At 36.7% G+C, this 288,358-nt stretch overlaps 4 protein-coding genes across 21 annotated transcripts in view; 2 read left to right on the plus strand and 2 right to left on the minus strand.

Annotated features, from left to right (window-relative positions):
• Positions 1-19,970: 19,970 nt before the first annotated feature.
• Positions 19,971-25,497, minus strand: CDKN1B (cyclin dependent kinase inhibitor 1B). Of its 2 annotated transcripts, XM_074194562.1 has the most exons (3): positions 24,475-25,496; positions 23,713-23,840; positions 19,971-21,479 (listed from the first exon to the last, which is right to left on the minus strand). In XM_074194562.1, exons 1-2 carry the CDS (start codon positions 24,950-24,952, stop codon positions 23,722-23,724), a joined length of 597 nt encoding a protein of 198 aa, XP_074050663.1. In that variant the 5' UTR covers positions 24,953-25,496; the 3' UTR covers positions 19,971-21,479; positions 23,713-23,721. The 2 variants fall into 2 exon arrangements, with proteins under 2 accessions (XP_074050663.1, XP_074050664.1); XM_074194563.1 differs by lacking the exon at positions 23,713-23,840 and having other exon boundaries at positions 24,475-25,497.
• On the plus strand, positions 25,258-96,070 carry GPR19 (G protein-coupled receptor 19). 14 transcript variants are annotated; one of them, XR_012470189.1, is made up of 9 exons: positions 25,258-25,688; positions 28,056-28,372; positions 46,261-46,407; positions 56,338-56,470; positions 57,524-57,595; positions 81,853-82,027; positions 87,197-89,013; positions 93,468-93,597; positions 94,371-96,070. XR_012470189.1 is itself a non-coding variant. In XM_074194560.1 (6 exons), exon 6 carries the CDS (start codon positions 87,213-87,215, stop codon positions 88,464-88,466), a length of 1,254 nt encoding a protein of 417 aa, XP_074050661.1. In that variant the 5' UTR covers positions 26,803-28,372; positions 46,261-46,407; positions 56,338-56,470; positions 57,524-57,595; positions 81,853-82,027; positions 87,197-87,212; the 3' UTR covers positions 88,467-91,947. The 14 variants fall into 14 exon arrangements, 1 of the variants encoding a protein (XP_074050661.1); XR_012470194.1 differs by lacking the exon at positions 25,258-25,688 and adding an exon at positions 63,925-64,120 and having other exon boundaries at positions 26,803-28,372; XR_012470192.1 differs by lacking the exon at positions 25,258-25,688 and adding an exon at positions 73,353-73,403 and having other exon boundaries at positions 26,803-28,372.
• Positions 96,071-114,660: 18,590 nt separating this feature from the next.
• Positions 114,661-145,311, minus strand: CREBL2 (cAMP responsive element binding protein like 2). Its single transcript, XM_074194564.1, has 4 exons — positions 145,021-145,311; positions 122,083-122,280; positions 117,568-117,712; positions 114,661-117,058 (listed from the first exon to the last, which is right to left on the minus strand). Exons 1-4 carry the CDS (start codon positions 145,033-145,035, stop codon positions 117,054-117,056), a joined length of 363 nt encoding a protein of 120 aa, XP_074050665.1. The 5' UTR covers positions 145,036-145,311; the 3' UTR covers positions 114,661-117,053.
• A 51,418-nt stretch (positions 145,312-196,729) lies between these two features.
• The window catches only part of DUSP16 (dual specificity phosphatase 16), a 119,189-nt gene continuing 27,560 nt past the window's right edge, over positions 196,730-288,358 (plus strand). Inside the window, exons 1-3 of one of the 4 annotated variants that reach the window (XM_074194568.1) lie at positions 196,730-196,965; positions 264,025-264,613; positions 266,004-266,142. In XM_074194568.1, the coding sequence (XP_074050669.1) occupies positions 264,386-264,613; positions 266,004-266,142 (367 nt within the window). In that variant the 5' untranslated portion in view covers positions 196,730-196,965; positions 264,025-264,385. Of the gene's footprint in view, positions 196,966-214,469; positions 214,595-258,884; positions 264,614-266,003; positions 266,143-288,358 lie in introns of those variants that run through there. The other 3 variants (XM_074194566.1, XM_074194565.1, XM_074194567.1) reach the window with 3 other exon arrangements.

The raw sequence follows: 288,358 nt of genomic DNA on the forward strand, positions 1-288,358 counted from the left end.
TGAAGCACTCTATCCATAGAATCTTTTAGCTCCCCACATGTGATAGCTTTATTCAAATATGTGTAAGATTGTCATGTGGAGGAGGGACTAGATTTATTTTCTTTAGATCTAGAGGGAAGAACAAGAAATATCAATTAGAAATAATGAGGACTAGGGCAGCTAGGTGGTTAAGTAGATAGAGCACAGGCCCTGGAATCAGGAGGACCTGAGTTCAAATGTGACTTTAAACACTTAATAATTGCCTAGCTGTGTGATCTTGGGCAAGTCACTTAACCCCATTGCCTTAAATAAATAAAATATTAATAATAAAAAAGAAATGATGAAAACAAGGTAGCCTTGAAGTCAGGAAAATCATAATAGAGATGTCCAAAAGAAGAATGGCCTACAAAGAGTCATATTGAGAATATCTTTAGAGATATAGGATGGTCCACAAAGCTATTAAAATCCCTTCCAACTCTAAAAATTCATTGATTCTGTTACAATAATTCTTCTGATGAAGTTTGAATTAACCACCCTGCAAGGGGACTTAAGTTACCAAAGACCCAAGAATTATATTGCTTTACAGAAATAGAAAAGAGGCTTCTCATCTTGGGATGGAGTCAGGGGAACAGAATCTTCTAGTCTGGCAGTAGGGGTTTTTAAATCTCTCTGGAGAAGGACAAGAATTAGAAAGAAAAGAATACCAGGCAATGACAGTTGCAAATGGAGGATTCTTACAGATCAAATCCAAATCTTGTTGTCATGGGAAGACTTGCTTCCCTGATGCACAATTTGGCTTAGGAAAAGAATATACCAGAGAATGCCTGAATCTGACTTCAGGAGAAAATGCTGGAACAAAAGTGAAACTACCACTATTTTGCTTGTCCCTTTTATTTTATTTCCAGGTTAAACTGAACTGACTGGGAAGGAGTGCAGGAGATTGTACTCCGGACTTCTGGGGATTTTAATACTATTTGCATTTTGTATTTTTAAGATGTTTAGCTTTACAGAGAAAGGAAATCATGAGAAATTGAGACCTTCACCTAACAAAAAGCTCACAAACTAATCTCATTACCAAAAGCTGGTGGAATACTTTGCTTTAGTGGCCTTTTGAGTTTTTCCTTCCATATTGAGGGTGGTGTTTAGCGAAGACCTCAAGAAGTCAAACCCTTAACTAGCCACAGTGACCCCTGCTGGGCAATATTTTAATTCTGGAAATTAGATTGCAATGCGTTGAAAAATAAGTGAAAGGAGGGGAAATGGTGGCAATAAATGACTTTTTCCTAAGTATTTGGTCATTTAAAAGAGAAGAATTATATGATTATAATTTATAGCTTTGGGGATGCAGGCCAAGTAAAGTATTTTTAAACTTGGACATCTTTGCAAATGGCAGGGGAAGAATCAGTGGATAAAAGAGAAAGAATATTAGAGAGGGTGGAGATATGATAAAAAGGGCAAACCCCTCAAGGAGAAAGGAAGGGGTGAGATCAACAGCACAAGTAGAGGAGTGGATCTTGGCAAGAAGGGTCACTTTTTAGTCAAAGGATGGGGTAAAGGAGAAGAAAATGGGAAATGGTATTCAGTGGATTTAAAGTAGGAATTGGGAATTTGGAGACACAATTACATCAAATTCTCCAAGAGCATTTGAAGACAAAAAGGAATACAAGAGGAGGAAGAAAAATAAAATAGTGTTTCACATTTCTTTGTCATTTCTGCCATCCATAACAGTGAAACCATGACAATGAATTCATAGGCTCATAGCTTCAGAGCAGGAAGAGACCTGAGAGGACATCTAGACCAATTTCCTCATTTTGTAAATGAAGAAACCAGGGCCTAGAGAGATGGAATGATTTGCCCAAAATCACATAGTGGGTAAATAGCAATCAGGACTTGAACCCAGGAATGGCTAGGTGGCACAGTGGACAGAGCACTGGCCCTGGAGTCAGGAGTACCTGAGTTCCAATCCGGCCTCAGACACTTAATATTCACCTAGCTGTGTGGCCTTGGGCAAGCCACTTAACCCCATTTGCCTTGCAAAAACCTAAAAACATAAAATAAAATAAAATAAAATAAAATAAAATAAAATAAAATAAAAGGACTTGAACCCAGATCCAGCACTTGTTCCACTATAGCACAATGTTTCCAAACATCTTAAACCCGATTGTGACAAATGAGGAAATAGAAATGGTACTTAAAAAAGATAAAGATGGGAAGAGGAGCTGAACAAAACCAAATATATAGGGAAGAAGTCATATAATTCTGAAAGCATCAAGGCATTAATTCTCAAAATTTGAAATACAAGGGAAGATACAAAAAAAATTCTTTCAATAAAAGGTGGTAATACAGCAGGAAGAAAAAGCAAATGAAAAGACAATAAAAATGTAGATTCATATACCATCTTCTCATTTCTATAAACTCTGTGAGAATGATCTAGATAAGCCTTGAGTATACTTTATTTTTTGCAAGGCAAATGAGGTTAAGTGGCTTGCCCAAGGCCACACAGCTAGGTGATTATTAAGTGTCTGAGACCGGATTTGAACCCAGGTACTCCTGACTCCAGGGCCGGTGCTTTATCCACTACGCCACCTAGCCCCCCCTTTTTGTTTTTTTTTCAGTATATTCTTAAGTATAAGTAGGCTTTTATAAACAATTTTATATTGCAAGTAACATTTTCAGTCACACAGTTCAGTGGAAGTCAGTAAAATTCTTTTACTTGCTATTTGTCTCCAATTTTATAACTGCCCTTCTCAAACTCTACAATCCAACCAAATTGGCACTCCATTTCCCATCCACATGCCTTTGCATAAGCTAGCATGCATTCTCTCTTCACCTCTGCCTCTTAAAACCAGTAGTTTCTTTCAATGCTCAGTTCAAACACTACCTTCCATATGGAGCCTGCTCTAATTTAATTTTCTAATCTCTCTCTCTCTCTCTCTCTCTCTCTCTCACACACACACACACACACACACACACACACCTCTTCTCCTTGCTTAAGTACATGGAAGCTATGTAGGAGTTCCATGACACTTGATTGGTGGATCATGGTGGGCAATTCAGGCAAAAGAGGTGAATTAACTAGAGGTGTTCTTAATGGCTCTTTTTGAATATCTTTCTCTTGCTATCACTAAATATCCATTTGTTAACTGTTGAATGATCTCTAAGTGTCTCATCTCAATTCAGGATTGAACCTAAACTACCAGACCACCAGCCTATTCTAGCCCAGAATACCTCAAGGGCAGAGACTGTTTTACTTTTTTTTATATACCCCAGCATAAAAAAACAGAGTGACATGTGGGCATTTAATAATGGCTTGATTTATTGATTGGAAAATGCCAAGAATATAAGATCTTGTTTTGTACTGTTTGTTGACACAGCCTTAAAGACTTTTTAGCATCTGCTAAAATTGTAAAAGATTCCATGAAAGATGTAATAGAGCTAACTTTGTTCAGTCATCTTCCTATTACTAACAACTGTGATATTAAACCATGATATAACTGCTTATAGAAGATGTTCACCTCTTTCAAACAGAATGTCCAGCACAGAATTCAAATGGAACAGATATTCTTGATAGATTGTTAGATCCTTCATGTTATTTTTTATAGGCAATATTGTACTGATTGCATCAATCCCTAGACCATTAAGAAACTCAACTAGCTCTATAATCATTTAAGAATTCAGACCAATATCTCCATTCCAGAAAAACAAAACAGAGAAAACACTAAGATGCAGTTGATGGAAAGCTCAAATTAATCCATGAGTACTTATCTCTTGACAAGTAGTGAGCACAGATGAACAATGACTTGACCCAGAATTAAAGAGGAAGAAGACAGATCAGATTGCATTTGTTGGTTGTTGTTTTAGGAACCCAAAAAACTTTCTCCTCATTCTTGTTGTACAAAAACACAAACAGGGGCCACTAGGTGGCACAGTGGATAAAGCACCGGCCCTGGAGTCAGGAGTACCTGGGTTCAAATCCGGTCTCAGACACTTAATAATTACCTGGCTGTGTGGTGTGGTCTTGGGCAAGCCACTTAACCCCATTTGCCTTGCAAAAACCTAAAAAAAAAAAAAAAAAAAAAAAAAAAAACAGAAACATAATTTCTCTAAAAATTTTATAGAATTTTTCCCCATGATATCAAGGTAAGTCATCTCCATTTCCCACCTTTTTCAAGGATTTCAGATTCAATAAAGAGGATGGTATACAGTAGTGTTATGTCTTCTCTCCATAACTTCCTACAGGACTTGTGATGGAAAAATGCCATCCACATCTATAGAAAGAACTGTGGAGTTGGAATGCAGTTCAAAGCATACTATTTTCCATTTTAAAATTTTATTTTATGTTTTATGAGTTTTTTCTCATAGTTTTTGTTTCTTTTTGTGCTGATTCTTTCACAACATGACAAATATAGAAATATGTTTAACATAGTTTTACATGTATGACCTCTATCCGGTTACTCAGAAGGGAAGGAGGGAGAAAATTCTTACCAAAAAATGAATGTTGAACACTATCTTTGCATGGTAGTTGTAATAATAAATAAATATATACAACAGAGAACTAAAGAAAATCTACAAGGAAGCAAAGTTGGACAGCTTTGAAAACAATGTATAGTATTTATTATATATATGGACTTTTTTTGAAATAGAAATTTATTGCTTTATATTGAATTCTCTTATGTTCTGCTATGTACATGACAATGTTTTTCTCTTCTTATTCTATGTCTAGTTTAAAATAAATGTTAAAAACTTTAAAAAAAAGTCAAATCCTTTTAAATCTTCCAAAAAGTTAATATTTCCTTTGAGTTCCATGATGGGGCTTAGTTCAATCAATTCATCTGCAAAGGTATTAGTCATTCCTTGGTTGGAGATGACCACCATCTCCATCAAGTGATCACCATCAAGTGATCATGAAGAGTTCAATCCAGGGAGTCTGTGTTAAACAAATTGTCTGGGTCCTTTCAGACTCAATAGTGAAGTGACTTTCCCTTGTGGAAAAAATGCCATTCTCTTCTTTTTCTATCCAATTTCATCTTCCAAATAGGCACAGCCAAGGACCAGGACCTTCTTTCCATTGAGATGTTATTTGTTCTTGTTGCTGTTCTCCTCAAATAACCCACATCTTGAGGTTAGAGTTGATTGTCAGTTCAGACTCTTGCTCTTCAACTTTCTATCCTGGTGGTAGTTCAGTCAAAAGTTGGTGGAATAGGGTCAGCTATGTGGCGTAGTGGATAGAGCACTGCCTGAGTTCAAACTGATCTCAGACACATAATAATTATCTAGCTGTGTGGCCTTGGGCAAGTCACTTAACCTCATTGTCTTGCAAAAACCTTAAAAAAAAGTTGGTGGAATGCATTTAATGTTGAATATGAGTGTCATTTTCTCATCAATTAATGCCTAGACTAATTTGGTTTGTGTCCCATGAACATCTTAGGAAGGTATCTGTGCATCTGGATTTTTCTTCTCCCCTTTAGTCTCTTCTGTCAGGAATTCTGCAAAGGTTTTGCTTCCAGGGTATATATAAATGACAGCAACAGGCTTTTGCTGCAAAGTAGCATGACCATGACCTGAACCAAAGAAGGGAGGAATCTGAGCATTAGTGCATAGTCAGTGCACATAAGAAAAAGCAAAGTCACCATACAACTGCATTTGGAAAACTCTGCAATATGTTTAATGATCCTAGGCTGTTCTTCAAAGCATATAAGCATACATGTATATACACATTTACATATATACATATCTTTTTAAAATCAAGGTGCACCTGACACAAAACCATTAAAAAACAATATTCTGACAATGTTATTATAGATCACAGGATTATAGAGCTAGATCTAGAAAGGATCTAAGAAATCAAGTAGCCCAATCCTTTCCTTTTAATAGTGAGGAAACTGAGACCCAGTTAAAGTTAAGTGACTTGCCTAAAGATAGTGTCAGAAGCAACATTTAAACCAAAGTCCAGAACCATTGCCATTTTTGTACAGTTATAAATCATGAAATAGTATTATCTCAAAAGAATCAAATTGTAAATGATTCAAAGAGACATCTGGTGAGAATAAGTAAGTTGCAGCATATAATAAATAATAGCTTCTAATAATCACCTCCCTAAAAGAAGAAGAGTTAGAGATATCATCCAGGGAATTATTCTTCATAGATATGAACAAAAGTTTCACATGCTCAAGCATGGAAGTCATATCAACCAATAATAATAAAAGCCAGCATTTATACTGGACCTGGAGTCAGGAAGACTCATCTTTATGAGTCCAAATCTGACCTTAAGTCACTTACTAGCTATATAACCTTGAGAAAGTCACTTAACCCCATTTGTCTCAGTTTCCTCATCTGTATAATCAGTTAGAAAGGTAAATTGGCAAACCATTCCAGCATCGTTGCCAAGAAAACTTCAAATGGGGCAGCTAGGTGGCACAGTGAATAAAGCACCATCCCTGGAGTCAGAAGTACCTGGGTTCAAATCCAGTCTCAGACACTTAATAATTACCTAGCTGTGTGGCCTTGGGCAAGCCACTTAACCCCATTTGCCTTGCAAAAACCTAAAAAAACCCCAAAACTTTAAATGTGGGCAGCTAGGTGGCACAGTGGATAGAGCACTAGCCCTGGAGTCAGGAGCACCTGAGTACAAATTTGGCCTCAGACACTTAATTGCCTTGCTGTGTGGCCTTGGGCAAGCCCTTAACCCCATTGCCTTGCAAAAAACAAAAAACAAAAAACAAAAAAACAGAAAACTTCAAATAGGGTCACAAAGAATTGGACGTGATTGAAACAACTGAGCAAAAAAAGAATTTATATAGCTAAAACTTTAAAAATTCATCTTGTTCTATTCTCACACTAAACTTAGGAAATAGGTTTTATTATTATGCCTATTTTACAGATAAGGAAACTGAGGCAAACAGAAGCTAAATGACTTGTCCAGGTTCACAGTAAACTTCAAGGTAGGATATGAATTCAGGCCTCTCTGATTTGAAATTCATTACTTTATGTTACTAAACCAAGCTGTCTCTGAAGGTAAGAATAAGATCTGGGAAAATACAGCATTTCTAAAGTACAAAGAAATTATTCTCAAGCAAAAATGCAAGGATGCATAGAAATTCCTATCAACTTATTTCCCTAGTAAATTCTTCATGACCAGAGGTAGTGGTGCTGGCACAGAGCTAGGGGTTCATAGATCCAGAAAGTATCAGGTAGGGAGGACCTTATATATTCCTTGGTTTGTTCCTCCATATCAATCAACCGTCATTTAGCAAGCTCTTCCTATGAGGCTGAGGTAGCAGTGAATAGAATGCCAGGACTGGAGACAGGAATACTCATCTTCCTGAGTTCAAATCTGATCTCAGACATTATTATGTGGCCCTGAACAAATCATTCATCTTGTTGACTGCCCCACTAGTTGGAGGGCTAGCAAAGAGTTGCTCCCAAAGCTTCCATTTAAGGAATGCTCCCAGATCAGTCATCTGTTCATTTTCCATACAGATGTACTCCTTTGGATTTCTTCATCATTCTCTACCCATAGCACCGATACCTTCTCACCCCATTCCCACCTTTTCTGATCTCTGTCATTGGATTGTAAGCTCTTTGAGGGCAGGGACTGTATTTACACACACACACACACACACACACACACACACACACACACATTTTATATATATATATATATATATACATATAAACCCCCAGAAAGGTAGCACAGTGCCTGGCACACAATAGAAAATATATGTTTATTGTCTGACTGATTTTGGAAGTGGATAAGGAGTTACTAGAGTTGATTGATTAAAGGCACAACATGGTCAAATCTATGCTTTAGAAAGATCAGCTGGGAGCAGAACCAATATGGCAGAATAGAGAAAGCTGGGCTCTTCAAACATTCTCCTCCAAACAATCAAAAGCTTGAGTGGCAGAGCCAACAAATGGTCAAAGTAAGACATTCTTATAGCAGAAGGTCAGAAGAGAGATTGGAGGGGAAGAGATTGTCTTTGAGCTCATGTGGGTGAAATATCAGCAGTGGGAATAGGTGATGGTGACAGAAGCACCAAGCACTGTTTAACAACTCCATTGTCTATATACTCTTCTGAGTCATGATTCAAAGGCAGAAAGGAGGCTTTCAGTCAAAAGGGAGGAGAAGCCTCAAGGGACAACTGTTTGGCTATTAAAATGAACCCATTTCTGATCATACTTCAAGGCAGAAAGAAGGCTTTCAGTCAAAAGGGAGTAGAAGACCTAAGAAGCAGTATTACTTCTAGCCACAAGGAATCAGAGACCCTAAAGAATAACATCATTTCAATCATAAGGAAGGAGGGAACTTAAGGAGAAATACTAATTGCAATCCCAAAGGATCAAGGACCTTTCCTGGGTAAATATTTGATTGGAGATCAAGAGAGCAATGACCATACTTCTCCCCAGATCATACCATCTTGGAAGCATCAAAAATTTCCAAACCTCTGGAACTAACTATGAAAACAGCAATGGGAAAAAGCCTGAAATCTGAGAAGAGTCCCTTCTTCCCTCATGCTGGGAACAGAGCTCAATATTAACATACATTTCTAAATCAAGAAATAAGGTAGGAAAATGAGCAAACAACAACAACAACAATAAAAAAAGAACCTGACCACAAAAATCTACTAGAGTGTCAAGAAAGATTAAGGCACAAACTCAGAAGAAGACAATGAAGTCAAAATAGTTACAAGTCCCAGAAAAAAACCTGTAAATTAAATACAAGCCCAACAAGAATTTCTGAATTAGATAAAAAAAAATTTTCAAATTAAATAAAAACAATTATGTAAAGAAACATAGGCAAAAAAGAAAATTATGAAGAACTTAAATAATTTTTAAATTAGTAAAATAAAACCAAAAAATATAGAAAAAAAATACCTTAAAAAGAATTGGCCAAATGGAAAAAAGAGACACAAACATTCACTGATGAAAACAACTTCTTTAAAAAATAAAATGACAAGAGAGACACAAACCTCACTGAAGAAAGTAATACCTTAAAAATTAAAATTGGGAACATGGAAGTGAATAACTCCACAAGATATCAAGAAACAATAAAACAGACAAAAATTTAAAAAAACAAAAGAAAATGGAAAAATAAAGAAAATAAATCAAAAAGAGATGATTTTAAAATTATTGCATTACTTGGAAGTCATAATCAGGAGAAAGAACTTAGATATCATCTCCCAAGAAATTTTCAGGGAAAGCTCCTCCAATATATTAGACTCAGAGGGTAAAATAGAAATTCAAATACTTTCTTAGGGGGCAGCAAGGTGGCTCAATGGATAAGAGCACTCGTCCTGGAGTCAGGAGGACCTGATTTAAAATCTAGCCTCAAACACTTAATAATTGCTTAGTTGCATGACCTTGGGCAAGTCACTTAACCCCATTACCTTAAATAAATTTTTTTAAAAAGAAAGAAAGAATTATTGACCACCTCCTGAAAGGGATCCCAAAATGAAGTCTCATAGAAATAGAATATAACCAAGTACCAGAGCTCTCAGTTAAAAAAAAAATACTTCAAGCAGGCAGAAACAACCATTCAAACACTGTGGAGGTGCAGTCAAGATTGCACAAGATCTAGCAGATACTACATTAAAGGAGCAGAAGGCTTGGGCTATAATATTCTGGAATGGAAAAAATCTAGGATCACAACCAAGAATAACCTATCTAGAAAAACTGAGTATAAAGGGGAAAGATGAAAATTTAATGAAATAGAGGTCTTTCAAGTATCCCTGATAGAAAATAAAAAGTAGAATGAAAAATTTGATTTTCAAGTACAAGACTCAAAAGAATCATAAAAAAATAAGCATGAAAGAGAAATCAAAAGGGAATCCTTAACTTTCTAAATGAAAAGATGATAGATATCATCTTACAATAACTTCATCATCATTCTAACTACATAAAAACAGAGAAAGAAGGTGCTGGGATGATCTCAAAAGAAAAATGAAAAGGTAAGAAAGAGGGATATAGTGGGAGAATGGAAAGAGAAAGAATGGGGAAAATTATTCCACATAAAAGAGAGGCAAGGATTAGCTTTAGAGTAGAGAGGAAATGAATCTCACATCTAAATTGGTTCAAAAAAGGGGGGAAATATACATATGTGCATACATGCTTTGTGTGTGTGTGTGTGTGTGTGTGTGTGTGTGTGTGTGTGTGTGTGAATGGTGGGGGGCAGGGAGAATGATAATAGAAATTTATTTTACCCAAGAGGGAACAAGAAAAGGAAGGGGATAAGAGAGAGGAAGTTGATTTTAAAAAAAAGAGGGGGGAGGGGGAAGGACAGATAAAAGAAGGAAGTGGACAAAAGCAAAACAGACTTTAGAAGAGGTATGGGGATTTAAAAAAGACAGAAGGATAAACAGAAGATGGAGGAAAATAAACAGTTAATAATCATAACTGCAAATGTGAATGAGATTGGGGTGGCTAGGTGGATCAGTGGATAGAGCACCGGCTCTGGAGTCAGGAGTCCCTGAGTTCAAATCCAGCCTCAGACACTTAATAATTACCTAGCTGTGTGACCTTGGACAAACCACTTAACCCCATTGCCTTGCAAAAACTAAAAAAAAAAAAAAAATGTGAATGAGATGAACTTACTCATAGAACACAAGTCGATGGTATAATGAATTCAAATCAGAATCCAACAAAATGCTGTTTACAAAAAACACCCAAAACAGAGAGACACATATACAGTTAAAAGGTTGAGGCAGAATCTATTATGCTTCAACTGAAGTTAAAAAAAAAAGATGGAAAAAAGGCAGATGTGGCAATCAAGATCTCAGGCAAAGCAAAAGCAAAAATAGATCCAACTTTAAAAAAAAATCAGGAAAATGACATCTTGCTAAAAGTAACCATAGACGATAAAATAATGTCAATACTAAAAAAAAGTTTGTCCTTCAGTCTCAAAGAAGACCGGGAAGTAATACCATGCCATAATCGGGGAGGTGATGCACACGAATTGAATCTGAGTGAGGTGGTGCTATGCTTGCTTTCTCCTCCAGAGCCATCTGAGTCCACTGGCCAGATATCAACCAGGATGACTGGAGATGGCCCAAGATCACACAGTAAGTGTCAGAGGCTGATTTCAAGGCCAGTGCCCTATCCACTGTACCATCTAGCTGCCCCTTAATACTAAAAATACATGCACTAAATGATATAGCATTCAAATTCTTAAAGGAAAAATTGAATGAATTGCAGGAAGACATAGACAGTAAAACTATGTTAGTGAGAGGACTACAACTTCCCCTCTCAGAGCTAGATAAATCTAACCACAAAGTAAATAAGAAAGAAGTCAAGGAGAAAAAAAATAGATTAGAAAAATTAGATATTTTAGACTACTGGAGAAAACTGAATGGGAATAGAAATGAGTATAACTTTTTTCTCAGCTGTAACAAGGTATCTTCACAAAAACTAGCCATGTATTAGGGCATAAAAACTTCACAAGCAAGTGCAGAAAAGAAGAAATATTAAGTTCACCATTTTCAGACCACAATACAATTAAAAATAAATTTAATAAAGGATCACAGAGGTATCAATTAAAAGTTAATTGGTAACTAAATAACCTAATTCTAAAAAAATAAGTGGGTCAAAATGCAAATCAAAGGAAAAAATCAATAATTTCATTAGAGAGAATGACGATAGTGAGACAAAATTCTGAAATCTCAGCCAAGGCAGTAGTTAGTGAAAAATTTATATCTCTCAATGCATGCATCAATAAAAGAGCAGAAAAACTGGTCAGTGAAGTTAAAATGCAACTAAAATAAAGCTAAACAACAACAAAAAAAAACCCCAGCAAATTTTAAATCCTCAATTAAACACCAAACCAGAAATTCTGAAAATCAAAGAAAAAGATTAATAAAAGCAAAGAAAGCAAAGAAACCACCAAACTAATAAATAAAGCTGGTAGATGATTTTATGGAGGAAAACAATAAATTAGATAAATATTGTTTTAAAAAAAGAAAACAAAATTACTAATATCAAAAAATGAAAAGGGTAAATGCACCATCAATGAAGATCATTGCCTATACCAACCACTCAGTTTCATAGATTTAAATAATATGAATATTACTGGCTATACAATTAACTATTGAAAAAAAATCAAGATAAATTTAAACATTTCAGTAATGTGTCAGTAAAAAAGGTAACAGCCCAAGGTATTTCTAGCCTTCAAATTCTTCTCTATTCTGGAAACACAGTGCTACCACTCATTTCTCTAAGGACAATAGTGAAAGTCTTCTTATAATTTATTTTCTCAGTATAAAAAGATCACAATCTCTCAGGAAAGTTCTCATCATCTCTCTTTACTGCCTACAGAACAACATTTAAACTTACAAGATTTAAAGTATAACACTTCAAGATCCCATTCTCTTTTAAATATATACATGTAAGTATTCACAGGCTCTATGAGAGGAACTATTTAATTAAGATTACATTATGGGGTGGCTAGGTGGCACACCGGCTCTGGAGTCAGGAGTACCTGAGTTCAAACCTGGAATCAGATATTTAATAACTACCTAGCTGTGTGGCCTTGGGCAAGCCACTTAACCTTTGCCTTACAAAAACCTAAAAAAAAAAATTACATGATGTATTTGTCAACCAGTGTGTCACCTTCTAAATTTATTACCAACAAAAACTCTCTGGTTAGGTGCACCATCATTAGATAATTCCAAGTTCCAGGTACTCTATGAGTACTCCTAAAACTGCAGTTCATGAATCCCTACTGGTGTATTCATCTTTGAGTCAGTCAGTTGACACAATTATCAAAAGCATTTATTAAAATGGCATTACATGAATTATACAGAACACCTCTTTTCACAAAAGAGTGGGCAAACATATACAGAGGAACATATATAGGATATATATGTGTGTGTCTGTGTGTATATACATATATATATATATATATGTATATGTATACCTATATGTATGTATATATATAGTGAAGGCAACTCACATTTCCAAAACTGTAGGATACTAATATCCTTTCTCTTTACTTGGTGTCTTTATGGAGTTCTCCCTAGATATAGCATCTCTATTGCAACATCACTCAACTGGCCTCCCTGGACCTATTCTTTGCAGTTATACTCCTGAGTGCCAAGTTTAACTTTCCCTCAGATTGTTATCTGATGAACTCCCCTGATGGCATGATCTTCTTCAAGAATGAAGGACAAAGGGGCAACCAGGTGGCACAGTGGGTAGAGTAACAGCACTGGCATCAAGAGGACCTGAATTCAAATCCAGCCTCAGAAGCCTAACAATTACCTAGTTGTGTGACCTTGGGCAAGTCACTTAACCCCATTGTCTTAAATAAATAAAATTTTTTAAAAAAGAATGAAGGAAAAAAACATCATCGGCTACATAAACAAAAAGAATATGGCAGAGAAATCCTCTTCCATCCATTAGACAAATCATAAGGGAAAAGTAAATTCCTAGATAAACTGCCTGCCCTCATTGCCTCTACTTCTCCACCTTCCATTTTTTTTTACCATCTTGCAAAGTATTTTGACTTGGTCATTCATCTGAAACTGCTTTCTTCAATGTTACCAGAGGTAAAGTCAAGTACTGCTCAGATATTTACTTAGCTTTGTGATTCTAGGCACATTCCTTAATTTTTCTGAGGCTCAATTTTTTCATTTATAAAAATCATAATAAATAATAGCACTTCCTCACTGGGTTATTGTGAGGATTAAATAGTAGAAAAGTGCTTTATAAATGTTACTATATATATATATATACATATATGTATATATATATATATGCCTTATTTCTCAAGCTTCAGTTTCATGACACCAACTGCCTTGCAGGGTACTTACATCTGAATGTCTCTTAAGAATCTTAAATTTCCTATGTCCAAAACAAAACTTATTATCTTTCCCTAACTACATCCTCCTGTTAAGGACAGCAACATTCTTCCAATCAGATTCAAAATAAACTGAGTCATTCTGTACTTCTCCCTCATGCTGCTAACAGAATAATTTGCCATGCTGCTATCACAACCAGATGCCAGATTTTGTCAGTTCTACCACCAAAGCATCTGGTTCATCTGTCCTCTTCATCATCTGCTTCATTATCTCTCTCAACTACTGAAATAGAACTCCTAATAGATCTTCCTACCTCTCCAATCTCTACCTTCTTCAATCTGCCTTCCACATAGCTTCCAATTTGGTTTTCTAAAGCACAGATCTAACCAAATTACTCTTGCAAGAAAATTTCCTCAACTTCTCTATTGCCTCCAAGATAAAGAGACTTACTCCTTGGATGGCATCTGTAACCATTCACAATCTGGTTCCATTCTACCTTTCCACTCCTGTTTCACATCACTCCCCTTGATATTTTTCAAGCAAACTAACCTTTCTGCTGTTGCAGAAACTAAACATTTCATCTCTTCCCTGCCCCCCCTTCCATCCCTTTCACTTCCATCTCTTGTATCCTTAGCTACATTCAAAAACGAGATCAAGTGCTCTATCCCTCACTCCTAATCCCTCCCTCCATTACTTCTTGTATAAATTTAAAGGATCGATCAAGCATTTATTAAGCATTTGTCAGATGCTGTGCTAGGCCTGGGGCTGGAGGAGAGGAGGAAGAGATTTCAGATCCTTCCACTAGAATGTACATTTCTTGAAGGCTGGGACTGTTTCGTTTGTGTCTTTGTATCTTCACGATCTCATATACAGCAAGTTCTTAACTAGTGCTTGTACAATTAAATTGAATTATTAAGAATTTGAAATTTGGAGTAGGAGATTTTTTTTAACCTCAGTTTCCCCTCTTCTGTTCAAATGAAGGGGCAAAGTGGGTGTTGGACCAGATGACCTAGAGATTTCCTTCCAGTTCTAAATCTTCTGATTTTAAAGAAGGGAAGGAGAAAGAAATGGGAGACTAGATACATTCCTGTCCGGGACTTGGGAATATGCCACGTATAGCTCGACTCAACTCCCCAGGAGTGACTATTATTACACTCCATCTAAGCTTAACGCTCTCACTCCACTCGGGCACCCTCCCCCACCCCCATTCATTATCAACCACATTTTGGAAAACGAGAAATTCAGACAGGAAGCTTCAACTCTGCCTCCGCCTACTTCCTCAAAACCACCACGCAAACACCCTATAGATATCTGGCTGCTGACGTCGCTTTCATCACATGCTCTCGGTACATTACCGACTCCTAATGTACTTGCTGCCCCCACCACTACCACCACCAAAAAAAATTAAAAAATTCAAACTGCAAGAAATGGCCAATGAGGGAGAAGAGGGTGGTAAGTGGTAGGAGGAAGAGAGAGACACGTAGGGAGGAGGAACTTGGGGAGGGGAACGCTAAAACGCGGCCACAGAGTTAGGGTTTTTTCTTATATTGCAGAGCCCGAGAAATGCTTCAACCCAGGTTTCTGTGTCTCTCGAAACCACCTTAAATCTGAAAATGTACGCTGTGCCGGGGGTCACCGAAATCAGCCAATGCCGATCGAGTTCACTAGCACCACCGTGGTACAGGGAAGGAGGACGGAGAAAAATAAATAACCACACCCCCCCCTTCCCTCCTCCCTACCCCAAGCACCAGCACCCTACCCCACCCCGCCAAAAAAAAAAAAGCGTTTGTAAGCAAAAGAAAAAAAAAAACCTTTTGCAAATCGGCCCGGGGAGACTCGGTTTCTGGGGCATTTTTTTTTAAGGAAAAGAAGGAAAAGCTAGGACGACTCATCCCCAGCCCAGCGCCATGATAGTTGCTACACTTTCCCGAGGTGGAGAGGTTACAATGATGCAATTCTAGGGTGCGCTCGCTCCGAGTTGTTTTTCCTCTCTTTTTATTTGTATTTCTTTTGAGACTCCTGCAAAGACTTCGTACCTCCGTCGATTTTTTTTGCATTTTCTAATTCCTAGGGGTACAGGCATTTGTACACACGTTAATACATATGAATGCCCCCCTCTTACTCCCCGGCTTGCCTAAAGATCCCAAAGCCACTAGTTCTCTCTACCACTTGCGTGGCATCGGTAGAAACGTCCCTACCCGATTACCACAATCACCCCCTAGGATCCCTGGGACCTGGAGAAGAGGGGCTCTGCCCCCCTCCATTCACCCACATTTCTCTGAGATTTTTTTTCCTTTCTTTTGCCAGTTGGCCGTGCTTCAGGGCGTGGTTCAGGTGGATCATAAGGCTGCCTTTAATTTTAAGTCCATCCTTTTTAAAGCTAATTGCTCATTCTGAAAAATTATTCATTTTTTATCTTTTAAGGCAGAGCTTTAAGGAGATAGCCTGCAAATAAAGGCAGGGTGGGTTGTGCAAAAGACTTCCCTCGGTTGTCCGGAAGGTTAATTTCTCGGAGGATTAAGCGGTGGGCGCATCCTGGCCATCCCTCTCCTCCTGAGTGGCCCCCTTCTCCAGTCCTGCTTTCCTCTCAATTTCTCTCCCCATCCTACCCCAACTGGGACTTTCCACGCTCCCCACTCCCTTTCTGTGGGGCTCTGGAGCAAACAATCGCTACTTTTCCCGTCTGGGAGCGGGCGCCTTCCTCCCCGTGTCCTTCTACGAGCTGGGCGAGCTTTAAATCCTTTCGAAATGCGCGGGCTAAGGATCATTGGAGCCCGGGATGAGGGGTGGGAGTAAGCAGCTTGCCCTAGAAGATCGGTTCATTCTTAGAGAATTCTCTCTCCCCATTTTCTCTCCATAACTTGGGGTGGGGATGGGGTGGGGGGAGGGAAGTTTTGTTGGATTTAGGTTCAGGCCATCAAAGTTGCATTTGGTTTCTTATATCTGTATATAGAGCTGGGCAGGGGTGTTTTAAGAGAAAAATATAATCCCCCCCCCAAAAAAAAGCACCTACAGACGAGGGCAAGGTTTTATTTCCTTGGTCTTTAAGGTGTAATTGTGGCCGGGGCTTGCCTTCCAGACTTCAGTCCTTGGAAACAATAAAGACGCTGGGGGCGGGGGGGGGGGGGGGGGGAGGCTAGGGTTCGAGAAGGGCACCAGGCCAGTTGGCTGCAGGGGCGCTCAGCTAAAAGTGTCATTTTCTGTAGTCGCCCGCCCTGTCAATTTGCCGTAGCCTCTATATTCTACTGGCAGCCCCCAGTACCTTAGGAATGGCCAATTATAAGAGCCAAATGCAACAGTGACCAGTATCGCTGTAGGGAAAGAAAAGATGTCAGCCACCACTGACCCGGGCGATGTCCGCAGCGGGCTTCGGGGAGGTCGCTCGCGGCTAACTTACAGCAGCCCGGGGAAAAGCAGCCGACAGTTAGCCGGCCGGGCGGATTTTAAATTCGAATTCTTGATACAGGCGCGTAAAGGGGAAGCAGCTGGAGTTGCTCTTGGCGCTATATTCCAGTAAATTTGACTGGCACAGCTAGCACCCATTCTTCTTCGTGCCGTCACCTCAAATCTTCACATTTTCTAGTTTGTCTTGACGCAAGAACTTTGATACTTAGAGAGGACACCACTGCAAACTCCTCGCCCCTTCCTTTCTCCCGCCACCGCTCCTTAAAAGAGCTGGTAGTGAATAAACCTTGTAGAATTTTTTAAAATCTGTTTGAGAGTTAGAAATTCTTGTATAAGCCGTCTTTTATTTAAGTGAAGACAAGAGCTCTGAAGCATATTACGGGATTTCTCTGCAAAATAAGGTACATAAAATATAAATGTCAGTTTATATGAGTTGATAAACAATTATATTTTAGGCTAAAGTTTAAGTTGTGATTTAAAATTTAGGATTACTTTTGATTGCTTTGAAGAGTATAATGCCAAATAGAAATACAATCTATTTGGTATAGTAAGTGATGTTTTACATTTTTTAGCTGTGTTTGAATTAAGATTTTTAAAATATATGTATAAATATATTTTTCTAAATTAAAGGATTTTTTTCTTTCCAATAAAGAGTTGTATTATCTCACTGGTCAACTCCACCATCTAATGATCCAAACTATGTCAGTAGCAGGGAATGGTGTTTTCTCTAAGGCCTAATCAGGTAACCTAAATGGAATTTCATTTTAATTATGAGTCTGATTTTCGGAAAGAGCACAGAGACAGACCTTCAAGTTTTTATTTTGCCCCTGCCAGAGATATGATTGCAAACAAATTATTCCACCTCTCTGAGCCTCAATTTTCCTATTTATAAAATGACATTGTTGAAGTAGATATTCAGTAAGTTCCATTCCAGCCCTCTAGTGCTTTGGTGTATTGTACAGTGGTTTAGTTTTTTTTTTTTAATTTTTTTGTCTTTCTTAATTTAAGAAATAAGAATCTTGTCCCAGTTTAGAAATCCTCAGTACTTATATTAAAGTTTTAATTTATTACTATTTTGGTGCTCAACACAGGATTGTGTGAATGAGGAATGGAGATTAACTCATATTTGTTTAAAATCAGTAAAAGAGTTTGAAATAGACAAAGATGGATAAAGCAGGGTGTGAGTGGTCCAGGAATGGAGGAGGTACTGTGATATTTGAACTGGGCCTTGAAAGATGGCTAGGATTTGGCTGGCCAGAGGGGGAAAAAGCAACAATTTGAGCAGATTCTTATGTCGTTAGATTTTAATGGGATCAAAGGTAAGAATTAAAAAAAAAAAACAGATTCTTCCAAGAAGAGGAACTTAAAAAAATAAAATTTATCATTTTCTATTTTTCCTTTAGTCATGATCTCAGGAAAGAATAATATAAACTCATTTTTAGGGGCTCTGAAAATTTTAAATAGGGATTAACATTCAATTCTCTAGGTAGTGGTGTAAATAAAAAGGAGGGGAAGGATGGAGAATTACCTGCTGTTGACAGTTTTGTTCACAGAGGTCTAGAATTTTTAAAGCTGGAAGAGGCTTTAGAGATCTAATCCAATCCCTTCATTTTACAGATGAGGTAACTGAGGCCTAGAGAGGTAACAGATGGTTAGTGACTGAGTTAGGATTAGAATTTGAATTACTTGACCAGTTCTAGGCTTTGATTCTTGTTTCTTCATAATAGTGATCAGTGAAGCAACGATGAAGAAAGAGGGGTACAATGCAAATTTCTCCAGGGTAATAAACCAAATCCTAAATTGGAAAGTTTTTGTTTTGAGAGGACATCTCTTAAGATAAATTATATCTAATAGATCATTCCAAGGAGCAAGATTTTTTTTTCTTAATTGCCAGAGAACACAATCTCCACCAAAATAGTGTATTTTCTTGTCTATCACTCAAAAGGAAGGCATCATTCCAAATATTTGGCATATATTTTTCCTGTAGGATCAACTTCCTTTTTATTTGGGTTAGACTGAATACTTAGCACTGTGCCTTGTCCTTGGGTCAATAAGAAAAGAAGCTGTGGATTTTTTTTTTCAATGTGAGACACTCCCTTACACCAACATACTGCAAGGATTTGTGGAGGAGGCCTAGAGTTTCCTAAAGGCTCTTGTGGGATCTCATACCTCGTGTCAGAGGCCCAACTTGAGCCTACATCTTCTTTCTACATAAAAGGTAGCACTTAAAGTTTGTTGAGTTAAACTCTAATAATTGCAGTCAAATGTTTTTATAGTGTATTTCATTTGTTAATGAAGAGAGGTTGGAAAAAAGAGGGATATTGGTCAAAACATTAACATTAGTTAAACTTTTAAATAATATGAGAGAAAATGAGCCAGATTTGAATCACATGGTAAAATATTAATATTTAGATTGCTACTTGATATCCAAGATAGAGCTTTCTATTACTGGATCATTGTCTTATATCTTACATTTCTGGGTAGCCAAAATAGATTTCAACAGGTCTACTCTTTAATGTTCTTATACCTCACTTCTATAAGCTTACCACACCCCTCCTAGGCCCTGCTTCTCTGAAATCTTGGGGATATGTTTATTCCTTTATACAATTCCAAGAACTTTGAATATTTAATTTCAGAAATCCTAGCAATGTGATATATAATAATAGAAAAAGCTATGGATTTGTCATGTGAGCCCCTGGGTAAAAATCTTGGTTCTCATACTTTAGTACCTGTATGGTCTTGGGCAAATCACTTCTCTAGGACTACTTCCTGGTCTGCAAAATAAAGATTTGATCATGTAACCTCTAAAGTGTTTTTTTCAAGCTCTAAAATTGTATGATCCCTAAAACTAAATGGAGAATTAGGACATGTACTCTGGCTAATATAGCACTCACTCAAATTTGGGCCTATATTTTTAATATCCTTTTCCAGTTCTTGGTGTGTATCTATACTAAATCCCTTGCAATATCAGGTGTAATGGCTCCAAGTAGCAGACACATCAGTACAACTCATTTAATAGCTATGGCAGTTTTATTTATTGATTGCTTGATAGGGAACAATTACACATTACAAAAAAAAAAGTTATACTTGGCTCAGTAGGCAATCCTTTAAGCACAGCCATATTATTTAACAGAAGGAAAAAAATCCCTAAAGCCTACCCAATAGAGCATTTACAAATGCACAAAACATGCCACTTTGGCTTTTATATCTTCTAGATTTAAAAAAAATCTTTTTAACATAAATAAGTTAGTATAATTTTCTCAGTGTCTTTACAGAGTTATGTACACAGGTACACTTTAAAATGTTTCATACACAAACAGCAATGTAGAAATGCTTTTTAAAGATGCAGTATCCATTTCCCTCTTCCACCAGTAACTACTTCTGCTCCATTCTCACCTTCCATCACATATCAAATTCTTCTGGGTAAAATAACCAAAATAGAATTTAAAATTTAAAAAATCATTCCATTATTTTTTTAACTTTGAATCTCAAGTTTTTGGATCTTTTTTTTAATACCCAGAGTGCATTATTTAGGCTATGTTTACAAGCACAAAAAAGAAGACAATTTTCTGGCTTATCTGATAAGTACAGATTGCCAATTCTGATCATTCAGAATTCAGAGTCAATTTTGTTTTTTTTTGCCTGAATCATGTGAATTGTTTGCTTAAGTCTTAATTAACTCAATAATTACTTCAATTTAAAGGTTTCCACTTTATAACCCTCCTTTTAAAAAAGCTTTTGCTCTAACATAATGGACACATCAGAACTCCTGATTCTTAATAAGTGTAATATAATAAACAGTAATCAGCTGTTAACTGTTTTAATTATTGCAATTTTTAAAAAGAAATATCAGATCTCACTGAAAGGGATATTACATCTTTAAAGGAAAAGCTTAAAACCACCACCCCCAACCCAAGGTTGCTTCGTTTCATGCAAGTCATACATGTATATTCTTGCTATATAATTTGAAGCAAATTTTCTATTTTCTTCATATCTTAGCCCACCCCACTGCCCCCCCTTTTTTCAAAGTTTGTGTGCTACATAAAAGATAAAAACTATATACACAGGTAGTACAATGAAGCAAATAAGGAAAAACCTAATTGCATGATGCTACATCCAATGCTTTTAGAGGCACATCTTTTAAGAGTGCCTACAATTGTAGTGTTATTGTATTGTTGCTTTTCAGTGCTTAAACAGGATATCCATTCCACGAAGTCATCGATATGTATTCTTAAAATTTAATTTATATCTTCCTTGTTTCATCAAGCTCTGATATATCCAATGAACAAGGACACATTCTTAATTCTGCAAAACAAAAGATTGGAGGGGAAAGTTCATTAAGGGCATGAAGACAACTAATTCTAAGATCAGCAAAGTAAATCACTACACTTGGTAAAAATTATTTTCTCATCATCTTGCTTGCTCAGTGGCTTGAAGTGGGTGAATTATATACACAAGCTAAACGTAGAAGGTTTATAATGACAGATGAGGTCATCTCTTTGGTCACTCATTCTTCCAAACTGAGCCCTGTAAAGATTTTAAGTAGCAAAGCTAATTCAGTTTACCTTAATTGTATATCTTATCCTACCACTAGCCCTACCCCCACCCCATACTATGAAGGAATCTGGAATTATAGGAAATTTGGATTGATGACAGGGAAGAAAAGGAAAGCTACAGAGGGTCAAAACAAATTATAAAGGCTAAAAAAAAAAACCACAGTAACTCACCTTTTTTGAAAAATGTCTAAGAACAGAACGAGAAGAAGTATGGCAAAGTGGGCCTTGGAGTCTTGAAGACCAGGGTTTAAGTTCTGATTTGTAAGTCATTGAAAGTCTTAGTGCCTCAGGCATCTTTTTTTTTACAGACTATAGAGAGATGAGTTGTTGATCTACATTGGTAGAGAATACTAGGAATTGTTTACATGGTTAGATGATCAGTACAAAAAAAATTAGCAAAATGCAAAATATACTATGGTGTAGATAAACCATATGAAAATGCAGTTGTGACCCTTCAAGTTACTTCATCCAGCTGAGTACTACTCTGGGCAATATTTTATGGTTATCTCTTAAACTAATAGGGTAAAATGTTTTAAAGCTCATTCAGGTTTCTTGTGACGATATGTGTACAGTTGTATTTTGTCTGGTTTTTTTTAAGTTGCCAAGTGTCCAAGTTAACATTTCTAAAGATTCTTTGAATTTAAGAAATCTTGCTTGGCTGCATTTAAGAAAAATTTAGCAGGGTCTGATACATAAAGACACATGAAAAAGACCTGGCAGCACTGCAGGTATTGACATATTCAACTGAAGTAATCAACAATTTTCATCCAATTTCCTAAAGCCATTTTCTAACAAGTCTTTCAAGTAGACATCTTGTATTGTGTATTTGTATATAAACATTTAATTTGTGTAAAAAATTGAAGTGACTTTTCAGTTTTTTTAAATAAAAACAGACCCTGCCCATTTTTAAAGTATCTCATATCTCTATAAATGTTTACTGTGCATCTACCATGTAGCAGCTATGAGAATACTGGGAGGAATGAGACTCAAGTTCTACTCTTAAATAATTTTCAACAGAACATTGGGGACAGAATTATTCAACTTATCCGAACTGATCAGATTCAGAAAATCTCTACTTTCCTAGAGTTAGGTAGCCACAGCCTTAGCCTGCCCTGATATTTATTATTCCTTTCCCCCTTCAAATTCCAGCTACTGAGTAGTTCTAGTACAATTTGCATATACATGCTGACATGTTCCAGATTGCTTACAGGGAGACAGAATTCATTAACTTTTACTTTGCAGCACTTCAGAGCTGTGGAAAAACTTTGTGAGTAACTTTTAATGATTCTGTGTGTTCTTTTGCATAAATAGTTTTCCTTCACCCTCCAAAAACCCAGTAGAAATGGTGTAACACTAGAAGAAGGATCAAAATAAAGAGTTGCACATGCCACTTCATCCAACTTCTAACCTTTTCTGTGAATCACTGGAACTCAGTATATTCTCAAATGAAAAGATGAAACCATTTGTTTTCCCTTCTTCCCTCTGAGTCTACACAATGCCTTTATTTGAAACCAGTGAAAAATGATAAAACCTTAAAACTTCTCTGCTGGGGCAGGGAACAACCACAGTCCTTATTTAGGGCTGGGAAAAAAAATCTCATCTTCCAATCAAGTTTTTGTGAGGGCTCATAAGAGAGAGAGAGGATGATCTCTCTTTCAACAGGAACTATCTCCAGGATAAAAAGCCCTCATCCAGGACACTACCTTTCACTCTGGATTAGATGCTTAACTTGTCTAAAGAAAATGTATCTGATGGAGAAAACTTGAAGAAACTCAATGACCCTTTCCCCTATTCCTTGCCTAACTCTTTCAACCCCACAAAATATATTGAGGAATGGAGGTGGGAGGGGGATTGAAATACCCTTAACAAACTAGCAAACTTCGTATCCATAGTCAACTAATAAATAAATTGTGTTGAGGAGTTTGCAGAGACTACCAAAGTGCAGTTTGGTTTCATTTCTGAACCCTAGCTAAGCAACCCACCTAAGTAGTTTACGTTTGATGTCTTCTGAGATTGGGCTTCTTGGGCGTCTGCTCCACTGAACTAGCATTAGAAGTGTCTGAAACCTCTTCTTCAGTAATGTTGGCTCTTTTGTTTTGAGGTGAGACATCTAGCAGGGGAAATTGCGGAGGGGAGGGGGGGAAGACAAGCAACAGATTTTATTAAAAGCATTAGCTAACAAAAGTTAGCCACGGGGAGGGGGGGGAATACTACCACCACCCACAATCCTGGGTCAATAGATGATTGTCTTAAAGTCCTGAAAATATTGTTGTTATTAACAAAGACCTCATCCCATGCCCCCCCCCCCCCCGGGTACCTATCGAAGGATAATAGAGCACAGTCTTTCACAGGAATAATTAAGAACATCCTATCTGCGAGATAATAGTTTGGGTCACTCACGTACCTGAGGATGGCAGACTGGGGGGGGGGGGGGACGGACAGGTGTTTTAGGGAGGCGGAGGGTTTAAAACGTTAAGCTTAGAGATAAATTTTGACACCGACTGGCAAGAAACTTCGAACTAGCAGCCTTAAACTTCGAAAGAAATGGTAACTAGTTAGATGATAGATAGCACCGGAGCATAAGGTTAATAGCTTCAGCTACCGATGGAAAAGCCAAGAACTGCGCTGGTGTTCTCTAGACACAACTTCGGGGACGGACCTCCAGTAAAGTCAAGGAGTGGCCCAGACAGACCGAGTAAACAAGGGAGGGGTTTGTTTTATTTTAATTTTAAAGGAGCGATTACCATCCGTGGCCGGTCGTTTCCTCGTCTCAGTGCACTGCTCTGCCAAACTCGTCTGGCTTTCGGATGCACCCTCAGTCTTTTGATCTCTTAAGTGGGTGTCCTCTGAGATTCCCTGAGAAGCAATAAAAGACGCCGCTGGGCGCACTCCGTTCAGATCCCCGCTCTCCTGGCCAGGCCCCTGGCATCTCCCTTTGGGGTTCCGCGGGGGCCTGAAATAAAACTCGGGCAAACTATCTTTCTCCACAGGTTGCCACTCATAACTCCCCTCCAAGGGCTTGTGATTCCGAAAGTCGAAGTTCCACTTGCGCTGGCAGTCCTCCTCGATGTCCCGGCAATGCTTCTTTAAGTCCTGCGTTAAATCTTCATGGTTCACTGGGCCGAAAAGGTTGCGGCAAGCTGAAGGCTTGGGGTACTCAGCCGGCCTGCCTTCCATCCGCTCTAGGGTCGGGCTCCCATCCGAAATACGCACGTTTGACATCGTCCTCCCTTGTCTCCACTCAACTTTTAAAAACGACAACAACAAAAAAAATCCGAACACGTAGCCCCTTTTATATAGGTCCCGCGATTCCCGTTCGGGGCCAAGGGAAACAAACAACCACCAATAATTACACAAGCTTTAGGATCAGTGTTGGGTTTGGGGGAGGGGGCAGGGGGAAGCCCGGGAGAGCCAGCAGAAAAGTCTCTCAGCAGATCAAGTGTAAGGGAGAGAGGGAGGGAGGGAGGGACTCAGGGAGGGAGGGAGAGGGAGGGGGGGAAAGGAGAGAAGGGGAGGGGAAGGGAGGGGGAAATTGGAAAAGCTAGTCCAAGCCCAAGCCGGTACGAGCCTGTGGATTTCCCAAACCGAGCCGCGGAGGAAACAAAAGAGAACAAAACCAAAACGCCTGGCGGATCTCAAAAGTCGCAGTGTAGGAAGAGACTGGGAAAGAGAAGGAATATAAAAAGACACTCCGAAAAGCCTGGCACTTTTTTTTGGTTGCCCAATATGGCGGTGGAAGGGAGGCTGAAGAAGGAGAAAATGATTGACACTGCAAATCTATTTAAACAGAGGAGGCGAACCATTGGCTGCGTCTCCGGGAGCCACCCCGCGGAGGCTGGCTCCTTAGGTTCAGGCGCTTTGCCTTAAGGTAGTCCGGACGCGGTTCTGCCAGACACCTCTCGGCGCTACCGAAATCGTGGGGACTTGCAAAGAAGAATGGGACTTGGGCGATCGCGAGGTATGGGGTGGTGGAGCGTTGCGGGGAGGGGGGGCTGTGCAGTATGCCTCACTGTCTGGCCAGTATTTAAGAAATTAAAAGTCAAAAATAACAAACTGGAAGTGAATGAACCTAGGCGAGCGCAGCTATAATCTCTCCGGATCATGTTCTTCCTAGTCTCACCGACGGGTGGAGTAGTGGACAGTCCGGGAAGGAGGCTCTTCCCTTACAGTTTGCTTGGTACCTAAAAGATCTGCTCATCCTGCTAGGTTGAGCTGCCGAGGTCGAAAAAGGTAAAGGATTGGAAAGTAGCCTGTCACAGTTGAGGCAGAGGAAGGCGATGGAGTTAGTGAACCAGCTTAACGCTTGCCTGGGAAGCTCCACAGCTGGTACCCACACTTCTCCCTTCAAGAGCAGCTGGTTTAGGAGCGGAGTGGCCCGAGGGAACGAGGGAAGTAAACAAGAGTTAACTTTTCCCAGAATTGTTAGTGCAGTGAGGGTAGTGAGTAAAGCTTGGGTGACTAGAGTCAATGGACAGTATAGAGGAGCAAAAGCTAGGAAACGGCTAAATCGAGTCAGAATCATCTGGAGCTAATCCCAAGATCAAAGGTTTTGCTGCTCTCCCTACTAGAGTCCAGGAAAAACGATGTTCCTATAAATGAAGAAACCTGTTTCTGTCTCTTTAAATTCTTCAACCGCTTTCCAGGCTGCAGCAATTTCCTCCACCTGAAACCAGCCGTTCACCAGCAAAGTCCTCTTCTCCATCAACTATTCCCTCATCTTTCTTCTCTTTTCCTGATTCTCACTATCACACATCTCCCCTCTCTACCCCCCAACCCCCGAAGAAAAACTGATCACCTGGAGCAACTCACCCAGGATAAAAATTTCAGTGTAAGGGATGTGATATCTGAAAATTACTGTAAGGTGTAAAGTCATCTCATCAAGACGTGTTTGTTGGGATAATTATAAAACTATTGCTACCATGTAAACTCATCTAAACTAGAGATTATTTGGATACTTACCCTCTGTAACATTGGTGCTAAGAAATAACAGAGTTTTTTTCCCTAACAGTGCTCAGAAAGTTAAAAAAGAAAAATAGAAGGGGTGGGGGGTGGGGGTGGGGGGAGGTGGGATAAAGGTCAGATTTGATCCCCAAAGAGGAGGTTTTTTAAGTGCCTCCACTCCAAAAGCAGATTTCTTCATATGGGTCTGTTAGTACATTTCAGTATTATTGGAGGCTCTGCCTTCCTTCAACTATAGGGTAACATCAGATTTTTAAGTCTGCTTTGGAAGAGTTTGATGTGAAACTTGTGCCTAGTCATATGTGTGTCTGATTCTTAAATTTTTTCAGATACTCTGACCCCTGCTTTTCTTTCTTGAGGACATTATTTGATCTTTTTTTTTTTCAGGTGGGAGAGAGGATTGCTTCTTCTAGCAGAGAAAAGATTGGTTTATTTTGTCTAGAGCATTGATGATTTCTTTGGTATAATGAGAGGTGGTTCTATGGATGGCCCCCAAGAAATACCAAAGAAGTAGCACCCAGAGAACAGGTGTAGAAGTCAGTGACAGAGAACAGGAGAGATTCTTTCCAATTTCTAAACATGCTATATGCTCCCTTTTGTTGATGTTATTGTTCTTATTCTAAACTTGATATACATCAAAAAACCCATACATTTTATACAGAGGAAAACAGGAAGAGAACATTGCTTATGAACTCATGAGTCAAATATGCACATGGACTGGATTTTTATTAAATATATATTTAATTCATCACCTTACTTCCAAAAGCTATTCTGATTGTATTTTCTTCTAAACCTTCTGTTTCTTCTGTCTATTCTAAATTATTGATTGACTTTCTTTTTCTCCTTTTTTTGGGAAGGCATTATTAACACTAATCCATCCCACAACTCTCCTTTGCCAATTAAAAACAAACCTTCTCCTGTAATAAATTAGCATAGTCAAACAAAACAAATCCATCCAAAACAGATATTGACCATATCTGCAAATGTTATGTCCCTTCCTATACCTCTGATCTATTCACCTCTGTCAAACCATGAAGGCATGTTTCATCCTCTGTCTTATGGAGTCATAGTTGGTCAAGCCCTTCAGAGTTTGTTTTGTTTTCTTTTACAATTTTGTAATCATTGTTTAAATTGTTCTTCTGGTATTGCTTACTTTACTCTGCATTGGTTCATATCTTTTGGCAAGTTTCTCTAATCCTTCCAGATACTCCTTTTCTATGACCTGATAACATTCCATTATGCTTATAAACAATTTTTGTTCAACCATTCCCCCCAGTTCTTAGGCTTCTCATTTCTTGCTACAAAAACAAATGCTTCTATGAATATGTGCATATGAATTCTTTCCATCTTTCTTTTATTTCTTCAGGATATATGCCTATTTGAGGTATTTCTGAGTCAAAGGATATGCACAGTTTAGCAACAGATGTGGTTTTCTACCTGACTTGTCAAAGAAGTGTTCACATTTTGTAAGAAGAAAATCTTCAGAATTTACTACCTTCATTGTTCCCACGTGTATGCCTCAAGGACCACCCCTTCCTTTAACCCTGTCTGTGTCTCAGAAACTCTTTGGTAGAGACAGGAAAAGTTAAAAGGATGGAGCTTGATAGTCTGAGCCTACCATGTCACCTATTGCTACATGCAAATTAAAAAAAAAAACCTGAAGAAATCATTCAAGAAAGCAAGGTAAATCTCATGCTTGCTCTTTTTCTAAGGATGGTAAATATATTTCAGCATTTCAAATTTCCTTTTTATTTTCTGTTCCTTTGGGAGATATCTTTAATAACAGCTATATTGATATTGCTGTCCCTCCCCTTCTGAAATTAACATTTCTATTCCATTTATTCGCTTAAAAATTCAAACTAGGATCATTCCACCTTAAGAAATTCAAACTGCCTACAGAAAGGTTGCATCTTTGGGGGAACTCTATAAAGTCTTTTTAAAAGTCAAGGCACACACATCTGTGTGGCTAATAATGAGGACCAGGGCCTCTGTTTTAGTAACACAGGAGCATTTTAAAAACACTATGGAGCTTCCTAGAAAAGGGAATATGAGATGATCAGAGTACCCATCTTTTCTTAAAGAAGAGAAGGAAAGGAGAATACTTTGTAGGAACAGTCCAGAGTGACTTCCATGTATCCCAGGAGCCCCCAAAGATTTAAGGTTCACATGGACCAGGTCTGATCTGGAGGACTGACCCCAGAGGAAGAATTATTGCTCTTTGCTCCCATTCTGAAATTTTTACTCTGGGAAAAATCTGAAAAAAACTTAAGTGTAGCTCATATGGTTTCCTTAAATGCAGACAACAGTGTTCCCTAGTCCTGTACAGCATTTAATATAAAACATAGGTATGGAATATGATTAGCCTTTATTTCACTCTCTGTATAAAATTCTTAAGATGTGAAAGATTCATAGAAACACCAGGTATATAAACATAAAGAACTCAAAATATCCTTTTCATTGACCCATCCCCCAAAAGTAAAGCTACTTTTGGGGAATCCTGAACAAAAGTATTCCCCATTGTCAGTCTTTAAGGCAGATAGATGCCTCTAGTCCCTGGTATTCTGGAGGCTGAAATTTCTGGATCCTTTGAGTTCAGGAATAACTAACATCGTCTAAGTCTGAAACAAGTATGGTGAGCCATTGGGAATAAGGGACCAGGAGGTTGCCTGGGAAAATGGAATAAGTCAGTGCCATACAGTATTACCAGATGCATCAATAAATATAAGAAATTACATGCAAAACACATACTACATGAGTAACAGTATTACTGTTTTGATTTCTTCTTGTTTCACCTGTAACATCATAAGTTCATCTGTATACAGCTCAGATATTTAAAATGTGACTTATTGATCTATCTGCCCCTGTACCTGAACTAATAGTCAATATAGACTGATCATACTCCTTAACATAACTATAGCATTACATTCAAAATAAGAATTTGTGCAGTGTCTAGGTTGTTTATCATTGTTACTAGGCTTTGTGGAGTGTCTTTTTACCTAATGAGTCTGAATGACTGAAAATCCAAATAGGAAATGTGGTACATCTCATTCAGTTTAGTCCTATTGTCAAAACTGAGTCCTAGTAAGGCTGTTAGGTTCATTAAAGAGTGTCTTCTTCCCTGGAAATGTCACTTTCAAAACCAGTGCCTGCTTCAGACTATCTTTTACAGCTTTAGAGTCCAATGAGATAAATGCCCAAAACATGTTTCCACTTGTTCCTCCACTTGCTCCACAGAATCTAACTTTCCTATGGGCAATAAAGAGTTGTAATAAATTGTTTTAATAGTGACCCCACCAGTCTCTGAGGCTATTTTTCAAGCATCCAAGTTGTCCAGCATATGGAGAAACATTCCATTGATCTGCTAACATATGTGTTCCTTGCATGTGCAAGTATCTTTGTTGAAGGTCTTCATCATGAATTTGAGCACCACACCATCTTTTCATTTTTCAGAGTTCTTATAGCTGAAGACACAGTTTATTAATAGGCATCTCTCAGTCAAAAGCTATACTAGTTGTGAGTGTTTGCATCCTCTTAACATGCCAAGGCACAAATTATTTGGTAGCTATGACTTTCACCCAAACATCAGCAAGTATAGCCTGGGGCATAATTCCTAGTAGAATCCTATACATGTACTAGAAATGTTACAGATTTGCTCTGAGTTAATTGTTCTGGTCTCAGGGTTCCTATATGTTTCATAGTATGTAATTGAAATGTTCATATTGTGGGTTTCCTTGGGGATGGTAAAGTATAATTGCCTTGAATAACTTTGCTTCCAAAAAGGTATCTAGGCTTGAAATACAAACAATAAGAAATACTTCTTCCCCAATAGTTTTAAGGGGATGTTTTCTTGGTCCTGGGAGAGTTTGCTTATGCATACCTAGTGAAATGGTCATTCATCAACAATATAAGTATGCTTGCTATCTAGCTATCTCCTTCCAGATTAAAAAGCCAATGCAGACAAGTTCCAAAGGTTTGCTAGAGCTTAAATTCTCCAAATAGCTCAAGTTGGTAGTACCTTTTCTTTCTTCAAGTGCAAAGCCATATTTCTTAATAGAAAGTACTACTGTATTAGGCTGATAGAATCTGCCTCTAACTACTTCCAGGCTCCTTTCTAATCCATATGTCCAAAGTCATTATGCATTTCTTTCCAGGCATGTTTTGGGCAATGTCAGCCACTTTCTACAACTATCTTGTGGGAAAAGTAACAGAACTTGCCTGATAATAGCACTGCATTGCACAGCTCCAACCACTATCATCATTTCAACAGAGATGGGGGGGGGGGAGTGGAAAGAGTCCATTAGCATTACTGTCTTATTTCTTAGCTTGCATTCCATCTCATAATACCAGACATCCACAGACAACTGCCAAACATCCACAGACAACTGAGGCAGAGAGTATTGGTTCATTTTTTAACCTCTGTTTGTCTCAGTTTGCTCGTCTGTAAAATTAGGATAATAAAAGTACCTACTTCCCAAGGTTGTAGTAAATAGTGAGTGAGATAATAATAAAGCTCTTAGGACAGTGCCTGTCATATGATAGGTGCTATATAAATGTAATTGTCATTATTATTATTATTATTTTATTTTTATTATAAGCTACTGGCATATTGTCCAGTGAGGTCCCAAGCTCTCAGCCACATGTCCCACTTGATTGAAGCCTACCTTTTTCAGTGTCATTCATAGTTTTCATTTCTTCCTTAGGTATCACCATAGCTTCACATACTATCTCTTAGGTATCACACATGGCCTTTGGGGTTCCTTTTCATCTGTAGCAAGGAATATAATGTCAATGAATTATTATGTTTGTCCTTCTAGTCTTGCTCTCAGTATTTTTTGATCTTTTCAGTAACAACCAAGAATTCCAGGTTGTAGATGGAAGGGTGAGTTTGCTATATGTTAGTAAGTCCTCTACTGGCAAATGCAACTGGTTTCTAGTTTCTAGTGACCATTACTCTAGTATAGGACTACTCTCAAGCTCTTCAGTTTTCATGGAAATTAAAAGACTTCTTTGGATCTATAGAACCATAATACTGTTAACTAACTTGTTAGTTTGGTCAGATTTGTCCATCTATCAATCACCAAATGATTTGACATATTTTAGGAAAATTTGATCTACTGTAAAAATATATTATGAATGATATAAAACATGCATAAAAAAGATGTTTTAAAAGATAAGATAAATATGAAATAAATGTAATTTTAAAATAATTTAATTTATTAATGATATAAAATCCTTTTTTTGTTCTAAAATCATGACAAAAATATTTTCTGAGAGTAGTAGAGATTGAATTACTTTTGAAAATCTTGGTTCAACAATTTATTAATAATGATTTAAAGCATTGGTTTTAAGTTATGTTTACTTCAATAATTAGTTTTGATAGCTGCCGTAGCTGAAAAAAAAATACTTCACAAAAAATATATACTTCCAAATGGAAGAATTCCATCATTGGCTACATATACATAATAGTTGCTATCGACCAGTTATGAGAAGGTTTTTGGTGAAACTGTGTCAGTAAATTTCATTCTTGATCTTTAGCTTGATAAAGTTGTATATCCTGATATACAACTAATCACAGTGTTTTTTAACTTGAAAACTAATTAAAATGTGTTGTATTTTTATACTTTCAACTAACAAATGGGGTCAAAAATTTTACTGAAGCTATTTATTTGGATATTCTTAAATAGGTTAGAAAATTCTGTTTCCAAGTTTTTTTAGGTATAAAGCTAAGTTTTCAAAGGTGACACAATTACTTTGCTTTTGGCAACAGTTACATATATAATGATAGAAACATTTTCACACATAGAATGTTTTCAAAATGTTCTAACTAGAACATGAATTTCTTTGGAGAAGCAGTGACTTTCTCACTCACTCTTAAAATGTCACCTTTACCATGAAGTGATGAATTGATTTCTGTAATTTATGAATATACATATATATATCTTTAAATAAACATTGTTTACTTTTTAAAATTGCATGTTTATTAGTAAACATTAAATGCCTTGTCATCACAAAAAGATCATCAAATTTGTCATGTTGTAAAAGAAAAATTGATATAAAATTTTTAAATGTAACAGTTCTTTAAAGCACCTTGTCAAGTGATAACCAGTAAAATGTGTGCTACTATCTATATCTATATCTATATCTATATCTATATCTATATCTATATCTATATATTTGTTTACATGTGCCTACACATTTATTCCTGGTTACTATCTCATTAGCAAATATTGTAAATATTTTATTATTTAAAGGGATATTTTAATACAAATTAAACATATTGGGGACATCATGTGGCACTTTGTACATTTCTGCAATGTCTTGCCAAGAATGGATTTCATGTGTGATACTCTCTCTGCTAAAATCCTATATTTATTCCATTCAAATCAGCCATTCTAACAGTGGCTATGGATATATAGTTTGCTTATAAAATAGTTGTTTACAATAGAAAAGTAACTTAAGAATATATCTTTTCTATTCTATCTTATCTTTAACAGCTTCATATGGAACAATATAGCAAATGCTAAAAACCTCAGCTATGTTAGAAATAGATCTGCATTTTTATCCTTTATAGCAAACCTTACACAATGTAAATTGAATACTTACTTGCTTCTTCAAATCCTTTAGCATTGTTTTCTATGTGTTTTCCAACAGTATTGGTACTGACAAAGGAACACATTTTAATTTCTCACCATCTTGTTTTCCTTATATTATTTCAGAAATTTTTACCATAACATGAAGAACAAGTATTTCGCTGATTGTATGGTTTTTTGCTTTTCATTGTTATGTAGGGAACCTCCAAAGAGGCTTCTAAATAGTTATCATTGAGGTCAGCAAAATTTCCTAAAATATTGGATTATTTAAGTGTTTCTGGAAAATTTGTAGAAGTTTGTCATTGTGCTCTGGATGCTTGGTTTCCAAAATGCTTTGTTAATTATTGTGACTTCCTAATATGACTAGCTAATAATACCTCCAGGTTTAATATACACTTAAATTGAAGTTCATCATTAGTGATATTTCAAATAATCTTGATAATTTTTTACTTGTCATACCCAATTCAATCATCATTATTTTTTTCTTTGTAATATGTCTGATAAAGAGATCCAACTTAGGGCAGAAATGTCACTATTGTGTGATCATTCTTATGTTATTAGTATTATCTTCAATTTGTTGTTTCTTTTAAAGCTACTTATCCACTAATTTAGTCGAAATGATAAAATCTATAAATCCATATGCCCTGGAAAATGTAAATTAAAATAATTCACAATACCTTAAAGTTGAATGAAATGATCTCTGTCAACCTCTTGGAACTCTAAATTTTCCTATCTGAGTATATTTCTTACTACATGTAACATTTGACCATCAGAGAACAATCAGTTTCTGAGGACATAGAAACTGGCTAAGGACACCAGTGTCAATCTATATATTTCTTTCTTATTTCTAGAGGGGGGAAGCAAACTTTAAAAACTAAAGTCAGCAAATTGAGAAATTGCTGTTTGTAGAGTAGCTATAAGCCAGAGTAAGTTCATAGGTGATTTCACCTTTAAAATAATCCCTGGGAGATAGGGTTGAATTTTAAAGTAATCACTGGCAATAAGTCTTTATCCTGTTACTTTGATCTATATAGCAAGCCCACTAAATGAATTTTTTTAATTAAAAATGACTCTCAAAAAAAAAGGAGACCAAACATGGTCAGTCTTAATTAGTGACTGCCTCCATGGAGCATAGAAACAGCCAAGAGTTCACAGCCTCCGTAATGCCATTTGGGTCACCAGGAGTATGTACATTGTGGATAGGAAGGGAGAATTTTCCAGTGGTGCTTGTGTAACTGTGTATCTGGATTGCAGTTATGACCACCTGGAGCAGCTGAAACCCAGTATGAAAGGAAATAAGTATGGAGCTTACACAGACAGTGGGACACCACAAGGAGGGAAAGTATTGGGCAGCAGGTGTGATGCAGTAGTTTTTGAGACATGAACATCAATTGGTTACCAAGTTAAGAGTAGAATGTGACCTATCTTCTAATTGGTTGATGACATATCCCTATGGATCATCTTGTTCTCAACAACTCACTGCAGACGGCTGTTCTTAGAAGTCTGGTACTTAAATAATCAAATTGGGTAGTTCTTGATAATCTTGGGAACTTTTAAACATGCATAAAAAGAAAATTTTCATGAGTTCTAATTTCTGACCCCCATTAAAAAAGAATGGACAGACAGATGACATCCAGGAAATGTAAGTCTCAAAATTATTTTCAGGCTACTATTTCTGATGGGGGTGGGTTATAAAGAAATAATTCCTCTTCTTTTTTTCCCTTTCATTTGTAGCATTGAAAAGAAAAATCTATTTCACAGCTCACTAGATTCTAGAAAAGGGAGAAAGCATGACATCTCAGACAAGTAGCCAGTGGTTTTGGAAGCAGTACAAGTCATGGGGATCAATCAGAGAATTTTCCTACATTCCTTCATAGCAAGAAACTAGGGTATCTCTAATTTCTTTGGGAGGTGCCATTCCAACAAAGAAGATATTCCCTCCAAATCTCATCAAGTGTGTTGGTAGAACTCATTAAATTGTTCAAGGATTCCCCCAATCACTTTCCTTATACAAACAGGTTCACAGAGAAGTCCTGCCTAAGGTCCTCTATGAACAGAAAAGGCCCATTACCCTGCTTCCCTGAGCAATAAAGTTATAAGCCAGTTCATCTTCCCAGTCTGTCCTTAGGTGTTGAACTAGAATATGTCACTCACTGTAGCCTCAAGAAAAAGATAAAAGAAATATAGGTATCTCTCCCATTAAGTCTGACTGGATCCAGTTTCTTGGTAATTTTGATTCTATGTTGGAACAAAATGAGACACCTGGAAATCATTATATGGTTAACAGAGATTCAGATTAGATTTTATTTGTCATTATATTATAAACTCCTTGAAGTCAGGGACTGTCCTTTGCCTCTTTTTTTTTAAATCCCTGGTACTTAGGATAGTGTCTGGCACCTGCTAAACACAGGCATTAAGGTCACCAATTATTCTGCTGAACAAAGTTCCCTTGCTTGCTATGTATTTTACTTTCCACCAGCCAATCATCAAAGAGCATGCCTGAAGTTCCTTATGGCTGTTTTGTACTCAGATGACCAGAAAAGGATGTCAGCAGCCTGAACCAACCAAATATCCAGGATGGTCTCAAAAACATTTTAGAAAAAAACTAGGCTAACGTGAATGAGGATAGAATAGTACTACTTCACTCTTCCTATTGAGGAGTAAGGTCCTTAACAATTTTTAAAGGATTTTCCACAACTTCAAGACTGTTCCTGGCAAGCCCTAATTTTTTGTATATAGGTTTCTTAAAAAGGGAGGAAGAAAAAAAACTAAAGCAGAAACAAAGAAAAATCAAAACAAACAAATCACTAAATCCAGGAAGGTACCAGGAAGAGATAAGTCCCAGGTTCACAGTGGGATTCACAATGTAAAAGTGTGACTGTCCATAAGAGGAGGACTGGAAATAACAGGGCTACAGGAAAGATGATGACACATTTCTGAAGAGTCACTGATCCTCAGCAGAGATTAGGGACAGTTACTCAATATTATCACTAACTTAGTGTTTCCTGGACCACCAGCCTAGTGCCTCACCTTCCTGGGTGCCATTACGGTGATGGGGGTGGGGGAAGAGAGAGAGAGACACAAAAATCTTTGCCCAATGAGAGGCCTCTAAAGAACTGCCCACCTTTTTGTAGGGGATAGTTAGACACTTTCATCTCACTTTTTTGCCAAAAAAAGCAAACCTCCTAACAATACCACACCTTGGTCCTCCCAACCTTCCCTGGGGAGTTATGCAATGATTCCTAGATGTAATGAAAGGACAGGACAAATACCACACTCCTGGGACCAAAAATTCTATTGCCCTGTGCTGATTCTTGCTGTGCTCATTAGAAGTACTTCAAGTACTATAACTGCTGGGGCCTGATTCTAACCTCCTGTGCAGGGGGAAGGCCATGAAGTCATATAGAAAGCAAAAAAAAAAAAAAAAAGTGAAACCTCTAGGCCAGTATATGGAATCCAATTGCCATGTTCAATGAGGAAATGCACTTGAGACCTGCGCTGTACATTCAGCAAGAACTCCTTTACTGAAAGTTCCAAAGAAAGTTATGATTTACAATTCATAGTTCAAGAGCAAGGGTGAGAACTTTTTAAACTTGATGCAGTACCTCTGTTATTACTCATCTAATTAAATTGGGGTGCAATTGGTAGAATTGTCCATATCCTCAATTCAAAAAATTCTAGGGAGAATTAAGTATTGTCCTTTCAAGTCCCTTATCCAATGACTTGCCACAAAGAATCACCACAAAATCTATGTTGGGTTGATCTCTCAAATTACAAATTAAAAAAGACAAAACTCAAACAATTTCTTCAGTGTGGTTATTAGACAGTTCTAAAATTTCAGGGATCTATCTTGGTTTGCATTCTCTCACTGGCAATGAGAGGTCAAACCTCAAAGTCTGGTTATGTTCCTATACAATTAAAGCACTGAGGGCTACAGGTTCAGCTTCACTGCAGTTTCCAAAAACCTATTCAAATCCAAACAATTCTTCCTCTATCCACAAAAATACAATTCTTTTAAAACTAGAAGGACCTTCTTTCAGGAAGATTCCCCCAAGATATTTGGGAGACAATGACTATTGGCAATATAAAAGCATCTATTCCCACTGATAGTGAAACACTACTAGTTTTTTGTTTTTTATTTTTTAGATTTTGCAAGGCAATGGGGTTAAGTGGCTTGCCCAAGGCCACATGGCTAGGTAATTATTAAGTGTCTGAGGCCGGATTTGAACTCAGGTACTCCTGACTCCAAGGCCAGTGCTCTATCCACTGTGCCACCTAGCCGCCCAAAACACTACTAGTTCTTATGAAATTGTCCTTTTCTAGGGAAAAGGAAATCACTTTCAGTCTCCTAGAATATGGTTCTTCTAAATTTCTCTGAAGATTAATTGAGTTCTGAAGAGCAATCCTTAGTAAAACCTGAAGGAGTCTTAAATTATAAGACTGGAAGGTTCAACCCAGTCACAGGAGCTAAAAGCCAACTTACTCAAATTATTTTCAAGGTACAATTCTTAAGAATACAGCACATGGTTTCTCTCCTTGCAGGATGACCACAGGCAGTTAACACACAAATATTCCAGGTGAAGAAGGGGCATCAGAGTAAGCAATCATTTCTAGAGGTATCATCAAAATCACCACTAGAAATATGAAAATAAATCCTGGCTCACCTTCTGCATTGATGATTCTCTACTTCAAGGAGCTCATTACATTCTAAGCCCACATGACTATACCAATCATTCTAGATTCGACCTGACTGGGAGTTTATTGGTCTTCCAATAACGAACAAAGTGAGGCACTCATAAGTTATTTAATAATTAACAAACAGATTTGCTTATTCTTAATGGGAGGAAGGTATTGAACAAGAATAGGCATTGAGGAAATTTCTATTTGATTCAGCTAATCAAAGCACCCTTGCCTGAGCTTCCCATTGTTTGCCATCAGCCAAGCCTCAAAAAATAAATCATGTGGCTGTTTTGTTCTCAGGTGTCTGGGAAGTGATGTCAGTGGACTCAGCCCTTACTCCCTGGAGTCAACCAAATTTCCAGGATAGTCTCCATACCTTTTAAGGAAAAGTAGTCTAAGTTGTATGAGGGAGGAGGAGTTAGGATTTTGCTCTTACCACATTCCCTTTTAAGAACAACACCACTAATTCAGCAGGCTTCATTGAGGCAATGGGGAACTTGCCAAGTGTAATAGGCACACTGACCTAGTACCTATTTATGTGCCTATGAATGACATTCCCAATTCATATACTAATCATAGAAGTTCAAAGTTGCAAGAGATTTTTAAGTGGCCATCTAGTTGGTCCATCTCCTGAAATTCCTATGGCTATACATTTGAGAGATTATCTAACATTTAACTTAAGATCTCTCCCCACCTTCTAATGCAACATATTCCATTTTTAAGATGTCTTTAATTTTTTTTTTTTTTGGCAAGGCAATGGGGTTAAGTGGCTTGCCCAAGGCCACACAGCTAGATAATTATTAAGTGTCTGCGGCTGGATTTGAACTCAGGTACTCCTGACTCCAGGGCTGGTGTTCTATCCACTGCGCCACCTAGCTGCCCCCGTGTCTTCAATTTTTAAGAAGTTTTGCTTTATAGCAAACCTAAATCTTCCCTGTAATTCCTGCCCTCCAGCCCAAGTAGAGCCGATCAAATCAGTCTTTTTTTATGATAGCTTTATTCATAATTGAAAACAGCTATCATATCTTCTTTTCTCCAAGCTAAAAATTCACAGTTCCTTCAACTTAGCCTCCTTTGCATTGCCTTTAAGGCTTTTCTCCATTTTAGTTGTCTTATGTTTTTGCAGGTAATCGATGTACCAAAAGGTCCAATAATGGTCTTTAAGCACAAGACATTGGCATATCCTGGGTGGTGGGTTATCTCTGACACTAGTCCTAATTCCAAGAAAATCTATACAAAAATTAGATGTAGTTCATGTTTATGTTTTCTCTAAAATACGGGTAAAAGTGTTCCTTTGAGAAAAAGTATTTGATATACAATTTGGGTATTAAGCTGTAATAGGACCAAATTTTCTCTAATATAGTTTCTTTCTTCTCTCTTATCTACAAAATAGGGAGATTTTACCTAAAAGAAGATAAACTTCTCTTGGGACCTGACCTGTTTGGTCACTGCTTCCTTGAGGCAATTTCTTTATCAACTAGGTACATAAAATGCCCAAGATATGAGAAGTCTCAGTCTGATTTATTGTGTACCTAAGACCACATGAGTCACCATATCCTGAGAGACCAATCCAAATTTTACATATAGACCATTACATCTTTCCATATGCAATCAAGAGGAACCACTTCCAGAAAAACTAAGTGCCACTGTATCATTGTTTCATATTGTTGGTTAAAGGCAAATGATGTCTCATTTCATCCTAAAGTTGAGCCTAAACTAAGAGGATGCTGTCATTACAGTCATGCTGTCAACAAAAATTTAGGACAGTTCTTTGTTTCTTAAATCACAGAAACAGCACAGAATGCAAAAAAGGCTCACAGGTACTCATGAATAGATACAGAAAACATTAACCCATTATGCTCATTCTAGGAAAGTAAAGATAACTTTGAGGACCTGTTGAACATTGACTTCAGACCTTCACTAACAAGTATCTGCTAGCCAGTCAGGACCCCTGTAATAGGACCATTAGATTTCAAACTCTTCGAAAGCAGAGATTAATTTGCCTTTTTTTGTGTCCCTAGTTCCCAACACGTAGTTGGTACTTAATAAATGCTTGTGAATTTGACTTGATTTGTCCAATATCTTCCAGGGGTCTCCTTTCTCCTAGTATAAATTAGTCTAGTTTTCATCTGATATGTGACAAAGGTGTTGCCTGGGACTTGATGAGGAGTGGGAGGAAAGCTTTCCTATACTTTCTTAAATGCAGTTTCCTGGTTTTCTCTGGTCATATTGGCATGGTTTCCTGGTCATCTAAGGGAACAAAAAAGTTATATCTATTGAGGTTCAGAATTGCCCAGTCTTGAAAGATTTCCCAAGACCTTTTTAGATGTCATTACACCCTGTCCTGCTGACCAGATGAATTTCCATATAGAGATAAGAAGGTCAGAAGTCTACATCAACTAAAACTGAGTGCTGGAATATCAGAGTATCCTTGTTGCATATCCTTTCTCTGCTAAAAATAAATAAACTTTTTATTAATAGTTGATTAATGTATACAAATGCCTCATTTCATCCCAACATTGAATTTGGACTAATAGAGTTAAAGCCTGAGTCTTTTCTGCTCTAACTTTCTTAAAGTCTTATGCAACAAGAAAATCCTGTTGATCATATTCTTTGAGAGGCATGCTAATAAGAAAATCTCCTAATAGGCATCTGGCACTCAATTCAGGAATTCTTGAACTCATAAAGTAACCACCATTGCTGGAAAATGTTCATTTTTCTGCATTGTTGGAAAAGTCCATTTCTCAGAATTGTAGTATCTGACCTGCACTCAGGGAATGAAACAAAAATCTGGTAGAAGACAGCTGGAGAACTGAAGACATTTTCAGACCTTCTTAAGACAGTTTCTATTACTATTAGGGAGGGCAGATTAGGGAGACAACACTTCTCCACTTTCATAGAATTCAAAAGGAGAGAAATACTGAAGTACTGGGAAAGAATCCTAAAAGAGAAAAGTAGAGTCATTTTTTTTTCCTCAACTCTCTCTATGGGGTGAGAGAAGAAACTCTCAACAAGTTTTCATCTTTCCTGACTGTATTTCTAATCACTGTTGATTCACCTGGGGAACCAATCAGGAGTTCTCTGTATCATCTCAGCAAATCATATGTTCATCCTGAGGCAGGGGACAAGAAGGAATGCCCCATCCCATTGGACATGCACTGTTTAGCAAATCAGGAGTTCTGATCACCCCCATTATGTCCCTCTTAAGCCGTGCAGTTCAAAACTAAATACCATATTCCAAATGTTGTCTGATCAGGGTAAAATTGAAGAGTTTTAAAAAGTCTGTTGGGGGGGTGGGGGTGATAGCTAGGTGGCAGAGTGGATAGAGTACTGACCCTGGAGTTAGGAGTACCTGAGTTCAGATCTGGCCTCAGACACTTAACAATTACCTAGCTGTGTGGCCTTGGCCAAGCCACTTAATCCTATTGCCTTGCAAAAAAAAAAAAATGAACCTAAAAAAAAGTCTATGGGACAAGATGATGTAGAGTTCTTATTCTCTCCATAAATAACATGATGATTTTTAAAGTGTTTTATACTTTTCTTGTATTTTCTCATCTAATCCTCACAACAACCCAGTTAACTAGATATTATTATTTCTAACTGACATATAGTAAATTTATATTCAAGGGCAAGGATTAATACACCTGGACTTCTAAATCTTAGTCTACTATTGAGGCAATGATACTCCCAATAGAAGATGAAGTAAACTGGTAGTTTTTCAAGATAATTTCAAATATGATACTTTGGTTTCTTTGATATTCCAGAAAGTCTGCCAAAAAAAGAGATTCACCTGGTTAGAAAGAGCAAAGAACATATCTGTAGTTACCAAAACACCAACATTGCAAGTTCTACAGTATTGAAGTTATTTAAAGCTTAAAACAGGACTAAAACTTTTGGAACATCCTATATTTTGTAGCATTATAATAAATCAAGTCCTCTAACCTTGAATTTCTATCTGTAGATTACATCAAACTAATCTATCTTCTGAGGTACTGGTTTCCCAGTGCCATTCATCAGTCTCCTCAATTTAGTTGCAAACAGCATGACTCTGTAACTTCCTGAAATTTCATTCATGTTCTATTCAGTTCTATTTTTCCTACAACTTGCCTATATCTTAGTTCATCTTATTATGCACTTGGGAATTCCTTCTCCAAAAATCATAGACCACAAGTCAGGAGCAGACTTTGAAAGATATTTGTTGCAGTGAAATCACATCAAATAAGATATTTGTTATAATTATCTGAGGGATTTTGTGTCCTCTGGCTCCTACATAAAAGCATTGAATTGGCCTAAATGTGAAGCTTTTCCATAAATCCCCTAAGGAAAAACTGGGAGAGAAGATGAGACCTTAATTTCAGGCTTAACCAGCTATCCTTTCTACTCCCACCTTCTCTTACCAGAGATGGACCTTCTCAGCTTCTAAGAGTTTGAAGGATATTGAACCTCCTCATGTTCTCATGATCATATTAGCAGTGTCCCTGGACCACCTGGTAGTAGGGTCTGCATGAGGAGCCAAGAAAAGATGGCCAAAGATTCATCATGTGTAAGGGAAATTTTCTGAGTTTTATACCATTATTATTGTACAATCTTAATAAATGGTACTCTTTCAAAAAGTAATTTCATGCTGCCTTACTAAATAATACTTAACTGAAAATTTTGGGTAAAACTCTCTGGTCAGGTATCAAGCCAATAGCATTGGATAATCATTACCTGACCCCCAAGATTATCTTTAGCATTCTAAAGATTTACTTAAAAATAATATTAGTAACTCTATTTTGCTTTTATCCACCATTTTGTAAAGCTATGTTTCAGATACTTACAAATCACCCGATTTTGGATAAATCACAACATTTACTCCTCTGCCCAAAGGTCACCTGACTTAAGAAATGTCACAAATTACCCCTCTCCCTCTCACCTCAGTATTTCCTAATACTCTCCACCAATAAGACACCAAGTGTCTTAATCCCTATGATCCTGAGGGTGTCAAATTGCATATTAACTGTATAGAAATCAATGTTCTGGGTCTTTGGCTACTGAGAACATTGGACCCAGTTTGTTTCTGCAATTGCTAAATAAATCATACCAAAGTAGAACCTATCTAGTTGAGGTCTAAATTAAACTTATTAGTTGGTGTAGGAGTTGTATTAGGAATGCTACGCTATACTTCTGCCTGTTCCATTCTCTCATTCACATTAAAGTTACTCTTCATTCATTCCTGTTCTCCTAATATGACCCATTCTTACTTCACTTGCCTTGACCCTGTTATCTATCATTTTAAAGATTCTGAACTTTAAAAAAACATTTCTATACACAAGGAATGCAAAAAGAGGATACTCTATGTAACTATGAATCTCCATTTAGTTTGACTTTTTTAAGTATATAACTAAATTTAATATATTACCTTCACACTTCTGTTTGTACTATCCTTTTCTGTATATTTACAAAAAATGTTTCATTGAACCTCTTTTTTTTGCAGTACTGTTAGTTTTCAGGGAATATGTTGATTCTTACATTTTTCCCTCCTTTATTTAATTTTCCAGGTGAATTTTCAAAAGATAAAATATGTAAAAAAATTTTCTTTTGTTTTTGTAATATTTTAATGTTATTTTTGGTCTCCAGAGTCTTGATCTAATTTTCTGGGAATCCATTTCTGGATAACTTGTCATGTTCTCTTCTAAGTTATTTGTTCTTTCTTTTTTTGGGGGGGTGGGGGGGGGAAGAGATGGCAAGTGGGGCTAAGTAACTTGCCCAGAGTCACTCAACTAATAAATGTCTGTGGCTGGATTTGAACTCTGATTCTAGGACCAGTGCTCTACCCCATGGCACCACCTAGCTGCCGCTTATTTTTTCTCCTTCCAATTCTTTCCTCTGAGGTTTTATTTAATTTTTTGCTCTCCTACTCCATTTCTTGTAGATATTCATGTACTTCTGGTGGAAAGTTCATTTTTTTCTTCAAATCTCTGCTTGCAGCTGTTATAGTTTATTCTTTCTTTAGGGGGATTTCTAGATTTGCAATTTTTTTAGGTCAGCCTTTTTTTGTTTTGAGGGTTTTTTTTTTTTTTGGTTATTGTTTTTTGATTGGCTCTTCTTTACAGATTTAGTTTCTGAGCTGGAGTCCTGTAACATGGTCAGGTTTTGTCCCCTCCTGTGCTCTTTGACTGTGATAGTCTTGTGATAGTCACCTAGGTTCTTGAGTTGACCTTTAACTCCAGAATTACCTCCCTCCCCACCTTGATCTTTAAGGTTCAAAGTGCTGGATCTTCAAGCCTCTGTCATTTTAGGACAGGGTGCTATCCCAATCTGAGCACTACCTTGCTATGTACTATGCTGCTATTGTATGGAGCAGCAGTGAGCAATCTGTATCTTAGGGGCTTTCTGATCATCCTGGAGCTTTCTTGGAGGAAATTGCTAACTAAATTGCAATTGCTAACTCAGTTCATAGACCCTTGCAGGCTACTCATATCTCTGGTTAGTGCTACCCTGTGCTGGTACTTTTCTAACCTTTTTCCTATTACTCACATAGGTCTAAATGATCTCTTCTGAAGCTCTGGAGTAGAAATAGTAATATATTGTAGTTTTTCACTGGATTTCTTGATCATTGTTGGGTTTGGTACAAACTTAAGGGTGTTGCTGCTTTAGATTTGTGGCAACTGAATGGTCTGCCTCCTCTAAAGATTATCAACTTGGCCAGGAGTTCTCTATGATCTGCAGCTTTAATTTGGCATGTATCCTAGAATCTTTTCCCTCCCTTGCCTTCTAACTTTCCTAACCTTCTTTACTCTCTTCTTCCTTTTCTTTCCCTCTTTTCCTTTTGCTGCTTCCTTTCCTAGTGCTTTTTCTGGGGAGCATTATTCTCTATACACACACATAATATATAAATATAAAATATAAAATACACACACACACACACACATATATATATATCACACACACACACACACACACACACACACACACACATATATATATATACACACACATGTTGAATAGGTGTAGCTTCAGACAGACTGAGACCTGGGAAAGACCTTAGCTTAAAAATTATCTGAGAGGCAGCTAGGTGGCGCAATGGATAGAGCATCAGCCCTGGAGTCAGGAGTACCTGAGTTCAAATTTGGCCTCAGCCAGTTAATAATTACCTAGCTGTGTGGCCTTGGGCAAGCCACTTAACCCCATTTGCCTTGCAAAAACCTAAAAAAAAAAAATTATCTGAGGCCTTATCTCAAGTTGACCTGGAGTAGGAGAGAGGGAGACTGATGACTTTGCACAACCCGGCCTCACATAAATCCAATTCACTTTTCAGTCAAGATATCACTCTCCTACTATCATTGGTCCTCTTCAAGAACAAAGAACAAACCACAACAACAATCCCAATCCTTTTGCTCACATTTTCCTCCAATTCAAGTGCCACCTCACCTCTTCCATGAAATTCCCTGATTGTTCCTATTCATGCCTACTTATTACACATGGACTTCACATACCTCTCTGAAATGAATTCATCATATAATGTTGCATTTTACAATTACCCTTGTTTATGTCTCATTCCCTGTTAAACTGTAAATTCCATGAGAAGAGCTGATACTTATCTAAATTTTATTTCTCTCATAGCATTTACCACTATATTTGACAAGTGGGAAGTGTTAATAAATGTTGAATAAATCAATGAATAAATATTTGAAAGAGAAAGAAAAATATAAAGCTAACTTTAGTCAAGTTACTTCAGGCAAAGAATCTTATTGTCTAAGTAAAATGTGGGAAGTAAGTACAAGATTGCCAAGAATACATGTATTTTGAGAATAGAAAATAAACAGGAAAAAAACTAAGCCTTCAATCTTAGTAATATTAGTAATAATCACTACAAATATTGGGTTACTATCAAAAGCATAGCATGACAATTTGCAGGACTGAAATTCAGAAACAATAGGATTTGAATGATATCCATTAATTCACATTTATTCAACTTCACTATCTTCTTTGTTCATAAAAGTTCATGGAAAGGAAGTTCTCCCCAAATTTCCCTCTCCAATTCTTTCAGATTTTATCTGTACAAAGTTAACCTAAAATATAAAGCTATCATTCCTACCTATCATCTATGGTTGTTTGAAAGGCAACGTGTCATGATGGATGGGGCACCACCTTGGAGTCCAAAGATCTGAATTCCAGACACATACATGGACAAATCAGTTAAACTTTTACTTCCCCAGGCAACTTGGTACAGATCAATTGTTCTCCACATCTGGTAAGTTCCCCACCCCAACGAAATAACAAGTCTGCCCCTTCTTGACTTTCCACTTTATTTCATAGCCACAGAGATGGACAGACAGACAGACAGACTGACAGACAGGCTGGCCCTGGGACATAATGGTATAGAGAACTTCCTGATGAAGAAAATCTCTGCTGGCATAGATTAGAGAGCATTGAGAAGTTAATAGATGTGCCAGGAGTCAGAAAGTAAGTATCTTAGACAGGATTCATACCTAAGTCTTTCTCAAATTAAGGTCAGCCCTCTACACTTTTCCAGTCTCAGTTTAAATACATGTTCACATGAGTGTGAGCCTTATCATCAAAATTCTGGATGTGATCACACATACAGATTATTTTGTTTGGCCTTTTGTTCTCTTCCTTCTAGATTGGCTAAAATAGTAAATATTAAAGACAATGTATCATCAGATTATTATTATAATAAATAAAATATATATGCTTTTTGAAGGTGGGGATTATTTTTTAAATGTATATCCCCAATACTTTGCATATTGCTTTGGACATAGCAGGCCAATTACTATTTGTTCATTGCCATGATTTTTATTAACTAAGTAGCTGATTGAGACCTTAGAGAAAAATCTGGCCTAACCCCTTAATTTTGCATATTAAGAAACTGAAACTCAAATCCAAATTCAAACCTACATCTTCTGAGTCCAAGGTCAATATTCTTTCCATTCCAAGAAATGACTTTTGAAGAGGTGTTACCTGTTACCTAACTCTTGATTTTGAGCAAATTCTTGTTCTGTTGAGGTTGGGGTGAATTAAGGCTGATTGAAGTTTGTATTGCTTGCTTTTTTCTTTACTCATAAATCACTTTTCTGACCTAGAAACTATTATATTATCATGCTTGTTCTTCATTTCGCTAATGGACTAGAAACAACATTTTTGCTAGACCATTTGTGGCCACTGGAGGACAGGAGAGCTTTAGTAATAAGACTGAATGAGGTTCAGAAGAGTTTTTAAAAGTTTCTACCAGGACTTGCCACATTTTGAAATACACACAAGAGGGCAGCAAAAGTCAAAAGAATGAAATTTAATTATAATTTTAATTCATAATTCTAAGCCATAGTTATTACGTCAAATACTCATATCATAATAATTTGTATTTGTTTAAATGAGGTGCTATCAATCTGATCAAATTAAGTTATCTGACAATTTTAGTAATAATAATAATAATAATGCTATAGGTAGATAAGATAGATCAATAAATAGCTAGGATAGATAGCATTTACATAGCATCTTAAAGTTTGCCAAGCACTTTGACATTGACTTTTTTTTTTGCAAGGCAGTGGGGTTAAGTGGCTTGCCCAAGGCTACACATCTAGGTAATTATTAAGTGTCTGAGCCCAGATTTGAACCCAGGTACTCCTGACTCCAGGGCCAGTGCTTTATCCACTGCGCCACCTCGCTGCCCCCAAGCACTTTGAATGTATTATATCATTTAATCCTCACAACAGCTCTGAGATCCATATTATTTTCATTCATGATATCCATATTATTTTCCCCAACTTTACAGAGGAAAAAACAGATGCAAATGGATGTTAAGTCTGTTGTACAGGGTTGCTCAACAGGGAAATGCCTAAGGTTGGATTTAAGCTCAGGTTTTCCTAACTCCAGTCCAACATTCCCTTGGCTGTATTAGCTGCTGCCTAACAACAATGGGAAAATTCCTCAATCAATCTTTTGGAATTATAGGACATTGATCATTGCCCTTTATGAAGACAATTCAGCAACATGGGAAGTAATCTTGGGTGACTTTTAGTAAAGATCTCAACATGAAAGGTCATATTGAAGCCCAACTCTCCCATACATATCACAGATAATATATGAATAAGATCCCAAATAGACTAATTATAAACGCAAAAAAGAAAAAGAAATCCTAATCCAAATTGTATTACAAAAAAAGAAAATCAACAATAACAACAGTGACAACCTATGGAATCTGATAGAGGGATAATACAAGTAATCTAAAGTAAATAGACTGAGAGAAAAAGTTCAATAGGAACCATTCCAAAGAAGGCAACATTAGCTCCTTCAAATAGCTCTGAAGTGAGCCAGCACTCTGAACAAGAGGGTCATAACAAGTGAGAACTCCAATTATCAAGAACTTCAAACTCACTCTCTACCCTGGTTTCTCAGAACTGGGACAAAAGCCTAAAACCCTAGATGATTTAACCTGTGTACATCTTATTTGTAGAGAGCTGTGTAGATGCCATTTCCCACATTAGATTGTGAGCTTACAGTGCCTAGTTATAGCATAAGTGTCTGATAGATCCTTATTGACCATCTCATCTCATCCTGTTTCCTTCTGCAACCAGTTAACTGGAGATCTCTGCTTTTAATCTTTGGTCCTTGGAATGGCCCCACAGAAGACAGCATTGACTTTAGACATTCTTGCCCAGATTTTCATGCACCATCTTCTACTGGGAAATCTCATTCCTGCAACAGTCCTTCCTATAACTTATTTGCTCTTGGAACCCAAAGTTCACAATTGGTAATGAAATATTTTTAAATGACCAATGCCACTTTAAATACAAGAAAATAATCTTCACAAAACAGACTATAACAATTTATTGGCAAGTTTAAAAGTAAAGGATGCCCATTGATTTGTAAATGATCTGAAAAAATGTTCTTTAAGTCACAAGTGAAATATTGCTATCACTGAGCAAATCGAAAAAGGTCAATGGATTTCAATTTAGAGTACAAGGGTTCTTCTACTTACTATCTCTGTGACTGAGTTATTTAACCTCTGTTGTCCAATTTCCACACCTGTAAAATGAAGAGGCTGAACAGATGGCCCTATGGTCCTTTCTTTTTCTAAAATCTTTGGTCCTATGAACCTATATAGTTTTTTTTTCCCCAACAGAATGTAAACTCTTGGGCACAGAAACTATTTCATTTTAGTTTTTATCTGGAACATTGTGGGTACTTAAATTTGTTGTTCAGTTGTGTATGACTCTTCATCACTCCATTTGAACTGATCTTGGCAAAGATATTGCAGTGATTTGCCATTTTCTTCTCTAGTTCATTTTGCAAATGAGGAAGTGAGACAGATAGGGTTAAGTGACTTGGGTTACACAGCTGTAAATGTCTGAGGTCAAATTTGGACTCAGGAAAATGAGTCTTCCTGTCTCCAGGTACAGCATTCTATTCACTGAACCACCTAGCTGTCCTAGGTGCTAAATTAATGCTTGTTAAATGGATATGTGAAGGAAAGCTATAATTTTATATCTCTTCTCTCTTTTATTGTCAAACCCCTAAAATAATATTCTATGCTTCTTCCATACCATTAGTCACTTCTTAGTACTTTGCAATTTGGTTTCTACCACTTGACTAAAACTACTCTCTTCAATATTGCCAGTAATCTCTTAAATGCCTGAATCCAGGCATTTTCTCAGATCTTATCCTCCTTGATCTCTCAGGAGCCTTTAATATTGACCAACCTTATCATTCTAGAAATTTTCTCTGCTTGGCCTCCATGGTTTGACTCTGTACTGGTTCTTCTACTTATCTGACTACTCAGACTCTTTTGCTGGATTACCCTTTTCTGTTTCCTAGAGTTTTGTCCTGAGTCCTCTTGTTTTCTCTGTGTATGCTCTCTTAATTATTTTATCACCTTCATAACAATTTGAAATTCCTACAAAATATCCAGGAAAACATACCTTGTAGTCGTTTGGGTAGCTATGATATCATAGCTACCCAAATGACTTCTCAGTCTATATATTCATTCCCAATATCACACCTGATCTAAAGTCATTCATTATCAAATGCCTACAAGGTATGTTTTCCTGGATGTCTTGTAGGAATTTCAAACTCATGGCCACAAAATAATTCATTATTTCCACCTTCACCTTGAACCTTGTCCCTCCTACACAAACTTATTTCTATTGAAGGCACCAATCATCAAGTATTTATTTATTAAACAACTATTATATTCTACAAAGTACCATACTAAGCAGCACCATTGTCCCAATTAACTAGCTTCAGGATCTCAAGTAATGCTTGACTTAATCCTCTTCTCTTTATCCATATGAATTTAGTTGCAGTCTTACTCATGTATCTCCATGCCATTACTTTTATCTTGTTCCTTTCTTTGTAATCACATAAGCACCACCTTAGTTCAAGCCCTTCCCCCGCCCCCCCAACCAATGGCAAAAGCCTCCCATTTGGAATCATTTCCTTTCTCTCCTCCATGCAATTCATTCTACACATAATTGCTAGAATTCTTTTCCTGAGTCATAAATTGTCCCATGCTTTTCCCCAGCTCAAAAATCTTCAATGACTTTTAATTAGTCATTGGATAAAATACAAACAGCCTAATGTTTAATGCCCTCCACAGTTTGTCTCCAGCTGCTTTTCCTGCTAGACTTGATATCATTTCCCTTCACAAACTCTCTGTTCCAGCCAAACTGTCCTACTAGCTGATCCCAGAATTTAATATTCTATTTCCTGCCTTCTTGCACTCATCAAAGATGACCCCCATGACTGAAGGACAGCTTGGTGCTACAGTGGACAGAACACTGGACTTGGAGTCAGGAGGACATGAGTTCAAATCCAGCCTCAGACAATTGCCACTTACTAGCTGTGACCTTGGGCAAGTCACTTAGCCCTGCTTGCTTTGCATCCAGGGCCATCTCTAGTTGTTCTTGATTCCTATCTGGCCACTGGATCCAGATGACTCTGGAGGAGAAAGTAAGGTTGGTGACTTAGCACATTCATTCAAATTCACATGTGCTTGTCATGACATCATCTCCTCCTTGATTTCATGGTCTTCTTTGAGGATGAAGGACAAACATCATTCTCCATGACTAGAATACACTTACTCTTGATCTCTACCTCTCAGAATCTTTGTCTTCTAAGAAAAACAATTCAAGTGTCACCATTTTTCATGGTCTTCCCTTCTACCCCATTTCACTCTATAGTTGTAGGTACTCTCTTCAGTTTTTCTTGTACTTAACACTTACTTAGACTTTTGATGCACCCCCAAATGAAATGCAAGTTGTTTTAGGGCGGGGCTATCTATTTTTGTCATTGCATCCCCAGGACCTAGCTCAGTGTTTTGCATGTAGTAGTCACTTAAGAAATGTTCATAAAAGGGGCAGCTAAGGTGGCACAGTGGATAGAGTACTGGCCCTGGAGTCAGGAGAACCTGAGTTCAACTCTGGTCTCAGACAACTATTACTTACTTAGCTGTGTAACCTTGGGAAGGCACTTAATCCTATTGCTTGCAAACACCCCCCCCCCCAAAAAAAGAAAAGAAATATTCATATAATACTATCCAGTCAATTCTCAACTAAATCAGATCAAGTGGTTTGCTCTTCAAAGCTGGTTCCTCAACAGACTTAGCTACAACAACTATGATAGACTCTACTCTCCACTCATGGATCACTGGTAGCTCTTCCAACTTTTTGAAGTTCAAAAAAATCATTCTGTATATAACACTTATTAACCTTGGATCAGGAAAGATATCAAAGACAAAAGAAACAAAACACCATGTGTTCATAATCACATGATGATCAGATGCATAAAGAATTTTACCACCTAGAATGTTTCATCATTTCTCCCTTCTTACTTGAGAGTAGAGAGAGTAGTGGAGGGGGTATGGGTGAGGAGGGGAGGGGAGGGAGTATATGGGGAAATGAGTTCCTCCATTTAAATCTTTTATGTGAATCCACAGCTCCAGCTCAGCAGCCAATTAAAAGGCTTTTTAGTTACCATGCTAGTCACAGAATACCTATGCTCTGAATCAGGTATAGGGCACTATGATAACCACTACAGATTATCACCCATTTCTAGAAGGAGGCTCTACTTAAAAGGTAGCAAATACCGTACATACTTTAAGGACTGAGTTTTCATTGTCCAATCATCCAATACATTTGTATTATTGAATTTGTCCCAAATTGAGTCCACCAAGATCTTCTCAAAGTTATCCAGGAAAGTGGCTTCACCATATTGGTTCTGTACTGTGAACAGAAGATCTTAGATTACTGTTCCAAAGGAGGTACAAATCTCATCCAGTGACCAAAATCCTACTGCCACCAATTTTTGTAGGTCCAGTAAGCTAAGAATTTTTTACATATTTAAATACTTTAAAGCATTATTTAAAAATGTAAAAACCATTCTTAGTTCTTAGACCTTACAAAAAACATATCAGGCAGGGTTTGGTTTTAGGGCAATAGCTCTATTTCTAATCCATATCCTTGTCATAACTATGAAAGACAGCACAAGCAGCAGAGAATCAGTCCATACTTTCTTGCATCTCAGTTTCAGAGGCTGCACTGAGTGCACAATCATCTGCAAACAGAAGATCATACACTAATACTCCCTCCACTTTGGTCTTGACTTGTAACCTTTTCAAGTTGAAGAATTTACCATCAATGTAGTAGCTAATTTTGAGGCCATGTTCATCATCCTCATTGAAGGCATTTGATAACATGGGAGTAAGGACATATTCTTGTTTCACTCCATTGGTGACTAGGAAGTCTCAAGAATACAGTCCGCATGCATGCCATCATGAAATTGATGTATAATACTGATGAACTTCTCCAGGCAACCAAATTTTGACATAATTTTCCATAAACTCTCACAACTGATGGTTGCAAAGGCCTTGCTCACATCTACAAATGTTGTCTACAGACTCTGTTCTGTTTCTGGCATTTTTCCTGGAGTTGTCGAGCAACATACAACCTATCAACTGTTCCTCCTTTCTGAAGCCACACTGGCATCTTCCAGCTTAAGGATCAGCCTATTGAGAGGGACCCTGGCAAGAATCTTACCAGCAATGACAAATGTCCCTGTGATTGTCACAGGACAATCTATTCCCTTTACCTTTATAGAGATGGACAATGGTGGCATCCTTGAATTCTTGAGGGATAACCTCTTCATGCCATATAACTTGGCAAATTTGCAGATGATTGTGCACTTAATGTAGCTTCTGAAACTGAGATGTAACAAAATATAGATTGATTCTCTGCTGTTTGTGCTAATTTTAGTCTAACAATTAGCACCAAGAAAACACAGGTGCTCTATCAGCCAGCATCACAACCATCCATATGTGGAACCATTGATTTCAGCAAAGAGAGAAGTTTTGAGTAATGTGGATAAATTTACTTAACTTGGCAGAGTCCTTTCCAAGGAGGTACACATTGACAATGAAGTTGAGATACTCTTTGCCAGAGCTAACTCAGTATTGGGAAGTTCCAAAAGAAAGTATGGGAGAGTAGAGGTAATAGACTGACTAACAAATTGAAGGTCTACAGAGCTATTGTACTGTATTCATTTCTATAAGCCTGTGAAACCTAGACAGTCTACCAGCACCATGTCAAGAAACTGAATCAAGTACTAAGTGGCACAGGATAGAGCATCAGCCCTGGAGTCAGGAGTACCTACCTGAGTTCAAATCCCACCTCAGACACTTAATAATTACCTAGCTGTGTGGCCTTGGGCAAGTCACTTAACCCCCTTTGCCTTGCAAAAATCCAAAAAAAAAAAAAAAAACCTAAATCGCTTCCATTTGAATTGTCTTAGGAAGATTCTGAAGATCACTTGGCAGAAGAAGATACCAGACATTGAGGTTCTTTCTTGAGTTAAACTGCCTAGCATTCCAACATGACTACAGAGAGTGAAACTGCAATCCAGTTAGAATGCCAGAAAAAAAATTGCCAAAAAAACTATTTTATGGAGAACTCACACAGGGAAAGCACTCACAAGGGGGTCAGAAGAACCAATACTGAGATACCCTGAAAGTCTCATTGAAGAATTCTAGAATTGATTGTACAGCTTGGGAGACACTGGCACGGGACTGCCCAGAATGGTGTGCCCTCATCAGAGAGGGTGCTGCACTGTATGAGGAAGGCAAAATTGAAGCAGCTAAAAGGAAATGTGACATACATAATTTTAGACTACCCACCTCAGGGGTTCAGAAGGACTATTTGTGGCATACCTATGGCAGAGCATTCCTAGTTCGTATTTGTCTGATCAGTCACAGTCAAACACACTATAATTTGGCTCAAACATAGCGATGTCAATTTGGTCTTCTTCAATAACAAAGGACAAGAACCAACCATGGAAGACAGTCATAAACTTCTAAATACCTCCATGAAGTCCTCAAAAATCTACTAATGGATGACTGTGCTATTTCAAATATATATATATATATATATATATATATATATATATATATATATATATGGATAATTTTGAGAGCAGAAATCTCATCTTTGGTTGTTGAGAAAATTTTGTGGGGTTTCAGGTAAAATTGTATGAGAATTAGAAAAGTTTATTTGAGTACCTTAAAAAGGTGTGCTGAAGGGCTCACTGGTCAGGATAAAGATGAAATAGGGGCTGATCTTGTGTGCTCCTGTCTGAGCATTATCAATTGTCCTCTCATGCTGATATTTTCTAAAAGGTTCATTTTATTCACATTTCTAAATTGTACTTTTTTTCTAGCTGTGTCAGGAGTAAAAGGAATATGTTCTCTCAGAGCTACCATTTTTTCCATTGGCTCTGGAATCAATCATTGGTATTATCCCACATAGTAGGATAAGGAGAAAAGATAGGTTATATAATGATACTGGAGGATAGCAGTGAGGGTGATGATGAAGACAGTTAATCCAAAAAAGCATTGTTTCCAAAAATGGTAAACACAAAATTTAATAGATGGTAAATAAATAAAATCAGTAAATGGAAAGATCATTTTTTTTTTGTGAGGTGAAAAGAACCATGCTAGAGGTATTAAATTCCCTTCCTCAGAAACTTTGTTACATGTATCTACACTAGTACTGCTACTCAGTTCTACCCCCCAAAACTCATATATTCACTTTACTCTTTGTCGTGAAGAAACAATGTAAATAATCCAATCTAATAATCTCTCTGAGCATTTTTAAAAGAGTCTGAGACTCGAAGTAAAAAAAAAAAGAAAATAACTTTACAATTTGATTCATTTAGTCTATCTGGCTCATTTTCCTAAAGAAATTGTGATATATTTACACAAAAGTGAGCATAATATTAGGAGGGGATGGGATAACATATTTTAACATGATTTATAATATTGGCTGACTTTATGATGTGCATGAAATGTGTTGAGATATATCTGTATACCCAGTTCTGTAAAGGCACTGATTTATTTATGTTAAGGATACAAATTTTGTCTCAACTCAAGGAAACATTTCCTAATAGTTAACCCACAATGGACTGGGTCAACCTCCAGGATTGTGAATTTCTTTCCATTAAAGGTCTTTAAGCAGAGGTTATATAATAACCCTGTCCTGAGTTGTAGAAGAGTTCCATGATTTGATTACATATTGAATTAGATAACCTCTGATGCTGTTTTAAAAGTAGATTTTCTTCAATATAGAACAAGCCAAAATGGCATATTTCATATATTTTACAATGCTCTATTGAATGGCTTTTACTTTTTAAAAAATGTTCTGTTAAATAACAAAGTTACTTTCAGAGGACAAAACAATAAGCCAAGTGTGGCTTTTTAAAAATAATATGTGAAAAAAGGATGCCTTCAGTTGGGGGCCTGAATTTTAGCAAATTTTTGCAAAACAATTTTCCCAAAATGTATATGCTTACAATTATCTTAACAAGTGATTAGAGATCAGCCAAGCCTGATTTTTGACAGTGAGATAGTCCAAATGATGCCAAAAGAATACTTTTCTCAAAGTTTATTGTATTTAAATTTTAATTCAACCATTCACTAAAATACTAGTACTTCCTATAGACAATAGTTGCCATTTTAATTAAAGAAAATAAAATTATTATTCGGTTTTTTATAAATAAAATACTAAGCTTAAAATATCTAGATATTCCAGATATCAAATCATGAAATCTATCTGAATAAGAATCTATTTCTCATGTTCTTTACAGGATTATTTTGTGAAGCTAATGCTTTCATCCATTTGTACTTTTTTAAATTGCTTTTCTAGGTTAGAAGTGATGGGGGATGGGATGAGTTAAGTTTGCAGTCTCCATATTAATTCTTGGGGTCTTTTCAGGGTACAGGGTCAGTAACAATCCAGTAGTGAAAGGGCCCATTAGGTAAATTTGGCTCTAAGAATGTTAATTGAAAGTCCCCTTCATCCATTAAATCCTTTTCTCTCTGCCTTTCTTCAGTTGCTGGGGTCCCATGGTGACCATCATTGAAAGAAATCATCCTCTTCAGTAGTTACACAACACCATGGCAACTGGGACATCAGCTGAGCTGCATGGATGCTAAATACACAGCTAGAGGCTTCCTTTCTACTTTGTAAATCCTACTTTCTTTGAGGCCCTAGGGAAGAGGATAACGATTCATAAATATGCACAAGAACACATCTGTTCATATTTACATAATTATAAATGCATACATATATATATATACAGGAATATAGGTGTAAATCTAGTATGATATCTATCCTCTATAAAACCTCCCCTGCCCTGCAATCCAGATATTCTAAAAGTTTCAACAGGAAAATGCAGGGGTGGAGTTGATTGGGGAGCAAAGCAGAGGAGGAGTGACCCTTGTTTCAAAGGGAAATGAAGCACATTGTGTTGCATAATCAATCAGTTAATGGAAGGAGATATATATATATATATATATATATATATATATATATATATATATATATATATATATATATTCTGACTTGTGATTACTCCCAGGGCAATAAACTATATTTCACCAAAGGGTGAAATCAATTAATTCTTTAATCACCTCTGGGGCAGGTGGAACAATGCTGTCCTTGGTGCTGAAGATATTGTCCTTGGGGTAAGAATGTTCTGAGACAAGTTCAAGGAATATCCTCTCTGAAGTCAGAGTAACTATTCTCTTCAATGACCAGATACATTTTCTTGGTAATTAGAGAGTAAGATGGAATAATGATGGGGGAGAAAGTACTATTTTCATCCCTAACCTGAAAATCTTGGAAAATTCAACTGAAAACCTGAGATGGAAAACAGAAAGGAAATGGGGCTTCCTTTGTCCCCTAGTAAATGCTCCTCTTTTCATGCAGTTTCTTGCCTAGAACCACCAATCTAGTTCAGATATTTCTGCTGCTGAAAGGGAGGGGGTAGGGAGATGGTTAGATTCTTCCACTAAGCCACATGATCGATTTCCCATGTGACACATTCCAGAGCCCTGGAAAGAAAAAAGGGAGGGGCATAAAGAGTGAGGATGGGGGCGGGAGGATGGTTTAGTAGTCAACCCTGCAAAACGTCATCCTGTCTCTATACCAGGAAGCAGGCAATGAGCCAGGGGAAAGCAGAGAATAGACATGAATATGCTCCAAAGCTTCTCCTGTGATCTGTGGTTTTTTTCTAGATTCTTGTTCCAGGGGAATTACTGGCAGAGAGCACGCAAAGAGAAGACATCTGAGATCAGGTCATGAGCAAGGTAGGTGATAGGTACCCTGCACAAAAGAAGGGATTAAAATCTGTTTCAGCCAACACAGTGTGTTTTTCCCCCTCCAGGACCTCCTTGGATCCTGGTTAGGGTCTTTTAGACTAGAGATTTTATGTAAAACATTCAATAAATGAAGAAAGGTTTCTGTTGAGAGGAAATTTGACAGAGATTTTATGTGGAAAATTGATCACTTGAAAGAACTGGTTTTCAATGAATCCTAGGAGATATGCATGTGGGGGAGAGGGGACAGAATCACGTTAATAAAACCTAATTTTGTCTGCAGTAAAATTCAGAATCATCCTTTTTAATCTACTCAAAACATGATGTTCTCAAAGAATATTGAGGAAGTTTAGAGTATTTAGGCAGATGTGCCTTGTGAACCTTGTCAGGTTTCTCTAATAAGAGGTCTGATACTTTAGGCCAACTCTGAAAGGAAAATTAGAATCTGAAACATTAGGGTAATATGACTAAAGAGATCACTTAGTTTTCAGAGGTGGAGAGGCTATTTGCAACAAGAATCTCTTATAGTGAAATGGAGAATGTAATAATCACCAGATTACTTCAAATAATATAAAGTGCATTTGACCAATTCAGGATTTATAACTGATTTATGAACTGCTAAAAAAATGCCTAGAGCAGTTTATAGAATGGATTATATGTCTTGTTAATTATCCCCAGGTGGTTGCTTACATAGCCCTAATCACCTAATAATTGGCAACTTATTCCTTCCTTTTGCTTGGTGTTCCCCTGACCTGGGAACCTTTTACCATGGTACCATGGTAACAAAGTGCTCTAAAAAAAGTCTAGGAAAAAGTAAAGCTGAGACTAGAACTTAAGTTATCTTTCTCAAGCCAAAAATAATTATGAAATGTCCACAATATGCCAGGAAATATGCTGGGCACTGGGAATAAAAATGCAATGAGATAATCACTCTGGACATTAAGGTTACATTCTAATGGAAATGAGAGTAAATATATAGAAAAAATATGTGCAGAATAAATCCAGACAAATACAAAATATTAGACAATTGTGTAGCCACTGGCTACTTGAGTTCAGACTCAGGAAAGCAAGGGTGGAAATAAAATAAAAATTCATTTAAAAGGTTACAAGACATAGGAAGGGGGGGAAGAGAGAGAGAGAGAGAGAGAGAGAGAGAGAGAGAGAGAGAGAGAGAGAGAGAGAGAGAGAGAGCACGAGCAGCCAATCAACAATGGCTGGGCCACAGGTCCACAGGTCAGAGAAGACTGGCGGCCCTGAGCTCTAGTCCAACCCAGGTTTTTCGGTCTTGCCTCTCATCCAGAGGCAAAAGGTGAATTCCCTTCCCCTACACTGGACCTGGAATTAGGTAGAGGGTAAAGCCTAAGGAGATCAGGATACAAATTTAAACCTTAAACAATGAATCAATGGTAATGGGGATCTCCACCCAATCTGAGGAGATTACAAATTGTTTGTTACAATCAATTCTCTTACTTCTAAATCAATTTACATTTCCACCTAATTTCTACATTCAGAATTCTCTTCTTCTTTCCCCTGCATCAGCTGGGGAGGGAAACCATAGCAGTTGGGGGAATCAGCAAAGGCTTCATGTAGAAGGTGATACTTATTTTGTATATCTTGAAGAAAGAGAGGGATTCCATGAGGGAGAGAGACAAGGTTGAGCATTCTAGGCAGGAAATGCCCATGCAGAGGCTTAAAGACTGGAGTTGGAGGCCCCTGTGTGAAGAACAAAGAGTTCAGTTTGCCTGAAAAGAAGAATGTTGGAGTGGGAGAAATCCCACTGAGGCTGGAAAAATAGGACTGAGCCAGATTTTGAAGGGCTTTAGCAACTAAACAGAGGAATTTATATTTAATTTTAGTCAATAAGGAACAAATGAAGTTGATTAAGTAAGGGAGTGACACATTCAAAATTGTATTTAAAGAAAATTACTTTGGCAACAATGTATAGGATGGACCGGAGTGGTGAGAGACAGGAGAAAGAGGAGACTATTGCAATAGCACAGATGAGAAGGGATGAGAGCCTGAACTAAGATGGCAGGTTTTTTTCCTAGTAAAGAGAAGAGTTGTATGCAAAAGATGCTTTAGAAATAGAACAAAAACATTTAATAATTGATTGAATAGGTGATCTAAGGGAGAGTGAGGGGGTAGAGCAGCTAGATGTGCAGTGGATAGAGTGCTGTGCTTGGATTCAGGGAGACCTGAGTTTAAATTTGGTATCAGACTCTAACTGGCTTTCTGTCTTAATTTCCTCATCTCAGAGTTGTTGAAAGATCATGAGATTATCATTGTAAAATAATTAGCACAGAGCCTGCCACATAGTAAGTGCTTTATAAATATTAGTTATAATTAATGCTGAGATTATAAGCTTGGGAGACTGGGAGGATGGTTGTACCTAATAGAAAAATTGTTAAGTTTGGAAGAAGAAAGAATATAGAAGGGTAGGGTGGAGATAATACACTCAATTTAGGATGTATTGAATTTGAGAATCTCTGAGACATTTAATGCAATCTTTTAAAACCATTTCCTTTTAAAGTCCAGGTAATAACTAAATTTTCAGTAAGGGTACTGGTTTCTAAGCTACTATCTAGCATTTCAGTTTGTTGTTCAACCATTCAACCTCAAATGCAAATTCCTCTGTTTGGCATTTAGAGTCTTTCACACACTGCTCTGACCTACCTTTCCAGTCCTTTTACTACACTTAACACAGTCAGAGACACTGTAAATTTGTCTCAAATATAGTGATGTCATTTTGGTCATCTTCAATGACAATAGACAAGAACCATTATACTTAACACATCCCAAGGTCCAGAAAATTGACCTCTTCCGGTTTCTCATATACAGTATTCCACCCTTTCATTACCTTTTTATACTGGCTATCTCCTGTGCCAGGAATGCACACCCTCCTCACTCCTATCTCTTAGAATCCCCATTTACTTTAACAAACTCAGCTCAAGTGACATCCCCTAGAGGAAATCTTTCCCGATCCCCTAGATGTTAGTGTTTCCTTTCTGCCAAAACTTTTTAACCTAGCATTTTTTTTGCATCAGTACATTTTATCCATAATTTTTTGAATATATTGTCTCCCCTGCTGGGGGAACCTAAGCTTCTTAATTACAAGAAACTTTTCATTTTTGTCTTTTTAAGCCCAGAATCTATCAGGTGCTTATCCATAGTGGATAACTGATTGTTGGTACTCCCAGACTTTTGTAAAAGACTTAAGCCATATACCATCCCCCTCAATAAAACTGAATTTTCCTGACTGTCCATAGAAGTTATGGTTTGTGTTGGGCTTATCATTATTATTACCATTTATAACTATTATTATTATAATCATTGCTATTGAGCAAAACAAGTAGATTTACATACAAAGGGAAAAGGAATGGATCAAACCTCAAGTTACATGAGATTCTGTACCAGATCAGTCTCTAGGATGCTATGTTTCTAGCTTTCCTAAAAGGACCCTTACTCTAAAGCAGTTCTTACTTGTGCCATGGACCCTTTGGCTATCTGATGAAGTCTTTGAATACTTTCTCAGAATAAAGACATAAAATATGAAGAATTTTGAAAAAATCAATTATTTTGAAATAGTTGTCATATAGCTATAAACACAAACACACACACAAGTTCACATGTGGAGTAGAACAATGAAAACTAAATTTGTCTTTTAAATAATTTTGCCCAAAGATCATCCTCTTGCCCCAAATGAATATCTTTCTCTTTCTAGTACCCTTTCTATAATTTGTTTCTCAGATATTTGTCTCATACTTTATTCTAAAATTTACCAGTTAATCTGAGAATTTCAGAGCTGTAAGGGGCATCAATGGCTATCTAGTCCAACCCATACCTGAAAATGAATTCCCTTTATAGCAAACTCAAAAAGACATTCAATGAAGGCAGTCCAGTAACTGCTATTTGCAATTTCTACTCGTTACTTTTCTAGTCCTGTTCTCTAGAACCAAACAGAACAATCTGACCCTTCAAGTGATAACATGTGGCCAATGACACAAGGTCTTTCATCATTCTGGGAACCCCCTTTGGACTGCTTCTAGATTTTAATGTCCTTTCAAAACTGTGTGACTTGACTTGAACACAACCCTTTACCTGGAAGCAACATGGTATGGTAAAAAGAGAATTAGATTTGAATTCTAAAAGACCTCGACTCAAATCTCACCACTACCCCTACCACCCTTTGTGGAAATCATCTAACTTCTCTGGGACTCAGTTTGCTCATTTGCAAAATAAGAAAGGTTGGACTATGGATCTCTAAGTTCCCTTCCAATTCCGAATCTAAAATTCTATGACCAGGGCAGAATATAGCCTCCTAATTTCCTCCTAATTCCTATAAGCAATTCCTCTTAATTTTAGCCTAAAATTGATTCAACTTTTTGACTGCCATAGTGCAATATAAACTCAGACTGAACTTTCAATCCAAGCAATAACTTAGTCAACAAGCTACATGCTTCCACTATACTAAAAATTGAATCTACAATGAAAAAAGGAAAATAATCCCTGCCCACATGGAATTTACATTCTAATGAAGTAAACAACATACATACATACATACATATACATATATATATATATATCCCCAGATTTTTTCATACAAACTTTTTGCATATATCTCACCATACCATACCTACTTTTTGTTATTTGTGAAATTGATTTTTTTATCCCAAGGGTAAGGCTGCTATTAAATTTCAAATTACATTTGACCCAGTGTTCTAGCGTATCTTTTTGGATCTTTCGTCTTAGCTCTCTCTCAGTTTTGTGTTATTTGCAGATTTGATAAGCGTGCCTTCTATGCCTTGACTGATTAAGATCATTGATTAAAGTGTTAAATATACATAAATATTTATTGAACAAGGCATGAACTGTCAAATCTGCTATTTCCACCAAACAAGTTGAAATCTAGCTCAAGGGAAACTTGAAGAGTATTTGGCAGACACTATCTGTAAAGTAAAAATCACCAAATCCAAGGATGAGTACCCAGCACAGTGCCCTGCATACAATGTATGTGGACTGCGGGGGGGGGGGGGGGGTTAGTGAGTAAGGATGGCAAATATTTGTTGAATAAAAATTTCACTGTGAATTAAGGCAAATTATCTGGATGAACACTCAATGAATTCTATACAACCAAAAATATCTGACAACAAAGACATGAGTAGCTTCTAATACAACATACTCCTTGAACACAGGAGTTATTCAGGGAAAGTTTAATAAAAGAAAAAAATATTTAAAAAGGGGTCAAGTCCACAGGATTAAATGATTGCAACTATGAGAAATTGGGTTTTTGGGGGTTTTTCTATATATCTGTAGGAATAGAGGAATAAAAGAGATAGACTCATAGATTCTCAGAATTATAAGGTACCTAGAAGAATTTACCAGTTCAAATTTGTACCTAATGTGTAAATTCCTTATATAAAAACTCTCAAATATCATAATGTAGCTTTTTCTGGAATGTCTCAACTGATGGAAAGCTCACAAAGCTAACTAAATTAAAGTTCATTTCTGAATATCTGCAATAATTAGTTTATTCTTTCTTATATGAACCTATGAATGAATGAGTGAATCCAATGAATGAATGAATACAACACAAATAGGGGAACTGTGGTTAAGGAAGGGCAAAATCACATGTATGATGAGACAAGCCACAGGGAATAATGAGACTTTTCTAGAAACAATGAAGATAATTTTTGTAAAAAGTACTTAGCACATGGTAAATGGTATATAAATACTTATTCCCTTCCCTTTACTCCTAATAGTAGAATCACTATTCATAGAACAATAGATGGAAAGGGACATGGTAGAGAGGGAAGAATATTTGTGCTGGCACAGAAGAAAAACAGTATGACTTAGTACCTGGTTCTAAGCAGATGAAATGACCTCTCACCAATGAACAAGGTTCATTCTAAAACAGTTCAGGTTCTCATGATTCTGCTTCTCTGATCATCTAGCTTGGTGAGTCAGGAAATCTGAATTCATATTTAAACTCTAACCACATCACTACCCTGAGCCTTAGTTTCCTCATCATTAAATGCCCATTAAATTCGAGCTTCAATTATTTCATTTCTCAGTTAGTAAAACTAGTAATTGTTCTCTGCTAAATCATACAGTAAAATACAACCCAACCCCCTTTTAAAAAAAAAGTTGGTTTTAGAAGAGATTGTTTTCCTCCAGCCTGATTTTTTTTTACTAGGTAATAGAGGCCATTCTTTGCTTCATTTTTTACCTAGTGATTCTGAATGGATATTACTCAAATTGAGACCTAGAAAAGATCTTAGCTTTCAAAAACCCACATCTCCCTCATTCTCATTGCATTCCAGGCCATCTCCAGTCGTCCTGATCTATCTCTTGCCACTTTGTACCCAGATGGTTCTCTGGAGGACAGTGAGACTGGTGACTTTCCACAACCCTCTTCACTTAAATCCAATTCACTTGCAAGTCATGATTTCACCTTCCTGATGTCATGGTTTTCTTCCAGAATGAAGGACAAACAACAACAACTCACTAGGCTAGCAGGTTATAATTAGGATATTAATGGATGTAGTTGTTTTATTTCTAGGGCTTCAATGAGACATACAGATGAACACTGTAGCAAATTGAATCAACTAAGGCAGTTGGTATAGTAGAAAGAGCATTAGGCTTCAAGTTGGAAGGTCTGGGTTCCGGCTCCAAATCTGCTGTCTATTAGCCATGTGAATGTGGGTAAATCATTTTCTTTAGCTTCAGTTTCCTCAAAAGTCAAAGGGGATTAGATGCTTTTGCACCTCTTCACACAGATTGTTTTGAGGAAAGTTTACTTTGTAAACTTAAAAGCATATAAATATGATCTGTTATTTAAGAGAAGGTTCAACTATATCTACTATATAATATTTATATAGTTGCCATAATTTCCTGGTACAAATAGGACATAGCCAGGAAATATGACCAAACTTTGAGATGAAACCTAAACCTAAATTCAAATCTGATTTTAAACACTTGCTAACCCTGTGACCTCAACAAACCAATTTTCTCATCTTCTAAAACAGAAATAGTAATAGCATCTTTCCCCCAAGATTATTGTGAGGTTTAAATGAGATAATAAAGTTTATAGAGTGATTTGCAAAACTTAAAGCACCACATAAAATCTAGCTATTATCATCATTATACTTGACCTTTGAGTCTCATTTAAATTCTACTTCCTCCAGATTTCTTGCTACAATGCTAGAAGTTAACATTGAAAATGTGCCTATCTATCTCTCTGACCTAGTAACCAAACTAGATCCAACAATATGACCAAAAACAACAAGCCGTAGTAGAAAAGGTAGTTCTTATGAGTAAGTTGGAAAATACTAAAAGACATGCCCAAAACTATGTCTCCCCATTCTAAATATAATACCTAGCATTAGATTTATTCTTTTGAGTCAAGATATTCGTTTCAGAAGGTTCTTGTTACATAGGAAGGATAACTTCTTTAAAACACATTATTACTCATTCCTTAACAGAACTTGCTATATCAAATTAGTCAATATAAAAAAAGCAGGAGTCTAAGAGAATGGGTAACAGAAAAGAGAAATTTTGGTAGGAAGAAAGACATTGAGAAAGGACTAGAACATGGACTTCTGCTAAAGAAGAACAAACCTGGATAAATTGTTATGAAAACCTGAGAGAGATTCTGGGAGTCATAGAAAAGGGGGGTAAGGAAGCTTAAAGAAGAGAAGTATGGGAAGAGGGGAAGCAAAAAATATATTTGATATCCTGAAATTTTGCTTTGGGCTAGGCCTACAACACAACATAAGCTTAATGGATTGATCAATGTGAGAGGAAGATAAAGAGAAACTCTCCTCTTTATTCTAAGGAGAAAATGATACATTTAAACCAAGACTCACAAACCATAGAACTCTTGCAGGAACTTTTAATGGCCTGGAGATCTTAGTTGTTTTTTGAATATGCCGAATTGGAGTATCTAGTAATAGATATAGATGGTTCCAAAGAAAAACACAAATGCCAAAAGTAATATGCCTTTGGTGACATCATCATGCTGCTCTTTACTATGCATCTCCTGAGTTGTTCTCTGATGAACAAATGTTCAAAAACATCTCTTCTGGGTAGGTCACCTGGATTGCTCGCTGCTACCATCTACTGGTTTTCATTTGTATTGCAGCTTCTTTTGTGAGTTGTGGCCTAGTTAGAACCTCAATTCTGCAAAATTCCATGGCCTCAAAGACTTTATCTCTTGATATTCAGACTAGAGTCAGCTATACCCAGCCAGGTTCCCAGAAAAGCTTGTAGAAAAACCTTGTCTTTTAAATTTCCTATTTCTCCTCTGTTGCCAATAATAATAGTGTTTATCTAACTTTGCAAAATGGTATACATATGTTATCTTATTTGATCCTCATAATGACTCAAAAGGTAAGTGCTTATTATTATCCCCATTTTAAGGTAAGGAAACTAAGACTGAAAGATTAAGTTTCTTGCTTAGGGTGATACAATTAGTGTCTAAGGCATGATTTAAATTCATATCTTCCTGGCTACAAATTCAGCATTTAACCATTATATCATTTAGTTGCTATTCCAAGTTAGTGGACAAAACCTCTGGATTTTCAATGGATTCATGTTTGAGTCCTGGTTCTTCCACTTACTATCTTATAATATTGTGTAAGCCACTTAATTTATCTAGGCTTTTCTATCTGTAAATTAAAAGGGTAGATTAGGATAACTCTAAGGTCTTCTATCTCTAACTCTATGATCCAATGAATTATATCTCTCAATCTATTATCTTTTTGTTTTGCTTCATTGGTACAAAACTGCTATTTTAATCATTGTATTGTCAGGAAATTATTTATTTCCTAATATACTTAACATATTTTCCAAATCATTCTTAAGGACTCTAAATAACAAAACCACAAATGACCTGTGTAAACTCAAAATTGCAAATAAGCTGGGAAGAAGAGAGACCTCCCCATCATGCCTCTTGAGTACCATCCAATTACAGGAGCTGAGCTAGGTGGAGAATACCAAAAAGGACCTTTGCCTAAATTCCCTCTAGCAACAGAAGAGTTGCCTTTCTCAATATATTTATAGATTAGGGAATTTGATAGTTTTAATGTATAAGCCAAAAAATTTAACTAAAGAGAAAAATAAATTATAACCTTCAAAACGACTAACAATAACAACTTTTTAGTTTAAAAATTTTTTCTAACATCCACACTCACATATCCAACTACTGATTGGACATCTTGAACTGTATGTCCTTTATCAACATATCCAAAATTGAATTATCTCTTCATCTCCCCTTCCCCACTACACCCTCACCAACTTTCCCCTTATTCCTAACTTCCCTACAAGGCTAACAGCATCCTCCCATTCACTCAAGTTTGCAACCTAGGAGTCTCTTGTCTGTCTCTTGTCTCTGTTTTTGTGTGTCTGTCTGTTTCTCTCTCTCTCTCTCTCTCTCTCTCTCTCTCTCTCTCTCTCTCTCTCTCGTCAATCTGTCCTGTCAGTTTTTGCCTTCATAGCCCCTTCTGTCCTCTGACACTGACACTTCCCTGGTTCTAGTCTTTACCACCTCATACCTGGACTACTTCAACAGTCTACTGGTTGGTCACCCTAATAAAAGGTTCTCCGCACTCCAATTCATCCTCCACTAAGATGTCAAATTCATCTTCTTAAATCATAGGTCTAATGATGTCAACCTACTGTTAAATCTACACCAGTGGCACCTCCAAGATCAAATATGAAATCCTCTGTTTGATGTTCAAAGCTATCTGGCCCCTTCCTACCTTCTCAATTTTCTTACACCTTTCTCATCTCCATATGCTTTGCTATCCAGTGGCAATGTCTTCCTTGCTGTTCCTCAAAAAAGACAATCCATCTGTCATCTCCTGATATTTTTACTTATGGTTCTTTATGCCTACAATTCTCTCCTTCCTCATCCCTACCTCCTGGCTTTTCTGCTTTCTCTCTCTACAAGAAGCTTTTGACAGCTTTTCTCTTAATGCTAGCTACTGTAGTGTAGCTGGTGGTAGTTTGACACCTGTTGCCTATACATTCTCCTGTCTCTCCCTCAGAATGCTTTGATGCATTCATCCCAAGGCAGTTAGATGACTCTGTGGATAGAGCCCTGGGTCTGTAGTAAGGAAGACCTGAGTTCAAATGTGACCACAGACACTTATCTGTATGTTCTCCTTAATCCACTGGAGGAGCAAAGAGCAAACCACTCTAGCATCTTTGCCTAGAAAACCCCATAGACAATATGGTCAACAGAGTCGGAAATGAATGAATGACTAAACAACAATAGAGATTCATATTGAATATAAATTTATATAAAACCTTTACTCATAGTTTTACCTTCATAACCTCTCTCACACAGACCCCCTTCTCTCCGAACTTGCTACTACCTGATGCAGACCCTCATCACCTCACACTTGAACTATTTCACTAGCATTAAAAGGACCTTAGAGATTATTTAGCCCAAGTCAGTAATCTTACAGAAAAAGTAATTGAAACCTGTTACATATATTTATGACTTTATGAAAATTTCTAGTGGGCTATACAGAGAGGTCATATTTTGTTAATTTGTTGTTTTTTGTTATATAAATGCTCATGAACAGCAAACATTGAGTAACAAATATCAAATATCTGCTTTTCAAAAAACTCCCTGAATTATGTGCACTGAAATAACTCTCTCCTTTTCCTCATTTCTGATTATCATGATAATTATAAATGCCTAGTTTCTATAATTCTATTACAATTATAAACTGTCTAACCAAGAATGGAGGGTCATCTAACAGCCAGTGATTAGGATGTAGAAGGTATTTTAATTCTCTGGGGTGTTTAGAAGTAAATTAAATGAGAATGTAACTTTAGTACTTGGTTTTTTTTCTCTTCCTCCCATCTTTTAGAGAGGAAACATGACATGCTGGCAGAGGTAAAGTGGGTTTATAAAGGAAAGCAGTGAATTATTTTTCAAAGGGCATTTTGTCTTCAAAGCTCTATCCTTCCTTTGGGAATCCTATTTCAGTGTACTTTAGTGAAAGAACACTGGGTTTTTCATCAGAAGACCTGGGTTTGAATCTTGATTCTAATATTCACTTAGTACTGAACAATGAGTGAATTACTTGAACTTTCTGAATGTGTTTCTTCATCTAGGAAATAGAGAAAACAGCATTTGCATTACCTACCTACAGAGATGTTATGAAGAGAGCTCTTTGTCAAGTGAATTATATCAATATGAATTGTTATTACTACTATTTAAACAGATGATGATGATGTTGTATTGATGATGATATGCTAGCCACCTAGAACCATATCACAAAGGAGTTTATTCAGTCCTCAGCAAACATGGTCCCAATTTCTTCCTTCTCCATCCTCCAATAAAATATGCTCTGTCTGTTCTCTATTCCCTTAGTTACTTCATTTATTTGGGATAGCAATGGTAGGGATAAAGCTATTAAATACACTTGATATGTTTTCTACAGGTAATAGTGCCTTAAACCTGCTTAAAATATCATGTGAGTCAAAGAATTTCAGAACTGAAAAGGAACATTTTATCAATAAGGAATCTTTGGACTGGAAAGGTTAAGTGACTTTATGAAAAGCAGAGAGACAGAAGTGGTACTAAAACCCAGCACTGTTAATTCATTGCCCTTCCCATTGTACCATCCTATCTCCCCTATATAATTTAAAGTCTTTAAAGAACTATTTTTCTTTTTAAAAATTTAAATTTAAGGGGCGGCTAGGTGGCGTAGTGGATAAAGCACCAGCCCTGGAGTCAGAAGTACCTGGGTTCAAATCCGGTCTCACTTAATAATTATCTAGCGGTGTGGCCTTGGGCAAGCCACTTAACCCCGTTTGCCTTGCAAAAACCTAAAAAAATTTTTTTAATTTATTATTTATTTTGATATTCTTTTCTTTTTAAATTTTTAGTACCAAACTTTCTCCCTTTATTCTACTCCTTTCCATATCCAATGAGAAAGCAAGTAATATGATTTAGATTATACATGTGAATCATGCAAAATATATTTCTATATTAAAACCATAAAAAAGTGAGAATATTATACTACAATTGGCATTCAGAATAAATCAGTTTTCTCTCTAGAGTTGGATATCATTTTTTCAACATGAGTATTTTGGAATTGTCTTGGATCATTCATAGCATCTCTAGTAAATGCCCCCTTCTCTCCTCTGACACTAACACTTTCCTGGTGCTGATCCTTACCACCTCATACCTAAAATACTCCTAGAGCCTGCTGGTTGGTCTCCCTGACACAAGCTTCTCCCCCAAATAGCCTTATTAAAGAATGATTTTTAATGCTGGTAGCTTCATGAATCATGGTAACCTTTTGTGTAGGGTAACTTTTTGCTATTTTCATATTATCCATTGAGCCAAACTTTCTAGTCTTTTAGGCAAAACTTTTTGGGGGCTTTGCCTAAATAATAATTAGGTCTCATATTCCTTCTTTGACTCTATGCAGAGTTATTTTCTCTTTCTTTTTCATGTGAATTACCTCCACAAGGGATAAACTGAAAATTGTGGGGGGATAGGGAGAAGTCACACAACTATGGTGTAGAGTCCAAAGAGTAACACTACCATGTTCTGCCATACTCCTCTGTCTCTCTCTCTCTCTCTCTCTCTCTCTCTCTCTCTCTCTCTCTCTCTCTCTGTCTCTGTCTCTGTCTCTGTCTCTAACTCTCTCTTTTTTCTCTCTCTCCATTTCCTTTCCTCTTCTCACTTCCTCTGCATCTCATCTTTCTTTTATCCTTTTTCTTTTTGGCAGCTATAGATTTGCTCAACCTAATTGATTGGTTGTTAACAGGATGGACTAAAGAGAACTCTAGCTAAGACACTTTTAGGTTACCGGATCCAAGTACCCTTGTCCATACGCTTGGATGATCTTATGATCCTCTATGTAGGCTCACACATGAATACATATATACCATTCCTATTCCTCTATCACTGGCCCTAAAATGTTTTCATGCCATAATCCTCTAAAGATTTTCCTTTCTCTATCTTGCATACTCACATACACACATGTGCACATACATACATACATACAAATACACATACATGCTGTTCCTTCTATGTTGTGGGTTCTCAAAGCCTCTGCTTTTTTAAACCTCTGTAACTCTCTTTAAAATTCAATATTTTAAAGTAAAGTAAATGCAGCAGAACAGCCTCCTTTGATGGTCTCATTACATCTGCCACTGCCTAATTCCAAGTCTGGAAGTAATACTGGACATTTTCTTGGCAAAGTGATTCATATTTAACTAATATGCTAACAGGATCATGTTTCCCTCAGCCTTTTACATAAAGTTTTTCACTGCAACTTCATGCTATAAGACTCTAATATATTATATTTAATACAGTGACAATCTAGTTCAGCTCCTCCTACCCCTAAAATCAAAATCCTAAAATTATTAATAATAATTATAAATATAATGCCTTACATCAAATATGACACCTGTGAAATAAAGGAAATTCTTGATTTTGGAAAGGAAACTAAGATAGAAACTACAGAAAACTTAGGATTTTTTACATTTGTCTATTATTGTCAATTCTCACATCTCTTCTTCCCATGGTCATTCTTTCCCTTTTTAAAGTAACTTTTCCACAATCTCTCCATCCTACAAGTTCTGTGTAAAGCTACCAGCTTTCTAAGAGTTTTACATGTAGCTAAGTAATTGTCAAGCTAGGCATAGAGTGCAGTGGGGGAACAGAGGCCATGGAAGATAGAATCAGGCCCTCAAGATGATGGAACTGAAAATACAAGAATCCAAAATTCTGACTGGATGCTGTTGACAACTACCTATAGTCTGCTAGGTGTCTTACAGAATGGAGACACCTTATTGAAGCTGCCTCATGATAAAGGGGTGTGTGTGTGTGTGTGTGTGTGTGTGTGTGTGTGTGTGTGTCTACAACACACAATGCAGCACACTTACTCTATATTGTCTTGTATTATTCTCTGTGATAGTCTTATCCCCCCATTTAGATGTACACTCCCTGAAGACAGGGAGCAAATCTTATAACTATTTTAAATCTTTCTTGGTACCTAGAATAGTGATAGATATGAAGCATACATTCAATAGACAACCTTAGGTGGAATATTATATATGTAATAGTGACTACTCTGACTGCCAGTGCCCAAATCTCATATAAGTGACATTCTACCCCTTCCCCAAAATTCTTCAATACTGTATATGTTTTTAAATAAATGTATTTTTCCAATAACATGTAAAGATAATTTTCAACATTCATATTTTTGTAAGGTTTTTAAGTTCCACATTTTCTCCCTCCTACCCATTCTCTAAAAAGAGTTTAGTTTATAATAAATAGTTGAGATATCTAAACTAACATAGTTTAGATATGTTTCTATATTAATTTCTAAATTTCTATATATTCTACATTTCTATATGTGTTTTATATATATATATATATATATATATATAGTGAAATAAGAATCAGAACAAAAAGGAAAAGAAACCATGAGAGAAAAAATATAAAAACAAATTTTAAAAATGGAAAATTATTTGTTTTGTTTTTCATTCAGATGCCACAGTTCCTTTTCTGGATGTGGATGGTATTTTCCATAACAAGTCCTTTAGAATTGTCTTTGATTATTGTACTGCTGAGAAGAGCAAGTCTCTCATGATTGATCATCATACAATGTTGCTGGTTAATGTGTACAATGTTCTAATTCTGCTCACTTCACTCGACATCAGTTCATACAAGTCTTTCTAGACTTTTCTGAAGTCCAGTCACTTATGATTTCTTATGAACAATAATATTCCATCACATTCATATACCACAATTTGTTCAGGGTTTCCTCAGTTTCCAATTCTTTGCCACTACAAAAAGAATTGTATAAATATTCTTGTATACGTGGGCTTTTTAACCCTTTCTTTTGAGTTCTTTGGAATACAGACTTCGTAGTGATATTGCTAGATTAAAGGATGTGCACAGTTTTATTGCCCTTTGGGCATAGTTCCAAATTGCTCTCCAGAAAAATTTGGATCAATGCACAACTTCACCAACAATGTTATGTTCTTCAGTACTCTTCAGGGGGTTTGGGAATGTCTAGTCTCTCTACCGTTGGCTTCAGCCCACCCTACCCCATACAGTGCTCCCCTTCCATTTATAGGGTTCCTCTGTACTCCAGTTCCATTTAATCATTAAGGGTCAGATTAACTTTTTGCAAAGGAATATTTACTTCTAAGGCTTAGAAAGGGCAAACATGCAAAGGAAGGCAAGAAGGGAGGGCAGGAAGGAATAAGAGAGACATGGAAGAAAGGAGAGAAAGGTGAAAGGAGGGAGGGAGGGAAGGAAGAGAGGAGGGAGAGCTAAAAGGAAAGGGAAAGAAAAAGAAGGTAGGATAGGAGGGGGGAAAGGAAGGCATGGAAGAAGAAGAGAACATCAGTGAAGCATTTAAAAGTACATAAATGAACAGAATGTTTAGAGGAAAACAGTTAAGCAGGATGGTTTTTAGGGGAAATATGCATGTTGAATTTAATATACATATATATATACAATTAAACCAGAAAATTGAAGAGGAAAAAAAAAGTAATTGAACTGGATTCAAATACAGAAATTCTAACTCCAGTGCTCATTCTACTATACTATGCTGCTTTCTTTTTTAATCTAAATTTTAAATAATAATATGGAATTTTCATATTCCATTTGAGTACTTTGATGACTTTCCCCCTCAGATCCAAACTGTAGAGTCTTTTCCTTTTTGGTTTAAAAGATTGACAGTTACCTTTTTTATAATTATAGGTTTACAACTGGAATTCAGATGCCATGTAGTTCCACTCTCTCATTTTCAAGGTGAGGAAGGTGTGATCTGAAGAAGTTGTGACTTTGTCAAGGTTATGTAGAAAGGAGTCTAAAAAGCAGGACTTGAATGAAAGTCCTCTGATTCCAAAGACAGTAGGCATTCCATTATACCTTACTTTCTACCTAAATGCTCTAATCTGTCTTTATTTTTTATTCCAGTGTTGCAACTCTAGATCAACATGTGAAGGTACATGGTGGTACATGGTGGGTGGGTGTGATCATATTTTTTTCAGACCCTCAATATGTCACATATACCTCTGCTAGGATGCCAAAACAGATGTATCTGTGGGTGAGTGAGAGATAAATGATCGTTACATAGGAGGTTAGGGTGGAATAACAGATGTCCCTAGGATTACTGAATTGAGGAGCCAGTGAAAAATCTTGCAATATGCTTTTTTTCTCCTCTGAATACAAACCCAGCCCTTAGTGACCTTACATGGATTGTAAAATGATAAACATGTGCTCATCATCCTGTTCATTATTCATAAATGGATCTTAATTAGACACCATTTAAAATGAATATGTTTTTCATTCTAAACAAAACCTCATTGCTACTGTTCATTTGAGTCATTTGAAAATCAACACTGTGACTAATTAAGTTTAAGAAATTAAATACATGAATAACAATAGCTAATTTTAACATAGCATTTTTAGGGTTGCATACAGTCTCATCTGCTCTTCATCACAACCCTGGAAGGTAGATGCTATTATTAATCCTATTTTACAGCTGAGGAAACTGAGGTAAAGTGACTGGTCCAGGATCATACAGCTAATAAGTGTCCAAAGCTGAATTTGAACTCAGGTCTTTATGATTTCAAGTCCAGTGTTCTATCCACTGTCCTACCTAGCTGCCATTAGATCATAAAGCTAGAAAGAATCTTTACATATAAGAATCTCTGATAGTATGAAAATATACTTGAAAAAAATTTCAATTTCAGGAGGGAAAAGTTAATGATGAGATAGAAAAGTTTTCGCCAAAGACTGCTTTTGGCAAAATTTCCAGTTCTGTAGGACTCTGCTTTTGCAGCATTCTCTTTGCTCCCCTTCTCTTCTTCCTGGCTTTATCATATAGACCTTGACTGTCTAGATACTTCGTCCCAACCCCCACTTTATGTCATAAAAGTCCTCCTTGATTAGAGTCCCACATCTTCCATCAAAGTGGTACCTGCTCCATATTTTATTTCCCAAATTGAGATGAACCAGTTAACTCAGTTTATGCATAATAAGAACTTAATATACTTTCTTTTCAAGAGAGCACTGAATTGTAATGTATGATTTTAATGCTTTAACACAAAATGGATGAATAATATCATCCCAGAATTATCAGAAATGTTTTCCATCTGACTCCAGAACATTGCAGAACCTCCTAAAAAGACATACCTAATTACTCAATGGAGTTTGGCTCATCAATGAACAATAATAAAATGAATGAAAAATGTTTATTGCCCAGCATTCAACAAATTTATATGGACACCAAGTACAGTTAGTCCAACAGTATTCATTTCTGGAACAATAGTATAAATGGACAATAAGCTGAACTCAAGAGTTGAACAAAAGGTAGGGCACTAGATTGCTTTGGGAAATTTCAAAACCCTTTTATTGACCTAGAATTGTCCATGAAAGCAAAGGTCTATGTTTTCAATTTTAATATTTATTGCTATGTAAGCAAAACTTGAAATAGCTGCCTCCTAAGAACTAAAAATGAATATCATACAGAAGACAATAAGGGAGTTATGTTGTATTATAAGCAGATTGTAACTAATAATAAAGCCAGAAAGCCAAAATAAAAAATAGTAGGATAGTAGGTAAAGGACATCCTAAAGGATTGTATTATATTGTAAAGAAGATTAGAAGAGGTAATGAGGAGACGGCCTAGTATTGATGATAAAAATCTTTCCTATGCCTTGACTCACTTTACCTTAAGGGCTTATATATAATAGATATATGAATCTATATACATTTATATTATAGATATCTGCTTAAAGACTTTCCAGTTTATGGAAATTTGAGTCATAAGCTCTATATCAATTGATGCCTCCATAGCATTTGTGAGTTGCAAGTGAAAGTAATTATTTCCTTCTCCTTCTCTAAGCCTCAGCCTCACTGAAGTTAAATGATTTCTTTCAAAGAATGGTTGAGCTTATTCTTTCTCTATTTTTCTTGATGAAACTTTTTAGAAATGGATATATTTTCTTAAGAATTTCTTTGGCTACATCCCAAAGGTTTTTGTATGTTGTGTCATTGTCATTTTCTTTGAGAAATTACCTATGGTTTCTATGATTTGTTTTTTGATGTATCAATTCTTTAGGATTTAATATTTCACTTAAAGTTTAAGAGTTCATTTTTAAAATCCTTTATTGAATATAATTTTATTGCATAATAGTTAATAGGGATATTATATATGTAATATATTATATTCCTGCTATTTTGCATCAACTTCTGAACTTTTAAATGTTCTATCTAATGCAGTCAATTTTTATAAAGGTGTTATTCACAACTGAGCAATATTTTTACTACTTTTAGTTCCAATTCAGCAGTTGCCAAAGATTTAGAGTATCTAACTTTACTAAAATTTTAAACAGGCGTTTAATTTCTTTTTTGTCTATATTTTTGTTAGATTTTCCTAGAAGTGAAGAGGTACACTGAGGTTTCCCAACTATTATTTTCTCTTTTTAAAAACATTTTTATTGCTATTTGTTGTCATCATATATTCCCCATTTCCCCTCTCCTTCCAAGAGAACCATCCTATATAACAATGTTTTTTTAGAGTAAGAAAAGAGGAAAAATCAATACAATCAATCAATACATTGGAAAAGTCTGAAAATGTGCATTTGTGCAATACTTCTGGACCTCCCAGCTCCCTCAAAGTATGGACCAGGAGTAACCTCTCTTTGAGTCATGATTTTTCATTATAATTTTTTGACCACTAAGTTTTGATATTTTTTCCATATATACGATTGTTCTTCCATTTATATTATAGTTAATGTAGTGTAATAATAGTGTACATTTTTTCCTGGGTTCTTCTTACTTCATTTTGCATTAGTTCATATACGTCTTTCCATGCTTCTCTGTATTCATCACAATTATAATTTTTATGGTATAGTAATATTTCATTACATTCATATACTACAAATTGTTTAACCATTCCCCAATCAATGTGCAACTACTTTATTTCTACTTCTTTAGTATGACAAAAAGTGCTGCTATAAATCTTTTGGTATATATAGGGTTTTTTTTTTTCTGGGTTAATGAGCATGGACATTTTAGTCACTTTGTCTAATTACACATGTCTTTTTCAAATGGTTTTACCAATTCAAACTTCCACCAACAATGCACAAGTGGACCTATATTCCTACAATCCCTCTAACATGTCTAGATTCATTTTTTTTGTTATCGTTACCAATTTTCTGGATATGAAATGAAGTCTCAAGGTTGTTTTAATTTGCATTTCTCCTATTATAAGGGATTGGGAACATTCCTTCATGTAGTTGCAAATACAGTCAATCTTCAATATTTGTTTGTTTAAGTTTTGCAATTTTTAAGCATTGGCATGATTTTATTTTTCACTTTTGTACTGGCAACCAAGCACATTTATAGTTATGCACAGTAAAGAAAAAAATGAGAGGTATGAAACGTGCAAGTTTGTGGAACAGTTGGTAAACTAAACTAAACATTCCACTGATCTTGTTCACCTTCCTATTGTAACTTCCTGTGCATTCATTGCATATTTTTATTGTTTGCCTTTAAAAAAACTCAAGTTTTGTGTTGTAATTATGCCCCTAAAACATAGTGCAAGTCCATTAGGTTCTCAGTTTCAGTGTACATATTCATTGATGGGACTTAGTTAAAATAAAGCTAGATAAACTTCTTGTTGGAATGTCTGCAACCACTATTGGCCATAAATTTGATGTTAACAAATTTGTTGTATTTACTACAATGCCTTCACACCATTATCTAAAACAATGAAAGGTAAAATTCAAGTTAAAATATATTTTAGTTTTAGGAATTTTATTTGTTGTACAGTATTTATAGTACTGTAGACTTCATGTTCTATGAAAAGTGCATATTGTCCAAAATAATTTTTTGGACAAATAATTTTGAGATATTAGCAAAAAAGGTCACAGAATTCTAGGAAATTAGCAGCAAGAAAAAATGTTTTGCATATTTCCAATTTTATTTTGTTTACTTCATTTTATGGAATTTTTAAGGTTACTATATTAGGAAAATTGCATATATTATTTTGTTATAAAGAACTGTGTGCAGAAAAATTATTGGCAATCTCTAGTGAAAGATTACAGAATGTGGTTGTTGCAGAAGACTCATGTTCTATTTCCAATAAGTTCAATGTATCAATATTCTCATTTTTAACATTTCCCTTATTTTCTACACCTGCAAAAGTTGATCATTGACTATACTTTGGAATTCTTTTGAAAATTGTTGGTTCATATCCTTTGACTACATATCTACTGGGATCTCTATTAAATTTTTTGTGTCTCCTTGTAATCCAAATGACTTTTCCTTTAAGTACATACTAATATTTCCATATATTGAGTATTGATATTATTTCAATTGAGAAGCAGTATGGAATAATGGAAAGAAAAATAGCCAGGAAGACCTAGATTCAGGTCCTACCACTGATGTTTACTGGCTATGTAATCCTGGTCAAATAATTTACTCTCTCAGTTCTCTAGGCCAGGACTGTCAAACTCAGACAGAAATTAAAGTCACTGATTTTTACATAAGAATTCCTATGGGCCATATGGTGACTTAATCTTTAAATGTAATGTTATCTATGTTTTCTTATAGTTTTGTTTAATTATTTCCAAATTATATTTTAAACTGTTTTGGACCATCTTTGGTAGTGTGGTAGGTTACTTGTGATCCAAAATTCATATGCTTGACACATCTGCCTTAAGTAACTCTTTAATTAATCTAAAGGAAGGAACTGATTTGCATTTGTAAAAGATACTGACCTGTATTCATCACTTGATTGTTCTCTATACCAGTGAAATCACAGTTCCAGTTTGTTGTTGTTGTTGACTGGTTTTCAGTTGTGTCTGACTCTTCATAATCCCAACTGGGGTTTTCTTGACAAAGATATTGGAATGATTTATCATTTCCTTCTCCAGGTCATTTTGCAATTGAGGAAATAAAGGCAAACAAGGTTAAGTGACTTGCCCAGGGTCACACATCTAGTGCCTGAGTTCTGATTTAAACCTCAGGTCCTTCTTGACTCCAAGGTGAACACTCTATCCACTGCACAGCCCAGCTGACACTACTACCTTTCTGTGCCCTCTATACACAATGTGAAAGTTTCCCTGTTTATCTCTTTTAATCACTTCTATTTTTAATGTTGCCTTGTCTGAAATACTGATTGCTTTCTCTCATTTTTTAGTTTGCTTAAGGTAAAATTCTATTTTAGCCTCATATTTTTAGCTCTGTAAGTAACTTTAGGTTTCCAGTTTGTTTTATTTCCTTTCTCATCCATTTTGCCATTCTCCACTTTATAAATGAGTTCATCCTATCCATATTCAGAAATATGATTGTTAATTGTGTATTTACTTTGATCCTGTTGTCTTATACTTTTCCCTCTTTTTGTGGCTTCCAACTTTTCTCTGTATAAGGAAGAAAGAAGTCAGTGATGGGGAAGAAAATAAATGTGAATGTGAATGGTTAATCTAATTCTGTTCTACTATCTTTCATCTCTTCCATTAGTTTAGACCTAATTCCTAATTTCCCCTTGTATCTCCAAGAAAATTTCATTTTCTTTTGCTTCTTTCCCAAATCAAATCTTCTTAAAAATTCATTCTGCAACAGATCATGCAAGTCTTTCCAGGCTTTTCTGAAATCCTATCCCTCATGATTTTTTGTAGTGCAACAGTGTTCCATCACATATATATACCACAGTTTGATCAGTCATTCCCCCAATGGATGAGCATCCCCTCAATGTCCAATTCATTGTCACTACAAAAAGAACTGCTATGAATATTTTTGTGCATGTAGAATTTTTACCCTTTTTCATGATCTCTTCAGGATATACACCCAGTTTTGGTATTGCTCAATGAAATGGTGTGCACAGTTTTATTGCCCTTTGGGCATAATTTCAAATTATTCTCCAGAAAGATAGAATCAATTTACAACTCCACTAACAATGCATAGTGACCCAGTTTTCCCACATCCTCTTCAATACAGATCATTTTCTTTTCTAGTCATTGGCCAATATGATAGGTGTTTTCATTTGTATTTCTCTAATCAATAGTGATTTACAGCAATTTTCATTACTATAGCTTTGATTTCTTCATCTGAAAATTGCCTTTCCATATCCTTTGAACACTGTTCCCCCCACTTTCTTTCACACTTGTGGGAGAGATACAACAGAACATATATTGTAAGGTTTGATGATTAATTTTGCTGACTTCTTTTTCTTCTTCTTTAAAAAAAATCTTTCATTATACAGATTTTTTTTTAAAGATGAATCTCTGGGAATGGGAGAATACAGGAGAAATTTTAGTTAACAAAAATATATTAATATTAATTTAAAGAAGAAAAATACAAATTAAAATAACTACTAGGTTTTATCTTACATCTCACAAATTGGCAAAGATGACTAAAATAAACGAGAATGGTTAATGTTATAGGGGTTGTGTGGCAAACTGCCCACTAATATGCTACTGGTGGAGCTGTGAATTGTAGCAGCCACTTTGGTAAGTAATTTGGCATTAAATTTAAAAAGTGTCTTTTAAGGACCCTACCTTTTGACCCAGAGTTTCCACTGGTGGAATATTCTAGACACATCAGTAATAAAAGGAAAGGTCCCATAATTCAACAAAATGTTTGTAATAACACTTTTATAGTAGCAAAGAACTAGAAACAAAGTAGAGAGTGACTAAACAAATTGTGGTACATGAATATATTAAATTTTTATGCTATAAGAAACCATATGACAGAAAAATATGGAATAGCTTATATGAAACTGATACAAAATACAAGTCTCTTGGAGACCAAGTGTGATGACATCATTAGAAGATATTTGAGGATGTGGAAAGGTCAGATGCCTGAATTGCTTAGCCATGTGTTAGATCTATGCACATCTATTTTTTCCCATTAAAAGTAAGTATATTCAGGGACGGTTAGGTGGCACAGTAGATAGAGCACTGGCCCTGGAGTCAGGAGTACCTGAGTTCAAATCCGGCCTCAGACACTTAATAATTACCTAGCTGTGTGGTCTTGGGCAAGCCACTTAACCCCATTTGCCTTGCAAAAAAACCTAAAAAAAAAGTAAGTATATTCGTGAGAGTGTGTGTATGTGTGTGTATATATCAATGTTTATGAGGAAAATGATCTATTGTTATTTTATTAAATGTCTTTGCTCTCAATTAATTGTATATTCTCACTGCCTAATTTTTTTGGTTGTTCAGTTATTTTTTGTTTTGTCTGATTCTTCATGATTGCACTGGGGATTTCCTAGCAGATACTGGTGTATTTTGCCATTTCCTTCACTAGTTTATCTTACAGATGGGAAAACTAGGGTAAAGGGGGTTAAATGACTTGCCCAGGGATATACAGTTACCAAGCGGCTGGGGCTGGGATTTGAATTCAGGTCTTCCTCATTCTAAGCCTGACTGCTGATGTATAAAATATACAAACTGATGAGGACTTCTAAACTATAGTTTTTGGTGAATTTTGACCCATAGAGAATATGTAACTGAGGGTAGTAGTCTTGTCTGGAGGGACCCAGTTTGAGATAAGGGAATGTCAACATAAAGCAAAGGATCTAATATTAGCACTATCCACAAGTGGAATAGGTTGACTTAGGATATATATATTCCCACTAACTGGTGACTTTCAAGTTGGAGGACCAATTTATGTTATAATAGAGGGTCTCTCAGGTATGTATTGAGATTTGATAGTCTCTGAGATGCCTTCCATTCTGTAAAAACACATATCATGAGACCCAGATGAACAACAATGCAGGATATAAAGGACACCTGTGAAAAGGAAAATTTCTAGGCAATAATGTGGTGTTTTGGGACCAAAGATAGAAAAGTGCTTTCTGGGTTTTTCAAAAGAAGAAAGATGATAGATTTTTTAGGTTATAAGGGGAAAGAAACAAACATTTGTTAAATTTCTACTGTGTGCTAGGTACTGTGCTAAGCATTTTTACAAATATTATTTCACTTGATCTTATTGTCCCCGTTTTGCTGTCAAGTAGACTGAGACAGAGTTAAAGTGATTTGCCCAAGATCACACTTCTAACAAGTGTCTGAGATCAGATTTGAATCTAGGTCTTCCTGGGTCATTCTATAATGAATGACCTTAATTCCTTATGAAATTCTAAAATATATTTTAAAAGGACAGATTGTAAACACATAGAAAAGTGTTAAAAAGCCAATGAGTCATGTCAGACTAACTTCATTTCTTTTTTTTTCTTTTTAAACAGAATTACTAGATGAGAAGACCAAGAATATTCCTTAGGCATATTATACCTGGATTTCAATATGGCATTTGACAAATTCTTTCATGATATCTTTGTGGAAGAAATGGAAAGGTGTGGACTAAACGATTATATAGTCTGGTGTTCTTGGAATTGGTTTAGTGAATGGACTCAAAGAATGGTAATTAATATATTTATATCAATCTCTTTAAAGGGCTCTAGTGACACCCCATGAATCCCTGTTATTGGTCCTTTTCCATTCAATGGTGGATAATTTCATTGAATAACATGGATATTAGGTATATTGATGAAATTTCTGGATAACTGAAGCTGACAATATGGTTAGCATGGTAAATGACATAATTAGCATTCAAACTATCTTGATGGGTTATGACAATGGGTGAAATCTAAAAAAGTAAAGTTGAATAAGGATAAACATAAAATCTCAACTCTGGATTTAAAAACTCAAATATATATATATATATATATATACATATGTATATATATTTAGGGAGCCATGTTGAGAGACAATAGTTTGTGTGAAGTGGAAAATCTGGAGTTTTTAGTGAACTGAGAAGTCAAATGAGCTAGTTGGATGACATGACAGCCAAAAAAGCTAATAGATTGAATCTATACTAATAGAAACAAAATATGCCTAATAAAGTATATAATTCTGCTAAAATGAGCCATTAGGAATCCAACAGTTACAATAGGGTGCAGTTGAAATGACAATAGGTTTTGGAATCAAAGCACCTAGGGTTAAAAACCTAACTTTGTTAATTACAGGCTAGGTGTCATTTTGCATATCATTTATACTCTCTGAGACTCATTTTTCTCATCAATAAAATGAGGGAGTTGTACAAGATAAATCTAAAATATCTCTCTCTCTCTCTCTCTCTCTCTCTATCTATCTATCTATCTATCTATCTATCTATACTCTGAAATGTGACTACAAGAAGAAAACCAAAGTGCAGATTGGATTTGAAATCATGTCATAACAGTAATAAGGCAGCTGGGTGGCATGGTGGATACAATGGTTTTGGAATTAGAAGATCTGAATTTGAATCCTGCCTCAGATAATTTCTAGTTGCTAGAAAAACTTGCTGAGCAAGTTGCTTAAAATTTCTCTCAGCCTACAATGATAGTTGTATCATTAAAGATTTGCATACACACACACACACATACACACAACAAAATATGATTCAACCACCCTATGAGGAAGATATTACCAATATGTAGTATTATCATCCATTTTATTTGTTTAAAAAAATTATTCTGAACTTTAACATCAAAATAGAGCATTTCCAAGACACAGCAGATGATTTTTAAAAAGGCATATGAAATTGCAAATCACCATTTCAAACCACTTGCTTTTTTTAAATACTAGATTTCTCTTCATATTTGTGAATGTTTAAAAATTCTGCAGCAGTCCTTTTTGGCATCATTATTACTAATAACCTTCTTCCTCAATCACCCTTCTCATTTAAAAAGCTGAGAAAAGAAAAAGAAAAAGACTTGTAACAAAGAGAGTCAAGCAAAATGTATCCACACAATGTTCTTGTCCAAAAATATATGTCTCTGCACCTTGATTCCGACACATTTCAGTCAAAAAGTGAACAAAATGGTATCATGAGTCTTCTAGAGAAGACTTATAATCATTAAAGTGAATGGAGTTCTTAAGTTTTGCAAAGACTTATTTTTTGTTTAGTGTTATTGTCCTTGTATAAATGGTTCTCCTGGTTCATGAAGTCATCTCTTTCAGCATTATTCATGGTGCAATAATATTCCATTACATTCTCATGCCATTTGTTCAGCTATTCTTCAATTTCTGGACATCCCCTAAAGTTGTATTTTTTCTTTTCATTTTTCTTTTTAATCCCCCCCTTCAAGATAAAAAAACATATGATTGTTTTTGACACTTCCCTAGCCTGTACTATCCTCCCTTGATGATCAATACCATCTCTTCATCCTAGTTTGTTTTTTCTTTTCTGTTTGCTGTACTTTTGCTAAGTTATTTGTGTGTTCAACCCTCCTTAGCCTATTTCAGATAAAAATGAGGTTACTCAGAGGAACACTCCTTACCCTAGTCTTTCTTCCATTTTTGTATATTCTCCTTCTCGTGAACAATTATGAGAAATAGTAAGTTTCAACTCCTTCTTACTTTCTATAACAGCAAATTCTTTTGAAATTTTCTTTTCAGTTTTTTCCAGTTCAACAAGCATTTAATTTTTTTAAATTCAATTTTATTTTAATTTAAGTTCTAATTCTCGCCCTCCTTTTTCCCCTCTGCTCCTCCCTCATTAAGAAAAAAGTAAAACAAAACCTATTATAAACATGTATATTGACTTGCATGGGCCATATTCAAAAACCGTAATCCTCAATCTACACTCTGCATCCATCATTTCAGTATTTGGATGGGAGTAATGTATTTCATCTTGAGTCATCTGGATATGTGGTTGGTCACTGTGTTTATCTGAGATTCTAAGTCTTTCACAGTTGTCTTTGCAATATTGTTGTTATTAAATAAATTGTTCTCCTGGTTCTGTTCACTTTGCTTTGCATCAATTAGTTATTTTAAAACCATCACTTCCATATTTTCTTAAGAACATTAATATTCATTTATCTTCATATATTATAATTTGTTCAGTCATTCCCCAGTTGAAAGATATATCGCTCTCTCCATATATATATATATATATATATATATATATATATATATATATATATATATAAAACACATATAGATGCCTTTTCCCTTTCTTTAATCTCTTTGAGGTGTAGATTTCAACATGCTGGGTCAAAGGATATGCACAGTTTTATACCTTTGTACTCTTAATAACTAATTAATAATTTTGGAGACATAGTTCCAAACTGCTTTTCAGATTGGTTGGACCAGTTTACAATTCTACTAACAGTGCATTAATATAAGTATTTTTCTACATCTCCTTTAGCATTTGTTGTTTTCTTTTTTTAATCAACTTACCCAATTTGATGGGTAGAAAGTGATAACCTCAGAGTTGCTTTAATTTACATTTATTTAATTATCAGTGACTTAGACATTATTTTGATGTAGCTGTTAATAGCTTGAATTTCTTCCTCTGAAAATTGTTTGTTCATATCCCTTATTAGTTGCAGAATGAAGATTCCTTTTAATCTCTTGTCTCTTTCACCTCTTTCACCTCTCAAAATTCAGAACAACACCAATTCATCCCCTTGTCCTGTTTTTCCTTTTTTGATTCCCTTTTTTGAATTCATTGGGTTCTGAAAAGTCTATTTCTTCTCTCCTTTTAGTCTTATATCATCATCCAATCCCTTCTAATTGCCCATGTAAATATATCTTTCTAGGTTTATGCTGCTCATCAAAGCTTCCAAGGGCCCCCACTATAGGTTTACAATGGGACTTAGAAGATGAGGGAGAGCTCCTTTATCTTGCTGCCTCCAAATCAAGAGCCTTGCAAACTTCATGTGATTTTGGTTGGTCTCTAGCCATATCAGGAAACTACAAATTTCTTTGCCTTTAAGAATACTGACTTTGCTGATAACTACCTTTCCTAATATCTATGGGCTGAGTTTTTATTGCCCCTAGGGTAGAAGAAATAATTTAATGGGTTGGGGTTTGGTTTTTTTTTTTTGGATTTCTTAAATCATTATTTAGTGTGAATTTCAGGTTTTATTAGGGTAGTGTCAGAGCCTTGTGGTCAACTCTACTCAGGTAGAAAGTTCCTTATCATTCCCATTTTACAGATGAAGGACCTGAGGTTCAGAGATATTAAATGACTTGCACAATCTACACTCAGTGATATAACTCACATAACTTGTAAACAATAAAGGCAAGATTTAAGTCCAGATCCAATTCTATCCATTTTTCAGGATGTCACAGAAAGTTTGACCCATAATTAAGAGATGTTTAAACTAGAGAAGAAAATATTTAGAGGAAGTATATTAAACAGTTCTTCAAATATCTGGAGTAGTCATTTGCATTAATTTTTCTTGAAAACTTTTCAGAGAACTGAAGTTAGCAGGAATTGACTGAAGAAGATGGGCAGATTTTGGCTTGATGAAAAGCTTAGTAGGGATAGCTTGCCTTGGTAGCTTCACCACTGCAGGAGGTCTTCAAGCAGAAGTGACAAGTGATCACTTGTCAGGATACCGTCAAGAGCAAACCTGTTCACTTATTAAGTGGATTAGACTACAGTTCCTTTTACCTCTTAGATTCTAGAGTTTTATTATGTGAACAGTTTTTATTTCTCTATGAGAAAACACACATACAATATTATATTTTATTCTTTATACAGTATAGTATTTTTCTTTCAAAATATTGTCATGACTCAATATTTATGGTATTGGTCTATATTAGTCCATAGATCCCAGTGGATCTTTGGGTCCTCTGAAAAATATATAAAAACCTGATCCTGACATTGAAGGCCCTTAGTGATTTGATCCCATTTTACCCTTTAATTCAATTCAAAAAAATTATTGATTGGGTCTTATATGTAAGGCATTGATAGGCACTGGAGGATACAAAAACACAAGCTAGTCCTTCCTTCCAACAGCTTGTTTATTTACATTCTAACCTTCCAACTTTATTTCATGTTATTGTCTTTCACATACTCACCAGTCAGACTGTGAACTTCTCATATTTAGAATACTTCAAAAATTAAGGACATCATGCTTTTTGGGTGCCAGATGCTCTGGTTGCTCTTGCATTTTTCCAAAGTGACATTAATGTAATTCCATCTGCCCATTTTCCTTTTTTTAACCACCACAATGCTTCCATGTTAGAATATTCAAGAATGTCATGTATACTCACCCAGAAATCCTGAATATTCTCAAATCATGAAAATACCTTCACTATGTAGTCAGTTTATTTTTATTTTTTGCTCTTAGACTCTTTGTGACCCCAAAATTCCAATGAAAAGAAAATCGAAGGAATTCCAAAGAGTGAAACTACCAACATCTCTTAGAAACCTTGCTCCCTGTCACTAAATAAGACATATGTCACTAATCAAAACCCTCTTGATAACATTAGTCCTCTTCTAGAATGAAGGACAAAGAATAACAGGGCCTGAGGACCATATATGAGGGAACATGTGTTCAGGACAGGTAAAATAGCTCTTAAGACCACTAAATATTGAAGACCAGAGCATGTTCTTAATATCAGCTCTCGACTGAAAGAAGTTTCTCCTATATATTTGTCATTTTCAGCCCAGCAAACAAACCAACATAAAGTGTTGTTGCTCAGAGTGTGATGGCAGCCAATCAAACTATTTTATTGCTGTATTTTGCTATCATTAGTAGTCAAGACATATGTCTCTATTTTAACAACAGGTTTCTTTTTTCTCTTATTCAGAGTTGAGGGAGAAAGAATGGACATGGGAGTGGGTCATACAATGGATGAAAGCAAACTTCCTCTAGTTATACCAACAGTACTGCTGTCACTTCAAAACAACAGTTATCCTAAGACATCTGTGCCTCTGATAGGTCATGATATGACAGAATTATACAAGAAACATGAATTGGAAAGAAATGACACCAATTTAGCATATGAACCAATACCAGGAGAAATTGCCGCAATCAGCGTGGTTTTCGGAATTCTGTGGTTGTTTTCTGTATTTGGAAATGCCTTGGTTTGTGTGGTCATCCATAGGAGCAGGAGGACTCAGTCCACTACCAACTACTTTGTGGTTTCATTAGCATGTGCTGACCTCCTCATCAGTGTGGCCAGTGCTCCTTTTGTCCTACTGCAGTTTACATCTGGTAGGTGGACCCTGGGTAATGTCATGTGTAAACTAGTAAGATACTTTCAACACCTCACACCAGGGGTGCAGATCTATGTGCTACTTTCAATATGTATAGACAGGTTCTATACCATAGTCTACCCTTTGAGTTTCAAGGTGTCCAGAGAAAAAGCCAAGAAAATGATTGCAGCATCTTGGATCTTTAATGCAGCCTTTTTGTCCCCCATATTCTTTTTTTATGGCTCCAGTTGGGATCATCATTGTAATTTTTTCCTCCCTTATTCTTGGGATGGGACTCTCTACAGTATTATTCACTTTCTGGTGGGTTTTGTGATTCCATCCTTCTTCATCATCATATTTTACCAAAAGGTCATCAAATATATTTGGAGGATAGGCATTGACAGTCGAACAGTGAAGAGGACAATGAACATCGTTCCAAGGACAAAAGTGAAAACTATCAAAATGTTCCTGATGCTGAATCTAATATTTTTGCTCTCCTGGCTTCCTTTTCATGTGGTCCAACTGTGGCACCCTCATGAAAGAGACTATAGAAAAAGTTCCTTGGTTTTCACAGTGATAACTTGGATATCATTCAGCTCATCAGCCTCCAAGCCTACCTTATATTCCATTTATAATGCCAACTTCAGGAGAGGAATGAAGGAGACTTTTTGCATGTCTTCAATGAAATGCTACCGAAGTAATGCCTATACTATCACAACCAGTTCAAGGGTGGCTAAAAAAAATTATGTTGGCATTTCAGATATCCCCGTCACAGCCAAAACTGTTACCAAAGACTCAATATATGACTCATTTGATAGGGAAGCCAAGGGGAAAAAGCTTGCTTGGCCCATTAATTCAAATCCACTAAATACTTTTGTCTAATCTCTCTCCATTCTTTTGATAACTATTATGTACCAAATAGACTACAGGCTTTAAAACTTCAGGAATGGATGGATATTTACTTAGCATACACATTTTAGGGGGAAATGTTTTATTTTGCTATGATGTATTGATTTAATTGTAATATGTATTTTTGAATAATTTTAGTTTACTTCCTAGTTTTTGAGGTTCACTTATCTTAGAATTTACATTGGCTGTATTTTATGAATATGAAGTGGATTGTATTTAACATAGTCCATTAATGGTTTTTAAAAAAACAATCCATAAAACTAACCAAGGCCATATAGTACATATAAAGATACTTTTTATAAGTAATACTTTTCTTTTCTATAAAAGTATTTTGCAATTCTAGGGCTTCCATCTCATGGTTTAATTTTTACTTTTCTTAGGTTTGACTTCTTTGAGATGATCCCAGGTTAATGTTGTTTACTTGCCTTATGAAACCAACATTTTTCCAGATACTCCCATTTGGATACACAATTGAAATCATGGATAATTTTGAAGAACAGCATGTGCCCTTATGTCAGTGGTCAGTTTTGATCTATTTTTTTACTTTCTAAATCTTTCTTATCTAGGGTGATTGGTGAAGATCCAACAGTTTTAGCAATCAACTTAATAATTTCTTCCCATTTATTTCTATTCTGTGTTATATTTGGAATGTTCATTTCCTTTCTTTGATTTAAATATTATTAATGCAAATTAGCAGGTGCATGTGCTGGGCCCAGAAAATGCCAAGGTTGGGAGTGACAAATGACTTTCCTTTATTTAAGTAGTTCATAATGAAACTGTGTGCTTCCCTTATCCCCCACCCATCCTTACCATCCCAACAATGATATGAGACTAAAGAACTCACCTTTCTTCCCAAGCACCCCAAAAAGCCAGAATAGAAAACATCTTCCCAGCCAAGCTCATTTCCATCTTAACATTTTTGAAGTCACATTGCTTTTCATTCTTCAGACCTAGACTATGCTGTGATTTTTGGAGACCTATATTCTTGAGCCCCTATTTCCGGTATCCATCTTTCTTCTCTTCCTATCCAATCAACTTTTCAGTTTTTTTTTAAAAAAATAGAGGGCTAATGATAAATCCTTGCATGTTTATAAAATATCCTCAAATTAAGATTGTGGCCTTGGTTTACTCCTTTCACCTTAACTTCAGGTGTAATTGAGCAGTGGTTGTGGTGCCAGCAAGTACCTAATAAGATCTACAGGTCATCAGCAAACCACTCTCTACCACCACTGGGCTGTAAAATGATTCTACTTGCTTCTTGCAAGCATACACCTACATATAAACACACTCATTTCAGAAGAAAATATAGTATATTTTGCTGCTGTTTCTTATTGCCTCCTAATGTAAGTAATTGAGTTGGTGAGTGAATACTTTTCATTTTCATTACTAGACAGTTGTTACCCCCATATTCCTAAAATTCCCTCACCTTAAAGGTAAGGTGAACAGGAGATTAGGGATCAAAGGAAGGTAGGGATTGGTAGTGTTAAACAAGGCAAAAACATTTTGTTTCTGCCATTTTTTCACAAGTCACAGATTTCCAAACCACTTCCCAAAATGGAACTTAAAAGCTCAATCACTTGCCCCTATTAACAAATTCCCAAACCGGGAGGCTAGGTGGCACAGTGGATAAAGCACCAGCCCTGGAGTCAGGAGTACCTGGGTTCAAATCCAATCTCAAACACTTAACAATTACCTAGCTGTGTGGCCTTGGGCAAGCCACTTAACCCCATTTGCCTTGCAAAAACCTAAAAAAAATTCCCAAACTGGCAAAGACATTCTATGTACCCAAACACTTTTTTGCTCCCCAAACCCTTCTGGATTCCTGTATCTGTTATTATAGACTATTCTCAAACTATTGCCTAAAGCTGAATGAAACAGCTTTGGGGCACATTTGGATGAAAATTTGGACAAATTCCCAAAACTTCAAAGAGCAACATTCAATCTCCTATTTGCCTAGCAACAGCCAAGAGTTAAAAACATGAGCAGCTGGTAGGTGGGTGTTTTTTTATTCATCTTCATTAGGTAGCTAAGAAAACTGCCTCCTGATCCACAAGATCTCACATATACTTGACCTGTCGCATCCATATACACTATTATCTTATACTCCTCCATTTCAGTTAGACTCTTGGAAAGAGTTAACTGTATTTATTGCTTCCATTCCCACATCTACCTACATCTCAGACCCAGAGTCTCAGTGTGCACTACTAAATCAAATAGTCCTCTCAGTTTTCATTTTATCTGACCTCTCAGTAAAGAGGTCTACTGAACTGTCTGACCCCTACTTCTCCAGGATATTTCTCTCCTGCTTTGAAATACTGCCTTCTCCCAGTTCTCCTCCTTCCAGTCTGACTACTCCTTCTCAGTTTTTGTCCTTCTCTCTCTTTTCTTAATCTCCTAGAGTTCTCCTAAGCAAATGTGGTTTTCATTTCAAGTAGTTTATAACGAAACTGTGTGCTTCCCTTATCCCCACCCATCCTTACCATCCCAACAGTGACATGAGACTAAAAAACTCACCTTTGCAGAGGACACAAATGTGTATTTCCAGCCCAAATTTCCTACCTGAAATCTAGTCCCACCTGCTAACTATTAGACATTTTTACTGAATATCCTGTCAACATCTTGACAAAGCATGTGCAAAAGAGAACTCATTATCTTTCTCCCCTTAACCCAACATCTCTCCAAACTTTCCTATGTCTTTAGAGGATATCAGTGTCCAGTCACACAGGTTCAAAACTTTAGTCTTCCCTGACTCCTCATCCTTAGCTCCCTACATCTAATCAGTTGCCAAGTCTTTTCCCTCTATCTGCATAACATTTCTTGGATCTATTCCCTCCCTTTCATTAAGAAGATCACTGCTCAAGACCCTCATCACCTCTTACATAGACTACTACAATTCAGCATCTGAATTGGACTTTCTCCTTTACAATCTACTGTCCTTACAACTGCCAATATAATATTCTAAGACATAGGTCTGACCATGTCATTCCTTTGCTTAAGAACCTTCCATAACTTTGGTATCAGAGATTAGACAGAAATTCCTAAATCTGACATTTAAAATCATCTACAATCTACTCCCCCTTCCAGAGATTGATTTCATGTACTCCCCTTCATGCATGTTACATTCCAGATCTCTGACCTTTGTGCCTTTGCACAGGCTTGTTCCCCATGCCTGGAATGTACTGTTTTCTCCCCTCCACTAGAATCCCTAGTTTCCTTCAAGGCTCAGCTCAGATTGAGCTCCTGTGTCGAGGTTTACCTAATCTCTCTCTTCCTAACATGTTAATGAACTCTCCCTCCTCAATTCTCCTTGAACTAAATTTGTCTGTTTCTATATTGAGTTGAGAATGTAAGCTCCTTGAGGGCAGGGACCGTTTCATTTTTATTTTTGTATGTCCAGTGCCTATCAAAGGGCCAAGCACATAGTAGGCATTTAATAAATGTTTGTTGAATTGAATTGACCACGCAGAGTGATAAATGAATTATATTGGGTTAGAGCAAAAGGAAGCTAATTGGAATTAACATTCTTGCCCAGTACATATTAGATGTCCATAGATTGACTTAGGTGTCATTTACCTTTCTTGTTCCTTTTTTCAATTATATATAAAAGGAGAAATTTGAAATAAAACATTTATTTTTTTTTTAGTTTTTTGCAAGGCAAATGGGGTTAAGTGGCTTGCCCAAGGCCACACAGCTAGGTAATTATTATGTGTCTGAGGTCTTATTTGAACTCAGGTACTCCTGACTCCAGGACTGGTGCTCTATCCACTGTACCACCTAGCCACCCCAAAATAAAACATTTTTAAAGTTCTTTCCCCCTCTAACATACTATTGTTTCTACTCCCTCCCCCCATTTAGGGGGAAAGTCACATGCTCATTGAAATGATCTTTGATTTTTCCCTTTCCCAAGTATCATGAAGTGAGTACATAGGCTATTACTGACTGCAAAATAGCCTGGCTTCCAGCACAGGTGTATGTTTTCTTATATCTCCACTGCTTCACTCAGGGTGGAATAAAGGGCAAAATGATGCTCTACCCTAAAACCCTTCCTTAAAAAGAATTGCTCTATATGGAGGTCATTCTGCAAAGGCATAATCACAAAGGCAATAACTCAGCTGACACCAGCATACTACCCTGCTTCACCTTAGCAATATTACTTCTTCTATAGGAAGCAATATAGCTAAGACATTATTCACAACTTTGGCTTGGTCCAAAAAAGAGACATAAACAATTTGAATTGGAAGGGATCGACTTCCTCATTTAACACATAGGGTAACTCAGACTCAAAGAAATGAATGAACCTGTCTGAGCTCACACTATGAGTTGGAGACAAAGTTGAGACTAGAATGTAGGTACACAATTATCCCATCCACCTCATGGGGGCTAAGGGGAGCTGTGCCCTCGTGATCTGAAAAATCTGTGTAAAAGTTTTTGGCCTTCCCTTTGTACCAGAAAAGTCTAACTTTTTTCTTTTTTCTTTTTTGGGTGTTTACAGTACCTTATTATAAAATTTGGGTTAAGTACAGTATTTTATGCATTTCTCAGTTGCTAATTTTTTTCTGTGTCATCTGTGGTCCTTCACATGGGTATAGTCAGTGCCTTCCACAAAACTACACGAAAATTCCCATAATTTCTTATGCCAACTTGTGATGTATTGAAACTGAGATGTGGAATGACAAATGTGAGACAACTGCATTTTATAATAGGCTCTTCCTTTTAGATTTTTTAAAAATTTTATTAGTTTCTGTTAAAAATCATTCAACTATGTGACCCTAGGAAAGTCTCACATTGCCTTTCTATACCTCAGTTTCTTCATCATAAAATAGGCATAATAATGACATCTATCTCTCAGGGTATTTGTAAGAATTAAATGAAAGAATATTTTTAAAGCACTTAGCAAATTTAAAAAGTGCTGTGTAAATATATTGGCTATGATTATTCACTTAACTTATTCTTTTTTATTATTTTTATTATTAGAAAACTAACAGTTTGAAGGATTATGTGCTTTTTAGTTCAGCACACAGAAGATGGATTAAAATTCAAAGAACTTTTTTTCTACTGGTTTTGCAGTAGAAACAACAACCACTTGTTATACTGTGCCTGGAAGGTATGTATGGTCCAGCTATGCATAATCCTTGGCACAGCAATGGTGTAGAAGAAGTATTAATTTATCAATTGCTTTGAGCTACATAAAAAGCTTTTAGCTACTTAAAAACTTCTGTGTATCAAGAAGTCACTGTAGAAATAATTAGAATCAATGTGTTAGAAATATAAAATAACTCAACTTTTAGGGAAACTCAAAAACAATTTCCTCTGCAGACTTGAAATGACTACACAAAATATTGTGGTAAGCCATCATTATTAAAAAAAAAAAACAGCAGACCAAAAAAAAAATAGCCCTGCTAATTTATAATGCCATGAACCCTTTTTTTTTTCCTGGCAAGGCACTTGGGTTAAGTGACTTGCCCAAAGTCTCATAGCTAAGTAAGTATCAAGTGTCTGAGGCCAAATTTGAATTCAGGTCCTTCTGACTCCAGGGCCTGTGCTCTATCCACTGTGCCACCTAGTCGCCTCACTGCCATGAACTCTTAACTATTCCTGGGCCTCTGAAAATCAGCAACCATCCAAGGTGCAACATAGTCATGTAAAATAAGGAATACTTTTTAACATTATGTTTTATAAATATTTTCTGTAATACTAAAAAAATTATTCTCAGTGTGGCATGCAACTACTTATTTTGTAATTAATTGAGTCATATTTCATATCTGTGACCCAGAACCACAGCTCTGGGGTTTACAAGAACCATATTCATGGGGAGGAAGGGTCTGTTCCCCTGAAAATAATAGAAATTTGACTCATGTCTATCTTTCACATTCACAGGAAAGGGTCCTCAACTCCCACACCAACATATAGATCAACAAAATAAGAGTCGCTTCCAAAGAGTCCTAAGAGGCTTAGTCAAGAAGTTTCTCATTGCTCTGCTGTTGCTGTCTGGGCCACTTGGTTCCACCCTCAACTTGATGGAACCTTAGGAAGGTTCTCTAAAGGAGATATGCACAAGTTCCCAAATTTGCCTTCTGAGTAAAGCCTTTCTTCTCTCAATTTTTCTCTCAGCTTTATTCATCTATCTTTTTTTTTCTCCATCTTAAAATTCATGTCCAGGTTTATTATGGGGCAGTGAATCCATCATTCATCTTTAACATGGTGTCAATGGATCAAAAAGTCTTGGAGGGTAGGGTAAGTTTTAACTTTGTCAAGAAGTCATCAGAACAAAGACCCTGTTAATTTTTTTAATGCAGACTTAACCTTAATAACGGCTTAAGGAGATGCAAGAAGGATTCAAAGAAGTCTTATCTGGCTGCTCCTGGTAATAGTTCAAGTCCCAAAGTCTCTAGTGAATAATAATGCATAGAAATACCAGTTTCAAACTTTATTTGGAATAATCAAATGCCTTATTCTGACTTTAATCAAATTCAACATATATTTAATAAAGGACAGCTAGTGCCAAGCTGGAGTCAAGAAGACACATCTTCATGAGTTCAAATCTAGTCTCAAACGCTTTCTAGCTTTCTAGCTGGGTGACCCTGAGCAAATCATTTAACCCTATTTGCCTCAGTTTCTATATCTGTAAAAAGAACTAGAGAAGGTAAATGGCAAATTAATGAGGTTTGTCCTTCATTCTCAAAGAAGAGTGTGACATCAGGGAAGTGATGTCTTGACAAGCACATGAATTGGATTTGAGTAAGGGGGTGTTGCGCTGAGTCACCAGCTTCACGTTCTCTTCTAGAACTATCTAGGTCCAGTGCCCAGATGTGAATCAGGATGATTGGAGATGTCTCTGGATGGAAGGCAATTAGGATTGAATGACTTGCTCAAGGTCACACAGCTAGCAAGCGTTCAAATGTCTGAGGACAGATTGAACTCAGGTCCTCCTGATTCCAGGACTGGTGTACTGGTGTTCTCTATCCATTGTACCTCCTTGTTGACCTTTTCCAATAGCTTTTCCAAGAAAATTCCAAATGGGGTCACAAAGAGTTGCACACAACAACAACAACAACAAATATTCAATGAGCATCTACTAGACATTGGGATAAGCACTAGAAATACAAAGATACATCTGAAAGCTCTTAGCACAGTCAGATCTCACATTAGCTGCATAAATGTTTCTCAACAGACTATATTCTATTGAGAGAATAGAGAATAAAACACAGTCACAAATCATTGTGCTCCATGGAAGACTGAAGAGGAAGAAACTACTAGACATTCCTACAATATTCCAATCCTCTCTCTGTATCCTATCTTCTCTATCTGGAGCATATTCCCTCCACACTCCAGCTTTGTAAATCTGGAACTGGTTTTGTTGTACAGCTCAGGGATATATCCTACAGAAGACTTTTCCAGATCTACTCCATCAGTGCTCCCCCTCTCAAAATTATTTTGTTTTACTTTGTGTATGCTTGGCATTTACTTAACCATGTACTTATATTCCTACCACCCCACCAACTCCACGCAGGGTGGGGATTGCTTCATTCATCTTTGTGTGAGGGATCAGAGAACACATACCATGAACCACTGGAAAGGCTGAGCTCTCATGGTCACTTGTACTTAGGTCTGACTACTTTAGTCCCTATAGTGGTAACAAGGGAAGAAGGTGATGTCAGAGGAAATTGGCCAAAAAGGCAAGAGAGCTTTAATAGAGCCTCTTTAATAGACTTAAAGAGAGGCAATTTTTACTCTAACTCCATGTATGAGTATGTGTATGTTTCTCTGTCACAATCTCTCTTGTCTCTCTCCCTTTCTGTGTCCTCTCTCTCTCTGTCTCTCTACCTAATTTATCTATCTATCCATCCATCTAATCTCTCTCTCTCTCTCTCTCTCTCTCTCTCTCTGTTTTTTGAGTCTATGATCTTGAAATAGGAAACAAGAACCCTTCCTCCAATTTCTTTCCCAACCACATGATATATGTAGTCTTCATTCCTTATGCAAACACTAGAAGATCTGAGAGGGTAATGGGAGGAGAAGGAGGAGGAGGAGGAGGAGGAGGATACAGTTGGAGGTAAATGTTTCAATGGGAGCATGTGGACTAGTTTTCTTTTCACTTTATTCTATGCACAATAAATTATGTAATCATAGTGTCTTAAATTTCTGAATCTAGGAATGGTATGGGAAGTTAACTGAAAGAGTCGAATCCAAAGATTAGGAGGGGGAATCTGAGCCAGGTAGAGCAAGTAAATGTTATATTTTAATATTTTGCATGATGTTCCCATTAATTTCCAAATTAAAAAACAGACAATGAGGGGTTATTTCATGTTATTTTCAGGCTTGGGCTCAGCACTTAAATAATATTATAGGCAATTTTAAGCTGACTGCCCTCTGGTGGCCATTAAAAAGCTGCGACTTTTTAGGGAAAAACTACCCAAATAATAGACCAGAGAGAATAACTGAAAAAAAATGGACTAACTCTTCAAGTAGAGCGTCATCTGGTGGACAGTTCAGGTGTCTCACCCCTTCCCTAGCTAAACAGTAATAAGCCATCTCGACAAGCTTAAAAACATCATATCATACAATCAAAAGATTCCACATTAATGACTAATGTTACAAAAATAAATAGTCAATAATCATTTATTAAACTCTTTCTTTATATCAGGAAATACAAAGAAAGACAAAATATAGGCCCTGCCCTCAAGGAACTCACAATCTAATGAGGGAAGACAGCATGAAGTCAAATACATACAGGATAAAATTGAAATAATCATCAAAGGAAAGATTGGAATAAGGGGGATTGGGAAATGCTTCCTGTAAAAGGTGAACGTTTACCTGGGTCTTGAAAAGAAGTCAGGAGGCAGAGTTGAAGAGGCAAAGCATTCCAACTATGGAGGACAGACAGTGAAAATGTGCAGAATTGATAAAGTGTCTTGTTCCAGGTATCTACCAAGGGGGCAGATAAGAAAACTGGAAAGGTGAGAAGGGTTAGGCTATAAAGGACTTTGAATACCAAATAGAAGATTTTGTATTTAATCCTGAAGGTGATAGGGAGTTCTAGGAAGAGTTTATTGAGAAGAGAAGTGCCATATGGGCAGATCTGACTTTTAGGAAAACAACTTTGGTGGTTGAATGGAGGAAGGTTTGGAGTGAAGAAAGATTTGTTGTAGGCTGACCAACCAGTAGACTACTGTCAACAGGCCTTGGCAACAGATTGGGGCTGAGCTGGAGTGGGGGTGGGGTGGTGAGAGATGAGTAGTCTAAAATGACACCTAGCTTGAGAGCCTTAGGAAGATAACAGGATGGTGATGGTCTTGTTGTAATAAGAAAGTTTAGGAAGGAGGAACATTTGTAAAGGAAAGATAATGAGTTTAGTTCTGGACATATTGAAGTTAAGACAGATTCTTAGGACATTCAATTTGAGATGTCTGAGAGGCAGTTGGAGATTCAAGACTGGAGGTCAGCAGAGAAGTTAGGCCTGGATAAGTAGATTTGAGAATCATCAGTAGAAATGGAAATTGAATTTATGAGAGCTGATGAGATCTCCAAATGAAATAATATAGAGGGGGAAGAGAAGAAGGCTCAAGACAGCCCTGAGGGATAGCTAGGGTCAGCTGGAAGGAAAGAGAAGTCTGGAGAAGGACTATAACTGGGGGATAAGATAATTGAGTTACACTTGGGATATTCTTTTCATAAGTTCATTTAGGTACTATGTACATGGGAATGTGCTGGATGCTACAGTTACAAAGACAAAACAAAATAGCCCTCTGAGACAAAACAATCACTGCCCTTAAATTCTAGGGGATACATTTAAATGGACAAATGCAATGTAATTTTTTCAGTCTAATTAATATTTATTAAGCACAGAAACTAGGGATTCAAAGGGGAGCCTCCAGAAGTTCATTCCAATCCAAGAAGACAACAAAATGCAGAGTTGTTCATAAGTATATTGAAGGGCAAGGCATTAGCAGAAGCTGGGGGGTGGTATCCAAGACAGGCACCCCAGTAGAAACTGACTTTTGAGCTCAATCCTAAAGGAAATCAGCAATTCTAAAAGGCAGAGGAGAGGAGGAAGAGCATTAGTGCACAGAGTTCTGGACCTAGAACTAGAAGTCCTGAATTCAAATGCAGCCTCAGATACTTACCAGCTATGTGACTCCGGGCAAATCACTTATTCCCTGTTTGCCTTAGTTTCTTCATCTGCAAAATGGGGGGGGTAATAATAGCACTAACCTCCCAGAGTTATTGTGAGGATCAAATAAGATAACAATTGTAAAGAACTTAGCCTAAATAAATATTAGCTATCATTATTTTTTTAACGTTTTAAAGATTTTATGTTGAGTTTTACAATTCCCCCCCCCAATCTTGCTTTCCTCCCCCCCACCCCCACAAAAGGCAATTTGCCAGTCTTTACATTGTTTCCATGGTATACACTGATCCAAATTGAATGTGATGAGAGAGAAATCATATCCTTAAGGAAGAAAAATAAAGTATAAGAGATGGCAAGATTACATAATCATCATAATAAGATATCAGGTTTTTTTCCTAAATTAAAGGCAATAGGGGGCGGAGCCAAGATGGCAACAAGAACGGATCCTGCTTTAGGCGCTCTCTCATAAAACTCATAAGCTAAGGACTCTAACTAAATTTTCAAGAGACAGAACCCACAGAGGGACCCAATGAGGCAGTTCTCCTACTCAAGGTAACCTGGAAAAGAGCAGAAAGGCTCTGCTCCGCAGGGTTGGAGGGGCAGCCCGCCAGAGGAAAGAACTTCAACCTCCTGGAGGCAGCCCCAGGGCACTAGGAGCTGAGGCTCACAGCAGCGGGGGAGTTTCCTGACCTATGCCCCAGGGAGCACCAGGCACAAATTGGGGGAACAGCAGGAGGACCTCTGCCAGAGTGAGCACATGGCCAGCACAGCCCAGATCCAGGAAACAGAAGCAGGAGCTAGTAAGCAGGAGCCCCCAGGGCATGAGCCCATTGAACCTAGGGAGGGGAGTGAAGAGAGAGAGACTGCAGAGCTCTGCCCCTGGAATAGGACTCTGGGGCTCTGACCACATTCAGATCCTGATCGCAGTCTAGCCCCCCCCCATAGAACAGCAGGGCCCCCCCCAACCTCAGCCCCATGGCAGAGGGGGTGCATATGGTCATTCACAGACCAGGAGAGAGGACAGAGCCTCACACACTGAGAATTTTGTAGGAGTATCCCAAAAGCTCAGGAAGCACCCCAAAAAACAGGCTTAGACTGGGAAAATGAGCAAGCAGAGAAAAAAAAGAAACACCATTGAGAAATATTTTGCATATGAGCCCAAGAAGGATCAAAACATTCAGTCTGAAGATGAGGAAGCACAAGCTCCTGCATCTAAAGACTCAAAGAAAAACAGAAATTGGGCGCCGGCTATGACAGAGCTCAAAAAAGACTTTGAAAATCAAATGAGGAGTTAGAAGAAAAACTGGGAAAAGAAATGAGAGAGATGCAGGAAAAACATGAAAATGAAGTCAGCAGCCTAGTCAAGGAAATCCAAAAAAATGCTGAAGAAAATAGCATGCTAAAAACCAGCTTAGGTCAAATGGATAAAACAGTTCAAAAAGTTATTGAGGAGAAGAATGCTTTAAAAAGCAAAATTGGCCAGAGAACAAATCCTTCAGACAAAGAATAGAATTCAGGGAGATGGATGAATTTACCAGAAATCAGGAATCAATACTTCAAAATCAAAAAAAAAAAAGAAAAATTAGAAGAAAATGTGAAATATTGAAAAAACAACTGATATGGAAAACAGACTTAGGAAAGATAATTTTAAAATTATTGGAATACCTGAAAGTCATGATCAGGAAAAGAACCTTGACATCATTTTCAAAGAATTACTACAGGAAAATTGCCCTGATATTCTAGAAGCAGAAGGCAAGATAGAAATGGAGAGAATCTACCGATCCCCCCTCCCCGAGAAAGAGATCCCAAAAAACCAACCCCCAGGAATATTATAGCCAAGTTCCAGAACTCCCAAGTCAAAGAGAAAATATTACAAGGAGCCAGAAGGACACAGTTCAAATATCATGGAGCTGCAGTCAGGATCACACAGGACTTAGCAGCAACTATACTAGAAGCTCATGGGGCTTGGAATATAATACACCGGAAGACAAAAGAGCTTAGAATGCAACTGAGAATCAACTACCCAGCAAGGCTGAATGTCCTCTTCCAGGGAAAAAGATGGACTTTCAATGAACCAGGGGAATTTCAAATATTCCTGTTGGAATGGCCAGAGCTGAACAGAAGGTTTGATCTTCAAATACAGGACTCAGGTGAAGCATAGAGATTAGAGAAGAGGGGGAAAATATGAGGGACTTGATGATGAACTGCGTGTATTCCTGTATAGAAAAATGACACTGATACTACTCATATGAACCTTCTCAGTTAATAGAGCAGGTGGAGGGAGCTTTTATAGTTGAAGCACAGAAGAAAGCTGAATTTGAAGATAAAATAGGGTGTAAAAATGGAGTCAATAGAAAAAAGGGAAATGTAATGGGAGAAAGAAAAAGGAGAGGGGGAATAGGCCAAGATATTTCATATAATAAGATTTTTCTTTATTACAATGAGCTATTGCAATGATATGGAAGGGGGGATGGCAAGGGGGAATGAGGGAATCTTTGCTCTCATCAGAGGTGTCTAGGAGAGGAAACAGCATATATACTCAATAGGGTATAAACATCTGGAGTAAGAAGGAGGGGGGGGACAGGGGGAAGGGGTGGGGATGCGAATGAAGGAGGAGAGGATGGACTATGGGGGGACAGTGGTCAGATATAACACATTTTCTTTTTTACTTCTTGCAAGAGGCTAGGATTGGATGGCCTGTCCAGGACCATAGGGCCAGGTGGATGCTGCACCTAAGGGGTGGTATGGGGCTCAGGGCCTCTTGGCCCAAGAGCCAGGGATTTGTCTGCTGTGCCACTCAGCTACCCTACAGCAGAGTCAATGAAAGGAGAGAGAAAACATAGTACATGGTAGTGGAGAAATACGAAAGGAGGGAGTTGTGATCAGCAATGGCAAAAGTGGAAAAACATGGAAGTAATTTTTGCCATGGACTTATCATAAAGAATGTGATCCACCCACGACAGAGTTGTTGGTGTTGGAACAAAGACTGAAGCACATTTATTATTATTATTATTATTATTATTATTATTATTATTATTATTATTATTATTGGGGGGGATGTATAAGGCAGATGGGGCTGGGTGGCCTGCCTGGGGCCACATAGCAGGGTGATCATTGGGTGTCTGAGGCCAGATTTGGACCTGGGTGCTCCTGGCTCAAGGGCCAATGCTCTGTCTGCTACCCAGTCACCCCTACTATTATTACTATTTTATTTTATTTGGGGTCTCTTTGTTTGTTTTTGCAGGGCAGTGGGGTTGGGGTGGCTTGCATGTCACACAGCTGGGTGATTGTTGGGTGTACGGGCCCGGATGTGGGCTCGGGTGCTCATGGCTCCAGGGCTGGTGCTCCGTCCATTGCACCACCTGGCCATACCTACAATTATTACTATTTTTTTTAATTTTAATTTTTTTCTCTCCCCTTTACTTTATCGCTCAAGCAAGTCTATATTTATGGGGGGAGGGGGTATTTTGTTTACTCTTAAACAAGAATATTTTATTAATGTAAAAAAACCATTATTTGTACAAAATGAGAATACATATTAAATAAAAAAAGAAGAAATGGTTAAAAAATTTAAAAAAATAAAATGAATTGTCAAAAAAATAAATTAATTAAAGGCAATAATCCTTGGTCTTTGTTCAAACTCCACAATTCCTTTTCTAGATACAGATGGTATTCTCCATCACAGACAGCCCCAAATTGTCCCTGATTGTTGCACTGATGGAATGAGCAAGTCCATCAAGGTTGATCATCACCCCCATGTTGCTGTTAGGGTATACAATGTTTTTCTGGTTCTGGTCATCTCACTCAGCATCAGTTCATGCAAATCCCTCCAGGTTTCCCTGAATTCCCATCCCTCCTGGTTTCTAATAGAACAATAGTGTTCCATGACATACATATACCACAGTTTGTTAAGTCATTCCCCAATTGATGGACATTTACTTGATTTCCAATTCTTTGCCAACCACAAACAGGGCTGCTATGAAACTTTTGTACAAGTGATATTTTTACCCTTTTTAATCATCTCTTCAGGGAATAGACCCAGTAGTGGTATTGCTGGATCAAAGGGTATGCACATTTTTGTTGCCCTTTGGGCATAATTCCAAATTTCTCTCCAGAAAGGTTAGATGAGTTCACAGCTCCACCAACAATGTATTAATGTCCCAGATTTCCCACATCCCTTCCAACAATAATCATTGTCCTTTCTGGTCATATTGGCCAGTCTGAGACACATGAGGTGGTATCTCAGAGATGTTTTAATATGGATTTCTCTAATAAGTAATGATTTTAGCTATTATTATCATTATCATTATTATTAATTATTATTAAAGACACTCAAATGAGTGATAGAAAATGAAGAATGCAAATAAACCAGTAGAGGGGACTGCAGGGTCCATGCCAGAAAGTAATATGTAAGAAAACTGGAAAATTTCAAAAAAAAATTTTAAAAATCTCTTAAAATACTGGAAAATTAACAATTGAAAAGCTGTAAATGACAAATAGAGGAGTTTAATATTTAATTTGAATGGAAATAGGGAGTCCTTAAAGTTTACTGAGTATAGTACCAATCTAAACAATCAGATCTATGCTTTATAGTTCATAGGATCAAAAAAAGCTTCCTGAAGTATGAGGTAATGTTCATGTTGATGCAATGTCATGAAAGTATCTGACACATGAGTACTTCCATCTTGACTATAAAGTGAATATAAGCTTTAAAGAATGTGATAATATACTAATGTTTTCATGTAAGTTATGGTAACCAGATATTGTCAGGGCAGCCTGACCTGTACTTAGCTATTTCTTTCCAAATAAAAAATAATCCAATAGGCTTTCCAGGAATTGTTTATAAAATATATAATGGGAATTTCCTGCCAAGATGGCTGCCTGAAGGGAGGCATTCCTCCAAGCTCCCATTTACCTATTCTAGCAAAATTCTGAAGTTTATGCCACAGTGAATGATGATTAAGAAATAAAAAAATAAAAAACACTAAATCAATTCTGTAATCCTAGAATTTCACCAAAAGCCAGTCATAATCCCACAGACAATAGGAAAAGGATCTTTCCATCAAAATTAGTATGATCTTAACCAGAGATATGAAAGCAGCAAGAGTTAAGTACTCCCCAAGAGAATGCTCCAGAGTATTGAAAAAGCCCCAGGGTCAAGATCTTGAAAGCCCCAAGGCATAGCAAAGAACAGGGACAAAGACTGGTGAGTCCAGTACTACCAGCACCACATTTCTGTTCAGACTTTAAAGTCTCAGACCCAGGGGCACTACCCAGAGACACCAGCACAGGTCAGAAAAGTCAACCTTCTACATTTCAAAGATCCATGTGGTTCTAACTTCAAGAGTTGGGAGTTAATATAAAATTCAAAGGACTCAAAGTGAGACCAAGAAAGGGAGACCCTGGTCCTATTGCAAACCCTTAGTTCAGAAACTCAAACTAGAGAAATTAGTAAAAGAAACACTAAATAGTATAAAACATTATTATAAATATAGAAATCCCCTTGGGTGAAAAGGTTTTAATAATTCCATATGAGTTGCAAACAGATACTTTCAAAAAATGGCTTTCCCAAAAAGATTATATGAATATCTAGAAGACATTAAACAGGAGTTAAAAATGAAGTAAAAGCTCTGAAAGAAAAAAAATTGGACAGAGAATAGCAGCTTAGAATAGAAAATAGTAAACCTTATTCAAGAAATGAATTCCCTAAGAACTAGAATAGACCAAACTGAAATCAATTTTATGAGATAGAAAGAAATGTTAGAACAAAATCAAAAGATAGAAGGAAAAGGTGGAAAAAGGAGGAAGAGGAAGAGGAAAAGGAGGAAAGAAGAGGAGGAAGTAGAGGAGAAAGAGGATGAAGGGATGGAGAAGGAATGAGACAGAGAAGGAGAAGAAAGATATATTCTCTCATAAAAATCCTATAAAATAGGTCGAGATAATTTAAGAATCACCAAACTCCCTGAAAACCATGATAAAACAAAAAAGTCTTCTACTTCAAGAAATCATAAATTAAAATATCCAGATCTATTAGAAACAGAGGGCAAAGTAAAGATTAAAAAAAATAATCCCCCCCAATCACCTGAAAAAAAGAAAAAGTTCCAGGAAATATCACATTCAAAAATCCAAACTTCCCAGGTCAAAGAAAAATCCCTGCAAGTGGCCATGTTATACCAGGCCCAACTCCCTATCATTCTTAGTGACAGATTAAGCTGACCAATGTCTTCTAAAAGTTTGTAATAGTACAAGCCTGAGAAGAAAAACCACACCTCTTGCCTCTTAGCTTCAATAGAGATGGGAGGATTTTAACTGACTGTCCTATCATTGCCAGACTTTTGACCTAGAACTCTCTTCACTCTCAAACCACCGTGTAATTTCAATCACCATAAGATTGTCCCTTGGGTAGCATAATAGCTACTAGGCAAGAATCCCCCCCCCCAACTACTTTTAGGGGTATTAGGTAGTTTCCTTTGTGTGGTGAGGAAACCAGAGAAAGGGTCCCCTCCCCAATTTGTTTTTTTAATGGTATAGAGCAGATTTCAGTTTAACTTGAAGTAAATAAAACATAACCAGGCTCAGAACTCTTTATCTATTGTACCAACTAGCTGCTTCATATGTTTTTATGAAAATAGGAGATGGAATTTGAAGTTAAAGGACTAAAAAGTAGATTAGTTTGTCTTGAACATGAAGTCCATGAAAGGAAGTAATATGAAATAAGTTTGGAAAGGTGAGCTAGAATCAGATTATAAAACATTTTAAATGTCAAATTTAGCTCTTTTGGTAGCACAGCATTCCCAAATCACTTCTCAAACTCAGACTCACACCAAGAGGTTAAGTCTCTACAGGGGCAACTGTTTACTCAGGCTCAGCTGGCATTCCAACCCTGTTGGTTGACTTCTCACAGGATTCCTCACAAAGGATGTTTCAGTTTAAAGATTATTCTGTTGCTGGATTAACCCAGGAAGGTCACTTAGTTTCTGGGATGGCTCCTCACAAGTTGGGGCATCTCTAATTTGTGAACAATCAATCCTCTGGACTCCCTGAACTCACTCTGTCTTGAGTAACTGTAGTCTAGTAAGACCAGACTCAGCTCATTGGATGTGCTCCCTCTCCTAGTGTACCATTTCAGAAAGGATAAAGTTTCTCAGATCTCTGGGCTTTGGGTCGAAGTTTTTTCACCTAAGGCAGGGGTTGGGAAAGATTAGGTCTCTTCTTTTCTACAGTCTTTCTGTTACAGACCTAAGGTTCCCTAAATAAGGGGCCATATCCTAACTCATTGGTGACCATCTAGTATATTTCTGCAAATGAGCAAAGGAAGAAAGGAAGATGAAAACATTGAGTCATTCTGTGCCTTAGGGAAAGTTTATTGTCTTTTCTTCCCTTTACTTATGCAATTGAGCTGTTAAAAACTACTAGGTATGGAAGAAATCATTTACAATTGAAGGGGAACATTTCATTGTCTCTGACTTTGCTGTTTATGACCATCAAATTTGCTGATATCTAAAGCACAATTTACGTAATTTACGTATATTTTATCATATAAGAATTAGGGAGTAGAAGCTTTTTGAGCAGAGTTTCAGTATAGGCATACTTCTGCTTTAGGAATAAATTGGTGAGGTATGTTTGTGCATACCTCTAATCTCAGTGCTTATGGAGGTGTGTGGATCATTTGAGCTCCAGAGTTGTATTGGGCTGTATTAAGGCTAAAGCTGACTACATATCTGTATTGTGTTCTATATAGTTAAACCTGAGAGCAAGGGACTGCCTAAAGAGAGGCAAACCAGTCCAGGTCAGAAAAATAAGAGTAGGTCAATACTTTTAGGTCAATCAGCAGTGGGATCAAGTCTGTGAATAAGCTGTAAAACAAGGAAATTTACTGGTTGGAAGAAGATGCCTCTTCCCCACAGAACCCCATTGGACAACCTTGTGCCGATTCTCCTAGACCCCCCCTTAATTGTGTGAGCATCTCTGGCTTGTTTTTCTAACTTGCCTATTTTATGTTTCCTTGTACTAGATCTATTGACATTTCAAACTTTTCTAACTGCAGTACAGGAGGAACACTTCCTGATGCACTTGCTTGTTCATACAAAGGGTGAAGATTTTAGTTCTCCAGGGTGGTGAACTGAACTAGTGAAAGGAGAAGGACTTCTTCACCTGCTCCTTCTCTTATCCTAGCTCTAAGAAATGGACCTAGGGATATTTGTATCTCGTGGATTTCTTTTGTCCTTCTAAAATTCAAGTGCCAGCAGCAATCTCTACTGGACTTGGTAGTTGAAGCTATACAACAATCTTGGAACCAGAATTGCCAGCCATCTTGCCATGGATGGCATTTGTAAGGATGCCATCCACCCATGTGTTAGTGGTAAGATCCTAGAAAATAAAACTTCATTTATAAATTAAATTTATTTTATTTTTTTTTAACCTAAGAAAATTAAGGTTAACAGAGCTAAATTCTGAACTCCTTCCCCTTCCCAGACACTGAGATGTTATGGCGGGGAGCACAGTTGGAGGAGAAAGAATTATGCCCACCAGATTGTGGGAATAAGTTTGCAAATTTGTAATTATACTTTTTGAAGTAAATATTTTTGTAAAAAAAACACAGAAGTGCAACATTGACATATTGACAGTTCTTTATGTCTCTGAATGTGTAAATTTTTTTCTTAAAAACATTTTAGGATATTTTGTATAGTTTTTCCCTCTTTTTCTATCTGTTAGTACTAGTAGTTACTTGTTCTCCTATACATTTTTAATTATATAAGTGCTCTGCTATGTTTTACAAATTGAGACTTTTTAAAAAATTCTTTTTTTTTTGTTTCTATCAAGGAACATAATTAAATATTAAAAATCATTAGGTATATGAGGGAGTTCCAAGATCTAGGAAGAAAAAGGAATAGTTGGTTTGGGGTTTTTTTTGTATGGAGTATGATAGCAATGTAGTTCTTCATTAAGTCTCAGTAAACATCACTTTTTACTATAAATTGAACTATAATGGCTAGTTCAATTCATTGTTAAAATATCACAAAGATGACTCTATTGATTAGTTTTGGTTTTTGTATACCAGAGGGTTCATTTTGCACTACAAAGTAGGCTCAAATGGAAACATTTTTTAGCCCACATTCTGCTATAACTTAGAAAAGCAACCTAGTATAACAGATGTAAGTTTTTAAGTTCTGGGATTGAATATCATTTGAGCTAATCAACCTCTCTGAATCTCAATTTCCTTATTTGTAAAAATGAGAGTAACATCAGCATTATCTATTTCACAAAATTGCCATGAGAATAAGATTATATAAAACATGTATAAAGGATTAGAACTATACAAATATATGGTACTATACAGAAAAGTTACTTCCACATTATTCTGCCTTTAGGGAATTTTCTGTGATTCAATATGGAAGGAAAAAGAACTAGTAACCTAAATAATGGGTAGATATTTGTGCTAACTTCATTCACAACCCACCATTTTCTTTTTCTCTCTCAGAGAGACCTTAAAAGAGAATATGTACTGAAAATAAGATTTAGAAACATCACTTTAGGGACTAGGACTTTCAATAAGCTTTATAATTCTCATCTAACAAAGAAGAATTGCTGAGTTTTAAAAACCCAACAACAGTGTTTTGTTTATTTTCTACCAATTTTATATTTGGTGCTTTCAACTATTCCTAGGGGAGACCTCTTTTCCTGTGGAGAACAAATCTTTGTGCATATTGTGGAAACAGCTTGAAAATTCACACCTGTCAAATACTGAAAATAAAGGAAAAACATGACTTGAGTAACTCTTGACCAAAGTTATGGGTAGACAGCTGTGTTACTAAAAATAAGTAGTGATTTTATAAAAGCACTGAAACCAGAAGTGAGCTATATTCTAATAGAAGACAAATCAAATCAAGGTGTCTAAATTTGGGGGACAGTTGTTAGTTTTTTAAGAATTAGGGCTAATGATTCTGTATATACATTTTAGGAAGGAACTCTGATATTTATTTGCTAAAATAAGAAAGTTGATTTAGGGTCAATGTGAGAAAACCAATAACCTTCCTTAGGGAGAAAAAGGTAGGAAATATATCTTAGTGGATGAGGTACAGGAAATAGGTACATTGCTTATTTAAGGGGGTTGTGGATATTCTGGTTTAAAGATGTTCTCAACCTAAAGGGGGCTATTCATGAACATCCTTAGTAACATTTGTTTATGGGACAACATAGGTGGTCCAATACTAACCAAAAAAAAAAAAAGCTGTAAAGATCTTCACACAAAAACCACTTACTAGCTACAATTTAGGATTTTTGTTCATATATAGTTTAGATGAAATGACTTCTAAGATTCTATCTAGCAAACTCAGTAGAGTGCTGATATTCACTATACCTTTTCTTTACAAATGCATGGGGAAAATTTACCTAATAAATTTACCTAATAAATAATTTACCTAATAAATCTAATAAATCTATTCTCTCAAAAGCTATTATGTTTTCTATGGAGTTTACCATGTATTATTCATAAGCATTTTGGTTTCATATTGGTAGTAGCTCAGAACACTTTTATGGTTTTTTTTTCAGATTCTCTATTAAGGAGCTAGCTAAAGATCTGTAGTATTCTTGAAAGAATGAGAGTTCTAATTTATCTGTTCAGTAAATTTGTCTAAGGGTATGTTTTCATCTTCTTCAGTCATTGTCTTCTGAGACTAAATGATTTCATTCTTGAAAAAATAAATTTATAGAATAAATTTTATAATTACTCAGTATTTCGGATATCAAGTAACCCATTTTGAACTCAAGTTCCATATAGTCAGTAAAAATAGAAAATGTCAATAAAGAAAGAAATCAAAATTATATTATATAACACAGAAAATAAAAAATAAAATTATAGGAAATATTTTCCTTAAGAATACATGCCTATATCATAGAGACTTTGTCTACATCATAACAAAAAATATTCTTAGGAGGGTCTTCTAGAACAGAGATAGCAAACTCATAACCTTTGTAACCAACAAAATGCCCTAGTGAAAATGGAATCAGATAAAAAAGTGATTAGGAAATGTTTGACAAAATAAAATGCAATACAACATATTGCTAATTTGTATTTTCTAAGTCAATATGCAATCCATAGAAACATGTTTCTGAGTTTGACATCACTGTTCTAGAAAAAAGTAGGAGACTATAGCACAGATTTAATAATAAAAATGAAAATCCCTGACCTTGTTTCATGAAAATATTTCTTTTGTACCAAGGAGGGTATTTACTGCCAAAACTTCAGACAAACAGAAGGGCAAGCTAATCAAGATTCACTCTGCCATACATAGCCATGGAGTTTTTGAAGTTATTCTGTACTGGAGAATTTCAAGTACTATGGAGTTTCTACCTTGAGCCCATGAAGTCCCTTATATTTAAGTATAAATATTAATATTTATTAATATTAATGCTGTCTAAAATTTTCCTCCCTATATTGAATTAGCTAAATATCTCTATACTACCTATACTACTATAAATGAGTCATAACCCACATTGGCTACCTATACAAGTCTAGTATGGGCATTATCAGTCATGTTGAAATACCAAATCTAACTATATTCTATATTCATGAATTATTTGAACCCCAAATATTCCCACCTTAGTTTACTACCCATCACAGTAAAATGGAACAAAAGACACAAGAACTACATGAAATCAAACCAAATGGTAGGTGGATGCCAACAATTACTATTATGATCTTGATAGAACCTCAGTGATTCATAAAACTGACCTACTTAAATGGAATCTGTTGAGATCCCTTTCAATTAAGGGAATTATATTATTCCAAGAGTCCCCAACCTTTGTTATTTCATAAACAATGTTAGCACAACATATTATGTGAAAAAAAAGTCAGACTGCAAAAAAAAAAGAAGAATATGCTAAATATAATCAAAATCACATAGCAATGTCTTTCTATTCCCTGCTTCTAAGAGGAGAAAAGACTTATTGAAGAGACTGAAATTTGGGAAAAGAAAAATTTGGAGAAATTGAGTTAAATTTGACAGGGAATAATTTCTAAACCCAGATAATAAGCAATGAAAGATGAAAAGAATCAAGGACAACCAAGAAGGATATTAAAAAGAATTAAAGAGGATCACAGAATAGGATCTGAAGAGGAAGACTCAGGAAGGAAAAGCAAGGCAGCAAGAAAAATAAGGCAAAATAAGTAGAACAATTGACAGACAAAGGAAGATGATAGAGTGGGCAAATGGATGAAAACAGGAAGTTGGTGTAAAGAAGGAGAGGTACCTATGACTGAGAAGTCTGCTCAAATTAAGGGAAAGAAGTGAGGATATCAAGTTAAGAGAAGATGATTGGGGCAGTTAGGTGGTGCAGTGAATAGAGCACCGGCCTTGGAGTTAGGAGTACCTGGGTTCAAATCCGACCTCAGACACTTAGTAATTACCTAGCCGTGTGGCCTTGGCCAAGCCACTGAACCCCACTGCCTTGAAAAATCTAAAAAAAAAAAAGAGAGAGAGAAGATAATTGACTGACTTAAAAACAGTCCATGGTATAAATATCCCCAAGTAACTAAATTTAAAAAGACTCAAAAATTGAAACCAATAGGGGGGAAAATGGGAGAAATTTGACTAATATCAAATGTATGGTGCTTCTATTTCTGTGATAACCAAGTGACTTTATGTGTATTTTAAGAGATCAGCTAGAGACTGGAACAATGCTTTTCCATTCTCTAAGAAAATGAAATTTCAATGGGAAAGGCAAGATCTGAAGTATGAGGGGTGATTTGACCTTTTTAGGATCTTGGAGCGTGCAAGTATAACATAGAAGAGAAAGAAACATAAAGTAACAGTAATAAAATTAAGTTTAAAAATAGATTTGAGAGGGGCAGCTAGGTGGCATAGAGCACCAGCCCTAGAGTCAGGAGTACCTAAGTTCAAATCCAGCCTCAGATACTTAATTACCTAGCTATGTGGCCGTGGGCAAGCCACTTAACCTCACCGCCTTGCAAAAAATAAAAAAAAATAGATTTGAGGATCATTTTGAAAAAAAGTGGGAGCTGGATGAGGAAGCTGCTGGTTCATTAAAGAATGACACAGTTAGGGGGCAGCTAGGTGGCACAGTGGATGGAGCACCAGCCCAGGAATCAGAAGGATCTGAGTTCAAATTTGGCCTCAGACACTTAATAATTACCAGGCTGTGCGATCTTGGGCAAGTCACTTAACCCCATTACCTTACCCCCCCCCAAAAAAAGAATGATACAGTTAAGATCATCCAGTTAGAGTCAGAAAAATAATCTAAGAGTAGTTGTAGTAATTGGTAATTCTCTAAAGGATACTAAAGCAGGTATTCTTTGACCTGTTAACTAGAGGCCTTTTATCTTCACATAGTATTATATATCCAAGACATAATAAAGAACCTCTTAAGACTTATTAAACCCAGTGACAACTACCCATCTCTTGTGATTGATATGGGTATAATACTGTGAGAAAGAACTTAAAAAGTATTGGAATGATTGTGAACTCTTGAGCAACAGACCAAAATTAGTGTTGTTCCACCCTCTTTTGCTTACTGAAGGCAAAGGATCCAGAAAAGAAAAGTTGATCTAAGGAGTAAACTGCCTAAAAATTTGGTGTCTGAGAATAGAATTTGGATTTCTGGACCACAGTTTAAAATACAGGGTTGAAATTGTATAAACCTAAAGAATATTTAAAATGTAATTGCCATATAACTTGCAAAATTCATCAAAAAGATTTTAAACTAAAAAAAGGTTAGAAGAGGGAGAAGATTGTTTATCTCAATTTAGGTATCATAGGAAGTAGCTACAAAGATGGGAAAATAGCACTTGAGTTACCCATAAGTGCCCAAGAGACAAAAATCCAAGAAATGAACCAAGAAAATAAATCCCCTACATTCAAATGTCTACACATCAATGCTCAAAGTTTAAGTAACAAGCAAAAAGAACAAGGAGATCTAACCTAAGTAAGCAAATTTGATCTAAAAGGTTTCACTGAGTCTTGGCAGGATGAAATCTATGATTGGACTATGGCTCTAGATGAGTAATATGACATTATTCAAAGAAATATGACAGGTGAAAAGGAAGGGTTAAATGTTATATATTAAGAAGGCAAACTCATATGAGGAAATCCAAAAATGGAAGGAAGGAGGAGCGAAAAAGGGAGAATGATGAAAACTAATTGACTTTATCATGGAAGTCTACAATCCACTTGGAAAGTGAGTTTAGGACACAAGTGAAAAGCCTAGAAAGAAGGCTTCAATTATCCAAATCTGCTTGCTTTTTCTGTCAAAAGAAGAACAAAACTTTCTGATTTACACTAGTGACAACTTCTTCCCCCAGATAATAGAGGTGCAAACAAGGGTAAATTCATTCTGGGTCTTATTTTATCAACAGGAAAGAAACTGCTGCAATGGAAATGTCCAGAGGAGGGCCCTCCATGTCACAAGAAGATCAATTGAAGGAAGCAGTTAATTTTAGCATGGAGATTACAGAGAACACAAGCTGTATCGATGTATTTGAAAGGCTGTCACATAGAGGGGAGAATCAAATTTATTTGGTTAGTCCCAAAAGGTAGAATCAGGAAAATAAGTACAAGTTATATGAGGTAAAATAAGTTTACATAGAAAAAAAACTTCCCTATGATGAGAATTCTACAAAATTACCATGAGCTATCTCAAAAGTTGTCATGAGTTTTGCCCTCTTTGGAGGTCTTCATGAAAAGGCTGGATAACCACTTGTTGAATATATTACAGGAAGCACTCTTTTGATGTGTAGGTTAGTCTGGATGGTACCTAAGGTTTCTTCTAATTCTTAAATTCTGTAAATTGAATTTGCAAAAAAGTCAGTCACATAACTTTTGCTCTTCAGTTTTGTCTGACTCTTCATGACCCTCTTGGGGGTTTCCATTGCAAAGATACTGGAGTGATTTTCCATTTCCTTCTCCAGTTCATTTTACATATGAGAAAACTAAGGCAAACTGGGTGATGACTTGCCCAGGGCCACACAGTTAGAGTCTGAGGTTTGATTTGAATTCAGGTTCTTCTTACTCCAAGGTGAGCACCTAGCACAATCTAACTGCCCCTCTTCCCTTTCTATATCCTCTAAACACAATGTAAAAGTTTCCATTTATCTCTTTTAATCCCATCTATTTTTAGTGTTGTCTTATCTGAAATATATAATGCTTTCCCTCATGAGTAACACTATTTCCCAGTCTGTTTTCTTTCCTTTCTCATCCATTTTGTCTGAGGTCAGATTTCAATTCAGAAAAATGAGTCTTCCTGAATCCAGATCTGGTATTCCATCCACTGTTCCACCTGGTTGCCTATATATGCTACTAAAAGAAACATTTAAACAGAAATAGTTTAGTAATTTGAAGCATGCAATTGAAACCATTTTTTTATTTTTAATAAAAAATAAAAATTTACAATGCTCTTCAGAGAAATAAAAATTCCTTCAATATCCCAGAAATACCATGTGGTTTAAGTCATATTTCTTTTTAAGCAATATATGTGTCTAACTGAATTCTTGTGAAATTATGTTGTTTACAACATTTTGCCTTTATTTCAATTAAAATTCCAGACATTTTTTCCTCATAATAAGCCAAATCAGGTGTATCATAATTGAAAGATGATCAATTGCTAAAAGATGGCACTGGTGTAAATACATTAAGAAAGTTGACCAATGATATGTTTGCTACATGAAATAGAGATTTTTACCAAGGAAAGATATATTTTATCAAGCTAGATTCAATTCTAAGCTTAACTTTTTAGAACTCATTTAACATCATACTCTATTGATTCCATAAACAGTACTTTTATAGGAAATTAATTGAGAATCCAATGCCTAGTAAAAATACATTTTTTTAAACAAGATCTTTCTTAAATAGGGAAAAAAAGTGCCAATATAGTTATTCATCCAAAGTCTGTCATAGCATGTAATATTTCAGAACTGGTGATTCTCTCGCATCATGTCATGTTCTCTCTCTGTTTTTTGCTGTCCAACACATGAGAAAAGCTAGAATTTTCATAAACACCATGCTCTTTAACTGAAATGGGACAGAAAGTGCTCCAGTTCTTTTAATCAATGACATTTATTACCAAGCTTTAAAGTAACCAAAATACACTGATAGCACAATCCCCAAAGTACTCAAAACATTCCTTTTTAAAGTCAAGGCACCTTCTCTTGGTATCATCTGTTTGTCCAGAAAGACCAAAGTGAAAGTTCTGGGAATAAAATAAGTACAACAAATTGTAATTTACTCTTACATATACTCTATGTGAGGGTAAAATTATCAACTTTTGTAAAGCTATTATAACAAAAGCTCAAATGACCCCACATGATACAATTACTACCAGGGAGGAAATATTTCAAGCATAACAGGTACATTCCATTGAACAACCATTTTTCATTTTGGAATATTTACACTTATAATAACTATCTGGACAGTTTTCAAATGGTCCAGAAACAATGTAAACTGAGTCTTAGGATATTTTGGAAAACATATAAGATCAAGTAACTAAAAACAACAAAAACATATCCAGTTTCTAAGACATTAAATATTCTTCATCCCTTTATTGCTCCAAAACACAAAGATTGGGGGGAAAGGGGAGGGCTGAGCTACTATTGGTGGTCATATAACACCAAAGGAGCAAAGCTGAATTTGCACTCCAAAGATCACCAGGTCTCAGGCCAGATGAGAGCATACCTTACAGTCCAAGGATATATAATCATTTGTAATGCTCTCCCATCATGGTCCACATCACCTTCCTAGGGAAGATTTATCCTCTCTAAAATAATATTTCATAACAGACATTTGGTGAAAAAAGTCAACTGATAGGGAATTAGTAGACCAATAACTGTGGTCTATTAGTAAGAGATCACAACTTCTGAGAAAAGAAAGAGACAATGATAAAGGCACAGAAGCAGGAGTAAGAAAAATTAAATTGCATCAGTACTTGCTTGTATTTGTTTTAAACAAGTATGTTTTTCAAAAATTTTTATACCTTGTCATAAGCCTGATTTCTCATATACTGTACCAAACCCACCTCGGGGGAAAATAAACCTTCATGTAAATGTAGGCTTGGATATGAATGGCCAAGATCAGTGGAAGAATTGCTCTGTTTCCCCCTGGTCTCATGCATTTATGTCAGTGATAGGTATAGCCATAATAACCCATGTCTGAAACTTATATGAGGCTCAGGAAAGAGAGCTGTGTTTTGGAGAGGACCAAAGTATTCATTTGCTCTGGCTTCTCCTTGAGCACAAATGATAGAGGTTCCTCTCTGGTAGGTATCCATCTAGGAACAGAACAGAAATATAACACTTCTAGTGTGCCTTTCTCAGAATGGAGCACAAATCAAACCCAATCTCTCTTTTAGTCTCACATCAAGAAAGAAGCTTGGTATTTTGGTTACCATGGCAGCCATTAAGCTATAAGAAATCTGTATGTCACTTTATTACAGATCTTGAGGCAGAAACAAGATCTTGAAGGACCAGCAGCTAATTTTAAATTATTTTCTCTAGAACAGCTCCCAAGCTAGTTGAGTGTACAAAAAAAAAATGTTTTACTATTTCTCTTTATATACACCTCTCTACATTCACTTTTTAATTTATCTCTCTCTCTACATTCAGCAATAACAAAATGCTCACTGCATCTGAATACCTGAAAAGTAATTTTAAAATCTGATTAATTTACTTGCTAATATAGATGGGGAAATTTCAATAGTTTATAAATACAGTTGGGGACAACAGCTACTAAAGTTTCTGAGAGAAACTTCCCCAAAGAGCTTTTTATATGGATTGTCCCTATAGGTACAATATAACAGAAAGATCATCATGGATTACAAAAATAGAAATGCATATAATTGTTAATACATATGCACAATTTATGCTGGAATGATGCACAGAACAGATCTGTAGCTCCTGCAGGAATTATATATTACAAATCACTCAAGTGGATTTGATAAAAGAAGGTCAGGTCCATTTTTAAGGCTGAAAACTTATAATATAGCAAACAGCCTATTTGGTTTCTCTGAATAAGACTATACAAAAAACAAGCAAATGAAGTGACACTAACACACAATTAAATGAAAAGAACATAATTAACCAATATGGAGCTAAGGTGCAAAACTACTACTACTACTCTCTTTTAACTTATTGTCCTCCATGTCACCTGGGTTTTCCAAGCATCACATCATGTGCAAATCTACTGTGGCTATCAACATCAAATGAAAGGACTGAATGTTCTGAATTTTCCTGTTGTTGAAGGCTAAAGCAAGGCCTTTCAAACCCATACAATCACAGATTTTGGTCAACAACTGCATATTAACATGAATGACCACTGAACTGTAGGTAGCAAATTAAATTCCAAAGCCCAATCTTGTCCATTCTTCATATTATTCTGAATATTCAATTCAGTAACTGACTTCATGAGTTTAAATGGAAATGATCTTCACCCTGAAGGAAAAAAAAAACAAACTTTAACACCAAAGGAATTTCAAACCAAACTTTAAACCTGTAATAATCTGGGGTTTTTTCCCCTTAATTAGGCATCTATATGAAATTTATAATTAAGATGTTTTCTAATTAATATGATGGTCACTGAAAACCAATTCTCTTCATATAAGAAAAAACATTGAATTTAAAAAAGGAATGTGAAAGATTCAATTAATCTAAGTGCTCCTAAAGGAACTGGAAAAATGAAGACAATTATAATTATGACAAAGTAGAACACTGAAAATATTTGAAATAACACAAACCACCTGTTTACAAGATAACTGTTTCTTTATGCTCTCATGTAATACATGTTTTACTATTTAGACACTTATGCCATTTAATTTGTTCATCATAATAAATGGGATCAAAATTTTATTTTCATCTAAACTTTTGGTTTAGGAAAAGACAGAGGAGATATCCACCACGAGGAAGTTCAACAATGATCAGTTTAACAAGCACTGTGCACTTACAGGAATTGTTATTGGCTTCTGTTTTTACAGCCTTGGTATGTCTGCTTGAGTTCTGCTGAGATTTGCTCTGCTCCTCTCCAGTTAAAAGAGCTTTTATTTCAGAGGGGATTTTTCCTTGATCCATTGCCATGCACCACTGCTTATACTGAAATAAATGTAAAATACATTTAAGCAAATTCAGTCAAGTCATGCTCAAAAAACTTTTATCATGTACTTTCTATGTGCAGAGAAATAAAAACAAGAATTATGGAGGCAGCTAGGTGGCGCAGTGGATAGAGCACTGGTCCTGGAGTCAGGAGTACTTGAGTTCAAATCCAGCCTCAGACACTTAATAATTACCTAGCTGTGTGGCCTTGGACAAGCCACTTAACCCCATTGCTTAACAAAAACTTAAAAAAAAATTGTGTGTGGAGGGGCCCCATACATAAAACCAGTAAAGCATAAAAGCACAGAAAAGAGGTCAAAAATAAAAGAACTAAGCTATAGAAAAGGAGAAAGAAGGGATAAAAGCATGGGGGGGGGGGGTCGTCAGCCAGAGGAAAAAGCTCAGAGTCCAGAGTTCAAGGAAATGTCACTAGATTGCACAGAAAGTAGAGGCAAGATGCAAGAACATTAAGTAAGAATAAGACTAAGAAGAAGACTGAATAAGGTAGGGGGAACCAGGTTATGAAAGGCTTTATATTTGATCTGAGAGATGACAGGGAGTCACTGGAGTTTACTGAGTTGGGACAGGGAGGGGATGTAATATGGTCAAACCTGTATTTTAGAAAGATCAATTTGACAGCTGAGTGAGGATGGGAAAACCAACATGAATATTACTGCAAAACTCCAGGAGTTGAAGTGATAATGACTGGCACCAGTGTAATGGTAGTGTCAAAGGAGACAATAAAGTCTATGTAGCAATGGCTAACATAAGGAGGAAATAGTAATGGCACTTTTTTTTCCATGAAAGCAGAGAACTGGAAACTGAAGAATTGGTCAACAATTGTAGAATGGCTAAACAAGTTACATATATATATATATATATATATATATATATATATATATATATGTATATATACATATATACATATATATATTTATATGTGTGTGTGATGAAATGTTATTATGCTGCAAAAAAATGATGAAAAAGATGATTTTAGAGAAACCTAAGAAGACTTATATGAACTGATACAAAGTAAAGGGAGAAGTAGAAGAACAATTTATATAATAACATTAATACTGTAAAGACAAACTTTGAAAGAAAGGAAATCTGCTAAATACACTGAGACCAATTCCAGAGGACTGATGATAAAATATGCTATTCATTCCCAGAGAAAGAGAGGTATTAGACTAAGTGCAAACTGAAGTATTTTTCCCCCCAATGTGGCTAATAGCAGAAACTTGTTTGGCTTGACTATACATTTTATAATAGGTTTCATTTTTCTTTCTGTTTTAGTTGATGGGGGAGAAGCAGGTAAAGGGGAATGAATTCGAAACTGAAAATAAAACATTTTTTTAAAGGTAGCAATGACAGTATTTGGCATAGATTGGATGGGAATGGGGGGATGAGGGTGAATGACGAGTGAAGGAGAAGCAAGACAAGCAGTTGGAGAGAGAAATTAAAGACAGACAAGCAGATCTGAGAGTTATCTTTACAGAGATGATCATTAAAATCAAGGAAGCTGATGAGATCAGAGTAAAATATCAAAGACAAAAGAAAATAAGATCCAAGACAGAGTCTTTGGAAGACCCCATAGCATGACTGAGTAGAGATAAAATAAAAGAACCAGGAGAGGGAAATGTCACTAAAACCATGAGAAAAAAAGAGTATAAAGGAGAACTGCAGGTCAATGAGGATAAGAATTGAGAGAATAACTAAAATGGATATCACAGAGAGGGCAATGGAGAGACACAAGACAGATGTGAACAATGTGCAGCATATAACCCACAACTCAGATGAAAAACAGGAGTAAAAGACATTATTAAGAAACAGTATAATAAAACTAGAAGACTTGTTGATTATGGAGAAAGAATGGTGAATGACAGGTAAATAGCCAGAGAGTTCCTGTGGTACCCTGGCAATAGCAAGAGTAAGCTCCCATGGAGAACTTCTGGGAGATCATGGATAAGAGTTAGAAAGAACGGGCATGTATGGATGTGCTGTGCTCTGCATCATTAGAGAGAACTCATGAATCAATATCCTTTAAGTATATATGCCTACCTTTATTAAGTCCCACTCTCTCCTATAGTTTAGGAAGTCAATTTTCTTTCTTGGGAGGAATGGGGAACAGTATTTCCCCTTAGAACTAATCCCCATTCCTTCCCAGTAGAGTGGCTACACTCACCTAACAAAAGTTGTGAAGAAAGCAAAATGTACTGAAAATGTACTGAAAATGTAGGGATATTTTTAAGTCAACCATAAACATCTCTATATATTTATATGTTAAAGTCCTTATACTATGGCAGTGTGATTTAGAGCAGTGGTATCAAAATCAGTAAGAAGTGGATCTCTGCAGGATACACACTGATTTGGGAAAAAAACCAAACCACAAATTAACATTCTCCACGTTGTGCTTTCATCTATTTTGCTAAACATTTCCCAATTACATTTTAATCTGGTTCAAGCACTTGGGAATGTTGCCTATGAGTCTGACATTCCTGGACTGCAGTAAATAAAGCTGGATTTAGGAGTCTGAGCAATATGGATTAGAATCCAGTCTCAGGCAACTACTGGCTGTGTGGCCCAGAACACCTCATTTAACCTGTTTCGATTTCCTTCATCTGAAAAATGGGAATGATCAAATGGATCAAATTTAATTTTGTAAAGTACTTTGTAAACATTAAATGTAAATCATATAAATGTATGAAAGTCCCCTCTGCCTTCTCCTTCCATTTTACATAACCATTTCTTCTCTTTTTCTTCTTCAAACCCTCAAAACAGAACCAAACCACTCTCAGGAATTTAATTTTCCTTAACTCCATTAATAGTCTTCAAAAACATTAAGGTTCAGAAGAAATACTTGTTCTTTTTCCCCTTATTTGAATATTAACATGCTATCACCATACACTTCCTTTCAATTATGCAAATAAATTTACTTTGCTAGGTTTCTTTGGAGTCTTGTATCTATATTTCAAAATTCCTACTCATATCTGATTTTTTCATCAGAAATTCTTGAAAATGTTCTATTACATTAAAAATCCATTTCCCAGGAGATGAGATGAGATGAGATATGAAAAATCCATTTCCCTTCCTCACCTCTGGAGAATTATACTTAGTTTGGGTTTTTGGATTCAAATATCTTTTTTTGACATCAGGAATATTGTATATAAAAATTTCCTCTTACTTTAAGTAGTTGCTGACAGGTCTGTGGTTCTTGAACTATGTCTTTCTGGATGCTTGCACTATTTTTCCTTTGACCTGAGAAATCTGGGATTTGGCTAGGACATTCCTGAACTTTCCCTTTTAGAAGGTAATGGGTAGATTTGTCTTCACTTCACTTTGCTCTCTGGCTCTAATAAACCAGGGTAGTTTTCATTTATGATTTCTTGAAATGGAGCATTCAGGTCTTTTTTTTTAACTTTTTTTTGGTCATGGTTTTCAAGGAGACAATGATTCTTAAATATCTCTCCTTGATTTGTCTTCTTCCAGTGATCTCTACCCTCTTTAGAATTACCATAACATATTTTCATACACCCCCCTTCATATACTCACCATAAACTTTTATGTATTATAGCTTAATGTCTTATCTCTTCTACTGGACTATAAGTGCCTCAAGAGCAAGGATTATTTCTTGTTTATTTTTCTTTCTACCTCAGTGTCTCACAAAGTATTCTGTAATCAATAAAAACATGTAGGATAAAGAGACATCTAAAAATTGTTCCTATAAAATATATATCCACATATAATTTTCATAGGGTATTAATTCTTCAGTAGAGTGATTCACCCTATATTAAGTTCAAGTTCCTTCATCTTGGCACTCAAAGATGTCTAATCCTATATTCTCTCTTTTAATAAGCCATTTTTGGTCTCTCTATACAAATATAGTACTTCAACCAAGTTATATTACTATTTACTATTGATTATATACCAACCTCACAAGATTACTAAAAGGAAAAGTCTCTATAAACCAGAGGGCAATATAAATGTAATATAAATGACTATTATTCTGCCTCCCCACAAATGATCATACCTCAAAGGATGTGTCGCTAATGAGGCTAAACCAGAGTGCCAAGGGCACAACCTGCAAAATTCTCTAGTGTGAGCCAAACCAGATTAAAATGTAATTGGAAAATGTTTAACAAAATAAATAATAATACAATAAAACATAGGTAATATTAATTTGTGCTTTTTTAAGTTGATAGGCAGCCACAGAAATTCATTTCTATTGAACTATGGACTCTACTGAGCTACACCATATCATATCTGACAAATTTTCTACTCTGTTGTAAATTGTATTTGATGCTTGGCTAAGTGAATGTAGACAGGCACTGAATTAGAAGTAAAGCTAAAATGAACAAAATAGAAATGCTTACCATTTCCAGTTCTTCTCTGAGACCACAGATGGCTCTCTCCCGACTAGACACCAATTCTTCCAGATATTGGTATCTCAGCTTTTTTCTAGCCCTACATTCTCTTGCACTCTGCCTGCTTCTCTCAAGCTTTGCCTTCAAGTCAATTTTGGCTGGCTTCCGACCACGTTTACCTGGTTTCTTTACTTTGCCTCCCACTACCTTCAGGAAGAAAGAAAAAATATCAATCATTGTTTTAGCAATGGAATTAGGATATAGTCTATTACCGGTGTTTTTATTTTTTTGAGGCAATTGAGATCAAGGATCCTCCTGACTCCAGGGTCAATGCGCTAGCCACCACACACCACGTGGTTGTCCCTCTATTACTAATCTTTTTTTTTTTAGGTTTTTTTGCAAGGCAAATGGGGTTAAGTGGCTTGCCCAAGGCCATACAGCTAGGTAATTATTAAGTATCTGAGGCTGGATTTGAACTCAGGTACTCCTGACTCCAGGGCCAGTACTCTATCCACTGTGCCACCTAGCCGCCCCCCCTCTATTACTAATCTTGAAACTAATATTGCACACTGGCAAAAGGTCACTTTAAAAATAACAGTCAAGGGATTAACTTTACATGACGTAAAATGGTCACAACAATCCTGGTCATCCTCCTCTAATGATGTTTCAACATGTCAGTTTCCTTTAGAAAATGTGGCACTGAGACAAAACCCAACGTTGCACAGCACAGAGTATTTAGAAGATTGTAACCACTGTTGTTCTGGATGCTATTGTACCTCCTGATTCATACAACCTAAGATTACATTTGATTTTGTTTGATTGCTTTTTGCAAATCACACCATACACATACCTCCTACAAAAGTTTTAGCCAATTAAAACTCAAATTTTTTTTCATACAAAAAAATTAAACCCCATGATTTTACTGGAACTAAGTTCAAAACTTCACACATCCCTCTATTAATTTCCATTACCTTTTTTTGCATTAGTCTATCATCCTAGGATTCGATGATCTTTTTGGAATTTGTCACCCAAAGCATTACTTACTCTTTCTAGATTTCAGTCAGCTACAAATTTGTTAATTACTCCATCTCTATATTCATCCCAGTGATGGATAAAAGTCCTGAGGAGAATGACTCAAAGGTAGAATCACAGGGTAAACCACCAACCATCTCCTCATATTGTCCATAAGGATACCATGAGAGACTGACAGTGTCTCCCATAAATCCAGCTATTCTGCAAATACAGAATCCCAAATTTTCCATTTCTCTTCCTGGCTACATTTTATGTGACTGGAAAAGAGTGCTCCAAAATCGAAAAATGGGCACTTCAAGTCAAGATGACCTATGAATAAATTGGGTTTTTTGTTTTTGTAAGGCAATGGGATTAAGTGACTTGCTCAAGGTCACATAGCTAAGTATTAAGTTTCTGAGGCCAGTTGAACTCAGGTCCTCCTGACTCCAGGACCAATACTCTATCTACTACACTACCTAGTTGTTCCTCCTACAAAGGATGGCAGATTCCTTACATTAATTAGTTCAGGTCCTCATCACTTCTCTGACCTAGACTATCACAACAGCCTCTGAGCTATGAAGTAATATAAACAATCTAAAAATTAACTGGTATTATACTAAAAACTGAACTCAAATATCTACATCCTTTGATTTTGTGATCCCACTGCTAGGCATATAAACCAAGGTCACAGAAAGGTCTCATAGACATCAAAATGTTTAATAGCAAGACTTTTTGTAGTAGAAAGAAATCAGAAACAAAGCAGATGTCAGTCAATTGGGGAATAGGTAAATAAATTGTGGCATGTATGATTACAGCAATGCAAATAAAAAGAACAATCACAAAATTATTAAAAGTGAATTATTCAAAGACTAGATATGAGAAGACAAAATTCATCCCCATTTTCTCACAAAGTAGTACATTTGCATATATTTTCTGACTTTTTCAACATATTGACTGGCTTTACTTCCTTTTTCTTAAAAAATAAAATATATATATATATATATATATATCTAGGAGGGATTGGGAAAAAATATTGAAATTCAAGGAATATAAAATGCAAAATATATCAATAAAAATTTACTTAAAAATAAAACAAATGCAGTTTAATCATCTTTTGTCCTACTTTGAAATTTCCTTAAGCTTATATAAAAAGTAATCATTTTTAGAAACACTAGAGAGCAGTCATCAAAGGCAGCAAATGATTCAGATAATAAAAATGGAATCTTTGGATTTGAAGCTGGAAAGACCTTGGGAATCATTCTTATTTTTCACATGAGAAAAATGAGACTCAGTTCAAGTGACTTGCCCAGTATCAACAGTAGTATCAGAAATAGGACTTGAAATCAAATCTTTAAATGTAAACTTCAATGTTAGTTACCTTTTTTTTATTTTACCAAAAAACAGTATTATCCAGCTTGTCTACCTATTTTCTTCATAAAACTAATTTCTGAATAATTTTTTGCCATTTCCAAAAATTCAGAGAACAAAGGTTGACTATCACCATGGTTGTATATTCAAAAAAAGGAGCAATATGTCATGAAGGTAGTTGCAAAATTTAAGGTAGAAGGTAAGAGCAAGAGGAGCTGCCAAAAAAAAAGAAAGAGAAAGACAAGAGGGTCAGTCATTCAAGTACTTTTTTAAAAAGTTAAGCAAGGGGAGGCTAGGTGGCTCAGTGGATAGAGCACTAGCCCTAGAGTCAGGAATACCTGAGTTCATATCTGGCCTCAGACACTTAATAATTACCTAGCTGTGTGACCTTGGGCAAGCCACTTAACCCCATTGCCTTGAAAAAAAACTAAAAAAAAAAAGTTAAGCAGAAGGGAAAAAAGGTCAGAAGAAAACAGGCAAGCAGTATACCTCTTGTCAGTTACACATTGAATTTAATATATACTTCAAAGGAAAAGCAAGCTGTAAGTAATAGGAGAGTCTCAATTTCATGAATAATTTTGTTTTATAGTCTACTTTGTATATGGAAATGCTTGCTTTATTTGTTAAGTGCAGAATTTTTTTAAATTTAATTGTAATAAGGCAATAGTTGTAGTATATAAAATATTCATAAAGTGTTTTCAGCATAGCAAAGCACTCACATAGATTCTCATTTAATCCTAACCAAAAAAAAAACCAACCCTGTGATTTACTATTAGTGACCCCATTTTATAGATAAGGAAACTGAGACTGGTTTGCCCAGCGTCACACAGTCTAAGGCAAAATTTGAGTTAAGAATTCCTATCTTTAGCATTCTCTTTACCTTTTATGGAAAATAAACAAGATAGAAATAAACAAAAGAGTAAGAAAGTTAAGAACAAGGAGAAGACAGTATCTCAGAAACAGGTTTAGAATGATGAGAAATAAGCACATTGTATATATAGCTAAGGCAAAAATCTCTGGTGACTTCCAAGTAATAGAATTACTATGATGAAATTCATAGAACTATGGAAAGGCATGAATAGATACAAAGTGAAATGAGCAAATCCAGGAAAACAATATGCACATTGATTACAATGATGTAAACAATTATAACAATAACAAAAACTTCAAATTATAATTATAATTATCTTTGGCCACTTCCCTCTTCTTTACAGGAGGTACGGCATAATCAGTTTGCTCTTCTTTGCATATCTAAATTTCTTGAATGGTCACTCTAAATTTGCTATTTGACTATCTACTTCCTGCCAAATCAGCTGATATGTCTACTTTTGGTGAACCACTTTTTTCTCCCTTCTCTTTTCTTTTCTTCATTATAAGCAATAACCATTGTTATATGATGTTATATATTATTATATCTCTAGGAAGAATAGAGGGAAGGGAATTGAAGGTAATGCAAAATCAAAAACTATTAAGAAAAATATTTATTAAGTTTGGCTATAAAGATAGAAGAGGTGGGGCAGCTAGGTGGTGCAGTGGATGAAGCACCAGCCCTGGGTTCAAATCCGGTCTCAGACATTTAATAATTACCTAGCTGTGTGGCCTTGGGCAAGCCACTTAACCCCACTGCCTTGCAAAAACTAAAAAAAAAAAAAAAAAAAAAGAGGAATAGGTTAAAGTGGCATTTGAACTGGTGTTAAAAGAATGCTTCTTAAAATTGAAAAGGTCTGTCAAGCCTCCAGGTTCAGGTGTCCCACTTCAATGAGCCTGGGACTAACTTCAGGCCCAGTTCATCACAAGTAATTTAGGCAGGTTATATGTTCCTAGAATGGAAGTAAGCTTCTGATCATGCTTTGGTTCCCTCTAATTCTAAGTTTAAACATTATAGCATAGTGTGACCTAATGAATTCAATTATTCTTTCACTGGTTCATCTTTTGCACAGAACCAATAGCTATATTTTATTCACCTTTCTTTCTTCCATCATTTTACTGCTCTTTAAAAACAACTAATTATACCACAAATTGAGATGTGTTAGGCTCTAGAGCCTATGGAGAAACAGATGTTGAAAAAGTGAAGTGACTTGTTCAAGGTTGTACAGTTAATCAAAGAAATAGACAAGAACTGACTCCTGATGTCTTGAGAATCTAACAGGTGACTCGTATAAAAAGAGACAATAAAAAATACAGGTACATGAAAATTCTTTTTAACAATAACTAATTTAAAATTTTTTCAAAGTTTAAAAACTAATGATATACATAATTTCATTCTAGAGCATAATTTCTCAAACAATGGGATGATTGAATGATTTATTTTACCTAATTACTGCCACATAGACAAAGAAAACACCTGGATATTTTAAAGTCAATATCAGTCAGTCAATAAACATTTATCAAAGTGATCAACATGTACAACACACTGTGCTAAGGAGGGGGAAAGATGGTCTCTGCCCTCAAAGAGCTCACAATCTAATGGAAGTGATAACAAGCAAACAAAAATATACAAGAAAGCTATGTACAAAATAGGGAAAACACTAAAATTAGGAGTTGATAAAGGTTTCTTGTAGAAGATTAGATTTTAATTGGGATTTAAAGGAAGTCAGAGAAGCTCAGGTGCCTTATTCAAGATCACAAAGTCATTGATGGCACTAGAGAAGAGATTTGTATCAAGATCTTCCTGACTCTAACTCCAGCACTCTATTTTGCTATTCTGTTTCTACCAGAATAATAGAACAAATGTCTTTTTGATAGATGTCATTTGTCCATCAGTGGCATTACCTCTTTATTGCAAAATGTGACAAATACATAGGAAAACTTATAAAATGCAACATGGGGCAACAGAATGTGAGCTATAATGAGAGATAACTTCATTCCTGAGGATGAACTAGTCTTTACATTTATGACATGATTTCTAAGAACTTTCTATTATTTATGTCATTAGGATTATAGTGTTTCATTATAATCAGCAAAGGAGGAACAACTTGACCCTTCCTGGGTCTCAAGCGCTGAAAAGAAAGACAATGATGTCTCAGGAAGTAGAAAGCTAAGAGCTTTCCCTTTCTGGTGCATCTATGTGAACTGGCAAAAATAAATAAATAAATCCATAAGAAGTTTCATCTTTTTTTTTAGAAATTTAGCAAGAATAAATTTACAGTAGTAAGCAAAGAAAATATACTCAGGAAAGGTAAAGCATTAGTTAAAAAAAAGCAAAATAGATCCTTAAATCTTCTCATTTGCTATGGTAATAGTCATATGTTGACTTACACAGCAATAGTGACTCCATTAAGTCTGAGAAGTCCCATTTCCTTGTGCATCAGACTTTTTGTGTCTTACAATGAATGTGACTCAGAAGGTTATCAGCAATTCAAGTCTTAGTATTCTGAACCAATTAAGAATAATTACCTTGCCATTTTAGGGAAAAATTTGCCTAGATGTGGTAGATGTTTCCTCCTCTCATAGGGAGAATTTCCCTTACTGCTGCTTCTGCTGCTGGTGCCATAAAGATGAATTCTCAAGGGAGTCAGCTCTCAAAAGGAGGTATGTGAAGCAACGAAAGCAGGAACTATTTCTATGGTTCCAGGTTGACTTTTTTGTGTTATGGTCTCCTTTGGAAGTCTGGAAAAGACTTATGGATCCCCTATCAGTCATCACAGTCTATCTATGTGCTCAGGTCATTTAACCTATTTAAGTCCATTCATTCATTTGTGAAAAGGGGGATTTGGACTAGAATACCTCTAAAATAGGAGTCTTTCAGCTCTAGATCTATATGATTCTAAGATCTGCCTGGTAAAGGAAATGTGTGAGTGATCTGTCATGGAAATACAGCTGTCAGAGACAAGTACTTGAAGATTTTACTGACCATAAATGTATTACTTTACCTATATCTCCTATGCCACCCATACAACCCCTGGTAGCAACCAGAGACAACTAAATGAATTTATATTTCAACTATTTTCATGAGAAACATTTTCTCCACTGGTCTCCATGATACTTCTGCATTCATTCTGCCTGTCATTCTTTCAGGTTGGCAAACTGTCTGCAGAAGATGTCTATGAAAAATTGATGCCACAAGATTAAGAATGGTGATATTTTGTTATGAGCTTACAATCCAAAAGAAAGGTTAAATAATGTTTCTAAAGCAAATTTTTTTCTGGAGTTTTCAGTCAATTAACAAATGAGTGCATTTCATTTGATTTCCTGACAAATATTTCCTCCACTAACTTGTCATACATCAGAACATGAATTCTTAACTTCTTTGGCAGCCTGTGAATCACTTCTCACAACGTTTTTATTATTTTTTTTGCAAGGCAATGGGATTAAATGACTTGACCAAGATCACACAGCTAAGTAAGTATTAAGAATCTGGGCTGAATCTGAACTCAGGTCCTCCTGACTCCAGAGCCAGTGCTCTATCCACTACACCACCTAACTGCTCCAATGTTTTTAAATGTATAAAATAAAATAAATAGGATTACAAAGAAAGTCAATTACATTGAAATAGTTATCAAAATATTTTTTAAAAATATATAAATTTGGGGGCGGAGCCAAGATGGTGACAAGAGCGGATCATGTCTTAGGCGCTCTCTCATAAATCTTTGAAACTAAGGACTCTAACTAAATTTTCGACAGACAGAACCCACAGAGGGACCCAGTGAGGCAGTTCTCCTACTCCAAAGGTAACCTGGAAAAGAGCAGAAAGGCTCTGCTCCCCGTGTTGGAGGGGTGGCCTGCCAGCCTCCCAGAGGCAGGCCCAGGGCACTGGGAGCCGTGGGGGAGTTTCCTGACCTACGGCCCGGGGAGCACTGGGCACAAATTTGGGGAACAGCGGGGGACCTCTGCCAGAGCCAGCACATGAAGCCCAGCCCTCAGGGCACACAGCCAGCAGTGTCCACCACAGCCCAGATCCAGGAAACAGAAGCAGGCAGAGACAATAAGCAGGAGCCCCCAGGGCATGAGCCCAGTGAACCTAGGGAGGGGAGTGAAGAGAGACTGCAGAGCTGTTCTCTGCCCCTGGAATAGGACTCTGGGGCTCGGACCACATTCAGATCCTGATCACAGTCCAGACCCCCCCATACAACAGCGGGGGTCCCCCTCCACCTAAGCCCTGTGCCAGGAGGGGAGCACATATGGTCATTCACAGAAGACGAGAGAGGACAGAGCCTCACACACTGAGATCCTTGTGGGAGTGTCCCAAAAGCTCAGGAAGCACCCCAAAAACAGGCTTAGGCTGGGAAAATGAGCAAGCAGAGAAAAAAAGGAACACCATTGAGAAATATTTTGCATATGAGCCCCAAGAAGGATCAAAACACTCAGTCTGAAGATGAAGAAGCACAAGCTCCTGCATCTAAAGACTCAAAGAAAAACAGAAATTGGGCTCAGGCTATGACAGAGCTCAAAAAAGACTTTGAAAATCAAATGAGGGAGTTAGAAGGAAAAACTGGGAAAAGAAAGGAGATGCAGGAAAAACATGAAAATGAAGTCAGCAGCTTAGCCAAGGAAATCCAAAATAATGCTGAAGAAAACAGCATGCTAAAAACCAGCTTAGGTCAAATGGATAAAACAGTTCAAAAAGTTATTGAGGAGAAGAATGCTTTAAAAAGCAAAATTGGCCACATGGAAAAAGAAATAAGAAAACTCTCTGAGGAGAATAAATCCTTCAGACAAAGAATAGAACTCAGGAACATTGATGAATTTACAAGAAATCAGGACTCAATACTTCAAAACCAAAAAAATGAAAAATTAGAAGAAAATGTGAAATATCTCATTGAAAAAACAACTGATATGGAAAACAGACTTAGGAAAGATAATTTTAAAATTATTGGAATACCTGAAAATGATGATCAGGAAAAGAGCCTTGATTTTTAAAGAATTATTACAGGAAAATTGCCCTGATATCCTAGAAGCAGAGGGCAAAATAGAAATGGAGAGAATCCACAGATCCCCCTGAGAAAGAGATCCCCCAAAAACCAACCCCCAGGAATATTACAGCCAAGTTCCAGAACTCCTAAGTCAAAGAGAAAATATTACAAGCAGCCAGAAGGACACAGTTCAAATATCATGGAGCTGCAGTCAGGATCACACAGGACTTAGCAGCAACTACAGTGGAAGCTCGTAGGGCTTGGAATATAATATACCGGAAGGCAAAAGAGCTTAGAATGCAGCCAAGAATGAACTACCCAGCAAGGCTGAATGTCCTCTTCCAGGAAAAAAGATGGACTTTCCTGGTTCAAGGAGAATTTCAAATGTTCCTGTTAGAATGGCCAGAGCTGAACAGAAGGTTTGATCTTCAGATACAGGACTCAGGTGAAACATGGAGATTGGAGGAGAAGGGGAAAATATGAGGAACTTGATGATGAACTGCCATGTATTCCTGCATAGAAAAATGACACTGATAATACTCATATGAACCTTCTCAGTTAATAGAGCAGGTAGAGGGAGCTTTTATAGTTGAAGCACAGAAGAAAGCTGAATTCGAAGACAAAATAGGGTGTAAAAATGGAGTCAATAGAAAAAAGGGAAATGTAATGGGAGAAAGAAAAAGGAGAGGTGGAATAGGCCAAGATATTTCATATAATAAGATTTTTCTTTATTCCAATGGCTATTGCAATGATATGGAAGGGGGGGAGGCAAGGGGGAATGAGGGAACCTTCGCTGGCTAGGAGAGGAAACAGCATATATACTCAATGGAGTATAGGCATCTGGAGTAAGAAGGAGGGGCGGGACAGGGGGAAGGGGGGTGATGTGAGTGATGGAGATGGACCATGGGGGGAGAGTGGTCAGATATAACACATTTTCTTTTTTACTTCTTGCAAGGGGCTGGGATTGGATGGCCTGTCTGGGACCATAGGGCCAGGTGGATGCTGTGCCTAAGGGGTGGTATGGGGGCTCAGGGCCTCTTGGCCCCAGAACCAGGGATCTGTTTGCTGCGCCACTCAGCTACCCTACAGCAGAGTCAGTGAAAGGAGAGAGAAAATATAGTACATGGTAGTGGAGAAATATGAAAGGAGGGAGTTGCAATAAGCAATGGCAACAGTAGAAAAATATGGAAGCAACTTTTGCAATGGACTTATCATAAAGAATGTGATCCACCCACAACAGAGTTGTTGGTGTTGGAACAAAGACAGAAGCACATTTTTTATTATTATCATTTGGGGGGGGGGGGTGCAGGGCAAATGGGGCTAGGTAACCTGCCTGGGGCTGCATAGCAGGGTGATCATTGGGTGTCTGAGGTCGGATTTGGACCTGGGTGCTCCTGACGCAAGGGCCAATGCTCTGTCCGCCACCCAGCCACCCCTACTATTATTACTATTTTATTTTATTTTGGGTCTTTTTTTCTTTTTTTTTTTTTGGTTTTTTGCAGGGCAGTGGGGTTGGGGTGGCTTGCATGTCACACAGCTGGGTGATTGTTGAGTGTACGGGGCCGGATATGGGCTTGGGTGCTCATGGCTCCAGGGCTGGTACTCCATCCATTGCACCACCTAGCCATACCTACAATTATTACTATTATTTTTTAAATTTTAATTTTTTTCTCTCCCCTTTACTTTATCACTCAAGCGAGTCTATATTTTTTTGGGGGGAGGGGGTATTTTGTTTACTCTTAACAAGAATATTTTATTAATGTATAAAAACATTATTTGTACAAAATGAGAATAAGTAAATATTAAATAAAAGAAAGCCAAGGAAGCTTTTAAAGATATATAAATCCATTGGAATTATGACCAAAAGGCAACAAAAAATGTGTATACCCTTTGATCCAGCAATCTGGGTCTATACCCTGAAGAGATGATGAAAAATGGTAAAAAAAATCACTTGTACAAAAATATTCATAGCAACACTGTTTGTGGTAACAAAGAATTGGAAATCAAATAAATGTCCTTCAATTGGGGAATGGTTTAGCAAACTGTGGTATATGTATGTCATGGAACACTATTATTCTATTAGAAACCAGGAGGGATGGGAATTCAGGGAAGCCTGGAGGGATTTGCATGAACTGATGCTGAGCAAGATGAGAACCAGAAAAACACTGTATGCGCTAACCGCAACATGGGGGTGATGAACAACCTTGATGGACTTGCTCATTCCATCAGTGCAATAACCAGAGACAATTTTGCACTATCTGCAATGAAGAATACCATCTGTATCCAGAGAAAGAATTGTGGACTTCAAAGACCAAAGACTATTACCTTCAAATTAGAAAAAAAAACCCATTATCTTATTATATAATTTGGCTATCTCATACTTTATTTTTCTTCCTTAAGGATATGATTTCTCTCTCATCATATTCAACTGAGGTCAATGTTTACCATGGAAACAATGCAAAGACTAACAGAATGCCTTCTGTAGGGGGTGGGGGGGGAAGCAAGAATGGGGGGAAAAATTGTAAAACTCAAAATAAATAAAATCTTTCATACATATATATATATATACATATACATATATATATATATATTCATATTCACAAGATCCCAGTAAGAACTCTTTATTTTATTTTATTTTATTTCAGGTTTTTTGCAAGGCAATGGGGTTAAGTGGCTTGCCCAAGGCCACATAGCTAATTATTAAGTGTCTGAGGTCAAATTTGAACTCAGGTACTCTTGACTCCAGGAATGGTGCTCTATCCACTGCGCCACCTAGCTGCCCCACCTGGTAAGAACTCTTAGTCTAGGCCAGAGTAAATCTTTGAAGATATATATATAAGAACTGCCAGAATGGTGTCTATTAAAAAAAAAAAAAAAAAGAATAACAATACATTGGTACCCACTGGTAAGGATACATTTAGATTAACTGGCTTTTACTTAGAAAGCAAGAATAGAACTCTATGGAGATAACACTCAAGAGAGATGATAAAGCTGGGATGTAAAGGGCAGGAAAGGTCTGGAGTATTAAGGGCAGCCCAAAAAGGAAACTTAGTGGTCTCTGTTTGTTTTTTTCTGAACCAGGAAGCATCATGAGAACATCAAGAGACCCAAAATTTGGCACAATTTTATTTCATAATTATTGGAGGGCAGATATGTAAAGATAGTGATTGATTTATATATAGTACTTTAAGGTTTCCTCAAATTAGTAACTCCATGAAGCAGACACAACATCTATTACAATTCTCATTTTACAGAAGAGAAAGCCAAGGCTTAAAAGAAAGTAAGTAATTTGTCCAGAATAATTTGGTTTATTAAGTGCTGGAGGTCAAATTTGAACCTAGGTCTGACTCCAAGTCTAGTATTTTTTTTAAAAAAATCATAAATATGCCAAAAATCAGTCTTTTTTACTCAATCAACTTCATGTCTTTACATTAGAAAGGGCAAATCAGGAGATAAAAGGTCACATTATTAGACTGCAACCAAAGATGGTCATATGTTCATCCTCTACTCTGAAAGGTAGAGCTGGGTCCTAACCTATAATATGATATCCCAAAACCAGCAAGCTAGGCAAATAATATTAGTAGACCTTAGTCTGTGACTTAATGACATCTAGAACACTGGAGAAGAGAAGCAGTATGAGAGTAAAAGTCAAGATTTAAATAATAAATTATGACAAACTTTTACATGTGATTTCTGACCTCCAAAGACTGAATATTTAAACTGTGTATTACAGACATGGTTGGTAAGGAGAACTGCACTTAACCCTCTTTGCCTCAGTTTCTTCATCTGTCAAATGAGGTGGAGAAGAAAATGGAAAACCAATATAGTTTCTTTGCTAAGAAAATTTGTGGCCCCCAAACAGGGCCACAATATTGCAAAGTAACTATGTCAAGAGACTGACACAATAACAAGGAAATGCCTAGTCTGGCCTGTTCCAAACTGGCTCTTAATCCAGTAATCCAACCTTCTGCCAAGTTTATTCAAGCATGTGTCCATCAGCTTTTTTCCCTTGGTGTTACTATTAGGAATCTATCAATTTATTATCTGTAGCTGGGAAGATAATAATAAATAATAATAAAGCCAAGGTCACAGAGAATTCTGTTCTTTGGTTACAGATTGCAACCCTAGCCTAGCTCTCTCAAAAATGTATGGAGATAGAGGGAGAGTAGCAGTATGAAAGTGAATAGAGATCAATGCCCTACTAGAAAAATAATTCAAAACATTCACTTCACTAATGATAGTTATATGTAGGTCACATTCTTTATAGGCAAACCACTGATCTCCCCAAAAATAATGCCAATGATGCAACCCACATATAGATTCTCTCCCTTCCTAGTTGATCACTCTTCTTTCCTTTTTTGCCTTCCTACTATATCTTTTCAAAGAGGCAACACAACAAATAAAGGGCTGGAACTGGAAGTTATTAAGGAGTGGGGTCAAATCCTGCCTCTGGTACATGCTAGCCATAACCCTGGGCCAATCAACATAACATATGGACCATAAATTCCTCATCTAGAAAATGGGGATAATACCTGTGGTACCTACCTCACATGCCTGTGGTTGTGAGGCTCAACTGAGATACTGTAGATGGACTAAAGAGAAGAGATATGTGAGTCAGTCAATCAATGTTGTCACTTTATGACCTGGACAAGTCTCATGTAAAGGGAGGGAGGGTCAAACCAAAGAATTTTCTTGGTCACTTCCAGGTTTAATGCTCTAGAACAATTGTATAAATTATACAAAGAAAAGGGAAGATCTAAAAGCTGTAGAAGTTTGGGACTCCTCATCTTATTTACAAATATAAGCAGTATCCAATATCAGTTTCAAATAACAGTGTTCAAATGCCCAGAGGCATGGTTCAATTTGGTTTAAAACAACACAAACTTAGTTCTTAGTTCAGTTAAAATCAATGATGGTTCATTTTGCAACCAACATGACCCCCAGGGAACAAATCTTCCTTCATTGTTGTTGTTGGACCCTAGAGTACATGAAAAGGAATAAATATGAAGAGGTAGGAAGAAAAAAGGTTCTGAAGGTTCTTAAATGCATGAAATAAAATAAATAGGATTACAAAGAAAGTCAATTATATAGTGACCAAAATAATTTTTAAAAATATATAAATTCACAAAATCCCAGTAAGAACTCTTAGTCTAGGCCAGAGTAATTCTCTGAAGACAGAAACTTTCTCCAGGATGGTGTATATTAAAAAAAAAAAAAGAATTACAATGCACTGATAAGGATAAATTTAGATTAGCTTAGATTAGATTAGAAAGCAAGAACAGAACTCTGGAGATAATACACAAGAGAGATAGAGCTGGGATGTAAAGGGCAGGAAAGGTCTAGAGTATGAGGTGCAATCCAAGAAGGAAACTTGGGTTTTCTATCTGATTCTCAAAGTAAAAGGAAGTCACAGGACTTTATTGAAAGTAGGTAATGTATTAGGAAGACCACTTTAGCAGATTAATGGAGAGACTCCAGGCAGGGAAACTACTTCAAGATGGCAAGGATCTAAGTAGAGAAAAGGGGACAGATACAAGAAATGACAAGACTTGGCAAAAGATTGAATATGTGGTGTAAAAAAGAGGATGAGACTGAAGGACTTCACAAGTGGAAAGATGGAGGTGCCTTCAACAATAATAAGAAAGTTTTGATTTTAGGGAAAAGTAATGAATTCATTCCCAAGTTCAAATTCCACAAGGTCAGAGCAAAACTTTACTTTTCTCTCAAGACTACCACATGACTCCCACTTCTCTCTCTCCTTCTATCTCACCCTTTTAGCAGACCTCAACTTCACACTTGGCAGAGAAAATTAAGGCCATTCACCCAAAGTTCTGCTTTCTCTCATGATCTGCAACTCAAACTTCTAGATATTATCTCACATTTTCTTCTCTTTAATTTCAGTTTCTGGTGAAGGGAGGGCTCTTCTCATCAAGGTCAAACTCTCTACTTGTTCTAACACCAGTTGCTCTATCGGGTTTTTAAAGCCCTTTCATAACCTGATTACTTTCTACCTTTCCAGTCTTTTAACACCTTCCCACCTCCACTTTGCTAAACAGTAACACTAGCCTCCTTGCTGTTCCTCCATCTTCAACTCCAAGAGTTTTCACCAGCTATACCCTCCCCCCCTCCATCTGGAATGTTTTCCCTCATTTCCACCCCCCTAGACTTCCTAGCTTCCTACAAGTCTCAGCTACTGTTCCTACTTTCTGTAAGAAGTCTTTACCCATCTCTCTAATCTTAGCACCTTTCTCTGAGACAATCCTTTAAGTAATCTGTTTATACATAACTGTGTGAATGTTATTTCCTCTATTAGACAATTCCTTAAGGGCAAGTATTGTTTTTAGCCTTTCTTTATATTCCTTAGTACTTAGCACAGTGCCTGGCATTTAGTAAGGCTTTAATAAATGATAAATGACTGATTCTTTCCTCCTAGTAGATTACCTTATAAATCAACTCCTTTCTATTTTTTTTTTTTTTTTAGTTTTTGCAAGGCAATGGGGTTAAGTGGCTTTCCCAAGGCCACACAGCTAAGTAATTATTATGTGAGGCCGGATTTGAACTCAGGTACTCCTGACTCCAAGGCCAGTGCTCTATCCACTGCACCACCTAGCCTCCCTCCTTTCTAATTTTCAATCTCTCCCTAACTACTTCTTCCTTCCCTGCTGCCCTCTATAAATCCCACTTGATCCTATCAGTCAAATTCTTAGAAATTATGCTGTCTCTACTTTCTCTTTCTCACTCAGTTCCTAATTCCTTTCATTCTGCCTTTCTTCCAATTCTATGACTCAATTAACACTATTCTCTTCAAAGTTACCATGTTCTCTTAAATGCCAAATCCAATAGCCTTTTCTCAGAAATCATCCTTCTTGACCCTTCTGTCATTATTGGCTTTCCTTTCATGGATACTCTTGGGCTTCTCAAGGTTTTTATGACACTGCTTTCTCTTCTGTCAGTATAATTGACTGAACAAATCAAACATGTATTTATTTTCCTGGTCCTGTTTATTTTTCTTTTCATCAGTTCACATTTCTTACACTTCAGGCATCATTTTTCATCATTTTCTAAAAATGTAGTAACATTCCAGTGGATTCAAGGATTGTTTATCCATTCCCCAACTGCTTAGGAATGGTGTAGTCTGCAGTTCTTTGCTTCTACAAATATTTTTTTTTAGGTTGTTTTTTTTTTTGCAAGACAATGGGGTTAAGTGGTTGCCCAAGGCCACACAGTTAGGTAATTAAGTGTCTGAGGCCTGTTTTGAACTCCGGTACTCCTGACCCCAGGGCCAGCACTCAATCCACTGCGTCAGCTAGCCAGCCATCCCTTCTTTCTTCTTCTTTTTTTTATTAAAGATTTTATTTCAGTTTTGCAATTTTTCCCACAATCTTACTTTCCTCCCCACCCCCCACAGAAAGCAATTTGTCAGTCTTTGTTTCCAAGTTGTACATTGATCCAAATTGAGTGTGATGAGAGAGAAATCATATCCTTAAGGAAGAAACATAAAGTCTAAGAGATAACAAGATCAGGCAATATCTTTTTTTCCCCTCTAAATTAAAGGGAATAGTCCTTGAACTTTGTTCAAACTCCACAGTTCTTTATCTGGATACAGTTGGTATTTTCCATGGCAGACAGCTCCAAATTGTCCCTGATTGTTGTACTGACCGAATGAGCAAGTCCATCAAGGTTGATCATCACCCCCATGTTGCTGTTAGGGTATACAATGTTTTTCTGGTTCTGCTCATCTCACTCAGCATCAGTTCATGCAAATCCCTCCAGGCTTCCCTGAATTCCCATCCCTCCTGGTTTCTAATCGAACAATAGTGTTCCATGACATACATATATACCACAGTGAAGGACATTTACTTGATTTTCAATTCTTTGCTACCCCAAACAGGGCTGCTATGAATATTTTTGTACAAGTGATGTTTTTACCCTTTTTCATCATCTCTTCAGGGTATAGACCCAGTAGTGGTATTGCTGGATCAAAGGGTATGCACATTTTTGTTGCCCTTTGGGGATAGTTCCAAATTCTCTCCAGAAAGATTGGATGAGTTCACAGCTCCACCAACAGTGTAATACTGTCCCAGATTTCCCACAACCCTTCCAATAATGATCATTATCCTTTCTGGTCATATTGGCCAGTCTGAGAGGTGAGGTGTGAGGTGGTACCTCAGAGAAGCTTTAATTTGCATTTCTCTAATAATTAATGATTTAGAGCAATTTTTCATATGACTATGGATTGCTTTGATCTCCTCATCTGTAAATTGCCTTTGCATATCCTTTGACCATTTGTCAACTGGAGAATGGCTTTTTTTTAAAAAAAATATGACTCAGTTCTCTGTATATTTTAGAAATGAGTCCTTTGTCAGACTCATTAATTGTAAAGATTGTTTCCCAATTTACTACATTTCTTTTGATCTTGGTTACAGTGGTTCTGTCTGTGCAAAAGCTTTTTAATTTAATGTAATCAAAATCATCTGGTTTGTTTTTGGTGATGTTCTCCATTTCTTCCTTAGTCATAAACTGCTCCCCTTTCCATGGATCTGACAGGTAAACTAGTCCTTGATCTTCTAATTTGCTTATAGTATTGTTTTTTATGTCTAAAGCCTGTATCCATTTGGCTCTTATCTTGGTAAAGGGGTTTGTTTTTGGTGATGTTCTCCATTTCTTCCTTAGGGTTTATCAAACAGCAGATTACTGTAATCGTTTCCTGCTATTGCACCTAGTCTATTCCACTGGTCCACCACTCTATTTTTTTTTAAGGTTTTTGCAAGGCAAATGGGGTTAAGTGGCTTGCCCAAGGCCACACAGCTAGGTAATTATTAAGTGTCTGAGGCCAGATTTGAACCCAAGTACTCCTGACTCCAAGGCCGGTGCTTTATCCACTATGCCACCTAGCCGCCCCACCACCACTCTATTTCTTAGCCAATACCAGACAGTTTTGATGACTGATGTTTTACAATATAATTTTAGATCAGGTAGGGCTAAGCCCCCTTCTTTTGTACTTTTTTTTCATTAAATACCTGGCAATTCTTGACTTTGTATTTCTCCATATGAATTTACTTACAACTTTTTCTAACTCATTAAAGTAATTTTTTTGGAATTTTGATTGGTAGGGCACTAAACAGGTAGTTTAGTTTTGGTAGAATTGTCATTTTTATTATATTAGCTCTACCTATCCATGAGCAGTTGATATTTGCCCAGTTATTTAAATCTGATTTAATTTGTGTGAGAAGGGTTTTATAATTGTTTTCAAAAAGTTTCTGAGTCTGCCTTGGCAAATAGACTCCCAGGTATTTTATATTGTCTGAGGTTACTTTGAATGGGATTTCTCTTTCTAGCTCTTCCTGCTGTATCTTGCTAGACATATATATAGAAAAGTTGAGGATTTATGAGGGTTTATTTTATATCCTGCAACTTTGCTAAAATTGCTAATTATTTCCAGTAGTTTTTTGGATGATTTCTTGGGATTCTCTAGGTAGACCATCATGTCATCTGCAGAGTGAGAGTTTTGTCTCTTCCTTCCCAATTCTAATTCCTTCAATTTCTTTTTCTTCTCTAATTGCTGAAGTTAACATTTCTAATATGATATTGGATAGTAGTGGTGATAATGGGCATCCTTGTTTCACCCCTGATCTTATTGGAAATGCCTCTAGCCTCTCCCCATTGAATATAATGCTTGTTAATGGCTTCAGATAGATAATCTAGCCATTCCTTCTACAAATATTTTAATGTATATAGGACTTTTTTTCCTTTTTTCTCTTTTTAATCACTGAGTTCTTAAGGGTATACTAATAGTAGTAGAATCTCTGGGTCAAAGAATATATAAATTTGAGCCACTTTCTAAATATATTTCTCAATTATTTTCCAAAATTGATGAACCAATTTACATTTCCACCAACAGTGCATTAAATGTGCCTTTTTTTCTCCACAACCCATCCAGACTCCTATTTAAAAAAAAAATATTTCCCTTCAACAAGCATTTATTATAAGAGCTTAATAAGCATGAGGCATTTATTCCACAACTGAGGGTATATCCCAAGGCTCTATCTTGGACCTCCTAATTTCTTTATACTATTCTCTTTCTTGGTGATCTTTGTTAGATCAATTATAATCTTTGTGCAGATGACTCCAAAATCTATATCTGATCCTACTCTCTCTCCAGAGCTCCTGTCCTGTATCATCAGCTTTCTTCTATACATTTCAAACTGTATATCCAGGAAGCATCTCAAATTCAGTGCATTATAAATGGAAGTCATCATCTTTCCAACAAAATCTGCCTTTCTTTCTAATTATACTATTTCTATGAAGGGTTCTACCATTCTTATCAACATCGTTTATAATCTCATCATCATCCTCAACTCTTCTCTCTCCTTTCATTCCACATATACAAAAGATGCCAAGTCTTATAAATTCTACCTCCAAAACATCTCTAGCTTCCACTCAAATACTATAAACATCCTATTTCCTTCTCATCCCTTCTCACCTGAACTACTTTAGTAAAAGACTTCTATTTGGTCTTTTGTCTACAATCTCTTCCTTCACTAATCATACCCCAAAGAATTACCAAACTCACAGTGTTAAAACAAATGAGCTGAAAAGTAACAAAAACAAATTCTAGTGGTTCCAGATTGCCACTAAGATCAAAATCAAATCCCTCTAAGTGGCATTTAAAAGCCTTTCATAATATGATACTAGTCTGCCTTTCCAGGTTTATTATATATTTCTCTCCACATATGCTGTGCTCCAGTCAAACTAATCTATTTGCACTGACATGACATAACATGACATGACATTCCATCTCTGATAACAGTCCATCTCCAGGCTCTAAGCCCTTCCATTGGCTGGCTATCATACCAGAAACGTATTTTTTCCCCTCTTTCATTTTAGAATCCTTTGTTGTTGTCCAATTGTTTTTGAGAGGGGTTTTCTTGGCAAAGATACAATAGTGTGTCATTTCCTTCTCCAGCTTAACCTGAAAGGAGGTTAAGTGACTTGCCCAGGGTCATAGTGCTAGCAAGTACCTGAGGTCAAATTTGAACTCAGGCCTCCCTGACTCCAGGTCCACCACTCTTTTTCATCTGCTGTAATCACTAAGATATCCTGAGGGTCTTACCCTCCCAAGAATATATATATTTTCCCTTCTTTTTTTTGGAGGTGGTCTTCCTTAGCCTCTTTGCTTCATCTATATTAGCTAAACTTATGAGTGAATAGGTGTTGCCTTAGTCAAATTGTGACCTAGAAAAGATCTTGCTTTGAAAAGGCAAGGTCTCCAACATCTCACACCCTATACCAAGATAACATCACAATACGTACAGGATTTAGACATAATAGACAATATTATAAGCAAACCAGGAGATCAAGGAATAGTTTACCTGTCAGATCTATACAAAAGGAGGCAGTTTATGACCAAGGAAGAGAAGGAAAACATCATTAAAAAGAAATTAGATAATTTTAATTATATTAAATTTAAAAGGTTTTGTACAAACAAAACCACTGTAACCAAGAACAAAAGAAATTTAGTAAATTGAGAAACAATTTTTACAATTATTATTTCTAACAAAGGTCTTATTTCTAAAATATATAGAGAACTGAGTCAAATTTATAAAAAAAAGCCAATCCCCAAATGACAAATGGTCAAATGATATATGCAAAGGCAATTTACAGATGAGGAAATCAAAGCTATCCACGGTCATATGAAAAATAGCTCTAAATCCTTACTGATTAGAGAAATGCAAATTAAAGCTTCTCTGAGGTACCACCTCACACCTCACCTCTCAGACTGGCCAATATGACCAGAAAGGATAATGATCATTATTGGAAGGGTTGTGGGAAATCTGGGACAGTATTACACTGTTGGTGGAGCTGTGAACTCATCCAATCTTTCTGGAGAGCAATTTGGAATTATGCCCAAGGGGCAATAAAATGTGTATACCCTTTGATCCAGCAATACCACTACTGGGTCTATACTCTGAAGAGATCATGAAAAAGGATAAAAACATCACTTGTGCAAAAATATTCATAACAGCCCTGTTTGTGGTAGCTGGAAATGGAGTAAATGTCCATCAATTAGGGAAGGACTGAACAAATTGTGGTATATGTACATTATGGAACACTATTAGAAACCAAGAGGAATGGGATTTCAAAGAAGCCTGGAAAGACTTGCATGAATTGATACTGGTAGAGATGAGCAGAACCAACATGGGGGTGATGATCAGCCTTAATGGACCTGCTCATTCCATCAGTGCAACAATCAGGGACAATTTTAGAATACCTGCAATATCAGAGAAAGAACTGTGTTTATATAAAGACCAAAGTCTATTATCTTCAATTTTTTTTAAAGTGTCTTATGTACTACATAATTTTGCTATCTCTAATATTTTATTGGATATGATTTCTCTCTCAACACATTCAATTTCAATCAATATATAGCATAGAAACAATGTAAAGATTATCAGACTGCCTTCTGTGGGGGGGTCAAAGGGAGGGAAAGAAGGGTGAGGGAAAAATTGTAAAATTCAAAACCTTAAAAAAAGATAGGTAGAAACTACCATTGTATGTAATTGGAAAACAAATAAAATATTAAATTAAAAAAAAAAGAAAAAGCCAAGGTCTCCCACTGCATCCAGAACCAGCCCCAGGTGTTTTGAGTCATGTCTGGCCACTGGACTCAGATGACTCCAGAGGAGAATGTAAGCCTGGTAACTTTGTACTACAACCCTTCACTTAAATCCAATTGACTTGCATGTCACAGCATCATCTCCCTGATATCATGGTCTTCTTTGAGAAAAAAGGACAAAACAACAACAACCACATTGGTAGACACTTCATCAAACTTAAGTGACTTTTTAAAATTATCATAAAAATTATCAGGATGGTAGCAAGATAGAGTATTAGCCCTGGAGTCAAGAGGAGCTGAGTTCAAATTCAACTTCAGACACTTAATACTTACTTAGCCTTGTGACTTTGGGCTAGTCACTTGACCCCATTGCCTTGCAAAAATTCCCCAAAAAACCTTACAGACTTTAAAAAAAATTATAAATCTACTTAAATTCTTTAAACAAGGCAAATCTGAGTCTTTTCTAAATTGTGTAAAGACTAGATTCAGGGTGACTGCTTTTATGGAAACCCAGAATGCAGTTTAAATTAAAAGGGAAACAGGTAAGGAACTGATTCAAATTTACAAAACTAAGGCATTCTCTAATGACAAATGGTTAAAGAATATAAGCAGACAACTTTCAAAGGAAGAAATCCAGGCTACCAACAATCATATTAAAAATTGGGGCAGTTAGGTGGCACAGTGGATAGAGCACCAGCCCTGGAGTTGGGAGTACCTGGGTTCAAATCTGGCCTCAAACACTTAATAATTACCTAGCTGTGTGGCCTTGGGCAAGCCACTTTACCCCATTTGCCTTCCAAAAAAAAAAAAATTGGAGAAAATTAAATTTAAACAACTCTGAGATTTGACCTCAAACCCATTAGATTGGCAAAAGAAGAAAATGTCAAATGCTGAAAAGGCAGCAGAAAAATAAACAAACTGGTGCAATGGACTACTTTAAAGTAGTTCAGTAATTCTGACAAGTAATTTAGAACTATATTCCAAAAGTCACTTAAACTCTTAGCCTTTGGCTGGGTTATATATACCATTACCAGGTCTTTATTCAAATAAGATAAAAAAGAAGAAAGGGACTGTACGATCACATTGACAACAGCAGCTCTTTTTTGTCAGTGACCAAAAAAAAAGGGAGACAACTAAACAAATTAAGTTATATGAATGTAATGGGATATTACTATATCAGAAGAAAAGATAAAATGGACAATTTCAGAGTCTCTTAGAAGACGTTTCAGAGGAAACTAAAAACAAGCCTATGCAGAGGGAAATGAACAGAACTAGGAGAATAATTTCTACAATGACAACTGCATTATAAAGAAACGCAACTTTGATCAATGCAATGATATACCACCAGTCCAGAGGACTGAAGATGAAACACCTTAACTAACTCCTGACAGAGGTGATGACAACAGAAAACTAAACACTACAGAAGAACTAAGGTAATTCTCACCACTTTATTACCTTTGTGTATATGTAAAAGATTCATTTACACATTAGAAAGGCTCTAATGGGAGAAAAGATGAAGGGGGAAAAAAATTAGATGCAAAAGAAATACGACAGAGCAGATGATGTAAAAAGGCTGGGAAGCATTGGGAAAACCTGATTTACACTTTATGAAGATGAGTTTCCCCAACATGTAAATAGTATCCTATCCTTAGAAATCTGTTACATTGTTATCATTCTGTGATGATGAGTTTACTTCCCCAGACCGAGCTCTCTAGAGGAGACCAAATTTCAGGATCTGGTGGAAAGAAAAAGGCGGAAAGGGCAAGGGGGTCCGACCCGGCTATAAGAAGCTGTTTCTGCTGCAGAAGGGATTTGGGGAAAAGGAGAGTGTGCCTAGAGAACAGAAATTAGCCTAGTTCAGGGCTCCTGAAGGAGGAGGACTGGGGACAATCCGATGGCCCGAGCGAGGGCTGGGAGGTGACTGCAGTCGCCGCCGCGGACTGCCCGGACAAGGGCTTGGGGGACACTAGCCAAGGGCTGGGCTGGACAAGCAGGCCTGCAGGCCCTGCGGGTGAAAGCCAACTCCAGCCTGGGCCCCGATCCCCGCGGACACTCAGGCTGGGTCCGCAGGCCGCCGGGCCGGGCCGGGCCAGGGCTCACCTTGCTGTCATCCATGTCCGCGGGCTCGCAGGCCGGGCCTCCAGCTCCAGTCCCGCCGGCCGGCTCCGCCCCCGGGGAGTTATTTTTTTTTTCACCGCGTCCTCAGGTCTAGCCTCGAGCCCTCTCGGTTCCCGAGGTCCCGGGGAGGGGAGGCCCGTTCAAAACTGAGCCCGGGAGCCCCAGGAGCGGCCCCAAACGGCCCCCTGGGCCGGAGCGGCCTCCTCCCCCTCCATGACTGTTTCTCCCGTGTGTTTATAGAAGCGCCAGGGAGAGGCGGGGGCCCGGAGGGAGTTCGGCCAAGGAGCTCCTCGGCCGCCGTAGACACGGGGGTTTCTGGGAGTTGTAGTTCTCCTCCACTAGGGCCGCCATTGGGCCCCGGCTTCGGATGGGCGTAGACCAAGGAAAGAAACGGCCTCCTGGCTATCCCAGAAGAAGCGCGCCGGGGGCTTCACCCCGGCACGTGCGCCCCCTACGCTCTCCTGCCCCCCCCCGCCCCCGCCCAGGAGAAGGCCGCCCCCGGCGACGGAAAAGCTGTACTTAGATGACCTGGAGGGAGGAACTACGAGTCCCATCGTTCCCGGTGGATTCGGAGGGAGACCAGCCGGCCAGCTGCGAAGGGTTGCAGGTCGGGCAGGAAGCTAGGGCCCGGTGCCCACGACGAGTGCCCGCCGGACTTGGCGCCCCCTTTCAATCCGGAACTGAAACACACACCAGAGCTGTGTGGTTCCTGGCAAGAAAGGGTTTTTGTGTGAGGGAACTGGATACTTAAAGGGGAAAACTCCATCGGTGCGTTTAAGGAATGATCCGATAGCAAAGCAGGAGCCTCTCCTGGAATGCCAGGATAGAGAATACCAGTAAAACAACCAATAGAATAAGTCGTGGCAAGAAGGCACAAAACCGGTACCGCCGCGAACCTGCAACGTGCACACGGCTTCCTCCTATCCTTTTAAGACAGGGTGTGGTTTTCTTCGGGGAGGCGGGACGGACACCGGACTTGAGTTTTCATTGGCTCAGGAACTTCGGTCAAGGAGTCCCTCTACCAATGGGGATAGCTACCCGCTCTGCCACCTGTCCTAAAAATGGCCATTCACGGACCGAGAGGCTAAGTAATTTGCATAGGGCGATGCAAACCGGTTCAGAGGAGAGGCGGAGACTGGCGGCTGGGCGGGACCTCCAGCCGGGGAGCTCTGGATTCAAATTCCACCCACGAAACTTTCTATGTGTCTCATTACCTCGGATCCCTCAACTGTACGAGCCCCAGCCTCCCCAGGCTGCAAGGATTAGATTATATTACACATTATTTATAAACACTTTTGTTATGTCTTGGGCCCAGTCTGGTGAACTTTGGCTCAGAGTAGTGTTTTTAAAATGCATTAAAATACCTAAAATTACAAAGGTAACCAATTATAATGAAATGGTTCTCAAAAAAAATTTTTTTTCAAGTTCACAGACACCCCCCCCAAGACTGTCACTCCTGGAGTGGATAATAGAAATATTATTCTCCCTTTTTATAGATCAGGAAAAGGAGACTGAAAAATGGAACGATTAGACAGTGCCTCAGAGGGGATTAACTCCAAGATTTTCTAAATATAAAATAAACCATAATTATGCTGCCTTTAAAAACAATATAGAGGGGCGGCTAGGTGGCGTAGTGGATAAAGCACCGACCCTGGAGTTAGGAGTACTTGGGTTCAAATCCGGTCTCAGACACTTAATAATTACCTAGCTGTGTGGCCTTGGGCAAGCCACTTAACCCGTTTGCCTTGCAAAAACCTTAAAAAAATAAATAAATAAAATAAAGACAATATAGAGTGTTGTTAAAAGGTCACATCAACTTTTTTAATTGAGGAGAATGGAAGAAGAGAATAGAAATAAAACAGGTAACATTTTTTTAAAAATTATTTCCTTAAATATTTCCCAATTACATGGCAAAAAAAATTAACATCTATTTTTTAAAATAAATTTATTTTTTTCCAACTATATGCAAAGGTAATTTTCAACAGTCATTTTTGTATAAGGTTTTTGAATTTGACATTTTTCTGCCTCTCTCCTTCCTCTCCCCTTGACAAGAGAGTAATCTAATATAGGTTATACAATTAATTTTTTTTTAAAGTTTGACTTTTCAAATTTTCTCCTTCCGTTCTGTTTCTCTCTCACCCCTGAGAAAGCAAGCAATTTGTTTGATTACCCACGTGAAGTCCTGCAAAATATATTTAAAATGGACAATTTCATGGAAGGAAGGAAAAGTTGTATTACCAAATCAAAAGAACTGGAATAAGAAAGGAAGATATGGTGAGAGACAGGAAAAATCTATGAATCAAACATCTGAAAAAGTCTAATCTCCAGATATATGGGGAAATAATATAAATATATGAGGGGCAGTAAGATGTGCCTTGGAAGCAAGTTGCATCTCTGATACAGCTGTGAAGCCATGGGGAAGTCATTTGATCACTCAAGTGTATCAGAAAGCTCTGAAACTAGAAATCATGAAAAGTTACCATCTGCATCAGTGGAAGGAAATTCTACACTAGGACTCCCACATGTTAAAGAAAAAACAAAATTCAGACAAAAATCTATTTATAACTAGGTTTTTTCCTGAACTCTGACTTCATATATATACATATATATATATATATTATATTAATATTATTATTGAATTTAATATTATTAATGTTATAATTATGTGTTAATAAAAGCAAATAATTATATATGATCCTGTGTTTTACATACATGTACACACATATATGCAGATATTCATGTGAGTATGTGCATATAATTTAAAATTGAGCCATTTTCCAAAAAGAAAAAATGCAATATCAATAACTAAATGGAAAAAATACTCCAAATAACAAGTAATAAAATATAAATTAAATTTTGCCTCATACCTATCAAATTGGCAAAGAAAGTAAAAAATAAAGTCAATAATGGAGTGTCTGTAAGAACTCAAACACAGTAACAGTCAATAGAGCTAGTAATTGGTCCATTTATTCTAGAAAATAATTTGGATTTATCTGAGAGGTCACTAATCTATCTTTACCCAGCAATTCCACTACTAGGCACATGTCCCCAAAGAATTCATACAGATTGAAAGATTCCACAATCATCACAATATACACACTTTCTGTAATCGTAAAACACTGGAAACAAAATGGCCCTATCAAATGAGATTGAATCATGATGTTTGAATGTAACAGAATACTCTTGTATTATAAGGAAGGAATATGAGGAGTTCATAGGACCATAGTAAGTCTTATAAACTGATGCAAAATGAAGAAAGAACAACCAAGGGAACAATTTACAATATATTTAACTTCAGTAATGTAAACGGAAAATGAAAACACTAATGGGCATCAGATTTCAAATTAAATGTAATGAAAAACCTTAGTGCCTGAAGACCATACCTCCCTCCTCTCAAAAGAGAGGTGGTATTCTATAGGTTTTAAATATTACACAGTTTAATGATTTAGTAAATAAAGTGCTGAAGTTGAGAACTTCCTTATACACTTGATATTGGAGTAAAGAAGACATCTGAGGCAACTAGGTGGCACAGTGGATAGAGCACTGGCACTGGAGTCATGAGGACTCTGCCCTCTGTGAAATCTGCCCTCAGACAATTGTGTGACTGTGTCACTGTGTGACCTTTGACAAGTCACTTAACCCCATTACCTTGCAAACCACCACCCCCAAAAATACTCATCTTCCTAAGTTCAAATGTGGCCTCAGATACTTACTAGTTGTGATCCTGGACAGGTCATGTAACTCAGTTTGCCTCAGTTCCCTCATCTGTAAAACTGGAGAAGGAAATGGCAAATTACTCTAGTTATCTTTGCCAAGAAAATCATATAGAGTTGGACACAACTGAATAAGAAAACATGCTGTGAAGCATGATCTCTGTCATAGTTGCTTTACTTACCTACATTTCTTTGTTATGAGAAAGGGGCTCAGAATAGTGTAGTATTGAGAAGTGATATTACTTTTTAAAAAGTGTCAATTAAAATAGTTGTATTACATAATAAAATATAAAAACCTTCCACAGAGTAAAATATTTCTATTTGTAAAGCCCAAAAAGAATGAGAAAAATTTGCCTTGGAATGATAAAAAGTAGATCTACAGGGTTATCTTCCATATAACTGACCCATTTTTTTTCCTAGTCATGTATTTTCTTGATGACATTGTTTTGTTTGTTTTTGTTTTTTTAGGTTTTTGCAAGGCAAATGGGTTAAGTGGCTTGCCCAAGGCCACACACCTAGGTAATTATTTAGTGTCTGAGATCGGATTTGAACCCAGGTACTCCTGACTCCAGGGCTGGTGCTTTATCCACTACGCCACCTAGCCACCCTTTGATGACATTGTTTATATTATTTCTGTATAATAATTAATTTCATTCATGTAATATGCTACAGATTGTTAAATTCTACCTTGCCCCTCTCCACTGATTTTTTTTCATTAAGACATCCTAATAAATGGCATACCTCTCTCAAGGGGAATTGCTAGTTGTTATATGTACTTTGAAAGGCTTTGTTCCTTCCCCTTCTTGCCAGTCTTTGGTTGGGAGTTATAATCTAATTGATACATTCCTCCCCACCCCATAAATTTTCCCCGACCTACTCATTATACTAATGAGCAAGAACAGCTACCTCCCGGAGCATATGCAAAGGAGAAGGATGTGGACCCTAGGTTAACTCCCAACTAGGTGGGGTGATCCCTCCTTAATCTCAGTTTTTGATCAGATTGAGGCTACATATTGTTTTATCTCAAGTACTTGCCCAAAGGCAACAACACATGCAGACCTGAGTCTTTGTAATGTAAATGACAATTCTCCCTTCACATTCTTGTGAAACCAACCCCCCCCATATTTCTCACAGTTTTCCCTTTTTAAAAAATAATTTATCTCCACGGATTTTTGAGTGATCCTCATTTTAAATTTTGTAATCTGTACTATTCCCTGATCGCAACCATAAAATGTTATTGAAAAAAATACTAGTGTTTAAAAAGATGAGTCTTTATTTCAGGGAGAAACCTAGGATCCTTAAAGGAATTTGAAATTTTCCAAAGCAATCCAAACAATAATTCTGTACAATTCTGGGTCCAGCTCCTTGTCCATTTGCAGAGTCTCTTCAAAACATTATATTGATGAAGAAGCTCTATATTCAATTACATATCATAGCCCAGACAATAGACATTCTTCATCTACTTTTTTTCCCATGTGAGTAGATATCAAACTTTTGTGGAATGATTGCTCTTCAGTGTTAGAGTATTTGCTGAGATAAGCATAATGTTTCCCATGGGGGAGCTTACAATTTTTAAGTCATAGACCCCTTTGACATTCTGATAAATCCTATGTCCCTGTTTCTCAGGGAAAATAAATGTGTAAAATAAAATATTTAGGATTAAAACCAATCCTATCATGTTAAAATGAAGTTATAATTTTTTAAAGTTCACATACTTCAGGATAAAAATACCTGTTCTCTTTGCCTTGGACCCAGCACTGTATAACTATATATTTTCCATATCTGTTGTTGACATCTTTGGTGTTATTATGTTCTTATATATTTAAATGAATCTTATATAATTTTGACATATATATATATATATATATATATATATATGAAACTTCAAGGCAGCGAATCATATACTTTTATGGTCAACATAAAACACAATGAGGTCTTGTATACATTTTTCAACCAATCTGTAAAGTTAAAGATGTAGTCTACTGTGTAGTATGGCTTGCAAAAGCCTGCCTTTTTATTTCTTATACTTTTATTAAATATACTCTTGATACCCAGATAATTCTCATGAGACTTTTAAAATTTGTTAGCTTAGTAGTTATATATATATTTTCTAAATCATTTTGGGGGAGGAGGGATTGATACTAAAATATGAGATTAATCCCACACTGTGCATACATTCCGATCCTTAAGATTACTTGAAAATCGATCCCTTAGTATCTTTAAAAAAAAGTGTTATTTCTATAATGAATATCCTTTTCCAATTTTTAATCTAGTGCAATGGCTTTTCCCATCTTTGTCATTTCCACTTCAATAGTAAAATTATTTGTAATAAGCTTATGTATTATCCTCAAGTACTAGAGGAAAAAGAAGAGGAATGTAGTCTATTTTTATGACTAAGATTTGTTGTATACTACCACCTCCTCAGCATTCCCCAAAACAGCAACCCTAGGTTTCCTCCTCCCTGGGAGCCCTACTGTGTCAGTAATACCAAATTTCTGTCTCAGTAGAGGCTTCTGCTGAGAGAGTTCCTCACATATTTTGCAATGTTTGGGAAAGGACTCTTTCACCTTCCTCCAGGAACCCAATATTCAGTGAGAGTATCCCTTCCAGGAAAATACACCTTCATAGTTATCTATCAACACTTTCACCTTTCACATTCGGTTAGAAAACAAGACACCTCCCCTCTGTATCACCCTTTGGCTCCTCAAATACTTTCTAGGAAGAAGTTGTTTAAACCAATTAAGAGAAAAGGAGGTCTGTGGATTGCGGGGAGGGAGGGGAGGAGTGGCTGAGCTGTTTCTTCGGCGCATATGGCACCTAGGCAGCCCTCTGCTGGGAAGGAAACAGTGACATGCTTGAGAAAAGTCTTTCCGGAAATGAGATCTGAGAAAACAGGGCAATAGAGTACTCTCTAGAGTGACATTGAGTGATCAGAGACCTGGCTTCTGAGAGGTAGAACACCTAACCTTGGCTGTTGGGTCATGTTAATGAAACTTAATTAGAAAGAAGCAAACTTCTTACCCTAATGTGGGATAGAGGACCAATCTGTCATCTGAGGACATGTGGTCAAACCCATTGGCATAGGGAACCCAATTGGGAAAGTTTAACTGCTTTGTTCTTTATTATTTGGTTCTATGTGCAACATAACAGAATGTCACAGCCCCATGTCCAGATTGGCAGAGGATCTACTGCCCAACCTTAGTTGGTCTCCTTAAGGTTTTACCCCAAGTGTTTGTTCAACAGGGATATATGTTATCTTTCATGCATAGAAACATTCCCCACAAATATAGGTCAGTGTAGGAGGTAATGGGATATTCCTTCAGTGGTACTGATCTGGGTCTTTATTTGTCCAGTCTGTCCAGATCCCAGACCATTTAGTCAGAACCATGGCCAATACCCAGTAATCACAGTAGGTATATTCCTCTCATATAAGATAGAGTCATTGGTAAACCAGACAAAACAGGAGCCAGGTCTTTGTGCTGAAGTGAATTTGAAAGCCAATTTTAAGGGGTAACTAAGTGGCACAGTGGATAGAACACTGGAGTCAGAAGGACCTGAGTTCAAATTCAACCTCAGACACTTCATAATTGCATTGTGACCTTGGGCAAGTCACAACCCCATTGCCTTAAGTAAAATTAAAAAAAGAAAAGCCAGTTTTAAATTGTTGGCAGTGGCTACATTTCAGGGACCTGTTTACCTAGACATAAGGAAATAATGGAGAAAATGCTAATGTAAATTAAATTTTAAAGTATGTCATGAATGCTTTTTTTTTTTTTACAAAGACCTAATTGTTAAACATTTACCAGCACCTGAACCAGGCCCTTATAAGGGAAGAAGCACTGGGTTCACCTGCTCTAGAAGTTTAATCTGTACTATATCTAGTCAATTGGGTCTCTGGAAGAGTAAAAAATCTGTTGCATTTGTGAAAGGTACCAATGGTCATGGATGAGTATAATTTTTAAATTTACAATTTCCTGTGCTCTTTAGCACGAGAGGTCATTTTTTTTTTTAGGTTTTTGCAAAGTAATGGGGTTAAAGTGGCTTGCCCAAGGCCACACAGCTGGGAAATTATTAAGTGTCTGAGACTGGATTTGAACTCTGGTACTCCTGACTCCAGGGCTGGTGCTCTATCCACTGCTCTACCTAGCCACTCCTAGAGAAGCCATTTTGAATTATCCAAGTCAAAATAGTAAACTGATTGTAGCAGTTATTGTTTAACCCTGAGCCCAATATTGGGCAAACAAATGTTTTCTAAGCATTTTATATCCCCTATTCTTCCAGATATTTTGAGAATCACTCTCTCAAATATTCTTCCCCACTCCTAAACTGTCACACTTTCAGCACGAAGTGCCTTTGGGTACTTTTTTTCATTCATTTGTTTTTGCCATCTCTTTTCTTTACTGATGGTCTCCCTCCTAACATAGTTCATTGGGGAAATATGATCATAATGATAATAGACTTGCCCAAGGCCACCCAGCTAGGTAATTTATTAAGTGTCTGAGGTCAGATTTGAACTCAGGTCCTCCTGACTCCAGGAGTGGTCTTCTGGGGCACCTAGGTGCCCCAACAATCTCAATTTTTGTATTATTATTGTTTGGTATCCATCATATTTTGTGCTTCCCATTATATATAATGTGGGAATATATGTTTATATGTATGTATACATATATACATATGTATACATAACACATAGAGACATTGTTTGCTAACCACTAGTATTTGAGAAACTACTATGAGGAATTCCATGGGAGCATGGCCCCCTCACTTTCTTCAAAAAATACACTGTTGCTCTATTTAAGCCATTTTATCCAGTTCTCCATATCTCTAAGCTAACACTAATGTTGCACTGCTTCCAAGTTGTTTCATGTTATCCATTTTGTAGTAAAGGTTTCACACTGGAAAACATCAAAGAAAAGGTTTCTTATTAAAATGGCTTGTTGAGTTCACAGATTGCTTCTCCTTATGCCTTATGCAAATGAATTATTTTAAAAATATATTTAAATATTATATATATAATGTATAAAGTTATATCCAAGTTTCCATCATAACTGAGATCCATTTAGATATCTGTTCACATGGACAATTCTGTTTCAAAGCATTTCAAGTATAGTTAAGAGAACATTAAAACATTTAAAACCATTTAAATTAAAAGTCATTAAAAATAATGCCTATGGAAAAGGATGAAAGATGTGGGAATTGAGTGAACCACACTAACTCCATCTTGTGATCTTGTGACTCAATTCTGGATCCAATTCTATTCCTTTTTGTTTTGTTTTTGCAAGGCAAATGGGGTTAAGTGGCTTGCCCAAGGCCACACAGCTAGGTAATTATTAAGTGTCTGAGACCGGATTTGAACCCAGGTACTCCTGACTCCAGGGTCGGTGCTTTATCCACTGTGCCACCTAGCCACCCCTCTATTCCTTTTCTATTCAATTATGGGTCTAGTTCAATTTCTGTCTTGTGAGAAAACTTTATTCAACTATAGGAATTGTGAGAAACATTGTTTGAAACCTAGACCTGCATGACTGGGTAGCTGGACCACTTCTACCTACTGCTTAGAGACTTTTAATCAAGGATCTAGGTTATACCAATCAGAAATATAGACAGATCTGAAGAAATTTTCTCACAACTATACATCTGAAGCAACTCTTATATCATATCTGAAAACTAGTCCCATATTGGTTAAAGTTATTGTTTCCATGTTTCTTTGATTGAATACAGACACTTAGAGGGAGTGGGACACCTTTTTTTCTGATTTCCAACTTGGAAAATTCCTAATCTTTCCTTCACTTAGAAATTATATTACCTAATTTTGTATCTTTGTTAATTGTTTTCTTTTGATTAATTGGTCTCATTTGATTGTTTTTAGTACATGAAAATCTATCTCCTGTATTCAGAGTTTTTAGTCCCCTTGGGAGTCCATTGATCCATTTATCGTGCCTGTTGTGCTAAAAATTGAATAGCTCAGATTGTTTTCTCAGTTATTATTAATTATACACCTCAGAGGGAGTTTTTTGTTTGCTACACTGATTTCTTATCTACTCCAACCCCTTTTTCAAAGGGATGAGATTCAACTTTGAATATTTTTAAGTGCCCCCCCCAGGAACTATAACCCAAAGATCTTATAGTAGTTCAGAGGCATGTCTTTGGAATTATTGAAGATTACTGTGGATTTGTGGATTATTCAAGTTATAAAGAAGACTATGAAAAAGCAAGAAGGAAAACAACAGTATTCAAAGGAAAAACAAACCACTGATTGAAAGGATATAGGGGGGTGGCATGAGATTATATGAGGTGGGTAAGGGAACAAAAATTAACCTTATTACAGGAACAACAAACAAGGATGAGCAGTATAATATTTTGCATTCAGGAATGTCATGGCTATGTTGATGTGTATATTTGGCAGTGGAACAACAGAGCATTATTACTGCAGATATGGTAATCATGAAGATATAGAGAAAAGTGGGTGAGCCATGTGAAATTCATGAAATGCTTGAGATGAACTCATTGTTGAAGTGTTATTCATATTTTGTTTTTTAAGTAGTTTTTTATTTCATTTATAGATTTTTTTGTGAATATCTTGTTTCCTAAAATTTTAGTTCATTTTTGTGACTTAAAACTATTCCATCTCTATGTTTGTTTTTATTCTAGAGGCATTTTCAAATGTGCTTTCCTATCCTTGGCCTACGCTGACAAATATGTCTGACTCTGCATTTGTCAAGTAGTGACTTTTCACCATTTTCTAACAAGTTCTATGGCAGGATAAATCTTCACCACCTGATGCACATTGTGTGAATGAATGAGTACAAAATAGAGGGACCCCCACTCTGAGTTTCCAACTAACTAATTGGGTGCAGCTGCCAACTGAAAGTCAATGGAGCCAAGAGTAATTGAAGCAATTTGTTCACAGACAAGGAAAAAGTTATTCAAGCAATATGTGAAAAAATGAAGATTGTCTTGTGAAATTTGGTAGCATTTCTAATGGTGAGCTACAATCCCTTGAGTGATGTACACCTGTTTCTAGGATGCCCTCAAGTCTGCCAAGTCAGTTAGCATTTATTAAGTGTTTACTATTTGCCAAACAATGTACACTGGGAAATACAAAGAAAGGGAAGGACAAACAGGAAAAGTACTATTATTAGCAGGGATTGGGAAAGGGTCTGAGTAGAGGAATTGAGGCAAAGGATTGGTTGCATGTTAGTATGGAAGGGTCATCAGAACCAGGCCAAGGTGGAATGGCACAGGTTATAAACCTACCAAAGTTCTAAACTCTTAGGAGAGTCAAATCTAATGTGTATGATGATAGAAAGGGGAAACACCATTATGGAACTATATGGTAGAGAAAAGCCCACAATGGAACAGATTTACAAAAGTCAGTCAAGATGGTAGAGTCAATAGAGGACTTGTCCTCATCGTTAAGAAAACCTAGAGTCAAATCCTGCCTCTGATATATGCTGGCTATGGCACCCTGAGCTAATCAATGGAAGCCTTCCTTAACTCTTCTTAATGCTAGCCCTCTATTAATGATTTCCTATTTATTCATTATTGAGATGTTAAACTCCTTGAGGACTGTCTTTTGCCTCTTTTTGTATCCCTAGCTCTTAACAGAGTGCCTACCATAGAATAGATGCTTCAGAAATGTTTTATTAATTGATTGAATGAATTAAATTGTGAGTGTACCAGGAAACTTCTTCCCAGAGGTCTATATTGTGGTCCAATTACTTAAAGACACGAGAAGACAAGGCTCCCAGAAGATTCTTTTCTCCTTCCATTCTCTGAAACTCCCTTTAAGGTATGCAGCTATCCTGACCTGGTATCCTCCTTAGGGCTGTTCATCCAATTCAGTGAAGCTCTCAGAAGGGGAAAAACATGGGAAATCCCTCCTTTTCATAACTTTTCTTCAGCTCACCTCCAAGCTGATGACAGCAAGTATCATATTCCGGCATACCATTCCTCAACCTCTCTAGAGTGGCCCACTGAAGTTAGAGTTCTGTGGCTTCTCAGAGTGGGTTTCATCCCTAATCTATCATTGGACTTTATGTCTTAAGATGTAAAAAACAAATAAAAGAAGAAAATGAAAGACTTGAAATGAAGCAAAACTTAAGACAATTTAGATTTGGTAAATGAAGAGAGGAGAGGATGCTGAAGCTAAAAATATCCACAAGATGGCAGTGAGTTCAGGAAACAAGATTTTGGCCTGTATATATAAGGCTATGGTTATACTGCTCAGAACTTATCTTGTCTGATCTTGGAAAATAAACAAGGTCAAACCTTGTTAGTACTTGGCCAGGAGACAGTTTAGGATTCTTCTATGATTAAGAATTCTGAAATTTCTTTCTCTGATCACAATCTCTTATCATCCCATCTCTCCCTATGTCTTAATCCACCTAAACCTATTTATCATCTTTTCAGTGACCTATAATTCCTCCACCTCTCAGTACTTTCCCAAGCCATCACCCTTGATCTAGCTATACTCTCCTCCATTCCAAATCTCTAATACTATAAGGCTCTACCTTTAGGAGGTAGTCTGGAACAGTGGAAAGAGAATAGGCTCTGAAGAAAAATTTGAGCTCAAATTCTTAATACTTGGGCTCATTAACTAAATAATATTTTTTCTCTCTGCTCTTTGCAAAGCAATGGGGTTAAATGACTTGCTCAAGGTCTCACAACAAAGTAAATATTAAGTGGCTGAGGTCAGATTTGAATTCAGGTCCTTCTGATTCCAGGACCAGTGATCTATCTACTGGGCCACTTAGCTGCCCCCTACCTTTGTTTAGCATAAGTCATATAATCACTCCAATTTTCTCATCTATTTAATAAGGAGAGGAAGTAGAAAAAGTTCTCTTCTAGATTAAAACAATGTCAATATACATATTACTGAGTCTCTAACTCGGATATAGCAACATATTGTGCCAAGGAGTAACTAATTTAACCCTTCAAATTGTGAACCAGGAATAAGGCCAATACTTACAGCCTTAAGGAAATTGGAGAATTGGCTGGTGATTATCAAAGAATACATCATTTTGGGGGTTAAGACATTGTTCAAGAGGACAGGCCTGGAGTGGTTGCTCTTACTGGGAGATTAAGAGAGAAAAAACAAGTCATCCAATCCAGGTTATGCTAGCTATTATCTACTCAGCCTGAAGGAAATTCTCTCTGATTTTCCCATGAATTAAGCCTAGTTTACAATCTCCCTCATCTCCTAACTCTTTTATTCTAATAGAATGTAACATACTGGTTGATGTTCTCTCAAATACCTCAAATTCCCAGTTCCTCTGAAATCTCAAGACTAACTATTACTCTTCTTTACCTGAGCTCCATGCAGGAATGGTTATACCCCTGATCATGCCATTCCCTCAAGACAGTTCTACTTTTACAATCAAGAATTCTGAGGGGCAGCTAGGTGGCAAAGGGGCAGCTAGGTGGCACAGTGGATAAAGCACTGGCCCTGGAGTCAGGAGTACCTGGGTTCAAATCCGGTCTCAGACACTTAATAATTACCTAGCTGTGTGGCCTTGGGCAAGCCACTTAACCCCATTTGCCTTGAAAAAAAAAATCCTTAAAAAAAAAGAATTCTGAAATTCCTTTAGCTGATCAAAATTTCCTATCATTCCATCTTTCCCTAAACTTTGATCCTCTTGAAAGTATTTATCGTCCCATATTTCCCTACCTCTCCACACATACTTTCCCAGATCCTTACTTCTACTCTGGTTAAACTTTCCTTCCTAATTTCTGCTCCTTTAGAGAATCAGATTGATCCTACACTATTTTTCATTCTCTCTCTCTCTCTCTCTCTCTCTCTCTCTCTCTCTCTCTCTCTCTCTCTCTCTCTCTCTCTCTCTCTCTCTCTCTCTCTCTCCCTCTCCCTCTTTCCCTCTCCCTCTCTCCTCCTTTCACCCTCACCTCTCTTCAGAGAAATTTATTAATCCAAGTTGACAGTAAAACAGAATTAACTTGTTGCCTCATCCTATTATCTTTCAAGCCAAACTTGAGATACTGTCATACTCTGCCTCTTTTACTCCTGCTTACATGTGGCTGAACAGAGGGGGAGGAATTGAACTGATTGGATTCATTGTAAAGATATTTTATCTAATATCAACTGGGCCCTTACTGCCATAAGGCAATCCTTTTATTCTTCCAGGTGATTCTCTGTCACATTCACTATTAGCTGTTCCAGATCTCTTTTCTCTTACAGCCTTCCACACAAAGATATTGTGGGGTTTTTTTTAGGTTTTTGCAAGGCAAATGGGGTCAAGTGGCTTGCCCAAGGCCACGCAGCTAGGTAATTATTAAGTGTCTGATTTGAACCCAGGTACTCCTGACTCCAGGGCCCATGCTCTATTCACTGAGCCACCTAGCTGACCCCTAAGATATTGTGAGTTTCTAATGAGATAATGTATATAAAGTAGTTCAATCAGTTCAATTCCTCCCGCTCTATTCAGCCACATGTAAACCTTAAAGCACTATTTAAAATACCAATTAATATTGTTATACTACAGTCACTAGACTTTCAGTCTGGTGATGACTTAATTTCCTAAGCCTTTCTACTATACTCCTACTCAAGTTTTATTTTTAGAGTAATACAGGAGTGTATAGGTAAATGTTTAAGAATTTTCCAGGAAAAATGTATATACACACACTTTTAAGTTTAATATAATATACATTATTAATACTTTATTAAGTTTAGACAATCAACAAAACACTTAAATCAAAAATGGAAACCATTCACTTTGAGCCATTCACTTCATCTTCTCCTTATCTCACAACTCCTTGTTATTATCCTTTACAATATTACTATAATCTCTATGAATACGGTGCCCTTCTTCTCTCCAAGGCCAACTCCTCTACATATGACTTTAATTCTATCCTCTCCCTTATTCTCTAACAGATGGTCCCCACCTTTACACTTTAAATTCTCTGCTTCTACTTAAGATGTAGGATTGAGATATCTTCCCTACTGCCTATAAGCATTCTCTGAATATTCAAAGATATTGAAGGCCAGAAAAAGATTACATATAAAACCATGAAGAATGTGTATGACTTCTTAAACTATATATATTCAGTTTAATGTGGTGGTACCAACCTTGCCTTCGTGTGTGTGTGTGTGTGTGTGTGTGTGTGTGTGTGTGTGTGTGTGCCCCTTCTGAACTCATTTTGCTTTCTTCTGTGCATTCAAAAAATGTTTCATTGAGATTTCTTTTGTAAGGTTCAAAGGAGCCTTCCCAGGGAGCTTGCATCCACATCATATTTGGGAGCTCAGTCATATTCATTTTTTTTAAAAAAGCTTTTAAGTAGAATTAAGCTACTTCCTTATAGAAATGAACCCAGACAGCTTGGCTGAGATCCTACAGATTTGTAGGATAAGATTTGCCTGTTGGACTAGAAACCTTGACAAATCAACCCCAAGTGCTTAATCCTTTTTTGGAAACCACATGTCTCTCAGAAAAATGGCAATGGTAATACCTGTTCAGGATGTACCAACACACATGGCTATTTCTAAGGACCTGGGTCATGCAGTGTTTTATATATATATGTATCTGCAAGAAAGAGAAAGGATAAGACTGTTAATCAAATTTGCTCTGTATCATTTATCTGTTTCATGTGTTTCTGAGATCTTTCTAGCTCATCTTGTTTGAGGAAAAAAATCTGAGATCGCATTATAAATATTTGATGAATTGAATTGAAATTTGTACTTTATTGTCAAGATACTAAAGTTTCTTATGTAAGTAATATAAAGAAGTGCAAAAAATAAGGAAATTAGTTTGATTTAAAATCATACAAATTTAACTCTCAAGAGGAGAGAGTTAGGGGTTTAGACAGTCAGCAGTTAGAATGCTGTGATAAAAGTGAGATGATAATCATTCTAACTAGTCTACTATAGGTATCCATATACTTCCTCTGTTCCTCTGAAGTTAATATTTTTGTAGCAAGGGAAAAAACAACACTCCAAGCATCTCAAACGCTAGCCTTTCTTTTCCCCCTAGTGAGACTTTCTTTTTCTTTCTTTCTTTCTTTCTTTCTTTCTTTCTTTCTTTCTTTCTTTCTTTCTTTCTTTCTTTCTTTCTTTCTTTCTTTCTTTCTTTCTTTCTTTCTTTCTTTCTTTCTTCCATTTCTTTCTTCCTTCTTTATTTCCTTCCTTTATTCTCTTTTTTCTTTATTTCTTCCTCTTTTTCCTTCTTACTCTCTTCTATCCTTCCTTTTCTCTTTTCTATCTTACAAATGGGAAGAAAAAATTTCAGCCAAGAAAGTATACTATATTTGGCACTGGATTTGTGGGAAATAATAGTGGCTTCCTTTATGCTTTTGCAACTCTCACTCTCACTCAGCCTTACTGGGCAAAAATATCTTTTATCTACAAAAGAAGGAGATTCCTCATTTTCCCCTTTATCTTTATTAGTGAATTTGTTAATGGGTTGCAGAATCATAGATTTTGAAAGTTATAGAAACCTTAGCAATCATCCAGTATGACCCATAGAAAAAAGGATTCTCCATTAGAATATCCCTAAAAAAGTGTTCATCTTTCAGATTTCTGAAGAGTGAGAATCCACTGACCTCTTGAGACAGCCAATTCTATTTTTATACAGTTCCAATTATTAAGAAGTTTTTCTTGTCTTCAATCCTAAATTTTGTTTTTTTATGATTTCCACCCATGGCACTTAGTTCTGTCCTCTGGGACTGACCAGAACAAGTCTAATCCCAACTCCAAATTGTGGTCCTTCAAATACTTGAAAACAGTTATAATATCTCCCAGAGTCCTTTTTTCTCAATCCTATTCCTTCATTCATTCTTCACATGATGTAAGCAAGTTCCTTCATAATCCTAGGTGCCCTCTGGACATTCTCCAATTTACCAATGTCCCTTATAATGTGGCACCCAGAAATGAGCACAAGAACCCAGGTGAGGTCTAACAGGAACAGTGGACATTGGAACTATCTTTTCCTGTTCCTTTAAGTTGTTTCTTTAAAGCCTTCCTAAAATGGCAATCAGTTTTTTTGGCTGCCATATGACACTGCTAAATAAAATAACTCTGAGGCCCCAAGTTTTTTTTTTTTCAGAACAACCATGAATCTCAATTTTGCAATTTGAAATTATTTTTCTTTGTTCCCAGGTGTGATTCTTTACAGGTATTCCTATTGAACAACATTATTAATTTGGCTCCAGTACAGTGCTGGAGTCTGTCAAGATCTTTTTGAATCCAGACTTTATCCTCTAGTGTGTTAGTTATGCCTCTCATATTTTGTCATCTGCATAGTATGCCATTTGTACCTTTCTTCAAGTGATTGGTAATCAAACGCCTGAAGCTTTTGTCAGCCAGCAATTTTTTCCCCACAGGTTTAAAGACTTAAGACAAAAAGTAAATACTGTGAAAAAAGAACAAAACCTCCAAACTGCAGATGCCTAACTTTAGCTGCCTTTCAAACAACCTAACAGAGTCAAAAGAATCAGAAAAACCAGACTTAAAGGAACAGATGCACATTCAATTTTTCCTAAGAGGAATAAAAGGAAAGAATTATTCAATAAATATCTATTAAATGCCTCCTCTGTATGTATACTCTGCTAACCAATGGGAAGAGAAAAAGAAGCAAAAGACAGTCTCGTATGTTTCTTAAGGAGCTCACAATCTAAAAGGGGATACAGCAAACAAATATGTACAAACAAAATCTATACAGAATAAATAAAATTTATTGAGTAGGGGGAGAGGATGACATTACAGAATCTTCATTTTAGGAAAGTCCCTTTGGTGACTTTAATGTAAGATGGATTAGAGTGGGGAGAGACCGGTCAGTACATTATTGCAATAGTCCAAGCCTAAGGTGATAAGGGCCAGCTCCAGAGCGATGGCAGTAGTATCAGACCAGAGAAGGTGGACTCAATAGATCTTCTTATCAGATTACACATGGGGTGACAAGTAGTAAGGAATTGAGGATGATATCTAGATTGTAAGTCTGAGGATGGTGATACCCTTTGTAGTAACAGGGAAATTTTAGAGGCAGGAGAGTTTAGAGGGAAAGATAATTCAGTTTTGAACATAAGATATTTGCTGAGCATCAGACTGAGAAGGTAATTGGAGATGTAGGACCGGATTTCAGAGAAGTGGATAGGGCAAATCAGCAGATCTAAGAATTATCAGGATAAAAATGATAATTAATCCATAGGAGCAGATGAGATCACCAAAGGAAGTAATATAGAAAGAGAGGAAAAGATGGTCCAGGGCAAAATCATGTGGGATACCTAACATTAAAGGAAATGATCCAAAGGAAGATCCAGAGAAGGAGCAATCAGGTAGAAAGAAGAGAATATTGATGAGAAGGAGATGATGGACAATGGCAAAGGCTGCAAAGAGGTTGAGAAGAATGAAGATGAAGAAAAGGTCATGGGATTTGACAATTAAGTAATCATTAGTAATTTTGGAGAGAGTCAGTTCAATAGAATGATAAGGTCAGAAGTCAGGTAATAAGAAAAGAGAATGAGGAGAGAAAATGAAGGTACTTTTCTAAACTGCATTCTCAAGAAATTTAGCTACAAACCACAGAAGAGACAGAGGACTGAGGGGAATTTTTTCAGGATTGGGAAGAAATGGGCATATTGTCTTCTTCAGGATCAGGGAGTTCAACAATGCAGATTCAGTTCAGTCCATATTTCATGTTGACAAGCTTTTAGTAAGCATTTACTATATTCTAGGCAGTCTGATAAGACATTGGAAACAGCCTTAAGGCTTTAAGGAGTTCACATTCTAATGAGAGAAAAAAATACGTAAATAATTAGGTACATACATGATACATACACAAAATAGAGGAAAGGTCTTCTCAAAAGGAAGGCCTCCTGTAGATACATGTTGGAATTTGAGTTGAGTCTTCAAGCAATTCAGAGAAATTAGGAGATAACAAGGTAGTATCTTCTACACATGAGGGACAGTCAGACCAAAAGAATAGAGACTAGAGATAGAATATCCTATGGAAGGAACGAGTAAGTCAGTGCTGGGTGGATGACTGAGTAAGGGGAGGAAGGTAGCATAGCAGAAAAGGAAAAAAGGTATCAGGTTATAAAATACTTTAAATGTCAGAGGACTTTATATTTGATCCATTGGGTAGTCATGGAATTTTAATAAGTGGATAGATGACATGGTCATATACTTTAGGAAAATTATTTCAGGAAGAAAATAATGTATATAGCACTAACAATGTGCTAAATACTTTACAAATATCTCATTCAATTCTCATAAGAATCCCACAAATGAAGTGCTGTTATCACCATTTTATGGCTGAGAAAATGTAGGCAAAGAGAAATTAAATGGCTTGCTCAGGATAAGGAGTTCATATTTGAACATCCTGACTTCAGACCCAGAATTCTATCTACTGCATCATCAGCTGCCATTTTATTTAGCAGCTGAGTAGAGGATGGACTGAATTAAGAAGAGAGTTGAAATTGGAAGACCAGTTTTTACAGTAATGAAATTTGTTGTTTTTCAGTTGTTTGTAGTCATGCCTGACTCTTCATGACCCCATTTGAGCTATTCTTAGCAAAGATACTAGAGTGTATTTCCTTCTCCAGCTCTTTTTTGATAGCTAAGGGCAAAGAGTATTTAGTGACTTGCCCAGCTCATAAGAGTTGGAGACCAGATTTGAACTCAGGAAGATGAGTCTTCCTGATTGTAGGCACAGCCTTCTATCCACTGTGCCACTTAGCTACCCATTATATTGCAAAAGAATATTGCAATAGTCCAAGTATGACAGAGAATGAGAGCTTGAAATAAAATGATGGCTGTATAAATGGAGAGGAGACATATAAAAAAAAGTAAAAAAGATAAGATTTGGCAACAGATTGGATAGGAGGAGTGATAGTGAGAAGTTGAGGATGATGTCAGTTGCATCCTCAACAATAATAAAAAAGTTAGGAAGAGAGGAGGATTTAGGGAAAAGGTAAAGAGTTCTATTTTGGACATGTTAAATTTGTTATAACTAGATATGCAGACCTGAGAATCATCTGCATAAAGATAACTGAATCCTTGGGAGCTAAAGCTATCACCAAGTATAAAGTGGACAATAAGATACTCTAGACAAAAGAGATCCTAGGACACAGTTTTGGGTGACATCCATGGCATGATATGAATGAATGAAGATCTAACATTACAGTAAGAGATAGAGAAAGGAGATCCAGGAGACACCAGTATCAAAAAAATAACCCCCCCAAAAGGAATACATCCTAAAGGAATTGATCAGCAGTGACAAATTCATATTCAAAGATAGATCAAGGTGAGAACTGAGAAAAAACCCATGAGATTTGTCCATTAAGAGATCATTGGTTCCTTCTTTGGAGAGGGTAGTATCAGTTGAACAATGAGATCAAGAAGCCAGAGGGTAGAGGGTATAGTAAGAGAATGACAGAAGGGGTACTAAGTAGCTTGCTTGAAATTTTCCATGAAGGGGGAGGAAATTTATAGGATCATAGTTAATAAAATGATAAGATCAAATGAGTTTGGTTGCTGTTACTGTTATTGTTGTTGCTTTGTTTTATTCTTTGAAGGATAGGAAGATATTTGTACATTTGTAGGCTTCAGGGAAGGAGGGAGAGATAAGAGAGAAAATGAAAATGATGATGGGGACAAGCTGTTGAAGAAGATGGAAGGTGACAGAATCTAGAGTAAATGTATGGCAAGAGGGACTATTTCTTCTTTTGAGACCAGAGCAAAGGATGAGCAAATAGAAGATATCTGAATGATATGAAATCAGGAGAAGAGAAGAAAGGAAGTCTGTCACTATGATCTTTTCCAACAGACTATAGCTCTGCTCATGCTGACCTAACCTTGGCAGCTTTAAAGAGTGATATTGAGGGGTGGCTAGGTGGCACAGTGGATAAAGCACCAGCCCTGGAGTCAGGAGTACCTGGATTCAAATCTGGTCTCAGACATTTAATGATTACCTAGCTGTGTGGCCTTGGGCAAGCCACTTAACCCCATCTGCCTTGCAAAAACCTTAAAAAAAAAGAGTGAGATTGAAGTGGTTCCTGCTAAATGAAAGAATCAATGAATGGAAAAAATATGTGAACCCTTACCCTGTCCAAAGTATTGTATTAAGTTTTTACTAATACAAAAGTAAGAGAGTTCCTACTCTCAAAGAGCTCCCATTCTAATGAGAGAAACAACATGTATGGAAGATTCAGTTGCAAGTTAGATTGAAAAGTTCCATGATTCTTTAGGTTCAGCTGCAAAACAGTTTTAATGCCATTTACACTGATAAAATCATTTCAATCATTGGGGCTGATCTATTAAAAAATGTCAAGGATTTTGGTGGCAAGCTCCTTCTTTTCTGGATCATCAGTAATTATGGTGTAGCACTGACCAGACTGCATCAACACAAAGTTGCCTCCTAAGTTGAGTGTCTGTGATAGAAGCATTAATATTTTCAAAGTTCTTGGGTTCAAGACCTTGAGCTAGTTTCATCAGAACCTGGGGAAAATTATGGCCAAGATGGTGGTGATAGTTTGATTTTCTTGGCATACATAGCCTCCTGTCTTTACCTGAGGGGATGCCTTGCTGCTCTGTGAATAGCAGTTGATGAGGATGGATGGCCTTTTCTCCACAGGAGTTACTTCTCAGATGATGGCTATAAAGGTTAGACTGGAAGCAGGACCTTCAGACTTGGGTATGGGGTGAAGGGAAGGAGCTGTGCTGTCATTCCTGGCCTCTTGTGCTCATCTGCCTCTTGTTGGTAGTTGGTCAGCAGTTATTGCTGCTGATGGTAAGATCCTACTTCTCCTTCCACAATCCCTTTCCAGTTCAAAGTCAGGGGCCAACCCTGGAACCTGGGAATGTTGGGTAAACTGCCTGACTAACAGGTCTATTCCCTCTCTCAAGTCTTTCAAGTCATTGTCTTCTGAAGTTCATGGGACCACAGCTTACACAAACACACACACACACACACACATACATACATACACACACAGAGACACCCTGCAAAGATGTTTTGAAAAAGCAGCTTCATTTAATTGAACTGACCTTCGATTTCCTGGTAAGATATTGCTCCTCTGCAAAGTCCTATCATGCCTCATCAAAGTGACCCATAATTCTTGAGGGCTAGAACAGTAGGAGCACAAACTCTACTTCCTGGAATGACTACAAGTACAGTTCAAGACATATACCACATCAGCATTCCAAGAGACAGTCTAAGTATGAGGCTAATACCCTGGTAATATTTTGTTTCATGGTCGCCTTGGCCATGGCAAGGCATGTAAACAAAGACAAATTCAAAATGACCCTTAGTCCTTTACAATAACCCCCTTTTGCTTTGGTAGTAGTGAGTGTGTCAGACTGTCAGAAATAGGACCAGAGAATATTGAAGAAACATTTTTTTAAAACCTGCTATTTGTATTAAAAATAATATTTCTCTTGCTTAAAACTTTTTCTAGACTTTTCCCTTTGAGAAAGAGGGTAGAATCATCAATACAGTTCAACCTTACCTTCTTGGAAATGATATTTGGAGCTTGTATGACATATGATTACTGTCTCTGCAGCAGCTTAGAGATGGCTAGAGAGAAGGGAGAAGAATCTTCTCTAGATGAAATCATTGCTTCTCTATTCACTTGAATGACTGACAATATGATCCTTAAAAAATAAAAACTTTTTTACAAATCAAGATTATATATAATTAAGATAATGATCACAGGAAGGATCTCTTTTCCATCCAAGAGGAATAGATAATGTTCTGGAATGTTGATCTCCACACTATTTTAAATCTATTGTGATCTTTTTCCTTGTACTAGATTCCCAAAACTGCTACCTTAAAATTGTCTATCTACAATAACATGTAGGAAAGTATGAGGAAACTCTACCATTTTTAACATCTCTCCAAGTCAGAAATGATTTGGAATTAGATTAATCTTATGTTAAATAAAATTAAGTTAAATTACTTCTTACAGGCTAAAGGCAGAGTTGGTGGATTTTTTTCTTTGACAGTACTCAGAATTACAGTTTTTATGTTGTCTATATACAGTAAAAACCTAAATGTGAACCACTTGTCCTGTGCAAACAAGTAAACCAATTGTGGAGGAATCATATCACACTAATCTTGACTTTCTTACTATAAATTAAAACTAGAGACAAAGGAAATAACAGCAAAATGAAAAGATGTTTACTTGTGAAAAGCAAATTTTAAAAAATTTGTCAGGATTGATTTTATAATGAGGCCAAGGACAATAACAAATATCAAATCTTAGGGCACTTGTTCATCTCATATTACAGAATTAATGATAAGTATAAGAGGTGCCAGGAAGAGGTTGCTCTCTCTATACAGAAGCACCTGTGCCTTACATAGGTGGGTAGACATTGGTTTCTATTTGCCTCCCAAGGGTGTGCTCTAGATTAGCTATTCAGAGTACATTCTCTACATAAACCACAGTAAGTGAACCTGGGCCTCTTTTGCATATGTGCAAGCACAGGCTGTCTGCCTAGATTTCTGAGGGTAAGATGGAAAACAATCTTAGCTTCCAAGTGTTGACCCAAGTTCCTCTTGGTTTGACTCAAAAGGTGAGGGGTTAAAGGGTTATTGATCAGAGGAGATTCTCTGTCAATTTTTGAGCTCCTAATATAGTATTTGATAAGATGCCTCATGACCTCATTTCTCAATATGATTCTTATCTCCTTTCCCTGCATTATGTGACCCCAAAAGAACATATATTCAGATTATATAGATTAGAAAAATTTAATCAATAAGAATCAGGATTCAAAAGATTCTAGATTAAAACCCAAAAATCTTTTCATCACTTCTACTGTCCCCTATCTCCCCAGCCTTTGACTATGTATTCCTAGCACTTTATATTTTAGAAGAGCACATTCCTATGCTCCATTTCATAGTTGTTGGGGAAAAGGGGAACAATTGTCTTACCAATAATCCCTACATCTTGGTCTTTAGGCTGCCAGAGGATTCAAAATCTGGTGCCATCTTGTATATCTCCTAAGGGCAATTGCCTACCTACTTTATCCTTGACAACCTATTTGCTTACCACACTTTCATGTAGTCATCTAGTTGGGCTCTATCAGATTTTCTTTGGTGTCCCTGGTAGCCATGCTGTCCCTACAAGTGGAGATATTGTCATCCCCAAAAAGATGGGGATCCCCTACAGAATCTCTACAGAAAGTGTTGGGACCCTCACCCAGAATCACTATACTGTAAGTCCATTGTCCATGTAGTCTCTCCTAGAATGTCTGGCATTGCTGAGTTAAAAAAAATAGTCTATAATCTTCATTACAAATGTCCCACTCACCACCAATACTTTCTAGTAACTTCTTTTACTTTAATAGTTCTGAAGAAATAAGTACTGTGTGCTCCTGCATTTGTTGTTCTTGTCTGGTACCTTCAAGAAATTTTAGAGGAGGAAGCCTAAACTGTTTAAACACAGAATACATTACCATTAGCAAAAAAATTGCCATAAAGATAATTATATCCTATGTATCAGCACAACAAAGAGGTAGAAAGATTATAAGAAAGACTGTAGAAAACCCTTCAAATTAAATAAATATGTGCTTAGATATTTAATGACCTAAATGCAATGGTAATATAGGGAAGGACAGTGAAAAGTATATAGGAAAACATTGTTCAAGGGTGTGAAATGGGATAGGCAAAAAAGCTTATAGATTACATAAATCTTTCTCCTTTAAAAACAAGGAGATGGGATGTAGTGATCACCAAGTTATATGTGGATTATATTCCAACAGATAGGAAATGATAGGTGACATATAGTCATTTCCAAATAATTATCTCTGTACAGTTAGATTATCACCTAGAAGGTAATATTGCCTCATAATAGAAGTAGCAGTGTGTGCGGGCAGGGGAGAGCCCTCAAATTTCTATAACAAATTATTTTCTTCCATCAATAACAATGGATCCATTATACTTGAATTCACACTGTCCTTCAGTGTGATATATGAGGAAGTAAAAGTAACATTAAAAAAAAGGAAAATCAGAATAAGTAGTTGTACTAAATAAAGTATAAGTTTTTGTTGGTGGTGGTGGTCCTTCATTCTTGAACAGAACTAAGGACATCACGAGGGTGATGTCTTGACTTGCAAATGAATTGGATATGAATGGGGCAGAGGAAATCAAAGACCTTAGCCTCATGGTTTCCCCCAGAGTCAACAGACTTGACATAAATCAAGATAAATGACAAGGATACAGTGGGTGACCTTAGGTTTTCCATGTCTGACCAAGCTCAGAGCATTCCACAGCTCCTGCTTCAAACCCCTTTGTGGCCATTGAAACAAATTGTTTTCATCTGCCAATTACCTTAGGGGAGGTCTCCACAAGCTTGGGGGTAGTCATTCCCTTAATTCATCAATGGATTTGAAGCTTATTGGTTACCTTCAACCTTGTTTAGCCTAGAGGATAGGGTATTCAAAGAAGATTAGCACCTCTAGTGTGAGGGTTTGTTGAGCTCTTTTCAGGGCTGCTCATCCACCTTTGGTGACTATGTGCCATCCAATTTTACCTCCTGGTAAAATTACATTTTAAATACCTACTGTATACTAGTCTACTTTCTTTTCTGAATACCTAAAATATACTGCCTTCTCATCTGGACTCTTAGTATCTCTGGTTTCCTTCATAACTCCTGGTACATAAAGTCTCTTCTAATCTCTTCAACTGTTAGTGTTAGTGTTAGTGTTGGTGTTAGTACCTTTTACATCCTGTCCCAAAAGTCATCATGGTTTCAAATTATAAGTGCATACATATCTAATACTTAAGAAGATTTAAAAACTATAAACTTGTAGAAAGCAATATCTGAAAGGTAATTTATTTAAAATTTTAAAATATTGATATTTCTTTTTAAAATTCAATATAACTACTGTCTTCTGATATGTACATATAAGTATATGTAAGTTTTCAAATTTTGTAAGAACATCAGCTGTTGCTCATTAACTGAAGGGCTTGCCTTTGTAATTTTAGTCTTAAGATCATCCAAAGAACAGTTTTGATGTATATATGACCATTTTGACATGACTCCACAAGAAAAAAAAACTAACAGAAACAAATTAGGTATCTGGGAAGGCCAAGAGAGGACCTCTTCTACCAGTGCATTAGTCTGAGAAAGCATTATCCAGAATTGTTGCATGCAATGTATAATAATAGGATACTGTTATTAAAATTAAAGTTTTAAAGTTGTCAGAAATCCACAAAACTGAATAAATGTAAAAGAAATTTAAACAATTAACCTTTCAAATTATGGTTTTTATACATTTGTAACATTTATACTTCTGAAGTTATTCTCATTTCTTTATTTGTTTTTCCAGCTATGTATTTTCTACTTCTGAAGTTTTTAAAGCTTCCACTTCACTAATCTTTTTTGGGACGCTTTGTATTCAAATTGTCTACCTACTTTATCCTTGCCAACCCATTTACTTACCACACTTTCACACAGTCACCACTTCTTCTTCTCTGGGTGGGCTTATATTTTTGTAAGAAGATGCTTTCCCCCATTAGAATATTAGCTCTATGAGAGCTGGCACTGTTTCATTTTTTGTCTTTATATCTCTAGCATTTAACACAGTGCCTAACACTTGGCTTAAGGAAAGTTTGTCTTCAAGTCCTCACTTCACCCCTTGCAAGGTACATGATCTTGGACAAGACACTAGATCTCGTTAAAATGGAGAAATTAGACTAGATAAGCTCTAAGTTGTCTTCCAGCTCTGACATCCTACAAATCAGTAAATATTCATTGATTGATTAGCAGTATGCTACAAAACTTATGTTATCTCTTTAGATCTCAAACCTAAAATATTTAGCATTATCTTGGTAACCAAAGATCCAAAGGCACTCAGGGTATTTTCTCTTTCCTTAAAATTATTAAGTGAATGCAGTACTCTATTCACAGGAACAATTTGCTTTAGGTTGCCAATGAAGGAGGTGGAGTGGAGCAGGGAAGCTAAATAGCCATTCTGGATGCCACACTTAGACAAGCCACCAGATGGCAAACCAAGCCCTAAATTATCAGCTCAAATAACTATGCAGGTATGAACAGTACCTTGTTGCTCTGAGAACCCAGCACCTTTTTAATTCCTCTGTACAAGTGTAGATGAGATCTATATTATCTAGGTTTTTATCTAATCTAAAGGTATGAGTTAATTTCCTTAAAATTTATAATTCACTTGACTTGCCCTTATTTTCAATGGATCTTACTTTCTTTTTCTACTTGGTGGAGTTTCAAAGGATTAATTTTTAACCTATAGATCAAAATACTTTAACAAAGAGAAATCGAAATATAAAAAAGTCTAAAGTTAAAACCAACTAGGCTTAAATGAGCCACAACCAATACAATTAAGGTCTGAATTTTCTAACTTCCCCTACTCAGTTCACTTTTTCACAAGTTTAGCCAGAGACCATATTGATAATGGATTGACACTCCCCTCCCCAAGAATTTTGGTTTCAAAAGGAAAAAGGCATGGGGTAAATAAACATTGTCAGCTAACTACATTGGTCTCCTATCATCTGTTTTTTCCTATCATAAATAACCACCATTCAAACTCCTTGCCACTTGCCAAGCAAATCTTCTAGCAGATACTTCAACCAGGGGATGCTGTCAAGATCTTTTTTTGAATGTCTTCACAATATGTCACTACAATATGTCACAGATGCACCCTGGAGTTTTCAGGGCAGAACATCACCTACTAATACCTTCATTCTTCAGTCAGCTTTTTCTGGTTGGTCATCAGGTCATTGATGTGAATTCCTCTGAAAGCACTTTATCAACTCAATCTTCCAGCAGATTGAGAGGCAGGATTCTGTGATTGAAAAATGAGCATCGGGGTGGCTAGGTGGCGCTGGCCCTGGAGTCAGGAGTACCTGGGTTCAAATCCGACCTCAGACACTTAATAATTACCTAGCTGTGGGGCCTTGGGCAAGCCACTCAACTCCATTTGCCTTGCAAAAACCTAAAAAAAAATAATTAAATAGGAGGGGAAAAAATAAGATGGAAAAATGAGCATCCCCAAAATTGGACTTGAGGGAGAGGTATAAAGAAGCAGAGGAATAGAGGGAGAAAGAGACAAGAGAGACAAAGAGAGGGAAGAAAAGAGAATTATTAGGCACTAACTCCCTCCGTTAAATTCTCACTTAGGGATCATGACTTCTCAAGTCTATATAGTTTGGTCCTTTAGAGTAGCCAAGAAGTTCCTGCCTTGCCTTTTCTTTCTCTTTTTTTTCCTTCCATCTAGAAAAGACTAAAAGTAGCTGTGGTTGTGAGAGCCTATAAGGTTAAATGATTCTGACTTAGAGTCTTGGAGTTTTCATATCTCTTTTATTTCTCTCAATGTCCCAGAATCTTGACTATGGCATGCCAGGATACATGAACTCAAAAGAGTACTGTAGCTATAGCTAGGAGAATAGAAGGTGAGTTCTACATTGGGAAGAGCTGAAGTGTAGGGAAGGTATATGTGAAAATGGCAGCATTAATTAGTTCAAGGGACAACAAGCAGATAGTTTCTGACACCATCACTTACATAAATAAGAAAGTGACCACAGTGTTCAAAGCTGCCCTTTCAAACATAGTTCCTGCCTTGACAAGCCTTGCCTAAAACCAGTTTCTCAAGTTTGTTTCAGCTTTACATAAGGTTTGTCCCTATGGAAGAAACTGGTTTTGCATGAAACCTCCCATGGCTTGAAACAGGTTTGTGAGACTATATTTGCATGTCACTGGTACATCACTCCTCCCATGGATGCTGATGAAAATGAAGTGGTATTCAATGGATGATAATGGATATCACATCAGCATCCAAAGTTGAGAAAGTGTTTGAACTATGTAAAAGTTCCAGATTTCACAATAATTAGTAAGTATCTTTAAAGGACAGGACAGTATGATCAATGAAGATAGTGTCTTCTTTATGAAGCCTTCTCGGTCTCCAGCTCCTAATAATATTTCTTTTTTCCTGAAATCTTATAGCATTTATAGTACAGACTTCCAATTCCAATCCATCATATATTATCTTATACATTGTATAATTGTTTTATATTTATTAGCATTTTCTTCCTAATTATAAGCCCCAAAAGACTCAGAAATTATATACTTACATAGCCCCTACAAGCATGGCACAATGATGGACATAAATAAGCTCTCAATAAATAGTTGTTGGTTAGACTGATGTTGAAAAGTAAAATTTAAGAAAGAGAGACCACTATTGGTCTATGCCCTGAAGAGATCATGAAAAAGAGTAAAAACATCACTTGTACAAAAATATGCATAGCAGCTCTGTTTGTGGTGGTAAAGATTTGGAAATCAAGGGGATATTCATCAATTGGGGAAAGACTGAACAAATTATGGTATATGTATGTTATAACACTATTGTTCTATTAAAAAACCAGGAGGATGGGATTTCAGAGAAGCCTGGAAAGACTTGCATGAATTGATGCTAAGTGAGATGAGCAGAACCAGAAGAACATTGTCCACCCTAACAGCAACATGGGGGTGATGATCTACCTTGATGGACTTGCTCATTCCATCAGTGCAACAATCAGGGACAATTTTGGGCTGTCTGCAATGGAGAATACCATCTGTATCCAGAGAAAGAACTATGGAGTTTAAACAAAGACCAAAGATTATTATCTTCAATTTAAAAAAAAAAGTTGTCTTATGTACTACATAATTTTGCTATCTCTAATATTTTATTTTTTCTCAAAGATAATGTCTTTTTTCTCTCAACACAATCAATTTTGATCAATGCATAGCATTGAAACAATGTAAAGATTTTCAGATTACCTTCTGTGGGGAGGGCTGGAGGGGTAAGGTAAGGGAGGATGGGGGGGAAGTGTAAAATTCAAAATCTTACCAAAAATGATAGGTAGAAACTATATAATTAGAAAACAAATAAAATATTTATATAATAAAAAGAAAGATTCTAAAAAAATAAAGAGAGAACAAGAAAACATAAGTCCTGTTTCAAATCTTGGAGGTAAATTATGGTTGTCCCATTATCACCAATAAGTGTTTTCTCTCTCTAATTTTCTTAGAGCACTTTGTCTGGTTCTAGTCTTTGCTACATCATATTTTACTTTGTGTTATACTTATTTTTGTCTTTTTCGTATCTTCTATAGTAAAAATAGTAAACTCCTCAAGGGCAGAGACTATTTCATTATTGTCTTGTATACCTAGCAGCTACCATAGGTTCATAGGACCATTTAGAATTGTAAGGGACTGTAGAGGTCATTAAAAATTCTCATTTTACTGCTGGGGAAACTGAGGTTCAGTAACGTTAAGTGACTGGCCTAGGGCCACACAGCTAGTAATTGTTAATGGTAGGATTTAAATTCAGATTTTCTGAGTCCAGATATAGCAACTATATCATTTAGCTGCCTACATTTAATAAGTGTATGTTAATGACTAATAGGGAAATTTGTGAAACATGATTGTACATATACAATTTATACTAGATTATTTGTGCCATGGGGGGGGAGGGAAGTAGAAAATGTGAAGTTCAAAAGCTTGCAAAAGGATGAATGTTGAAAACTATCTTTGCAGTAATTGGAAAAAATAAAAAAAAGACAAAACAAAAAAAGGTGTTTGTTAAATTAAGTTGAATTTATAACATCAGCATCATTTGAGTGGAACAGGTGTACAGGTACACAGAAATGACCAAAGAGGAAAAGATATTTTTGCATTGCGGTCCCTAACCCTCTCTCTGTTTTGCTTTTGCCCAGTCAGTCTCAGAGAGTCAAGAACAGAATCAAAGAATTTTAGAGATAGTAAATATCCTAAACATCAATTAGACTAGTATCCAATCCCCACATTTTACAAATCAATAAAGTGAGGCCGAGATATGTAATATATTTTGCCCAAGGTCACAAAGATAGTTGGTAGTGGAATTGGAATAAAATCTAAGGACTGCTCTTCAATATTCTTTGTGCTAAGTAATGAGACATCTCTAAAGAACTGATGATTTAAAGGATTCAAGTTATTCATTTCTAAAAAAAAGAAAATTGTAGAAATTCTCACACTTAGGACTCAAACAATTTTTAGGTACATTCCCTGTGACATTTCTATCTGTCTCCAACAAAGAAAAACATTTAAAAAATTGGAATCCTCTATCTTGGAGGGAAATTCAAGGACAAGAATTGTTCTGCCTATCTCTAACTTAGATTCTGGAATTCTGGACTCCTAAAACAGTCCTAAAAGTCTTGTACTCTTTTACAAAATTTAAAAGATTCCAGAGTCTGAAATGTGTGTATGTTTTATCATGCAACCCGATATGAAGGCATACTTCGGTGCTGATTCATCATGTGGCTGGAAGCAGTTAGGGAGTACATCATCTTCAATGTGTCCAAATGATGAATCACCATGCCCCTGAAATCCCTAGAAGTTTCCAGGGGAGCTCTAGGTATACACACCTAGGGAGGATGGCCCCTATACAGTAATTCACCCCTTGCTCCATAAGTTTGAAGAACATCCAGAACAAGGACATGGAGACAGAAGATGGACTATCATAATGGAAGAATAGCAAATAGACCAATTTAGCTAGAAGATGATAATGATGATATTTGTCCTTTATTCTTGAAGAAGTCCATGAAATCAGAGAGGTGATGCTATAACAAACAAGTGAATTGGATTTGAATGAAGATGTGCTGTGCTAAGTCATTGACCCCACTGCGTCCTCTGGAGCCATCTGTGTCCAGTGGCCAGATATGGATCATGACAACTGGAACTGGTCCTGGAGCTAGTAAGAGTCAAGTGTCTGTGGTTGCATTTAAATTCAGGTCCTCCTGACTTCAGGACTGGTACTCTATCCACTGTGCCAATTAGTAGTTAGAAAATAAGAGTTCAAAATAGCAGGTAATATGTAAAAGTCAGGTGACAGAGCGTAAACTTTGAATGCCAACAAAATACAATACAGCAAAAGAGAGCGATTGGAGTTTCTCAAATAGGGGTCTGAGATAATACAACTTGTGTTTTAGGAAAATCTCTTTAGTAGCTATGTGAAAGATGAACTGGAGTGTAGAGAAACTTGAGGCAGGAAGACCAATTATGCTCTTATTGTAATCTAGAAGAGATGGAGATAAGTGTGAGAAATGTTGTGAAGACAGAATCAGCCCAACTTGATTGTGTTTGGATTGTGATTGGATGTGTGTGGGGAGGGAGGGGAGGGTGGGTTCTGCCCCTCATATTTTTCCTGAGCTCAATTCCTATATATCCAACTGCCTCCTATATTTCCATTTTGATACCCCAAAGTCATCACTAATTCAATGCATTTCAAAATAAAATTCTTTATGTTTCTCCTTAAATACACTCCTTCTCCTAGATTCCCCTAGTTTCTCTTATTCTAATGCTTTCTTTCCATTAATTATTTCCTATTTATCCTGTATATATATATATATATATATATATATATATATATATAGAGAGAGAGAGAGAGAGAGAGAGAGAGAGAGAGAGATCTATCAATACATACATAAATAGCTATGTATATACATACCTATATATATATTTATATTTGTAAAACTTGGCTTGTGGTACAATGGATTAAGTCCAGTGAATTAAGTTCCAGAATCAGGAAGACCTAAGTTCAAATGTAGCCTCAGACACTTATTAGCAATGTGATCCTTGGCAAGTCATTTAATTCTGTTTGCCTCAGTTTTCTCATCTGTAAAATGAGCTGGAGAAGGAAATGGAAAATCACTCCAGTATCTTTGCCAAGAGTCAGACACAACTGAACAAACAAGTTTTTTTTCCTCTCCAAAACCATTCTTTACTTTACTGCCAAATTGTTACTCCTAAACCTTAGGTCTGATTATGTTACTTTCCTTCTTAAGAAACTTTAGTGACTATCAATTGCCTTGAGGATAAAATGCACATTTATTTATTTGAAATTTAAAAGACCCTTTACAATCTGACTGCTGCCTCTGTTTCCGGACTTACTTCATATGACTTGTTGTGTGTTCTACATTCTAGCCAGATTAGAATATTTGATATTACTTTGGTTCAGGCTCTCTCTTGTGCCTGATAGGCTCTCCCTTTTCATTTCTACCTCATGGAAGCCCTAGTTTCCCTGAAAGCTCAGTTCCCTTGCCCTCTTCCCCTCCCCCACCACCTAAATTATTTCATCTCTGAGTTATTCTTCTCCAGCTTCTTCAACTGGTTCATCTTCCTGGGTCTCTGCTGTACATGCATGTAGTTACAAGATTCACTCTGCTACCATATCTTCCATATCAGTAGAACACCAAAAACTTACCTTGGGGGACCTTAACCCTCTCAGCTCTGGAGCTTGTGCCCTGGGACTTCATTACTATATTCTAGCCAGTCCTAATCATGCTCCATCTTCCTGCCATCTGCACTGCCATTATATCCTTATCTTCTTCACCCCTTTCCCTACCTTCACCAATTCCATTTTCCAGAAGAATAACCAGTTCAATATCATTTATTATTGAAGAGGGCATGACTACTTCCTTTTGACTCCACTTATCAACCCTGTGACTTTGCAAACTACTTTTTGGTTACTAGTCTTTTATATGCATTGTCTTCTCTTTATTAGAATGTAAGCTCCTTGTGGGCAGGGACTTCTAATTTTTTTAGTTGTATTCGCAATGTTTGGCACATAAGAAATGCTTTTCATTCCTATGAAAATCCTAAATCCTTAAATCCTTTCACCATTTGAGTCTTCTTAGCCTATGAATTCTTTAGCTTCCCATTGTTCTTTTCAATATGGTGTCCAAAAACTTAAAACAGTGCTCCAGATATGGTCTAATGAAGGCAAGAGGAAAGAGGGCCTAAGAACTTCTTCTGCTTGGGCACTATGTCTCTTTTTTTTTTTTTTTTTTTTTTTTTTTAGGTTTTTGCTAGGCAATGGGGTTAAGTGGCTTTCCCAAGGCCACACAGCTAGGTAATTATTGTCTGAGGCCAGATTTGAACTCAGGTACTCCTGACTCCAGAGCTTGTGCTCTATCCACTGCACCACCTAGCCACCCCACTATGTCTCTTTTAATGTAGCCCAGCATCATACTGTTTATTTTTATTAGGTTTAGTGTTCACTAAACCTGTCTTTTTTTATTAGATTAATGTCAACATACACCTCTTCCAGCATTTTGAAATTAATTATTTGAATTCAAGTGTAAGATTTCATACCAGAAGCTATTAACCTTTTTGGACAATCTAATGAAACCTATAATATCCTTGGAATCACACTTCTGAATTAATAAAATTACAAAGTAAACCAATTATATTGAAATATTGTTATCAAACTATTTTTTAAATCACAAGGATACCCAATTAAAAATTCCTGTTTTTAACATTCAATCCAATTATTTTTTGAGTCAACTAGTAACTTAGTGGATAATGTGCTAGACTTGTATTTATAAAGACTTGCATTTTAAATCCTGCCTCAAACACATGCTGAGCAAATAATTTATCTGCTTCAGTTTCCTCATCTATAAAATGGGGAAAATAATAGTACTCCTCTTCCCATATTTTATTCCCATGTACTATCCGCTGAGATAGCATTTGATAAGTCCTTTATAAACCTTAAAGTATTTTACAAATATTAACTATTATACTTTAGGTTATTAGATTTAGCATAATGTACTTTGTTAATTTAATTTTTTTTCATTTATGCAAGACAAATGGGGTTAAGTGGCTTGCCCAAGGCCACAAAGCTAGGTAATTATTTCTGAGACGAGATTTGAACCATGTACTCCTGACTCCAGGGGTGGTGCTTTATCCACTGTGCCACCTAGCCACCCCATAGCATAATGTACTTTGTCAGAATCTTTATGGATTCTATCATCCAGAATTTTAACTATTCCTTCTAGTTTTATAAGATCTGAAAATTTGAAAAAAAAATCTGAAAATTTGATGTTTTATCAGTGCCTTTGTCCAAGTCATTGATAAAATTGTTCAGTGATCTAAGGTCTACTACAGATCCCTGGGTCACTCTTTTAAGTTAACATTTTAATATTTTAACATCACTATTGGGTTCTTTTTAGTTTTTTTTTCAAGGCAAATGGGGTTAAGTGGCTTGCCCAAGGCCACACAGCTAGGCAATTATTAAGTGTCTGAGGTCGGATTTGAACTCAGGTACTCTTTGACTCCAGGGCCAGTGTTCTATTCACTGGGCCACCTAGCCGCCCCAGCATTACTATTGTTAACTTCCAGTTATAAAATGAGAGAGGAAAAAAAACTCTTTAAACACATAATCAGTCAAAAAAATGAATCCACAATGATAGTATCAATTGTTGGGTCTGGTGACTTAACAAATCCATCTAACTTCTCTCTTATTTACTCCATCTTTTCCACAAAAATTGAACAAAAAACTTTGTCAAAAGCTTTGTTAAACTCTACTTAAGATCTACCAGAAATATTTCCCTGATCCACCTTTTGGTAGACCCTTGCCAAAAGAAAATGAGAATGTTCTGGTCTGACTAGCCATGTTGGATCTTGATGATTTCAGTTTCCTTTTCTAGGTACTCACTAATCATCATTTTAATAGTTCTACCTATAATGATGTGAGAAATGAAAGTCAATTTCAGTCATTGGCCTACAATTTGCAAGGTCCCTTGTCTAAAAATGGAAACATTTGCCCTTCTCTAATTCTTTTTTTTTATTTTTCACAATTTATTTATTTATTTTGAATTTTACAATTTCCCCCCTAATCTTCCTTCCCTCCACCCATCCCCCCACAGAAGGCAGTCTGTTAGTCTTTACATAGTTTCCATGGTATACACTGATCTAAGTTGAATGTGATGAGAGAGAGAGATAATATCCTTAAGGGAAAAAAAATAAAGTATAAGAGATAGCAAAATTACATAACAAGATAAAGGTTTTTTTCCTTTAAAGTCTTTGGTCTTCATTCAAAGTCCACAATTCTTTCTCTGGATACAGATAAACCTTATAAATTTGATTCAATTCTCTACATATTTTAGAAATGAGCCTTTATCAGAACCTCTAGCTGTGAAAAAGGTTTCCCAGCTTTCTGTTTTTCTTCCAATCTTGCCAGCATTGGTTTTATTGGTGCAAAAACCTCTCAATTCAGTATAGTCAAAAATCATCCATTTTGCAATTTATAATGAACTCTCTTGTTTGGTCATAAATTTCTCCCCTTTCCATATATCTTACAGAGTATTTCTTGATCTATTATTTGGTCTATATTATTGCCTTCTATGTTTAAATCCTGTACCCATTTTGACCCTATTTTGGTATAGGGTGTAAGTTGTGGGTCTATGCCTGGTTTTTGCCATACTATTTTGCAGTTTTCCCCACAATTTTTGTCAAATAGTGAGTTCTTATCCCAGAAACTAATGTTTTTTAGTTTGTCAAACAGTAGATTACTATAGTATCTTTTGAATTTATCATAATCTACTGATCCATTATTCTATTTTTTTAAACAATATCATGCAATTTTGATGATTGTTACTTTATAGTATGGTTTTGGATCTGGTAGAACTAGGCCACTTTCCTTTACTTTTTTTTTCATTAATTACATTGATATTCTTGATCTTTTGTTGCTGTTTTTTTTTCTTCCTGATAGTCCATTCATTTCACTATGCCAATCCCCAGACTTTCTTGATGTCTTCAAGCTTCTCTCACCCTTTCTCCAATTCTACAGTTCTATTCTAATGTTCCATATCAACTTTTTTTTTTTTTTTTTTAGGTTTTTGCGAGGCAAATGGGGTTAGGCAGCTTGCCCAAGGCCACACAGCTAGGTAATTTAAGTGTCTGAGGCCGGATTTGAACTCAGGTCCTCCTGACTCCAGGGCCGGTTCTCTATCCACTATACCACCTAGCTGCCCCTTATCAACTTCTTATGAACATCATTAGTCACTTTTTTCCCTGACCTTTCCAAACCAAAGATTTTTCTCATTGATAAGAAAACTAGAAGCAAAATAGGAATTGAGATACATATGAATATGTCTTCTTTGAGTTGTCCATTACTATTATCCGATCTACTCCTGAACAGGGTTCTTATCTTTTCTTTGATCTACATTTTTTCCTAGCTAGCCACAGTTTATTTTGACATTTAACATTTCTGTCTTTATTCACCATGCCTTTTTGTTCTTTTCATCCTTAGTCAATAAATTCTCTTGTCCACATCACTCTCTTTAGTCATCTCTCCATTTTCTCCTAATTTGATTTTTTTTTAAGTCTTCTTGACTTCAGAAATTAAGAGCTTCCTATCCTTCCTGCACTGACCTCTTCTCTTACAATTTTAGGGCATGGACCTTTCCAGTTCTTTCCCTTTATTCTTTGAAATCTGTTCTCCAAAAAAATCTAGGATGCACATAAGGCCAGACCTATATTTTAAAAAATAGAGCCATTGATTGAAACATTTTTGAATGAACAGAAGAAAACAAAAGGAAGTTTAAAAGAAGCACAGATATATCATAAGTATAGTTTTGGAAGTCACATAAGGAATTTATCATATACTTTTTTAGAAGTAGAAAAAGGTGTGGGAGCAATTAAATGGCGCAGTGGATAGAGCACCGGCCCTGGAGTCAGGAGGACCTGAGTTCAAATTTGACCTCAGACACTTAATAATTACCTAGCTGTGTGGCCTTGGGCAAGCCACTTAATCCCATTGCCTTGCAAAAAAAAAAATAAGGTGTGAAATGGACATTCACAGACTCATATGGAGTCCTTTTCACAATCCTCTGTCATTAACTCTAAGATAGATTGTTTACTTCTCTTAAGGTTTTTCATTATTTCCATCTCAGCAACAAGTTCCTTGTTGACATAAATCAGATGCAGAATATCAGCTCACTTTATTTCTTCCTCTGCCATCTGAAGAATGTAATTATCATTAAGGCAAACCAAGATATTAATAGTTGTTCTGTACTGGACAGAGAAAGAGTTCCCAAAGATGTCTGGAAAACTAAAATGCCCCACTATTACTATATCTGTTAGTAACCTATTTTCGGAACTCATCTAGTTTTTCTCTCTGCCCAAGTGGTTGTAGTATACTGGTGGCAGTATCACTTCTCTTTCTGCCTTAACTTAGAGTCAAAAAAATTTTTTTGTTTCATTTTTGAACTTAGATGTCAAAAAATAATATTTCCAAATACACAGCAGAACGCACACAAAAGAGGATTCATCTATGAGATTGTAAAACTTCATTCTGTACTTCATGCTTTTTAAAAATATATATAATAAATTCCATGTGTTATTCTCAAAACTGAATTGCATATATGTGATTCCTTCTGAAATTTTCTGTTCTCATCTCCATATTTTAAAAATATTTCAATGACTCTTTTTTGTTTTAGCATCACTAATTGTTAACCTCCAGGTGAAAAAATGAGAGAAAAAAACTCTTTAAACATATAATCAGTCAAAAAAATGAATCCACATAATAATGATCATTCTTAGAAATATATGTCTCTGTATTTTGTTTCTATTACCCTCTGTCAATAGGCTAATATTTTTCATCATAGGTCTTCTGGAAACATGTGATTGGTCACTGCTTTGATTAGAATTCTTAAATCTTTCAAAGTTTGTTTTGTAAACAGCATTGCTGTCCTTGCATAATTTGTTTTCCTAGTTCTGCTAACTTCATTCTGCCTCAGATGAAATTATCCAGGTCTGCAATTGTCTCTTATCATTTTTAATGGAGCAATAATATTCCATTCTCCAATTGTCTAAGAGACAATGTAAGGTACTTTACATTCTCTTTCCTCTCCCTCCTTTTAATTATTTTTTTCAGGATAAGGAAATTTTGTTGCTTGTTTCTATTCCTTCTTTGGTATTATCCTCCTTCTTAATACTGCTCTTCCCCAAACCCGCAGGTTTCAAAGTTTATTTTGATGTATTGTTGTACCAGAGTATTTGTGAATGTGAGCTTGTGTTCAAACCTTCTTTCCCTATTTTGGATAAGAGTGATGATTTTTTTTTTTTGAGGTAATGTCTTCCTATCTCAGTCAGGTTGAAAAATAGTGATCACTAACAGGCCTGATCCTAATACTAATAAGTTGGTTTTCCCCTCTTTAAGCTGTCTAGTGACCGTCCATTTTAGGGAAGGATGGGGAAGTAGAAGGGGGGGAGGAGGAATAAAGCTCATCATATTAGTATTGGGTTTTTTTGAAGATTACCCCCCCCCATTAGTCCTACTCTTTTTTTTGTTTTGTTTTTACCTTGATTTTGCAAGGCAGTGAGGTTAAGTGACTTGCCCAAGGTCACACAGCTAGGTAATTATTTAGTGTCTGAGGCTGGATTTGAACTCAGGTCCTCCTGAGTCCAGGGCTGGTGCTCTATCCACTTGGCCACTCAGCTGCCTTCCCCACTTCTCCCCACTTTTACATTAACCCCACTCTTGAACTCAATTAAGTCACCTGCCCAACCTCCCTCTTTCTATAGAAGGGATTACAGGTATGTGACATCATGTCTGATCATAAGAATTTCATTTGCTGTGCACTATCACTATCCCCTCCTCCATATTTGCTTATTCTTCTCCCAAAAACAAAGTGTGAAAATTAGCCAGTTCCCTTTTCTTTCTTCTTCCTTTTTATAATAGTATATTCTGTTTACTTTCCCTTCTCTTTCCTTTAAAATTCCTAGTGCAGAAGCAATTTACCCTTAAGATTTCTATTTTTTTAATTTAATTACTCTTTGAAAACATTAAACCTTTCCAGGAACACTTTGTTTCTTCTCCCACTAGTAGAATGTTAGTACTACATTATCATACAGTTCCTTTCAATACTATACATAAATTTGCTTTTAGTTTTCTGTGGTCTCTTGTGTTTTCATTTTAAAGCTCCTACTCTGCTCTCATTTTTTATCAAAAAAAATCTAAAAAGTTCTCTATTCTATTCAAGTTCCATTTTCTCTTTATAACTATACTCAGCTTTGCTGCTCTTAGTAGTAAACTTCTCTCTTGCTTTTTGGAATATTGTATACAAAGACCTCTTCTTATTTTCAGTAGTAACTTCCAGGTCTTGTGTGATCTTAACTGTGATACTTTGACTTGAACTGCTTTATTCTGGATCTTGGTAGTATGTTTTCTCTGACATGAGAGTTCTAAATTTTGGTCAGACAATTCCTGAGACTTTTCTTTTTAGCGTTCCCTTCGGGCAGTGATTAATAGATACTTTCTATCTTCATGCTGCTGTTTGGTTCTAATAGATATGGGCAGATTTGTTCCAGGTTTTTATTTTTTCATAGTTCTCAGGAAGCTGAATGATCCTTACATAATTTTGACTTCAATCTATGATATAGATTTATAAAATAGGACCTGATTACATATCATTTTGCACTTAGATTGGTAGTTACAAAATATCTAATGCTTATATCCTTAGAGAACATAACTCCCTAAACACAGGTAGAGCACCTTGGGTTGAGAAAGATCCCTTTTCTCCTGTGTGGCAACTCTTGCTCCCTCATACCAGAAACAAAAGGACACTCAGTAATTTAAGGACAGAGTCAACAGAAGTGTTCATAAGAAATAATATTAAATCTAGTCAATGTATCCAGTGACATAATACATTTTCAGACAACACAAAAGAAAGTTTAGCTGGGGCAAAGTAAATGAGTCTTGCCAATTTTCTGTCTATGGGTTTTTCTTTCTGAATTCTCATTCCTGGAAAAGTTCCTTCTGATAAAATCCACAGTTATGTATGCATCTCCCACCTTATCCATTTAGATCAAAATCATCTCTAATGGTATATTTAAATGAAAAACAAGTTATAGATAGTAGAGATCTTCAGTTTCATGTATTCTTTATCCAACCTCTCTACTGACCTCTAGTCTCACATCTCCAATGCCTTCCAGACATCTTAAACTAGAAATCTAGTTCAATCTAGAAATCTAGTTCAAAATGTTCAAAACAAAATCCAAATCTGGACTCCCCATTGCCCATCCTGACCTAACCTTCCCTATCATTGTAGAGCAAAACACCATCCACCCAGTCCCTCAGGCTCACAACCTAGGTGTCATCCTCAACTCCTCCCTGTCTTACTCTCCCATATCTGATCTGTTGTTAAGATGAATCTATTTCAGTTTTGCAATATCTCTAAAATATGCCCCCTTCTCTCCTCTGACACTGCTACTAGTCCTAATATGCTTTTGTCACCTGATACCTAGACTGCTGCAAGAGCCTGCTAGTGGGTCTACCTACCTCAAGCTTCTCTCCACTCCAGGGCATCCTCTCTGTTCAGCCACTTAAATGATTTTGCCACAAGTCTGACCATGGCACCCCACCCCTCTACACACACACACACACACACACACACACACACACACACACACACACACACAGATTATATGCACACATGCATACACACACAATAAACTCTAGTGGCTCCTTATTGACTCTAGAACATTTGTAAAATCTTTTGGTATTTGAAATCCTTAACAATAACCTAGGGGCTTCCTACCTTTTCATTCTTCTTCCATGAACAAGACATTCCATTTTCCCAGACTGTCCCACTTGCCTAGAATACTCTCCCTCCTCATCTCTAGTTTCTTTTAAATTCCAACTATATCTCTGACTTCTCGGGTTTCATTTAAATCTCAACTAAAAATCTCACTCTGTATAAGAAGTTATTCCTAATACCTCTTAATTCCAGTGTTTTCCTTTCTTATTTCCTTTGTTTATGTGTATTTATTTGCTTGTAATCTTTCTCATTTGATTCTTAGCTCTGTGGGGGCAGGGATTGTTTTTTGCTTCTTTTAGTATTTTTGATGTTTAGTTATCCCAGTTACTGGTACCTAATAAACACTTATTTACTATTTTTATGTTCCGTGTATATGGAAATGCATGTTTTGTTTGATATTGTTGTTTGTAAAAATAAAAGTAAAAAAGAATAAAAGAGTAAAAATAAAATTTAAAAGTCTGTAAATAGAATAAAAGAGAGGAGAAAGGGAGAAAGAAAAGAAAAAGGAGAGGGAAGAAAGACAGAGACAGAGAGATGACAGAGACACAAAAAGTGAGAGAGAGAGAAAGAGAGAGAGGCTGAGGCAGACACAGACAAAGAAAGAGACATAAAAGAATGCTTTCCAAGATCCCTTTTAGTAGATGAGTGTACCTTTGTCCTGGGAGGTTCTCTTTCACATGTTGGATTTATGTTCTAGGAAGTTAATAAACTTCTGTAAAGTCGCTGCAAGTCCAACAATAACTGACTTGGTGCCTTTCAGCAAAGAATCACTTCAACAAGAAAACACCAACTACCTATACTCTTTTCTTCTTCCTACTGAATGAAAGCATCTCATTTTCTATTTTGTTTTTGCCTTGAAAGCTGCCTCTTTGAATGTATTTTTTCCTAAAGTAGTACTTCATTCTTTCCAATAACCTGCAGAATAGACAACCTGTTCTTTGAATCCTTTTTACATTCTCTTCTCAAAGAGAGACCAACTGAGCAAAGAAACATTTTGAGCACAGAAGGTAATGCTATCAATGGCTGACTTTTGGATGAATATATTGAGCAAAAAAAAGCAAGATCTTTTCTAAGATGTTGACAGTCTCTTTTTAGATATTATCACCTAAATTTGAAATATTAATCCCTCCCTCTCTCCCTTTCCTCCTTAATCTACCTGTTCCCCCTGCCAAAAGTGATAGTATTTTCCCAGTCATGAAGGTTCCTTTAAAATATTTCTACCTCTCCACACCTCTTGAATCCAATAGTCAACATGGATTGTCAATTTTTTTTTTACAGGGTTTTTATATACTTGTCCTTTTCTTGCCATTTTTGCTATCATCCCACAATTCAGGCTCTTATCACTTTATATTATATTATAGCAATTGTCTCTTGTTCCCTCTCCACAACTGACTCAACAAAATACCATCAAACTAATATTCTTTTCACTTTGAGCAGTAGTGAGGGAGTAGGAAGAGGACATATGATTAGAGAAAGTAAGGGATAGATAAAAGAGGAAAAGATTTCTTAATGTGTTAACAACTTCTTCCCTCTCAAAGATTTCACAATTTCTTTAAATCTTTATTCAAAATTCTTTTCAATTCACCTGCCAGTCATCCCTGCACTTAGGTCATCAACTCCGTCTCATCCCCAGAAGAAACTTGTTTTTTTTTTAACCTTATCTTAACAGGATCCAACCCTCAGATTTCTCAGATTTCTTAGATATCTGTGCCTCCTCCCATCCCATCTAGTTCCCCTTTATATATTGCCTTTCCCCATATGAATGTAAACTCCTTGAAGACAGGGATTGACTTGCTTGTTTGTGTAAGTATTCTTAGCTCTTAGAACAGGTCCTGCCCCATAGTAAATACATAATAAATTCTTTATGTGTGAATGTCTCTGGGTTTTTTTTCTTTTTCTCCCCATTCCCATCTTTCTTACAAAACTCATTGACTACCCTTCTTTCATAAGTTTTTGGACTCTCCATCTTTGGTGAAAGTACAGGAGGTCAAACACTACAAAGATGTTTTCTTCCTCAAATGCCTTCAGGGCTAGCAAGCTTAACTTTTTAAAGACCACAAAGAGTTTCAGCAAGCCAATATAGCAAGCTGCCCTTCCAATTGTCCCAAAAACATCTTCACAATTCATAAACAGATAAAAGGACATGAAGATTCCATTTAACACATTAACAACTTGCTCAAAAAATCCTCCAATGGTTCCCAACTGCTTATAGGATAAAATATAAATAACTTAGTCTTTTTTAATCTGACTTCAAACTACATCTGTAACCTTATCTCTCTGTGTTCTTACATAAGAATCCTCTACTTTTGTCAAACTGGTTTATTCACTATCTTTTTAATGTTCATGTTTACATTTTTTTCTCATTTTGATTCCCTTTCCTCTCTTTATATATCCCCCCTCTTTTCTTTCTCTCTGACTCTGTCTCTGTCTCTCTCTCTCTCTCTCTCACACACACACACACACACACACACACACACCCCTTCAAGATTATACTGATCCCTTTCCTGCCTCATATAAACATGCCTGGTCTCCTCTATATTTAAAAAAAAACTTCATTTGACCCCACCATCTCTTCAAGTTATCATCAAATAATCATTCTTTTCATAGAAAAACTCCTAGGAAAAACTCTAGTCATCCCTTCTTTCATTCTCACTCAGAATGAGGACTACTCTCTTGAAAATTACCAATGATGTCTTTATTGTAAAATCCAGTGTCCTATTTTCAAATCTCATTCTTTTTTATCTCTGAAATATCTGACATTATTGACCACCCTCTCTTCCTGTATATTCTCTGTTTTCTGCATCTTCAAATGATATAAAAAATATTTTAAAATGGTTTATTACCTACTTTTCCTCTCTTTATGATACTGTTCTCTCTTGGTTCTCTTCTTACCTGACTCTTCTTTATCCATCTCTTTGTTTCTTTATATTCTTGGTCATCACTTCATCAGTCCTATAGGTTCATTTAGTATATCTCTGCAGATGACTTGCAATCTGTATATCCAATATAGTCTCTCTCCTGATTGTCAGTCTGACAGTCATCCAACTGCCTATTGGACATTTCAGTCTGGATGTCTTAAAGCTATCTCATGTTCAGCTCATCAAAAACAGAATTCTTCATCTTTCATCATTCTTCTATTTTGGTCAAGGGCACTCCCATCTTTAATACAGGTTTATAACCTTGGAGTCAACTTTTGATTTCTCATTCTTCGTCATATATCTAATACCTTCAGTTAAGTTCACAATTTCATGTATTGGTCCAGTCTTGTCAATTCATATCATCTTTCACATCAGTTCCCTTCACTTCATATTATGACTACCCCAATTCAAACTCTCATCACCTTTTTCCTATTATATACTTCTAAACTATATAACTTCAACTATAATAGCTTCCAGCATCTCCCTCTCTCAAATATTTCTCTTCTCTAACATATCTTCCATATAGCCATCAAAAGGGATATTTCTAAAGTACAGATCTAACAATGGCACTTCCCTGTCCAATTACTTCTGTTAGTTAACTATTACCTTTAGGATAAAATAAAACTCCTATGTTTGTTATTTTAAAACCTTGAACCTAGTTAATCTTTCCATATATAGTATATACATCATTTCCCTTCAGACATTGTAATATACAATCTAGCCAACCTGACCTTCTGTCTGTTTGATTCCACACAAGCCATTCCATCTCCCATTTCCTTTGTGCAGTTTGTCCCCCATGCCTGGGATTCATGTTCTGTCCCTAATGTCTTAAAATATCTGTTTTCCATCAAAACTCAGTTAAATAATAGATCCTAAATGAGATCTTTTATGATCTCCCCAAATACCAGTATATCAGGGAAACCTTATCAATATGATAAATTCCTCTCACCCCCAATTAATTTGATGAGATTTCAGGGTGAACTCCTCTGATTGTCCTCAGTCACAAGGGGATTGAAGATGATTGAGCCTGAAAGTCAGAGGGATGAACTGCCCCACCGCTTGGTCTGTAAGACCATGTAAGATTGAACTAAATAATGGCTCCACCCTTTTCTATTTCATTTTCCCTTGCTTTTTTAAAAAAAAGATTGTATTTATTTTGAATTTCACAATTTTTCCTCTAATCTTGCTCCCCCACACACACACACAGTCTGGTCATCTTTACATTGTTTCCATGGTATGCATTGATCTAAGTTGAATGTGTTGAGAGAGAAATCATATCCTTAAGGAAAAATAAAATAAAATATAAGAGGCAACAAAATTACATATTAAGTTAATGTTTTTTTTTTAAATTAAAGGTAATAGTCTTTGATCTTTGTTCAAGCTCCACAATTCTTTCTCTAGATTCCCTTGTTTTTTAAGATCAGATTTCTCCTTCTACCAGCAGCAATGAAAATATATAGCAGAAGGACATGTCAAGCTTGGTCTATAATTACCCAGGTGAATTTGATACTGAAGTCCTTATCCCTCCCTAGCTAACATTTTCCTTTTTATTTATTTTTTTGAGCATAGGTCAGCAACTAGCAAACTTGAGAAACTAACATTCCTAGACTTGGGGGCTTATCTCATAGGTAATCTTGAATTGGAGAGTTCTGGAGTCAAGATGATTTTCTCAACTGCATGCTTTTAGGAGGGAAGGGCTACCAACGGCATCACTCTACATCTGGAAGATCTTGCCAACTCTTTATGATAATTGCTAGAAGTTGTTTAAAAAGTGTAGTTCCAAAGAGAATAAGAAATACTTAATTAGCAATCCCAGAAAGGGGCATTAGGATGGAGTGCTGGGTTTGGAATCAGGAAGACATCTTCCTTAGTTCAAATTGCATGTCTATATATCACCAACAAAACCCTGCAAGAAATGATAGTAAGAGATGTCCCATTTAAAATAATCATAGAAAGCATAAAATACCTGGGAGTTTACCTGCCAAGACAAAGCCAGGAACTATGTAAATATAAATTACAAAATATTTTTAATACCAAGAAAGTTAGATTTAAAGAATTAGAGAAATGTTCATTGTTCATGGACAGGCAGAGTCAATATAATAAAAAATGACAATTCCATCTAAACTATTCTATTTATTAAATGCCAGTTCAATGAAATAACCAAAATATTTTATTGAGATAAAACAAAATTCATTTGGAAGAACAAAAGGACAAGGATATCTAAGTAATTATTTTTTAAAATGTAAAGAAAGGAGGTTTAGCAGTACCAGATCTTAGGTTGTATTATAAGGCAGTATTTATCAAAATTATCTGGTACTGGACAGGAAAAAGAAAGGTGGAACAGAGTAAACATATAATACATGGTAGTAAAGGATTATGGTACCCTTGTGTTGGACAAATGTAAAGATTTAAACTTTTGGGATAAGAATTCATTAATTGTTAAAAATTGTTGGGAAAACTCTGATAGAAACTAGTAAAGATTAATGTCTTATACTGTTTATCAAGATAAGATCAAAATGTATACATGATTTAGATATAAAGGGATATATCAAAAATAAACTAGAGGAACTTGGATTATATATTACTTATCAGATTTATGGATAGAAGAATAATTTATGAATTAATAAGAAATAGAAAGCATTGTGAGATAAAACTGATAATTTTGATTACATTACATTTAAAAGATTTTGTAAGTAAAGACTGACAAATTGCTTTCAGTGGGGGGGTGGGGGGAGGGAAGTAAGATTCGGGGAAAATTGTAAAACTCAAATAATATCTTTAATAAAAATAAAAAAATTGAAAAAATAAAAAAGATTTTGTACAAATAAAGACAAGATTAGAGGAAAAGCAGAAATTGGGGAAAAAATTTTGTTTCTTGGATAAAAGTCTCATATCTCAAATATATAGAGAACTTTGACAAATTTACAGGAATATGAGTCATTCCTCAATTGATAAACAGTCAAAGGATATGAATAAACAGTTTTCAGATGAAGAAATTAAAGTTATATAGTCATATAAAAATGCTCTAAATCATTATTGATTAGAGAAATGCAAATCAAAACAACTTTGACATAACTCACACCTATCAGGTTGGCTAAAATGATGAAAGGGGAAAATACAAACATTGATGGAAGTGTGGAAAAACTGGAACTCTAATAAATTTGTGGTGTAACTGTGAACTGATACAGCCATTTTGGATATCAATCTGGAATCCCAAAGTCATAAAACTGTGAATACCCTTTAACTGAACAAAACCACTATTAGGTCTGTTTGCCAAGGTGATCAAGGAAAAAGGAAAAGAACCTGTATGTCCAAAATATTTATAGCAACTCTCTTGTGGTTGCAAAGAACTAGAAATTGAAGAGTTGCTCATCAGTTGGGGAGTGGCTGAATAAGTGATGATATATGATTGTAATGGAATGAATATTGCTAATAAGAAAACTTGAGCAGATTGTTTTTTAGAAAATAATGAAATAATGAAGAGTGAAATGTGCAGAACCAAAAGAATATTGTACAGTAATAACAATATTATTCAAAGAATAACTATGAACCACAAAATTATTGAGTACTATAAATTCTCAAATAAACTATAAAAGGGATAAACAAATATTTTTAATATGGTTTTGTGTGTGTGTGTGTATGCATGTATATATGTATGTGTGTGCAATGATGGCCTTTAGTGTGGTTGGTGAGGAGGGAGAGAAGAAGAGAGGGAGGAGGACAGTTCAGAGCTTAAAGTGTATACAAAAAAAATTTAACTTTAAAAAATTGGCTGATCTTGGAATTGTGTTTTACACTTTCTCTATCTACTAAAATATTATTCTTTCTTCAAGATTCACATTCCTCTCTTCTAGGCAACCTTTATAAATTCAGAACAGCAAAGTGAAGTGAGCAAAATAAGGAGAAAATTGCACATAGTAACAACCATATTATATGATCAACTGTGAATGACTTAGCTTTTCTGATTGATACAATGATCTAAGACAATTCTGAAGGACTTAGGATGAAAAATAATATTCACTTCCAGAAGGAGATAGTTGGTGGGATTTTGAGTGCAGGCTGATGTATTGTTTTACTTTAATTTTTCTTGCTTAAACATTTTTTTATAAAGTGGTTGATATGGAAAAATATTTTGCATGATTTCACATGTATAAATGAAATCACATATCTTGCCTTCCCAATAGAGGGTGGGGAGGAGGTGGAGGTAGGGAGAGAATTTGGAACTCAAAATGTTTTCAAAAATGAGTGTTTAAAATAAAAAAAAATAAAATTAAGGAAGGAAAAAGACTATAAGGAAACTGGTCTAGAAAGACTTTATCTTAGAGGAAGATAATGAATGAATTATTAGACCAACTGTAAATTGTGACCACAATATGTGATCCTTTTACCAAGTGAATCAGAAGAAAGAAAGCACAAATAGTGATGGGTCACATCTCTTATGGCTCTTAAAAGACACAATCCATTTAGTTTGCCACCAGGATGCATGAGGAACTCAATTCTTTTTTTTATTGACATTTTGTTTTATTTTTCCAATTACATACTATAGTAATTTTTTCAACATTCATCCATTTGCAAATCTATAAATTACACATTTTTCTACCACCCTCCCTTCCTTCCCTCCTCCCCATGGCTTCAAATAGTTTGGTAAAAGTTGTATATGTACATTTGTGTTTAACATATTTACATATTAGTCATTTTGTGAAAGAGGAATTGGGACTAAAGAAAAGAAAACCATGAAATAGGAAGGAAAAGTATAACAGAAGTTTTTTAAAAAGTGAACATAGTATACATTCAGATTCTGAGTTGTTGTTTTTTTTTTCCCTTCTGGATGTGGATGGCATTATCCATAGCAAGTCTCTCAGGGTTGTCCTTGTTCTCTGATCTGCTGTATCTATTATAAATGACCAAATCACAATGTACAATGAAAAATGTACAATGTTCTGATCCCTTCCCTCATTATCAGTTCTTAATTCTTGAAGAACCCAATTTTTGAAACGCTAAGTGCTTTTTTCCATCCAAAGATGGATAAAGCTGGAGAAAGAGAATTCAAGGGAAAAGGCATATGAAGGTAAGAGAATAAAATTGTGGGTAGATGTGGCTATCATGAAGCCAGCTAGGACTCTTAGACTGTGTATGCTGACAGGACAGGAAGAATATTGGGATTGATGCTTTGTTGCTGAGATCTACTCTGGATCTTTTATTGCCTCCCCCCCACCCTTGGGCCCCCTTATAGGACCTTGGAATCTTTCCTTCTGGACACTAGGGAGTCTGTTTGCCTTTCTCCCCCCCCCCCCCCCTTTTCTTAATGTTTACTTTGTCTTTATAAACAGTGTTAATCACAGGTCTTTCCCAGACAGAGTATTTATTGGGAAATAAGAAGGCAAGAAATCCCTTCAAAGAGAATAGAGAACTAGATCTAATATTCAAGCATTTTACCAGGTTGCTGTCTCTGAAGGGGGACCAAAAAAGACAGAATGATATCAATCTTATATAGAACATCCCAGAACAGATGAGAAATTTTATATTCAGAAACACAATGGGGGCAGCAGCTAGGTAGTACAGTGAATAGAGCACCAGCCCTGGAGTCAAGAGGACCTGAGTTCAAATCTGGCCTCAGACACTTCATAAATACCTAACTGTGTGACCTTGGGCAAGTCACCCAGCCCCATTGCCTTTAATAAATTTTTTTAAAAAAAGAAACACATCTAGGTGACACATCAATAACAGACTGAAGGGGGAAAAATAGAAATGTGTGAACAACCCTTCTCACCCCTCCATACCACCACTATTATTAGAACATAGATTTTGAGTTAAAAATAACTTCATAAATTATCTTATATAATACTCTCATTTTACAGATGAGAGGCCCAAAAGGGTGAGATGACTTACTCAACTTTATACAACTGAAACAGCTGAACAAGTAGCAGAACTAGGTACTCATTGCACTACCAATTGTGCTAGCAGAAATAACACATTGTACTTTCTCCTTTCTCTGAATTCCAATCTATCCTATTAATTTTGCAAATAATCATGTTGTAATTGAGCTAATGAGGCAGTTGGAGGGTACACTGGATAGAGTATTAGACCTGATTTTAGGAAGACTCATCTTCCTGATTTCAAATCTGGTCTCAGACACTTACTAGGCAAGTGATTTAACCCTGCTTGCCTCAATTTCCTCATCCAACAATCTGAAGAAGAATGGCAAACCATTCCAGTATCTTTGCCAGAAAAATCCCAAATGGTATCACAAAGAGTCACACAACTGAAGTGACTCAACAACAACAAAAATGGAACTAATAATTACTTGTGATGAATTGCTTCAAATATTTTTTAAAAACCTTTCTATCATTAATAAACTGCTGATTGAGATGGAACATTGGTTGGAAAGAGCTCCCGATCCAAACCCAGAAATCCCCCTACTCAAATCCTGCCTCTGATACTTCTTACCTTGGAATTTTACTCGTCATTTGACTTATTCAAGTTTCAGTTTCTTCTCACAGGAAATAAGGAAAGGGCCAAGGAGATTGAAGATAGAAGGAAAACTACAAAGAAAGACCAAAATATTCATAACAGACTAAGTAAAGTAGGTGTTGAGAAATTGGGGAATCAATCAATTAGCAAATTTGTATTAAGTACTTATTTCATCAGGTGCTGCTGATGAAAATAGAAAAGGAGTCAAAAACAGTCCCTGCCCTCAAGGAACCTACAATCAAATGAGGGGAGACAATATAAAAACAAAGAAATACAAAGAAAACTTTATTCAGGGTAAAGAGGAAATAATTATCAGAGGAAGGCACCTTCCTGTAGATTTTTAATTAAAGGGAGGACAGTACTTGGATTAGAAGACAGTCCTTGCTACAGATGAATATAAAAAATTCAGAGAAGTATAGTTAGACTTATATGAACTAATGTAGAGGGAAGTAAGCAGAAATAAGAAAACAATGTAAATGGTAAGAGGAACAAACTGAACATCATATAATCATCATGAGCAAAATTTGCCCCAGAGAAGAGCTAAGAAAATGTACATTCCTTTATTCTTAGGAGAGCTAGAAGACTATGATTGTGGAATATTGCAAATACAGATGTGGTTGATATGTTGGTTGGATTTGCCATTGTTATAAGAGATGATTTAATGGCTATGGGAATGGGGAGGAATATGCAGTTCAGGCTTACTCTTCTAATTCTAGCTCATACTGGCAGGAGGTCCTTAGAGAACAACTGCTTCTTGCCCCTTTCAAAACTGAGGGAAATTAATGTTGGATTATCCTTATTACCAATATTTCCATGTGAATCCATCCATTTCTCAAACCTTTGAAGATCAGGCAGCTTTTCTAAAGGGACTCAAAACCCAAGGCATCAGTTAACTATTTTGGGTGGGGCACCTTGCTTTTGTTTACCCTGTAAATAGAAGCCAGGTTGAGGTAAGGCCCATCCCAGGAGATGTCCCTGCTTCTCCACACCCCAACAATGAAGAAATAGGGAGAGGCTGAGAACTCTTAGCCTAATTCCTTATTAAAATGTTTACCAATCAGAGTTGCCAGAGGTCAAAATTATGTACAATCAAGCCAATCAGAAGACACACCTAGGTATAAAAGATACTCAAAGTTTGACTCAAGTGGAGACTGACCAATTAGAGTTCTATGTTACTAGGCTACAAGAAGCCTCAGTTTACCCTTTGTGAAATTCTAGACTCTACATAACTCTGGAGGTAGCCCTGAAGCATCTATGTCAAGAAAGCCTCATGGAGAGTTTTGGTCTATTGTGGTCCATAGGGTGATGAAGAGTTGGATTCAACTGAACAACAATTTACTATGATGATATAGTTGGTACAAAACATTTCCCAGTCTATGATACATTTGGTCACAAAATGCTCCCACGAATTCATAAAGTTCAGAGGAAAGTAGGTTTAAACTTGAAGCTCATGTGGCAACACTCCCAGAAGTCCTTATGAAAGAATCTTCAAGATGTTCTCATAAGGTAGGATTTCATTTTTTTCTGGAGGTTCCCTTGTGGAGTCTTGAATTTCTTTTCTCATTTCATTCAGTTTGTCTTTGGTTCCTAATGGAGACCCTGCTGTCACTACTCTCGGAATAATACCAGAATGCTGAAGAAAAAGTCTAAATCCTTTAGTCCTCCAAAAATTCACATGGCATTCCTCAGGCCAAAGGCTGGGGAGGAAACTGAGGCTGAGACCAAGGTTGAGTCCAGACCTAGAATTCTTGCCCTCAAGGAATTTCTTCTCACTGGCATGGCTTGAAGGCTTCCACCCCAAGTTAACTTATACTCAAGGTCTTTGGTTCCAAACTTACTTAATATTACATCTGTAAGCCAAAGGATGTTACCAAGTTTTCTCAAGCAATCTGATCATACTTCCTGTGCAGTTTCACTCCATTTTGTCTAGACATTTAAATTGACGTAGGAATTTTCTGTACTTAGTCTAAAGCCTATGACTGCTTCATTCAAAAAAATGTTCAGGTCTTGTTCATAACTGGTTCATACTTCAAACAACCATTCATTCACCTGAGATATATTCTCACCAGATAAAAATATCAGCATAACTCAATTCACAATCCTCACAAATATATTTTAAAATTATATGTGATATTAATATAATTTTTAAATTAAAAAAATGTCAGAGTTAATTTAGCAGGATGCTAGGTTGTCTACCTATGTTAAGTTCGATGATTTTTTTTCTCTATGATGACAGAATGCAGTCTTGAACTTCCTTTCTAAATATTCTTCATGACTTATGGAAGGCATCCAATATAGCTAATTTATTTTAATTTGTTCAATATATTTAATTCAAAATTCCTTATTGAGATTGTTAGCAATGGATTTGAAAATTTTACTTCATTATAGACTGAGATATTTGTGAAATTTAGGGATAATATTGGGGAATAGTATCTTGCCTTTGTCATTCCTTAAAATCAATTTTATATGAATTTAAAAAATAAATCAAACAGTTGAAATGTTCCATCTACCAGTTCAAACAAAATTTTACAATAGCCTCAATTATTGCTCCAGGACTGTCACTAGAGGGAAATGTTTACATTCATAAACATGAATGTTGTTATTGAATGTTGCCATTGTTCATACTGAAAGTCACTGTAATTTCAAACTGGGGCATAGTTGAAACCCATGTTTACTTAAAAAATGGAAGAACTAGTCCTTTTAAAGCCATTACCCTCTAAAAACAACATTAGTTATTTATAAATACCCTTTCAATCAGAAGTAGGACTTCACTGTGTTCTTTTTAACTTTAGGGTTTTTCAAAAACCTGAATTTCTTTCCTCTTAGTGATTTACAACTTTTTGGTGGTTGTAATACTTCCTGTCAGTTACTTTCTCAGTTCCCTTTTGCTTCTTTCCTACTGCTGTGGTATATTTACTTCTTGAATAGAATTAAATTAAGTTTTGCATTGTGACTTTTTGAAAATTTCATAATAATTCTTGAGATAACTGAAAGCAACTCTGGAATATTTCAAAACTAAAACTGGGAATGATTGATTCAAATTTAAAAATTTCTTGGTCAGTAGAGGACAAAAGAGAACACTTGTGAAAAATAGCTGACTACTCTTTTTAAAGATTTATATAAATAGCTCTCAACACAGAAAAGAAACTTCCTTTATGTCATTCAATATTTATATTGTAAATCTGTGTCGGAGTATGCCTCTTGACTTATGAGTATTATTTTGAGAGTGCTTCACACAAAATCTCTCTGACTTATTACCCCACTCAGGGAGATGTTGGCAATTTCAGGTCCTAGGTTATTTTCCTCTTCACCAAAGAGTCCTTAGTTTACCTACAGACAGGGTAACAAAGACATTAAAGATAATTAAGGGTTTATTTATTTAACAAAATGTAGAAAGTATTCAAGCCCCAATCCATCAATAGCTAAGAAAAACTCTCCTCACCTTCCCCCAGGAATAAAGTCCTTCTGATTTATAACACCAGCTGTAATTGTTATAAGTCATTAGTATTAACCATCCTCTCTGCCCTGCATTGAAGGTCAGTCTGACAAATTTGGTCATACTTTGGGATAGTTTTCTTCTGTTCTCTCTGAAGCTCATATGGATACAACAACTTTTTGGTGTACACCTCTTTCAAGATTCACTTGTCTTGGGGTGGCTAGGTGGTGCAGTGGATAGAGAACTGGCTCTGGAGGCGGGAGTACCTGAGTTAGAATCTGGCCTCAGACACTTAATAATTACCTAGCTGTGTGGCCTTGGGCAAGTTACTTAATTCCATTGCCTAGCAAAAAGCTAAAAAAAAAAAAAAAAAGATTCACTTGTCTTAATTCTCTTTATCTAAGTCTTGGTAAGTTCTACTCTTGTCTCCAGGTCCACCTGATGTGTCATTGCCTGTATCTATGAAAAGACATGGAGTTGGGGATGCCGCAAGAAAGCCAATTTCTCTTGACCATCAAGTGTAGGAAGAAGAGTGTGTATTTTAAAGTTGGGAAGATAGATATGGAATTGTTTAGGGTTTTTTGTTTTTGTTTTTTGCTATAAAAACATACTCAGTAATTTGTCCTCATCTAGGTCAGCATTAGATATTGATGGGTGATACAAAGGACCATAAAAGAGGAAATGGACAATTTTGGTTATATAAAATTAAAAAGGCTTTACCTAAATAAAACTTGGGGGAAAAAATCTTTGCAAAAAGTTTTTTTGATAAAGTATAATTTCCAAGATTAAAAAGAAATGATTCAAATTTATAAAGAATAAGTGTCATTCCCCAATTGACAAATGGTTAAAAGACATGAATGGGTAGTTTCTGAAGGAAGTATTTCAAGATATCAACAATCATATGGGAAAAAGGTGCTCTAAATCATTATTATATTATTATTATCATCATCATTATTATTATTATTGTTGGAGAATTGCAAATTCAAGCAACTTTGAGGTTCTATTTATACCTAACAGACTGACAAGATTGACAAAAGAGGCCAAGGACAAATTTTGGAAGGACTATGGTTAAAATAAGTACACTGGTTTATTGTTGGTGGGGTTGTGAATTTGTCTAGCAATCATCATTTGGAATTATGCCCAGAAAGTTAACAAATTGTAGGCAAATAAAGAGGAAAAGGATTTATTTATATATGTATTATGTATATATACAAATATAGAGAAAGCATTCTGTGATAGCCAAAAATTTGAAACTAATAGACTAAAAATTGAAAACTAACAGACTGTCTCATTGGAGAATAATCAGATCAATTGTGGTGTATATAAATGTAATAGAATATAAAGAAATTATAAAATGAGCAATTTTAGAGGAAATATGGAAAAACTTTTGAATTAACAGAGGAAGTGAGAAACTAGGATAATAGTTTATATAAAAAACAACAATACTCTTTACAGAGGTAAAAATGAAAGGCTTTAAGATCAAAATAATAATAAACCTTGAGGTCAAAAAAATGAAGCCAAAATATCATTCACCTCACGCCAGAGATGTAGTAAACTTAAATGCAGAGTTATTCATTTTGGGGCATGGCTAATATAACAATTTGTTTTGCTAATGTAGCTATTCATTGAAATGTTTATTTTTTTGGCCTTGTTTGCTTAAAATTTCTTCAATGGGGGAAGGAAGAATTGGGAAGAACAGATTGATTTTTAAAAAAAAACACTTATTACTTGAAAAATAAAAATAATTTTTTTTAAAGAGAAAAGAAATGATAGCATCAAGAATAAAGGCAATGGGGCAGCTAGGTGGCGTAGTGGATAAAGCACCGGCCTTGGAGTCAGGAGTACCTGGGTTTAAATCCGGTCTCAGACACTTAATAATTACCTAGCTGTGTGGCTTTGAGCAAGCCACTTAACCCCATTTGCCTCGCAAAAACCTAAAAAAAAAAAAATAAAATAAAAATAAAGGCAATGTTGACCTGCAGAGGGCAGTGGATAGAAGGAGATCTGAGAGGCAAGACAAGCAGAGCATAGCACCAGCAATGAGATGACAACTAACACCTGAATGAAGGGTGAAGGAGGATTACAGTGGAGATTTGAGAAAGGACAACAATCAAGAAAAGTATTAATACTATTATCTGCTGATAGCAAGATCTTGATAGACCCCAGCTGGAGCTCTTCCTAAAGCAGTAAACTATTTTTTCTTTGTGGTTATAGTTTCTTTTTTTTCCTTTCATTTATTTTACTTTTCAATTAATAAGCATTTATTTGTTCTTCTACCCACTTTCAGTTTAAAGAAAACTCTAGTAATTTCCACAGTTTATGTCTAAAATGAATATTTCATTCTTGAATCCGTTATCTTTCTATCAGAAAGCTGAAAGTAGAGCTCTTCATCAGTCCTCTAGAATCATAATTAGTCTATTGCAATTCTTTCAGAATTGTTAGCCTCTATTATTTTTGTTGTATAAATTGTTCTGGTTTTCTCTGAATTCATTAAACTGAAAAACTAGATGTCATCTCCAATTCTTCTTTCCTTCATCCCTCCATTATCCAAAGGTTGTCAAACCCTGTTATTGGTACTTTTCTAACATATCTTGTATATATTTTTCTGATTGGACTAATGGTTACCTACATTTCATGTTGCATTAGAAGACTGACCATGAACTGCAAAGATCTGGCATTATTCCTTCTTTCTCCTCCTCTTCCTCTTATGATGGTTTTTTGGAAGATGCAGCTATAATTCCCCCCTCCCCCCCCCTTTACCACCTTCCATTTTCTTTTTACTGACCATGTCAAGAGGACTGCCAAATAAAAACTATCTAGATATTTAAATGGTAGAAAGTCATTTAGAAGATCCTTAGGACCTAGCTACCAAGGAGTGGTATGAAACAAAACTAGGGCTTCTCTGATGCAATTGTTCTCTCACCCACTCTCCATTCATATGAGGAGACAGATGTTCCTCCTCCCTCTCTAATCCTCTAATCCTTTCTCTAATTGGCTCCAGCTTCCCCTAAGCAACTTCCTCACCTCCTAAAAATTTAAAAAGTACAATCTGTGGGGCCAATCCAATTTGAATTTCTAAAGACTACATGAGTCACCATGTCCTTCACCATACAAACCACATAACTTTTCATGTCAAGAGAAAGTGATGAATACCCAAGCACTATTGTATCCCTGTTGAATATTCTTGCAATATTAAGGCCAGTAATCTTCCTTTTGTTAATTGTTTAGTGATCATATTCTATGATCTAACAATAATGGCCTTCTTGATGTTCTTAAACATGACATACCATTTTACTGATTCTGTACCTTTTTACTAACTGATCCTCATACCATGAATGCTCTCTCTCTCTCTCTCTCTCTCTCTCTGTTGTCTCTGTTTCCATGGCTTATTTAAGATTCACCTTATATCCTACCTTCTGCAAAAAGTCTTTCTAGATGACCCTTTCTGAGATTGCCTCCAACTTATATGTATTTTGTATGCAAGGTGCTTTCATATTATCTTTCCCATTGGACTATTTTTGCTTTTCTTTGTATCCTTAACCCTACAGTGCCTAACACATAATAAGTAAATATTTGGGGGTTTTTTGGTTTGTTTTAGCTTTTGCAAGGCAATGGGGTTAAGTGGCTTGCCCAAAGCCATACAGCTAAGTTATTAATTTTTTTCTTTAAATTTATTTTTATTAAAGATATTATTTGAGTTTTACAATTTCCCCCCAATCTTGCTTACCCCCCCCCCGCCCCGCCCCACAGAAAGCACTCTGTCAGTCCTTACTTTGTTTCCCTGTTGTACCTTGATCCAAATTGGGTGAGATGAGAGAGAAATCATCTCCTTAAAGAAGAGAAGAGAAGTCTAAGAGGTAACAAGATCAGACAATAAGATATCTTTTTTTTTTCTAAATTACAGGGAATAGTCCTTGCACTTTGTTCAAACTCCACATCTCCTTATCTGGATACAGATGGTACTCTCCTTTGCAGACAGCCCACAATTGTTCCCGATTGTTGCACTGATGGAATGAGCAAGTCCTTCAAGCTTGAACATCACTCCCATGTTGCTGTTAGGGTGTACAGTGTTTTTCTGGTTCTGCTCATCTCACTCAGCATCAGTTCATCCAAATCCCTCCAGGTTTCCCTGAAATCCCGTCCCTCCTGGTTTCTAATAGAACAATAGTGTTCCATGACATACATATACCACAGTTTGCTAAGCCATTCCCCAATTGAAGGACATTTACTGGATTTCCAATTCTTTGCCACCACAAACAGGGCTGCTATAAATATTTTTGTACAAGTAATGTTTTTAACCTTTTTCCTCATCTCTTCAGGGTATAGACCCAGTAGTGGTATTGCTGGGGTCAAAGGGTATGCATATTTTTGTTGCCCTTTGGGCATAGTTCCAAATAGCTCTCCGGAAGGGTTGGATGAGTTCACAGCTCCACCAACAGTGTAATAGTGTCCCAGATTTCCCACATCCCTTCCAACAATGATCATTATCCTTCCTGGTCATACTGGCCAATCTGAGAGGTGTGAGGTGGTACCTCAGGGAAGCTTTAATTTCCATTTCTCTAATAATTAATGATTTAGAGCATTTTTTCATACGGCTATGGATTACTTTGATCTCCTCATCTGTAAATTGCCTTTGCATATCCTTTGACCATTTGTCAATTGGGGAATGGCTTTTTGTTTTAAAAATATGACTCAGTTCTCTGTATATTTTAGAAATGAGTCCTTTGTCAGAATCATTAGCTGTAAAGATTGTTTCCCAATTTACTACATTTCTTTTGATCTTGGTTACAGTGGTTTTATCTGTGCAAAAGCTTTTTAATTTAATGTAATCGAAAATATCCAATTGGTTTTTGGTGATGTTCTCCAACTCTTCCTTAGTCATAAACTGTTCCCCTTTCCATAGATCTGACAGGTAGACTACTCCTTGATTTTCTAATTTGCTTATAGTATTGTTTTTTTATGTGTAAGTCCTGTAACCATTTTGATCTTATCTTGGTAAAGGGTGTGAGGTGTTGGTCTAATCTAAGTTTCTTCCATACTAACTTCCAATTATCCCAGCAGTTTTTATCAAAGAGGGAGTTTTTATCCCAATGGCTGGACTCTTTGGGTTTATCGAACAGCAGATTATTATAATCATCTCCTGCTTTTACACCTAGTCTATTCCACTGGTGCACCACTCTATTTCTTAGCCAATACCAAACAGTTTTGATGACTGATGCTTTATAATATAATTTTAGGTCAGGTAGGGCTAAGCCACCTTCTTTTGCACTTTTTTTCATTAAGCTCCTGGCAATTCTTGGCTTTTTATTTCTCTATATGAATTTACTTACAATTTTTTCTAACTCACTAAAGTAATTTTTTGGAATTTTGATTGGTAGGGCACTAAACAGGTAGTTTAGTTTTGGTAGAATTGTCATTTTTATTATATTAGCTCTACCTATCCATGAGCAGTTGATATTTGCCCAGTTATTTAAATCTGATCTCATTTGTGTGAGAAGTGTTTTATAATTGTTTTCAAAAAGATTCTGAGTCTCTCTTGGCAAATAGACTCCCCAATATTTTATATTGTCTGAGGTACTTTGAATGGGATTTTTCTTTCTAGCTCTTCCTGCTGTTTCTTGCTAGACATATATAGAAAAGTTGAGGATTTATGAGGGTTTATTTTATAACCTGCAACTTTGTTAAAATTGCTAAATGTTTCCAGTAGTTTTTTGGATGATTTCTTGGGATTCTCTAGGTAGACCTCTAGGTAGACCATCATGTCATCTGCAAAGAGTGAGAGTTTTGTCTCTTCCTTCCCAATTTTAATTCCTTCAATTTCTTTTTTCTTCTCTAATTGCTGATACTAACATTTCTAATACAATATTGAATAGTAGTGGTGATAATGGGCACCCTTGTTTCACCCCTGATCTTATTGGGAATACCTCTAGCCTCTCCCCATTGAGTATAATGCTTGTTGATGGTTTCAGATAGATACTGCTAATTATTTTAAGGAACAGTCCATTTATTCCTACTCTCTCTAGCGTTTTTTAATAGGAATGGATGCTGTATTTTATCAAAAGCTTTTTCAGCATCTATTGATATGATCATATGAGTTCTGATAGGTTTGTTGGTGATATAATTGAGTATACTGTCAGTTTTCCTAATATTGAACCAACCCTGCATTCCTGGAATAAATCCTACTTGATCATAATGTATTATCCTACTGATGACTTGTTGTAATCATTTTGCTAAGATTTTATTTAGGATTTTTGCATCTATATTCATCAGGGAAATAGGTCTATAATTTTCTTTCTCTGTTTTAACTCTTCCTGGTTTAGGTAACAGTACCATATTGGTTTCATAGAAAGAGTTAGGCAGAGTTCCATTTTTCCCTATTTTTCCAAAGAGTTTATATAGGATTGGAACCAATTGTTCCTTAAATGTTTGGTAGAATTCATTTGTGAATCCATCAGGCCCTGGAGATTTTTTTTTTTAGGGAGTTCAATAATGGCTTGTTGAATTTCTTTTTCTGAGATAGGGTTGTTCAGGTATTTAATCTCTTCTTCATTTAACCTGGGCAACTTATATTTTTGTAAATATTCATCCATTTCACTTAGATTATCAAATTTATTGGCATAGAGTTGGGCAAAATAATTTAGAATTATTACTTTAATTTCCTCCTCATTGGTGGTGAATTCACCTTTTTAATTTATCATACTAGCAATTTGGTTTTCTTCTTTCTTTTTTTAAATCAAATTGACCAGAGGTTTATCAATTTTATTGGTTTTTTCATAATGCCAACTTTTGGTTTTATTTATTAATTCAATAGTTTTTTGCTTTTGCTTTTATTAATTTCTCCTTTAATTTTTAGAATTTCTAATTTGGTATTTAATTGGGAATTTTTGATTTGTTCTTTCTCTACTTTTTTTAGTTGCATGTCTAGTTCATTGATTTCCTCTATCTCCAATTTATTCATGTAAGCTTTTAGAGCTATAATATATCCCCTGAGAGTTGCTTTGAATGAATCCCATAGGTTTTGGTATGTTGTTTCATTATTATCATTATCTAGGAGGTTAATTCTTTCTATAATTTGTTTTTTGGTCTACTCATTTTTTAAAATGAGGTTACTCAGTTTCCAATTTGTTCTGGATCTTTATCTCCTTGGTCCAGTATTGCATATGACTTTTATTGCATTGTGATCTGAGAAAGATGTATTCACTATTTCTGCCTTTCTGCAGTTGATCATTAGGTTTTTATGTCCTAGTACATGGTCAATTTTTGTATAAGTTTCATGTACTGCAGAGAAAAAGGTATATTCCTCTCTATTCCCCTTCAGTTTCCTCCATAAGTCTACCATATCTAATTTTTCTAACAATCTATTTACCTCCTTAACTTCTTTCTTCTTTATTTAATGATTCGATTTTTCTAGATCTGATAGCGGGAGTTTGACGTCTCCCACTAGTAGAGTTTTGCTGTCTATGTCTTCCTGTAGTTCTTTCAGCTTCTGCTCTAAGAATTTGGGTGCTGTCCCACTGGGTGCATATATATTCAATATTGAAATGACTTTATTGTCTATGGTACCTTTTAGGAGGATAAAGTTTCCTTCCTTATCTCTTTTAACGCTATCTATTTTTGCTGCTGCTTTGTCTGAGATAAGGATTGCTACCCCTGCTTTTTTTACTTCAGCTGAAGCAAAATATATTTTGCTCCAACCTTTTACTTTTACTCTATATGTATCTCTGCTTCAAATGAGTTTCTTGTAAGCAGCATATTGTAGGATTCTGGTTTTTAATCCACTCTGCTATTTGCTTATGTTTTAAGGGAGAGTTCATCCCATTCACATTCAAGGTTATGATTACTAATTCTTTATTGCCCTCCATGCTATCTTCCCTCTGTTTGTATTTTTCCCCTTTTCCCCCCTTTATCCATATTCCCAAGTATTTTGTTTCTGAATACCACCCCCTTCAGTATGTTTGCCCTCCTATATCACACCCTCCCCTTTCTTTCCCCTTTCCCTTTTTCCCCTTCCCTTCCTTTTGTTATTTCCCCCTTTTCCCCCACTACCCTTCCCTTTCTCCGTCCCCCCTTCCCTTTTCCTCTTTTAATACTTGAAAGGTTAGATGTTTTATAAGTTACTTGAAAGGTTAGATGTTTTATAAGTTAACTGAGTATGTGCAGGTTGACTTTAAGCCAAGTCTGATGAGAAGAAGAGTCAGGTGTTTCTCCTCTGCTCCCTTCTTCCCCTCTATTGCAATAGGGTTTTTTGGTACCTCTTAGTGTAATGAGATTTACCCCATTCACTCCCCTCCCTCCTCCAGTCTCTTTCCTGTCCCCCTTTTTAAAGAGGTAGTGTTTTTTTTAGATCATTCTAAGTCATAGAAAATTTTGAGTGTCTGTCCCTTCTAGTTCAGTATATTCTATTGAATAGAGTCAAAATTCCTGAGAGTTATTAGAGTCTTTCTCCCAAGTGGGGTTAAAGCCAATTACATCCCATTAGATAGCAGTCTCATGGATAGGTCATGAATATATATCATTTCTGACTAGGTGTATTCTCTGTGTTAGAGTTAAAATTCTCAAAATTTATGAGAATCTTTTTTTCCCCCATGCTGGGATATAGCCAGTTTCAACTTACTGGATTGCATTTTTTTCCCTTTTACCCCCGCCCCCTTTTTACAGCTGAGTTATTATTAAGTTTATGAGGTCAGATTTGAACTCAGGTACTCCTGACTCCAGGGCCAGTGGTCTATCCATTGGGCCACCTAACCACCCATGTAAATACTTGTTGACTTGACCTGACTTCGTCATTTCTTATGTTACAATTAGAATTATATTACATTCCTACACCATAATTTGTTTAGCCATTCCTCGACTGATGATTAATCTCCTTAGTTTCCTTCTACAAGAGGGCAGTAATCTAAACCATCGAAATTGTACAGAGTTCTTGGGGAGAGGTTTTTTATGGAAGGCAATTGTTCCTTTCTGTAGACTTCAATGCAAATCCTTTTTTTGCATTAATTTGATTTTTAAAATTAATTTTCAAATGGCTATTTTATTTTTTGATATATTTTTAATAAAATATAATACCTCCTTCCCCCCAAAAATCTTGTCATAAAAAAGGAGTTATCCCAATAAACTGGATTAGACTGCAACTGACAATACATGTTTTCATTGATTTGAAATAAAAACTACTCATGTTTTGAATCATATGAACTTGTTTGCTTGTAACTGATGTGGTAATTATCTTTGGGAAGTGTCTGATGCTCCACTTCATCAATCATATGGGCAGGGATAACGAAACAGAAAAGTTAGAGGTCCTAAGCTAACTCATGTGAGGAAAGGACCTTTATGTGAGGGTTACCTTTATAGTATTTATGGGCTATTTTATAAGGTATTTTCAAATGAGGCCACTTAAGTTTGTCTCAGTGGCAGGCAGGGATAGGCCCAGTTTTGTGTCTCAATAGCCCTAAATATTTGTGAAACACAGAGATGCTAAAACTTTTATTTTGCAGTTAAAAAACATCAAGAGTCCTTGCTGATATTTGTATTGAGAGCACCAAAATTAAAAACTACACCATTGTTAAAGACATTCTGTCATGCTATGTGATAATAACAGTCAGTTATTCAAAAAGCATTTTTTAAGTGCTTACTAAGAGCCAGGCATTGTGACTGCTCCCCCAATGATGAAGATGATGATGAAGTTGATGTTTGTTCTGCATTCTCAAAGAAGACCATGACGTCAGGGAGGTGATGCCATGTCAAGCAAGTGAATTGGATTTGAGTGAGAGGGTGCTGTGCTAAGTCACCAGTCTCACTTTCTCCTCTGGAGTTATCTGTGTTCAGTGACCAGATATGGCAATCAAGGTTAAGTGACTTGCCCAAGGTCTCATAGTTAGTGTGTATCAAGTGTCTGAAGTTGGATTTGAACTCAGGTCCTCCTGGCTCCAGGGCTAGTGCTTTATCCACTATACCACTGAGCTGCCAAAAAGAAATATAATCAAAAAGAAAAAGTTTCTGCCCTTAAGGCCCTTATCTTCTAATAAAGGAAGAAACATATCAAAGAGGGTGAGAAAGAGGCTGCCTGGAAGTCTAGATTGCAATCTGGTGAGAAATGAAGAGATCTTTGACTTGAGAGACCTCCTTAATGAAGGATCTGGGAGGAGCTTTTCAATGAGGGAATAATTAATAGGACTTCAGCAGAGGGTAATTCAGAATTGTGAGCTCCAGAGCTAAAGTGTTCTTTCCAGGATAACCAGAGTTCTGGGGCATAATAGAGAAATTCAGAGTTCAGTCTAATGGGAAATGAAGAGATGGTTGGTCTGGACTCTCCCCATGAAGGATGACACCCAAGGAGAAGTAAAATTTGCTAATTAAAGAAAAACATTCAACGGCTTTCTATTACCAATAGGATAAAGTAGTTGGATATTCAAAGTCCTCCATAATTTTTCTTTACAACTTTATCTCAGATGGTGGCCACATACAAACTCTCCACTCTATGTAGACTATCCTTCTACTGTCTATTAAACTTGGAGACATTTTTAGTGACTTTTAATCCCTTTTGCCAATTAAGTCTGGAGAATGGGTTCAATATCTTTTTTTAATGCTTTTTTTTGCAAAGTAATAGGGTTAAGTGATTTGCCCAATAGGCAATTATTAATATCTGAGGTCAAATTTGAACCCGGGTCTTTCTGACTTCAGAGCCAGTGCTCTAGTCACTGTGCTACCTAACTGCCCCAGGTTCAATATCTTTTTTTTAGGTTTTTTCAAGGCAAATGGGGTTAAGTGGCCTGCCCAAGGCCACACAGCTAGGTAATTATTAAGTGTCTGAGACCTGATTTGAACCCAGGTACTCCTGACTCCAGGGCCGGTGCTTTATCCACTGTGCCACCTAGCAGCCCCTTTCAATATCTTTTAAGGAAAAATTAGTCCAGCCTGCACTGGTGTAGGATGGCCTATCCTCTATAGAAAGGTATTGTGAGATATTGTTTCTACTACAATACTTAATAAGGTATTACCCAGTATTGTTATTTAATTTTTAATGTGTCTCTTGATTGACTAATTAGTTTATGAACTCCTGGAGAGTGGGATGGGGAATTATGGGATTATAAATTTCCATTTGGGAAAACTTTAAAGATTATCTAACCTAACATTCTCAATTTACAGATAAGGAAACTGAAACAAGAGAGGTTAAATGATTTTCCTGAGGGACTTGAAAACAGATTCTCTGGCACCAGATTTAGTAATCTCTCCACAATCATGGCCTATATCATAAGTTTCTTGGCATTGACTTTATAACATCTTTAATTATTTGTTGAATGGGGGCAGCTAGTGGATAGAGCACCGGCCCTGGAGTCAGGAGTACCTGAGTTCAAATCTGACCTCAGACACTTAAGAATTACCTAGCTGTGTGGCCTTGGGCAGGCCACTTAACCCCACTGCCTGGCAAAAAAAACTAAAAAAATTATTTGTTGAATGAATGAAGTATAGGGTTCAGAGTTCCAAGGAGTGAGCCAGCTAAAATGGGAGAGTCAGGCCACAACCCATGAAGGGTACACCATTAATTTGTCCTGGGTCTTTCCCACATATTGTTCCCTTAGCTTAGAATGCTATCTACCTCAAGTCTATCAAGTGTTTGTCTTTTTCTATTTCTGGACCAGATCTATGATTTCAACAGCATAGAGAAGTGATGTGATGACTCAAGTTTGTCCTGGGCAGTCATTTAATCTCTTTCTGCCTCATTTTCCTTATCCATAAGTGGAAACTATAATTACAGCTACCTAATAGAATTGTTCTAAGACAAAATAGAATACATTTGTGTATATTTATATGTGTTTGTATATATATATATATATATATATATATATATATATATATATATATATTTCTTATGGCACAGTATTATTTCATTAAGTCTGTAATGGAATAATATTGTATTGTAAGAAATATGTGTATAGATTATACATATATATTTATATATGTATAATTTGTTTAGCCATTTCTTAACTGATGGCTTATTCCCTTAGTTTCCTTCTGCAAGAGGGCAATAATCTTGGATATACTGTTTGTGTGTGTGTGCGTGTGTGTGTGTGTGTGTGTGTGTGTGTGTGTGTATAGATATATACATCTACACACAAAGATACTATTAATCATGTGCTTATATGGATGTATACACACATATAAATATATATTTTGCAAGTATAGATTATGCTTTGCAAACCCTGAAAGCATTACATAAATGTTGGATTATTATCAGCATCTGCTTTGCAACTTCTATATAATTTCAGAGTTGCTTAGAGCCCAGTTTCAGGGATTTGCCTAGGGTCTCACAGCCAGAGAAGGGTCCTGACACCTATCTCTATACTGGAAACCTACCATTTTGCATAGAGCTTTCCTTAGTCTTCGTTGTTGTTCAGTACTATCCAATTCTTCAAGACCTCGTTTAGGGTTTTGTTGGCAAAGATACTGGAATGGTTTGCCATTTCCTTCTCCAGATCATTTGACAATGAGAAAACTGAGGCAAATAGGAGAAACTGCCTTGCCCACTGGGATCACACCAACGGAGACCAGAGTTATCCTGACTTTAGCCCGACACTCTATCAACTTCGCCCTTCCTCAATCTAATGGATTTGAAACATCTGTTTTCCAAGCACTTTGTCCTAATATTCAGAAATGAATGGTGCTTAAGAAATTCTTAATAGCCTTCAGATCTCAAAGTATGTATACCCTATCTTGGCTTAAGTGAAGTCAAAGAGGCTACAGTGACATCTTCTGGCCACCAGGGGCCATGGATACATGTCAGAAGACCAGGTCATCTTCCCCTCTTCCCCTGGTCTTTGCCCCCTTTTAGTTAAGCTTTTTTCTTCCTACCAGGGAAAGGATGGTGCCTTAAAACAAAAATCGCTCTCTTTCTGATTGGTCAAAAGAGGTCCCGACCCAAGCCTCACTCGGTCCTTGTTTGGGTTTTGATTGCTCAACGTGAATGTAAATAGCAATTGTTTCGATTTTGGCCAGAAACTCTGAGGATCTTTCCCTCCAGGTGATTTTTTTTAAGTTAGGTAAAAGTGGTATGGGGGGGGGGGGTCTTTTCTTAACTAGTCAGTCACAGAATGGGCAAGACCTTAGCTTAAAAAGACCAAAGTTGGGGAGGCTAGGTGGCTAGGTGGCGCAGTGGATTGAGCACCGGAGTCAGGAGTACCTGAGTTCAAATCTACCTCAGACACTTAATAATTACCTAGCTGTATGGCCTTGGGCAAGTCACTAAACCACATTGCTTTGCAAAAACCTGAAAAAAATTTTTTTTTTAAAAAAGAGCAAGGTTTCCTACTGGCTGCATCAGGAGCCACAGAATCCAAATGGAGGCTGGTGACTTTTGCACAGCAGCCCCTCACTCAAATCTAATTCAATTGCAAAGTCAGTAAATCTCCTTCCTGATGTCACAGTCTTCTTCAAGAACGTAGACCTGGCAACACCACCTAGGTTGAAAGATAGTCCTGATGTTCCCCAGAGACTGGCCCAGTAATTATTAAATACGTACTATTTAGAAGATGGTGTGTTTGAAAAGTAAAAACAAACACATCCTTACTCTCTTGTCAACCTAGTGAGTTTCTCAATCTTTTCTCGCATTTAAAAAAAAAGTCCTGTGATTGAGGCACATTGGAAAGGCAAATATATATAATGAGCCAGATTTTTCCAGTGTATAAATTCTTTGGGAATAAGTTTGGCTTCATTGGAATCCACCTTATGTCCTAGGGCACCACTTAAAGCCTTTAAATGATACTCTAGTGGTCCGAAGGTATTACTGCACCTTCCAGAAAGTGCCTAATTTACTCCTCGGGATTACTTTAAATGCACTTTGAGAATCTGGCTCACAGAGCATTTCCACTCGCAGTGTGCTTTTCAGTCATTAATCACATCTTTGTTATTTGATATCCATGTGAATACTGCTAAGTAAAAGCAGTTCTTGCTCAGAGTACACTGAAATAAAGCACCGATTATCTGATTGAGTGATTCTCAGCCTTGGGACTGTGCCACCCCAGCGTGTCTCTAGTTATCCAAGGGGTCATAATAGAATTGTAAAAGCATCAAAAAGTCAATACAAAATCATTTTTTACTTAATTCTAATTTTAAAAAGTATGGTTGTATAGCAATTTGTGGAGGAGTTTGGGTGTACAATGGATTCAATGAAATATTGCAGCTCCAGAAATATTGCCAACCGCTTGTTTTTAATTTAAAAGGCACCCCACGATGGTTTGCCAATTGCAGGTGTATATTTTTGAGTACGTTGTCAGTTGTATAGTTTTGATTTTCAATAATTCAATTAAATAATTATTGAATTATGATCATATATATATACACATATGTTAATTACCTTTGCTCCGTAAAGCACAATAACTTGGAAAATCTTGGGATTATTCATTACAAACAGTAGTGGTTTGAGAAATTTTATCCCCGAGTGAGAAAATTCGAACAGGAAAGAGTAACATTTACGTTATTGTGGTTGAGAAATTTACATTTTGGAATTACAGATAAAAAAAAAGATCTGGCTATGAAACGTACACTTCCTTTCCATTAAGGGATCGACTGAAAACACCCCAAGAAAACGAGAAGGGTGTCGAGGATGAGGAAGAGTGAAATCTGCTGAACATCCATCCCGTAAAGATGAGTTTAGGGGAAAGGAGCAGGAAGGGAAAGGAAGGCAGAGGAGCCAGAGGAGAGCCGGGATGGAAAGGAGAGGAGAAAGGGAGTGAAGGAGAGAGGAAGAGAAGGAGGAGGGAGGAGGAAAAAAAGAGAAAGAGGCGGGAACTAGAGGGAGAAAGAAGGAAGGAGTGAGGAGCGACTTATTTGAATAGCGCCTCATTGTGCAGCCAGGCTCCTCCCAGCTGCCTCTGAGGAGCCCACTTGTGAATCGGCCGCCTGCGAGGGGAGAGAGCGTAACTCTACGCCGTGCCCAGATGACAGAGGGGAGAAGAAACACTGTGGCACTATTAAGCACGGCACATTAGACCTAATAAAAGCCGGGTTCGGGTCCCGGGGATGGAGGAGCTGGAGCGGCTGGTCACTCTGGGCTCTTCCTCCGCCTGTCTCCTCCTTTCCCCGGGGCTCTGCTGAGTTCATTCACTGGGATTGGTTTCAAATGACGCCATCGCTTTATTTTTAAACCAATGACCTCATCCTAGCTTGAAGTTTCCTGACCAGCGACTCTTTCTCTTTTCCCCCCAACCCTCCCCCTCCCCCTGCCTTTTCCCCCACTTCTGTGAATCGCTCTTTTTCAGGGGGGGGAGGGAGATTTAATTATCTTAGGGAAAAGCCCCATTTATTATTATAATTGTTCTTCATCTCCCCCCCCCCCCGCCCCTTCACTTTCTCTACAAGTCGCTTTTCCTCCCGAAGTTTTTCATCCTTTTCGACTTTAACAACAACAACAACTCCGGGCAGGTTGGGGGTGGGAGAAGAAGAGCTGCAAGTTGCCTCTCTTCCTCACCCTCCCCTCGGCCAGCCTCGAGAAGGAGAAGATAATAGAGAGGAGAGGAGAGGAGGAGGAGGAGGAGGAGGAGGAGGGGAGGAGGAGGAGGAGGAGGAGGAGGAGAGAAGCCGGGCCAGCAGCGGCGGCGGCGGCGGCTCCTCGGAAGGGGAAGAGCCCCCGGGAGACGGACGCGGGTGACAACTTTCGTTTCTTCCCCGGCGCAAAACAGGGGAGCGCGAAAGAGAGGTGGGGGCGAAGTAAGTGGGGTGCTGGCTTGGGAAGCGGGCGGCTGCGGGGCGAGCGTCGGCGCAGCCGGGCGCGGGCTCCCCCGAAGCGGGCGACCCGGGAGCGGCGGTGCGCCCGGCTCTGCGCGCGGGCCCAGCCTGCGCGGGGCGGCGCGGGGCGGCGCGGACACCTCGGGGCGGGCGGGCGGCCGGCGCGGCTCCGGCTCTCTCCGGTCTTCATTCACTTACTTTCCCCCGCCATCCCTGGCTTCTAAAGGGGAGGGGGATGAACCTCGGGGCCGGGACGGATCCGTAGGCCTCGCCGGGGGGTCGGCAGCTCCCGGAGCCGGGGGGGGCCGCCGCCCCTCGCCCGCGGTCCCCTCGGAGGGGCGGCCCGGCCGGCGCGGCTCCTTCCCGGGCACGCCTGGTCGCCCCGCGCCCGGGGCGCCTGCCTGCCTGCCCGGAGAACGTGCTCTGGCTGCCGGCAGGATCGGGCTTCCTGTGAGCGCGCCTCCGGTCCACGGCCAGTCACGCGTGGGGGGGTCGGCCGGCTCGCGGAGGGTCCCGCGGGGGGCTCAGGTGGTCGAGCCCCCGACTCCCGGGCTCCCCGGCCCCCCGGCTCCGCGGTCCCCCGGTCTCCCGGCTCCCGCCGGAGTTTATGTAACAATAACAGTGACTCGCATGCTCCCACCTTTTGGAGATCGGCCCCCCCAATACCCCAACCCCTCCATCCAGGAGCCCCGATCGAGGGCCCACTGTGCGTCAGCCACCCGGCCCGGCTCTGGGGGGCGCCAGGACCACGAATAAGCCCAGCACCGCGTGGAGCTCGCTTTCCCGGGGGTGGGGTAGGCAGGAAAGAAAATGCAAAATATTTACAATGTAAACACACACCGTGGGGGGGGGGGGCGGGAGCGGGAGCGGCTGCGGGGATCCAGGTAGGCTGCCCGGGAGGGGGAGGGGGCGGCGGCTGCGGGCATCAGGTAAGGCGGGCTCTGGGAGGTGGCATGGACAGTTAAGCCGCCTTGCAGGAAGGTTGGGAGTCCGAGCGGAGGGGCAGTGGCTCGGAGGTGGGAGACTGCAAAGACCCAGACCGCCGCGAGCCAGGGACGAACCCACCAGGGAGGGAAGACTAGCCTGGGACCAGGTGGCTCGAAGAGCCACTGTCCGTGCTGAGCAGAGAGCTTTGTGTGACCGATGCAGAAGCAAAGGAGTTTGGTTTTAGGCAATTGGCTTGTACCTAATGGAAACCAGGAACGGCGGACAAGTAAAATCAAGGACTTTAAAAAAGGAAAAACATATTTTGTTGTTACAACATGAACGACTCATTTAAACTCTTTAGAAAAAATCCATAACCTGGTCCTCACAAAAGCTTGCGATTTAGGTGATGTATTATTTCATTAATTTTTTTTTTAATTGCCAGTGGCTAACATCCTTGTACTTTGAACTCATCAGAAGTGTCTCCTCAATTTATTTATTTATTTATTTGATTACTTATTTTTTACTTTTTGCAAGGCAGCTGGGGTTAAGTGACTTGCCCAAGGCCACACAGCTAGGTCATCATTAAGTGTCTGAGGACGGATTTGAACCCAGGTACTCCTGACTCCAGGGCAGGTGCTCTATCCACTTCGACACCTAGCCGCCCCTCCTCAATTTATTTTTAAAGAAATCTCACAGGAGTGGAAGAAAGAGGGGAGCAACCTGTTGTATAACATCGTTTGGAGAGAGCACTGGTGTGTTCTCTTGAGCCTAAGGGGTCCAGAACATGCAGGCTATAACCTTTGGAACCTGCTGCTTCTCCAGGACTCGCGCCCCTCTGTCACTTTGTCCTTCCGAACGAAGAAAACTCATTCAGAAAATGGTCAGACATTTTCTTAGTGATTTTTTTACTTACATTGTACTTGAGAGGACCTGCTGGGAGGAGAATGCTTTAATTATATGTTGAAATTGGTGTTTCAAGAAAATATAACCTTTTCTTGAAAGTATTTAACTGTCCCTCATCTCTGATCAAGAAAAGCAATCATTCTTTTTTCAAGTTCTAACTAAATTAACCATAGTAGCAAATTGATACAAATCAGATAGATATCTCTCTGTGTTTTTTTAAATCCCCCAAGAAATCTATGGATGTACAATTTAGGTAGTCATAATTAAGAAAGACAGTTAAATTTCTTTGAAAAGAGATTGTTAGCAGGGCATTGACTACACTCTTATTGTGTGATAAATTGTGAAAATTATCAAGGAGAACTGTTAATATGGAGTATTAGTATTTTAAAATTTTTATTACATTTAGGGGCGGCTAGGTGGCGCAGTGGATAGAGCACCGGCCTTGGACTCAGGAGTACCTGGGTTCAAATCCGGTCTCAGACACTTAATAATTACCTAGCTGTGTGGCCTTGGGCAAGCCACTTAACCCTGTTTGCCTTGCAAAAACCTAAAAAAAAAACCAAAAACCAAAAAATTTTATTACATTTAATTTTGAGTTGTGGCAGTTTGGGTTCACAGATAAGCCTAGCTTACTGAATTGACCAAAAGTTCATAAAACAAAAAATAATTTGAAACTGAAGTCCTTGTTTCTCTTAATAAAATAAATAAAATAAAAAGTGATTTCTGTACATTGACAAGCTTTACCCAAGTACTGGTAAATCTGGAGCTTAACTCACTAGTACAATATAGAAAATTCTTCAAACTGTAGGCAGTGCTACAGTAACTAAAAGTTGAATGGATGGTCCTTGGTCTTGAAAAATACATATTTTATTTGGGTATTTCTATTTGAAATACTGGAATGTTGTTGGAATATTGCTATTCCGTCAAAATATTATCATGTAGGAAGAGGAAGAATAGAAGAATAAAGTTGCACAGTTCTTCCATCCTAGACTGATCCTTGGCAGATCCTTGAGTCTTTTGGTGTAAAGATTCAATTCAACTCAATAATCACTTAGTAAGCATCTATTAAGTCATTGTACTAGGTGCCTGGGATAAGTAGACAAACCCAAAATGGACCCTATCCTCAGGATGTTTAATGTTCTGATTTGGGGGATAGAACCAGTACAGATAAGTAAATATAAGATAATTTTAGGTAGTACCTGACCTGAGTCTGGAAGGAATTCTGGGAATTCTAAGAGTTGGAGATCAGGAGAAGAGTGAATTTTAGATATGGGGTCTAGAGTGGGGAGGCTCACTGTAAAAAAGATAGAGTAATGACTATTAAGTTTATCTTATATAACCAGTTCTTTCAAACTAGACCTTTTAAAGTCTTCCTGGAAGTATCTGGGAAAAGTCTCTGGAACTTTCTTTATCATTTACCTCCCTGGTTCTTTTGACTCTGTTTTTCTTAAATTCTAAAACGTGTCTAACTACATTATTGGGTTTGAGTTGATGCCAAGGTCAAGCTTTAAGAACAGGACCTAGAGTGATTGCTGGCCTTGGTCAGTGACTGGGAGCAGAGCCAAAACTGTTGTTTTGGGTTTGTTTTGCTGTTGTGATATCTTCCTCTTCTCTTTTGCTCCAATTTTTTTAATTGCTTATGCTGAGAATTTAATTGAGCTGAGCAGGTGTGTAATATGGGATGGTCTTGATCAAATAAACTTAAGGAGATTCAACTTATTCAACCAGTAATAATTTCAACTCAGGTTGATGTAATTAATCCTTGGTAAAAGTGTAATTTTTGTTGGAAAGCCACACCTTCCTGGATTATCTGGTAAAATTGGTTTGGTTTTTTATCTTAAATTTGAAGAATTTACGTTAGTTCTCCAAACTATTGCATTAGAGAACATCTGGCATACAGAAGTATAAGTTTAGTGTTTACAGTCTTGGGCTTGGATGAAAGGTTTTTTTATAATAAAACTATAAACCAATAATAAAATGATTGAGATAAAAACACCCAGAAAAAGTTTAAAAAGTGAAGCACAAAAGAAAAATAACATTTAAAGAAAGATCTTTAAAATGACAAGATTATCTTTCCTCTCTGACTTCCTATGATTATATTAAACAGATGAAGGTTAAAAAGACTTTATAATGTAAAGATTAAGTCAGCTCTTGTTTTCTACTTATTTGATTACGTACTACAAACACTTAATCCCATGTTACTTTCTTTTCACCAAATATGCTTCTTGTTCCATTAACTTGAACACCTGTTAATGGTAACCTAATCAAAACATACAGGTAAATTTGTTAGAGAAAATAGAATTCTAAAGTTCAAATCAGCTATATTACATGAGTAAGTATGGAGATTGTAAAATAGCCCCTAGTTACCTTTCATGAGTTCAAGACACCAGACCCAGATGCTCTACAGATGAATCTGTCTCCTTTACAGAAGTAGACAAGACCTCAACATAAATGGGTTCTCTGTGTACTTCAAATTTGCCCTGGATGTGGGCAAGTGAGGGAGAGAGGAAAGCAGGAAGGGAGACGGGCAGGCACACCTATCAAAGGGGACAGATATGGGGACAACAATGGCTAGAAGTTAGCCACCTCGGGGCCTGACCTGAACTGAGAGGAAGAAGATATTGGTAAAGACAGGTAACACGTGGATATGGGGACAAACACTGGGTACCAGAGCAGTCAGTGACTGAAGGAAGATTAGACAGGGGCCAGTAGACAGTAGAGTAGACAGAATGGGTTGAGGTTTCTTTCCTGGGTGCAGGTCTCAAGCCCAGTCCACTCCAACCAAATTCACTTGAGTTTTGGTTTTGGTTTGGTTGGGGTGGGGTAGGGGTCAAGTACCATATAGTTAAGTTAGCTTAGATTTTTTAGGGGGGGAATGAAGATTTATTTCAGAATTTTTTCCTATAAATCAAATTTACATTTATGTGAGGAGAGTTGCACATTCCAGTGTGCTGAAAGAACTGATGCATGTAATATCCCAGCCATTGTCAGTGATCATTGAAAGATCATGGAGAAGGGGAAGAAAAAACGTTCAACATAATCATAGCCAGAATAGCTCATGTGATTGTAAGCTTCAGTGGAGGAAAAATGGCAATTAATAGGCTCAATAGTTAGTCAAGTTTCTTGGAAGCTGGGACTGTCTTTTGCCTTTTATTGTATCTCAACCAATTAAAATTGTTAATTGGCTTCTTTGTATCAAGTACTAGGGACTCAAAAAGAGGCAAAAGTTCTTGCCTTCTAGGAGCTCATGATCTAATGGGAGAAACAACATGCAAACACATATAGATGCAAGCGATATACAAGGTAAATAGAAAATGATCAACAGAGGGAAGGAACTAGAATTAAAAGGAGTGGGGGAAGGCTTCTAGGAAAAGATGGGATTTTGGTTGTGACTTAAAAGTATTCTACCAGAAAGGTCATTAGATGGAGGAAAGGAGGGATCCTATTCCAGTTGTGGGCAACAGCCAGAGAACATACCTGGAGAAAAGATAATTGTCTTGTTCGTGAAAAGTCCAAGACTCCATGGTGTCCCCATATCTCCAGTCCTTAGCATAGGGCCTTGCCCATATTGGTACTTAATAAAGTTTTGTTGAATTGACTAGACAAGATTGCACATGGGGTGAATGAATGAATGGGCATGAATTTAATGCTTACCATGTACTGTGCACTACTGTGCAAATACAAATATAAAAGTGAGACAGTCACTATTCTCAAGGAGCTTATATTCTAATAACAGGGTTAAGTGGACTTGCCCATGGTCACACAGCTAATAAGTTTCAGATGCCAGATTTGAAGTTAGATCTTCCTGATTCCAGGCAGGTTACTCTATCCACCACATGATATAGTGGCCCTGGAGACAGGAGGATCTGAGTTCAAATGCCAACCTCAGACCCTTGACGCTTATTAGCTGTGTGACCTTGGACAAGTCACTTAGCTTTGATTGTCTCGCATCCAGGGCCATCTCTAGTCCTAATTCATATCTGACCACTGGACCCAGATAGCTGCAGCAGAGAAAGTGAGACTAGTGACTTAGCACAGCATCCCTTCACTCAAATCCAAATTCACTTATTTGTCATGACATTACTTCCCAGATATCATGGTCTTTTTTGAGAACAAAGGACAAACATCACATTCTAATAGAGGAGACGATATCTAGGTGAATGATGACAAGGAAAGGTGTTGGATCTGGGAAAACAAAGGGGAAAAGTGAATGGAATGATTGGGCTGCCAGTTAGCCTTTTTTATCCAGATGAAATTGTGTTAATTATGTTACGGTTCCCAGATTTTTTAATAGGATTGGAAGAAGACTAGAATAGAGGGTCTGATTGGATCTTTACCTGCTAGATAGAGTGAGGAGTTACCAATCAAGTGTGGTCCAGCACCAGGTCAGGATTTCCATAGCACGGTCTCTGAAAGGCCAGTGGGAGGGGATCAATAGTGGTAGCAGGTTGGGAAATGCCTGCCATGGAGGAGGATGTCCCATCTGGGGCTTAACAGAGAAGTTAATGTTTACAGGCCACCTGAAAACAGTGTAATTTTTAACAGCCTTTGACCCCTTTTCTGCTACTCCATTACAGCAGGGCAGAAACAGAAAAAGACTCCTTGGGATGCCTTTTGCTTTTCTTTCTTTTTTCCTCATCTTTTTCTTTGTTTCATGAGTTTTCATGTTCAAAGAATTCTTCACTAAGTAACCAGTCTGCTTGGGGATGAGCCGATGGGTTCTTAGCCAGACTGGTCCTTGGAAAGTACTCAAAATCTGTTGCCAGGACCATACTTGAAATTTTTCCTTTGAGGGCTATTGCAGAGGCCTCCTAATCAGCCACTCTGCTTCAAGCCTTTCCCCACTCTGATCACGCCTCTCATAGCTGCCAGAGAGATTTTCCTAATGATCTAGATCTAGTCTAGTCATTTCACCCCCACCCCCCCACCCCCCGCTTTATGTCGCTTCTAGGATCAAATATCAATTCTTCTTTTGGCCTTTTAGGCTCTTTGCAAGAATTCTTTCCCGAATTTTGATCTTCTTGCATCTTTTTCTGCTCCTTGCACTCTACTATAGGTATATTTATTCATGGTGGCCACTCCACTATCATTATCTGTTCCCTACTCCTGAAATGTTTCCTCTTTACTTTGAGTTTGTTGGGGTTTTTTTTTTAAACCTCCCCTCTCTGGTTTCCTTCAAAGAGAACTCAAGTGCCACTTACTGCAAGAGGTCTTTCCTGGTCCTTTACAGCCCCCCAGCCCCCAGAGTTGCCAGATTTCTACTTAATTTATATGTCTCTGTTGTCTTCCCTTAGAATGTAAACTTGAGGACAGATTTTTTCCCATTTTATCTTTGTATCTTCATTCCTCAGCTCAGTGCTTGCACATAGAAAGCTCCTAAATGCTTATTTATTTGATTGAGAACCTTGATGAAATGAAGTCCTTAGAGAGGAAGACTTTGCAGAGAATCTGTAGCTAAATGGAGGGGTGGCTCACTTCCTCTTGGAAAGGGGAGTTGACTTTATCATATATCCAAATACAACAAGAAATATTTTCGGGAACACTTTGTCATCTCATACCACAATACTCATTATACACTTTTTCAAAATGATTACCACAAAGATAATTTCAGCTGGGATATCAACCTAGGTGGTGAAAGGTTATGAGATTGAGAAATATGATGAAGAGTTTTATAAGACTTTAAAAAGTAAATCAACTTATGCTTTTGTACTTAGTATACTTGTGTGGGCATAGGGAGGATGATGAAAATATGTATGAAGCATGGTTAAGGAATAAGAAACAAGAGATTCTTTGATCCTGTGTCATGTGATATAAGAGACCAGAGACTTAGAGACTACATACAGAAGCCTCCTCCACACACACACACACACACACACACACACACACACACACACACACAGAGACACTCAAAATAATTTCTTCAAGAAGAATCAGTAGGTGTTAGCCATGATGAGCCATCAAAATCATGATTACTTAATGGAGTCATTTCTAAATCAACTATCTGTGCAGTTATCCCTTACACATTGTGGTGGGGATATTAGGATGTTGATATTGTACAGCACTGTGCATATATTTTACAGTATTTCTGAGTTTCTAAACTTTTTTCTGTGTCATCAGCTGACCTTTGTATATCTCCACAAAACTCCCCCAAATTCTCATTTAATTTCTCATGCTAATCCGCAATTTATCAGAGCAACAATGGGGCAAGTCGAAATGTGAAAGGAATAATTGTATATAGTAAAGACATTAACCTTTTGGAGAAAATTAGGAGAAAAATAAGAAGCTATGTTTTAGCATTGAAATATCTCTAACCTAACCCATTTAAATGAGTGATTGTTATTGAAGAATGAGAAATGAAGAAATGAACAGGCATTGACAGATGACCACTATTTCATAAGGACATCTAATTAATGTAAATTGAATTCCATAGTAAGGAGAACAAAAGAACCCAGAAACTATAATTAGCAGATACTTAGATTTCCTTCTTAAGCAGAGAGAGTTGTCAGACAAGGGCAATAATTGTTGAGAAAATAAACTCATTGATAAAATATCATGGATAAGGTAGATTTAAAGATTATGAGCAGTATTGCTTCATCAGACAGAGGAAAGGAAAAGTTTACTGCAAATTTGATAGAAGACCTAATTAATACAGGTCATCTCCAAGATCTGCAAGGATGGAATTATTAGGAAAACAGAAAAAAATTGGAAAGGTTTTTATAATGATTTATGCAACTAATTACTTTGTGTGTTGGTGATAATAGAATCACATTTGGACTCTTAACATCACCTGCATGAAAAAAAAGCAAAGAAAGAGTTGGAAATTGCATTTGGACCAGAGTAATATACATATCATGATCTGTATGGAGGCAACATGTTGAAGGTATTGGAAAATATGTTTTTTAAAGTATCTGAAAGAGGAGAGAATACTAAATGTGGAAAAAATATCAGGCATTATTATTACTGAGTAGATAAAATATCTTTAACTAATGAACCATGACTACTTTGCTGTCTCTAAAGATTTTTATTAGGACAGTCAAGCATTTAATAAGTAAACCTATTATTTCCAGTGTGTTAAATGTTGGACCTACAAACAAGTCAAATGATGTCCACAAGTTTTTATTAAATGCCTACTATGTGCCAAATACTGAAAGCCTATATGTGAAAGAGAGAGAGGTGAATATGTGTGTGAGAGAGAAAAGAGTGTATGTGAGAGAAAGAGACTGTGTGAGAAGAGTGCATGTGAGAAAAATGTGTGTGAGAGAAGAGTATATGTGAGAGAGGAATGTATGTGAGAGAGAAGATTGTGTATGTGAGAGGGTAGTGTGTATGTGTGTGAGAGAATGTGTGTGTGTGTGTGTGAGTGTATGAGAGAAGAGAGTGTGTGTGAGAGAAGAGTTTGTGAGAAGTGTGTATGAGAGAAAAGAGTATGTGTGAGAGGAGTGTGTGTGTGTGTGTGTGTGTGTGTGTGTGTGAGAGAGAGAGAGAGAGAGAGAGAGAGAGAGAGAGAGGAGTGTGTGAGAGAGGGAGAGAGAAGAGAAAGAGAATATGAGAGAGTATGAGTGAGAAATCAGATCTGTGTTTTAGATAGATCACTTGACAGCATAGTGGCAGATAGACTGGAGTGAGGAGAGAATTGAGGCAGGGAGCCTGAAGACTGTTACAATGTATAGTCCAAGTATGAGGTGATAGATGGATGCACCTGGGTTGAAGCTGGTCAGAGGAGAGAAGGGGATGTTTAAGAGAGATGTGGCTGAGATAGAATCAACAGGTCTTGGCAAGAGATTGGTTTGGTTGTTGAGTTATCTTGACGAGTAAGCAGGGACTAGTGATGCCCTTAACAGGGAAGTTTGGAAGAGGACAAAATTGGGAGGTTGAGGGGGAAGCTTATGAATTGAGTTTTGGATATGTTCAGTTTAAGATGTCTGGGTACAGCTTGGTGGTGCAGTGGATAGAGAACTAGCCCTAGAGTCAGGAGTACCTGGGTTCAAATCTGACCTCAGACACTTAATAATTACCTAGCTGTGTGGCCTTGGGCAAGCCACTTAACCCCATTTGCCTTGCAATAAAAAAAAGAAAGGAAAACAGTTTGAGATTTCTAATAGGCAATTGGACTAGGGGGCAGAAAACTCAAGTTCAGGGGAAAGATTATGGCTGGATGAGAAGATATGAGAACCACCTTCAGAGTGATGATAATTGAATCATTTGGAACTGATGAGACTATCACTTGAGATGGTTGATAGTTTAGAGGGAGTAAGAGAGTGTGTGTGAGAGAAGTTTGTGAGAAGTGTGTATGAGAGAAAAGAGTATGTGTGAGAGGAGTGTGTGTGTGTGTGTGTGTGTGTGTGTGTGAGAGAGAGAGAGAGAGAGAGAAACAGAGAGAGAGAGAGAGGAGTGTGTGAGAGGGAGAGAGAAGAGAAAGAGAATATGAGAGAGTATGAGTGAGAAATCAGATCTGTGTTTTAGATAGATCATTTGACAGCATAGTGGCAGATGGACTGGACATCGTAGGACTCTTAGAGATCATCCATAGAAAGTTAGTGTGAATTGGATGGAGACCCAGCAAAGGAGACAGAACAGGAAGAGATCAGACCAGCAGGAGGAGAACCAAGAAAACTTGAGAGAAGAGAGTATCAAGAAGAGGATGATTGGCAGTGGCAAAGACTGCCAAGAAGTCAAGAAGGATAAGTGCTGAGAAGAGGCCATTAGATCTAGCAATAAAGAGGCAGCAGTTTCAGGTGAATGAGATTGGAAGCCAAACTGCAGAGAGCTTTTGGTTTTTCTCTTTATCCATCCATTGCTGCATAGATATCCTAAGACTGGTTGTTTTTAGCCCCTTCCAACATTGAGGGATTTAGGGATCTGGTTTAGGTCTCTGCCCAGAGTAAACACCAGGGGAGGGGACTGGTGCCAGCTGGAGAACCAGTCCTTTCCTTTGGGCAGGATCTTTCCTCCCAGGGGTTTTTTATTATTTTATTATTTATTATTGTTATAATTTAGTTGTTCTTTCTTTTTATTTCCACATGGATCAACCGAATCAGCATCTGCTGCCTGACTCCTATGGAATGTGGTGGCATCCAGCCTGAGTTAGGGCCTTGGAAGTATTAGAAGGGGACCCCCACAGCTGGACCCTAAAGCATAGACCTTTGAGGTTGCTGGCATTGACCGAGCCCACCATGCTTCATGGTTTGGAGAGTGAAGATGCCAAGTGGGAAATGGAAGTATTACACTTGTCTCATGTTATTTTGTGAGGTTTTAACCTTGTGTGCTACTTCTGTCTTGCAAACTGTTTCCATCTGCTTATCTTGTATCAGTATCTGGGTTATAATTGCTTTTTTCCTGAGGTTTCTGGGTGGAAGATATTTGCAGAAAGCAACTTGATGTTCAGGTGATTCCTAATCCCTTGTTTTATAAACTAAGATAGAAATGGACTCATTGTTATATTCTTTCCAAATATTATTATGCTTCTTTATATATTTAGACTTCATTGAACCTTTGAGAGAGGGAGAGGAGGAGAGAGAGAAAGGGGAAGAGAGGGAGAAAGGAAAGAAAAAGAGGAAGAGAGGGAGGGAGAGAGAGAAGAGAGGAAAAAGGAGGGAGGAGTGGTAGAAAGAGAGAGGTTAACAGAGGAGGGATAGGGAAAGAAAGAGACAGAGAATGGAGGGAGAGAGAAAGCTCACATTCTGAGCATTCTGAGACTTGAGTGAATACACAGAGGCAGGAGATGACATGTCGGGCTGGAGAACAGTTAGTTGTCTGTTTCACTACAATGCAGAGCTCTTGTGAAATAAGCCTGGTAAGGTAGATTGGAGCCAGATTGTATAGGACATTAAATGCCAGGCTGAGGAATTTGTATTTTATCTCAGAGGTGCTAGGAAGCCACTGAATAGTATTGACCAGGGAAATGACCTGGTTAGACTTGGACCTTAGGAAGCTATTGTTTGGGCAGCACTATGGAGGATGGATTGAGGAAGGACCAATGCTGGAAGTGCAGAGATTGGGAGTACTGCAGGTAGAGAGGTTCATTAGAACTTGCATTATATTGGCTTGTGCTGGTGAAGAGAACAGGACGGATATGAGATAGTTGATGGGACTTGGCAGCCTTAGGACTGGCTCAGTGGGGTGAGAGAGAGTGAAAACTTGAGGATGATTGATTCTAAGGGTATGAAGCTGGATGATTGAGGAAGACGGTGGTGCCTTGATAAGAAATGGGGAAATTCAGGGTTGGGCAATGTGCAGGCAAAGAGGATCACTCTCTTTTGGGTATCTTGAGTTTCAAATAAAAAAGAGCAGTTGGATGCTGAATCAGAGGACCCAAGTTCAAATCCAACCTTGTGATATTGAGTGAATTACTTAACCTCACAGGTCCTCAGTTTTCTAATCTGTAAAACAAGGGTGGGAAGAGAGTTGGACTAATGTGTTTATTTTCCCTTTCAGCTCTGTCTATTGTCTTGTGACTATTTGATTTATTTCATATCAATTCTTTTTATGACCTCCTTTGAGGAAGCATTTATTAAGCCCCTATTATGTACTAGCTATTGCTGAGTACTGGCAATAGAAACACAAAAACTAAATGGCCCTTAACCTCCTTAATCTTACATTTTTTTTCAAAAAAAACCCCAACTCTGATTAAATGCAGAATGTATTTTTAAAAGTGGATAGTATTTATTTAGTCAGGGGCAGATCAGGGAAGTAGATGGAGAGTTGACCTCTGTCAAGAACTTGGTCAAGATCCTGTGACCCTGGGTGGTATTTTAATCTTGAAATACTCTAGGTGCTCCATCTGCACATGCAAGAGGGATTTTCTTAATTTGGGAGTTCTCTGGATCAGTGAAATTCAAGGTCCAATTCCTAGCTCATGGAGTTATCTTCCAACCAAACTGCCTGCTGATTCTTTCCTAAACTTTCTTTCATTGTTAATTCCCCAAGCCTGGAAAGTTCTTTTTTTTCCAAGCTCAACTTGGGACATCGTCTCCTCTATTATGGCTTTTTTTTTGTAAGGCAAACGGGGTTAAGTGGCTTGCCCAAGGCCACACAGCTAGGTGATTATTAAGTGTCTGAGACCAGATTTGAACCCAGGTACTCCTGACTCCAGGGCCAGTGCTATTATGGCTTTTTCAGATCTACTCCCCTACCATCCTCAATTACTTCATACTTGAAAAAAAGACAAAAAGCAAAAAAAATAAATAAATAAAATAAAAACCTAGATCATTTGTCTCCCTCACCTTAGGGAGGCCATGGTGAGGAACATTCTCTAGTCTTGTAGCTCTGACATTTTCAGTAACTTTAAGTCTTAGAGATTCACTTAGATTACTACTGAGAAGCTAAGTGACTTGTCCAGGGATACTATAGAAAAAACTGGAAATAAATAGATACCCACCAATTGATGAATGGCTCAACAAATTTATGTAACATGAATGTTACCATATGGTTAGATATAGTAAATATTAAGTATATTATGAAGCTTGGGAAGACATCAGAATTGATGAAAAGAAAAAATAGTCAAAACCACCAAAAATGTGCATAGTGATTATCACAATGTAAATGGAAAGAACAACAAAAACAGACTGTGTAATCTTCAAAATGAGGATTGGATTCACCTCACTTATTTTGTGTGTGTATATATATATATATATATATATATATATATATATATATATATAAAATTATAAATGATTATTATAATATGGTATAACAAATACTAAATTAATATATTTTAATATTATCTATATACATATATATTTTGTTGTTCCATTATGTCCAACTTTCCTCATTTGGGGGTTTTTCTTAGTAAAGATTCTGGAGCTGTTTTGCCATTTCCTTCTCTAGTTCATTTTAAGGTGGAATAACTGAGGCAGACAGGGTGAAGTGATTTGCTCAGGGTCATACAGCTTAGTAAGTATCTGAGTCTGAACTCATGAAGATGATTCTGATTCCAAGCCAGAAACTGCACCACCTAAACCACAAGTCATACTTAGTTCAACACACACACACACTCTCCTCACTATTTCACACACATAACATGTATACATTATACATACCTTTACACTTATATGTGTGAATATATGGATGTATACATACACACACCTGTTTGTTTATCTAAGTATTTCAGAGGTGGGATTTGACCCTAGCCAAGTCTTTCTGATTGAGACTGGTGGACTCTCTTTCTACTGTATCAAAGTGCTTAGTAAGGGTTTGTGAATTTAGTGATTTGAATGTCCAACACCTGGCACATTGTCAAATTTTTGTTGAAATGAATTTGACTTTAATTGTTTTTACTGATGAGAGACTCCTTAAAACAACTTTTGAGTCATTATTTGATTTTTATTGCTACAAAAGCTTCAAATTATCAGTGGCAGTGAAATTATTTTTCTTTTAAAAATCCTTTGAAGTAGGTGATTCTAGCAGTTGCTTTGATTTTTGATTCTGTGAATTACATGTCATCAATAATGTAAATATTTGCTTGATTTGCTAACTTTTTTTTATCAACATTAAAGATCTTATACAGGAAAACTTTCAACCCCTATTCCTCCATTAACCACCAAAATCTTGAAATAAAAAGAACCAAATCATCATTGATTCAGTCAAAAGATTTGAGTTTTAAGGTGACTTAGTGGCAGTCATAAGAGAAGTCTAGGGACAGCTAGGTGGGGCAGTGGATAGAGCACTGACCCTGGGGTCAGTAGTACCTGAGTTCAAATCCGGCCTCAGACACTTAATAATTACCTAGCTGTGTGGCCTTAGGCAAGCCACTTAACCCCATTGCCTTGCAAAAAAAAAAATAGAGAGAGAGAAGTCTAATTGTAATGCTAGAAAAATGCATTGGTATATGCATATATATATATATATATATATATATCAAATAGAGAATTTTTATGTAGTAAGTGTTTAGAAAGAATGATATCCATTTGACAGGGGCAAAAATAAACAGCTTTTATAGTCCTCTTTAATCAAAAGGATTATGAATGGAATTAATGGAAACTTTTGTTACTGAAAGGACCTTTTAATTCTTTCATTAAAAGAAGCCAGTCAACTTCTGAAATTGTAAAATCTATGTCTATATCTATATATACTCTGTTTTTTTTTCTGAACAAATTGTGATTTCTTTTTTGAAAAGTTATCAAAAATTAAGAAATAAGGGACCATATGTGGAATAAACATTGTAAGGGATTCAAAGAAGCATCTATAGCCACCTTGTAGTTTATAGCTATCAGCATTGTGGTAATGTTGCCCTTGTTAAAATAGCCGAATTTAAGTCCCGACTCAGGTATTTGCTCCCTCTATACCATCTTAAAATAGGGACAATAATAATTGTCTATTGGACTCCAGAGGTCAGAACCAGGAGCAAGTTGTCAAGCGGCAAATTTGGCCTTGGTGTTAGGAAAAACTTGCTAACACTTAGATCTATTCAGAAGTGAATGAGCTTCTCAGAAAATAGAAAGTTCCTCTTCATTGATCTTTAAGCAGAAACAAATGGTATGTTGGAGAGAGGAGGGGATTCTTTTTAGGATTGTGAGTTCATATTGTTGTCAGTAGTTGTGTTTGTCTCTTTGGGGTTTTCATGGTAAAGAAACTGGAGTGTTTCACTTTTTCCTTCTTTATTAGATTAAGGCAGAGGCTGCTGGAACTAATTTCAGTTGATCCATTTGTTAAATTTTCAGTTATAAGTAGGTACACCTCAGAAATCAACAGACCAACAAATCAGGGCTTGATTTGTTATTTTGTTGATTGTCTAGACTGAACAGGAAGAGGAAAATGTTGATAATGGTGATTAAATTTAAAAGTGTATCATGAATACAAGTTCTCCAACCAAAGTCAGTTGTTAGACATTTTACTCTATTATTTGTTTCTGTTCTTTCCAGAAACTCTGAGGATCATTCCTTCCCAAGTTGATTTCTTTTATGAAGGTAAACTAGACCATCTTTTGCCTCAATTCTTGACTAGTTTTTAATTATCGAATGGGCATTGCCTCAGACTACTAAGACCTTAGCTTAAGAAGACCTGGGTCTCCCACTGCATCCTGAGCATTTCCAGTTATCTTAATGTGTGTCTTGCTGATGGATTCTGATGACTTCATCTCTAGATAATATTGCATAGTCTTGGAGACCTATAGCCCTGAAATCCTGTTACTTAAGGGAGAAGACTTGATTCACCTTTGACCATTGCTGGGAGTTATTTGGATGGTGTCCATCCAGTAGGAAAAAGGGTTCACCTCTCTTACAACCCCAAATTCATTTGCTTTTTGAGGGTCAACAGCCTGAATCAATTACCTGAACATCTTGGGGTTGCCTTAGCCACAGCTCCCACGTTGTTGTGTATGTTCTGAGACAGGTCCAAATCACAATCTGGCTAATTATTTAGGACCCTGGGGGGAATGTGGTTTTTTTTTTTAGAGAAGGAAGAGAATTGTATTGATTATTTATGGACTCTCCCAAGCCTTTGTGTTTTCTTCTTTCTGACCAGAGGGTAAAATAAAGGCTACTCTACTTCTGGGTTTTCACTGGGATTCCCTTATCCATGTCTATGGAGACCCATATTCTGAGTTTCCCAAAGGAAATTGGGATTAAAATGGACAAGAGAACCTCTAGTACTGAACCCAGACTCTGGAAAGCCAGAGAGTTTTGTTGGGGGGGGGAGAAAATATGTTAGAGCATTATTGATTATGGGTTGGATAGGACCTTTGGTCTTACCTAGGCTACTGTCCTTATTTTTTCCCCATTTTTAGCCTATTAATCTAATTAATCTTCAAATGCTTTAAAATGACAAGAACAATACTTCATAGTTCTGAATTCCATATTTTCCCTCCCCCCCCTCCCCAGGGTAACAGATAATCTGATATAGATTATACATGTACAATCATGTTAAACATATTTCCACATTAGTCCTGATGTCCTTATTTTACAGATGAAGCAATGACAGATTGTAAAGCGACAAGTCCAAAGACACATGATAGTAAGAACTGGAATTCAAATTCAAGTCTTCTGATTTCAAATTCAGTGCATATTCTATTATTCTATTACATATAAGATTATAGATTTGCCCTAAGGCATCTTGAGTTGTTTATCTAGTACAATGCTCTGCATAAAGTTATAGCTCTTTAATATTGGTTGATTTATGTTCATCAAACTCTTTTGGTTCCTTTTCAAACAGAATAGCATGAGTTTGATTTTTTTTCTCCACTTTAACCTGATTCAGTTTAACAAATATTAATCACTTCCTATGTTCAGGCACTGTTTCAGGTGTATGGGATACAAAGATGAAATCAGATGCAGCCTGTGTATCTTGAGGCAGTTTATAATATAGTAAAGGTCCTTGGTGGCAGAGGGTAGAGGGCCAGCCTTTCTAGTGTGGAAGTGCGGCTTCTACTCATGATATCTACCTCCATGGACAAGTCATATAATAGTGATCAGGAAACTCTCTAAGAGGGAAAAACTCCTTTGTTTTTGAGGAGGACCATTTGACATCAAGGAGGTGATGCCATGATGTGCAAGTGAATAGGATCTATATGAGGGAAGACTGCAAAATCACCAGCCTCATTTTCTCTTCCAGGGCCATTTGGGTTCAGTAGCCAGATATATGGACAACTGAAGATAGTCCTGGACTCATATGAAAATTTACTGAAAAGCTAATGAACTACACTGGTAGAAGGGATTCCTAAAGTTACTATGATTCTTGTTTCTCAGTGCTAAGGAGAGATCTATATAAAACACAGTGACACATCTAAGGAAAGAAATTTCACTTCTAGCTAGGTTAGAATATTAAAGGTCCTTGAAAAGAGGAGAGGTTTTTTTCTTTCTTTGTATCCTGGGGGGCATGGCAGGTCCATTAATAAGAACTTGTTGATTGGCAAAGTAAGATTGAAAAGGGCCTACTAGTTTTGGCCTACTTGCCATTCTTTCAGTTTGGTATCCCCATCATCTATTTCTTTGCTTTTGCACAGACTGCCTCATATGTTTGGAATGAACTCTTCTTACCTCTTCCTTTTGGAATTTCTAACTTCTTTCAAGCTTTGGATCAGGTACTAGCCCCTCTGAAGAACTGTTCTTGATCCCTCTAGTTGTTAGTACTTTCTCCCTCCTGTCCCCCTCCCTCTATTTAATGTCTTTGAGGAGAAGACATTTATCTTGTTTTACCTTTGTACCTCTTGAATCTAGCACAATATCTTTCAAAGAGTGGATTCTTGTTCAATTGTATTGAATTAAATAAAATCCAGTTGTTAGGTGGCCCAATGAAGAGAAGAACACCAGATATGGAAGTTCAAATCTGATTTCAGACACTTGATCTGTGACCCTGGACAAGCCACTTAACCCTGTTTGCCTCAGTTCCTCATCTGTAAAATGAGCTGGAGAAAAAAATGGCAAACCACTCCAGTATCTTTGCCAAGAAAATAGTGTCACAGAGTCAGACATAACTGAAGTGACTCATCAGCAAAATCAATTTCTGTTGGACTTTGAAGGAAGAAAAGAATTCCACTTGGCAGAGATGGAAGGAGTAGATATTATGTTCATACACAGAGGATAGCATGAAGAAAGACTTGAAAATGGGAGACATTGGGAAAGTGAAACAAAACTGGGAGAGTTAGGTGGGTGCTTTTTGGATATGGAAGGAGGATTGTCTTCATATCATTTCATTTACATAATAAACACAAAAGGAATATTATCATCTCACCTGTTCTTATTCATCATATTCCTTTAGCTAAAAGTGATATCCTTTAGATAAGGAATAAATATGGCACAAGTTCTCTTACGGGGTTCTTTTGTTCCATTTAACTTAACTGGTTTTCTTTGTTACAAGTTGGGGTTTGTTGGGGTTTTTATCTGGAAATGAGGATGATGTAAAAAAACAAAAGGCATCAATAAAAAACTTATTTTAAGTAGTTCAGGAAGCAACCATTGCTTTGGAGACAGGAAGACCAAGCAGAGTTGCTATTGCCGAAAGACTCTTGGGAAATGGAATCAGCTGTGCTATCTCTGAATTTCCTACAGCTGCAAGAGGAGATAGGCAGGTGAATTGGGAAAGAAGGACTTGCAGGTGTCTGGGTTGGGAAGTGTGATTGCATATTTGAAAGGATAACAGATTACACGGCTGAAGTGGGAAGGGTGGTAGAATGGATAGCAACATTGGATTTGAACTCAGAGGACACATCCCAGCCAGTCTTTGACTTAGTAGTGGAATGACCTTGGATATGTAATTTAACCTTTCTGATTCTTTGTTTTCCTCACCTCTAAAATGGTTAGACTAAATGATTTTAAAGTTCCTTCATGCTATAAATTCTGTATCTTAGATCCTTTCCAACTCTTAAATGATGTTTTGAATAGCTGTGGTGGTTATCATTGCCTAGGTCTAGACCAGAGAAAATCTCTTTAGATTTCATATCACTTCTGTCATCTTAGATTCAGATATTAGAATAAGATATCACCCTAATTATCAATTGAAGTTTTTCTCATTTCTCCCTTATTGCAATATACCATTGGCACTTCATCTTGATCATGAAAAAAAAAAGACCAAGGTCTCTTCTTGCATCTGGGACCATTTCCAGTGGTCCAAATCTCTGTCTTTGCTCCTGGACCCAGAGGGCTCTGGAGGAGGGAGTGAGGGTGGTGACTTGCATGTCCCTGCCACAGTTAAATCCAATTCACTTGCAAGTCACAGCATCACCTTCCTGATGCCATGGTCCTCTTTGAGAAGGAAGGACAAACAACAGCAACAAACCTGAGCATCCAGTTCATTTGTTTTAACTGTTCTTAGAGATGAGTCATTGAGGAAGGTGTGCTGTAGTCAAAGAGCTCTGTACTTTACCCTAGACATGAACAGATTGATTTTTTTTTTTGCCCTACTAACAGACTAGTGAAGTCAAAGTCAAAGTCCATTATGTCGTATTAGGAAGCTTAGTGAGCTGGTTTTACTTTGATTTTCAAAAGTAGTTCAAATCAGTTGGTTTGATTTGTAGTTAGCTGTGTTCCTTATTCTTTAAATCAACTTCTTAAAAGGAATTAAAATTTTTTATTATTATTTCATCAGTTCCTGATATAGCTCCTCCCCTATTCTATTCTCAAGTAAGCCAGACCTTGGTACAGAATAAAAAGGAAAAAAAAATTTGATGACATCTGTATGATAGTTCACTTCCAAAGAATGGAAGAAAAATAGTCTTATCTCTTCTTTAGGGCTAGTTTTGGTTATTATAATTAATTACACTACATATTGCTTTAGGTTTTTGTTCTTTCTGTTGACATTGTTTAGTCATTTCGTATATTGTTTTCCTGGTATTATTGACTCCACTTTATATTGGTTTATGTAATGCTTCTCTGAATTCTTCATATTCTTTTTTATGATGTAATAATATTCCATAATATTCATATATCATAATTTGTTCAGTTATTCCCTAATCAATGAACATCTACTACCTTGGTTTCCAGTTTTTTGCTAACACAAAAAGTATTCTATGAATATTTGGATCTACATGGTAGTTTTTTAAATTTGAACTATTGGGGTATTATATACTTCCAACAGTTGGATTTCTAGGTCAGATGGATAATTTAATCTTATTATTAGCATAATTCTGAATTGCCTTTGAGAATTATTGGACCAATTCACACCAAGATCAACAATATATTATTTAAAATAACCTTTTGTTATTTTAATTTTTAATTTTTATTATTTTAATTTATTTTCAAACAGGTTTATTTCTTATTGCTGATGTTTTTCTAGACACACACACACATTCACGTATACACACACACACACACACATACACAGACATAGTAGCTGGAGAAAATGCTGCATTCTGGTGTAATACACTCAGAATGGTTTTTAATTGTTAAGATTTTGAATTTATTTTTACTTTTTTTAGTGGAATTTGTACCCCAGTACCACCAAGGAACCTGGAAAAATATGGACCAGATCTGACCCCAAGTAGTTCCTTTTTTGTTTCTCTGGGTCATTGCCCCTACTTGGAGTTGCTTCAGGAAAATCTGCCAATAGACTTAATAGTAGCTCATCTCTCGATTTTCCTAAATGTGAATAAAAAGTTCCTCAATTCCTAGGTTAGCATTTAAGGTAGAGTGTGGATAATAGGTCTGAGACAACAGCAATAAAGAAAATGTGTATAAAGTGCAGAAGATTTAGAGGAGCTCATACATATGAAGGTGAAACAAAGCCCCTCGGCTCTCCTTGTAATGAGCTGAACTTGGGGTGGCTCTCAGGAACCCCTTTGAGATCCTAGGGAACCTTTCTTTCCCATAGAGACTTTCCTAGTCCTAGGAAGATTCACAGTATCACTGTGTGGTTTAGCCTCCTCCTGGAAAGTAAACATACTTTGAGGGCTGCTAAATAAGCAATTCCCTTCCCTGGAGTCACACTCTGAATAATTCACTGGTCCTCATCCCCAAGTAGGATGCTGCCTAGTTATTCTGTGAACTGCCCTCTTCTTATTTCTCACTGACTTAGGAAATTCCCTTCTTTCCCTAGAAGGTGCAATCCTTGCCCTCTTGACCTTGGGCTGAGCGGACATGGGTAGATGCCTCGACAGGAACTCTGTCATTGCCCCAGCTGCCGCCGTGGCTAAGACCCGGAAAGTCTGCTCTCGGTTCTCCTTTCTCTGGTTTGTACTCTTCTGAGAATGTACCCTTCCTAAACTTTAGTGAAGTTGACCCCTCTTTTTTAAAAGCCTTCCTTAGTCTTAGTATTCTTCATTTCACAGCCTTAAACCATTTCATAGAGAGTTAGCAGATCTTTATATGGGGCATCTATTAGTGTATGTTACTGTGCACATATCCAAAGTCTCCAATTCTCGTGATATATCCATACAGAAGAGGAAGAAGGGGGAGTCATGGACCACATCTCCTCATTTTCAAGTTTTTTTTTGTTTTTTTGTGTGTGTGGTTTTTTTTTTTTTTTAGATTTTTGCAAGGCAAATGGGGTTAAGTGGCTTGTCCAAGGCCACACAGCTAGGTAATTATTAAGTGTCTGAGACCGGATTTGAACCCAGGTACTCCTGACTCCAGGGCTGGTGTTTTATCCACTACACCACCTAGCTGCCCCTATTTTCAAGTATTTGGGTGCAGATTGCAAGAGTTTGACTAGGCTATGGTTATAAGAACATTTTACTAATGATAAAAAAAAAATAGAACTTTAAGTCCAAAAGATAAAGAAAATCTATGCTAGCTAAAAATAGGAATTAAGCAGGAGGTATAGAAGTGAATCTAACTTTGGTTTCATTTGTAGTCAAGTCAACCCAGGTTGTTGTTCTTCCTTCGTATTTGAGTCTTGGGCTGCCAGTTTCTTCATAATATATGCTGGTATGTCATCATCGACCAACACCCTTTTTTACCTTGTAAACTATGGGAAATATCCTTGAGTTTGTGATTGCAAGCTCTGTATGGAAAAGCTAATGCTATTTTTTGATTCCAGATTTGATTTTAATTTAGATTTCATTCTAATTTGATTTCAGACAGATGATTGTCCCCCAAACCATTACTCATCATGTAAGTACTCAAACTGGGAATCAGAAATCAGTTCAGAAGAAGAATTTTAGATCTGACCTTTTCATTCACATTGGGTGGCGGTGTGATCTGAACCTTATTTTCTACAGCTGTAACATTAAGGCTTTGGACTCAGTGATCTCCAAAATGACTTATTTGAGTCTGTAACTCTGTGATCCCATAAGGTCTTAAAGTACAAAGTAAGCCTGAATCACAGGTGTGAGTGATATTTGCAGAGACTAAGCATGAATCAGTAGGTATCTTTAAGATAGATGCCCACTCCTATGTTTTGAGTGTGCATGCTCTCTGCTGTCCATCTGAGCTCTCTTAGGTTTTGGTCAGGTGCCAGCCCTGATGTTACTCCCCATTCCTTCCTCTTCCACACATGACCAAATACAGCTGTTTATGGGAGTAGGGAAGTTAATGAAGGAATAAGAGAATGGCTCAGAGAGCTGCTTGAGGAGTTGCCAACATGTTCAGAGCTGTCTTTGGCCAGTTTGAACTTAGATAATACAGTCAACTTAGGGATTGATTCTCAATTTGACCAACTTTTTAATGCCTTAACAACCATCATGTTCAGGGCTGCCATTTGCAACTTAGATTATACAGTCAGGGTAGGGATGACTTTTTAAGTCCTTAGCAAAAGATTCCACATGTGAGGGATTACCTAAATCCTTTGTGTCACATCCTCATTCTTCTTTTGACTTCTATTTCTTGCCATTTTAACAATTTAAAAATACCATCTCTCTTGTGCTTTACTTTTGTTCAAAGTAAAAAGATGAAACTCTAGCTGTCAGTGGTTAATGTGGTTTGTGGGTAGATAGATTAATTGCATTCATAATTTTTCTTCAAAAAATAATAGATGATTCATTAATTATATTGAATTATGCAAATTCTTGTTATTTGCTCTTTAATTATTTTTACATATTCATTTGTATGGGAAATGTGTTGGTTCTATGGTGTAATATTTTAGGATTTTTCTAAGTATTTCATAATTATTTTTAATCATAGCATCATTACAATACACAATTTTAGTTTGCTTATTGCAAAGAGAACACAAAATTATGGAGAATAAATTAGAATCATAGAACTGGAAGGGATCATAGAGAGGTTATCTAGTCTAGCCTTCTCATAAAATGGGGATGATAAATGAGTTCACACATATGAACTCTTTTCAAATCTTAAAGGCTCTCATAAATGCCAGCCATAGTTATCTGCCATTTGCTTAATAGCTAAAAGAATGGATAAGTGGTATAGTTTTCTTTGATAAATTCTTTCAATGATTATTCTTTTAATAACATTGGGCAAGTATTATCTTTTACACATTGAGCTAGTGTGATGTAATTACCTTGGAGCTGGCAAGACCTGAGTTCTTTTCTCATCTCTTACTATACTGGCAGTGAACCCTGGACCTCCATGAGCCATAAGAATTAGTGTACCTCTGTGCAACTCCCTAGGATTTATCTTCTAGGTCAGGTAACATCTACTTTGACAAATAGAATCCTCATAGCAGAAATCACAGCTTCTTTTTCAGTTTATATAGTATCTGTTATCCATGTCTCTTTTTCAAAACAAAGATCATAAATTATATTCTGGCACAGAATATGTTGGTTTTGCAGTGAGATTCCCAATTTGAAGGAAGAAGGAAAAGTTAGGCAGAGCTATAGGCAGAGTGCCTCTCTTACTGAACACTCACTTTAGTGATAGCTTGCAAGGGAGTATTGGGCAGGGTTTCCACTTTGACCAAAAAAATGAAGTTGGTTTCCCCACTTTACCTACCAGTAACTCTATTTTGCTTCTCCTATTGGTGGACTTAGCAGCTAAAACTGTTGTAGATCAAAGCATTTGACCTGAAAGAGTTAGGAGGAAAGGCGTTTTGCTCTCGTGAAGTGACCAGTGACCAAGATGCTTTGAGATACTATGAAACTGGCCATCTTCCCCACTTACCTGTAATTCCTTTTGCCTTCTTCACTGGAATTTCTGTTTATGAAAAGTCCTGGTTAGGCAAAAGTAAAGAGGACTGGAGATGAGCTTGGGATGCAGCAGATGACCTTGGTGTCCTCGATACCTAATCAAGCTCTTAAGAGCTCCACAGCACCTGCTTCAGCCACCTTGTTTTTTATCTGCTCCTTTTGCAGGGGCAGGAAGTTTAACAGACAGATATCCAGGTTGGACAGAGTTCCACTGGAAAAGTGTGCTTGGTGTGTTTTTGTATAGCTGAAAAGTATTTAATCTCAAGATGTAGAGCAGAATTGTGGTCTTAGAAAGATCATAGAGTCCAATGATTTCATTTTTCACATAGGAAAAAAAATACATCTTAATGTGATGGAATGATTTTCACAAGGACACACAGGTAACAGAGGTGAGATTCAAATCTTGTCTTTTTAAATTTATTTTTATTAAAGATATTATTTGAGTTTTACAATTTTTCCCCATCTTACTCCCCTCCCCCCCGCCCCCCCACTGAAAGCAATCTGTCAGTCTTTACTTTGTTTCCATATTGTACATTGATCCAAATTGAGTGTGATGAGAGAGAAATCATATCCTTAAGGAGACAAAAAAGTCTAAGAAATAACAAGATCTGACAATAAGATATGTTTTTTTCCCTAAATTAAAGGGAATAGTCCTTGATCTTTGTTCAAACTCCACAGCTCTTTATCTGGATACAGATGGTATTCTCCTTTGCAGACAGCCCAAAATTGTTCCCAATTGTTGCACTGATGGAATGAGTGAGTCCTTCAAGGTTGAACATCACCCCCATGTTGCTGTTAGGGTATACAGTGTTTTTCTGGTTCTGCTCATCTCACTCAGCATCAGCTCATGCAAATCCCTCCAGGCTTCCCTGAAATCCCATCCCTCCTGGTTTCTAATAGAACAATGACATAATGTGACATCCATGATATACATATACCAGTTTGCTAAGCCATTCCCTAATTGAAGGACATTTACTTGATTTCCAGTTCTTTGCCACCACAAACAGGGCTGCTTTGGATATTTTTGTACAAGTGATGTTTTTACCCTTTTTCATGATCTCTTCAGGGTATAGACCCAGTAGTGGTATTGCTGGATCAAAGGGTATGCTCATTTTTGTTGCCCTTTGGGTGCAAATCTTGTCTTCGTACTGCATATTGAGGGCTTTTTACATTCTGTCCTTCCTTTGAAGTGTTACTCTCTTGGCTGACAGACACGGGACTACAGATTTCTGACTAAATACAAACACTATGGTCAATGAATTTGATCTGTTATCTTAAATGAAGGTACTTTAGATCTGAAGTCTGTTTTGTTTAATGGACCATTTTGGCAGGATGGACCTCTTCTTAGAATTATGGTTTTTCACCTACACTCAAAATTGAATAAAAATTTAAATTTTAGTTATAGATCATTGAAAATGATTATGTGATTATTTCCCCCCATGGTTTTGAAAACCAAGAAGATTCAGGGAAGAGTGAAAATTGACTTGAGGCTTCCCATAAAATGGAAGCCCCAAGAGGAAGTCACCAATGGAAGAAGGGGTCAGGTTTTACACTAGGATATTTCAGGTTGAGAAGAAGGGGTGAGGAGACCCCAGGTGCTAAGGGAAGTTCCAAAATGAGACATTAGGTGGAGTTTTGAAGTCCAAAGTCAGGAATCAGACAGGGCCAGATTGGGGATTAAAGTGGGGATTTCCTGTATCTCTTTAATAGTCAAAGATGTATATATCTAGAGGGTGGGTGGGGAAGGCTTGTAAAACTGAATGAGTTTAACACTAAGTGTATTTTGTAAAACTATAACAGACCTGTGCCCCAGCATGCAAACTCATTAGTTTTGTGTTAGTAGTATGAAGTAGTCTTGTTTCCTTGTTAAAATAACTTCAGAGGTAAGGTTGTAGCTCTGAGAACCAAATGCTTGGCCAAGAAGATAATTCTATTTATCTAATTATAGCTAATCCAGTTAATAGATATGACCTAATCATACCTACTGACTGTGCATCCAGACCTTGAAACCATCTAACAAATATAATAAACCGCTCCTCTCAATAAAACTTTAAAGCAATAAAATAAATTGAATCACTATTCTTTAAGCCATATGAGTCCTTAAACCTTACCATGCTTAAAATCAGAGTATTTGGACTCAAAGATGTCATTAGCCTTTTCCTTCATACTTTGCCAACAGACTGACCTGATCTTTTGTGACTTCTTGCTAGAGAGGAAGAGAAAAGCCCCAGCAAACTTCCCTCTGAATATCCATTGAGTCATCATCAATGTCTTCTTACCCCTGGGAACCATATCCTTCAACTGACCACCGACTATTTGTTTATTGATATAATGAAACAAAGAATAGGTCATTTATAAGGATTGGGAGGTCTGTGGTAAAAAGGCTCTTCCAGAACCTCTTAGGAAAGATTTCTGCCTTAAGGGGTAAGAGGAAGGAAATAAGCATTTATTTATATGTTCCTTCTTTTTACCAGCTATTGAAATTAGTACTGGAAATATTAAGGAGGGTAAAAAACAGTCCCTGCCCTTGAGGAGCTCTCAGTCTTACTGGAGAGACAATATGTAAACTATTATGTACCAAGAAGCTATATACAGGATAAATTTGAAATAACCACAAGAGGGAAGGTACTAAAACTAAGAGGAATGTGTCAAATGTAGGTCTTGAACCCAGGTATTCTTGACTCAGAGGCCAGTCCTCTATTCAATGTCATGCCACCTCTAGTCTCTAGACATACCAATAAACTTTCTCTGAGGAATCATATTTTTTTCTGGAAGGAATAAGAGGGAAATTATAAGGGGTGGGAGCCTAACAGAACAAGAACTACTGGGAATCCACCAAGGTTTTGTATAGGCAAGGCTGTTTGAGCTGAGTCTTAAACAGGACTAGGAATTTCAAAAAGTTGATGTGAAGAAAGAGAATATTCCAAGTATGGGTTACAGTTCCAGGCAGGACCTGGAGGTAGGAGGTGGACTATGAGTATCAATGGGGCCAGTCTGGCTGTGGTGTAAAGTGTAGCATGGGAGGTAATGTGCACCTAATCTGGAAAGATAGGCTCGAGAATACTGAGATTTGAAAAACCAAAAAAAGGATATTGCCATTTATCCCAGAGCCGAAGGGGAGGCAGAGGAGCTTTCTGAGCATATTAGGATCAAATTGATGCTTGAGAAATAAATACATTTAATGACTATGTGGAGGGTGGATTGGAGAGAGTAGAGATTTAAGGCTAGGAAGCTTAATTAGGAGGCTATTTAATTGTCTAGGAGAGAGGTAATAAAGCCTTCAACTAGAGTTGGGGGGTTGTGATTGGAGAGATGAGGACAAAGGTGAGAGATGTAGAAGAGAAGTGCTCAGCCTCTTCTTATCAATTTCCTCTGCCACTTGGAAACAAATGGGTGATTTTTATTGGAAGTCAGCATTAGAGAGATGAAAGACAGCCCATGTATATGATTTATGGATCTAAAGGCAGATTTATTGGAATGAAATTTTGGGGTACATTGGTTGGTTTTTTGATTAGAAATGTGTCATGATACCATTTGGGGTTTTCTACTAAAAGTAGTTTGCCAATTTTTTTTCTCCAACTCATTTCAAAGATGAGGAAACTGAGAAAATAGGATTAAGTGACTTGCCCAAGGTTACACAGGCACTGAGGCGAGATTTGAATTGAGGAAGATAAATCTTTCTGGCAGGCCTGGTACTCTTATCCACCATATCACTTAGCTGCCCTAGGCTAACAGCCTATAAAGCATGTGAATTAAACTAGTCTCCTTGACCTTTTATCTGTAAAACTTGTTTTGCCCCTTTATGTTGAGTAGGAGTGGAAAATGAGTTCATTCTTTTGTGTTTTTGTTTTGATGTTAGTTTTTCTCCCTGTATCCTTTATTCTTCTGCCTAATGACAAAGTTGCCTTTTCTACTACATTCCAAATGTTCTTTTAAATAACTTTTTAAATGATATAATTTTTTTCTTACATCATCATAGTTTTATTCCCAGGAAACTTCCCTCTCCCACTCCTAAAGAGTCACTCCATATAACAAAAAATATATATATTTTTAAAGAAGATAAAAAAAACCCTAGCACATCTGGTCTATACAGTGAAAAAGGCTGAAAACATGTGCAGTATGTACCACCTGAGGACCCCCCACCTCCACAAAAGGATGGGTTAGGGATGTCCTCTCATATCTCTTCATTTGAATCATGCTTAATCTTTATAATTTTATTAAATTCATTTATTTTTTGGTGTGTAGTTTTTCATTGTTGTAATCACTATGTATATTGTTTCTTGTTTTGCTAACTTCACTCTGTATCAGTTCATGTAGTTCAACCCAGACTTCTCTGTATTCATTACATATAATTTCTTACAGCATAGCAATATTTCATTACATTCATGTACCATAATTTGTTTAGCCATTCCCTGATAACGTTCTGTATTCTTTAAATTTTTTTCCCCAGTAAATATGGGTCTATCAATACTTGCTTCAAATATTACTTTTCAGATCAGTGAGAAAGACTATTAATATAAACAGATATGTTTTCTCTTCTTTCTTTTTTTCATTTTGTAGAACTGAAATTGAGATAATTTTCAATTTTTTTTGTCATCTTCACACCATGTCATAGTAGCTCTGTGAAACATCTGTGCCAGGTTTCTAAACCTCAAAATTTTCCTTTTGCTCCTTTGTTTTTATTTGGAACTCAGCCTCCTCATGCAGTCACTAGGTGCTATGCTCAAGAAGCACAAATTCCTTTTAAATATGTTGAATTAGTAATTAGGGGAAAAATAAAATATTACAAATTTTAAAATAATGCTTCTGAAGGTATGCTCTTGGCCCAACATGTTTTTCTCTAAGTACTACATTTCCATTAATAAATTAATTAAATTTTGGGAAAAAATGAATGTAATGCTTTTCCTGAAAAGTCATAGAATGCAGACCATAGCCACACATATATTTATTTTATTTTTAATTTCTTTTGTTTTTACAAGGCAGTGGGATTAAGTGACTTGTCCAAGGTCACGCAGTCACATGTATATTTATAAAATGACAATCAGCAGTTTTGAATTATCTGTATTATTTTCATCCATTTTACATGTACATTAATACATTTTACATTACTTATATACATTTTACATATCTTGATGACTGACTACATTAAATTTTATTCATATTTTGCTTCTTCGGGACATTTCTGAAAGTCTTCTCATCTCATTCCTTAGGTAATAGGCTTAGGTAATTAAATATTCTAGGCTTAGGTAATTAAATGTTCTAACTTGTTATTTTTTCCAGCTGAATTGTAAATTTGGTCAATCTCTTTATCCATCTAAATAGCCTCAAAAGAGAGAGTCAAGACTCCTTGCTCTTCTTGTATTTAATCTTGTATTTTAAATTATTTCTTCAATTCTGTGCATTCAGAATTTTAAATCTATTTCTGTGCATTCATTTAATTATCTACTAATTCATTAATTTATTCACTCATTCATTTCTTTGTCTGTGACTTGCAACCTTAGCATCATACTCAATTCTTCACTTAAACTCATCCCACAAAACTAATCTGTTGACAAATGCTATTTCTATCTTCACAATTTCTCTCCACCTACAAAGCCAATTCCCTAATCCAGGCCTCTTTCACCTCTCACCTAGATAAAGAATTTTTTTTTATTCCCATAATAGACACTTCATTCTTGCATGATCATTGCTTTTATTTGGTTCAGTTTTTTTTGTATTCTTCAGTATACACACCTAAAAGTCATCTTTTGACACTCCCCACTCCCCCGACAAATTCCATCTCTCCTCAGAATCTGATGGAGACAGTCCAGAACCCTGACCCTTGCAAATAACAATAGTTCTAGGCCAGTGTCCTCAACCATCATTCTGGGAGGTACCACCATGAAACTGCTCTAAACAAATACTGTAGACTCAAAAGGAAAACTCTTACCATCAAAGACACTTGACCTTATCTAGTAGTTTAACATGGGAAAATGATTTTTTTTCCAGTGAAAATGACATTAAAGAAACATTAAAATATTTTGCTGATGCACCTAAGAACCATGGTACCTTTTCATCAGACTTGCAGCTGAAATTTTTCATCTCTTATTGTCTTACCATAAGAATTTGAGCTGTTGGAGCGTAGGGGCTCTCCTAATTTTCTCTTTGTATCTATATTATTTTGAGATTAATAAATGCTTCTTTCATTCATTCATCTGACTGACATTTTAAGGTACTGGTCCATCTTCCCCAGGAACTCATCTCACACTTTGGCCTGCAAAGCACAAATCTGAATCAATTTTTGTTTTAACCCAAATAAGGTTTCTGAAGATTATTCTTTGATCCAAAAAGTGATATAATTATGCGGGAAAAAATTGGCTAGCTTATGAGTTTCCCTTCCTTATTTTTGGAGATGATAACAGATTGTCCTCTTAACTTTTGACTCATCTTCAGTCCTACTTATAGAATATAACCACCTGCCCTACCACTCTTTTTTTTTTTTTTTGCAGGGCAAATGGGGTTAAATGGCTTGCCCAAGGCCACACAGCTAGGTAATTATTAAGTGTCTGAGACCACATTTGAACCCAGGTACTCCTGACTCCAGGGCTGGTGCTTTATCCACTGAGCCACCTAGCCGCCCCCACATACCACTCTTAAAGATCATCCATTTTATAATGAGACTTGTTGATACCAAGGACAAGGTTCTGAAGTAGTGTTGTAAGAATTATGAAGTTTTTTTTTTTAACTCTGTACTCACAATTTCAGTATTGATATTTCAAATGAACTGAAATTGGGAGAAGAGCTCCCTCTGTATCTGTACATTATGCAAATGCAAAGAACTGTTTTACTGATCCTTAACCAGATTCTTCTTATTCTGTATTATCAGCACCCTTAAATTTCATGATGTCTACAGCAACTTGTAATTCAAAAGTCTGAGCCCGAGGACATTTCATTATTATTTATCAATAGCACAGTTGTCATGTGTGACTGCTGCACCAATCAGCATGGTCTCCCTCAAAGTATAATTACAAGAACAAACCACAAAAAGGCACTTGTTTGACTAATTTGAACATTTCTATAGTTCTTGGAATGTCTGTAGGAAACTCCTCTCATGTGCTTCTTCTATAAGATCTGTTAATACCCTTGCAGAGAAAAAGTTAGGTCATCACATTTGCAAATTAGAATACCATCTTGATAGTACCCTTTCTTCCCAACTCGTTTTTGGATCAGACATTATACACCCCAGAAATATTTTTTACAAGCTCTTTTGATGTTCCATGTGCTTTCTGGCCATTTGTGTATTTGTTGTTGTTGGCTCATTAACTGATAACTATGTGTGATCAGAGTCAACAGGGTATCATCCAAGGTGATCAGATCTTGTGGAAACATATTTGACTCCCTCAGAAACATCCCATCCCCCCCATTGTTTTTATTTCCAACTTCCCACATAATTCAGTCTTCAGTATTAGTTTCGTTATGGCTTTCATTTCCCTTTCTTTTCTCTCAACTGTTCCCCTTTTCAACCTTCTCAGTTTTACATTTTTTAAAGCTTTTACCTTTGAACACTTGTACTTTACGTATTTCCTATGTTTCTCTCTGTTTCACCATTTCATGTATGCCTTATTAATGGCAGGTGTTCATTAAACATTTATCATTTGAATGAGTGAGCAAATGAATACCTCTATCATAACTTAATAGCTTAATTTAATTTTTCTCAATATGTGAGTTAGTAAGGGCCTCTATTTCCAGGACTTAGAAGAATGAGCACTCCAACATTTAAAAAGAGTTTCCCATAACACAAGTTCTGTGGATATTTATCATTATTGGTGTTATAATAGAATCAAAAGAAATCATCCATGCTTTACCGTACTAAAATTTGTACTATATTGCTTAATTACTTTTCTACAATAGCCTTAGGTTTTGAAGGTACCATCCTTTTCTACTCATACATTTTTGAATCATCTCAAGTCTTCTATCCCCATCTTCTAGTCAGTTTCTTCATCTTGTTGATTCTTCCTCCCTAGTATCTCATATCCATCCCCCTTCTTTACACTTGCATGACCCTGGTTCAGGGCCTCCTCCCTTCACACCCAGACTATTGCAGTAGTCCTCTAAGATGGCTCTCACTACTCTCCAATTTATCCTCAACAAAGCTACCAAATAGCTTTCTTTTTTTTCCTGACCCTCTTACTGAAACCCTAGACAAGATTCCATCTTCTCTTTGTCCTCAACTCACATTTCTAGGCTTCCTGCTTTCTCTCTCTCTCTGCCTCATACCATTCCTAATATCCTTCAAAACACAATACAAGTGCTTAACTCCTGATTCACCTAAGAGCTAGTCCCGATTTCTCTATATTTATTTTTTAATCTATTTTGTATATATATTTTTATTTTTTCCGTGTTTTTTTCCCAAATAAACTCCTTGAGAGGTTTTTGTTTGCTTATTTTTATTTTATTTTATTTTTATTCCGAGTGCCTGAGAGGCAGTATGGTGCAGTGGATAGGGAGCTGTCCTCAGAGTTAGGAAGACATGGTTATAAGTCCTGCCTCTAACACATAATAGCTGACAGTTTTATAAGACCATTGTCAAGAATACTATATAGCAAGTGATGCTTCTTAATTCACCAAACATGTATTAAGTGGCTACTATTTGCAAAGTACAGAAGATAGAGGGTCAAGCTCAAGTCAGAAAGATTCATTTTAAAATTAGGTTTCTGACACAGTATTAGTTTTGCAATTCATGCGCAGTTCAACTTCTCTTTGCCTAATTTTGTAAGAATCTACTCAGAGTTGTAGACTTGTGAAGGGTGTTTTCCCACCAGGAATTCTCTATCCTAATGACATCAGAGATCTGGACTACAAAAACAAAAAAATTAAAAAAAAATACATCTTCAGGGCATCATGTCTCTTTTCTGGTAATACCCAAACTAAAATTGAATTGGTCCCTGCCTTCAGGAAGCTTTAATTCAACTGAGAAAAATTCAAAATATACAATGAAAAGTACATAGAAAGTCAGGAGGGGAGGGGGATAGAGAGAGATGGAGAGATGGATAAGGGAACCAGTTATATCAAAATTATGGCATGTTATGAGTATAATAATTTTATTTTTGTTTATCTTTGGAGATGTACTGTATCATAGATTGAAGGTTCTACTTGGGTGGGACATTATTTTTTAAACTTTAATATTAACAAGTATTGAGTAAAAAAACAAAAAAGGAACATGGAGAAGAGCATTAGGAGATGATGCTTAAATGCCTAAAAACAGTGAATTAGATTTTTTGAGTTTCATATCTTTTCTCCTGCTTCTGGGGTGTAATAGTAAAAATACAAATGCTATACCAAAGATAATTTCCACCTGTTTCATTAAGGTTTAATTAGTCCTCAAAACTCCTCTTCTCCTTGATGACATTAGTGATAAATCCACATGAGCTGTGGCTGTTCTGTTTTTAAACAGTAACCTGACTACAAATCTTGTCAGCTGCAGAGTGTGTATTTTCTGTTGTTGCAGTGTGAGCTGATAGAAATTAGACAGTTTGCTTAATTTAGCTTCATCTCAGAGAAGAGAGTATAAGGTGCTGACACATCTTTAAGGGCTATCACATAGGGATAATTTTAATAGTCCATAAGGAAAGTCCTGATCAGTAACATCCTTTGGAGTTTTTAAAGCACCTACATCCATGGGCATTTTTAATCAGTCACCAAATCTCTTGAATTTATGAATTCTTTTTTAGGTTTCATAACCACCGAGACCCATCCCTACATAACAGTTGCCATTTATGACTTGAAGCTGGCTTTCTTTTCTCTATTATTTTCCTTTTTCTAATTTATTTTCTGTGGAACCAAGAGCACATTTTTCCTCAAAAATAGTTTTTCTGTCATTCTTCTGATCAAGTACCAGTAAGGTCTCCTTCAGCTTGACTTTCAGGATCTAACCCCTTGTTCTCCCTGACTTTTTATCTTTTTATCATTATTCCTTCCATAGGTTATATCAACAAAGCAACTCTGCTTGCTTACTTCTGCATATAGTTTGCTTTTATCTCCATTATATGCAATTCTAGAATTCCCTGCATTCCTCTTGGTTGACTGGACAGTCAGTCAGTCAGTCAATCATCAAACAGTTAAGGGCCTATCCTTTTGGTGCTCCAGATGCAAAAATGAAAATGAAATAATCTCAGCATTTAAGGAATATAGATTCTCTCAGAGTTTTAGGGGAAGGGTGTGAGACTGTGTGTGTGTGTGTGTGTGTGTGTGTGTGTGTGTGTGTGTGTGTAATTTATGTATTTATGCACGTTCTTATTTTTTTAAAAAAATCCTTAAACTCCTTTTAAAGGAAACCTTTAAATATCAACCTGCTATTTAATTCTCTTATTTCATTTTGCTCATTTTGTGTGGTAATATTTTTATGTAGTATGTAATATAAAACAAATAAGTATATAAGTATGTATTACATTTATATGGTATATAATATAAATGGATATTATATTTATATCATATAATAGAAATGTGTTTGTTATGATATGTAATATATATTTCTGTTCATGTCATATAATAAATCAATATCTAGTCTTGAAGTATACTTCCTTCCTAATCGAATCTTTAATCTGTTTTCCATAATAGTTATTCCAAACCTTTTCTTCTTTCCTTAAGCATCCCTCCCACTTTCTTTGCTCTAGACTTCTTAGTTCATACTGAAAAAAAAATCAATGCCATTTGCTGTGCTTCTCCTTTCTCCCCTCCTCACATTCTCTCCTCTTCATCTCATAACCCCCTTGACATTTTTCCTTTTTTTTCAGACCCTTGATGAAAAGACCCTTCATCTTGCCATGGCCAACCCTTCTACATGTATCCTGATGCCATATCTTTCCTCACTGTCATCCCCTCTGTAATCACTAATTGCTGTTTATCTCCTGGCCCCTTCCTTACTGTTTACAAATATGCCCCAGTTTCTTCAACTTTAAAAAATCCCAACTATTTCTCAGTCCCCATTTGCTATTATCCGATATTTTTTCTCATTTTAAATCATACTCCTAGAAAAAGTTACCTCCACGTGATGCTCCCAAGAAGCAGGTTGGGAAATATATTAATAGATAGAATGCCAGACTTGGAGTTAGGAAGGCCTGATTTCAAATGTGGTCTCAGTTTACTAGCTCTGTGACCCTAACCAAGTCACTATACCCCCTGTCTGCGTCAATTTCTTCAGCTTCTCATCTCTGTAAAATAAAACTAAAAACATGTATCTCCCAGGGTTGTTGTAAGGATAAAATGAGTTGACATTTGTAAGATTTTGTATAAATTCTTTTTATTTTTTTTATTTTTTTATTTTTTGCAAGGCAAATGGGGTTAAGTGGTTTGCCCAAGGCCACACAGCTAGGTAATTATTAAGTGTCTGAGGCCGGATTTGAACCCAGGTACTCCTGACTCCAAGGCTGGTGTTTTATCCACTACGTCACCCTAGCCGCCCCAGATTTTGTATAAACTCTTGTTATTATTTTATTATTTCTCTTTCTCTTATTCTCTTCTGAACTGTCTGTGGTCTGACTTCTGACTCTATCACTCACCTAAAACTTTTTCTCAAAGACAGAAATGATTTTTTAAATGGTCAAATGTAATGGTCAGGGCACCAGAAATGACAATATTACTTCTTTATTTGGCAAAGTTGTCTCATTTTATTATTAAAAAAGTAGCCCTTTATAACCTCTTCTCTTTTCCCACACCGATTCATTCTCTTTCTCCCACCACCACTCCCAAAGCCCCCACAATTTCTTAAGGGAGAGGAAGTGGTTTTTGGGGAATGATAATTTCCACCTACCTTACCTGTATATAAATTAAGCTGTGGATTAACTTTAAAAGATTTTTTTCCTCCACCCTGCCTTCTTTCATTTCCTTTTGATGTTTCTGGTTTGATCCTATTCTCAATTAAAGAGGTAAATAATAACTCAGTGGAGCCCCGAGGGTAGAAGGATGAACAATGTAAAAGCTATTGAGCCTTTGCTTCCCTCCCTTGGCATGGGTGGCATTTTTAACTCTCCAAAACTTAAGAGGAAAGAAATCAGATTCATGGTGAAGCCAGTTTTCCCTACCTCCATACTTTCTGATTCAAAAACATCTGAACATTAAAATGTAAACTTTTCATAAATGGATGTAACATGAAAAAACATGAGAAATTCCTTTTCCAACATAGAGGGAGGAACTTGATAAGATAAGTTCAGAATCCTTCCAGTTTCTCCGTAATCAGGTATGAAATTGCAATATGTTTGTTAATAAGGTTGTCCTGATCTTAGTAATGTCTCTAATAACTCAACCTTGATTTTTTTTACAATAGTTTTTGCTTTTACATGGTCTGAATTTCACAATTTATATTGCTCTCTTTCCCTCTCCTAGAGAATCATTTTTATAAGAAATAATAAGAGAAAAAACTTCACCAAAATTAATAAAATTATATCTTATTTAAAACCAATCAGAAAAGTCTGACATTGTATAATGTCCATAGAGGACATTAATGTCCCCATAGAGGGGTCTCCATCTTTACAGAGAAGTATTGGAGAAGTTACTTTTCATATGTCTCCTTGCATACAGACTTGCGTTTTATAATTTTGGAGCATTTTGTTTTAATTTTTATATGGTTTTTATACTTATTTTAAGTATCATGTATTGTTTTACTTTTTTGAGATGAGAATAGCCCTTTAAAAAGTAAAGTGCTAGGGGCGGCTAGGTGGCGTAGTGAATAAAGCACCGGCCTTGGAGTCAGGAGTACCTGGGTTCAAATCCGGTCTCAGACACTTAATAATTACCTAGCTGTGTGGGCAAGCCACTTTACCCCATTTGCCTTGCAAAAAAAAAAAAAAAAAACTAAAAAAAAAGTGAAGTGCTAATTATAACAAAGGTAGGATAGGATGAGGCAGAGAGAAAAGAGAGCAGAGTTACAAAAAAAATCATTATGGAGCAAAAGGAATATAATTAAGGATCTAATCATCAGGTCTGATTTGCCAATAGAGGGATCAGTCATTGAGTGTGTAAAATTCCAAGAGATGGTTAGAAAGAGAGGAATAATTTTCCTACTACAAATGCTGCCTCATGTTACCAGAGGGGAATGATGGTACCTAAGGAAACCAGTCATTGATTCGAGCCAACCAGATTCTCTTCTGCAAAAGTATTGGAGATTTTGAGGGTTGGGAGATATTACAAAGTAATACTGCTTAAACACAATCTAATTTCTACAATTCTGCCTTTGATGGTTGGGACCCCTTAACCCTAAAATATCACCTAGGGTGATAACTAAATATTGGAAAATTCATTTTACAACCTGCGTTTCATAGTTGGATATCTGGAAGTTATCCTTATTTAGTAGCAAAAATGTGATTATGTATTGCTTGCATTTGGGGACCACTTAGTAAAATTCTGATAAGTTACCATATTGCTCCATCTTGGTTTTGAAACAATGAGAGAATGATAAGGGAAACCTGAGAGAGAATATAGCCCAAACTGTTCACTTTATAGATGAGTGACTAAAGGTCCCAGTTAAGGGTCAATTCAAGTCAACAGACATTTATTAAGTGGAGAATTTAATGAGAATATGTATACAAACCAAAATAAAGACGGTCCTTGCCTTCGAGGAGCTTACCTGATAATAAAGGAAGACAGCAAATAAAAGTTGGGAGCGTGCAACAGAAATCTGGAGAGTAAGGAATGAAGTTAGGAGGGAAGTGAATGAAAGATCTTTAGGTCTGCCCTTGAAAATGGAAGGTGTAGAAAGCACTCTCCAGGGAAGACAATGGGGTCACTACGTGGAAGGAGGAGGAAAGTTGGGAGAGGAGAGGACCAAGTTGAGAAAGACTCTATGGGGAGGGGTGATGATGGGTCTACAGTCAAAGTCTCCTAACTTCCACTCTAGTGTTCTTTTCAATAAGGAACACAAGCACCTTGAGAGCCTAGGACTTGTTTTTAGCCATAAGGAGCTCAGAGTTTGAAAATGGATTGAGGGTTGGAGGTTGGGATGAGATCTGAGGTCAGTTGTAGAGTTTCCTGTATTTTTTTTTTAGAAGCATAAAAATTTGTTGCTCTTAAACCTTATTGTGGTTGTGGGGAAAAACCTGTTGTCACCTGATCTGGCCAGTGTCCCACTTTTAAAACCCCAGGACTATTTTTGACTCTATGGCCTTGGATGCATGGGTGGTCTTCACATATAGGATTGTATTCAGGTCTTGTGTGAACATCTGCATTGGAACCAGAATGAAATGCACCATATACACACACACACACACACACACACACACACACACACACACACACACACACACATATATACACTCAAAGTAGCTAGGTGTTTGGCCGTTTGGGACAGAGGTTGGGGGAATAAGGGAGGGCTCAGTGTTCTCCTGGGGAGTACTAGTCTTGTTTGCTGGATGTGTTATTATTGTTGTTGTTTGTTAGTTTCAAACCCATTTGGGGTGTTCTTGGCAGAGTTGCCTGAATGGTTTGCCATTTCCTTCTCCAGCTCATTTTATAGATGAAAAACTGAGGCAAACAAGATTAAATGACTTGTCCAGGGTCACACAGCTATTAAGTGGCTGAGGCCAGATTTGATGAGTCTTCCTTATTCTATGCTTAGTGCTCTAGTTAGACATATTTACTTATGCTTTATGCATTATGTATCTCTGTAAAGTTCTAACTTGAATTTAAAAAAAAAATAAAAGTTTATTTTAAATGCATTTAGTAAATTCATTCTAAAGAAATATAACAATTTAACATTGGATTTGTTTTCAGGATTTCTTTACAATCAACTCAATTTTGATTTGTATGTATATAATTAACTTTTGCAATAAGCTACACTTTCATTTATTTATTTTCCAAGCTTACATTTAAATACTTGGGTGTGCCTTTATATTGTAGGATACACATAGTGAATATTGTCCTGTATTGAAGTACTGTTTAAAAATATAATCAAACTTCACGTGTATGGCAGGTTATATTTAAAGGGGTAAAGGGATATTTGTGTGAACCTTTGTATTTATAAAGTACTTTAAGATTTTTAAAGTATTTTCCATAGATTATCTCATTTGACCCTCATAGCTACCTTATGAAGTGGGTGCTATTTTTATGACATTCCTCAGATAAGGAAACTGAGGCTGAGAGCTTAAGTCTCTTACTTAGGGTGAGGCAGGATTTGAACTTGATTCCAGGCTTCCTCACTTCCCATTTAATAAAGCAATTCTCCCATATAGTTTCAGCCTAAATCTAGATTTTTTTTTTCAGTCAAACTGAATTTGCTTAAAGTAAGGTACACAGGTTCTAGCTTTTCTGTTAAAGCATAGACCTATCTTCATTGTTCAGAAATTTTTGTCGGTGCTTAAACCAGAAAGTGAAGCCAGTATTTCCTAATTTTTATTCAGTAAGTCTCCATAGTAGTTTGCTGTGGTACATTCTAGCCCCCCTTCCCCATCCTCCTACACTCACCAGCCTCTGGTGGAAAGTTTTCTGCTACTTTCAAAATCTTAACCCTGGCCCCTAGGAACTGTGACAACCACCCACATTCCTTACCTGCTCACTAAAGGCTTTTTGTTTTGTTTTAAATGTGGTACTGGTAGGGGAGGGCAATGGAAAAAACTACCAAGCCTAGAGAAGGAGCATTAGCAGCCAGTGATGTGAATTGTGAGAATTTCAAACCATCTTTTATTTTCTTTCCTGGATCACAACATGATCATTATGGGGCACTGAAATTGTACCCCTTCCGAGTAATTATAGAAATCCAAAGAGAAGCCATGCTGATAGGGAAGACATGGGGGAGCTGTCCAGTTGTCTAAAGATTCTGTGGAGGGGGAGGGCATGGCATTGTGGATAGAGCCAGGTCAGGAAGGCCTAGATTCACCTTCCTGCCTCTGGCCTATCCTGGCTTTGTTATCCAAAGTGATAAGTCACTTAGCTCCTCAGATTCCCCAAAATCTCTGTAAGACCATATATGGCTGATCAGTTTTAGCAGTCTTAGTCCTTATCGAGGGTTACCAATAAAAGCACAGTTTCAGTTTAAAAATAAAGACTGATGTTAGAGCCCTGGGGAAAATGTTGTTGTTTTTTAGTAGTATTTTATTTTTTTTCCAATTACATGTAAAGATAGTTTTCAACATTCATTTTTGTAAGACTTTGAGTTCCAATTTTTTCTCCCTCCTCTCTCCTCAAGATGGCAAAGCACTCTGAAAAAGATTTTACATGTACAATCATGTCACATGTATGTCCATATTAGTCATGTGAGAGAAGAATCCAGACAAAAAGGAAAAACATAAGAAAGAGAAAAGCCATCTAAGTGAAAATAGTATGCTTCTACATTCAGACTCCACAATTTTTTTTCACTGGATGTGGATAGCATTTCCAAGTCTTTTAGAATTGTCTTTGATCACTATATTGCTGAGAGGAGTCAAGTCTATCATAGTTGATCATCTCACAATGTTGATGTTTCTGTGTACAATGTTCTAGTTCTGCTCAGTTCACTCAGCATCAGTTTATGTAAGTCCAGGTTTTTTGAAATCCACTTGCTTATCATTTCTTATAGCTCAATAATATTCCATTACATTCATAAACCACAACTTGTTCAGTCATTCATCAATTCATGGGCATCCCCTCAATTTTTAATTCTTTGCCATCACAAAAAAAAGAGCTGCTATTAATATTTATCTTCATACGGGTCTTTTCCCTTTTTTATGATCTCTTTGGGGATCAGACCAAGTAGTGGTATTGTCGGATCAAAGGATATGCAGTTTTACATATGTACAAAGGGTATAAGACTTTGGACATAGTTCCAAATTGCTCTCCAGATTGATTTGATCAGTTCACAACTCTATCAACAATGCACTAATGTTCCTGGAAGGTTTTTAAAAGACAAGTCTATAAAGGGATTTATGATTCTCATATTAATTGAAATGATCATATAATGAATATAATATAATACTATACTAGATTTTTCAGAACTACTATTTTCCTAGGTAGATTCTGACTTGAGAGCCAAACACTCACAATGTAAACATAAAATGATCAATCACTAACAATTTCTACATTCCTGTGCTTATATACATTAAGAAAAGTGAATCAAAGACTAGAAAACCTATTCCCATCAGAGAACTCTGGTTTTATAACCCACACAGTTATGACGCCCAAGACTTAAACAATCAACTTAAGAACTGTTTTCACAGGACCCAGGAATACTATGGATGATGAGTCTTCAACTCAGGACCCAATAATGATCATATGATCCAGCCCAATTCTGATTTTTATGTATAAAACTCTTCCTCTTCTCCAGCAACAGAAGTCCTTCCCCAGGGGGCGGCTAGGTGGCATAGTGGATAAAGCACTGGCCTTGGAGTCAGGAGTACCTGGGTTCAAATCCGGTCTCAGACACTTAATAATTACCTGGCTGTGTGGTCTTGGGCAAGCCACTAAACCCCCATTTGCCTTGCAAAAAAAAAAAAACCTAAAAAAAAAAGTCCTTCCCCAAAAAAGGAAGACTTCAAGTTTGCAAACCATATTCCTCTCTCTGAAATTATTCAGTTAAATCGCTACTTGATTGTTGTCACACTTGTGTCTGACCTGGTCTCTTTCACTTCTGGTCTTCCCAGGTTAGAGGTTGGTCCAACCCGGGACTACATTTAAAATTCTGTTGACATGTCCAAAATTTGGAGGGCAGCTAGGTGGCTCAGTGGTGGGATTGCTAGGCCTGGAGTCAGGAAGACTAAGTTAAAATTCATTCTTAAACATTTATTAACCATGTGACCCTAAGCAAGTCACTTAACCCTGTTTGCCTCAGTTTCCTCATCTGTAAAATGAGCTAGAAAAGGAAATGGTCAATCAGTCCAGTAACTTTGCCAAGAAAAATGCCAAATGGGGTCATGAAGAATCAAACACTACTAAAATTAACTTTCCAACAAAAATTTGGAGGAAAGGTAAGGAGATGGAGTTCAGAAGTGGAGCGTGATTCTGTAAAATTTATCAGCAGTGCTAAAGCTCAGGATTGAAAGGGGCAAGGGGGAAAAAAAGAACATTCTTTTAAGTTTCGGTTGGGAAAGGAGTTTTAGAGTAGGATAGGATCTGTGCTTGCAGGGTGGTCTGAGCTAAAAATAGCTAATGCAATCATAGTCAACATTAAGAGAAATAGTATCTAAAACCTGGAAAAATTATATTTCCATTATACTCTTGCCCTGGTCAGACTTTAGTTTTCTGGGTGTCACCATTTAAGAAGGCTGTTGCCTAGCAGGATGGTTAGATCACATCAGATTGGTCTATTGAAGTCTATTGAAGGAACACCTGGTAATGTATAGTTGGCAGGACGGGGTGGGGGTGGGGGTGGGGGACTTAGAATACTAACCTATGGAAAGAGGATTAGTTTTGCTTGGCTCTAGTGTGCACAACTAAGAAACTATAGGTGAAAAAATGTAACAAAGTTTATAGTCTTCATAAAGATAAATACAGTAGGCCTGGAATGATGATGCTTTCCTTAAACTTTTTAGTTTTAAAATATTTTAATTTTAAAATACTTACTTAAATAACAAAGTATTATTTTACTTTTTGGGGAAGAAAATAGTCCCTCCCACCATGTCTAGATGAAGTCTTCATGAGCATGATAGTTATTAGTGTTTTGGAGATTCCTATTCAGGTTGGATTAGAATAGCTGCAGTGAGTGCTTTCCCATCCCCAAATCCCCTTTTAAAATAATTTTTATTTATTTTGTTAACTATTTTCCAATTACATGTAGAAGAAAATTTTAACATTTGTATTTTAAAATTTTGATTTACAAATTATGTATTCCCTTTTAAAGAGATTCTATAATTCTCTAAAGCTGGGCCACAGGAGGGAGTGGTTTGCTGAAGGAATTTTCCCATTATGGGTCTATTAATCTTATTGATATCTAGGAAATCTAATTTGTTTCATCCTTGTTCATCTGCATATTAACCCTATTTTGTGCATTTGTATATGTTAATTTGCTTGGGTCCAGTGGAAGACTGTGCCCTAGAATCCAGTTCTTTTTTCCAATGCTTCTAATGCCAAAATTCAGTCATTTGACATGCATAAGAACTTCTGTGATGAGCACTTATTATCTTCCTCATTATTATTGTAAATTCAAATTAAATTAGAATAGGAAAAGGTATAGAAACTAAGTGTGTGGAACACAATGTTGAAAAATAATAATCAGCATTGTAGACAATCTCTAGCTTTTAACAGAGGTTACCTTTTAAAAATTAAACAGAAGGGCAGCTAGGTGGCATAGTGGATAAAGCACCCACCCTGGAGTCAGGAGTACCTGTGTTCAAATCCGGTCTCAGACACTTAGTAATTAATTACCTAGCCGTGTGGCCTTGGGCAAGCCACTTAACCCTGTTTGCCTTGCAAAAAAAATGAAACAAAAAAAACCCTAAAAATTAAACAGAGCTCTTTTAAGAATGGAACACTCAACCTTTAATTTAAAAAAAATTTTTAAATTGTCTTATTATGTAATTCTGCTGTATCTCATATTATATGTTTCTACCTTAAGGATATGATTTCACTCTCATCACATTCACCTTATATCCTTAAGGAAGAAACATATAATATGAGATACAGCAGAATACTATGGAAATGATGTAAAGACTAGCAAACTGCCTTCTGTGGGGGTGGGGGAGGGAAACAAGATGAGGAAAAAATTATAAAACTCAAGATAAATAAAACCTTTATAAAATTTAAAAAAATAAGTAATAGATCATTACCCTAATAATGAAATGCTTATATAGAAATGGGAGGTGAAGGGTGAGAATCAGTTGTGTATGGGTAATTAACAGAACAACTAGGCTTGGAGTCAGGAAAACCTGAGTTCAAATCTGTCTTCAATTAACTAGCTCTGGGACCCTGAGCAAGTCATACTTAAAATAGCTATTTGCTTCAATATTCTCATCTGTAAAATGAACTAGAGAAAGAAATGGAAAACAAGTAATTGGGGGTCCTCAGGTTATCTTCTAGGTACTACATGACCACTGGATATATATATATATCTTACAGATTGTGTCCTCTTAAGAAAAAAGAAGATATTTACATTGAAGAGTACTTTTTAGAAGGGTGGTCACGTGCTTATTCACTTCTTAATCTGGAAGGTCAGTTTCTAGAACTTAATCTTTTGCAATATCCCCTGTTGGCAGGCAATATATTAGGGACAAGATGCCAGTTAGGTGTTAGGGCTTTGTGGCTTCTACAAAATATGTATGAATAAATTATACCTGTTTCTTTTTCTAAGTGGGTGGTATCCAGTTTCACTCTGACATAGGTGGAAAAATTGGGAAGGGGAATTTATTATCTACCCTCTCTGAGAAACAAAGGAGAATATTTGATTTAGATATTTTATGATTTAGATATTTTAATATGATTAAGTCTTGCTATGATTTGGGAAGCTTAGATAGAAGAAAGTTTTGTTTTTCTTGAGGATGAAGCAGTGAAATGTAGATCAATGACTTAGAAATCAGAGGAAATGGCCCATGCACTTTGTTTTTGGGCAAGTCACTTGGCTGACTCAGTTCCCTTAGGTGTAAATCAAGAGTAGGACGTGCTATGTAAGGTTTCTTGCAGCTTTTGCATTGTGGAGCTATGATCCTTTGAGAACTTTAATTCTAGTTTGATAAAAATATCAAATTCTTTGGACCCTTTGTTGCTTTTCAGGGAAGTAGGAAAGGTGACAATCAGTTACCAATATTAAGTTTCAAGTTTGGGGGAAAAGCTAAAAATGAAGTCTTTGTATAAATGATGCTTCCTTGTACTTTTAAACTACACAGTATGCTTGGGATACACACACACACACACACACACACACACACACACACATTCTTCAAATGCTAAGATGAGGAAACTGGTTTTTCTTATTATTATCACTGACCATGATAATAGTGTTATCTCCAAGTGGAGATATTTTCAAAATATACCTCATTCTGATTCACCACACACTTTAATATTTTGTGGTGGTTGTTTTTTTAATGACTTGACCTAGGACAGTTGCATAATATATTGTTAGAAATTCAGAATTTTGACTTGGATTTTGTTTTGTTTTTTCTCTGAAATAGTAAAATTTATTTTAAAAATACAGGTAATGTTAAGTTCTTTCTTGAGGTTTAAGTGACGTACTACATTTTTACCATTAAAGTCTGATTTTTTTTCATTGTAGTGTTTTGTGAGGTGATATCATATACAAATGCAAAAAATTCTTTCAATGCAAATAAATCAATTAAAATACAGGTCACATAAATACATGTATACCTTACTTGATAGAATAGTTATACTGTTAAAAGTTTACTGTGAAATAAATTTCAGTGGATGAAACAAATTGTCTCACAAACTTTATAAATATAGTTACAGTGATTTTTCCATGGAACAGGGAGGGCATAATTGATTTCAAATATAATAGTCATATTTTATAGGAGAGTAAACATTTTACAATTTCACATTTAAAGGCGAAAATGGTAGTTTTCTTACAAATCTGATGATGTATAAAGGACTTGTATCTAAGTTAGAAAAGCTGACTCAGGTTCTAAGATTTCCTTTGGTCACAGTTAGTATTAAAAGTGGTACCTGAACCCAGGTCTTCCAAACTCCACATTGAATCTTCTTAACCATTCGTTCTCAAAGTGTGGCCTGAGATCCTTTCAGGAACTCCAAAAGGTCTAAACTATTTTCCTAATAGTACAAAGGTGTTTTCCTAATATGGTAAATATTGATAGATATAATCCATAGACATGAGTATAAAGGGGTCCTGAGAACCACTGATCTATGCCATTGTATGATGCTGCCTCTTAATTTACACTATGAGTAATTTCTGTCATCTAGGCATCTAGAATTTCATCTAGAGGGGGACTCTCCGCTCACGTACATTTCAGTCCCTCTCATGTCTTAGATAATCCTCACAAATGCTGAGGCTGAAAAGAAAGATATACTTTGGTCATGAGCTTCCCAGGATGATCTTAATCAGGTCTTGGCAGCTAAGTGATGTAGTGGATAGAGTGCTAAGCCTAGAGTCAGGAAGACCAATCACAGAACCTTAGCAGTTGTGTAACCCGGGCAAGTCATTTCACTCTATTTACCTCAGTCTCCTCCTTTGTAAAATGAACTGGAGAAGGAAATGGCAAACCACTCCAGTATCTTTGCCCATGAATACCCTAAATGGGGTTACAAAGTATTGGACATACATAACTGGCACAACTCAACAACAACAATCAGATCCTAATACTGAGCTGGTTACAAAATACATTCATTTAAAAGATGACTGGGAATCTGCCTCTTTCTGTTCATTTTATTACTAAATCTCTTCCTAAACATAATTTTTAAAAATGGTTTTTAGCTATCACTAACAATCAATTATTCATATGCCAGTATTGTGCCAAATGTTGGATATGACTTGTGTTTACTGTTCCCTCTTTGCTTCTCTGTTCTCTGTTTTCTGCCCTGGGTGTTTATTTCAGTGATTCAGGTTTGTGAGGTTAATCAAAACCAGGTAATTTGACATTTTTATAATTTACCTCTTATAGATTGACTTTATTTTTCCAACTTGCATTTCCACATTAAGTTAAGTTATCCTGGTTATTATCATCAATCTTTTTAGACTGTGGAGGAGGCACCAACTTGTTTATATTCCCAAATTCCACCTTTCTTTGCCACTTGGATGTTAATGGACTAATTGTTACAGCAGTATTTATTTCATGCAATAAGTTTTGTAAAACATGTTACTAATGTCTCATTTTATATTTACAATAGCCCTGGCAGATAAGGGTTAGTTATCATTCCAATTTAAAGATGAGGAAAATGAGGCAAAGAGAGATTAATGACTTGTCCAGAGTACCACAGCTAGTGTCTGAGTCAAAATTTGAACTCAGATCTTCCATAGTTTAAATCCAATGTTCTATCCACTTCACTATCCAGTTGTGTGGGATATGTTGATTCTGGTTTCCTTCCCAGTGAAGTTACTTAAGGTAAAATTAACACATTCCTTTGGAAAAAGTTTTGGTTTGTGAGTGAGGAAATCCTAGACCCAGTTATTACACCCAGGACCTAGCACAAGTATTATAACCACTGTTGAAACTCAATACATTTTAATTGACTATGAAACAACAGTTTTGCCCCCCTCTTCCCCCCATTTCATCATCTTGCCCTTCCTGCTTCACTGAGATTCTAAAAACATGAGATAACACAGATTTAGTATCTCAGAAGTTCAGAAACATGGCAGTTATGAATTGTTTTTTTAAGCTCTATCTGAGAAAAGCTTAGCTACTGGAATACTAGCGGATTTAGCTGCCTTTATGTAGGTGCAATCAGATGTCTTAGGGACTAGAGACATGCCAATTTTCATGCCTGTGTTCAGTTTTAACATCTTAAAAGGATTTCCCCTTTTGAGATGAGTCCGGACCTGTAAGTTACTCAGTGTGGGAAACATTAGGTGTGGAAACTCCATCCACCAGAGCAGACCAACTATTCCTTTATGAGTTTATTTTGTTAGAGGTGCTGACAGTTTAAATGACTTCTCCTGGTCATAAACTAGCATGTGAAAATGTTTTAACATCGAGACAACAGTGTTAGATTTGGATTTGGAAAGACTTAAATTTGAATCTTGCTTCTGACACTGAATCAATTTAAAACCCTGAGGAAAATCAAGTGACCTTTCTCAGCCTCAGGATCCTCATCTGTAAAATGAGGATAGTGATAGCACCCACCTCCCAGAGTTATTGTAAGACTCGAATAGATAATATATGTAAAATGCTTTGCTGACCCGCGAGTACTGCAAATATTGGCTATTATGTGTCAGAAAGAGACTTGTCTCCAGTGACCCTGCTCCTCATCCATGATATCACACTGCTTCTCTTATGTTTCTTACAAGATTCTATTTTAGAATGTCATATCCCCCTTTTCCTGTGTGAAATATAGTAGTTCTTTGTCTCATACTAGGGCTAAAGCATCATAGCAAAAATTAGCTTACGCTTACATAATGCTCTAAAATTTATAAACCTTCCATGCATATAGGTTAGGACTGAAGTAAAGAACAGGGAGGGTGTGAAGCAACCTTCTGGCCACCTGGGTTGGTGGGTCAAATGGAGAGATCACTGGACTTGGAGTCAGGAAGACCAGTTTGAATCCCACTTCAAAAATGACTTGCTGAGTACTCCTGTTCAAGTCACTTAAGTTTGTCTCACCTTCAGTTTCCTTATCTGCAAAAAAAGACCTACTTCACAGAGTTGGTTTGAGAATAAAATAATATTTATATAAAGTTATTTGCAAATTTTTGGTAGTTGTTTCATTTAATTTTCTCAACAACCACATGAGGTAGAGAGAGGTAGGCATCATCCAAATTTTAAAGTGATGACATGAGGATCTTTTTACTGAACAAAAATTAGCATGTTCCTCCAGAAAAGTGCTTCATTGCCTTTCTCATCACCCTCCCCTCATTTAATGAGATTGCTGCTTGTATGCTCTCTCTCTCTCTCTCTCTCTCTCTCCATACACACACACACACACACACACACACACACACACACACACACACACACACACACACATATAGCCTTATTATACTGCCTGTGACTTTCAGTTTCTGTGACTTTCTGGATCTGACCCTATGTTTTTCTGTGTGCCTATCCTTCTCAGTCTCTGGATCTTTCTCTCGTTTCTCTTTCTCTATCCGTGGTATCTTTCTCTGCCTCTGCTTCTGTCTCTGTGTGTCTCGGTCTCTCTTTTTTTGTCTGTCTCTGCTTCTATCTCTCTCTGTCTATGTATCTGTCACCCCATTCCCTCCTAGGTACAAAATATTTACAATTCCTACTTTAGAAGCTTCTCTACTCTGGAATTGAACAGTCCTTCTTTGGGATATGGCCAGATAGTAAGCAAAGGTGATGGAGTTAGTAGTTTCCTTTTCCAGAGTAACTTAGTAGCTCGCCTCATTCATGGAGATACCTTTGTATCTGCCATTATACATTTTGAGTTAGGCATGAATCTGCCGCTACCACCTGAGCTTTCTATGGGGGGGGGTGAGCCCCATTGCTTTCTTTTTGTTTAAATGAAATAAGGGCCAAATGTAATTAAATATTATTAATTGCCCAGACAGAGTAATTTAATGTTTCTTCTGTCTTTGTGTTTTTTTTTTCTGTCTCCCATGTTTTTGCTCTTCATATAGGCTCTAAGCTCTTGGTGAGAGGGTGCCAAGGTAAAAGATGATGTAATGCAGGGGCAGCCCTAAAGCATCTTTTGTTGGAATTGTGAAATGGTTACTCCAGTCATTTCTTTATGAATCAAATGTGAGGGGCCGCTTTGTGGAATGAGCCTTTTGTAACAGCGAATCAACAGGAAAGAGAAAGAGACATTCACTTGGAGGACTCTTGCTGCAAATGGGTTTAAGTTTCATTTTGCCAGTCGCTACCAGGCTGACCTCATACTTCTTGGGTACAATGGAGTGGCTAAGCCTTTGAGTACACAACCATTACATCATCGTTGCAAATTTTGAAAAAGGAGGTATTAAAAGAGGACTTATTGTTGACATGGCTGATGAGATGACTGGGACTCAAATTGTTACTGAGAGGTTGGTGGCTCTGCTAGAAAGTGGAACAGAGAAAGTACTCCTAATTGATAGCCGGCCCTTTGTGGAATACAATACATCCCACATTTTGGAAGCCATTAATATCAACTGCTCCAAGCTTATGAAGCGAAGGCTGCAACAGGACAAAGTGTTCATTACAGAGCTGATCCAGCACTCTGCAAAACATAAGGTAACTTCTCTCTTTTTCTTGTAAATGGATACATTGAATGAGGAATAATTTAAACTTAAAATTTCTCTATCCAACTGGGAAAAAAGTACATTTGTGAAATGTATGAAATGAAAATTCTTTTTTAACTCTGGTCCATCAAGTACTTATAATTTGTAAGGTGTTATTGTTAGATTCAAGAATATTTCTCAATTAAACCTAAGTTTACATTTTTAAAAGTTTTTTTTAAATTTGCTCTCCATTAATCTGCCCTTTCTTTAGATTATTTTTATTAATGTTATTTAAACATCATTCACTATATTTTACAAATGAACTCAGAGCTTCATGGGCTGATAAACTTAAGCACTGGAAGAGACCCATAAGAGCCATCTAATCCACCTCCACCCTAATTTAGAAATAAGGCTCAAATGACTTGTCCATGGTTTCACAAGTAGCAAGTGGGAGAACTTGGGTTTAAACCTCTCCTATGTTGCCTCCCTAAATACCATTTTTCAAAGTACTATGGGGGAAAAAAGTGAAACGATATATATTTTAGAAGCACATATAAAGAAAGATTTATTATTAATTTTGTAGAGAGAAACGCAACATTTTACTCTATTCCAGTCTTATGGTTAAAAATTCATTCTTTTTCCTCATAAACCTTTTTATTTAAATCAAGTTTTAAAGTTTTCCTGAAATATTTTACAAAATAATTTCCTACCAATGTCTGGAATCTTACATTGTAGGAAACATTTTTAAAAATATGCTTTAGTAGTTTAGTATCCTTGGTGTGTCAGTTTGCTATATGTTTTGTTTTCTGACCCTGATTTCTTTCTATGATAGATTTACAGGGAGACTTACAGTTGTCAAGATAAGAATTCAAATGGAAATGATTTTCCTTCAAAATTGGTCTTTATATAAAGAATGAATATTTGTGAGATTCTCTATCCAATTATTTAGACTCATCCCCTTTTTATTCTAACTACAAACACAAAATGAGAGACATCAAATATGATGAAAGAGATTAAACTGAATATAGGTTACATATGCAAACAGTAATAATAATAATAATAATGGCTAATATATACATAGTGCTTATTGTTTGCCAGGCATAAGTTTTAATTTATTATATCTTCACAATAATCCTGGAAGGAAGGTATCATTAGTTTACCCACTTTATAGATGAGGCAACTGAGGCAGGCAGAGGTTAAGTGTCTTGCCCAGGGTTACACAGCTAGTGAAGTGTCTGAGTTCAAATTTGAACTCATGCCATCTTTACTCCAGGACCAGAACTCTATCTATTGAACTACCTACTTGCCTAAACAACTGTATTAGGATAATGAATTGCCAGCTAGTGGAGTTGAGATGATCTCTCATTTTGTTCTTCCAAATATCCCACTTATTTGCATTTCAGGTTGACATTGATTGCAACCCAAAGGTGGTGGTGTACGATCAAAGCTCTCAAGATGTTGCCTCTCTAGCTTCAGACTCTTTCCTGACTGTACTCCTGGGTAAACTGGAGAAGAGCTTCACCTCTGTGCATTTACTTGCAGGTAAGAAAAGTTATTTATTTGAAATGACCAAGTTTGAATCTGGAGAAAAATTGAGAAAATATACCTCTCCCTCTTCGTTGCAGAGGTTGGGACTATATATGGGTGTGAAATATTGCATATCTTGTCAGAAAAGGTTGATGAACTAAATGTTTATGATGATCTGCTTATTAAAAAATCTTTGTTACACGGGATGATGATTCAGTGGGTATGTTTGTATGATACATGTAGAAATAAATGTGAATTTTAAAAAAAGGTACAAATAAAAGCAAACTATTTTCAAAACATTTACTTATGACTTTGAGGTATACTATAAACTAGTATGGTTGCTCTTTGTTCACTGAATATTAACATTATCCCAAATGGGTCCTTTTTGACTCATCAGTTGTATGCTGGAATAGATTGCCCCACTGATCAAATTGAAGGCCCCATGTAAACTGCTCCAAGCTTGAATTTACTTCTACTATATGTCCTGGGACCACCCTTCCACAGTTGTTCCAAATTATAATACTTCACTGATGGTTTCCCTCCTGTGAGTCTGTACAGGTCCAAGAACAGACTAAGAACCAGAAAATATTTTAATGTTTTTAATTGAGACTAGAGCCAAGATAACTTTAACACCATTTGTAAAAATAAAAGGGATTATATGTGGCGGTGGGGTGGTATCTGTATGTCTATATGTGTGTGTCTGTTTCCCCTCATATAATTTTGAGGACTGATTATTATTTTACTATATGGACTGATTTTTTTTTTTTTTGGAGGAGAGATAGGACTGATTCTTATTTAGCTTGGGCACTTACTACCTGTGTAGTAGATCTTGAGCATGTCACTTAAACTTATCTGAGACCCAATTTCCTCATCTATAATTGGATTGAATTGAGTTCAGAATGGAAGAATTCTCAGATTGCTTCCTACTGTGAGGAAGAGTGGTTTCCCTCACGGTAGATTCTTAAATAACTCCTCCTTCCTATGGAAGTCCTTCCATGAAATATGTTCTGTGAGCCAGTGAACCATTAAGTAATCTCTGTATTCCATGGGAAGAAAGAGTTATTTAAGAATCTAGTTTCACCTACCTCAAAAACAGATTTCTACCTCTTTAGGCAGGAGTGCCATCACCTTCAGGGACTTCATAACCACAACTCTTTTACTGATTCTCACATAGAGAATAGGAGAACTGGAGGATGCCCAAGACTAATAACCCAGAGTTCTGATGAGAGGCCCCATTTGGTTGAGCTCATTCCTTGTTGCATATGTAATTACAAATTGTGTCACTTAGAATTTTGATTCTTCGTATACTGAGTCTCTTAGGTGACATGATGAAGAGAGGGCTGGAGGTTCAAGAAGACTTCAGTTTGAATCCTGTCTCAGCTACTTACTAGTGGTGTGAACAGTCACGTAACCTTATCTGAAAAATAGCACCTTATCTATTCACAGAGTTGTTATAAGGATCAAATAAGATGATCTTTGTAAATTACTTTGCAAGCCTCAAAGTGGTAAATAAGTGGTAACCACTATGGTTTTTGAAATATGTCATAATTCATGGCCATTTAGAACCAGGACACCAATCAGAAGAGTGTTGTTTAAAAGATGAACTCTTTTGTTTCAGGAATCAGCTTGGGATGGTGATAACAAAAACTGCACAATTTCCTAGATGTAATACACATTCTCTTTTATTATTCAAATTAATTAACTTTTAAATTGCTTTGCATACCTTAACTTAGCTATTTTGAGGTCATCACGTTGCCTGCCCATATGTCCAAGTTGCTTGGTCCATTCAGATTTATATCATAGTCTAGACAGCCTCCAAAGCCAGGACTTTGAGTATATGTCAGATCCTGAGGACACTTATAATACAGCTTCTAACTAGGCACTCACCAGGCAGCTTTGGGAAAAGCTTCCACAAACTTATTCAAATCACCTTGTGGTTGTGGCAGAGATGAGGTTCTATGCTCTAGACAATTCATTAATGAGTAAGAGTTCTTTAGGTATCTGTTGTTGTTCGAACAGTTTTGTTCCTTTTTAATTGTGTCTGATCCCATTTGGGGTTTTCTTGGCAGAGGTGCTGGAGTGGTTTGCCTTTTCCTTTCTCAAATCACCTTATAGATGAGAAAACTGAGGCTGAAAGAGACTAGGTTACGTGTATCCAGGGTTACATAGCTACCAAGTGGGAGGATTGGTGGGAAAATTTGAACTTCAGTCTTTCTGATTCCAATCCCACCATTTTAATCCACTGTATCATCTAACTGCTTCATCTCTGAAAGTGTGAAATTAATTCAAAATTGAGAGAATCATTAGGAGAATCTTAGTTTTTAAACTTTTTATTTTACTTCTTTAGAGGCAGTCATAACAACTTGGATAAAGACAGTTCATGTAGCAAATCTGACACCATATTGACTGTATGGGCACATTTCTTCACCTGGAATTATTCCAGGCAACTTTCTAAGACTATTAGTTACAGAAAAGGTATGAATTTGTATTAGTAGAGGGAGTTTCCTTACATGGGACCACCCTGGATTCATGAAATTACAGGTTTAATCTCACTGCCTAACCAATATATTAGAAGGTGGGGATTTAAAGCCAATTCCTAAGTATTCAAGTCTTCAGTTTTTCAAAGAAGGGGGATTAATCATAAACATTTGTATAAAAACTATTGAATTGATAACAAGTAAACTTGAATAACTTCTCTGTTCTCAAGTTTGCTAAAAAACAATTTTTTTTAATTTTTATCATATTCAGTAAGAGTCCCTTCCTTCCTTATTGTCACAGAGAAAAAAATTTTGTTTCATTTTGTTTTCTCATGTCTGTTGCTTATGCTATGATCTCATCTTGTTTCTTTATCAGTCTAGAAAACTGTTCAAAATCCAGAGCTGAGGAATTATTACAATTATTACAAAAGTATCTAAATATTTTCTCCACTGATGGTGAAGCATAAGACCACTAGGATACAGAGGGCCACTGTATCTTGCCAGAATAACTTTCTAAGATAACAAGGGATTAGTCATTAAAGACTGATGGGTCCTCTCTGGTAGTTTTGGTTAAAATTAGCTAACATTCAACATTATGCTGCATAAGGATGGTTCTGTTTCATATGCAAAACTTTATGTGGCATCTCCTGGTGAGGCTGATTCCTTTAAGTGAGAGACTCAGATATTACCATAAACGTACTCTGGTTTTTATATAACTGACTTATCACCTTACCAAGAAGTCATCTACCTCTTCATAGGGGAAACCCCTTCAGAAGTCCTGAATAAGTTGAGATAAATTGTACTTGAGTTTGTTTTCAATATCTCCATCTCAACATCTGTTATGACTAGCAACCCTCTCTTCTTTGGAAGCAGGCACAACATCCATAAATAGAAGTTCTCAGCTGTTTGCTTTGCCTCAGTTTCCTTATCTGTCAAATCTGCTGGAGAAGGAAACAGCAAAACCACATCAGTAGTTTCACCAAGAAAACCTCAAATGGGGTCACAGAGAGTCGGATATGACTGAAAAATAACTGAACACACATCTTTCCTTCAAACAGAGAACTGGGATAGATAGGAAGGCATACCATGAAAGATGTGTGTGGAAACTGGATTTGCCAGGATTGGACCAGTTAGATCACATGTTAAGGTCAGAAGAACAAGTGCTCAAGTTGATACTATCTTATTTGGGTAGAAAAGTAAATGAATCAGCATGGAAAAAAATAATTGCATCTATAGAAGAAATTCCAAGGTGGTTAGAGATGATCTAGTACTTAAGTTATCATTTTAAGTAGTCTTTGTTTTTGTTTTTGTTTTTCTTCTTTTTTTTTAGATTTTTCAAGGCAATGGGGTAAAGTGGCTTGCCCAAGTGTCTGAGATAGGATTTGAACCCAGGTACTCCTGACTCCAAGGCCGGTGCTCTATCCACTGTGCCACCTAACCGCCCCTTGTTTTTATTTTTAATTTTTACATTTAAAACATAAACATTTTTGTTGTTTTTCAGTTATTTTCAGTCATGTCCAACTCTTTGTGACCCTATTTAGGATTTTCTTGGTAAAGATACAAGAGTGATTTTTCATTCCTTCTGATAATTTGACAAGTGAGGAAACTGAGGCAAACAGGGTTAAGTATTTTCCCAGAGTCACATAGCTAGTAAGAGTCAGAGGCTGGATTTAAATGGAGGATGATAAATCTTTCTGACTCCAGGCTGTTCTGTACTTTATCCACTGCATTACTTCCTTGCCCATTGAACACCCAAGCAAACTTCCTCATAGCAATATGTTCTCTTCAAATAGTTTAGGAAAATCATCTGTTAGTATAATTGCTTTTCTTCTTTGCTTTTAATAACAGGTGAAGTATTCTTTTTGTGTCATTTTTTTTCATTAATTTACATTTGTTTGGTACTTGGAGAGTCTTCAGGATAAAAGATGCTAGATATATGAGGTAGTCATTGTCTACACACATGAAAAAATGTTATAAATTTTAAAAATACAGAGAAAAAAAGAGTCACAAATAAAGGGCAGCTCAGAACAAAGACTATTGTACCTCCTAGAATGAAAATAATCATTTTATTTAGCAGGATAATTGCATTTGATTCATAGTTTGTCATGGTCAAAAAAAAATCATTACCAGGTGATGCTTCTGTTGATGATGGGCCTCTCAATGATAAGCTAGGTTGTTCTTTAGAAAATAGGCTGAGTCTGGAAGTATGTCCAACATGGTAACATTTACCAAAGCTTATTTTTGCTGACATAACCTTTGAGAATCCAGGGTCATCTCCAAACCATCATGAGGTATTATATTAGCTCTTTGTGATTTTTTTTTTGCCAGGGCAATCTAGGAAATAAAAATTTTAAATTGAACCTAATTCCTATGTTTCCTCCTTTCCCTTTTTCAGCAATGGTAGCAAAGTAAGGTTAATCATATTCCCCAAAGTTGTGTGATTTCATGGGACATTTGGTCTTTGTATATTGATTGCAGTATAAATGACAAATATTTGCAAAAAGGACATCATTATATTGGAGTTTACTCAATAGCACTGGTTGTTGAAGATCAAGGGTAGAAAAATTATTTGAAGAAGGTGACAACACTCTCCAGACCAAATAAGCATACACTATAATACCCCCATGTAAAGATGGGAAAAAGTGAGGATCAGGAGAATTATATGAGAAAATATGGCATAGGAGAAAGAAATGAGAGAGACCATAGATTCAAACTATGCAAAAGCCTTGTGCCTCATGATACATGAACATTCTTTCAAAAAAAATTGGTAGGGATAAACTACTACCCCTTTCATATATTGAAATTTTATTTTGTGAAAGGGATAGGAAAAAAAGATTCATCTGAGAAGAACAGCTGATAGAAAACTGATTTTTATATTTAACATATTAGAGATGATCTGTTTGAAAGCAACTAAGTCGAAAGAGTCTTGCAGGACAGTTTGGAGGGTCGACTTGCTTTAAATCCCTCTCCGTTCCAATCCAACCTTCTTTCAGCCATCAAAGTAATGTTTCTAAAGTGTGATCATGTCAAACCCTCCCTTTCTCTCACCCCCACTTCGGTAACCTACAGGGACTTCCTATTACTTCTAGGATCTATTATAAAGACATTCAAAGCCCTTCTTACTCCTCACTCCCCAGCAAGTGCTCTTCTATTGACAATGGCTTCCTTGCTCTTCAACTAACAAGATACTCTATCTCTCAACTTTGGACATTTTCTCTGGCAGTCCCCTGTGCCTGGAATGTTCTGTGTGAACTATTGGATATCCCCTCCCCCATTTTTTTAAATCCCAGCTAAAATTCCACCTGGAACAGGAAACCTTCCCTAACCCCTTTTAATTCTAGGTCTTTCCACCTCCTCATTTCCTATTTTTTCTGTATCTAGTTTGTACATACTCGTTTGTTTCTTCTCTCCTTGAAGGCAGGGATGGTCTTTTGCCTCTTTTTGTATCCCCCCCCCCCAGTTGTTTAGCACAGGGACTAACACATAGTTAAATGTTTACCAATGTGAATTGATCCATCATTAATTGGAAAACTATAAATTAAAAACCTTTTTTTGTGGACTGTTCCATACTTGATGATATTGTAGATTTCAGTTTTTCTGCCTGTGTTAGAGGTGGATCTCTGAGATGAGATATTAGCAGTCAGCAACCAAAGCAGGAGTCAAAAGAATCTAGGGACCCTGGAAGCCAAGACACCAGGAGACAGATCACAATAGGATATCCCAGCATTGGCTTCAATCGGAGACAACAAAAGGTCTTTGACTGTTCTGCTGATTAGAAATGAGGCATTGCTTTCTAAAGGCTACCTTGCCCTTTGTCACCATCTATGGCTTGAAGGAGGAAGGATTTTCCTGGCTCAAGTTTCTTTGTTGCTCTTCTTTAAAAAGGGGGTTTCGAAGAGGAAAGATAGACTTTTCAGCTATTTTCTGGGAGCTGTGCTCATGAGAAGCATTGTTGCCAGAGCTGGTTGGTGAGAGCAGAATTCTGGAAGAGCCAGGTGGGGTTTTCCTTATGGCTTTTCAGAACAGATTAAAAATCTGCAAGCCCCAGTCTTAGGTTTACCATAATACTGTTATATATAATATTTCTCCAGCTCTCTGCCAAGTGTGACTATGTTCCAAAAGAACTTGACACTGCTTGAATAGCCCAAGAATAGGAAAAAGAAATCTTTACCCACCAGGTGAAACATGTACCAACCTATATTTACAGTCTTAACTCCTATTATTCCCTTATTTAATCATCTACACCAGCCATCCTGGATTTTACTTTTGCTTTTGTTCTTACCATTTAATACAAGGGATGACCTCACTTTTATTCCATTGCTGAAAACCTTCACTGTCTCTAAAGCTTGACCATCCTAAGCCGCCACATTCTACTTTTCTCATCAATTTTTACCTTATCAGCATGAACTTTTTATAGTAATTATTACCTATCTAAATTAATTGGCAAATATTCATGTACCAGCTTGTAACATCTTGTATACATTGTTTTCCTGCACTATTATCTAAATCTTACATCGTTGTTGATCTGTTTAACTTGTTTTTATCTTGTTTCCTTGATAAAATTGTAAACTCCTTGAGGCCAAGAACCTTACTGCAGACATCTGATACCAGAGGCTCAAATAATGATTTTATATTTTTGCAGTAGTTTTCATATGTAGGTTTAGGGCATTTCTAGTAATACTATTGTGTTATTCCATAAATATGTATCTGACTATTTTTGATGAACTCCAGGACTCCCTATTACCTCTAGGATTAAATACTAGTTCCTGTTTGTCTTTAAAGTATTTTAAAATTTTAACCCAACCTACATTTCCAGGCTTATTAGAAATTACTTCTCTTCTTATTCTTTTCATGCAATACATTTCATCTCCTGTCTCAGTCCATTATATACCTACACCTTAATCACTCTTCATCTCTGCCTCTTAGAATCATCCTTAGCTTTCTTCAAAACCTCTTTCCATTTGAGATTTTTCCTAATTCATAATCCTCCTTCCACTACCAAATGTCTGTGCCTCCTCCCCAAATTACTTCATTTTTATATTAGGCAGTTTTCTATCTCCTTTTAAAATGTACATGTTGCTTCTTCTAAAGGAATTGGAATTCCTTGACTTTAGGAACTGGTTCATCTTTGGTTTCATAATACATCACTTAGTATGATGACTGGTACATAATAAGTATGCATTAAATGCCTTTTGGTTGACTGATTAATTGGTGGATTGACCTCCCTTCTTCTGGATACTTTCCTAACTAGCTTTTCCTGTCACATATCTTGTCTGACAAGTAGAAGCATATAACTTCCAGGTCTGTATATCTAGCCCCATATTCATCTCTTATTATATCTAGATGTCTTAGAGAAATCTAAAATTCAATAAATTTAGAATTAAATACACTATATTTCCTCCTCAATCTTCATACCCCTTCCCAATTTATCATATTATTATTATTATTATTTATTATTTATCATAGGCACTGCCTCTTTTCTTTTTTCTTTTCTTCAGTGAAAGATAATTCATTAAATATTTTCTTTTTTAAAAAATTTTTAAATAAAAAATGTACATGTAGCCCCAGTTATATGTAAAAACAAGTTTAAACATTTAATATTACACTTTTCCATGTGTACATGTTTTTAACCTAAAAAATGTACTCACTCCTCACTGTCATTCTCCCCTACCCTCAATAAATCAGTTGCCAAGAGATTCCATCTCTTCCACATCTCTCACATCTTCCCCTTTCTTATTACTCTTACATACACCATCCTACAGGCCCTCCTCATCTGTGGCCTGAACTACAGAAAGTTACTACAATAACCTCCTAAGTAGTCTACCTGCATCTTGTCTCTCTCCTGTCTAATCCATCTTCCACAAATTGTCAAATTTGATATCCACCAGTCAATAAACATTTATTAAGTATTTACTAAGTGGATGAAAATATATTAAAAAAAGACAATCCCTGACCTCATTTGATTTATAGTCTAATGAGGGAAGAAAAAACACAAAAGGAAATAGAAAAATGGGTTGGAGAGGAGGATTCTTGGGAGAGATTCATGCCACCAACACCAAAAAGAGAGGTTAAAGACAATGAGGAGTTGTAAGATCTTATCAGGTTTTACAGACTGTTGAAGTTACCCCAATAATGAGCTTCCTTGGGCATTGTAGAGAAGTCATAAAAGTCCCAAAGTAATGCATCCAGGTGAGACATGAGGAAATATTTCCTCTCACCACATCACTCTCCTGTTTGATAAGATGTCCCAGTGACCTCTGTCAGAAAATACAAACTCTTCTGCTTGGTGATTAAGACTTTCACAATTTGACTCTAGCAATTTTAGGCTGATTAATAAGTACTTTTCTAGACTTCAGCCAAATTGGCTTAATTTTACAGTTCCCCAGACATGGCCTTCCCCTCTCCTAGAATGCCCACCCTTTTCCCCTTTGCTTTTCAGAACTCCCTATCTCCATTCAAGGCTCAGCTCAATGCTACTTGGTTCAAGAGGCCATTCCCTTACTTTTCCCTGTCCTTCACCCTTCTCTATGTATTTATATTCTATTTTCTGTTGTATCATCATAGTAGAATATAAACCCCACAAGATCATGAATTGTCTCATTTTTGTATTTTGATCTCCAGTACCTAGAAATAAAGCCTGGCACATATCATTTAATATTTATTGACTGAGACAATGAGTTCCCAGATCCATTAAGATAGTCAAGTCCTATAGTAATTTATTTTGATATGTCTAGTGAGTAGGAAATCTATAACAATAATAACAAGTATAGTCTTTTGAAAGGTGAAAAGCTAAGAGAAACTAGAATTTTGTAAGTGGTTCAGACTTGGAAGTTTTCTTTTTTATTCAAAGAACAAGCATGGCATCTAATGGGAAAGTCCCCAATATCAAAATATGCCTTTCTGTCTATTTAAATTATGGCTGTATTAAAGTACAATGAAGTCAATGTCCTGAAGAAATTTAATATTAGCTCATTATCAATCTTAAAATAGTCAGTTTGAGCAATAAAATAAAAGTGGGGGGAAGGGACAAACCACCTGTAAACTAATAACTTCATATTCAAGGAATGATAAAAGGACATGAATATTTACATGTTATATAAAGCCCAAATAATTTGCACCAAGAAGAACTTGTTTTTCAGTGGCAAGGAAAAAGGAAAAAAGAATTCCATTTAGTCATCAGTACTTCAGCCTGGAAGCAAAGTATTTCATCGTAGTAAACAGCCTGTATTTCTTCCCAAAGGATAGTTGATATAATTATCTATACAATGTCATCTTAATGAGGAAGAATTAGTTGACTTTTGTTAGAAAACTTTTCTTTAACATTAGTATGTTGCCAAACTTTTAAAAAAAATTACAATTAATTAACAATCCATGAGGTCAGTTCCTTTGCTTCTTTTATTGTGCCCCAAGAACTAACTCATAAAGGATAGCTATTTGGTGAAATTAATGTTTTCAACTTCAGTGTAAAACTTGTCTAATGAAAAAATGGCAAAGATCCCTGTTTGGGTCAAAGAGGAATGCATCTTAGAATTGTAATGATCTTAGAACCGTTGTTCACTTCATCAGGGAATATATAATAGAATTCTTATGAGCTTGATTCAGGAATATTTATATACTTATTTTAGATGGAAAGATGCAGTATGATTGAGCTGGAGTTAGGAATATAAACTTCTTGAGAATAGGGATTGTTTCATTTAGTCTTTGATTCCCCAGTGCTTAGCACACAGTAGGCTCTTACTAAATGTTTGTTTATTGATTGATTGTCACCAGCCCTTCTAAGGCATAGGAAAGGAAAGGAATGAAAACTATGAAAAAGCAGTAGAGATAGAATAGCAATAATAATAATAACATTTATATTATGATTTAAGGTCTGCAAAATGCTTTACAGTTATCTTAATTTTATTCTCACAATAGTCTTGGAAAGTTGGTGTTACTATTTGGTAGCTGCTGATATTAACTCCATTTTACAAATAAGGAAACTGAGACATAGAGTGGTAAAGTGACTTGCCCAGGGTTATGTAGCTAGCAAATGTCTGGGACTGGATTTGAACTCAGGTCTTCCTGACTCCAATCCCACCATTGCAAGAAAAATAGGAAAATGATGAGGGGTGGGGATTGTAGATCATCAGGAAGATTATAAGAAATATGTTAAATAGGTTTAAGAAGATATAGGGGCAGCTAGGTGGTGCAGTGGATAGAGCACTGGCCCTGGAGTCAGGTGTACCTGAGTTCAAATCCAGCCTCAGACACTTAATAATTACCTAGTTGGGCGAGCCACTTAACCCCAGTTGCCTTGCAAAAAAACAAAAAGCAAAAACCTAGAGAGGGAGAGAGAGAGAGAGAGAGACAGAGAGAGAGAGAGAGAGAGAGAGAGAGAGAGACAGAGAGAGAGAGAAAGAGAAGATATGGTACCAAATATATAATTTATTTTAACCAAACGGGAAAAAAGAGCAAAAGAAAATGAAATTTTAGCTATTTTCACTATTAATTTCAGTCTTACTAAGTTCCTTAACCAACCAAACAACAACAGGCATGGTTGTATAAAAAGAATACTTGATATGGAACCAGGGGCCTGGTCTGGGGGACCTTGGGAAGGTTTTTCTTTGGGCCTCAGTTTCTTCATTGTGAAATGAGGACACCAGGGTAGATGAGCTCCAGGCTCCTCTTACAGTTCTCATTCTTGTGGTCCAGGATGAGGAGGTATGTTAATGCCCATCTATCTCTTTTGGGAAGGTACCTCCTTTCTTACCCAGCTGTCTAGTTGGCTCAAACCTAATCATATAAGGGAAATTTAGGGCTAGTGAATATAAAGTTAAATTCAGGGCTGGGGGAGCTTTAGTAACCATTTTAAAGCAGATTTTCAGTACAATAAACAATGGATTATAAAGCATGACCTAAAAATATTGGAGTTATCCGATTATAGATTTAGAGCTGTAAGGGACCTTAGAAAACATCTAATCCACCCCCCCCCCCCCATTTTAGAGGTAAGGATATTTGAGGACCACAGACCTGGTACTTTGCCCAAGGCCACAGAAATTTACAAATTTACAATTTACAATAAGCAGAACCAAGGTTCAAACAAACAGACCTTCTGCCCACCCCTATGTGACTTCTTGGAGCCTCAGTTTCTCATCATAAAATTAGGGATTTAGACTAGATGGCCTCTCATTTTCCTTCCAGTATGACCCTGTGAATCTGGGGTTCTATATACATTATCACTCTAATTCTAATATTGTTTTCACTTCAGGAATGCTGGTGATAGGTTATCTGGAATACAAACTCATTTGGGGTTCTTAAGGGAGAGACTATAGTCTCTCCCTTATATAGAAATATATATAGAAAACTATTCTAAATTGCAAATTTTTATATAAGTGAATATATAATATAAAAATAGTCTTTTATTAATTATGAACAAGTTGCCTCAATCTGCTTGTTAGAGGAGCTAAATATTATTTGGCTAGTTGTGAGAATGGGGAGTATATTTTAGAGGCAGATAAAATTCAATGAGATTTCATTACTCTTTAAGGTTTTGGGGAAAATAGGCAGTCTCACTGGCAGATAATTAACAGAATGTACCACAAGACACATATAGCAATGAATGAAAGTGAGTGGAAAAAAATTGCCAGTGAAGGAGGATGTCAGCAGAATGGAACATTGTCATAGATAAAGATCAGGGAAAATGTAGTTAGTTATTCCTAAGATAGTGTCTTTCCTAGGAAGTTACATCAGTCCATTGCTAGGGGCATTTAAAGGTAGACTTTGAATACCTAGTGCAATAGTGTAGAAAACAGTGGTGCCCTTATTCTTTGAGTGTTAGGTAGGTTACCTAAAGTTACCTGTGATTTCATTCCAGATATATCGTTGCTCGACCTAAGTTCTTGTAAAAATTTCCACAAAATCTTTTTTTAAAATTAAGGTTTGGGAAAAATGGCATTCATTTCAGTTTTATCCCTGTAAACCAATTTGAATCTCATCTCTTCTAGAAGTAGCATTGTCTGATAGAGGATAGTCTGGGAATAAAAAAAAAACACCAAAATAACCCCCCACCTCATTTTCAATTCTGATACTGACATATCTAGAGAATACAGCAGATTTATCACTGTTCTAGGAGACAGGACCTGAGTTCAGATGAGACCTCAGACATCTACTAGCTGTGAGACCCTGGCCAAGTCACTTAACCTTTGCCTCAGTTTCTTCAACATAAAATGGGAATACTAGTACCTGCTTTCCAGGGTTGTTATTAGGATCAAATAAGAATAAAAATTGTTAAGCATTTAGCACAGACCTGATATCTGAGGTTATATAAATGTTAGCTGTCATTGTAATTATTGTAGTTATATTTTTATAAGGTACTTTGAAAACCTTATCGGCAGTGTGTGTGTGTGTGTGTGTGTGTGTGTGTCTATGCCATATATTGTTATGACTAAGTTAGGCAACCAACAGAAAATTCTTCGAATGAATTTTCTTGGTCATTAATTTTAAGCACCTTTAGACCCCTTCAAGTCTTTCTCAAGTCTTTCAATGAAGGGAAGAAAGTTTTAGGAATTTTTCCATTATGCACCCAAGTAGAGAATCCCTGAATCTTAAGAACTGAAAGAAACCATCTCATCCAATGGGCACCTGACCAAATTGACTTTTACATCTTCCCTCCCCAAGGCTTTGCTTGAAGGTTTTTCAATGAGGCTAAATCCACTATCCTCTGAGGCAGCCCTTTCAGCTTTGGGATAGGGAAAGCTGATTGTTAGATCTTTGCTTCTTCTAATTCTACTCCCTTGGGTGAAGTAGGAAAAAATCTAATCCCTCTTCCCCATGACATCCTTTGAATACTTGGGGACTGTTACAATCAGACCAGTTTTTCTCTTTCACAATCTCAGGTACTTCAATTGATTTTCACATTTTCCAGTCTTCTTTCCTTCTTGGTCATCTTCTTAATATTTTCCTTTCTCAATATTTATCTATGATCCTTTTTTAAAAAATCATAAGATTTATTTTTAAAGCATATGTTAAATTTAACATGATAGTACCAAGAGTGGCTTGCTTGTTCCTATCTAAACTTTTGTCTTCTTATGCTCTTCTGTGTATTTTTTAATGTTTCATTCAGAGGCAGGGTGAGAAGGTAGATTGCAAAGTGGCCTGAGTGAGTGTGCCAGCTAAATATAGTGAGAGCTGTATTCTATATTCCAAAATGCCTTATTTTGTTTGCATGCAACAGCTCTTTCCCAACAAACACCCAAACAACCTCCTACCCCATCTCCAACCACCAAGTTCATTCTCTGAAAACAGTTTTAATAAAACTACTTAACAGAATGAAAAAGACTGATATAACTTGTCACTTCCCATTTTGCTATTTACTGACTATTAACATAGATGAAGGATGTGTGCTTTTTAACTTTGATAGTGTTGTATTTTGTTGGCTCTCCTGGAGCTATTTCATAGGTGTTATTTTCAATCTGTGACTCCTGTTTTTATATTTGTGAAGTTGAATTTTGAAGCCACATACATAGATTGTGTTTATCCATAGTCACAGATTTAGATAACTAATAAGAAATGAAGTAAGCAGAACAGGAAAACAGTAAATGTAATTCCTACAACAATATCAGTGGGGAGGATAAAAGCAACAAATTTATTGAAATGGGATGCATCAAAACTATAAGGCCCAACATTGGGCCCAAAGAAGAGATAGTAGTTGGCGCATCCCTCTAGTAACACTGCCTAGAATGTCAGACTTCTTTGATATGTTGCTTAATTGTATTGAATGTTTTCCCCCTTTTTATAGGGGATACTTTTCTGGGAGACAGAAGGAGGAGGATTACTTTGGGAGCTGAAAATGATGAAAAAAAAACAGATTCCTTGATGTGATTAAAATTACAAGAAAGAAGCCCATTTCTCCCATATCAATCCTAATAAATATTGAGAAAAACCTCTAGAAAGACCATAGATAAAAAAAATTGGAAATACCTACATTCAGTCTAGAATGGCACAGAAAGATAGCCAGAAACCAGCATGGGCCAGTAGAAGAATCTGGAAAGGGAAAACAGTGTGACCATAGTTATCTATGCCTGGAAGCTTGAAGAGATGGGGGATGAAGTCAGCCTGAACTCTTGTAGCTGGAGGGATAACACTAAGTTATCATGAGCACAGGTAAATGATTGAGAAGCAATCCTTGGTGTCCCAAGGAAGCCAAAACAGGCTTTCACAGATGGACTTGAGTCTAGACAGTAGGTTTTTTTTTTTAATTGATATTTTATTTTATTTTTCCAATTATATGTTATGAAAGTTTTACAACATTCATCCACTTGCTTATTTTATGTTACACATTTTTTCTTCCATCTTCCCTTCCTATCCCCACCCCCCACCTCAATGATGAACAGTCTGGTAAAAGTTGCACATGTACATGTTTTTAACATGTTTATATATTTTGTGAATGAACAATTAGGACTAAGGCCTAAAGGAAAAGGGGGAAAAATATGGGATAAGAAGGAAAAACATAAGAGAAATTTTTAAAAAGTGAACATAGAATCCATTCATATTCTTTTAGACTGTGTTTTAAAACAGAGGCAGTGCAGGATAGCACCAGCTTGAATAATGGGGTATTGGAAGCTAAATTCTAGCCCTGGCCTTCAAGAATGAAAGCCAGAGATAGAATCACATCTGATGGGTCAGTGTTCTGGGAGCCAGGGTAAAAATAGTAGTCAAAAGAAATCTAGAAAGGTTTGAACAATGGAAAGGAGCCAAATGAAATGCTGCCATTCTAATGAGGGGGAAAGTGACAGATTTTCCTTCAGAGTCTTACTATTCTAAAATGTTCTAGAGAAGGAGTTAGTTCAACTAAAATTTGCCTATTTTGTTGATTGATTGATTTTGTTGGTTTTGTGAGAGGAAAGAAAAATAATATAATAGGGAGGAAGTGAGAAAGAAGAGGAACATATTATCCCACATACATGGGTCATGCCAGAAGAATGGGGGTTATTTCTCAACCATCATTCTCAGAAACCTTGCCACACAGACAGAAGCCATACCCTGGAGTTGTTGTTTTTGTTGTTGTTTAAATAAAGACTTTCATCTTCAGAATTTTCTCCCTGGGGTCCCATTGTCCTGGTTGATGATTTCCTGACACACAATTTCAGGCAACCATCAGTCATACTTTATTTTACTTTCTATATCTACTATCTTCGGAATGGCTTCACCAGGAGTCTTGCTTTTATGTATTTAGCCATTTTCTTATTCTTTATTTATGGAACCCTCATCAAATAGACACTGCCATTGTTCCTAGAAAAGGTTCATCTGTGTACTCTTGAATGTCACCCTTCGCTATTCCTGTAATATTTCAGACCTCTTGTCCCCATTCCTTTAACACCAACTGCCTTCTGTCAGAAGGTAAACTCCTTGAAACCATTTTTTTGCCTTACTGTTTATCCCTAACATTTAGTTCACACCCAAATGTTGATTGACTGACTTTGCTTAATTTCTACAAAACTTGGTCTTAAGTGTATGTTAAATAAAAGCTTTTTCTTTTCTTTTCTTTCATCTAAGAATATACAAAAATAGCTGCTTGCAGCTATCAAATCAAAACTACTGGGGCAGTTACTTCTCTTCCATTTGTAATTTTCTTCAGACTTTCTTTTTATTGAGTTTTAAAAAGAGGTTGTCTTGTGAAATTTTTTGGAGTCAGTTAGGAAATGATGAAACAAAAATGTGGTGAGAGGATATTTCAAAGCTGTAGAATTTTAAAAGTTAAATACCAAACAAATTAAATTAAGTTATAATTGAAAGAGCTGAGATCTGACTGTGGGGTTTATTAAAAGGGCCAGGCAGAAACTGGGAAAGTTTGCCCTTAATTGATTCTAGGAGAGCCAGTCAGTGCCCAGGAAAGAGTTTTAATACTTTAGAACAAAAAAAATCAGCTTCATAAATGTGGGATGGGGTAGGCGTGGTTGGATAGCTATTTGTCTGCAAAAAAGATTTGTGGATTGTAGTGCATTAAAAGTTGATTAAATCAACATTGTGATATAGTTAGCATTTTTAGAATAGCTAGCCTCTTTACAGTATACTTAAGGTTTACGAACACCATTACATATGTCATCATATGTGATTCTCATAATAGCCCTGTGGTAGATATAGAAAATAAAGTAAAGTGTAATTGATGGTTGCCTGAAATTGTGGACCAGAAATTATATTCTATTATTCCCTCTGTACAGAGGAGGAAACTGAGGCTGAGATAAAGTCACTTCTCTAGTGTCTCTCTCTCTCTCTCATGCAACATTAAGAGAGGAATTAGAAATTGTGTTCTGACCTTGTCAGAACACAGCTAGTCACTAATATTTAAGAAGGACATGAAGAAGCCTAGAGGATTCTTAATGTGATTTTCTTCAAATGTAGGCCTGACCACATCATTCTCCTACTCAGTAAACTCCAATGGCTCTCTCTTACCCTATCAGTGGATAGTAAAAGGTCTGGAGTGCATTTCATTGGGGGATCCTTTGAAGAAACTGGGGATGTTCAGTCTGGAGAATAGAAGACACTGGGGGAGCATGGTCAAGTATTTGAAAGCCTATCATGTGAAGGAGAGATTAGATTTGTTCTGTTTAACTTTAGAGGGCATACCCCAGAGAAAAGAGACCAGTTTGGGCTTGATATCCAGAAGAAAATTCCTAACAATTTGTGCCATACTAAAGTTGAACAGGTCTCTGAGAGAAGGGGGATGATGGGGTGAAGGGGGATTCCTCCTTTCTCCTGGTCTTTGGGCAGAAGTTGGATGACCACTTGTGGAGTACAGGACAATATGTGGTTTGGACAAGATGATCCCTGAGGTCCCTTTTAGCTGTCAGATTCTGTAATTATGTCAACCGCTCACCTTCAGGATGATTGAGCATTAATTAAATTGTTCTTGGCAGAGATGGTGGAGTGGTTTGCCATTTCCTTCTGTCATAATTTGGTAAGCAGGAAAAGCTTCCTGTAAAGGTTGTCATTCCAGCAAGCTTTTAAAGGAAGTGAGAAATTCTAAAAGTTGGAGACAAGGTGGAAATTTATCCCAGGTATGGGGGGGAGTGGGGGGGGGTGGCCAGTGCAAGGGCTGAGGTACAGCAGATGGATCATCACCTGTGAGCAGCAATCAGTCAGTAAACACTGATTACTCACCATACCCTGTGCTAAGTCCTGGGTTACAGAAAAGAGGCATAAGAAGATAGACCTTGTCCTCAAGGAGCTTACACTCTAATGGGGGAGACTACATGCAAGCAAATAGATACAAAGCACATGTTCTTTCACTGTATCTGTCTCCTCTCTTCTCTTCTCTTCTCTCTCTCTCTTTCTCTTTCTCCTCTCTTTTCACACTGTCTCTGTTCTCTCTGCCTTTCTTTTTTTCTTTTTCTGTCTCTGTCTTTCTCCTCTGTGTTCTATCTTTTCTCTCTCCTCTCTTTTCTGTCTCTTTCCCTTTCTTTCTCTTCTTTTTCCTCTTTTCTGTATCTCTGTCTTTCTCTTCTCTCTCTTCTCTCTTTTCCCTCTATTTCTCCTCTTAGTTTTTCTCTCTGTCCATATCTATGAATACAAATATATTCACTTACATATATATATATATATCTCAAGATAAATAGGAACTAATTAATGGAAAAAAGGTCCTAAAATTAAGAAGGGTTGGTGAGGGAAGGCTTTCTGTAGAAGGTAAGATTTTAGTTGGGATGTAAAGGGAGCCAGGGAGGTCAGTACTTGAAGTGGAGGAGGGAGAGTATCCCAAGCTCAGATATCATCAATGGGATGTCTTGTCCTATATGAACAACCTACTAAGCAGAAAGGCCATTTTTGGCTGAACTGGACCATGTGCAAAGGGGCATAAATAATATATGGAGGATGGAAAGGAGGCTGAAGCCAGATTGTGATGGGCTTTAAAACCTAAACTGAGGAGTTTATATTGGAATCTAGAGTAAGAGAGAGCTATTGGAGTTTACTGAGTAAGAGAATAATGTGGTCAGGCCCACACTTGAAGAAAATCACATTTGACAAATTATAAAGGATGAGATGGGGAGAGTTGAGACAGAACTAATATTAATATCCTTTACAAACTGATGAGCTATGACTCTAGTCATAATTAGGTACTTTGTTCTTCAGAAAGAATCTGAAAATCTCACAGGTGAGACAATTTGACTGTAGGATAGTTGTCCAGTCTGTAATTTTACACATAATAAAAACTTGAATTTATATGGTACTTTAAGGTCTGCAAAACACTTTCATAATAATCTTCTGAGGTCATAGTACAAATGATATTCCTGTTTCAAAGATGGGGAAACTGAGGCTTTAATAGATGAAATGGCTTGCCTAGCTAATAAGTGTATGAAGTGAGATTTCTGACTATAAATCTAGAACTCTATCCATCTTATAATATTGCCCTTTAAGAGGAAAATAAAACACATTTCTGATTGCCTATTTCCAGAAGAGCACACTTTGGGTCTTAGGCTAAAAAGGCAGAATCTACTACAAGTCTTATTTGGTTGTATGGTATCTACTTAGACAGAGTATAGATTCAGACACATACATTAATAAAACTGCTAGTACTATCCCATTTGGGGGGGGGGTGGCAAGGCAACAGGGTTTAAGTGACTTGCCCAAGGCCACACAGCTAGTTAATTATTAAGTGTCTGATACCAGATTTGAACTCAGGTCCTTCTGACTCTAGGGCCGGTGCCCTATCTATTGTGGCACCTAGCTGCCCCTGCTATCCCAATTTTAACACCATAACTTACCATTATTTTCCAGGAAATGTGAATAAATGCTGTGTTATTTAGGATGTGAAGTGTATTGAGGTACAGGGTTCTTGATCACAAAGATTCTAGCACTGCAAGTCTTGGAGAAGAAAAGATTCACATTTTTATGAAACAAATAAAACACAAATGAAAAGGCATTGGTTTTCTGAACAACTGCCCTATAATTTAAATATTTTTGTTTCAGACTTTTCAGGATATAACCTTATGTCTAGAAGCTCTGTGTCCTTGCCCCCCCCCATCTGATATCACTGAGAATTCTTTTGAAATAAAGTTTATTTTCATAGCAATCAAGTAGAATATTTAGTGGATGGGTCTTGCTGACTCTTTTTGGTAGATGAGGAAAAACACAAGCCCCATGATGCTTCCTAACTAAGGTCAGACAGCAGATCACTTCAGAGACAGAATTAGAAAGAATTCAGTTTTCCTGATTTCTAGTCCACAAACTTTCCCACAAAGGCCTACAGTGTACTTTAAGTAATTAGGATCTGTCATCACTCTTCTGAAGTACCTTGCAATGTGAACATAAGAGCTGAGGTATCAGTGGTGATTATGGTACTCTTGACTGACTGCCAGGGGAATCCCAAATACTTAACTTTCTATTTTCTTCTCTCTTCCCCACCCCCCTTCCCCTCCTTTCTAGATTTGAGGGTGGAAACAAATTTATGGAGGTAGGACCCAAGTCTGTCTGCCTGCATCTTTGAAATATGAAATTTAATGTTATAGTGGGAAATTTTTTGTTTTCATTCTAGAACTAAATTTTATTCACATTTTTTTTCTGAAGAAGCAATAGAATTGGCAGTAAATTCAGATTATAACTGTGTGTGTTTGTGTGTGACTGATTTTGGTTTCATTACTTGCTATTGATTTTTAACTCAACTTTGGGTTTTCTCTTAATCCCATAAACAAATGCCGACAAAAGGAGGGGGTGGTGGTAGGAGAATCCAAGAGTTTTATAAAGGAACTTCTGGCCAAGATGTACCCTGAAGTGGGGGCAGGTTGTTTAGTTGCCCTAGACCTACTCTAGTAAAACCTTAGAGATCTCACCAGACCAACAGGTTGTACAGTGAGGAACCTTACCAAGTCCCATTTTCTGCCCTACCTCTTTCAGAAGCCCAAAGTGATAGGAGAGGTTCTATTTCCTTGCCCTTCCCTTGCCCACACAGTACAGAACAGCTGAATGACACTCTGATCTGGACAATGCAGACCCTAGGACTTTGGAGTCCCTGATATTCTGTCTTGAAATGCCCAGAGAGAGCCCTGAGGGTGAGGCCTAATCAGCCCAGGAACATGAGGGACCCAGAGTGAGACCAAACAGAGCCAACCACCCCATCTTAGAGGGCTGCTGTGGGTGGAGAATTATCTGGTGCAAAACCCCAATTCAGAATCTAAAGAAAACACCAACTGGTATTACAAATTATTTAAAGTCTAACTCTAACAGTTCTAGACTCCCACCTCCTCCCCACTCCAAAAGAAGCCCGATCCTATATTTCCTACAAGGACTAACATGAATACCTAGAATAAATGTATTCAGACATTTTTAAAAAATGAAATGGAAGCTTTTGAGGAAAGAATTAGCAGGAAAATAAGTAACTTAGAATGATAGTGGTAAAGCTTAAATCAAGAAACAAACTCCCTGAACCAAAGTGAAATCATTAACTATAAGACAAACAAGAAATATTAGAACAGAATTTTTAAAAGAGAAGAAAATGTAAGCTATCTGATTTTTTTTTTAATTTGACTTGGGGGCAGCTAGGTGGCACAGTGGGTAGAGCACCAGCCCTAGAGTCAGGAGGATGTGAGTTCAAATCCAGCCTCAGACACAGGTCACTTAACCCCATTGCCTTGTTAAAAAAAAAAAAAAAGCAAGAAATTTGACCTGGAAACAAATCAAGGAGAGATCATTTAAGAATCATCAAACTCCGGGCAGCTAGGTGGCACAGTGGATAGAGCACCAGCCCTGGAGTCAGGAGGACCTGAGTTCAAATCTGGCCTCAGACACTCAGTAATGACCTAGCTTTGTGACCTTGGGCAAGTCACTTAACCCCATTGCCTTGCAAAAAAAAAAATCATTGGACTCCCTGAAAACCATTATTTAAGCCAAAAAAATCCTGGATACTGTATTTTGAGCAATCATAAATACAAACTACTTAGAAAAATTAATAAGAATCCAGAACTACTGTTATTTTTTTCTGGGTAATAAAAAGCTGGATAATGTAGGGGAGTGAATAGTCACAAAGGAAATAAACTTCCTAATTCTGAAGAGGTAAAGACATTGCCTTGGATAGCCTCTTAGACAGTTGGGGAATGACTGAACAATTTGTGGTGTATGAATACAATAGAATATTTTTGAACCATAAAAAAGGGACACAAGAGGATTTTAAGAAATCTTAGATAAAGTGAAAAGAGCAGAACCAGGAGAACAATTTATAATAGAAAACAATTGTAAAGAAAAGCAACTTTAAAAGATTCAAGAACTGATTAAAGCAGTAATCAACCATGTCTTCAGAGGACCTATACCCACAAACTAACAGGTGACAGGTACAGAGATTTTTAGAGATGTAGATTTTTGAATATGACCAGTAGGTAGATTCATTTTCCTTTGTGCTAATTTGTTAGAAGGGGTTCCCCACCCTTTCTTTTTTCTTGGTTAATGGGGGTGGGAGTTAGGTGTAGAAATGCCCCCCGCCCCCAAAAATTAGGGATGTAGAAACAATTTTTAACACTCTAAGAACTGGAATTTAAGAACATTTCAAAGAACTAAGCTGTAATAATTAATTTAAAAAATAGAGATAGTAGTATAAAAGTTTTATTTAAAAGTTTATATAACTTGCGACAATTGATGAACTCAGTCTTTTTTGTGTTTAGAAAAAAGCAACAGTAAAGAAATTTGTTTTGCTAGGACAGTTTTGAAAGTATTAGTGAACTACCTTGTTGCTTACCATCTCAGGGAGGAGCAGGGAAGAAGGTAGGGTTAGAATTTGGAACTCAGACCTTTTG

The sequence above is a fragment of the Macrotis lagotis genome, chromosome 7 (assembly GCF_037893015.1).
Source record: "Macrotis lagotis isolate mMagLag1 chromosome 7, bilby.v1.9.chrom.fasta, whole genome shotgun sequence".
NCBI classification, from domain to species: Eukaryota; Metazoa; Chordata; class Mammalia; order Peramelemorphia; family Peramelidae; genus Macrotis; species Macrotis lagotis.

Bases quoted from the DNA above. Each gene is read 5' to 3' on its own strand.
- CDKN1B (XM_074194562.1), bottom strand. From the start codon at position 24,952: ATGTCAAACGTGCGTATTTCGGATGGGAGCCCGACCCTAGAGCGGATG. The intron at 23,841-24,474 runs GTAATCGCTCCT...TTCCCCTGCTAG, and splicing joins GAAACGACCGGCCACGGATG to ATGTCTCACCTCAAAACAAA.
- GPR19 (XM_074194560.1), top strand. From the start codon at position 87,213: ATGGACATGGGAGTGGGTCATACAATGGATGAAAGCAAACTTCCTCTA.
- CREBL2 (XM_074194564.1), bottom strand. The intron at 117,713-122,082 runs GTAAGCATTTCT...CATTTATTTCAG, and splicing joins TCAGAGAAGAACTGGAAATG to TATAAGCAGTGGTGCATGGC.